Below are 275,292 nucleotides of genomic sequence, written 5' to 3' on the forward strand. Positions count from 1 at the left end.
CACAGGAGGCCAGAATATAAAACTTACTAATCCATTAGTGTTCCCTGTTTTGTTTTGTGCAAGGGTTATGAATTGTTGCAGTGTTGAAATACAGTGACTTCAGGGGTTATCAACAGATGTCTCGGATTAATGAGTCATAGTTACTGTTATTCACTAGGTTATGTTTTTTTACATGAAAGAAATTAACTCTGCCACACGATATTGTAGAACAACTGCTGCAAATTTAACCGAAATATCAAGAATGGAAGCTTTCTATGTATCCCTAGTACAGAAATGAACCATATAAAATTGAAATAGTGAAAAAAAGGCAGAAATTGTAAAATTTGTAAGGAAAATCTCAAGACAGGAAGTCCTGCAATCCATGTGCCTCATAAACAGATCAGCAGACCCATCTGTGTCATTAGGTGACTTAAGGGACACTGAACTGAAAGAAGCCATAGTATTCTGCTAAATGGCATGTGAAATCCTGGGGGGGTTTTAAACACAAAAGCTTGAAAGTTGGAAAAGAAGTATAATATTTTGTTGAAACTCAAAATTTCTCCAAAGCTAGTGCTGAAAATGTTACGTGTTTCAGAATGAGTGTATTCAAAGTGAGGAGAAATGTAAGTGTGCAGACAGGGGGGTGCAATGATGTCATTAGGATGTCTCATTAAGACAGCCAAGGTTAGATTTTAATCCCAGGAGGGCTTTCAGAAGACTGAGAAAGAAACATAAGGATTTGTTCACCAGAAACTGGGACAGGGAATTCTACAGTTATGACAACAGCCTGAAGTACAGCATGACAGCTGCTCTAGACCAGAACTGCTAAGAATATCATGAACTCTTCCTCAGACTTCTAATTGACAGGGAATATATAGGTACATGTAAAATAGTTAATTTCTGAATAGGTTTTATATGACATTTTGTAGGGCTTTTATGTTTTCTTGAATGAAAATCAAAGATGTTTTCTTCAGTTTAAAAAACTTTTGACTCTTAAAATCCATTGTTTTCCAGATTTGAAAATTGAAAAGGTTGAAACACATTTCTTCCCTGCCTTCACTGAAATGAAATGTGCATTTTGGCAGCAGGGCTTAGGCTGGAATTCTGAGACTATTCATTAGTCCCTTGGCAATTGCAGAAGACTTTTTTTTTTCTTAAAACAGGGTCTCCAGGCCACTTTTTTTTTCTCAGTTCACTCCCCCAGATAATTGCCAGAGGCCCCATTTTACAAGCTCCTGTGCATTTTTTTCTCCTGAGATTCTAACACCACCAGGATTTGATTGATAGTCTTAAAATGTTGTCAGTACCTCAGGCTCTCAAAGCCCCAGCCTGGCATTCATGCTCAACGAGCTCTGTAGCCACATCTATCTAAGGTTTACACAAATAGAGTTGGGCTTCCTCCTGTAAAATAATTTTGTATGATTGCATAAGCTAATTCAAAAACCATTCAGCACTGAATGAACATTTGTATCAACAAACCAGATTTCTGTACTCTGAAACCACAATTTACAATAAAAGAATTATATATTTTATTGATTCTGCTTGTGAAATTCTGTGAAACTTGAACAAGGATGAATAGGCAAGACTGCATATTCAACCCTTGAGAAGAAAAGGTTTATTATGTAGAGGGAGAATCTCACCAGAGAATATCATTCTCAGGCCATCGCATACTTTCAAAGCTTTTATGATTTAGAAGACCTGGAGGAGCTCTGGCTAGGCCAGACCCTTCTGTTTTCTTCCTTAGGACCAAAAATAAATCTGTATTGGTGCACTTCTATTACTGCAAAGTAATACATCATACTTATATGCTCATTGATTTACCTTAAATAACTCTTTAATTTCTGTAATTATTCTGGTATCAGTTATATAGGTATAAGTATCAGTTATATATTATAGGTATCAGTTAATATAGGTGTTATTACAACATAACTAGTTAATAAAAAGTTTGTAATGCATATTTGTATCCTTACAGCATGTTGAAGAGTCTTACAGTGAAGTTCTATAGCACAAGACAAAATTGCAATTTTTCCTCTTTCATGTATATCATATGAAATATAAACTGCAAAAAAGGAAAAAAAAAATCTGTGTATATACCCAGCACTTTCCCTTTACAGATCCCTGCACTTTGTCCTTTAAAGATTACTTCATTTTTTCTTAAGTTGAATTCCAATTGCAGTTTGAAGTTGAATTGCAATTGCAGTTCTAAAGTGCTCCTTTTACAGTGGAGGCTTCTTTAGCAAAATACCTGGAAGATGACTGCAAAGCAGCTGAAGCCTGATGCACACACAGCAGGAGAAGAGAAAAGTGGATACTGAGTTTTGGACTGCACAAAGTGATCTTATGAGATCTTAATTTATCAATCATTTCCAGGTAGCCTTCTAACTTCTGCAATAAGATTTTTGACCCTGAGGAGGCAGAAAGGCCAACTGGAACCTAAGGATGCAAGGGTGGTGGCAGAAGCAGTCACCTGGTTTATGGAAACCTATGAAATGGATACTTGGGGAGAGGAAATTCTGACTTCTTTTCTTTTTTTATTTTCCCCCTATATCTTTGTGTTGACAGAGTGGACACAACATGTGAAGGTCTTTTCTCAACATAAAAGCTGGGATTCAAGCCTGAGATCTACAGAAAAATCTGGTGACCCACAGTAATCTAGGATGAGCCATGTGCAGCTGAATAACCAAAATAGAAGTATAGCTATTTAGTATAACTTGCTTCATTGACTTAATATGCTCTGTGTATAAATACTTCTACAACATGCATAGTAACTGTAGGTGGCTTAACTCTTTCAAAAAAGTATGAAAAAAAAAAATACACGTTTTAGCCACACTTCAGAATCTTTTTGTCAGTTTTTGGATTTCAAGAATTCTGAAGTCTTTTTCCTTCTTCCTCCTGCTATATGAAATCCTCAGACAAACAACAGAATGACTAACGCCCTTTGCTATGGAAAGAATGAAACTGAGTATTCAGAGAGTTGCCAAATGCAGAATAAACAAACTGATATAACAATTTCCCCCTCTCTATCTATTATGGTGATCTGAGTTTGAGTTTCAACATCAGTACAGAAATCCTCAGACAGAACAGATTTCCAAACAGATAACATATTTTTAGATGGCATATTAGAAGAAGCAACTTGTTCTGCTAAAAAGTCGAAGCCACTGATACCACAACATTACCCCTCTTGATAACAGTACCATCTCCTTCTCTGCAAAGTAATTGTTTCTTCCATAATAATTTAAGACATGGAAGCCTGTGACTGCAATTTGTGATTCTAAGAGAGTTCTCGGAATATATCCCAGAACTCCTGGTGATTGGCAGCTCTGCAAAAAGCAATAGCTAGCCCAGCTATCCATCAAACAAATGAGTGGTAAGTTATTTGGAATTTATCCCAATGTTATTCAGTTTTCTGTAGAATTTAATTCTGTTGTGTGTAGGAGAGGTTTCCCAAAGGTTAATAACTGTGTCATTTTATATTTTGCTCAGAAAACTGAGAGCTAGAAAACCATATTTCAGGCTAAGTGTGTATAAAATAGTTTGGAAAATAGTCACCTTGAGTTACAGACATACAACAATGAAATTTATCTGAAGGTTTTTTATATTTTTTTCAGAATTAATCATTCGAGTTTAAGAATTCTGCTCAAACACTGGACATTGGACATTGCTAAGGACACTGGGGTTTTTTTGTTTTCCTCTCTTTTAAAACAAGTCTACTATTAAAGTCCAAGATAAGACTAGGAGATATCTCCATTCCTTAGTATTGAGAGCCTGGAATTCTTTGCTGAAGATAAATGCTAATTACAAGTAAAAAGGAGAGTTCACTCTTTCATTTTGAGATGTTGCCGGCAGAAGGAGTGCTGTTCTTTTCTGCCTGGATGAAACTTGCCCTGAATCTGTGGCACTTGGGTTATGTTTTTTCTGGACCAGAAGAATCTCCAGCTACATCTCCCACTTCCAGGCACATGCCGCAAGCTTGCTGTTTTGAGCTTGCTGTTCTTGGTGGGAATGTTCTCAATGACTTCTGCTGAAATTTTGCCATTTCCTAGAAAGGAAAACAGGATTTCTGGTGCCAGAGAAAAAGCATAAAAGTTAGTCCTAAGACACTGTCTTTGGACTGTTTCTGAACATCTTCCAGAATGTGTTCTTCATAAAAGATAGACACAAACCTTGGAGCAAAAACCAAAACACATTTCCTCCTTCCAGCTGACTTGTCTTAAATCGTACACTCATTTGCAGAATAAAATGGACCTTCTTCTCTAATATAACCTGCTCAGGGAAGCTATGAAGAGGAATGCCAATTTAGATATGTTTGAATTCCATGTGCAAGTCCTGCCAGTGAAGAGCAGTCCCAGAGAAGCACAGGGAAGGAAGACTCAAGGGAAACAGGTGGTTAAGAAAGGAAGACTTGGGCAGAGATCAGGAGTCTCAAGGTAAAAGGGTAGCTGAACTGGAATTGTGTCCTTTCCACCCCTAACACACTCTGTTCCAGCTTCTGTGTCTTTTTAAGTACAGTCCTTGAACAAAACTAATGTGTTTGTGCTCCTCATGCTAAAGTTCATCAAACACTTCTATCCAGAGTAAGCTGACAATACCATTGAGCAAAGGAATCCCACCCACCTGCCCTCCTGACTGTCTGCTTCTGTTCCTATATCATGTTCTCTTTTGTACCAAGACAAGCATTCACAAGGCCACACTCTAAAGTGCATCAGGAAGTGCATCTGGCTGAAAGCTAGTGGTATTTTTCCTGCTGGGTTAGTTTCTAGCTGTAGCAGTCCTTCAAGTCAGTTGGCTGTAGTCACATGAACATCTATGCAGCACAAAGGTTGGGGCAGGAACAGGTATCCAGGAAGGAGGAGCAGGGTATGCAGTAGACAGATCTATTTCTTCCATTAGCAGTGCCTATGTATCTGCCCTGATAAGCCACAGTGATAAGCCACAGTCTTATTCCAGGGTACCTAGGGTTTGATCTGCAGAAGCATTCAAAATTACAAGCGAATTTCTGGGGGGATGTGCTTCCTTGAAAAGAAGAGCTATCCTTTGCTAGCTGTATTGGAAAAACAGATGCTAGCTGTTTTAGCTAGCATCTGTTAGCTAACAGATCGCTAGCTGTTCAACCATAACACTGCATTACGGTCTTGACATGTGGTCTGTATGCTGAGTGGGGAACTGGCTGACCACCACACCCAGAGGATGGTGGTAAATAGCTCCTTTTCTAGCTGGTGACCTGTCACTCGTGATCGATACTGGGCCCAAGGCAGTTCAATCTCTTCAAAAACGGTCTGGATGATGGCATCAAATGTACCCTGATGAACTTTGCCAATAAAACCAAATGACACTGAGTGGGCAAGTGGATATTTTGGAAGAGAGAGTCACCCTGCAGGAAGACCTGGATATTCTGGAAGAGTGGGCTAACGAGAACCTTACAGAGTTTAACAAGTGTAGGGTCTTGCACCTGTGAAAACACAATCCAAGAGTGCAGCACAGGCTGGGATCTACTTGGCTGGGGACCACCTCTGTGGAAAGGGATGTGGGGCCCTGGTGTACAACAAGCCCAATATGAGTGAACAGTGTGCAGCTGCAGCAAAGAAAGCCAACAGGATGCTAGGTTACATCATCAAGGGCATCACCAGCAGAGATAAAGTCATTATCCCACTCTACTCAGCACTGGAATACTGCATTCACTTTTGGTCCCTGCTATACATAAAAGATGTTGACACGCTGGAGAGAGTTCAGAGAAGGGCCACAAAGATGATCAAAGGACTGGGAAGCCTGCCATGTGAGGAAAGGCTGAGAGAGCTGGGTCTGTTCAACATCGAGAAAAGAAGGCTCAGGGGACACCTTATCACCATTTTCTTGTTCTAGTATTTATAGGGCTGCTATAAAGAAGACAGAGACTCCCTTTTACAAGGAGCCACATGGAAAAGATGAGGGGTAATGGGCAAAAGTCACTCCTGAGGAGATTCTGACTGGACACAAGAGGAAAATTTTCTACAATGAGAACAATCAGGCAATGCAATAATGTCCCCAGGAAAGTGGTGGATTTCCCAGCATTGGACACATTTAAGATTCAGCTGGACAGGGTGCTGGGACATCTAGTCTAGGTCATGCTTGCCTAGAAATGTTGGTCCAAATGATCCTTGAGGCCCCTTCCAACCTGGTACTTTATGATTCTTTGATCTGTAAAATGGAGATATTAATATCACCTTACAGGAAAGATGTAAAAATGCATGTGTGGCTGTTTGTGAAACATTCTGTTCTGATGAACACTGTATCAACCTAGTTGGCAACACATCCGCCTGTCTTCAGAGCTAGCGGAGAACAGTCTGCAGAAAGGAAAGTGTGGAGCTGTGCTCTGATCCCCCAGGCTTCTGAGAAACTGTGTAATCATGTAACTGCAATTTATATTGCAGAGTGTGTGTACCCAAGAAATCTGAAATAAAAGTATAAGTAGATGATATTTGGAATTTATTACTTTTGTTCGGCTTTTTACCCCTAGTCTTTTAATGCATGTTTATATTGTTTTTAAATACTTGAATAGTATGATTTGATGACTGATATTGTATCACATCACTTGAAAATTTGAAACAGAAGAACCTTCTCTCCACAAATGTCCCTTTTGCATCACCTTCTTCCACTTTCTCCTAAGCCTGTAGTACTATGACTACTTTGATCCATTATGCTGAATTAGTTCTTGTTCCAGGTGCTGAATTAAAAACAAACCTAACACCAAAATAATATTCTTAAGTATTCTGATGTGCATCCAAATAAAATGTGGTGTTTTGGCTGTTTAGTTTTTGTTTTGTTTTGTTTTTTACATTAGACAAGGTTAATAACCTGTGCCTTTACTATTGAAAAGCCTTCTTGATTCTTAAAGTTAACATCTATGGGCACTGGTGCCTCTATAAATGCAGACTTGAGACATGTTCTGTGTGTTTCACAATTTCTTTTCTGAGGATTATATATCTGTCTAGGTACTAAGTGTTTCCCATTAGTACAGTTTCTGGGCTTCTCTTCTCTGTTCCAGTGGTTTGGCAGTCCATTGAATGCAAAAGAATAATGGAGATCCTTGCAAATTACGAGAAAGAGCCTACTGACTACAAAGCAGGACAGACAGGCTTGGCAGGAGGAAAGCAAAGCATGGATGGGTGCCTCTGAACCCAGGTAAAACTGAGAGGTCACAATCGTGGCCTGTCAGACTTGACACTGATAACTTCATTTTACACTTCCCACTTGTCAATCCCTTTGCACCAGTCTTAAGGCTCACTTTCTTCCATGTTGCTTTGTTGCAAATGCTCCTGCATCCTTCCTTCCCTCCTTTCAAAATCCCTTTTGAGACAAATTCTTCACTATTTCTACTACGTTAAAAACACCAAAGTCAGAAAAATTTCTTTGCATTTATTAAAAAATACATTTTCCCCACTTCTACCTAATGTTTATTTCTCATCTTGAGTTTTAATGACTTCAACAACTAGTAATTACCCATCCGACTTAAATGGAACAGTTTACTTCAGGGTGAATTCTTGTAAGCTGCAGAGAGGGTGCCTTTAAAATGCCTGTGAAGTCCCTTAGAGAGTTCAAAGATGACCATACGAGTGCACAGACTTACAACTGGTGAAGTCAGAGAGTGTTTATAGCTACTTTATGCTGGAAAAGGTGAGTGAAAAAAAGAACAGAGAAGTTATATTTCACAAGACACTGCCTTTCAGCCAAAGCTGTCTGAAGAAGTTGCCTCTTATTCCTGCCCCCAGTGCCCCAAAACAAAACTGGTCTTTCCTTTTTTTTTTTTTTTTTTTTTTTTTTTTTAATGGCAATTTATGGCAAAATGTAACTGTTTACATGCTATAAACTGGATCACTGGAATGATCCATATTAAAGACCTAAAGACCTCTAAAACCCCCAAGCCAATGATGCTAGGAAATTCTAAGACCCTGTCATGGTTTAAATCCAGCTGGTAACCAAGTACAACTCTATCCCAGCCAAAACCAGGACAGACCCTAAAATCTTCCCCAAGTATACTGACTTCCAGAGACCACAAAAGAGAATATGGACCTTTTTCATATCCTGAAACTCACTGATCTTGGGCTCTAGTACACCATCTTTATGTGAACTACTTAATTTATTTTTCTGGCACGTTGTATGTCCAAATTGTAATGCTTCTTGGAAGGGTGTGCTGTATACAAACTTTCAGATGCTCATTGTTCAACAATGAATAAATTATGCACTCTGTTTCAGGGTGGTTCAGATTCTTAGTCAAATTTTCCCTGTGCTTCCAGTATCTCCAGCCAGCCCTAATCAGAAACAGTCCTACTACTTATCCTTTCATAAAGCCAAACCTTTAGAGATCAACATAAATGTTAATTAATTTACTCTCACCTCACTCCTCTGAGGTAAATAACTGTATCATTTTCCCTTTCTTCTTGAATGAGAACATTAAAACACAAGTGAAGTGACTTGCCTATGGTAACACAGCAAATCAGTGGCAGAAGAAGGGTTGGCATTCAGAAAATCTTGGGGTTCTTGGGGCCTGTCTACACAGGGAAACCGACTGAAACGCCGACTGTGCATCCTCCATTTGTAACAACTAGTCAAGCAGAGGCCAATGTGTGAGCACTCTATCGAAGAGGGTCCTTTTGTTCTGGAATTAATTGTGCATTATTGAGGCAAGGTAATTATTTTGGAATAAAAGCCCTCTTACTCCTCTTATTCTACATCAGCTATCCTGACAACTTCCTTACATAGGCAGGAGGTAAACTGTAAATTCTCCTCCTCGCCAAACCTAGCTAATTATTGCTTAATTACAAAAGCACAAAACTGTTTGTGCTTCAACATATAGAAAATAAACGAGTTCTGGATATCCTGAGACCTCTGAGAACATGCGCTGCTCCTGATTGCTGCTGCCCCCCTAACTGCAGCTCTAGGCACCAAGGAGAACATGGTGAGAACAGTGGCTTGTCCGTGCCTCATGCCGGCAGACCCTGCTACCAGATGTTGACTTCTCAGACCTGGATTCAGGGAGAGACCGCAGGGGCCCCAGAGCGGGAGCCAGCTCCCGCGCTGGGCTGTGGTCAAGGGTGTGTGTCTCCACTGCAGCCCCATCTCAGATAGCACGTAGGCTGGGCTAGCGCTTGTCCCAGATGCCTCTCCCTCCCTGTGTGACCCTTCTGAGTATCTCCCTCATCTTATGATCTGACACAGCAACAGTGTGTGAAGGAAGACCATAGAAACAGTTTGGGAATGCGCTAGCCTCATTAACCTCCTTAAAGAGCTTGCAAGCCATGGCCTCGCTATCTGAATTCTGATGAAAACAAATCCGGTAGTTGCACCCCATGGTTCCTGATGCTGCAGTCACATCCAGCACTGTTGTGTGTAAGCCTCTTTGGACTTCCCTTTGTAGGAAAGGGGCTAGAACCGACATAAAAAGCTTTTCATTTATGTAAAATACACCAAGCTTTTCAGGCGGGTGACATAAATGTATTTAAATACTGAAAACGTTCATATTTGTCTTTCTGGATTGCCAATCTCTTCTTTTTTTTCATGGCAGAGCAGCACAGAAACCAGTTCGTCATTCATCCAGAACATTCCTTCTCCTTAGCAAGGAGATAGGTAGTGGTCTTGTGGCCCCAAAACACCTGCAGGAGTCATGACCTGAAGCTGAGGAACCCATAAGAGAGTGATTGCTCTTTGGAAATCCACCCAGGTATTCTTATAGTATCGAACACTGAGATATTTAAACACCAGTACTAAAGATCCATTAGGAACATCTTCAGAAGATGGCAAGCCGTTTGGATCCATATGGAAGTCTTGTTGGTCTTTGCTGTCCATTCCAGGGAAGTGAAGGGGGGTGGAGCTAACATCTCTGCGGCGGAGCAGATGCTCACCACAGTGCGGTTGCTCCAGCTATCACCACGCTGCACGCTGCTGGAATGTCGCCAGCCCAAATCAGAGATGTTTTCTGGAGTGTCCTAATTTCAGAGACAGCTCAGGGATAGCTTCACTTACATTGGTTCAACTGAGATTGTTAATGTTCTCTTAAGCCAAGGACAATGACAGCCAACAGAGTATCCAGAATGGGTTGCCCACAGCTGATCTTCTTCAAAAGGTTGGCCATTTGAAATCAGAGCAGTGTTCCCACAGAACAAGGGGTGATGTTGATGTATGCTCATATTTTTTTGCATGTTGTTAATTTGTCACCTATGGTGGATATCTAGAGAGAGAATTCAATCTAATTTGGCTAACAGTAAAAGAGCTTGGTATATACTTTCTGTATAGTACTGGCAGGTTTTGCCTGTGTGTCAGTAGCTACAGTGACCTTCTCCCTTCAGGTCCCCAGGAGGCTGGAATGTGATCTAATGATCAAAATAAATTAAAAGATTTATATATATATTTATATAACATTTTTATATATATAATTATACATATATATATAAAAAAGAGCAATTAAGGCACAAAGTTCTGAGATAAGCAAGACTAAAGTGTACAGGGCATGCCCCAAGGAGTCTAGTTACCGACCGTACAGACACAGGTCGCTGCTAGGCGTGACCTTGGCCACATACCCCGCCGCCGGCCACGGACCACGAGGCGGTTCCCTGGGCTTAGCTCCACCACCCCGCCGCGGCTCGGGGCGGCCGCGCACCGCCGCACAGCTGCCCGACCGCCTCAGACCCCAGGCGCCCGCCTCGAAACCCGCTCCCCGCGCGGCCAGCGGGGCGGGGCGGGGCGGGCCGTGCCCGGCGCGGAGGGCGGTTCGAGCGGGCCGGACTCGGCACAGGCCTATACCGCCCGCTAGGCCCGGCGCTTGGCCGTTGCTATAGGAACGCGCGCGGGGCCTCCGGAGCGCGGGCGACGGGGTAGCCTCTCTCGCGAGAGCTGCGGCGGGGCGGAGCGGGCGGCGGGGTGAGCTCATCCCGGGCGCGGGCGGGAGCGCCGCGCACAGCACAGACCGGCACGGTACAGCGAGCGGAGCTGCCGGCTGCTGCCGCCGCAACTTTGTTGGGTGAGTTGCGAGCGGGAGCGCCGAGGCGGGGCGGGCTGCGCGCTGTCCCCCTTTTGCCTGTGTGCTTGCCGCGGAGCCGGGCGCGGGGAGCCGCCGTGGCGTTGACCGAGGGGTGTGTGTGGGGAGTCGACCCCGGCGCTGCGCGGCCCCGGCGCTGGCGAGGGCTGGGGGCCCGGGCGAAGCTGGCCCTCAGCCCCGCCGGGCGGGGGGCGCGCGGAGCCCGCCGAGCTGCTGCCCGGGGCGGCCCCTCGCTGGCCGGGGGCGGGCCGGGCGCGAGTCCTGCCGGGGCTGAGCCGAGCCGGGTGGTATTTTGCGGATCGGTGTCTTTTTCTCTTCAGGGAAGGCAGCCCCGAGCGGGAGCAGCGCGGCCGGCGCCCCGGCGGGAAGGCGGGCGGCCGGAGGCGGCGGTGAGTGGCGGCGATCCGGGCCGTGTGCCGCGCCGCTCCGTTCACGGCTCCTCCCGCGCCGCCTGGCCCCGCGGGGGCGGCCGCTGCCCTACGGCGGGGGGCGCGCGCCCCGCGGGACCGAGAGCGGCGGCCGCTCGGGGCTCGGCGCGTAACTTGTGTGTTGCTGCGAGTTGCACTTCGCTGCCTTGTCCTTTACTTCTGATCGCCGGCGAGGGGGAGCCGTGCTGGTTCTGTTCCGAGGTGGTGCTGGGGACACAGTCATGATAACAATTAGGTAATTCAGTGCCGGTGGGGATGTGCTGACTGCTCATCAGCTCATGAGAGAGGGGGTGGAGGAACAAAATGTTTGCGGATGGTATTTGGCTCTTCACTGGGAGCCTGGAAAAGTGGCATGCCTTAAACTGGATCTTACGGGTAGGGAGGAGGAGATGGGTAAGGAAGGAAAGGTAGATGAGAAGAGGTATAACCTTCCTTCGAGGAGTTTGTTTGCTCTTCTCCCGCTTTATATTGCATGAAGTCTTGATGTTAATGTTCTCATGCTATATTTAAAAATAACTCGTTATTTGCACTGAGTAAGTGTGATGCAGCTTCGGCTCGTTTAATGAGGAATTCACCCGTTTGTGCCTGGTGAGGCAGTGGTGTGAAATGGGAACTGCTCAACTTAATGAAGATCTCCTTGTATAACCTTGGCCACAATATGTGTATGTTTTAGTTGGAGGAGGCACGTTTTTACCGAAAGAAGAATACAGAGGTGGCTTTTGGATAACATTACAAAGTCGGTTTCAAAGATTTTGCCTGCAAGATCGCTTCTAAACGTGTTAGTGATGCTGCTTTAATGAACCCACTGCTGTGTGCTGAATGAAGTGCATCTGTGAGCAGGGAGCCTGAGTCGATAACACAATGCAAATTTGTTTTCAGAGTAGAGGTGTCACATTTCGTTAGGTTCCAGGTCTGTATGGATGAACCAAGATTTGTGTTTTCTTTAGAAAGCAGTCCTTTTGAAGTTTTGATTGAAGATTTTTTCTTTCTCGTTAACTATGGGAATTAAGCATTAGATTCCGTTAAGGCATAAACCAGCTTTATACAAGGGAGAAGTCTTTCCCCCTACACCATTTTTTTTGCATGTTTTCACTGCAAGTACTAACTGAATAATAAACATTTGTGTTTTCTCTGGTGGAGAGTTTGGTTGTTATTTATTTGGCAGGTTTTGCTGGGCTGGCCTCTGTTCCCCTTCAGCTGGAGTGGTGGGAGAGACAGGTGGAAGTACGAAGGTAGATGTTTGTGGCAGTTGTAATTGCAGACAGAGATCTCCAAGTTGTGTTTCACTGTTAAGGCTTTTATGCCTTAGGCCATCAGATGCCATACCAGTTATTAATCCAGAAATGATGTGGAAACTTCAGATTTATTTTTTCTTTGTTAGAAACTGCATATGTTCTGCTTAAATGAAGCTAGAAAGTTTCATGTTTGTATGTTTTCTCTGTAAATACTGTGTCTCTTTTTTATTGATTGCTAACTGGGGACAGAAGATTTTCTTCCCCCCGTTTTAACAGTGTTTGTTTATGGCCAGTAGATTAAAGGATGTGCACTCAGTTGCTCAACAGTGTATTAAGAAGGTATTACTGATGCTAATAAAATGCTTAGTGTTAACATTGCTGCTTGGGATAGGCATACTTAGCTTTCAGTTGTGGTTTGTAGAACCTCTTAGATCATGCAGTCAGAAGCGAAATGCAATGTCAACTCTGACTATGGTAGGGCTGTGAAAAGTTGCTTGATTAAAGAGGCAAGCAGGTGTAGAGGTAGGCACTGACAGAGCTGTGAAAGGGTGGAGCTCTGGTCAGGAATAAAAACTTAATATGGGGACATGTAATTCACAACCTATTTTTTCTATAATGTATGATTGTAATTTCACTCGTGATTGTCATTTCACTCGTGCATAATTGGTCTAGATTTGAAGAGCTTTTTCTCTCTCTCAGGTACGTTATTTTAAGGTTTATCAGATTCATTATTTTAAGGTTTCAGATACATTATTTTAAGGTTTCAGATTAATTTTTGTATAGCTGTTGTTTTCAAAACCACGTCCAAATGTAGCTTTCCCACCCTCCTTGGTTTTCAAGGAGACTTTTTTTTCTTATCATGCTTATAAGCATTCTGCTGCTGCCTCGAGAACGTTTTGTTCTTACGTAGCTCTTTGTCCTCTGTTTTGTAAATGCGTCTCAAATACATCCTTTAAAATGTCTATTTAAGAATTAGGAATTCTGCTACTATGAACACATTTTTTTATTTCTAAGGTAGGAGATAGAAACTAAATTTTTAAGAACATAAAATATTCCTGCTAGTTATTTTGAATTTTACAAAGGTCATGTTCTTTCAGTTAAGGTGGATAATTTTGTAAATACATTGGGAAAATGAGAGGTAGGCTAGTAAGAGAAAGGGCTGAGGCCCAGCTGAATTTCTTTTCTATTCCTTGATCTGTTTTGTCCTGTAGTGCGTCCGTTGTAGAGAAGAAAAAGGAACAGTTTTCTCCATATCAGTAGTTTAATCCTTTCAGCAAGGGGCTTGCTGCAAGCTGTTGAGTTCTTGCTGCCGCTGGTTAGAAATCTTGAAAGCCCTACTGGGGTGAAGAAGCAGAGCTTCTGCCTTCATCAAAATTTCAGTCGCACAAGTTGATTTCCCTAATGCTGACATTTTCAGAGGTTTAAATTTATTCTCGTTGACCCCATGTGTTGGTTCGTTGGCAAACAGTCTTGATCTGTTTCCTTGGCTTTCTTGGCTTCAGGCAGATTCCTTTTATTCCTCAGCAGCTTCTTAATTTAAATATTTAAAAAGCCAATAAGGCATGATTTAATTATCTTTTAATATCTTATTATAATACCTTTTTGTATCTTTGCTTGGTTTATTTCATTATCCGTCTTAGATTTTTATGAATTTATTCTGAAACCCATTTGTTTAACTTTTTGTTATGACAGAAATAAAGCAATAGTAAGTGCAGTTACTTATTTCTTTTATCAGTGTAAATACATATATTCTAAAATCTGCTAGGCGAGGCTTTTGTTGATTTGGCATGTAAAATTAATAATATGTTAAGTATCTTTCTGTGAGGGGATAAAAATGTCACATTGTTCTGTGTTTTATGTTTCCAGGGAGATGTCACTTCAGTCACTTGAAATCAAGTACATCCCTCTAAATAGCAGCTTTGAGATTCTTTAAGCTTTATATTTCAGTGAGTTCAGTTTAACATCGGAATGAGGATTCTCAAGCTGGAGATTTACAGAGTGGGATTTTAGGGGTCTATGAGAGGTGAGAGATTCTCTATTTAATGAAAGGTAATCGATGTTTTCTGGAAGTCGAACCTTACCAGCAATGCTTAACTGAAGGCACAGTTGTAAACCTGTAGATGATGGGCATTGGTGAAGCTGAGTGGCAATAATTCTGTGGTTTTGATTAATTGTATTTTTTAATCCTTATGCAGCTGGCAGTGCAAGACTAACACAGGCTGTAGCACTTTCAGTGTTAGCTTTGATAGTAGTTTTGCACTCTGAACTTTGGGAAACCCTTTAGGAGTTGCAGAGGCACTAGAAGTGCTCGGTTATTTAACTGTGCTTTTGAACATGAATCAGCAGATAGAATGGTTTTAGATGTCTGTCTTTGAATATGTAAAGCTAAATTATGTCATTGTCTCAGCCTCTTTAATTTTGAATTCTGTAGCACCAGTTTGCTGGGTAGGTTGTTTGATTTAGATTCTTCCACGTCTGTTATGGTAAGTGCTAAGTGAGACTAAGCATTTGCAAGTCTTTGTTTTCTTTATGGAAACATGTTTTAAAGAGCACTTCATTTGAATGTGGCGACGTAATACTTCTCATAATCTTGATAGCTGGTGAATTGTATGATTGCTAACTGAGTATTCATCAGTGTTGTTTCAAAGGTCTGAGTCTGTAAGTGGATCCTCTCTTGCAGGCCTGTGTTTAATTAGTAGGATCAAAATCAGTTGTGGTTTCGCCTCTTCGTACTACTTAATCTTCGATGTGTTGGATGCTGCAGTACAATAGCAGTAGCTCTTGTTCCTTGCACAGCGGATGGATGTCAGTTTTTGAGAGGGAGATCAAGTTTCTAAAAGGTGCATGACTATATAGAACAACTTTTCTGAATGTGGGTTATTTATAAAGATAATACATAAGGAAGAGTTGTTACTGGGAATAGTGGTCTATGCTTAGGCCCGAGAGGCACTTTGAAATTTTTATTGACGTTTGAATACTCTTTTGCCTTTGGTCTTGGGCTCTGTAGAAAGTGGAGAACACTTCTTCAGGTGTTAAAGATTAGCAAAATGCCCTTTGAAGACCAAGTTTTATTTTGGAAGTTGTCAAAATTAAACTATTGGCATGCAGTTGTTTTAAAGCTGGGTTGTTTGTCATGGTTCCATATGGTTTATTTCAGTGTTCAAAATCCTCTTGGTGGTGTTTATTTCAATTTGTGTTTGTTTACCTTTTGAGGTAACAATTTTTTAACCCCAAGATACTCATTTAGATGTTGAAGAGACTGGTTTTTACTGCAGCTGTGAGAAAAACATGCTGATGTTGAACTTGTGCATCAACCTGGGGTTTTAACTCAGTGAAAGTATTTCAAGTTAACCCTGAAATATATCTTGTTTTTCCTAATTGATGATAATATAGTGGATTAGAAACCTCAACTAGCTGACACCGGGAGAAAACAGGCTCTTATTCCAGGCTGCTGGAAAGCACTTCTCAGAAGTTGAGCATAACTTAGAGAAAAGTTACCTGTTGAGTCTGCTTGGGAGACTTAGTTATGTTTAATATACTTGGCTGGTATTGTTTTGTGAATTTTAATGCTTGCTTTTCTGGATGGGGGAAATTGCAGAACTTCTTCCTTTGCTCTGCAGCCTGCCTTGCTGCCTGCCTTTGTGTGGCGGATGGTGGGGTTTCAGGACTATGAAGGGCTGCTTTTGTAGCATGGCTCTGCTCTCTGCATTTCTCGAGTCACAATGCATGTTAAGGCACCATCAGCTAAATCCATTGTCTTCTGACTTTTGAATTGAAATGGCAGGCTTATTGTATGCTGATGTGATGTGAAATAGGATTAATAGAGAACTTTTTTTAATGCTGGCCGATAATATCTGTAGAACAACTGCTGTGGGTAGCAGAACTTTCTGTATGCCAGTTGTTCGCGTCAGCAGCTCTGATGGGTATCTTTGGTTTTCTTGTGGGTGGTAATGCAGACAGCTCTTTTAAAGAGTGAACAAACATTTTTAAATACATACTTTTGTGGATTTGACCAAGTAATGCATAGCCTCAAGAACGCATTTACATTGTTCTTGGGACTTTTTTTGAAATGATTGAAGTTGTATTTTCATTATTGCCTGTTTTGGTCTGAAGACGCTACTGGTCTTACTCCACACTCACTCAAAATCCTAACTGTACTTCACACCTTCATATGAAGTAGTTGGTGCAGATCCGTGATGATTGGTGTTTTGCAAGAGAGATTATAATTTTCTGGTTTGTAAATTTTTTTTCCTCTGTTCTTTTTGATTCGAAGGGTGCTTCTTCATCTAATTTCACAATTGTTACCTCTGTGTGTGGCTTTGTCACTTGGTTGTAACAATAGCAAATAATTTGGCAGAGTAGAAGAGGGTCTCTGGCTGAAGGTGGGGGCAGTGAGTCTCCCAGAGCGACACCGTTAGTATTTCAGTAATTTTACTTTAGACAGAGTTTAGTCTGGTCTCCTAAATCAGATGTCCCCGACACAGATGTGATTTTGTGACCATGCAGGGTTGGGCCACATTTGGTGAACTTCTGGGGAAGGATTTTTTCCTTAGTTTCCTCTAGGAGAAATCCAGTTTATACGCACCAAAATGACTATAAAAATGAAAATAAATCATTCTGAGAGTGGTTAAGCATTGGACAGACCACCCTAGAGTGACTGGTGAATTTCCATCTTTGAAGACTTCTAAAGCTTGGCAGGACAAAGCCATGAGCAACTTGATGCAATGTGGTAGTTAGCCCTTCTCGGAGCAGGAGTTTGGACTCTGGGGTTACATCACTTTGGGCTCTGCAGACAGCTACCTGGTGGTAGCTGGAGGGCCTTCTCCAAGGGCACTACTGCTTGAAATACTGGTGTAGATGCAGTTATTTTATTTTACTTATTTATTTTTAACTAATGTGACAGTTTTGCTCGGTATCCAGCCCATTTGATGTCTCTTTCTTGGTTACTCGGGTAGCAGCACTACCACTGGTGTCAGTTTCACGGCTTCCTGGTGCTGGCTCTCAGGTTGCAAACCTGCAACAGGAAACTCGATTTCCTTTATCTGTGGGCATGCAAGAAAGGGGGAGGTGTATTTATTTATTTTCCCCCAAGAGGCCGATGAAAGTGGAAATGTACACATCTTGAATGTTTGTATTTTGTCAGGGCCAGAGCACAAATTTGCTCTTTCTGAAGAAACTGTGGCAAAAATCAGACTCCTCCATATCTCTGGAGTGTAACATGACTTTGTTTTTTAAAAACCAAAAGACAATGGGTGGGTGATGAAACTCAAACTGCAGGCTTAAATGTGTTACCGTTACACAAAAGCTATTACAGTTCTTGTCTCTGAACTATTTAAAGATATCTTAGTTTTGTTTTTGTGGATGACATTTCTGTCTTCACTTTCTGAATTACCAATCTTTTTTCTTTAAAAAAAAGTTTTAAAATTAAAATGTTTGATACTATTGTGGAAATATTGTTGCATGTGCCAAAGGGAAGGCAATACGAGACCCCACCAGATAAATCTTAAAGGGCCTTCCCTGCTTCTGCTCAATGAAGCTGAGATTTATACAACTTTATTTTTTCAAATTAGAAGGGCTGAAATTGGATTTTTATGCTTCCAGTCCCTGCAGAAGGACTGCATAATTGTGCAAAAGATAGTTCTGGTTTAACATTCTCGTGCCTTGAAAATAAACATATCTTTATGAATGACACGATACTGGCACAGATCTTGTACTTTGCTGTATTTAACAGCTTGTTGCATGAATCAGAATAAAATAGTTCAATAGACTGCACTGTATTGATTATACAGCAGTCAGAATAAAGAGAGAAACCTGATGCTTTCCACCAGCTTCTGCTAAAGCAAACATTTGGGAGAGAGAAAAGGAGAGATACTTACGTAAAAGCTATTTGCATAGTTTGTCCTTTCCTTAGATAGTTTCCTTCACTCTTTCCCTTCTTTTGCCCTTGTGAAGTCTTTGAAGAAGGCAGTGTTGACAAAATCAGTTTGTGTTTTCTTAAATCTTCCTCCTGTTGGCTTCTGCAGCATCTTGCAGGGTAGTTACTGACTCGTAGTTGACATAACTCTGGAAATTCCTATGATGTCCCAAATCTAGTGGTGTTCATTGCATTGCCATACAGAGAGGTGGTAGGAGAATCTTGCTAGGATGCCTTTGTTAATATAAACAAAAGAAAAATGGTAATATACTTTTAAAACATGCCATTTATTCAAAATTGAAAAGCCTTTTAGGGATTTGAAGTTGTGTGGGTTTTTAGGGCACGTCTGTGCAGTGAAATGAACGGTCATAGTACTCTGGAGTACTGCCTGCCACAGACACTTCCACTGTGCTGTTCAAACTGTGGGATAGGCTCCGTGACATAATTTGAAAGCTGTAAGTTAATTCTTGCTATATTATACAATTACCTCCCTATCTAGGCAAAGCCAGATGATCTCTAGAGCTATGTAGGGGTTTTTATCTTATATTAAAATTGTCAGGACTTTTTTTTTTTAATCCTGTGCTATTGTACTTTTATTTTCATCCAGAAAACTTTCAAGGTTAATGTGCTAGATAACATTTGAGAACACAAGAGGTTATTCTGTCTCCAAACAGTATTAGAATTGGGTGTGAACACGCAACAGTGTGCAGTATATTTCAGATTTAATCACTTGTATATGTAGTGTTGATGCAGTAAAGACTTTCAAATTTGTTGGTAATTTAAAGCACATCTTCAGTAAAACAAAGGTATGGTAATAAGTGGTAATTAAATGTTGTGAATGGTGCTCATCACTGTTATTTTAACAGAAGTTAGTCATTATCTGCTGATTGCTGGCATCATTAAATCTCAATTTTTTAGTATGTAAGTCAGTGCTTACCTGAGCAGCTGAGCTGAGGTTTTCTATTTTTGCATAGTTGAAGTATGTTTTTGTTCTTGGATCGTAAGTGTAATGACATACCTCAAACTGTCAGCAACTTCATGCGTGCCAAGGGCAAGAGTGCACACGTTGTGAATATACTCTTTAACTTGGAGATATAATGCATCTCTTCTGAAAATTGGGGAGGCGGACACAGTCAATTTAATGGAGAACAGCTCAGCAGTTGTGCAGAGCTGGCCACATGAAAAATAATCGTATGCAAGGTAAACATTGCCTCTTGTAAAAGTGCAAAATGCCTAGAGATAGAAAACGTCTGAAGTGCTGGGGGAGGGGAGAGGCTTTTGCTGCTCCTTTTTTGTAAACCTCCATTTTGCTTAAAACCAACAAAACCCAAAGCAACTTATACTAGTTGCCAAATATTCCCAAATATGATGGAGTCTGACTTTAGGTGATGGGCTTCAGTTCTTGAGGCAGGAGGTTAAGTGAGTTGGTGCTAAGTAAAACAGGCCTCACAAACTTAATAAAGGAGGAAAAATTAAGGAGTTGTTGAAGAAGGAATTTGAAGATAACTGAAAGATGAAATGAGGATTTTATGTGTAATTTAAGGAGGCAATTAGAATTAACAAGGGTCAAATAATTGGTGAAATGGAGAGCTAGTGGACAGGTTTTAAATAAAGTAGCACTTTGATCACTTATTTTTTTGGAGCATATTGGAAGGTAGTGTTGTGAACATTAAGGAAGCTGGAGAGGGTGATAACCATAAGAATTGTTAGGTCATCAACTTAACAATTCAGATGGGTTCAGATGAGGAGGAATTGTAAATGATTGTAGTGTTGTTTGCCTTAGAGCTGTCTGTTTTTCTAATGTGGAGGACTAAAAGACTTTTGGCAGAACAATGAGCTTCCATTTGACATGGCATTAAAGCCTCCAGAATGACCATGACCAATACTTCTTGGTTGGTAAGGGCTGAAAAGGTAATTTTTTGAATTGTGCTTAAATCTTGTTGGTGAAACTGTATGAACAAGTGAATCTTCTTCTGTTTACCCTTCTCTTTTTCTGAGTATTATAATTTAGAAAAGAAGGGTCCAAAGATCTCTGGTTCTCTAGCTTTACAAATGAAAGAAGAATTGAAGATCTATTTGAAGGGAGGTGGGAGAAGAATCAACACAGATCTGTAAAGATGAAGCTAAATGCTTAATATTGTGACTAATTTCTTAAATTTGAATCCAGCTTTCCTCCAGAATGACTAGCTTTTTTTCCAGGTATTGACAGAAAACATGGCTAGAATCAATTCTGACTTGAAACTTGGCTACTGAATTAGATCTTTATTGCTTGTAAGAGATAAGATACATGAGAATAGCATAGACAGTGTGCCTGATTGTGTGGTCCTTCGTATTCACTTTTTTACGTTGTGAAAGAAAAGGACTTGAACGGTGCTGCTTTATTTCAGTAACATTTTACAGGTGGCAATAAAAACTTGGCTCTGTGACAGGATGTGGGTGTTGTGTGCTTGTAGGTAAAGTCGTTTAATGTCAGCGTTTAATAGTACTTTTGAAAATGAAGTAATTGTATGCATAGTATAATGCAAAATACCCTTAAATAGTGGTTGGTTTCTGCATTACACTATTTTCTTGTTGCTGATAAAAGAGTTACAAAAACCTTTCCATGTTGGAGGTACAAAGCAATTTTGCCAGGTAGAAAAATTGCCTTTCTAAAGGTGGTAGGTTTTTTCTTTTTGAATCTTGGGCTAGTGCTGAGTGACTGTTGTTCTTGCACTGAGTTTCTGACTTAAAAATGTTAATAGAGATAGCTATCTTGTTTGCTGTAACCCTTGTTTGTTATCGCTATAGTACTTATCTGAGGTGCCAAAAGCTCTTGAGATGTATGGAAACTTCAGGTAGGTTAGTCACTTGAATAATGGCACCCCGTGTTGCAAGGCAATGTGTTATATTATCCCTGTGATCAAAATTGGGAACCAAAGACTTAGGATAGTATTGAAGTGCCACTGCTGTTCAGTTTTTAACTATGTTAATTAGTGCTGAATGTCATCAAGATGAACATATGCAGTAATAATAAAACTACTTGTGAAATTGAGCTGTTGTCATTATCTCATTGAATAGTTGTACTGAAAAGTTGCTTGACTCTTTTCCAGACGAAAGGTAATTGAGAAGGGCTTACAGTGTGCCTCTTGAACTGTAGCTGTCCCTTGGGAGCTGATCATCTGGTCTCAGCCACCTCCTTTCTCTGAGACTCTAGATGGTCAGAGACCTGGCTGCAGGGAGAAGGATGGTTTTAATAGCAGCATACAGCTTTGAGAGTGCTCTTCTTGGTGCCTTGTGAGCAAAAACCAGTTGTCCTAATTTCATGACTACATGAGGAACTGGCTTTTGCTTCTCGCAAAGTTAGTATGACCTGGACTGCTCCTTTTCTGCATCTGAAAGGGTGCTGGGGAAGAAAGAGGTATGTGTGGGGAAGGTTTTGTAAATTGTTTCTACTGGTGGCAGGAACAATTACTTTTGGGATGAAGTTTGATTTCCTTATGCTCCCGGTTTAGTTTAGACAATACTACCTGACTTCATTTAAAAAAAAAAAACACAACCAAACCCCAAACAAACCCCCAAACCAACAAAATATAGGAGGTGAATCAAGGGGGATAATCACAGCATTGACACAAGTAAGTGTTTTATACTTGTGTCTGTACTTTTATGGACTAGAAGGGGCCAGAGTCCTATTCTGACATCCTGGGCAGAATACGGAATCATGTACGTAGCTAATGTTGTGCAGTGTAGTTGCATGGTAATTGTGCTGCTCTACATTGAGTGTACTTGACTTCACTTATTTACGGGTACTAATGAGATTGTGTTTTGATGTGATATTACTGTAATATCAGTGCCTCATATTCATTCATTAGTTTACCTTATTGACTTTGTGAAGTAAGGAAATGCAAATGCCCTTGGGCAAGTTGTTTTAACACACAAATGAGAAATCTGTCAATATTCAGAGCAGAAGATGCCTTGGGCTTTAGATTTCATCTCACTATGGGTGAATTTATTCATGACTAGCTATAAAGCTCTGCTGGAGACTCTTGAGCCAGTTCTGAGGAATCTAGTGGTTATGTCTGCACTTGTCTGCAGTCTGCTTTCTGCTCCGAAGAGTGGCTTTGCATGGCTCAAACCTTGCTGTTTACTGGGAACAGACCCTAGCCTCGTGGGATCTCCTGTACATCAGTGTCTGTTAGCAAATTTGGGCAAAATCATGACAGCTACAGATTAGTGCTCAAACTTGTCCTCTGGCTTTATTTTATTATTATAGCTTTAGCTCACAGTACCTACATGGTACAATGCAACATTGGACTGGGTTTGTAGCTTGCAGCCAGATAGCATTTCATGGCAGTAGCATAGCATTGCATATGAGCTGACTAGGCTTTCTCCCCATATTAGCTTCCCGAGCTTGGGGACAGCACTGTGCTAATGTGGCTGTTGCATTTCTAGTTCTGGTGTTAGTCCAGCAGTTTTAGCTCAAAGGTCGGAAGATCAGTGGTGCCAGCATAATAGCTGGCATGCTGCAAATTAAAGTAATACTGGAATAGATTGCTTTGGATTTTAATTGCCTGCTGGACATCTCTTATCTTCGTGAACTCTTGCACATCTTGACCTGTAGCAATAGAGGATGAGAAGGTCTGTAAAATTGCAAAAAGAGTAACAGCACACAAAATAAGTAAAGGAAACATAGAAATTGTCAAGTCTAAGGCAATTAAAACATATTTTAAGATATTCCTTTAAATCTGGTTGAATATCTGGTGTGGGCTCTCAAGTTGCGTTCAGGAAGAATTATGTTTAGAAGTTACATGTGAAGTACTGCCTGGCTGTACTTCAGAGGATGTCTCTGCTGACACCATGCCCTGTGAGAGTCAGTCAGTGTGCCTCACATTGTCGCTTGCAGTTTTTCTGTTTTAGTTTTCATCTACTAGAAAATGCATGGATGGCCTTCTTCAGCTCTGAGCTAACTTGAGTGTCAGTGCTGCACTGCTGAGATGGCAGTTGCTGTATTGTAGATTTCTGGTAGTAGGTTTGAGTCAAGGTTGTCCTCAAAGTTTTTGTGTTTTTTTTGTGGAAACCAGATTACGTGGTTATGCTCTGTGTGTGCCTGCCTGTTTGCTTTTCTTTACCACTTCATTCTTCCTAACCTCCTAGGTATTTTTGAATTTGATGGCTTTTGTTCTAGCCCCTTACGTATGCCTAGAGTCCAGCAGGCTTTGTAAAAGCAGACTACTGAGTGGGTAAGATTGAGTTCCAGCAGTGGCAAGAGCTGGTTTTAGTTGCCACAGAAGCTGTGTGATTAACAGCATTGCATGCCAGAAACTTCAGCTGGAGTATGTGTTCTTACATGTCAAATTTGGTCAAATACGAGAGAGAGATTTGAAGGTACCACTTGTTCTGTATAGATTCTATTTACTTTAATTAAAGCAAAAGTAAAATGTATACCAGGTATAGGAACATGACTTAACTTGCATTAAGCAGTATTTTAGACCGCTATGATTTTATACTGGGTTAGATATTCTGCACTTTCCTGTCACTGATACCAATTTGGTCTCGTGTTCTGGTACACTTGATAAAGCTTGATCATGCACCTAAGTCTCATTTGAATCAAACTTATCATGGTCGGTGATGTGGTAGTGCAGAGATTTGATGTTAATGTTTGTGAAACCAGTGTTTCATCTTCTGTATCTTCTTGACAATTTATCTCTACCAGTGTTTGAGAAGGCTTACTTTTTGATTTTATTTGTAAATTGCAAATAACTTAAAAACTATTTGTTCTTATTCAGTGCTTGAATGATAAAAAAAGAAAGGCTTGATCTTTGCATGCATTGTGCAACCACAATTGTCTAAAGTTAGGAAAGGATGCTTTCAGATGTGGTAAACACCAATCTTTGTTACATTTATCTTCATTTTGTTCACCGTCCATTCTTAATGTTATGTCAGAACCAAAGCCTATTTCTAGTTTTGTAGAAGGGAAAAAAATAATTCAGTCCTAGTATTGTCTTTAGTCTTTTTGATGTGTGTGCACAAGTCCATGGGACCTGACGAAATCCGTCCGCAGGTTCCGAAGGAGCTGGCAAATGAGGCTGCTAAGCCACTGTCCTTTGTATTTGAAAAATCATGGCAGTCAGGTGAAGTTCCCGATGACTGGAAAAAGGGAAATATAACCCCCATTTTCAAGAAGGGAAAAATGGAAGACCCAGGGAACTACAGACCAGTCAGTCTCTTGGAGCAGATTCTCCTGGAAAGCATGCTAAGGCACACTGTTGTGGTTTAAGCCCAGCTGGTAACTCAGAACCATGCAACCGCTCACTCATTCCCCCCTTCCTCACTTGGAGTATTGTGCACAGTTCTGGTGTCCTCAACATAAGAACAACATGGAGCTGTTGGAGCAAGTCCAGAGGAGGCCACAAGGATGATAAGGGTGCTGGAGCACCTCTCATATGAAGACAGGCTGAGAAAGTTGGGGCTGTTCAGCCTGGAGAAGAGAAGGCTGCGTGGAGACCTCATAGCAGCCTTCCAGTATCTGAAGGGGGCCTATAAGGATGCTGGGGAGGGACTCTTCCTTAGGGACTGTAGTAATAGGACAAGGAGTAACGGGTTCACACTTAAACAGCAGAAGTTTAGATTGGATATAAGGAACAAGTTCTTTACAGTGAGGGTGGTGAGGCACTGGAATGGGTTGCCCAAGAAAGTTGTGAATGCTCCATCCCTGGTGGCGTTCAAGGCCAGGTTGGATGGAGTCTTGGGTGACTCCAAGTGTTTAGTGTGTGGTGTCCCTGCACATGGCAGGGGGGTTGGAACTAGATGATCTTAAGGTCCTTTCCAACCCTAACTATTCTATGATAGATACAAAACCAGAAATCTTTATCTGGAGAATGCTTAAAAAAAGCCAAAAAAGGGGCCATTAGAGGACAAGATTTTAATGAGATCATAAATGTTCTATTTGGATCTGTTTTATTAGACAGGGCTTGGAAATTGAGGCTCCTTCTGAAGGCATTTACATATTCAAAGTTGTCAGTAATTGACCTCATTCTATTATGAGCTATGATTTGTGTTTCAATATATGAATTGGTCTTCTCTTAAAATCTTTAAAGTCTTTCGACCTTCCTTTGGAAAAGGGTAAAACATACTTTTATAGGCTTGTCTGAATCTGCAGTGTCAAACGGTGTGGGGTGAGGTCAATTGCTCTAGTGGTGGGAAACTTTTGACAATGTTTAAGGACACGGCTTCAGATGAATTGTTTTTATTATTTTTGGTCTATGTCAGGTTTTAGAAATTTCCAGTTATTTTTGTAGGCTTTCTATTTAAATTTTTTTTGTTTTGTCTTTTGTTTGTTCTTCCTCCCCTCCCTCAATAGTGGCATTTATCGGCAATGTTTAGAAAGAGGGAGAGATGCTTCTCTTAGGGTTTCTTCTTTTTCATGTGTGATGAAACAGTTGTCGTCTTGTGTTCACATCTTCCCTGAGCTGAGGAGTCTTTCCTTGGCTTGGTTGTTGGATTTCAGTAACTTATGTTTATGATATGATAGAGGCATCAAAACACGCAAAATACTGTGAAAGTACAGATTAGATTCTGTGGATGTGTGTATACAGACCTCCCTGGATTTATGGAGGCTTCACTGACTCTGCACTTGGAGATCCTCTAGTCCAACCCTGCTGCTCAAAGCAGGGTCAGCTAGAGCAGGACTTTGTCAGGTTGAGTTCTGAACATCTCTGAAGATGGAAACTCTGTAAACAGGTCTTTCTGACCTGTTTCAGTGCTCAGTTGCCAGGAAAGTACTTTTTGTTTCTATATTTACAGGATGTTTCTGATGTTTTACTGCAGCAGTTGTATTTCTGAACACTGCTTCAGCACAGTGCCTGTCAGGAGTCAAGGGAAAAGATTCTCCAGGATACTGTTCAGAAATTGTGTTTCATTGTTTGATACCTATTATTTGTCTGTTTGTGAGCTATATAGCAAATGCAAGCTGGAGCTGCTTGTTGGATCTGTCCATTAGGTAAGGAATTGAATGACAAAATCACTGCTTGTCTGATACAACACTTATCTAATGTGTTATGCTTTCCTAAAGCTTTTAAAAAATATATTATCCATGTCACGGGTGTCTTGCTGGCCTGTAGAAGCAGGTGACATAGTCTCTTTGCAGGTGTGCACTGTAGTGTTCATTCTTTCTGTGGAAGGTGGACAAATGCATGCTTTAGATCTGAAACTTACATTTAGTTTGCATACACGTGAATCAGTCTGCTAGAGGTCTGCTTTTCTTTTCTGGAAATGTAGCATATTTTTCTGTATGAAAATGGGGGAAAAATACAAAAAAGAGTTTACTGCTTCATCTCTCTACCTCCAGAAAAGATTGGTACCATAGTCTGAAATGTATTTCTTCAGGGAAACTGGTGTTTTATGTGTCTTGCTGTTCATTTTTTCTATTTACCACACTTCTAACGGTAGCTAAAGCATAGCTTGGCTTTACAGTGAAATTCATGACTGATTTTTAGGTGACATTGTTTTGTATCAAATATGATGCTGCACAGGTGGTTTTAGTGTGGAATGAGTGAGGTTTCCAAAGCCAGTATTTTGTAGCACTCTCTGTTGTGCTGCAGTAATTCACAGAATCACAGAGAATCATTAGGGTTGGAAGGGACCTCTGGAGATCTAGTCCAACCCCCCTGCCAAGGCAGGACCACCTACAGCAGGTTACACAGGAATGCATCCGGGTGGGTTTTGAATGTCTCTGGAGAGAATCAATAACGGGTAATCAGGATGCAGCATTGAAAATTGGGATGAAAACTTTTATAGGTGGTCTCAAGACCTGTGACTGATTTAGGCTGAAAGATGGGCATCTGGAGGTCACCTGATCCAACCTGCCCCACTGAAACCTTGGCCAGCGTAAATTGGAGGTGTAAAATGATAGTGAGTTTAGCTTTGTCTTTGCTATAATCTCCTTAGGTAGGTACAGAAAGGAAGGTGATCCCCCAGACGTTTTCCAGTGTAACAGACCCAAGTGTCTCAGCCTAATCTTGTTCCTCATGTACTTCAGCCCCCTAATCCCTTGGTGATCTCTCTGCTGAACTTGCTTCAGTCCATCTTTCTTACACTGAACAGTCTAAAACTGGACACACTTATTCAGTGTGTGGAATGTCACCAGGTTTAGACAGAGCACTGTCGAGCACTCCAGGGCAAATATTGTTAACTTAATCTTTGCTACAGCTTGAGATGGTGCATTTTCAGAAATGCCTATTTTTTATTCTTGGACTCATGAGGAACCTGTGATTGAATGGTTTTTTTTACCATATCACTGTTTCCAGAAAGGCTTATTTACACTGTCTAGCTTGTCTAATTTGTAGCCAAACTTGTTTCCCACAGCCTCAAATTTAATCAGTATATTTCTCAGTCTGAAATTTTTTTGTACCTAAATTGAACTGGGTAGTCATACATCATCTTAGTTACCCTACTGATGTATTTGCCTTGTGTGGCATGTTATATTGATTTATGTTGTATTTCTTGACATTAGGCATTAAGCAGACCATTGTGGTTGTCTGATTTTGAGTGGAAGAAAAGTAGTTTTCTGCCTGCTTTATTCTTAGGGTCTGCTTTCAATTTATAAATTACTGTTTGTTTCATCTGCATGCAGGGATGTGCTTTGCACTGTATTTCAATGTGTCATAGTTAAAAGCCTGTAAAAATCATACCAGAATAAGTGCTTATGGAAGAAATATGAAAGTGGACATTCTTAGAAACAGGGAGTAGAGGAACAACAATGGTGGTGCGGAACAGGGAGGAGACAGTGAGTATATTATTGTCGAATGTGGATCAGTCTTTCACATAACCAGTGAAAAAAGACACTCTGCCCTTGCAGTATCTTTTACCATATAGCTTGTGATATCCAGTGGGCTGCACAGTGCTGCCAGAGCAGGAGCTAGCTGTTACGGATCTGTCTGGGTGCAGAGTCCAGGTCATCCAGGATTCAGAGCTTGGCTTAGGTTCGGACCTCTCCTATGGTAATGTTTTCAAGTCATATTGCTTTGATTTTTGCCAAAGACTAACTCGAGCTAAAAACCTCCTGGGACACGCACAACATTATTTTTGGCAACCGCAGCACTTGTGCCATGGGCTGTTGGCAGGTCGGATCACTTGCTTCATTCGTAAGATACCATGTAGTGTTTCAGGATGTAAGGACAAATCAACTTGCAGCCTGAGCTTGTCACAGCTGTCTTGCCTTTCACCTCATGGGAAAAGATTTATCAGGCATAATTATGTCTAATTGAGCCACTCTTGCTATCTTGCCAATGTTACTTTTTTCTGTTAATTTGATCAGTGGACATAGATGAGATAAAAGTGTAAACAGTGCCTATCTGAATGGCTTCATGCTGCTTGGATTATTTAAATGATTCTTTTAATCTGCCATGAAATTATGTGGGCTGTCATGTAGAGTTTCAACTAACTCCAGTTTTCTACCTCTTAGAGTTTATTTTATTCCAATGAGGAAGGTTGGTTCATTTTATTTTTTTTTTTTTTTTATTACCTGTACAGGACAAATTTATTTTTGTAAGGCACCTGCATCTTGCTTTCTGTAGGGATAGGCGTGGGCTTTCTAAGTTATGATTTGTTCTTTTAAAACAACTTGTAAAAGTGTTCACTGTTGGTGAGAGGCTGGTCTGTGTTAAAACTGCAGCCAAAGCCTTGTCCCAGCCATTTCTTTGAACTGTCAGAGTAGTGCATGTCTGCTTTTTCTAACCTTAGTTTTCTTTTATAACTTTAGTTTTCTTTTGTGTTGGCTGCAGGTGAAAATTGACTTTTCCCCACCCTTTGCTCACCTGAAGGGTTCATGGTTGCAAACCTTTTCAAGTTGAGAACAATTAAATGCATTTCTTACAAAAACTTCACTGTTCAGGAGCTTCTTAAAATAACACTGGAAGTAAAAAGGCTTATCAGCTAAGTACTAGTATAGCAAATAGTGGTACTTTCTTCTTTTTTGATGGATTTCATATTTGTTGCTCAGATTCCTAACCTTACTGTTGAAATAATATTTATAGTAGACATGAGTTAACTAAAACTCACTAAACTTACAGCAACCTACTTAGTTTATACATGTAATTCATGACCATTTCAGGAGAAAGCAAGGCTGCATTTTAGGGTTGGATGTCTCTGCCTTAATTTGTATGAAATAGGGGTGTCTTTTATATGGAAGCTGTGGAGATGTTTTTGTATCTGGATGAGGGTCTGCCTGGTGTCCTGGACATCTTGAAATACAAATGGTATTTGTATTTTGAGGACTGAGGGATTGGAAGATAAAATTAAGAGGAAGGAACATAAAACTTTAGTTCCTTCAGGCTTGAGTTTCCTTTGTGTGAACTGCTCTGTATGTGGAATTGCTTGTAGGACAGATAAGCTGAAGAAAATTGCAGTATGGTAAACCTGAATTAAACTTTGTTTCTTTGCCACTAAGTGCATTATTAAACATTTTTATTTTTTCTGTTAAAAACTGAGTATTCCTAGTACCAAAATACTAGAATGGCTAGAAATACTTATGACTTGCAGCCTAAGGCAATCTTTAGTTAGAGAGGGAGGTTTGCATATGTGTGGGGATTATTCTAAAACTGGTTTCTGTCACTGTTTTCTTCTAGGACCGTGGTATACCAGACAAACATGTAAGATATGCCTTGGCTGGAATAGGTGCATTAAGTTGGCTCGCTTTTGTTTTTGCTAAGAATGTTGAATCTGGAGATCTCACTGTCTGTATTTGCATTTCAGTATATACTATATGCAGGTTTAATTATGGAAACTAAACTTGCTTTAAAGCAACTGCAGGCAAGGTGAATGTCGTGTTTTTCTTTAGTCTCTAGCTTTCCAACTGGCAAATTCAAAGAGAAAAATCTAGCAAATGTAAATAAGTTTTAGGTTTTTATTTCCACACCCTCAGAAAAAGCCTCAAAAAATGTGTAACACCACCCTCCCTCCCAGAAAGCTGGCAGGAAAGTAGAGAAATGCCTGGTAATTCCTGGCTGCCTTTATCTTGACAATTGTACAGAGTGGTAGTGCTGCTCTTCCTGTGCCCATTTGCTTGTAGAAGGTTCAGTGTGTCTCACTGACAGCATGTGCAGTGCTCTTATCAGGGAGTGCCTGGAGAGGCATATCCCAGGCTATGATATGCCTCTTGCCAAAAGTAGTGCATCAGCCTGGATTGAGCTTAGTGCTTTCCCTGTACATGATGCATGAAACTGTAAGGGATGCCTGTGCTTACAGTTTCTTACACTTGATCATAAATTTGTGTTCTTCATTGCTTGTGACTTCATCAGACCGATCTAAAATTGCTTGAGCAAATAGAATTCTTCTAGTGCTGAGGAGCAGAAGGCACTAGTGGGGCAATGGTATTTTTCTGCAAATGCAACATAAGGTTCTGTGGGCAGATAGTCAGCATTGCTGATGGCTTTTTATTGAAGCTGATGCTTTTGAGAAGTTGTGTAAGAATTGCTTTGGATAATGAGTTTCATCCTTTCTTGACAATTCTTTCTATTTTCACTAGTGGGAGAATATATGATACCAAGTACTAGCTTCATTAATCTGTTTTTGTGTGGTTTGGAAGATAAAATGGAGGCTGTTCTTAAAAGCTAAATTCCACTTTGCATAATTGCATCCGTACTAAGCAAGTGGATCAAACAGTCATTAACAGAACCATTGACTAATGGCCACTGGTAGAGGAGAGAAATTAATGGGCAGGAAGGGTGTGCTGCTGTTGCACTCCAGACCCATACCAGGTTGTCTTTTGGTTGATAGCCTTTTCTAAGAAAAAATGCTACTGATTTGACATACTGCTTTGTAGCGTGACTACTGATCACTGCATCTCCTGAAACGTAAGCCTTAAAGCTAACCTGCAAAAAAGAAGTAAAACCTGATATTGGCACATGTGCTGCAGGTATAATAACATTTCCATATTTTTAAATTAAAGTTAATAACAAATGTTATTCTTGCAATGTTTGTAGTTTATTATGATAATGACTGTCAGTTAAGTTGTACGTATCTTGGCTGTATACATTTGCAGGCACATGAATGTGTCATTTTTAGAATTTGCTGATTTGCAGGTTCTGGTCATGTATAAAGTAAAAGGGAAATTGAGTTACAAAACTTGAAGTAGGTCTGTACATTTAAGGCTACTCCTGTACTACTGCTGAGAGACATTGGTAAAGGTCATATTAAGTATCAGAGGAAGATTATTGGGTGGAAAAAAACACCCACCACCAAGCACAAAACCATGGCTTATTTCTGCTGTTATCTTCCTGTAGCAGAACAAGTGGTTTAGGGCTGAGTTACTCCTGTCCTTGTTGCTGTTATTACTGTGGGATGTGAATGGGTGATGTTTCAGTAGCACGAGTTGAAACTGGTGGTTCAAGTGAAGGAGGATTTCTTTTCTTTTTTTTCCTTTTTTTTTTTTAATAGACAAATTGCACAAATTGATTCCTTTTGTATACCTGAAGGAATATTGAAGCATATGATGCATGATGCATCCATAATTGAAGTTGCCGTGTAGTCTAATTCAGTTTATCAGTTCACTCTCTGAATTGGCGAATTGCTTATATGGTTCCAGATGTGAATAAAATTTTTCTTGAGGAGGCTTTTACAAAAGAAGAGACCAAGTTCAAAATACGTGCTTTGGAGGAAAAAGGCCTTTTTTTTTTTTTTTCTTTTTCTTTTTTCTTCTTTTTTTTTTTTTTTTCTTTTTCTTTTTTCTTCTTTTTTTTTTTTTTTTTTTGGATGTATGTCTGTGTATGTCATGATGCTGTTGCCATAAGATCACATCTCCAAATTTTGATATATTTCAGGTGAAAACCATTCTTTGGACTTGACCAGATATTAACTCTGACAGGAATGAAAATCTGAAGAATTTTGTGAACCTACAGCTCTCTAAAGGAATTGACAAGCAGGGTAAGAATTTACTTATCTTGCATAAACCTTACTCTTGTGGGTATTTGGCTACTGTAATACAGAATGTGCCACTTCCTGCTACGTAAATGGAAAGAACAAAGGCAGTTATGAAGGGTGAAGACAGCAGTCACATTCAGTCTTCCTCTGTTCTAGCATAAGGCAAAATATCATCATTCTGAATACTTAGACCTGAAAATGGTACTGGCAGACATGAAGTGCTTCGCACAGTACAGGTACACAGTGGCAGAACACTAAATTTGTTGAGGGAAAAGTGATTTTTTTTTTTTTTTTTGGTGTCTGTTTATTTTGAAATGTGAGAACAAAGTGAAGTGCTGTGTTGGCTATGAAACTGGGGGAAGTAGAGCATTTTTTTTAAAACTGATTTTAGTATATGGGTGTCATGACTATTACTCAGGAATAACTTAAGGGAGTTGCTCTGGGTTTGAAATATTCTAAAATGCATGTCATTTGAATTTGAAAAGCTTTTTTTTTTTATTGTCAGATGTTAAAATTTTGCCTGATAATTTTTTTGGCGTGCAGTAGAAAGCTTGCATTGTGGAGAAGCTTGAACAGAAGAAGGCTGAGAACGAAACCTCTTGTTTCTTTTGAAGATCTATCCCACGGTGTATAGTTAAACTATGCCGGATTTTTCTGTGTTATTTCTCTTGACTTCTTTAGCTTCATAGCTATAGATGATTCATCGTAACAGCTTCTAACCTTTTGTTCTTGGGGGCTCTATGTTGTTAATGGACTCAAAAGTAGAATGGCTTTTTAAAAAATACATTGTGGGAATCTAGAAGGGATGGACAGTAAGGATAATCCTGTCCCAGAATTGACTTAGTATAGTGACTTCACACTTTGAAGCTTTTATTTGTACCAAAGAAAATGTAATTCCTGCAACGCACTGCGAACATGGATTTGGCTTAATTTTTTTTTTTAAACATGAAGTTTCTGTGCTTAACATAATGGAGCAGGGGGAAAGTAATTTGCCTGTGTGCAGGTGGATTTTTTTCATGCTTCCTAAAACAAGGACAGCTGAAGGAAGAGTAAAGGTCATTTAAACATACACTCTGCTGTTACAGATAAGCTAACAACAGTTAGGTCCTCTTTGCTCCTTGCAGATTAGAAAATTACTGAAAATGTTAAAAACATTTTTCCTTAGTGCTTTATTTTGAGGAGTACTTAGACTCTTCAGTATTTGAGTAATTATGAGTTCAGTTATTCTTCCCTAAATTGTTTATACTTTGTCTTTAATTGCAGTTTGGGCCAGTTTTGATAGAAGGTTATTTTGTGAATTTTCAAACTTCTTAGGGAATTGCTACCTAAGATGAATTATACAGAGTTACTCCTTGTTAATCTATTGCATGCCAAATGGCCCTCTTTTCTGAATGTTAGTGAGCCAATCTCCTGTGTCCAAAGGAGCCATGCATGGTTAAAACACAATGTAGTTGTGTTGGGATTTTTGTTTTGGTTTTGTTTTGTTTAACCTCACATAATCACCTAAGACTGAAATGTGTTTAAGTGCAGGTTTTGGAATGTGGGATTTTACTCGCTCTCCTCTATAGTTTTGATATTGACAAACGTCTCTCAAATCGGTTTGACAGCATAGGAAAGGGACTTGCAACTTAATGTAATATACTTAATGATGAACTAGGGTGACCTGTGTGTCAGATCTACACCTGAAACTACATTATGACTGGCCTTTTTTACTGCTAGATTTTGCTTCTAGGCTTCCCTCCCAGGTACATCACTGCTGTACAAGTCATTGAGTCTGTCCTCTACCTCGTACATGCTTGCACAATTCAGAAGGCAGTAGAGAGGCAAGAAGCTGCAGAAGATTTGCTCATCAAACCACATCCTAAAAATAGTGTGGTAGTTTTAGGTGTCTCTGGGACTTTATATGTTGCCTTCTCTGAAGACCAGCAAAGCTAGTAAATATGTTCTTAATGAGCAGCATATCGAACTAGAAAAGGAAATCACTTATCTGAAAATTTGAAAGCTGGTATAACTTTTATTCGTAAAATAAAAAGAACATAGGTTGTAACAAATGCAACTTTGGGAGTATAGTGCAGCTGCTGTCTCATTGTGAGAGAATTCACAGCCACACAATTCTGTAATTCTCTTGGTTTTATATCCTTCTGCAATGAGGATGTTAATTGAGGCTGTTGTGTGTCATTTTGGACACTAGAAACTGGGATGAGACAAAGTCTCTTTCTTTACACAATATGCAGCTGTTGGATGAAAATAATCTACTCATGTTTTAAACTGTGCTTGAAATCTAAAGGTGACAGAGTCCTTGGTTTTCCCTTCATTTTTTTTTTTTAATCCTTTTTCCCCTCCATTGGGAGTGCATCACTCCTTTCATTTGTGAATGCAGTTCAAAGGCAGAGGGGAGGAACAACCCACCTAAACATTATCAGTAATCTGAGGTATTTATGAATTTTCTGCGTGTTCCTTAATGAAACTTACTGTTCTGTTTTTCTTTTATTCTCCTCTTTCAAATCTATATCACAACAGCATGGGTCACTGCCAGCTCTATGCATGTCAGATTGCTTCTGTGAGTGCATTCCAACAGGTGTGTTGTTTTTGTTTTCCTGGCGTTTATTTTGCAATTTACTAGGAACATAATGCTTTGCATCTGTATTTTAGTCTAGTTTGAACAAGTTTAGCTCAAGTAGTGGTGGAGTTGTGGTTTTGATGGAATGCTTGTTTGGCAAGCTTCGTCTGTAAGTGCTTTGGTGTTTTCAGCGCATAATATTTTGGGGCAGCCATAATGCAGTTGCATAATCTTAAATTATGTGCTTTACAAATAAGAGATGTTTATAAGGATAGAATGCAAGCCTTGAGCAGTTGAAGAATTTGGTGCATGATCTTGTCAATATCTCAGGCTTTGTTTGAAAAAACTTTTTTTTTCCTTTTCATTACATGCATAGTTCAACCCAATATGAATCTTCTGATGATACAGTAATATGTGGGATTTGTTTCAGGTTTTATAGGGGCTCCTTAATGAATCACGTTGTTCAACTTTGGTTGCTAGTCTGTGGTTTCAGGTGACTCATTTGTAATCCTTGTGACATTCCACCCTCTATTCTGCCTCAAATGGTGGCTAGGAAACTTTGATTTAGTAAGGGAGAGTTCTGATCACATTCAAGAAATGCTGAATATTGTAAATACTAAAAAATGAGAACACCACACTTCCTTTGATAATCTGAGAGTGACTTAGATGCTTATTGATTAAAACTGTTTTACATGTGTCAGTTTTGGGGCCTGTTAAATCTAAGACTTAAATACTGCTAAAACTGTACCTAACAGCTTTCCCCTCCCCCCCTTTTTTAATTCTTAATATGAAGTGAAAAATGTAACAAAATGTTGTATTGCAAGCAGTTATTTTTAGTGTTCAGGACTGCCAGTGCTGGACATGGCAGATTCAGGGTGTTGAATTAAAAAGTGCCCTATCGTCATTGGATTCATGTCTTCTCTCAAACTACAATTCTGACCTTGATGATGTCCTGTGGTCACAATTATATATTGTGGAGAAGAAAGTTGCTTTTAAATTTCTTGTTAAATTCTGGTTATCTTAGTGAGATTTTACCAATCCTTGCATACCATGGGTAACTATTTCCTGCTTGTGTTCATGATTTTAGCTGTTGCTTTTTTAATCCCTCCAAGGCTGTAATTGTCCATAATTTTTGTTTGTATGAAATCTCTGATTGTTTGTCACTTTTCCTCTAGTCCCTCCATTATCTTTGAACAATGTGAGTGACAAACAGTAGTCAAGAACAACGATGGTAGATTGTATGTAGCAGTGATTTGTGTTTTGTTTTCCTTTCTAAAATATCCGAATTCTTTTCACTTGCCTTTTGATAGTGGAAAGCTGATATTTTCAGTGAATTATCTATAGTGACTTCAAGTTTTTTTCTGAAGGCTTAACAAATGTGAAGCCTGTTAATATGTAGATTCACTTGAGGTTATTTTTTCCCTTCCTTTTGAATTTATTGGCAATGGATTTGATTTCACAATCAGCCTGTCACTGTGCAAAGCTTCTGTAGCTATTCACAGTAACTTTCAGACAAGATTATTCTGACTAATTCTGAATCTGAATCTCACACTTCTTAGCTTTGCAAAGCTTACAGAAGTTTCTGTATCTGTCAGTTTGTTTCATGTTGCTGAGCATGGTCAAAGTGTAGAACCTTGAGAAAGGTTATCAGTGCAACATCCTTTTCCTTTTTTTTTTTTTTTTTTTTAATTTTCTCCTTTAGTCACCATTTAAAAAAGCTCATTGCTTCTGCTTATCTCCTGCTTCATATTTCTTGATGGGTTGTAATTTCCAGATAATTTGTCATTCTCTCATCCTATGAGAACTTGGTTTCTTTAAGAGAGAGCTTGCTGTTCTCCTGAACTTCTATGTATATTCTTGAACTTTTCGGATGTATTACATTGAGTAGTTTTTGGATGCTTATTGTCATTTTTAGTCCAACCATCCTAAATGGTTGGACCTCTCTGGAAACCAGGGTGCTTTACTATGTACCTTACTGTAAAGAAATGATGATGTTTTCCTTTGAACAGGCAAACAAAGCAAGATGAATAATAAAAAGTATCTCTAGCAGAGCCAAAAGGCACACCTTGTAGTTGTGACAATGGCATGAGATAACTCTGAATGCGTTTTAACCTGTTTCATTATGCTGCCTTAGTTTCATTATACTGCCCAGGCTGCTGCACAGTAGAACTGGAAATATTTGAAAGACACACGTTCCCTGCCAGTTGCGAGGCAACCACACCCCAGCTTGTTTGCTCTCATGAAGGTGCATTTTAATATTGTAAACAGTTCCTCGTGGTTGCTGTGTAATGAGAAGCTGATTTAATGAAGTTTTTGAAAGGAACATGTACTGTAAATCTCAGCTTTACTTAACAGATTCTTTTGTTTGAACACTTTAAACTGTTGAATAAAATGTGTGGCTGCAATTAAGTTTAACCACGTATGTAATACTCTGATACAGCTGAGGCAGCTCTTTGTGCCTGCTCCCTGTGCTCAGGTGGTGGGGAATTCTCCCAGGGTGCTGCGTTCCCTGAACCTTCCTCCTCACCCTCTCGCTGGCTGGGTAAATCAATATCCTCCAAATATACAGGCGCATTTTAGACCTGCCAGTATCCCAGTAGCTGGCTTGGATCCCGGTAGCTGGTCAGAGCTGCATTATGTAGAGAGATGCCTGGTATGAGTGTTTTGAGAGCCAGTATGGTAATACGAAATAGTAATTTGCAATAGATTTTTGAGGCTGAGAGGCAAGGGGAAGCTTAGCAAGAGGAAGATGCTCAGAATAATTCTAGTCTGTTTGCCTTCAGAAGTATTTCTATGAGACTAATATAAAACAAAAAAGGAAATCTATTGGCTGGCCTGTAGGGTTGCAAAATGCCAAATATACTTGTGAAGTAGTACATGAGTGAAGTTGTTCCTGATAGTGTCTTGTGTGATACATGTTAATTCTCGAATAATATTCTGAGAAGTCAGAATCCTAATGTAATTAATGTTTTGTGGATGATAATGCTTGTGTATGTTCATTTTGCTTTTGAAAATTAATTGCAAGTACAGTATGATGCTCTGTGATAGTTCTGAGATACATCTGTTCTCTTGTGTTGCACAAAAAATCATTATGTGAATGCAAGATAAACCAAACAAATCCTCCCAAGATTCGTGTTGGTATCCACAAAGAGAAAATCCTCTTTTTTGACTTGTTCTTGGACACAAAATCATAGGAATAATGAGGACACTTAACTGCTTTTACTTGTACCCAAGGAATGACTTCTTTTTTTGTGGTCAATGGCTGCATTGCTTTCTACAAAAGCATCTAGTCTTTTATTTCTCAGTGCTTCTATAGGTAAAAATAGCGCCTGATGGAGAAAATACATGTGTTGATCTCTCAAAATGTGCTCCCAAAACATAATTATTGCTCAATAATAGAATAAGAAAATCTTCGTAGTATAACAGTGCTTCTTCCATTGTTCTATAGGTTCCCATGGAATTTAACAGTCTTGTTCCCTTGAAATGAATTCAGATATCCCAGATCATTGTTGCAGATTGTCAGCAAGCATATATTTTTATTTTTTAAGTTTTTTTTTTGCTGCTTTCAGGAATCAGTCAATCTTTTTTTTGATGGCAGCTCAAGTGCTAAAACACAGAATGGCATTTTCCATAAAAACATACCAGATCATACAGCTGCTGTGCAGTGACCAAATATAGTTCTGTCTGAAGCAAGAGGAAGATCGAAAATTAACTGGACACGTTGTTCTTCTGTGCACTTGAATGCCTTCAGTTTGCCTGCTTTATGCTTTGATTACTGCTTGTCCTTTACTATTTTTGATATTCCGTACCCAGGTAGGTCCTGGGACTCTGCTGTAGTTCAACAGCAGTTCCAAGAATCTGCTACGGCTTTCATAGATAAGATGGTCTGCAGGTAAACGATAAATCTACATAACGTACTTGAATGTTTTACTATTATGAAAGTGGGGAAAACAAAAAAAACTTCCAAAACCCCCCCTAAAAGCTTTTACAGGTAAATTTCCACAATTAAATACTCACTCTCTTGTATCTGCCTTTTATTTTGAAATCGATGCCTATAGGGTTCTTCTCTTTATTGCCACTGACCTGCTCTGCTGATGCTAATTGTTAGTCATGACAACTTCTATACAGGGCGGTGACATGTGAACTGCAGGCTGACCATAAACTGCAAGCTCACTGTAAGGAACTGAAAATAACCTGTGAATTAACTACTGTAAGGAACTGAAATTAATCTGTGAACTACTTCAGCCAGGAAGTTAATAATGGTCCCTCCAAATTACCTGGCTGCCATTAGTACTTGAAATGGAGCAGTTTTGGGTAATCTGGGAGAATACAAAATTTAGGAAATTACATGCTATTCCTGGATTTTGAGCAAAGCCCTACTGTCTTTGAATATTTACTATATTTGCATATGTATGCATATTGTATGCAGAAAACCCCCTACCTTCTCCTCTGTTCTATAAAGAATAGTACTATTTTCTGCTATTTATTTCTTGTTAAATGTTGGGGGAGGAAGTAGAGAGTGTGATATGACTAACCTACGTTACAACTGGTTTTAATTATTTTTATACTGCTTCACTGATAAAAGAACAACTTAAATGTATTTTTGTTGTAATTAGCTTAATGTAAGTAATTACATTCCCTTTACACTTGTATGATAATCTGGGTTTTAAAAACAGAAGCAGTATTATCTCAGTATGCCATGTTACTGTGTGTAATGAGTTGTACTAATAAAACAAAACTCTAATTTTGAAACTATATTCAAGAAGACTTTGAGTCTTCTTCACACTTTGAGTTTTGTGTGCCAGTAAAGAAATTTTAGCGCGTTTTTTGTGGATGAGGAAGACATTGGTTAATAGATTTGGCAATAAAAATATGTTGAAATTAATTCTAGTAATCTGAGGCATCCTTGACACATTCAAGCAAACAAATATTAATGTATGTACATTTTAACTGTAGATGAGATCAAGCCTTACTAGCTACACGGTCATGGCAGTTGACACTCTATGGGGTTTAGCACTGGAGTTGAATCTCTGTGGGCTGCCTGGTGCAGAACAATGTATTTATTTAATGAATGGTTCTGTTTCTGAACTTCCCGTGGCAAGTTGCAGTTGGCTACTGAGGTTGAAAGATTGAGTGTAGGATTTTAATCTCCTAAACCAACATATGAAGTTTTAGGGATAGCTTGTAAGATCCTAAATTTGGGAAGTTGCTAAAACAGAAAATAGTGCTTCTTCCTAAAACATATTTGAAGTAGTCCACTAATGAAAAAATTATAAAATTATAAGCATGTAAAAATCATAAAGCATGAAGCCTCCTAAGCACACGTGACTCTACCAGTGAAGATAAAATCAGGAACAGGTCTGGTAGATATTTCAGGGTCTAATCTGTGTACTGTACTAAGCCCTCCTGACTCATTAAGAAAAGTAGCATTGTTTTCTCAGATTTCTGGAAAGGTTCCGTTATCAGATGGGTTTAAAAGCAAAGCTTTGTTGCTATGACCAGTTAATGTAGAACAGTACTATACTGCCAAAGATTACTTCTGTTGTTGTTTTGGTTATACTCTCTAACAAATACATTGAGATCAATACTGGTAATAAGAATTCCGATTTTAGACTTGGTTCATTTTTTCAGAGTTTGCATTTCTGTCGTAGGTGATTTTTTTTTTTTTTTTTTTTTTAATTCGAAACTTTGAAATGGTTGTAACATCTTCACAAAAAGTTTTTCTTGTTTCCGAGGAAGAATTTTCAAACGTATCTTTTGAGTATGCAAATAGCTGAATGATTTGTTATAGTGACTTTTATTTACGATTGTACATTTGTAAACTGACTAATGTCTTACCTTGCGTTTTGCAAAATATGTTAATGGGTTTTCACTGAATTTTTTTTTTAATATAATCCAAAAGCAGAAAGCTTATGTTGGGGGGGAGGCGGGAAAGCCTTCAACCACTCTTGAAGTCCACTTGTTTCCACAACATAATTTCATGCAAATATACAGATGTTTAAACAAGGAAGTTTTGAGTTGGTGGCAGTTCTACATGGATAATGAGCAGAAGACTGTTGTATTGCATCATACAACTGCGGTGGCCATGAACCTGTGCGTTGGGCTCTTATTTATTGCCCTAGTTTATAAGTGCCTGCTTTCTCTTTGTGGGGACACAGTCCTATATTTTGTATGGTAACTATTTTTACTGTGTAGAGTAGGGGTAGAAGATCTTTTGGAGCCAAATAGTGTGATCCAGCTTCATTTAGCTTATAGGTGCATAAGAACCAGGTACGAATTTAAAACAGCAAAGGTAATTATCAAAGAGAATTTTACTTTTCCTACCAGTTCCTAGAAGAATGGTAGAAACAAGAAGCAATGCAGAACAACTTGTTTCCTGTGCTAAACATTATTTCACCAAGACCAGCTTCTACATTATTGTAATAATATGTATGATTATAAGCATACATAACCATGTATTTTTATATATGTATATTTGCATATTTCAGAGTGCTTATGCTCTTCATTCTCTACGAAAGAATTGCTGCGTATTGTACATACAAAGGTTGCTTACTCTCATGTCAGATTAATGAGTCTATTTCATCAAACAAGTTCATTAGTTCTTGAAAAGAGTGTCTGGTCATAGAAATCTGAGTAGCAAAGTCCATCTAATAGCTTGAGCTATGAGTTAGGCTTGCAGCTGCATGGAAGTACTGGATTTCAGGAAATCTGAGACGGTGTGTCTCTTACCGTGTTTAGTTAAGTGTTTCTATACCCCACTACTAATGGTCCTATCAGAAATGTGTTGCTCTGCAGAAGATGAGCTGAAAAACTTTTATCACTTCATATGCATCTATAAGGGAAAAAAAACAATGCATAGACCTCTGGTGCTGTTCTTTTTATCCTTTTTATGAACCAGTCTTTCCTTCTGCTCAAGATAAAATTCCTCATCAGTTTCCAATGTCAAAGGGTAGACAAAGAGCTTTGGAAGCAATAATTACTTAAAGGCATGTGAGAGAGAAATATCTTGCATTGGAATTATCAGTCTATTTTTGCTCATGCTCACCGTGTTTATTGTATCTTCTCCATTCTTTAGCGGGCTCCCCCCTCAGTGAAAAATAGGGTGGGGTAACACAAACATAATTCTTAACTTACTTATTTTGAGTTACAAGGCCTGAAGACTTTGTTACTCATCAAGAGAGAAGAATTTTCAGAGTATGGATTCTGATGTTTTCATACCTTTTATATACTAAGCTTCAGTTTGGAGTTATATTTTATTGGCTTCAGTCCTCACGTAGCACAGAGCTGCTTTGTGAGGACCACTGAATTCTTTGTACCCTGCCAAAAAGTGTATGTGGGTTGGTGGCAAGAATGCCATCCTTTGGATGGAATTTTTTGATGCCAGGATTAAGCCACAAAAAGTGGAAAGAAAAAGCAACAATACTGAATCTGTTAAGGTTAGTCTTTCAGTATATAAATGCTGAAAAATAAATGTCAGCAGTTGCTTGATGGATGTTTCTTCACATTTAGACACTAAATATTTTCCAAAACATTTTGAATTTTGTGGGTGATATCTTTCAAAAATAAAATTAAGCATTTCAGTAGTGTGCTGAGTAAACATGAAATTTTGAAGGTAAATATTATCTAGTTCTATTAAGTTCTTTGCCTTCTGTCTTCAAGTGGAGTTTTAGAGTTACTAGGTGCTTTGCAATTCAGTATTTGGTTTGCTGCCTCAAGAGGGAATAGTGTTAAAGTCACTCTGTTCCTTGACCCAAGTTTTGTGGTAGTTGTATAAGGCACTTAAAGTTTGTGAGCACAAAAGGTGGGGTAAAGGGCAAATCATGTAAGTTATTTCATGAATGCAATGGGATTTGAAATGTCTGAGAATATAATGTTTTCATTAAATATCCCATTTCCTATTACATAGTTTTCTAGTACAGATTCTGATTTCCCTAGTGGAAACACATTGTTCTGAAACCACAAGCAAAAAAGTAATTCAGCTAAAATTTGGTGAAGAATCCTAAAATTAAAAACCTCTATTGAAGATGAGATTTGATCTTTGTGGCAGGTTGCAGAACTGACTGAGTCCTGACATTCTCTAAATGTACATGATGTTCAAAAGGCAACTCGCCCAGTGCGTGCAGGTGGAGAATGTTCTGTGTAGTTTTGGTTTCAGCCAAAGGTAAAACAGGGTCCCATGCCTCACCATAAGGTTAAGGCTTTATCTTGGAGGCAACCTAAAATTACACTGCTGCTACATAATTTCTTTCTGCTGAAGCGTTATACTTGCCTTCCTTGGAATAGTATTGTTAGATTGGCTATAGACAGTGAATCACATCAGGTCTTGGATCTGAGCAGACTTTCTTTTTTTGACTACTTTTATTTTTTGCTTCTCAGCCAGAGCAGCAAAGCGATCCAACTTGCTGCTTACCGCATACTAGTGTGGACACAAGGGAGGACTGAGATTGTGTGGCTGAGACAGAGCATCTTCTGCCAATCAATGCGGTGTTGGATGGTCCTAATGCAGTTGTGAAAACTCAGTATTTTACTGCTTACAGTGTCATAGAAATTTGCTTTTGCACATCTTAGTATAATAATCTAGCAATGTAAAGCTTAATGAGCTCTACTGTGTTCTGATATCTTTTTAAAAAAGCTTCCAAATTCTGAATAGCTCTTTTCCTTCCTTCCTTTTTATCCTCGATAAAAACAACCTGAACTATTTTCTGCAGTTTTCTTGAATCGGCTTCCTTTCTGTATCTGACCATTATTTCCAGAAAACAGAGAACTATGATAGGTTGGTGTTTTTTTTTTTTTTTTTTTTTTTTTTTTTTTTTTAATTTAAAAAAGCCCCGCAAGACAAGAACACACTGTACAGGCTGACAGGGCTTGTGCAATTAAAGTAAAAAGGTAAGAAGTTTAGTTTTCATTTTAAATAGTGATAAAGCATATCAGCACGAAAGAGCTATTACTTTACGCTGATTACAGTGTATTTCTGAGGGAATGTATCTAAGTAAAGGTCATATAAAGGAACTATCAAAATGACAATTGGTTTCAAAAAGCACACAGCATTTTCTGCATATTTAATTCAGTAATTTCTTGTTTGGTATTTTGTTTGCTGTACCTTCATAAAAGATTACTGTGTCGTGCCTTAACTAGATGTTCCTTTTTATAAAATGCATTGTGTAACTTGTTTGTTCCTTGGCTTCCTTACGGAAAGGATGTCCTGTATTTGTTTACATCTGTAGATTGCTATACTTTCTTGTCAATTTAGTGAATGCTATTGCATTTAATATTCTCACGCTTTTTAATTTATGATTAAAAGATTTGATGATAGCAAGTTGTTGGACTGTTCCTCATCACAAATGTGTTGAAATGAGAGCTCAACTAAAACTAGTGGTAAATGTGAAGTTAGCATATATTTCTGGAATGAGTAGTGTGTTAGACTGGGGGGTGTTCAGATTGGGCACACATTGGCTGCGGAAAGAAAGGTGTGAAGCGGACACAGTCACAACATGAAAGTATTCTTAATGGAAGGAGACTCTTGTGTAGGGTCTCTGTGTGACCGGGACAAGGAGGTGCAACAGTGTTCTGGTAATACTGGATGTGCATCCTCCTCCTTTCCTGTTTGTACTTCCAGAAAAAAAAATAAATTGGGCTATTCATTAGAGCTTCTTTTAGGCATCAAGTATGCTCATTTGGAAAGTAAAAGTGGCAGAATGTCTCTGGATTTGTGTCAGTTTCTTTATTCCTTGCTTCCAAGTAGGTGATTATCAGGAAATCTTGCAATCCTGTGTCTGGTAGAGATAAGAGTAAAGCAAGAGTGCTGGGAAACAGTTTAAGTTACGTACGTGAAATTTAACTTGAGATTCTGCTTTAGAAAAAAGGCCATATGCTGAAAAATGTCAACACATGTTCATAGGAATGAGTAATTGTGAAGTGGAACTTGACTTAGCTCCCTTACTGTTCACATTCATTTAAAAATCCCATAAGATTACTTTTTCTAAAGTAAATTGCTGACATTTGTTTGTCCAGCCCCTTAGATAACCAAATCTTGTGATTGATAAAGAGTAGCACATTATTGGGCTGTGAAATAGAAAAGATAGGGATGATTTCTAAATGAATATGCTAAAAATAACTTTCCAGAGTGTAGACATGAGTGCTGTGAAGATGGTGCAGATGCTCATAATTGGCTTATTGAACATGATGTATTCTTTTCCTATTTAAAAAAAGGCAATGAAATGTGCTCAGTCACTGGTGCTGAATGCACTGTTGCATTAGGAATTCATAGTTTTGTGTCTCAGTTTAGGAGGCTCTTGGGTTTATGTTGTCACTGAGCTGAAAAGACTGAAGTGACTTCTGGATGGTGTGGGACAGGGCTATATCCAGGGTTATGTGGCCACTCTGTGGTGTGGAAGGGCACCAGCTGCTTCTCCCCCCCGCCCCAAGAATTTACAATGACAGTTTGCTGTCAAAACTACTGCCTATTTTGGATCTGGAGGCAAGAGGATTGCTTTTGCTCACTCAGAATTAAATGTATTTTCTACAGGATTCTGAGACTCTACCTGTGAATAGATAAGGAGCAGTGAGGAGTGGAATAAGGACTGGATGCTTAGGCTTGTTCTGAGATGCTTGTGTTCAAAACCAGTTCTTGTTTCTTTGGTTTTATGTTTTACCATGTTTCAAGTGCATTTCAATTTATTATAAAAAGTATTTCTAAACTCTGAGGGTATATTATGTCTTCAGCTGCAATGCTAGTTATTTAATAATAGCTTGGACTATAATGTAATGAATGTTGTAAATCTTATGTGTTTTTTGAAGTTTTTATTTATTTGTTCACCTTCTTTGTCAGGTCACCATAAGGAAAAGGGTGTTGCCTTTTAATTTTAAGTTTAATATCTGGTAAATTACTTTCAGGCATGTGGTTCTTTTTAAAGTATAAAACATTATAGCGAAAATGAGTTTGTCTATACAAAGCTTTATAAGAGGTTACTTTCTGCCTCTCTTGAGAAAATTTTATGAAGATGGGAGGGAAGATGTGAAGTGGTTTAAAGTGCTGGATACTTTCATTAGAGTTACCTTACAATTCTTCACTTTATACCTCTGTGCAGGTGAGAAAGAAGTCTACACCTGTTTGTGCATGCCACTACAGTATGACTTCTCTAATTCTCAGAGAAAAATACCGTATAGAGACAGGCCAAAGGTGTCTTTGAAAAAGGCCTTGTGTTTATCCCACCATCAACTAGTTCCCCCTCCCCATCTTCCCAATTTCAGCCGCAGGGATTGTGTAAGTGCTGTCTCTCTAAGATAGGCTGGCTTGGCTCTTTGCCTAACCTGCCTGGCTGATTTTGTTCTTATAAAGTTAGGTCTTTCTCATGTCGTCCTTGGCTGTAAGCAAGTGGTTTGGGATATTAATATGTCCAGCTAAACTGATGGTGTACAAAGCCAGTTTGCCTGGGACATGGATTTGCACAGTGAGGGTTGGTTAGCTTTTTCCTCTCCTTCAAATTCCTCCTCTGTAGGGCACAACGTGACAACCAAGGTTGCTTCCATTATATGCAGAGGTGACAATAGCATATCTAAGGAAGACAGCAGAATGCCTTGTTTTCAAAATTTAACCTTTACCTTCTACAGTTTTCACATGCAGGGGATGGGTTTGATGTTTCTAATTATTCATTTTATGTAGTGTTGATTGATAGTATTAGAATGGTTCATAGAACAGTTTGGGTTGTAAGGGACATTTAAAGGTCCCAAATACTCATCAGAATATTGCTGAAATGGAGCCTGGGTTGGTTTGTTGTATACTTTCAAGGAAAGGAAGGGGCTGAAATATTAGCCTTCTTTTTAAATGAAGCTAATGTCCTTCATGGCATGTTCAGTTCCTGCAGATCTCAACGTGCATTTCTGGGCTCAACAGCTTGTTTAAGACAGGTTTTTAGCAGTACTGTTGTTCAAATGTAATTAGAATGCTTTGTGCAATATGCTTTGGTCCTGATACAAAGAAAGCCCTGCTGCTTATTTGAAGAACATTTTCTGTGCAGTTAGATTGGTCTGTTAATTAGTTTCAGATGTATGTTTAAAAGCATGTAGTGAATGAGGGAGATCAGAAAGGACAGCCAGGTGGGCACCAGGCAGCATAGCAGTGAGGAACAAATGCACAGGTTCTGGTTGAGACATGGGGTTGTCTTGGATCAGGTCCCTGTCTCTGAGTCGTCCTTTGTTTGGAAAGATGGAAAACTACTATTTCTTTTACAAGGCCTAACTAGATGTTTGTGAAAAGCTTTGAGAAGCTTTTGATTAATGACCGTATGCAATATGTGATTATATCACACAGAATAATAGAGGGTAGGAGGAGAAAAGTTGGCAATGTAATTCTCACAGCATTGTGAAACTTAAGGCTTTGTTCTTTTTCAAATGCTGTCTTTACATTTAAACATCTTGTGCTGCTTCCCCCTAATCTTTAGCTCCTCTAAATCAATAACAAAACAAGAAAGAGGCATATCTACCACTTGAAAAGGGAGGAAGAAAAAGTGTAGGGCCATCTGTATGCAGTTTTAGCTTTAAAAAAAAAAAAATTTTAAACTGGTTTTGCCATATTCTGCTTTTACCAACATTTGCAGCCAGTATATAGCTGGGTCGGGGCAATTCCAGGCATAGCTACAGGTTGGGCAGAGAAGAGATTCAGAGCAGCCCTGCAGAGAAGGACTTGGAGGTGTTGGTTGATGAGAAGCTTAACATGAGCTGGCTTCAGTGCACGCTTGCAGCCCAGAAAGCCAGCTGTATCCTGGGCTGCATCAAGAGAAGCGTGACCAGCAGGTCAAAGGAGGTGATCCTGCCCCTTTGCTCTCGTTAGACCTCACTTGGAGCACTGTGCAGTTCTGGTGTCCTCAGCATAAAAAGGACATGGAGCTGTTGGAGCAAGTCCAGAGAGCGCCACGAGGATGATAAGGGGGCTGGAGCACCTCTTGTATGAAGACAGGCTGAGAGAGTTGGGGCTGTTCAGCCTGGAGAAGAGAAGGCTGCGTGGAGACCTCATAGCAGCCTTCCAGTATCTGAAGGGGGTCTATAAGGATGCTGGGGAAGGACTCTTCCTTAGGGACTGTAGTGGTAGGACAAGGGGTAATGGGTTCAAACTTCAACAGGGGAAGTTTAGATTAGATATAAGGAAGAAGTTCTTTACAGTGAGGGTGGTGAAGCACTGGAATGGGTTGCCCAGGGAGGTTGTGGATGCTCCATCCCTGGCGGTGTTCAAGGCCAGGCTGGACAGAGCCTTGAACCACGTGGTTTAGGGCAAGGTGTCCCTGCCCATGGCAGGGGGGTTGGAACTAGATGACCTTAAGGTCCTTTCCAACCCAAACCATTCTATGATTCTATGATCTGTGAAAACTTACTGTTTTTTTAAATTTTTTTTTTTTTTTTTTTTTTTAACTTTCCCTTTTTGAAAAGCCTCCGGTAACTGGTAAAAACATTTACTTGCAGGCTTTTTAGTGCTGGTTGCTTAACTTCATAGAACTGTAGAGCAACAGTCTGCCTCTCCAAGTTTAAAGTTGAGTGGCTATGGGTTTTGAACCTCAGACACTGATTTCCCCACCCTGTTTTTTCTGATCTTCATTTACCATGATAACCTCTTGGCTGGAGTTGCTTTTCATTTTAACATGCCCCCAGCTTCTTTTGCAACAGAAAAGGAGTTTCTGAGCAGGTTGACCTGAGGAGTTGTCTCCAGCAGCTGTGGATGAGTGAACCTGGGCTGGGATTTGGTAGGGAACTTGCATGTGATGGGAAGTCATGCTCGGGAGGGCCAAGGACACTGCCCTGCAGAAGCTGGCCAGCAGTATTGCAGCAGGCAGATGGAGGTGGCTGCTCTGCCTTCCTTGCCTGCCACAGGGCTGTGAAGTGGATTTGTTAAATGGTCTGGTAGTAAGAGCACTGGGTGGAATTCTTCTTGAAGAACTTCAGTTTCTAATTTTTTTTGTATTAAGGAAAAAAAAAGAACCCTGTAGGTGGAAAATAGTATGCTGGAGGTAGAAGCCAGTGGGAGAAGTTAGAAACTTACCTACCATGGTGCTGACTGTGGAGTACTTCCATCAGCAAGAGTTCTGCCAGAGAAATAACACGTGGTTTGTCAGCTGAATGTGGGTGGCATTTAATGTGCAAATTGTCAATAGTAATGCTGGAATATAATGAAAAACAGTGATAATAGAGAACCATCACTTGTATAGGAGCTTACCTGTGGGAGGGTTGTGATGAACAGAGGCTCCTCTTCAGAGTTTTGTCATCAGTATAGTTTGAGAGAAGGAACAGGTTGCTTTGGTAGAAATACTCCCCAAAGGCTTTTTAAGAAATCTTTTTAAATCCTAAGTTGGTGCCACCGAACAATAAATTCTTGCTTTCTCCAAGAAATTTGCCTTTGTGGTTTTGAGAAATGTACAGCAGTGTTACTTTTTGTACTGTGCTTAAACAATGCCTTTGTGGTGGGTGAAGAAATGAAGCAGCTGAAGTATATGAACCTCTTGGAGAAAAAGAAAAACCCCCAAAACCTAAGTCTTCGCCTTCTTCTTTAACACATGAAGATTTTCTTTGTCTGAAGTGAAATAGATTTTGGTTTAGTTCCTAAACATTCAGCTCCATTACAGTGGCACAGTTTCACAGACTGTTTCTCAGAGGAGGTTTAGGTAAGCATAGAACTCCTGTAATCTAAACGTGTGTCATGGTTGAAGTGGAGGCCAGGAGGCAGTTGTAGATTGCATTTTGGCCGTGTGATCTCACAAAAATCTAAATTACAAGAGAGGCTTATTTTAGATGTATGAAAATGTTTCACTGGCATTTTAGGTTTCTTTGCACTTCAGAGTGTTAATAGCACTTAAAATTGTTAAAAAATTAATTCAGCGTGCAAGAGACACCGTTACACTTCCAAAGAGAAGACTCCATCATGTTTTATGTATCTGGCAATATTTCTGCAGGTCTTTATGATATGAAAAACATGTAAGACACCTTTCTGCTTTTTTGGAATATATATATTCCAATACATAGAATGTGGAATAAAATTTCTCTTAAAGAAAATAAGTGGTGAAACAAGAATTTTCAAGTATCTGCAAGAACTTAATTGGGAAATGCAACAAAAAGGAGGAGAGTATGAGGAAAATGAAGGTAAATAGACCATAAAGGTATGGCTTGAACTGTTGTACAGCAGGCCTTAGGTTTGGAATCTCTTTCTTTCAGGTTGTGACAACATGGCAACAGCAGCAACAGGGTTTTTTCTCTTGAGTGAACTACAAATCTTCCTTAAAAACCTGTCCATTATATTGGTGAGAGTGCTAAGACCTGCTGTTACTGCTATGCTGTCTTTATTGCCTGCATGATTAACAGATTTAGAAGGTTGGAGATTTTTTCCAGGTGGAGAGGAAAGAGGATTCCAGGGTAGATTCATATTTTAATGCATTTAAAATTTATGCTTTATTGCAGTAGGACATGGACTGCTTTTTCTTAACCATCAATATATTCAGGTAGGATGGACTCAGTCTACTCATGACAGAATTGAAAAGCAGAGCACTCTGCTGTGAAAATACACCTTTTCTGTAGTAAGGAGATCGTGGTCAGTGGCAGGACAATGTTTACAGTAATTACAGAAAACAAATGGCATATTTAGTCTTTATGAAAGATTGGGCTGATGTGTTGGAATTGTGTTCAGAGACCAACAGCAATTACCAACTCGTATTTCAAGTCATTGTACAGTTGTCAGTGGTGCCAGAGGCTGGTGGCCAAAAGACAATTAGAAGTTTATCACATACCATTTCATTGTGTTAGCTTTCTACCTTCTTCCTGACTCTAGCTTGAAGTATAGCACTAGTAAACTATGCAAAACTAAAATACTTTATCAACCTGTTCGTTTACATTGTAATTCTTGGTTTCCTTGCTCCATGCTTTTCCCTTTTCTGGGAAACAAGCAAAACCAAAAAAGTTTTCATACAAGCTTTAGTTAGTTAACTAACAGAGAGTGCTGTAATTCAGGGGTTGAGTTTTGTCAATTAACATAGTCAGTGTTGCTTAAATCTAGATGTTAATGTAACAATGATCGTGTATCGCATTAAAAACAAATGAATTGCAGTTATTTTCAGATGGGATAAGTCCAGGTTAAGCAGGAGACAATGGACAGAAAATATAGTATCACATGAAAATTACTCAGTCTTAGCAATTTTAAGATAAAATTTGTGCTTTATTCTCTTCATGAAGTTCAACATAAGCAACGTATTTGAAAAACTGGTAGGAGAAAACAAACTGCGTGTGCATCAGCCACTTGATAAAAGACCACAAACTTCAGTTTGGGCAGTAGTGATGTTTTGGGGCAAAGCTGTACAACAAGGGAACAAAGCCATTAAGATGCAACAGATGGTTTAATATGCCTTGTTCAATGATGAAAAGTGGTAAGGTTTTAAAACTTGAGTTGTTTACAAGGAAGCATGCCTTTCAGTATAAACTTTAGCAGTTTCATAGGCCAAAATCCATGTGTACCAAGTAATACCAAATAGGCTTTTAAAAAAATGAAGTATTTGTTATATGTTAACAGGAAAAGATTACCTGAGTAACATGGGTAGCATTGATACAATTATCATATGCAAATTTTCCTCTTCACTGTTAGAAACTTTCTTGGGCCCACTCAAAAAATTCATTACTTTTTGTCTTGCAGTCTTTTTGCCATTTTTGAAATGGAAAAGTAATGTTAGTCTTGTCATCTTTTAGAAAATGTATCTCCTTTTATTAAACTCCAAGTCTTGAGTGCTAGTCAGTTAAAGTTACTAGTGGAACAAAACCCTGAGACTCAGCAAAGTCTGCGAAATGTTGCATTTGTGCCTTTTGAAAGTCAAACTTCCTGATTTTTTGAAAAGGACCTATCAAAATAACCAAACCAAAACTCAACCTATGGAAGTTGGTCTTCTGCAATTTTAACTTTCTACTTCGAAAACCATTGCTTCTTGATTTCAGCACCTCCCCCCCCCACCCCGGTGTAAAGCCTTTTTTACACACTGTGCATGAGCATTGTATGTGTTGGTTTCCTTTTTCTTTACGGGTTAAGCGCTTCATGGAGTCGTCAGGTTTTACTTTTAAGTGATACAAGAGAGGCCAATATATAAGTTACAAACCCCAGTATGAGAGAATTATGAAACCTCCATAACTACTTCTCCTGTACCTTGTTTTTCTCCATTCCTTCCTTCTCATGACATTAGCCTATGTCTGATATGACACTGCACAGGTCAGCTAAGCCAGTGGAGAGGTAACCCAGCAGGACAGGGTGTGGAAGGGAAAAGTTGTCTGTCAGGTTACAGCTTGTGGCGATAGCCAACTGTTTGCTAATGTGGCTTGAATTAATCTGACTTCATCCATTTAGGGTGTGTGTGAATTTAACTGATGATATTTCATTCAGATTGTTTTTCTTTAATGTCTTCTCCAAGAGAGGGTGGTAGAAATGAGTGCTGAAGACACTGTGAGAGGAGGGGATTGCACTTCTCTGTGACAGGAGCTTGAAAACTCAGGGGTCTAGTGTTACCTTTGTTTGCTTCAGTTGTTATGGTTCACAAATACCTAAATACTCCTGAATCTTGCTAGGTTTATGTATGATATATATATAAACACACACTTACATATACATAAAATATGCTGTAACTTCAAGGAAATGCCACCTACCTTCGTGGCACCAGCAGAGTATTTTGTGTGCCTCAGAGGTGTGTGAAAACTGTGCTGCAGCAGTGTAGCCATTAAACTGTTTCACTACTTCTTTGATTACCTGTTATTTCATGTGCTATCACTTGGCCAAATGATTGCCAGCAGCACATTATTTTTGTCTCATTTGCTAGGCAATGTAGCCTTATAGACGGGCTGAGCGAGAGATGGTGGGGAGGGGAAGTATTTGTGGAGGTGAAATATGTGTGTGTATGTATTTAGAAGTTCGAAGAATCACTTTTTGTAAGTGAAGGCTAATCTGTTATTTACCTGGAGGGCAACCTGGCTTTCTCTAGTTAAATGGAATTAGCCAACAGTGTTTATGGAGATAAGCTCAAAACAATACGAAAGTTTATAGCTCTTTTTGAAGGTTATTTTCTGATATTATCTTCAACTGTTGAAGCACGTAGTCTTTTATTTTTTTTTAAACTTCTTAAAAATACATTCTCCCACTTCTGTCAAAGTTTGTGTGTAAGCAGTCCCAGTGTGGAGTAAAAAGCCTAAAAGATAAATAGGACAGCTGCTACTTATAGCAGGAGGGAAAAAACGTGCTTTAGAATTCTTGCATACATCTAAAAATTGGTTCATTGGGGTTTTTAACTAATTAATTTTATGAAGTATGGGATAATTTTAAGGGGTTGTAAATACTCAGAGTATCGGAGTTGAAAGAGCATTTTTCCTGTGTTTGCCGAACTAATTCATAAAATATTTGCCTGACAGTTAATTTTTCACATCCTGAATGGTCATCATAATCAATATCTTATCTTTCACAACTACTCTGCTGCACAATTTTGGGGAAAAAGTCCCATCTGAGTTGGAATAATAGAACTGAATTGAGGAAGTCTTGCTGAGAAATTGTGTACCAGTTGATGGGAAAGAAATAATTATTTTCTTTTTTTCCTTTCTAAGAAAAAACCTACTGTTGTGTTAATTGGCTGGATGATGAAAGAACACTTGCTTGGTTCTTGGAGGAAAAAAAGGCTCAAATTTTGAGTATTAGAGCAGAGTTTGATTAGAAGATCTGTTGTGACTGATTAAAGGCAAGATATTTGCATATTAAAAAAACCCCTTAGCAACACCTGTTTTGCTAGGGAATTTAGAAGGGGCTTGTGCTGCCCAAGTATGAAGCTTCCCACCGATAAAGCAGAATCCTGTGAACTTTTTCTGGTTCCTTGATGGTGTTCTTTTTCAAACTACATATGTAGAAATAGGTGCTGTCACTTCTGAGGACTGTTGAATGTATTGAGTGTATTGCAGTTCTGCTGCATCTTTTCTGGGGAAATGTTAGCTTTGAAGAAGTTCACCTTCAGGCAGCATGAGAAATTGCATGGACTTTGATCTCACTGTGGACCTGGACTGATTTTCCTGTCTCTCTCCCTTTCTCAATTAACTTTAGATATAGAATCACAGAATGGTTTGGGTTGAAAAGGACCTTAAGCTCATCTAGTTCCAACCCCTGCCATGGGCAGGGACACCTTCCACTAGACTAGGTTGCTCCAAGCCCTGTCCAACCTGGCCTTGAACACTGCCAAGGATGGGGCATTCATAACTTCCTTGGGCAACTTCTTCCTCATAGTCAGGAGACATTGACTTGAGTATTCTGCCTGAATGCTGATAGCGATGTTTGTCAGTATTTATCCAGGGGTCATCCCCAAAGGGAAAATGAGGTCAATGACTGCCCCTGGTAATGGGAATTGGGCTGTGAGCTGGAGCTGCAGTGATGCTTAACAGCCAGGGCAGAGGATGGCACTGTCCTATACCATGGTCTGTTCACGCAGTGGTGCTTGAGGCCCACCAGGTCACAGTGTGGTGAGTTAGCTCTCAGGGATGCCTTGAGTTAGTCCCAGGTTATTTCCTTTGTAACACCACTCCTGGTGTGATTACAAAATTGGTTTGGTTTTTTACCATCATCAAGGAAGGATGGCTGCAGTTATTTGGCTTAGGTTGGTGGAAAACACGTTTGAACATTGCTGCACTGTGGAGGGCTTTGCAGCCTGAGGCTGTGAATTTAGTCATTTGGAGCAGATTTCCTTCGTTGGTAGCTAAAGGTCTTTTCAAAGTCACTTTCACAAATTGCTTTTGCTGCCTGTGTTGCTGTGCCTGAGTCGAGTTTTCTGGATCAGGTGTGTGTTACTAAGGAGAGAGATGAATTCCTGTGCACTGACTGCAACAGCTTAAACCAACTGAAACGCAGGGATTTGCGTACTGCATAATTAAATGATAACTTTACAGAATTTATGCAGATTAGATAGAAACAAGTAATCCAAACAAGGCTTGCACAATAGAAAACGAACTTGTACATCCTTAACTATGTGGCATCTTTCCCTCTGGCGGAGACAGCACCGTTTCAATATTAATTGCCTAGTGCTTGCAGTACGACAAGTAGTTTAGGTAATTATCTCAGGAACTGGCTTTGTTTTGTGCTGCACCTAATACGAAGTAGGCCCTATTTTGATTTAATTTGTTATGTACTCTGGTAATAGAAGTATTTAATAGAGCTTAATTCTTTCTATGTATGCTTTAACGTCACAACCACAGGAAATTTTATGTCCTTTGAGGAACATTGTGATACTCTTACTCCAGAAATCTAAGTGCTGTGTGTCCTTTAAAATTAAACACCTTTATGCTACACCCTGTTTTTCAGGTAGCTGCTGTTCCTGAGCATTCCTTAAGTGCTCTGTGACTATTCAGACATAATTCTTGTACGCTTTGCTGTCTAAATCATCTTGACTGTGGTGGGTTTTTTGTGGAAATCTGCATGGTATGACACGTCAAAGCATTAATTCTGACTGGCTGAAGACAGACTGCCTTTAGACAGTCAGGTGGCATAACTTGTTACATGAGATTTTGTGTCTCACTAGAAGAGAGAATCATGATGTACTGTATTTATGCATGCACACATCCTTCTGGTGTTTGCCAATGTGATTCTATAATGCATTTCTTGAGTTTCATCAGCCCATTGAGGGGGAGTTGGGCGCTTCATTGCAGCTGGGTAGATTTGAGTAATAGCCAAGCCTCTCTCGGGGAGGAACCTGCAAGCTAAGCTGCTCAAAGTTGAAAGCAAATCTCCCCTCTTAATTCTGAACTGACATCTGAAAGAAATAAGATTAGCTGGCTCTTCAGCCCCATTTCATGGATTTTTAAGAATAGAATGCATGAAGGAAATCCCTCCTTCAACTAAAAGCTCCATAGAAAGATTCTTCTCAAATAACAAGTTATCCTTGCTCTTTCTATTCGGTGCTTTACTAGTCAAGGTTAAAAGTAGAAATGCTGAATGAAATGGCCATTTAATGTATTTTTCTCTCATACCCGTGGGATTTTATAAGGGGTGTGTGTATATATATATGTATTATTTTTAAAGAGGTTCATTGGTTTCACTAATTCATTTGAAATTGGAAAATAACAGTATACATTTTCTGTGGTGGTTTAAGCCCAGACGGTAACTAAGTACCATGCAGCCACTTGCTCACTTCCTCGCTGCAGAGCGATGGGGAGAAGAATCAGGGGTGGGGATTAGAGGTAAAAACCTGTGGGTTGTGATAAGAACAGTTTAATAATTGAAATAAAGCAAAATAATAATAGTAAAAAGGAAATGGGAATGAGGAATAAACTGCTGAAAAACCAAGTAATGCACAACACAATTGCCTACCACCTGCTGACTGATACCCAGCCTGATCTGATCAGTGCTTGTTCTCTTCCGGGTAACTCCCCCCAGTTTATATACTGGGCATGATGTGTTGTGGTATGGAATACCCTTTCGCCAGTTTGTGTGAGGTGTCCTGTTTTTGCTTCCTTCTGGCTTCCTGTGCCCTTCCTCACTGGCAGAGCATGAGAGTTTGAAAAGTCCTTGACTTAGCATAAGCACTGCTTAACAACTACTAAAGCATTGTGTTAGCAACATTATTCTCATATAAAACCCAAACCAACAGTATATCAGCTACTAGAAAGGAAATTAACTCTATCCCAGCCAGAACAGGACAGTTTTTAGAAGGGGAATTGGTTGTATTAATTTGGTGCTCAAGAAAGCTTTAGGATGGCTGTGCCGTTCTCTGGGTATATAGGAGGTCCCCTACTAGGGTACTTTTTATTTCTGTTTTCTAAAACCTGGAGAGCCTAGTTCTCCAGGCTGTCTGTTGTGAAGAGACAGTAGAAATACAAAGACATGCCACAAGCTCACATTCTGGGACTCACAGATGTGGGAACATTTTCTCTTCAGACTGTTTCCAAAATCCTCCATGTAGCTTCCCACTTCTGAAACTGTTATTCCTGAATGTTTATTATGTCAGTCCTGTCTCTCTTCTGGCTTTCCCTTCCTACTTAGAGAAAGAACATTGTGGTTGTGCTCTTAGGATCCTGAGAATGGATACTTTTAAAAATGTCACATGGCTTCACTTTCTATTTTGTTTTTAGAGGTCAAGATACTTCTGCCTAACTTAAAAGCCTTGGATCGCTCTCCCTGGCTGTGTTTGCTGTTCTACTGAGTAAAGCTTTCATTCTGGGGGAGAGATATATATGCACACACACTTTTTAATTATATATTATAAAAGTAAATCAGAAATTATGCATCTTTCCATAAAGCATGCAACTAGAGGTAGAGATGAGTTATGCTAGTACAGGTTTCAGTAATGCAATGGTTGTTTAGAAGGCTAGGTCTTTCTTGCTTTATAAGCAGCTATGCTTGATTTTAAGTGTAAACCTCAAGGTAATGATATGGTTTTTGTGCAACAGTGCATGGACCTTCTCAGTAGGACTAAAGCTAAATTAAAATTTTAATTATTTGGAGGAAACCTACAGAAGCTGGAGTATGGGCAGTGTTTCTTCCTGTTGCTAGTGAGTAGGGAAACAAACTGGTCAGCTCTCTCCTCCTCCTATAAGACTTTCAGGTTTGACAGCAACTGAACTGATCTGATCTTATAGGAGGAGCAGATACTGACAAAACGTCTTTTCTTTCTAGGATGGGCTATTCACATGAATTTGCAGTTTGAATGTAATACTTGTATAGCTTAAAGCTGAAACATATGGTCATAGTAAATGGTACACCTCAAGACAAAGAGAGAATTTTGCTTGTATTTGCATTTTGAAATAGTATTGTGATTTGGCAGTGAAGTACAAATTTGGCATACAACTTAAGTGCATAAGTCGTATTTCCGGAATAGCTTTGGTCTTTTTTTCTTTCTGGATGTTACAAAATGTGTGTTTCATTGGTAATGCTAACTTATAATATGGTGAATATGGAGAAAAAATAATTAGGAATGGTTGCTTTTCTAATTCGTTATGATAGAAATCAGAATACTGGAGCCTGAAAATGAGAAGTCTTAGAGCTAGATTTTCTTTCTTTGTTCATCTCTTGTCCAACATTTTATAAATGTAAATTTTATAAATGTAAATCAGACCTAATGTTGCTTTTGCTTTTGTGATGTATACTAGGGCTGTCTAATGAAGAAAGCATCTGCTAGTAATACAGTAAGTTTAAGCTAGGAAAATCCATTGATATGGTAAAACTCATAACTAATGGCTATAGCAATAAACTTAGAACTGTTTTGGTGGTTGTAGTCTAAATTGCATTTCTTAAAGTGTTGGCAGAAGAAAGTCCAGTGGATTATTAAGTGTAGTTACATGTGCGTTTACTAATAGTCTGGCTAGTATAAAGAAAGATTTGGGTGCTTGAAAATGTATTTCTGCCATGTGGACAATCAAAACTGAGTATGTTTAAGATGTTAAAAAATAATGGTCTTTCTGAAAGGACCACTGGAAGTTGTGTAGTCCAGTGCCAGGCTGAAGTGAATTCAGGTGGCTCAGGACTCAATATATTGAGTATTTCCAAGGGTGGAGTTTCTACAAACTCTCTAGGCAGCCTGTAGCAGCATGTTTGGTGTTGGTGGTCTGAGTATGCTTGTACATTGCCTGAGACCATGAATGTGGAATACTATAGCAGTCTAGCTGTGAACTCCCAATAACTGGCTTTCTTCTTGTGTTTTAGCAAAGTGCTTCATTGAGACCAATTTCAGTAGGACATACTTCTTGCTTTGGGATGTACTTTGTTGTCGGATGGCTAGACAGGCCTACCAGTCTTGGGTTGTCTGCTGTTAGAAAAAAGACTTGTAATAAATTATTTGACATGCATCCAATTGTGCGTTTTTTACAATAGTCGGGTTGAGACTATCAAAAAGGTTGAGACCCTGTCAAAAAGCCATTCTTAACCTTAGCCTAAAGCTGAAACTCCCATCTGAATTGTCAATTTATGTTGACAAGCGCCCTGTGTAAACTGGAGCCCTTGGTCTTGTTACCCTTTGCAACAGAGGGAACTAATGAAGAATGTCTAGCTTCCAGAAGTGTGTAAATTTGACCGTGTCAACTGTAACTGCCAAGAGATATTCCAAGAGAAAGGAAGCTGTTAAGCTGGAGAGCAGTATTGAATTTGGCAGTAAATTTGATGTTGGTGTTTGTAGGGAGTTATTAGCTAATATTATGGGGGGAGAGGAGAGTTGTAGTCCAGGAAACACATGGGGCTCTGAAACTTTGAAACTTAATCAGAAAGAGCACTTCCCCTGTATGACCAGATGTTGGTGTCCAAGTCAAACCTTGGTTACAAGATGACAGAACCTGTCTGTCTATAACTGAGAAGGTTTAATCATACCTTTACATCATTTCTGGAGCTTGTCTTTTACAAGTAACTGAGGCAAAGCTCTAAAGTGTTCTGTTTAACTGGGGTATTGCAAAAGTTTCCATAATCCCGATTTTATAGATTTGTGGATACATGTCATCTCGTAGTACTGGGCATTGTGTTCCCATCTATTCATATAACTTTGGAAGCCAAGGATACAGGCAGTAAGTTTGAGAGTTTTTGTTTGTAATTAAAAATTAAATCTCTAAATGTTAATTCATCACATAGTAGATAATTTTATCTGTTTAATACATCTTTTTATAAAAATGGGATGTCTGGTATTAATCCTCAGTTTGAGTTTTCTCCCCCACCTTCTGTAAGAGGTGTGTTCTGTCACTTTCCAAATCTGGCTGTTCTCAAACTGTTGATCCTTCCTTCTTTTCAGTGAGGTTCTTACTGTCAAGGCTTCTTGTAGACCTTCATGTTAGTGTCAGATATGTCATTGAAAAAGAAATGTGAATTTTAATTTTTATTATTTTTATTTTTTTTTTTTAGATGATGTATATTAGTTCCAGGGTGTTCTAGTCAGTCTTTTTATTAAGATGCATGTTAAACAAGGTGCCAAATCCTAAGTGATACCAGAGTTAATATCATCCATAGTATGATGCTGCATGGAAGGAGTCTGAAGTTTCAAGCTAGTTTCCGGCTCTGGCTAGCCCACTTCTTGGGTTATCACGATCCAAATCTATTGGCTTATTCCCATTACTTGCATTTTTGTGGTTTGATCACTGGAATTTTTATGTAGATACTGATTTAAGTATTTTGATGTAAAGCAAGTTAGGACCATAGCAGTCATGTTTTAACGTGCATTTAAATCTCCATTCTGAGAGATGTGTTTCCTTTTAAAAAGAAGAGTGAAATACAGACACTTGATACCTAAGCATGGGTTTATTTGTGGTCAGGCAGTTTTATTTATTCATCTCTCTAACCTGTTTGCTTTTTCAAATTCCCTTCCTGTTCATGAGAAATGCAGAGCAATCTCAAGGAACGTGATTACTTCAGTGACTCATCTGCTTACTTTGAAACCTATTGTGGATAGGTTCCATGCTGACTGACAGGATGTAACTTCAGTGAAATTCTGGCTATTTGAAAATCAAGGCCTGAATATACAAAAACAGTTAACATGAGATGTGTTTGAGTGTGTCTTGCATGTTCCACTTGTGGGATGCACCAGAGACAATTCATGCAGTGCAGTTGGGAGCAATCATGCACCACTTCCTACAGTTCCATCATGGCTCCAAAATCTTGTAAGGGTGAGGTGAGAAAAATGAATATGGCAGTCTGTTGCCTCATTTCTTCCAACCACAACAAATCTGCCTTTGAATTTCAGATCAGAATTGCAACCATAGGGAGTGCCAGGCCTGACTGATGTGATGGGCACACCCAGGGTGTATGCAGAGGGAGTATTGGGTTTATAACTCCTACTCATGGTGTTTCATTAGTTTATCTTAGAATAGAAGAACATCTCCTAGTTCACCTGTTTTTACCCTTAGCTGCCTGGACAGTAGGACTAAAAAGGAAACTGCAGTTATCTTCTACAAATGGAAAACTTGGAATCAATTATGATAAAAAAACCAAACCAAAACAAAAAAGCAAACCCAAACCTGAAAATATTAACTACAGTGGTGTTCAGCTGAATTTTATTTATACAGGGCTGGGTGTAGCTGCCAGTTAGGAGAGAAGAGGGAGAGGTGGAGCTGTGCATACATGAGCCACAGCAAATAGCTGCTTTATTATGATCCTGGTGGGGCTGTATTAGCGGTTCTTATGCCGCACTAGTGGACCTGTACTTATCTCCAAGCATGCGTGTGGGACCAATAGCTGCATGGCATCACTGAGGGTGAGCTTTTTATTGATAAATTTAATCTTACTTGAGAGGCATGGGAAAGTTGTTTTCAAGCAATAAAGAACACTTCTCGTTTGGCTTGGTATAGTGAGTGGATTTCTCAGGTCAGCCAGGAGATATTTGGATGTGGAAGTGAGGAGATGTTCCTTGCTTCATTTGTCAGTTAAGTTATAAATAAGCTATTTTATATTGGCAAAACAAGTTAGAAGATTTCAGCTTCTTGTGAAAGACCTGCCATACACTGTTTCTTAGACAGAGTGACACTTGCCTTGGACTGCTCTGTAAATTTTCAATTTGTTTACTTACTAATATTTTCTTCCCAAACCCACATTCCTACAAAGGAAAAGCAAGGCAATATACCTGACAGTTTGGTGGGGTGGTTTTTTGTTTTTGTGTGTGTTTTGGGGTGTTTTTTGTTTTGGGGGTTTTTTTTGGTTTTTTTGGGGGGGGGGTGTGTTGGGTTTTGGTTTTGTTTTTTTTTAAATATTAAAAAAAAATAGGATTGGGACAGAATTCTCCATTTATGCTTTAAATGAAGTAGCTAAAACAGGTATATTTCATTTCTCCTTTAGTATTTCAAATCTGGAAGCACATTGTATTGAAAATATGCCTTCAAGTAAAAACAGACTTTGTATTCCTGCTCTAGGTTTAAAGAAGCAGAGTGTAAAGAGAGGTTTTATGCTCAAAGTGTATTTTTACAGGTAATGTTTTCTGGTAGATTCACTGGTTTGAATCCTACTACAGCACACATAGATTTCCATAGCCAACTTGTGCAGTCTTTGCCCGCATATAGATTTGGGACGTTCTGGGAATATGTATTATATGGAGTTCATTAGTACGGAGGAATGTGTCGTGGTATATTCCGTGATAGTGGTAATGCAGAAACAACATTGCAGTGCAGTTGCTAATAAGTATCTCTTATTCCTTGCACACCCCGCTTATGCATTGCTATTTACCTGATGTAGTTAATTTTGTGAATGTGACTCTCTGTCCTGCAGATATACTTTTAGCAGCATCTCTGATACTACTTCTGGTCAGGTGGGACTAAATACCATTGTGTTAGTACAGCGTAAGTAGTACAACGTAAAAGTCACCTTGAAAGTATCTGATTTTTAGCTATAAAATAGCAACCTTTTGAGAATAGGCAGAATTCCCTAAGCAGAATATCTGGAAGTTGTTTTAAATTCCTAATATTCTATAATATTTTAGTTACGTAGGGCTGACCCAAAGCAAAGATGCTTTCCTTTAACCAAATGGAAGTTTGGTTAAAGGAAAAGGTTGGGTTTTCAAACAGTTTAGCAGAAATTTTATTTTACCTTAAATCAGCAGCAAAGATTAACTAGGGTTGAAAGCAAGTTACAATACATTGTAACTTGTACAATGTATTGGGAATGAATGAATGAATGAATGTGTTAAAGGTACTCCAGACAACATCTGTGAGCAGGATTGCAAAATAAAACTTCATAAGAGTTTTCTCAAGCCAGGTAGGCATATTTTCTTGCCTATTGTCTATTGATTTACAGGTATTTGGGGGGGGTTGGATGTTTTTTACTTCATACTTGTGTTCAAACCTCAATATCATAATTTTTATGGCACCTTTAAATGTTTGCTTAGAATAAATGAATAAACTTGTGCAAGACAAATGGATGAGTAGATTAACATGGCAAAGAATTTGTTTAATTTTGGATATTTTGTTTTTTCCCCTGACTTGTTTTAAGATCATGGAGAAGTTATGTAAAGTTTATTTTTTATCAGAGAAAAGGTATGTGCCTTGAGGGTGGGATGTTAGTTCCTGATTATAACAACATGAGGGCACTTAACTCATGAACAGTCCAGTTGACTTCAGGAAGAATAGCCCCATAAGTAAAATTACTCATGAGTATTGCAGGGGTCTATGAGTGTGGGGTTTTTTTTGGGGGGGGGAAGAGGAGAGAGGGTATTATATTTAAAGTAGCATTTTGTGAAGAGCTAAGTAGCATTGTTACCTCAGTTTTCAGAAGTAAAAAATAACCTGAACTTGTAGTGTTTCTGGAAGCCAGTGTGAGAACTGCCAACACCTTGCATTCCATTCTGGTTTTGAGACATCATTGAGACTGTGCAGAGCAACTGCTGAGCCTCTTGGGGCACTGGCTTCCCTCATTGCAAAGCAGGGAAATTATCTGTACCTGAAGCTTTAATTTTAATCTGGCATAAGCTGAGTGACCAGTTCTTCCAGCCACAAAAGCCAAAAACCTGCAACAGCCTTTAATCTGTATTCACACATGAACGCTGTGTAATTCTTGTTGTTTGCCTGTTTCAGAAGTTCAGTGCAAATCTTCTTCCCTTATCCCTTTCTCACAAGACCTGGAAATCTAATCTGTTAATGATGATTGTTTCTTGGGGCGTACCTTTTATGAACACTTTGTTAGAAGCAGAAGGACTTACCTGTGATGTAGTTTTCACACTTACGTAGCAAGTAGATGTCTCCATCTACTGTTTCACAACTTGATCCGATTTAACCTGCTTTTTTTCAGGGTTGTCCTCTTTTCTCTGAGTTCAGGGTACCTCTTGAAGTGACAGCACGTAGCATGCTGTAAGTTGGAGGGAAAGCAAGATCAGACACTTTGTTCAAAAGAAAGGTACTTAGAGAAACACTACAATGTACAAATTCTTCATCTCTAATCTCTAGCATTCCTCTGGAGACTGGTTTGATTTGCAGAATCGTTACTATGCACTTCTTGTCGCTTTCCTCTATTGTATGTTTCCAAATTGCTGCTTGGCTTGCAGTGTATTATTCCCACCAGTGGCTTGGTTGGTAATGGCAAGGTCAGCATGTGGTAGGCAATAACCTTCAGAGGCACAAATATCAGCATCATACAAATAGAGGTAATTTGGGTAAGTGCAACCTTTCACTTGCTGCAGATGTGTAAAACTAGGCAGGGTGGCATGCCTGCTGATGTGGAATTCTAGTTATGTTGAGTAAAGTATATATAGAGTTGCAAATTAACTTTACTTTTTAACTACTGTTGTCTGCTGGAGATCCCCAATTCTCTCGGGTTTATGAGAAACAATACTTCTGTTTGCTTTCTTTGCCCAACTGCTATGGGCTTGAATGTATTCATACATTATACGTTCAGTTCCTGTAGTCTCTTGAGATCTGACATTGAGCTGTGGTGCTTGCAAAGTCCATTGTATCTAGTATTTCCTGCAATGATTTTAGTATTTTCCTATAGTTCTAGGATTTTGCTGCTTAGTTCGATCTGTGGAACAGATTTCTGTTTCCCTGATAAAGTGCATCTCCTGCTTAGGTGGCCTTCTGTATCTTTGTTAGTGCAGTTACGCTCACAGTTCTTTTTATTACAAGGCTTAAAATTTACAGATTAATTTGCTTCCCTTTGTAAAGCCAAGTTACTCTTTAAAAGATGCAACTTGCTGTCACTAACTTCAGAACTAATGATGTCTTCTAGGTACTAGGGCGTGGATGTGATGTGACTTGCATGTAAACTTTGAGCTGTGTATCTTCACATGGGAGCTTTCAAGTCACCTGTTTCATTTGTCTGTTGCTCGTGAAATTGGTGGTAGCACACCATTCAGAAGCAAATTGCAATTCATTGACATCATGTGTATTCTTTTTCCACCTTCATTCCGCCCATATGGTATCAAGTCACTGCATATCATGATTAATTTATGGCCTCTTCAGGGCATAGTTGTCATTTGATAAGATCTGCTTCGGTCTACAGGGAAATTACAGGTATTTCAATCAGTAAGGATGATACTCAGTGAGAAGTATACTAGTTATCCTTCCTAGGTCACAGACAATTAAAAATCCTTAAAAACATGAATTTGTTTTTAATATTTTCCTACAGGAAAATATTAGGTACTTACAATTAGTATTTTTAGAACTTCAGCAGTTATTTAGGAGTTTCTTTTTAGATGTGTATTAATATAATTTAATACGAAAATGGTCAAAAATATTTCATGAATTAATATTGGGGTGTTTTCAGGAGCTAAAATATAGTTTAACATCTTTTAAAGGTGAAGGCAGACAGTTTTGAGAGCAGTCACTTTGTGAATGGTCAGCTCAATGCATAGTAAGTCTTAGTTCAGATCTACTGATATAAAGAAAAAAGTGCATGGAGGGCATCAATTGCACTGTCTCAAATCTGAGAAATGCTTGCTTACCCTGTATCATGGGTACTACCACCCCTTTCCTGAAGTTTTAACTAGCAGTGTCTGTATTAATTGTTTCATGTGGATTATAATCCTCTTCATCTGTGTGAGATGTACTTTTATTGGGCAGTGGTTTAATGGCTGTGTGTTGGGTGTGCTGGATTAGGCCCTGGTGTACCTGGTGGTGTGATGGAAGAGGATCTTGTTTGAAAACACGATTTCCTGGTTTAGGCGGTGTTGGGCATAAGATAATAAAAATGCTCAACAGAAGCAGAAGCTTTGGAAGATGGCTTGTGGAAATGTAGATGATTAATGCTGTAGCTCCCTGGGTAATTTTAACCCATCCTGAATGAGCTCGGTTACTGACAAAAACGGTGGTCGTCTATTTCTCTGTGCTTTCCTGTGTAGCCTCTTCCTGTCATTGGCATTCTGGTAGCCATTCAGCAAACTTGAATGGAAATAGCTTTTTGTTAAAAGTAACCTGCCAAAGAAGACATTTCAGGTTCTAGTTTAGTTGGCCTCCTTGATCTGGTTCACCATGTTACCAGCTGGCTTTTGGTGACAGCAAATGAAAAGGCTGAGAGTGAGAAAAGCCAAGACTCCTGTCCTCTGCAGTTCCTGCTTCCTCCAGGCTAACATAAGCTGGAACTGCCCTCTGACAGCTTAACCCTGAAGGGCAAAGGTAGGATTTTGTGAGTCTTTTGGATGTATGTGTCAGAGTGCTTTCTCAAGCAAGTGTATCCCTTTGGGCAGTCAGGCCTTAGTGCATGGTGGGTAGATGTGTTTTTGGTGATGTGTTTTAGGGGGAGATGGTGTGGGGTGGTGGTGCTGGGTGTGTTTTATTTAAGATGATCCCTTTCCAGTTGTGAGTAGTTGGAGGACTAGCTGCAATCGTGTTAAAATGCAGTAGCACAAAATGGAGTATGATTCCATAGCAGTGACAATTACCTTGTGTATGGTACTGGGCTGTGGGTTGGCTGCCCTGGGGGGACCCTGAGAGAGCTGAGTACGCCCAGTGAGAGACCCTCTGACCCTCAGCTTGCCTAGCTTGGTTGTGACTCTCTGAAATGGTGTAATGTTTCACAAAAGGGCAATAGGGAGGAATGCTTGACGACACCAGTAAGAAAGTTATTTGTAGAATGTGGGTTAGTCCTTGCCTGTAAACTTGAACAACACGGTCTTCTGTAACCCGTTCAAAGCCAGTATGCTAGTGCAACTTTTGGTTTTGTTTGTTTTTATTTGTTTAGCATCATAAAGATTATGCAAAGTCTGACTGTGACCTGGTTAATAAGTTTACCAGACTTTCACTTTGTCTTGAAAAGAATAAGGATGTTTAATCAAAATTGCAATATGAAGACTACCAGGAGTTCATAAGTATTTTATTCTCAAACCCGTAGGTTACTGGGGACTGTTTACTTCATGTGTGGTGTTGAGACTTACGCTAAATTAAAGTGAGCTTAACTATGACAGGAGTTGAGTGACGGTTGTATTTTGGGCATTTAGACCAATGTAGTGTAAGAAGGCAGCTTTGCAGATGTGAGTTTGAGAGCAGTATTTTCCAAGTATTTTTTTAATACAGTTATTTGAATGCATTACACGTTCAGTACTTTGAGTGCTAAAAGGCATTGTCAGATGTTTTTATTAAGGTACCAGGCTCTTTAACCTATGAAGGTTGGTTGATAAACATCCTCTATTACTATAAACATCCTCTTGACCATCTGCCAACTAAGGCCTGAAAGGAAGAAGGAAGAAGGTAGAATTTTTTACTTGAGAGCTTGTTTTCAGGCAGATATGCCATCATGTATGTATTTTTCTGAGAAACAGATGGTTTGTGAAATGAACCTAACAAAAATACAGCTGCAAAAAAAAAAAAAAAAAATCCCTTTGTGAGTCCTGCAGTGTGGTATTTGTGCTGTGAATGTAAGCATGATTAAGAAAATACTAACAACTGTAGCTAAAGGTAAATTTTTGGAAAGCTTTAGGTTGTATTTCTCAAGTATAAGGACATATTTGTAAACTTCAAGTCCACAAAAAAACCTGAAAAAAGAAAGCAGGCTTTAGCCAGTAATTTATTCAAGTAAGGGGTTTGGCATCGTGCTGTTCTCCCGTTTCTTTCCCTTTCCTTCCAGATCTAGGCACTATTGTTGGCAAATTAGTGAATGTGAATGAGTCTTCCATTACACTCGGCATGTTTTTTTCTAGGTGTGAACTGACTTCGAATAGTTTGCTTTAGTTTTGCTTTGTGAGGGTAAGGTCTCGCAGGTGTCTCTGGTGCTTCCTCTCCCGGCCTGCTGCAGGGAGGAAGGGTTTTAAGACTTGAGTGGCGACATCGCTCACCTCGAGGGTTTTTTGTTGTTAAGTTACCTTCATTTTGAAGGGCTATTTTGTTTTCGTTACATTGATGTTCTTTATTTACGTCTGATGTTTGTAAATACAGATATTTCTTTTTCCTGAAATGATCCTTTTGCATGGGCTCTAATAGTTTTCCTCTAATTACTGTGCACAGTTAGTTTTGATTTGCAACATATTAAGACTTATTTTCTGTAACTTGTATAACACAAAACTAAGTAACATGCTTGAGTGAGAAGAGCAGCAGAGCACTGAATCTGTGAGCACATGATATCCTAGCAGCATGGTTTAGTGAAAGTAGTTTTCCTTCAGATGTTGTGCAGTGTTGCTGTTTCCACCTTCTCCTCAGCAAAACCATGTTTGCAGCCTGCTGCTTGGTGCAGGGATCACAAGGAGCATTCTTTTGGGTAAAAGTAAACACTTCCACTCTGGAGAAGTGCACGCAAGCAGCAGGTGGTTTTTCAGGTGAGGTTGGCGATAGAAGTTTTTCATGTGTTGAGTCTAGATATAAGGGAAGGAACACTTACTTGTGCTTCACTGATACCAAAATATATCAGAGAGCCAGGGACGTGTGAGGAATACGTATGATCAAGGAATTTTTGTGTTTGAAAGTAATCTGTGACCATAAATCGAGACCCTGGCACTGTAAAAAGAAGAACTGAGTGAGCAGTGTGATAGGAGTCCTTCTTCTGTGGAGTAAACTTTGTGTTACTATTGACAGCTTTGCTAGGGTATCTTAACAGCTATCTTGCATATGCAGTGTGCAACCAATCTATCTAGAGATAATGTTTGTAAAATTCTTAGAAATGTGTTAAAAATCTGTGTATCTTAAAGTGCTATATGAACATGGTGATTGCAACCTTGTGCTCAGAATGGGTTTGCTATGTGGTGTCTTCCCTGTGCAGTGGAGTGTTATTTTCCTAACACTTTGGCTTTTTGTGGTTGAGGTGGTTGAGACCCTGGTGATGAAATCCTTTCAGGTCATCCTCTTACAAAGTATGTGGTACTCTCTGAAATAGCATAGAGATACATCTTGTTAGATTTGGAAACCTTCCCTTGTCAAGAAAAGACCTGTTTACCAAATCAAAGCTACAACTGCTAATTATTCCGTACCCAAACATTGAAGTGATATATGGGCTGGTGGATCTCTTTATTCTAGATTTCAAACACATTTTGATAGAACATGCCAATAATGCTGTGTTCTCCAAGCATTTGAAACTGGGCAGCACATTGTTCTTGTGTGTAATTGCTAGATAACCATTTGTAAGCTTTCTTAAAAACTAGTTCAGCAGAGCACTTTTACCTATAAATTACGAGATTAGTTGTCATAGGTCAGGAGAAGATCCATTAACACAGTGCACCAGTTTGGGCTTATTTGGTTTGTCTCCTATCTATAGGACACCAGGATTGTGGAAGCTCATCTTCAATTCCCCTTACATCAGTCATGCTAAAACCAGAAACTGTGCCATGTGTGGCAACTAGATCTGCTGCGGTTTTTTCAAATGCTTCTGCCGAGTCTCTTGGAATAAGAGTCAAACTATGTCCAAACCTAACTTTTGAGTTTATTGGAAGATTTTAAGCTTGCTTGTACCTGATAAAACTAGTATTTCAGCTGAAGTTCAGGTGTTTTTTTCCTCAAAGCAATGAATAATTGTTGGGGGTAACTACTAAAGCCAATGGGATGAGACTTGGTGCTGGTGTCTGAGCTCAGCTCTCGGTAATAGCAGTATTGGACAGGATCTGTATTTTCTGAGTAGAACTGAGACTTCTTCTCTGTGGAAGCTCAGGGTGCAGCAGTGAGGCCACACCATGCCATGAGCCCATGCAGCACCTGGAAGGATGTATCTTGTTTTTGTCCTCCCCCCTGCTCAAGCTTGGCTGCTCCTTCCTGCCTCCTCCACTTGCAGATGTGTGCAGCTGCAGGGTGGGCTGAAGTGAGGGATCAATCCTGCTGAAAGCCAACACTTCCAAAGAAGCGGGGGAAGAGAGCTCTCCCCCACCAGCACACATGTACGTGCTATATAGTGCATTTGACTGGCCCTTTTGGCCTTAATAGGATTTTTCTGAAATCAGTTTCCACTTATGGTATGTCTGGATTTGTTTTTCTTATAAGTAGGATTTGTTAAATTTGTGCTTGTGCCTCATGTTCGTGTGCTAGATTGTTTGAATTCCATGTGATACATTAGTAATGTTTTCTTTCCCATGCTTTTCCTAATCCCATTGGAAGCAAACCATCATGCATTTGTAGTAATGACGCTGTCATATTGTTAGGGTTGGGTAAAAATAACATAAGCCCTGTCTTAGGCTCTTTGTAGACACTGTCAGTGTCATCATGTAACAACTCTATAGATTTTAAAAGTTGGTCTCCAAACGTATGGAGGAATGAAAAGATTATCTGCTCTTAAGTAATTCACATCGCCACAATACAGCTGAGACAGTCTTTTCTGTGGAGTATTTTCCTCCTTGTGAAACACTTTGAAGCTTTGTCCATGTGTTCTCAAGACAGTGCATTTTAAAGTTAATCTTGAAATTGAAAAATTGAAAAAAACTAAGTAAAGCTTGTTGGGTTTCACTGCAGGCATGCAGCCAAGCTTCATAGATAGGAATAATGTGGACAGTATCTCAGAATGATTACTTGTCTCTGGGTTTGTTCTTATTTAATGGAAGGTAATAAATTTTTTTTGGCCTAAGACATGTTCCTGTATCTATGTATTCAAAGGAATGACATGTCATGTGGAGTCCATAACTTCTTCCTAACAGTGCTGATTTTTAGCTCTCCTGTTATGATAGCTCACTGGGGTGTGCCATGTTTCAGTTGTCTGATATGAATGGACAAGTATTTTTATGAAAAACTAAACAACGATGTGTTATTTTTTTTTTTTTTTCCCCCTCAGGATTTATAGTCACTACTTATTTTTACATTCAACTGATGGAATGTAAACCTATGCTGGCATGTTTATTTGAATGAATCACTGTAACAGGCTTTTCTCAAGGCTTTTATTTAGAAGAGTAGTCATGTTCTGCCCTAAAGGATACAGAGAAGCAGGTGAAGAATTGTTTTGTTCCTGTATATTCTTGACTGATGGACAATGACTCAAATGGACTACAGGAGAAGATGCTATTTAGATTGTGAAATTGCTTAAAAAGAAAGTTCACTTGCAATGTGTACAGGTTTTGTGCTTCTGTTAATAATTCTCCTTTTACATGTGAACTTTTTAGCCTGATGTAAGATAGATAATTTTCTCCTCTTCAGTGGCAGTGTCCAGCATACAGAGTGCATTTGATTAAGAAACGGATGTGGATAGTGGGTACTTCTGTGTGGTGGGTGAGTTGGGTGTTTCTGCTATGGCTGAGCCGCCAAAAACATTGTGGTTGCCTTCTGCAGAGGTGTCATGCCTCCTCCACTGTGGTTCTGTGGCCTGGGGGGGACAAAAAAAAAGTATTTACTGGCCTCTCTAATTGTCAATGTTCTGCTTCCCTTTTTAGTTTTATGTTCTTTAACATTTGTAGCTTCTGCAACTTCTGTAATTGCTGTTTGATTGTATCGGCCTGGTGCTGCAGGTTTGCAGTTACTGACCTTCATACATTCTTGTAGGTGTAGATTGTGCGTTTCCACTGATGAATACTTACTGAAGTGTAGAATCTCAATTTATTGCAACATAGAAACATGGAGTTTCATATACTTCATTAAGAATGGATAACCCTGCTGTTTTGTTTCTTCATAATCGAATTTCCAATATTAACAATTTTCTTATTATAGTTTCTTTCCTAGAATTGCAGTTTGTTTAGAAATAAAGGTATCAAGTTTTTTGGTATTAAAAACAGGAGTTGTTCAACAGTGTACTTTCTCTGTATCTGAGGGTGTTACTTACAAAGTGCTTTAACTGCAGTAGTTGCAGATAAACAGGCTATTTTTGTCCCCTCTCCCTGCCAAAATTAATAGCAACAAACCACCTTGATTTCCTTGGGTTCAATCCTATATCTTGTGAATACTCATTTACCTTCAGACCGTGGTACTTCTACAGGTGATGTATCTGTTGTCAGTCTGCACCTACGTGGCATGTATTGTACAATATGCTGTCCATCAGTGTGTCCCATACTTGCTTTGACAGTGACTAGATTTCTTGAGACTCTTCATTCTCTATCAAACATCCTCCAGAAATTATTTCAAAATATCCAGAGTACCTTACCTGAAGGAGCCTAATTTCTCAGTGCTGCTTGTACTAAAAAAAAGGCAGGAAAAGTGCGTATTTGTGAATTCATATTTACTGACAAATAAGAGAAATAAAAGAACCTTGTGTGGAGAGCCAGACATTCAAAATCACATTATTTTTAACAAAAGAATGTGTGGACCAGATTCTCAGCTATACCTGGTCAGCCTGGGAATGAATGGTTCTGTAATAGTGAGACCACCTTAAGAATAGCGTTTGAATAATTAAGTAGTACATTGATGTGGGCTGGGTAATTTTACTGGCCTTGAGTTGAACAGTTGAAGCTGGGAGTAGACTTTCATGAATCCTTAATAGTTAGCTGTATTAATAGTCTCTGGATTCATCAGGTACTTTCATACATTTCTCTTTTCATTTGGGTTTATTAAAAGTAAAATGTTCACAGTGTTCTGCAACTCTTCCATTTCTTCTCACAGATAAACGAGCTCAAAATGTTACATCTCATTCCATTAGTGAAACTGCAGCAACTTTGGAATGGGCAAGAATCAAGTCAGATTCCAGAACATGTCTATTCAGATAAAAATCTGGCATTGAAGAGCCTGCTGCTGTTCATGGCTGGGCATGTAGCTTGAGAAATAATGTTAGCACTGAATTTTCTTTATTGTGTGTAATTTTGCTAATATTCTTGGAAATGCAGAAGTGGCTGGTTCTCTGCAACTCAAATTATTTTTTCATTTGAAAATGCGTATAAAATCTAATTTGTTTTTCCTTCACCCTCTCTCCTCAGAGATTTATCAAATTATCCTCTGTTTTAGATTCAAGCTCTTCATGATAATTAATCGTTCTGACCCCTGTGAAGTAAATATTATTTTCATTAATGGGAAAATTGCAGAACAGACAAGTAAAATTGCTTGAGTTATGCAGAGCTCTTAGACATGTGGTCAAATAGCTAGACAGCCTGTTTTCAATAAATTCTTTACAAACTTTTTTTACATAAGCTGTAAGATTGATGCCATCTAAGGAGACAGAAAAATGCCTTTTTTTTTTTCTTCTTTGTTTCCTGAGGAGTTGCGTTACCAAGATCACAACTGTGAAATATTGTATATAGAACAGTGTATCTTGAAATGTGGATAAATGAGCTATCTCCTGATAAGAGTACAAAATACTTTGTAATTTTCCTGGGGAAGCAGGCAATGAACCTTTCCAAGCTTTATCTTAACCTAGCAAAGGGCATGAAGATCCTTGAATGGGTAGAGAAACTAATGGAAATGATCAGGTCTGCCAAGTGAGTCAAATCGGGATGAAGATGTAAGGTGCTTGTGTTTTATGGAATAGCAGATTATTGGTTCCCAGACAATGCAAGTGTAAAACAAGCTGCTTCAGTGAAAATGGAGACCTTGAGTGGAGCAGGAAAGAATATCTTGAATTAGTTTTGTCTCTTTCAGTAGGATTGACAGAATGAGTTCCACTTTATCTCAAAGGTGGCATAGATGAATGTTTTCTCCTCCTTGAAGGAAGGCCTGTTTTGGTTACATATGCAAAAAACTTTCTAGCTCAAGAACTGTCTTTTTATTATAGTTGAATTTTGAGTTGGGGATAGAAGGAGATATGATTTATGGAGTGTGAAACTCTTGGAGATTATTAGTATTTTCAGTTTGACATAATTTCAAAGCTTTTGAAGACGAGTAAGTTCTGTTCAACAGAGTGGAATTTTTCATATTCTTTCAGATACTTTGAAACTATAGTGATGTAGTTAATGCCTCTTTTAATGAATTTTATGGGCAGTACACATCGATATAACTTTTATTGTAAGGCTTCCTTTTGTAGCAGGTGTATGGTGTATATTTCTGGTGTGCTGTGAAGGGGACTGGAGGCTTATAGAAGTTGTGCTCAAAGCACATATGCAGTTAACTGACATCTATAGCTGGGTATTCCTGGCTTAAACACCTTTTGTGGTAAAAGGTAAAGCAATGGCTGGTATACTGTGAAAGACTGGGGAAATGGGATTTCATGTTTTCATTAACAGAAGTTAGTACATGCTAATGGAAACCCACTGGATGATCGGTGTACACCAATGCCATGCTGTTCAGTAATGGTGTTTCATGGCTTTTAGTTTGTTCGCTGTTAGGCACTTTTCTGCCTTCCTGTTCTGCGCATCCAACTTCTCTAGCTAATATATTGTTGTTTACGCTGAGGAACTGAAAATATGTATAAAGTGCTGATGAAAGCCTTCATATACAGAGAAGTCATAATGGTTCTTTGCCATGGGTGGTAAAAGTTGGAAGACTAATATTTCTGACCGCCACTTGGCTGCTGGATGACCTTGAACAACTCCTTTCACTTGCCTTGATTTCCCTTTCTTTGTATTTGATTTAATGATATTTACCTTATCTGCAGAGCACTTTGAACCCTTATCAGTGGAAAGCTTCCTAACAAGAATGTATTCTCTGTGGTGCTTCCTCTGTTTCCATTGGCAAACAGCTTTAAAATTCCAAATATAGAAGTCAGTTGAGATGCTGGCTCAGTTTTTCATTCCTTTTAACAGGAGACAAATGGATTGAAATTAGGTGGGGGAGGCAAAATGGAAAAGTAGTGAGCTTTCAAATTGTGAATTTGCAAATTTTTTGCTGAATTTGCCCTTTATCCATGTTCCTCCAGTATTTTCTGCCATAGACATTTTTTTTTTTCTTCACTTGGCAGCAGTAACTCCTACAGTGGAAAATTCTATCCTTCTCTTACTGCTTAGCTGTGGAAGCAGGCTAGGCTGAAAAGCAATAGGATAACTTATCTGAAGAGAGAACCTAATTTTAAAGAGTGAATATTGGACAGCAAAAAGGGTGGGTCACTACTGCATGTAAGGGAGAAAAAATGGACTGTTTGCATTTGTTGTTGGTTTTTTTCCATTTCAAATTTAAGTACTTGCATTCCTTACTTTAGAGTGTTTACTGTTGTCAGAGATAACGCCCAAGTTCGCATTTTCATGGTTCTGCTCTATAAATTCCTTGATGTTTCACTTCAGTTACTTCAGGACTTGACAAAAGCATTAGTTCATAAATTAGAAGCTCTTTCAACTTAAGAGTATCTTCTTGGTATAGGTATTTCACTTGTAGGATGTTCAATTATATTAAAGGTAAACACGAAGCCACTTACACACTATTACAGTAATACACTGTGTGGCTGGAAAACTGGCCTCAGTGTGGAAGGGTGTAAGCCATGGTGGTTGTGAATAACTAGGAAAATTTATGGTGTACTCCACAAAAATGATGTTGTGAACATCAGAAGAAGCCTTTTCAGGTCAAATGGATTTAAATGAAATTTTGTTTTATCACCCCTTTTGAGAAAAACGTTGAGAATTATAATAATTGACTCCTGTTGACAGGGCAGCAGAGTAGTTAATGAATTTAATGTTACTAATTTTGATTGATACTGTTATAATTATGATGTCAGAGGTGTTTGAATTTGTATCAGGCTGTAAATCTTCATCAGACTTCTAGTTTACTCTTGATGAGAGGAAAAAAACAACACGCAAAATGAGAACCTAGGCACCCCCCAACCTGAGCTGAATCTCCATTCAAAAATTGAAGTATAACTCAATTTCAAGACTCTTTACTGCTATATTACAAGAAGATATGAGCAGGTAAAAAGGTTTTACTAGTTCAGTTTTCTTCCTTGTTAAGACATATCCCTGAGAAATTCTTGAAGGTCTTGGTATCTGAAAAGCAAAAGGTAAATATTCTCTCTGAATTTTGCTGTCAGCAGCAGGAGAGAGAATCCCCTGACAGCCATCCATGCTCTTCTAGTTTTTTTTCTTGTGTCTTTTTTTCTTGTCCGACTGGAGATCTTAGAGCCTGAGGTAAAAGGCAGCCTTCCTAACCTTGACCTCTTCTGTTCTCACTAAGGAGAAATGAAACTTCATTTTACCTAAAAGTGAAATTTATGGAAGGATATGAGAGATCACATTATTCTGGCAGTGACTCTTGACACAAATGTTCTTTAGCTTGACAAGCCGAGCATGAAAGGATATGCTTTATTAGGATGCAAATTCTATGTATGTGATTCATTTGTTGTGTAATATTTTCATAGGGTTTTGGTTTATTAGAATTAGATGTGCATTAGTATGTAGAAAGGCTTTATTAAGGTGTCAGAAATAGTATTTCACTGTTCACCAGGGTGAAAGTCAAGATGGCTGTAATTTCAGAGTTTAGTAGGAGTCTTCTATACTTTCTTACTTACAACTAAAATTTTCCTAAAATAAGGGATTTCAATTCTTACTACCTTTTATATGCCTTTATTTTTTTGATACTTGTTTCTCCATCACCTTACTACTTTTCTTGCTTCTGTATTTTTCACCATTTTATACTTGATGTTTCAGATTTTTTTTTTTTTTTTTTTTTTCCTCTGGAGGTTCTACTGTCGATGAGTTTTATTCTTCCCTTTGATACTCCATCCTTATCTGCCTTTCTGACCCAGAAGAATTTGTGCCTCAGTGGGCTTCAGGAGCAAGTGTCTTGTATTTTTAAGAGTAATTTTAAGAGCTTAGCTGTGACTTCTGAGTGTGCTGCTTTTGTTGCTATATAGGTTTGTGCAAGTCAGCTGGCTTGGTGTTTTTCAGAATCCTGCCCTACCTGTGTTTCTGTATGAGTAACAGCCATTAGTGCTCAACAATCATATAGTTGAGAAGATGTATAAAAATGAAGTTTACTGTGTAATAATGTTATTTATTAGTTTCTGGCATTCAGCATCTTCAGTGAAAGCATATATTTGCCTGGAGATGAAACCTAAAGCCCTGTGAAAACTTTGGTTGAAGGTGGCCTTTCAGGAGTACTGCTCTGTAGTCTGTTCTCTGTTGCAGCAGTGTACTGTGAGTGCAGGAATTCAGTCATCCACTAGGCACAGGGCTGTGAAAATACCCACCTGAATACTCAAGGAAATGTGGTGCTGGAGTCCTATCCAATCCGAGGTAGGGTTTGCAAATAGGTTGCAGGCTGGTCTAGTGCCATAGCAGCAGCAGCATCTTCTTTCCCTGCAATGCATCATCTCATGTTTGTTGAACTTCATTGGTGAAACTTGTCCTGGCTGTCTTCATTCCTCTGGTAGTAATTACAGTAATAATCAGCAAATGCATGTATGTCAACAGCCTTTTGTTTTTATTTTGAAGGGAAAGACAGACCTATTAAAAGTATTTTCATAGGTTTGTGATGGCACGAGAACACGTCATGTAGACTTCTTTGTTTAGAAAGTGTAATGTGTATAGGTGGTGCCTTCCTAAAGAAAACTTAGAAGGATATTTTCCACCGATGCTCATGCCTTCTTTCTTTTGAAAATCTAGAGTAGTTAATAGGACATCCTGAAAGGCTTGCTTGCTTTTCTGGGGAGATGAATGGACTGAAGGCTGTGTAGGCCAGGGAAGAAAGAAACTGTGAGAAAGAAACATCTGTACTTCTTGTAGTTATTTTTTTCAGCAGTTTCAAATACTGTTAGATTCTGCTGAGAATAAATGCTAGTTATTCGTAGTGTTTCTAGAGAGCATTCTCTTTCCCCTCCTTTTTTTGAAAAGGCTTTGGTTACAATTTCAATACTTCTTGATGTCATTAATTATATAAGGCTTCTAAAGCTTTGGGCTGCTGATGTGCAGGTGACTTGCTGCTCCGTGAGAGCAGCTTTTACAGGATGCAGTAGAGAAGTGGGGGAAGTGAAGCATTCATTGGATAGGTGTCAAATTCTGAAGCCAAGGGGATGAATCTGCAAGGATTCCTCATTTTGTTTGTGCTGCATATTGACATCTGGAACCTAGCAAACAATCCTTTGAATTCTCTTCAAGTAACACATTTTAGCTCTTTCAAGGGTGAGGTAAGAAAATAGCCTTTTTCAGTAGAACAAAGTTTGTTCTTCCTTCCCTCTTTACGCCTACACCAATGTTTTTTGAGCTCTGCAAGTGTGTTTTTTCTCACCCTCTCTGCGGTGTAGGCGGCGTTCCCAATCACAATTGAGCTTCACAGGCAATCTTTTACCAAAAAAAAAAAAAAAAAAAACAGTTGTCTTTACACAGCAGGTCTATAATTTAACACCAAAGAAAATGCAGAGTTCTGGGCTGGAATTATGATGCATCTTAGTAATGCTTGAATAGGTGAAGAATTTCACCCGAAAGAAAGCAAGGAAATTTTTTCTTGAACAGAAGGCCACCACCTGAGGAAATGATTTATTTACCTGCTGCCCAAATGACTTGCCAAAATGTCAGTAGCAATTGTAAGCAGATAGATTTTTAAACCTTTTACTTGCTTCATTACACTGAACGATAATTGAACTTTCCTACCCCAAAATTAGAATGTGATTCTACTTGAAAGAGACAGGCTCAGTTTGTGGATAATATGAAAGGTAAAAAGCAATTCTTCCTGGAATGTTACCTTTTTTTAAACATGAATTTAGTTCTCTCTAACCTTTGGAAACTGCTTTTGCTGCACGTGATGATGATTTTTTTTTTTTTTTTTTTTTTGTGTACTGCAGCTCTTTTGATGATGCTTCTTATTTTTTCAGGGTCCTAATTTCACATAATACTTTGTCAATAAGCCTAAGCTTAACTTGCAATTAAAAAACCCAACTCTGAAAGCTTTGTTTTTAATTACTTAAAGGAAGATAACAATAATGACTTTCTTGAGCTCTGTTGTAATGATGTCTGGCACTTCTTAAAGAATTTTGGTTCTTGCCATCAAGTATTCAAACTTTGTTCAACTCTGTCTAGAAATTGTTGGGAGAGTAGTAATAGGTGACTAAAAATTAGTTGCATATCAACCTATCAAATTTCAGAGATCACTATAATAGAATAAATAGGGTTTGTACCATGCTTTTACATGCAGCTTATGATGATGGCATTGCAGCTGAAAGCGGCCATCCTTGACTGCTTACCCTGACCCATGCCTTCTCTGCCTCTTGTCAGCACAAAGTCTTATGTAGCTGTGCAGTGATCTGGACTGGGGAAAACCAGGTTTGAAGAAATGATCTAGGTCTTCTCCTCCAGTCTCCTTATTTAGAGTTGGATATTAATCCATCTTTTTGATATGATTCACCACACATCTCTAATGCTTGAGCTTGGTGGGAGGAGAGAACAAAAATTCACTCTTGGTCTGTGCTCTACCTCCAGTTTGTGCCCCTGCAGAGTTCTCGGGACTGCAGTATAAATCTCCATGGTTACATGTTTGCCCAGTCTAATTTTAGAGGGCTTCAGTCATCTTTTGTCGCAATAGACAAAGGTCAGATATTAAGGCTGATGTTGAAACAATACAGATTTTAGTACAGGACCTGGTAAATATGAAGGACTAGTGTTGAACATTTTTTTCCTTGCTATACTTGGGGACTTCTTAGAGGAGTGTAGTTAGTGACTTAAATAACCTCCCTCTTTCCCTTGCGTTTGGCCTTTATGTTGAAACAAGTGTGCCACAGCATTGTGAAATGTCCCCTTTCAGGTGTAACCAGACGTTTGGCAGAATGCGTTCTGGGAGAAAATAACTTGGTTCGGAAAAAGGGTGATAAAAGAAAGGGTGGGATTGTTACAGTAAGAAACTTCTCATGCGAGCAGTCTCAGATGAGTAAGTTAGCTGCATAAACTTAATAGGTTCATAGTTTTATAAGTCTTTGTTGCTTCTGGCTTCTAACTAGCACAATTTCCACAATACCATTTCCCTTTTGAAAAAGATTTAACCTGTTTGTTTCCCATTCAAATATTGTTCATACCCATGGTCTTTCTGCTTCTAGATTTCACCATGGCATGATTCCTCTGAAGCTGGTCGTGACAGCCACCAGGCGTTCTTGCTAACGCTGCGTGTGCCTGCCTTCTCAGGAATTTGGATAGGTAAGTGTGCATGCTCCACTTTCTGTACCATGTGACAGTTACCCTTTGGAGTAGTGCCAGTTGCCACAAAATCAGTGTTGGCTTTGTGACTGCTGATGGCATGCAGTGTTTCATACAATACAGAAGGGGTGGTCTCCAGCAGGATGGTTTACCCGGGTAGGCTGGCTGCTGCCGAGTGCCAGACTGTATCCCAGTCTGTTGCTGAATTCATCCTCTATACGTGAGAGATTTTCTCAGAAGGGAGACACAAGAGGCCTAGATGAATATTTCCTCCCCTCTTTCTACTAGGTATTTGTAGAAGTGTTCGTAAAAGCAGGTTGGACTCTCTTCAGGCTGTGACAGAATGCCTGGTTTTGTCACATTTTCTAAAACACAGTAGTTCTTGTAGGTGGTTTCTTTTAATCTACTTGTGAAACTAAACTCATGTTGTGAGGAAGCGATGATTATTCTGAACCTACCCAATTCCTGAAAAGGACTGTCTTTTAGTACATAATCTATTCTTTCACAGAGAAATATATGTTTAGGGAGTTTGTGAAAAGATAAAAAAGGATGCTGCAAGTGTGAGATGCTGCAGGTCCACCCATGCAGCCTTGCCCCTCTGCCTTGTATTAAATGCAAGTCCTTTGCGAATGTGTAATAACCTGGTTCAAGAAGGTTGGAAAACTGCAGTGTGTGGTTTTGGGTAGAGGAGGGAGAGATGGGGAGCAGTGGTGTTGGCCTTGCAAAGATGGGCAGGGATGGATTTGTTTTCAGACAAATGGGCTTCCTGAATTAACGCTGCATGTTGCGCAAGCCGTAGTGCTGCTGCCTGAAGGGAGGTGACCAGAATACTTGCTGGTGAGTGCAGGGAGAGCAGCATTGACATCTGAACTTCGATCAGTGTAAGCTGATTTGCAGCCAGGCTGTAAAAACACAACCTCCTCTATTTAACAGATTTTAATGACCTGTTTATTAACAGATGTTGAAAGTTATAGGTGTAGGATGCAGAGGAAGTCCAGTCTGGAAGTAACAGTATAATAAACATTGCGACTAAAGAAAAAAACCCTCCCTTGTAACATCAGTTCATCAGTGTGCGATGTGTAAAGAAATAAATAGGTTTCTTATTTGAGAGAATCTGCCCTGTAGTTGTTGCAGTTGTTCAGGACGATGTTGTTGTATCGAATGTGTCAATTTAAATCTGTTCTTCTGAAATACTGTCAGCAAAGCTGTGTTGTGTTGGCAGGGGAGTGCTTAGCCCCTGAGGTTTGATTTATTGTAGCAACAAAACCTTTCCTTCAGAGGACACATATATTGGAAACAAACATGTTTGTTCATGGATCTGGAGGAGCCCTTGGAAAAGGCTGTTTTAGTTGCTTTCCCCTTGAATCATCTTACCTCTTCACTTGGCATGTTAGTGTCAATTTTTACATGCAGTCATTATTGTGGTTTTCTTTGGTATGTAGTTCTCAAAGTTACAGATAGAGGAGAAAGAACTGTGTCCATCTCTTTCCCACCACACCATACAAAACTTCTGTTTTGTTTTGGTTTTGAAGTTTGTGGTCCCACAAGACATGTTTTGATCCTAAACACTGCGTAGTGGGGCATGAACAGTGAAAAAGGGCTGTCTTGAGTGATGAAATAAAAGCAGTCTCTCAACTGTTAATTTAACTTATTAGTGGAAAGTAAGCGAATACTTCCTCCCTCCTTCCCCCCCCCCCCCCCGCTCTATTTGGATTCTACAGTTGGGGTTTTTTGTCATACATTTTCCATAAAGAATATCTCAGTAATTAAACTAATTTTGCCAGTGATGATGTCACCATGTTATACCACTGAAATACTTAGTGAAAGTGGTAAGTTCCTTTTTATTACACATGCAATTTTTGTTCCCAGTGGACTTTTTAAAATCATTAAATTCTAGCTGATAACAAATCTATTTATACAAAGTTGTATTTAAAACTTATTTTGTTTCACTAGTAACAGTTCTGGTTGTTTATGAGCTCATAAGCCAGTGGTCCTATAGACCCCGTCTTGTTTACTGAAACTCAACAGCAGATTTTACAGTTGGGAGTAAAACATTTTAGTAAAGCGTATCCATGTTAAAAGGTAGCCTTTTTAGAAATAATAACATGCTCCAATAAAGCTGACTTTTGCTTATGTTTCAAATACCAAATCTAATTTAAAAGATATTTATGTGGAAGACTCAGCAGCATAAACTTAGTTCTGTTAGATTCCTCACATTCTTTTGGTAATACAGAACGAATGAAACTTGTAAAATACAACTTAACCTGAGATAGCTTTTTTCTTCTTGACCTACACTTAAAATAAAGAGGAGAACCAGGGGGAGGGAAGAGGAAGGAATGTTCACTGTGCTTAAGTGGCTGATGTTGACCTTAAGTTATTTTTTTGTAGGAAAGCAGTTAAAGCTGCTGGTTTTATCTGTATTGTTCTTTTCCTGTTGACAAGTTGAAGCCCTATGGCTTCATTTATCATGGTAATAAGGCCTGGTTGGGGTGGGAAAGGTTTTGCCTCAATGATCATTGCCCTTTCACATGATGTGGTTGAGTGTGCCCCGCCATGGGAGCACATAATGCTGTGCCCCGTAATGGGAGACGGCAGCTGTATGGGTACCCACCCTTTCTCTGCATGGCCAGGAGGAGATGTAGAGAGCTGTGTTTCTTTCTTATATTTTGTAGGTTTACTTTCTTCCCTCTCACCCCCTAGAAATTGCCCCAAGGTTTAGTTGATTTGTATGAAGGGTTTCTGTTACTAGGATTGTGTAGGTATGTATTTCAAACTGTTTCCCTGAGAAGTCTGAAGAAAGTTAGGAAAAAACCCTGCAATTAGTGTTTAGTCTTGGGCTCCTCGTAAAGAAAGGGTGTTGCTTGAGGAGTGCATGTATGTATTTCATTTATATGCATGTACCTGAGAAACAAAGGGGATAGGGGTATTAGATGCTCTTATTGATGCATGAACGTTCCCAAGTTAGCGACTGCCTTCTGTGATGTCTTTGTACTGTGGTATTGCAATGATAACTACAGTATTATCCTTCAATGGAAAAGAAGTAAAAAGCGCTTAGTACATTTTAACCTTCTTTTATGTTTAAAACAGTGCAGTAAATTAGCAGAAATTGGCATGCGATAGTAGGAGGTAATTTAATGTAATCCAATTCTAGAGAATTGCAGTTGAACCATTCAGAAAAACCTGGATAACGTTCTTACTATGTCCATTATAATAGGAAATGGGTCTTCATGAGCAAAGTCTCACCTTCAGTTCATTGTGTGAGACTTCTGAATATACAATTCTTTCAACCATATGTATATGAGTGAGTGAAAACAGAAGAGCCTGGGTTCCATTAATTCTTGGCTGCCTGTAAACTGGCAAGGGTCTTACGCTTTGATCGCTATTTTCCTAGTCTAGAATGACTGAAGATTTGGTGGTGTGGATTGTAATGATCCATGCTCTTTGCTGTTACAGGCACCTGTTGAGTACACAAGCCAAGAATGAGGATACATAGGCTGTGCCTGCGAATTTCCTAATTTCGGAATGGTTAGACACACCCAAGGTAGCTTTAATGTAGCTAGCTTGGATTAGAAAAGATTGCAAGGATTTAACAGCATGGCTTTTAGCATAGCCTGCTGGAGACTGTCAAGGAGTCTGGGTGCTTAATTGCTGCAGTCCTTTGCCCTGGAGATTGAATGGATTTTGTAAAACTCAGGATTACGAGTTCTGTAGCTTGCATAAATGCGGAGAGCTGTTGGTAGCTTAAATGCGTATATTGTGTGTATGAATTTTTCCTAGTTTTACCTTTGAAATGTGGAATGTGGTATAACTTAGAACTAGTAACTATGGTCCTAGTGCTATGCATGACTACGAACGTATACTGATTAATGAGATGTTTTCTGTAGTTGATCCTGCTATATTAACACTTTGTGGGGCTGGCTGGTGAAGAATGAGCAACGCTAGTATTTTGATTTTTCTGCATGGTTCAGCTTGTGTGTTGCTAAACTATAGTGTGCTGTTGTACTTCTTAAACTTCAATAGCAACAGATTTCAGCAGTTAAAATGCGTTGCAGGTTAGTAACAAGAATTTGCAATTAAATCCGAGACACAGAACAGAAGGAGAATCTGTGAAACAGGGAGCTAAAAGTAAGTTCATGGGCTGGAAAAAAAAACAAAACCCAAAACAACAAAAACGCAATGCAAACCCCCGAAACAAACCAACAAAAAAACCAAACTACCTCTCTTCTCAAAAAAAAAAAACCCAAACCAAAAACAAAACCACAACAACCCCCCAAAACCCCAAAATCATAAGGGGACCAGAGAGTAGCAAAATTGGAATTAGAAGCTGTGAACTTCATTCATGTGCTGCCCTTGGCTTAGTGTTACTTCTCTGCTTTGCTTTTTTACCTGCAGAGGCAAAATGCTTGATTCCTTTATAAAGTCTTTTGAGAACATACGCAACTGCTACTACTACAACTGTATTGACCATTAGATTTCCTAAAATCATTTGCATACTAAAGTCATCTGCTTCAGATAGAAAAAGGTGAAATACAGCATTTATTTGGAAAGCATCCAGTTTCAATGAGAATATTTCTGGGAATTTGAAAATGAGCAATTCTTACATGATTCAGTCTATCTGAAAACAAAAGCAGTCTCATCTCTAGCTTGAATATGTTTGGGTATAATTTCTAGTCGTTGGCGGTTCTTTTAGATCTCTGCTTGATGGGAGATCAGATTCCCTCCTTCTCTTGCTCTTTGTGTTCTTTCTGTAGGGATATTAATTTCTTTCCTCCGGTTCTTCAGCATCCTCCTTGAACTGTGAAATGAAGAACTAATTGTAGTTTCTCTGTGCCAAACAAATGTAACTGCTTTGCTCTCTTATTTGATATTCTTGCTTGTTTAAATGTTAGTGGATTGCGTAAGATTAGCCACAACCATGTGTTGAGAGTTCTCTGTTGCATACACAGATTCAAGGAAGCAAACTCATAAATTGGAGTAACGCACAGAGGTGTCACCTGTGAAGATCAGAGTTCACGCTTTCCACCTGAGATCAGAGGAGATCAGCTTGCTTTTCAGTCTAATTGTATTCACTGGTTATGCATAATGCAAAACCACAACTTGACTCTGCTCTACTTGATGAAAGATAACGATCAGCGTCTACTAGAGAGTGTGATGCTAGCTTTACAGATCCCATCAGCATGAGGCATTAGTCATGTCTTTTTTATGTATATAACATAGCATAAAAGTATATACACATCATAATGTGAACGATGCTGTGTAGCTTTTGCATTGTCACAGAGTCATAGAGTACCAGGTTAGAAGGGACCTCAAGGATTGTCTGGTCCAACCTTTCTTGGCAAAAGCACAGTTTAGACAAGATGTCCTAGCACCCTGTCCAGCTCAATCTTAAAAGTGTCTGAAGTTGGGGAATCCACCGCTTCCCTGGTGAAATTATCCCAATGCCTGATTGTTCTCATTGTGAAAAATTTTCCTCTTGTGTCCAGTTGGAATCTCCAGGAATAACTTGCACCCCCTACCCTTGTCTTTTCCACGACTCCTTGTAAAAAGGAAGTCTCAGTTGTCTTTGTAGCAGTAGTAGTATTATAATTAATAAGTAGTGCTTCCTGTTAATCTTCATTTGTATGGGTTTTTTAGCATGTTGGCCTCTTCAGACTTTTGCCTTGCATATGTTGTTAGATGAATGTCATCAGTCACTAGTTCCTTCCATACATGCCATACATGAAGACTTGGTACTAATTCACAGTTCTTCAGTACCTCATAGCAGTGTTATTTATTGTATTGACCTTTGATACCACTAAGATTTTGTGTGGTTTTGGGTTTTTTTTTTTTTTTTTGGTTTTTTTTTTTAACAAAGGAAGTTTGTAATTTGCAGAAGTTTCAACCAATTTTCTAACTTGTCAGGGTAGTTGAAAACTTCAGCTTTGCCTTTATGTATGATATTTTTACAGAAGTAACCTGAATGTCTTCATGTGTTTGAGCTCTAGTGTCTCCCATGCCTGTCCATCTCCAGTAGAAATAGAAGGGGAAGGAGCAAGATTTCTCATTAAGTTAAATTTTTACATCTATGTATCTTAGAAAATATGTGAGAGTTTTCTCTAAACCGAGAAGTCCATGGTGGAATAGTCTTCTGAATTTGAGACATTGGTTGGATAGAACCAAGTTGTGATACAGTGTGGTGGAATTTCTGGTTTTAGTGCTGTTAGGTGTTTTGTGTGCGTGCAGATCTTCCCTATCCTGTGAGGATGTTCCTCTCCTTCATCCATTTCAGTGTCCTGTCTTTTGTGAGGCTGTGTGTCTGGATGTGTTAGCTGTTCTAGGCTGCACCTGGAGCAGTGCTGGCCTGGCCAGCCCTTAGTGCCTTCAGTTCCTCAACTCCACATGCACACAGAACGAAAGCAGGAAAGCTGTTTCCTCATCTGGTGGTTGTGCCAATATATTTACTTGGTCCTGCACACTTGGGATTGTTTGGAAGCTTATGTGTAGCTGTGACACAAGAAACACTGCAGAAGACATCTTTTTCTTTTTTTTTGGTTTTGGTGTTGTGTGTGTTTTGGGTTTTTTTTTTTTTTTGTGTGTGTGTGGTTTTTTTTTCTTTTTTTTGTTTGTGGGGGGTTTTTTTGGTGGGGTTTTTTGTTTGTTTGTTTTGTTTTGTTTTTTCTTGATTTCTTTGTGTGGCAGTTATACCTTAGAGGAACAGCCACTGCTGTTCTCGCTTCCTCATGCTGCTGCACTCTTGGTAATGTGTTTGTAAAGCCCATAACTCAGAGGTACAGTGTGTGTATGTACATGTAGTAGTATAGACATGATTTTTCAGGATATGAGGAAGCACTGAATAATCTGTTTGAACTCCAAGTTAAGTTTAACATTTTTTTTTTTCTTTGTGTTCTTTCTTCTCTTTCTCTGTTCTTCTTTCTTCATTTTCTCTACTGCTTTTCGGCATCTCTTCTTCAGCATAGCTTTCTCTTTTTATTCCTCTCTTCCTTTCCTCTAGCACCTGTGCTAGAGCTCTTTGCAGAGACCGGCTGAGGAGAAAGGTTGAAGTTGAGAACCAGTGCACCCTTTGTTCCTCTGCAAAGGGGTATCTGAGGCCTCAGCCTCTCTTCCCTGGAAACAAGTGGCTCTTGGGAGAAGGTTGCTTGGAAAGAGGATGAGCTGCAAAATGTCTGGGGCCTGAGTGCCTTCCCAGCTAAGATTAATTTAGAATCAGAGGTTTATAGCATTCTTTAAACTTTTACATGCTCGGCTGTGGGGGAGTGAAAGGGGTCAGACGTGTGCTCCTTGCAAATCTTGGCTCCTTGCATCTGTCCTTGCCTGTCAAAGGGAAGCAGAGGTAGATTTAGTAAGACCAAAAACTTGAGAGAAGAGCAGGTAAAGGCAGTGGCTATTAAATATATTTGCTGTGGTATTAAGTTGTGGGCTAAGCACTCTCTCTTGGCTTATTCTGCAAAGCAGTTGTTATTCCTTTATTAGTAAGGGCTGGTCTGGGTTTTTTAGCTTTGCTTTTATTAAAATGGTTTGGATGTAGAAAGGAATGTCGAGGCTTACAGCCATCTTTATAGATACTGGAAAGATATTCAAAAGAGCTGGTTAAATATTTGGACAAGTTGGATGCATTTTGTCATACACTAAAAACTTAACTGTTGTCTTTCATCCCGAAATCTAATTTTACAATTAGCTTACTGTATTTTGTCAAATTGAAGTTCCCTCTAGCTTAGTGGTGCTACCTCTGACAGCACAGCAACAGATGTAAATGGAGGAATATAAGATAGATTGGTAGCTGTAGGCTTACTTAATGTCTGGTGACTTTCAGCTCAGGACTCTCTGAATGAGGAAATCCAGTACCTTTTGCTCTTTGTTGTCATTCTCCTATCCCTTCTAATTCTGCAATAGCTTTTTTTTAAGTGGAATGAGCAGGATTGCATTTGGTTCTGAAGATAGAATTTTTATACATTGATATGATAAAGGACCAATGTTCTTTACAGAATAATTCTTAATGCTGTCTATGGGTGGGTGGTGTTGTGGGCTTTTTCTTTGTGAGCATTTAAGTATGAGGGTATTGGTATCCAGCAATTTATAGTCTTCAGTGTAATTAATTCTGCAAGGAATTGAGAAATGCCAGGTAATGGGTCTGCTTATCATGCTTGATTATCTGCTTGGTGTAGTCACCTAACAGTAACAGTGGGTGCTTCAGAGCTGTGAATCATTGCAGCATGTGAAATTTTCCAGGGTTTGGAAAATTGTATGGTTAGGGTTTATATATTCCTCTGATTACCCCAGATGAATAAAACCTCTACGGACATGTCTAAAGGCATTTCTGCTGCATTTTTATTACTACTTTTACTGTTACTCCATGTTCACCAAATAATATGGCTCTTCATTTGTCTAGAATAGTTATGCAGTTGCGTGCTTTCTGCCCATACTTTGTTCAGCCAATGAACAAAATGGTCTGGGTGCTCTAAGGACACTTCTGGAATTGTTCATCTACAGTGCAAAGAGGATTGTGGCTGACCTTCTGACATTTTTATATAACCAGGATTTAAGCGGTTTTCTAATTCTGACTATTAAATGAAAATGGAGATTTAGCCTTTCCCTTAAATGAGTCATTTCTTAAGCAAATCGATGTAAGAAACCTTTAGAGACCCTTGGAGCTGTACTCTGTGTGTGGGAAATTGCAAAAGTGTATTAATACATACTTTGAAATTCTGCTGTGGAAGGTGTGAACAAGTATGACCATTAGACAGAATTTTTAGGTGCTACAAGAGCTGCTTAGCCTGTTATAACTGAAGTACCACAGTTACTGGTTTTGTTTTTTCCTGACAGACTTTTTTTTTGGGGGGGGGCATGATTCTATTATGGCAAAAATGGGAAGTTTTCTTCCTTGTCCTTTGGTAAGCTATGGAGAACCGACACCTTTCTCTTCCCTTTCTTAAACAGAACGAACTCTTGAGGCTGAGGTTTGGGTTTGGTGCTCCAGCTGTGAGCCTTAAAGAGCCTGCTGCCTGTTCTATCATGCCAATTGCAAATACAGTTTACCTATAAAAAAAATTTAATTATGTGTTAATATGTGTGCAGTGCTTGTGTTCCAGTTCTAAACTGACCAGTGAGGCGTTGAAACAGTACCTCTGCTTGGCATTTTGATTGTCAGTGCAGCTCAGGATCATCCTAATCGTGGCTGATGTGAATTTAAAAATACCCTTCTTCCATACTTTTTATTTCAGCTGACCTGTGGAGGCATAAAACATAGTTTTTATCTTTTTCTTAATCTGTGTTTGCTTGCTTTTTTACATTTTAACTTTGTGCTTATGGTATTAGTTTATTTTTAGCACAGGTGACCAGACCTGCAATTTCAGATCTAGTGTTTGAAAAATAGTGTTTGTACAGTAAATACATCTGACAAGAAATTGCAAAACTATATTGAAGTGTTTTTAATAGTAAGCATTAGCAAAAATCAGAAACAGCCATGTCAAAATGCTTTTGTGCTTTGTAGCAGAGGAGCACATTTATGTACATAGGTTTTTTTTTTGTTTTTTTTCAGTTTTGTAATACTAAAATGTAAAGTACATTAAAGTAGAGGGCACAGATATGTTACTTTGTATCTTGTGTAAAATATATTTATATTATACAAGAAGGTGGTGTTTCAGGAAGTCTTGTTCCTGGTTTGAGCAGCTGAGAAGCTCATATCTCCAGTGCTGTGAGTTTACATGAATCAAAGCTGACCCTGAATGTAAGATAGCGCTGTAAATTCTTTGTTAGTCAGAGAAGGTACTTTGTATTATTAATTAGATTTAGTAATTATTTTCTGAAGTCCCTTTTATTAGTGTGAGGGTTTTTGCCGTGTGTATTTTTAGTACATGAATTATCTTGATAAGAGTATACAGGGTAATGATAGATCTGTCGCAGTCAAGAACAGGAGAAACCTCAGCATTGTTGACCTTTCTCATAACAGTACAATTAATACAAAATGTAACACATAGGCCAATATTTTGTAGTTTTTATATAAACCTTATGGTGCTTTTTGTATTTGGGCAAGTACAGACTTTTAAATCCAGTAATGAACTAACTTTTTTCTGTTGGAATGGGGTCTTATGTAAAATCATCTTTATTTGGACAAAATACTTTGAAAAAGAAGCTTGGCTATCCCTATCTCCAAAACAAAGCAAACCCCAATGCTAGGCAGTTTTGCTGATGATACTGAGAGGCCTCTGGCTAATCTTTTCAAGACTGAAATCCTTCACAATAATGTAGGATTTCTTTTTTGGACTTCAGCAGATGTTTAGACACCTGTATATTCTCTAATGTGATTTTATTTCTTTTTTTTTTTTTTATTTTTTTATTTGTGTTTTGTGGCTAAGAGGTTGGATATGTAAAGATTTACCTGATGTGTAGAAAAACTGTTGTCTAAAAATGAAAATATCAGACCAGGAGCCATGAGCTTGAAATTATACTGCTGATTTGCCACAGGTAAATACTACTACTGTCACTTTTAATTGTTGGTTTCTCCATACAGAGTGGGGATTTTTTTGCCTTTTAAAGGCATTGAGGCTTCACAAATTTCTTTATTGTACCTGGGAGTTGGTGGTTGTGAAGACCTGTTGGTGAATAAGGTTGGTGGTGTGATCATTATGAGCTCAGCACAGTTTGTTCAGTCTCAAGTTTCCAAATTCCAAACAATAACAAAATGTAGGCAATGGATTCTTTGAGAATTGTCTTCTGGTGGAAAATACTATGTTAGGAGAGAGAGCAGCCTTCTGTAAGGCAGTAACATCATTGCTATTCCCTATTTTCCATAGCATTTATCTCCCTTCAGGTGTAATGGTGCCTCCCTGTTGAGGTGGATGTCATAACTTCGGGTGGTAACTTGTTTTCTGTTGTGGTGTTTTATGTTTTTCTCTAACTTGTATGCCAGATTCTTGATGTTTTCTCTATTAATGCAAATGTAAGGCAAAAGAGATGTTAAGGCTTGTTTTTAAAGCTTTATGAAATCTATCGTACACACCAAATAGATATAGGGATGTTTCGAGTTCTGTTTTTGAAAGTGGGTGCTCATGTATCCGCAAACACTGCATTCTGTCTGTAGTACTAGAGACGTATGTACCTTTTTGTACATATGCTAGTGGTTACCTTCTTTCCTCTTGCAGTACTGCAGGTATTCTTACTATAAATAGAGGAGGTTTGCATTCCTTCTCGTGCATGTCTATTAGACCCAGACTTCATGGTCTGTTTTCACAGATGATTTAGAGTAGTCCTGGAGATGTAATTAAAGTCTTGTTCTGTCCTTCATCAAATATTTTCACATGATATAGCGAATATTTTCACATGATATATAAAAGTCTTGGGTTTTCAAACTGTTTTTTCATGTTATTCTGGCTTTTAGATCTCTGAACCTGTAGATATGCACACGTTTTTTAAAGGAAAAGGGGAATGCTGTCCAGTTCTAGTTTTATGACCATTATGAGTGTGTGTGTTTGCCACTTAGTTTCAATCTCCTGGTTCATAGAAACTAATGTGTATATGAATAACTTACTATTATTAAATTTCTAGCAGAAAGGAGTGTTGGTGGAGGAATTGGAGCCATGGTGGTGTAAAATCTAAACAAGAGTTGGTGAAAGTCTGAATTCCTTAAAAGGCTGAAAGATGGTGTCATACTTTGGCATGTGCTGTTGACACTTCAGCTCTGATAGATGCTCTGTGTCTGTCTTTACTTCTGTAAATACATGTTGGGTTTTGGTGAAGTATGATTTGGTACTGCTGTTTCACAGGAAAGCTGAAAAATAAAATAGGAGCTAAAATACATGCATGATAAGAGTTAAAATCGGTGTGCAGAGACAATTCTGTCAAGTCTAAATTGTTTTATATTAAGTATGACATGAACTGGAATCAGAATGTAGCTACTTTCCTACTGGAAAAAACCCTAACATTGAAATAGTTTAAAATTGTGACTGCTGAGGGTGAATTGCCAAATGTGAGAAAGCAGTAGAATTGTTATGGGTATCAGTATTAGCGTGTGCATCTTTTTTTGGTAACTGCACAAATTCTATTTAAAGTATTTCATGTTATTTTTGCAAGACCAAGAAAAGAGAAGATTGAACTTGGAAGTAACTCTTGTGTTTGAGGAGGGGAGGCGAAGGGAAAGAGATATCTTTTCATGTACACTGTCACTTTAAATAAGTCACAAAAATGAGTTTACACATAAAGACCACATTTATTTACTGTTAATATTTCTTGGAAAACCAAATATCCACAACTTTATCAAGAAGGTGAAGTTTTATTTTCATTTGCTGTCAGTCTGTTTTAGTTACCTTAGAACCAGCTGTTAGGATCTATTCTTTAGAATACATAAAGATCTAAATAGTATTTCAAAGCTAGGACAATGGCGTTGAGTAGACTTGAAATACTTTAACTTGTTGTGCCTCAGTCTTAACACATTCCAGGCTGATATTTGGCTTTTGGGAACAGCATCGGGTTTATGATGCTTACTTAGTCTGTGATCTGATACAGCTCCCCAAGTTCTTTTCTGCTTTATTGCTCTTTAGATAGCTTATTCTCTATGTGCGGTGTTCTGGGGTGGTTTTTTTTTCTTTTTGGTGGGTTTTTTTTTATTGCTTTAATTATCTTTTCCCACACGACATCTTTGTTTTCCTGCACGACATCCTTGTCTCTGAGTTGGAGAGACATCAATTTGATAGATGGACCACTCGGTGGATGAAGAACTGGCTGGATGGCCACATGCAAAGAGTTGTGGTCAGCGTCTCAATGTCCAGTTGGAAAACAGTAACAAGTGGTGTCCCTCAGGGATTGGTGTTGGGACCTGTCTTGTTCAACATCTTTGTCAGTGACATGGACAGTGGGATTGAGGGCACCCTCAGCAAGTTTACTGACGACACCAAGCTGTGTGGTTCGGTTGATATGCTGGAGGGAAGGGATGCCATCCAGAGGGACCTTGACACACTTGAGAGGTGGGCCGATGCCAACCTTATGAAGCTTAACCAAGCCAAGTGCAAGGTCCTGCACTTGGGTTGGGGCAATCCTAGGCACAGCTACAGGCTGGGTGGAGAAGAGATTGAGAGCAGCCCTGTGGAGAAGGACTTGGGGGTGTTGGTTCATGAGAAGCTTAACATGAGCCGGCAGTGTGCGCTTGCAGCCCAGAAAGCCAACCGTATCCTGGGCTGCATCAAAAGAAGCGTGACCAGCAGGTCAAAGGAGGTGATCCTGCCCCTCTACTCTGCTCTTGTGAGACCCCACTTGGAGTAGTGCGTACAGTTCTGGTGTCCTCAACATAAAAAGGACATGGAGCTGTTGGAGCAAGTCCAGAGAAGGGCCACGAGGATGATAAGGGGGGTAGAGCACTTCCCGTATGAAGACAGGCTGAGAGAGTTGGGGCTGTTCAGCCTGGAGAAGAGAAGGCTGCGTGGAGACCTCATAGCAGCCTTCCAGTATCTGAAGGGGATCTATAAGGATGCTGGGGAGGAACTCTTCCTTAGGGGCTGTAGTGGTAGGACAAGGGGTAATGGCTTCAAACTTAGGGGAAGTTTAGATTAGATATAAGGAAGAAGTTCTTTACAGTGAGGGTGGTGAGGTACTGGAATGGGTTGCCCAAGGAAGTTGTGAATGCTCCATTCCTGGCGGTGTTCAGTGGCCAGGCTGGATAGAGCGGAAGCAACCTGAAATGCCTTCCTTTTTTTATACTGAGCCACTGCCTTAGTTCTCTGAAAACAAACTTTGTAGTAGTTATGCTGATATACACTGATTATATTGGATGTCTCCAGATCATGTTGAACAGTGTCAGAAGTATCAGTTATGTAAACTACACCTGCTGCTGCACTAAGAGATTTATCCAAGAGAGAATGTTACATTGGTTTGATGTGGCTTCCTGACTGTAATTTGTCTTTTTCCTCTAACTTAAATTGATTTTTACCCCTTTTCTCTTTCCCCAGTAACATATCCAAATTTTTCTAAGCATCAGAATTACATTGTCTTACCATTTCTTCAGTAATTTCCCACTCTTTCACTACTGTTAAAGGACATGGAACCTGTTTTGTATTGCTCTGAGATCTCCTGTGTTTTACTAGTTCTCAAAGCATATCAGTGATAGCTTAGAAGTTTAGGCTAGTTATTTATATACTCTAGTACATTATTGTGAATAGCTGGATAGAACTGTGTGTTAGTTTTTCTAATTTAAAGATCAAGGGCATCAAGGACAATTCAAAGATCAAGGATGTCAAAGATTATAAGGGCATGTAGAGGTAGGGCAAGGGGGAATGGCTTTAAGCTAACAAAAGGAAGATTTAGATCAGATATTAGGAAAAAATTCTTCACCGTGAGGGTGGTGAGGCACTGGAACAGGTTGCACAGAGAGGTTGTGGATGTTTAAGGCCAGACTGGATGGAACTTTGAGCAGCCTGCTCTAGTGGAAGGTGTTCCTGCCTGTGACAGGGGGATTGGAATTAAATGGTCTTTTAAGGTTCCTTCTAACCCTAACCATTCTGCGATCAGGTTTTTTTGTTTTTGTTTTGTTTTTTGGGGGTGTTTTTTTTTTGGTTTTTTTTGTGGTTTTTTTTTGTTTGTTTTTTTTTTTTTATTTTTACAGGAGAATGTATTTTGAGTGTTACTTTTGTTAACTTTCTTGTTGCTTCCTTGTGGAGCCCTCAGTATCAGGGTCCCTCATCTCAACCAGATTCTAAAGCTGGCTGGCAATGCTAAGTGCCACCAGAAGTTTAGTTGTCTCTGTAGGCTTTGATGGCCTGGGTGAGATCCAGAATCGATGTAGGCTGTCCAAGTAAGGATGCTGTTGAAAAGCCACCGTTAAGTAACTCATTCTTACTGAGCATGAGAGCAGTGTTGGTATTTTTTCCAAACTGAAAAGATAACGCTCCTCATCTTTTGTTGTGAGTGTGATTTGTAGCCTGCCACCCCCAAAGCTATCTTGCAGAGCTTTCCTGGACTGGTATTTCACTCAGGAAGTCTTGGACAGAATAACCAATCCCATGTTGGTATTACTAACCACCTACTTGCATGTGTGGTGTTATTATGCAGTTCCTATCCGGGCAAGGCTTAGGACTGACTTAAAGGTCTTCTTGACTGAGTCAGAGCAGGATGAAGGAGTGCAGAGAAGGAGGTTCCTGGCTTGCAAAGATATAAAAAGCCAGAGAAATGAGTGGCCTGTGTGACTATTTTTACTGTACTATGTCATTTAAGCAGACCTGCTATAAGTTCAGCAACATACAGTATTGCTAGGTATCTGATAAAAATGTACATGGTAATATAGATCTTCGGACTGCCTAGCTGATAGGTCTCCCTGTTTGATGACTGGAATCACTTAGTCAAGGACCGTGGTTCAAAATATCTGTTGAAATAGCTGTAACACAGCTACATGTGCTGAAAGCTGAAGTTATGGTGGCTGGAGACTGTCCAGAAATCTCTCATGGCTCTTTTCCTGAATGGCTTGACAAATTTCTTCTGTGAATTACTGAACCAGCATTGAACATCCTTTGCTAGCCCTGTCAATTACACTGCTCAAACAGCACACTGAAACCCCTGCTCTAAGAAGGCACTGTATCTTTTCCTTTATTTAATTCCCTGTAAGACTACATTGGTAAAACCAAGACAGTAAAGAGCAACTTAAGACAAACAGATGCAAATTCAATCTGGTTTAGTGTATTTTTCCATGTAGTTTTTCTGATAACTTCTGTTTAATCTGTTTTATGTCTGGGAAGGCATTCTAAGTGCAAAACAAGTAGAAAATAATTCCAAATGGCTGTAGGACTGAAAATGTAGTTGTGCAGCAGAGTTTTACATAAGTTTGGCCTTTTTTAACCAGGAAGAAAATTTGAGGATATTTGCTAAAAATAAAACTTGCAATTGACAATTGTTACTGACCTTATGAAAATGTTACACTTTGAGTAAAGGTTGATTCCCCCTGCCCCCCATTTGTTTTCTTCCCCATCATTAGTCGAATTAATCTCACTTGCGAACAGCTGTTGAAATCATAAATCCTGCTACTTGAATTGTAGTTATAGTTGTTCTGTTTTCTTGACTTAAAAAGCAAACCTGAAAACCTCAGCTGGTAACGCTACCAAAAATAAAGTGTAGCCAGCTTACACCATTGAACTGCAAATGGGGAAAAAAGTTTTAAATAGAACGTGCTTGGGTTTGGCCTACCTGTTAATTCACTGAATGCTTTTAAGCTGATGCCCCCTTTGGATGGAGTAGTCCTGGCTTCTCCCATCTGCTGATTTGATGGTTTGCCCTAAATGCCATTCTGGAAATGTTAGTGCTGTCTTGACTCATCAGTCAGAGCTCTGGGACTTGCAGTGAAGGAAAACCCCCAGTGTTCTGTTTCGTTTAATCTGCAGTTATTTAGATGAGTAGCTCTGGCAGTACCATCCCTTGGAAATTAGGGGCTGTTTTGCTGTGGCAGCGCTGTCCCAATTTTGTTTTGTGAAAGACTTTCACCTTGGACAGATTTCACGCTGTCAGTTTGGGTTTACTGTTCTGGCAGCTAATTTTGCTGAAGTATGCTAATTTTGCTTCACTCACTGTTTTGCAACACTGGCTGCTTTGCAGGGTCTGGTGGGGCACCTGAGCTTACCCCAGTACATGGCTGCAGGGCCTGAGTATGTCTTCTGCTTGCATTGCTTACCTCTGAGATACCAGTCTCTGAGAGCTGTGGGTCTCCAAGATGAGAGTGCAGGGACAATCTGTTCGGTACTCGGTGCTGTCTGTGCTGGCATCAACTGCAGAGGGAGGGAGGAAATGATTGTGATTCAGCCAGAGGCTGAAGGACAGAAAGGAGTGAGAAGATGCTAGGCTGGGAGACAGAGCTCTGGCTCTCGGAGGGGAGGAAGGGAAGGCTGTAGGAGCCAGAGACTGTTTAAAATAAAAAAGGGGAAAGAAGAGGAGGGAGGGAACAGGACAAGGAAAAGTGGGAGGAGTTGATTTATAATCAGCAAGCAAGAGTGAGTAACAAAAGTAGGTTCTGAAGGTAGGCAAAATGCAGATAATCTTTTTTGGTTTAAAACTTTTTTGTTTTTAAGAAGTCCTGGATGGCTTGGGCCAAGTATTGCTGTTTGATAATGCTGAGATTTTGTGGCACATGCTTTTATTGGAAGGTGTTTTTTTTTTTTTTTTTTTTTTTTTTTTTTTTTTTTTTCCCCAGGAATATTGTTCTCCAACTCACTGGCTATCTAGGTCTTGAACTAGTTAACTCTGAACAAGAATGTTTTATCTGTGTATTTTTGTTTAGTTTTGTCTCTATTTTACCAGCTGCTGCATCTTTGAAAAGTGGTATCCCGTGCCCTTCTTCAAATGCCTGTTATTTCCAAGATGAACCATCTTTCTGTAAGTGGAGGTCTTTTCTATGAACATAAAATTCATGATATGAAATTAGCTGAATGCATTAATAGGAATGTGGGTGTGCGGAGAAGTCTGAACAGTTTAAAAACTGGATGTATTTAGTACATAATATGGTTTTCATGATTCATAATTGAGAGTAATGATCGATGCTCAGGGAAAGCTTATTTTTTTGGCTTTGGTCATTTGAAATGAATAGTATACTTCTATTATAAGCTTAGACATTGATAATAAAAGCAGTACTTGTCTCTGTCAACATTTGTGGAAAAACAAGTCTCTGGAGACTTCTGAATGTTTTATTTCAGGATGAGAATAGTAAATCTGTCCTGTGTAGTGTCTGGGTGCACTGTCTTACATCAAAACATTATTAATTGATTTTTATACTTTACAGCTGTGTTTTGGGATTAAGCACTGGAATGAAAGCCAAAGGCGCACTCTGGATTGTGAGAACATATTGGAGAAGAGTTATGGGATTGATTTGTTTTTCTGGTTCAGAAATTTTGAGCAGGAGGAAAAGGGAGGGACTTGAGCTGCCTACCTAACTTGGTCTGCCAGCAGTCTCAGAACTCGATAGATCATCATAGGAGTATGGCTAACCAAATCTGTGCAAATATCTAGGTGTATGAAGATGAAGATAGGCACCCAGTGAGATCTTCATTTGCACTTAATTTAATTATTTGCATTGGACTGTGGAAGTAGGGCTTTTCTGGGATTGCTGAAGAATTGTATTTTTGCTTCTTTAGACATGAATACTGTGAAGGCCAGTCTTTAAAGCTCCTTTCTTCTAGAAATACTGATTTTCATACTCTGGATGCATTGTATATGTTAATCAGTTCCTTAAACATTGTGTTTCGTCTTCATTTTGAAAGTCATAGTGTAAGGTCAGCAGTAGGCAGTGGCTACTGAGATGGTGTTTGCAATATGTGGTACAGTATGAATGAAGGGCTGTGCACGCTTGTGACACAGCTTGCTTTGGCTTGAATAAGAGGAATTGTGAGAGATTTCTGAATTTAGAAACACATTTCAGGGAAATAAACAGCTTCACAAATAGTTAAGCAATAGGAATATATGGAGTAAGTTGAGCTAGATATATTTGCCTTCACAAAGAGACATTCCTTTGAGTGCTGTAATACAGGCTAATTTCAATTTAGTTAAGCCATAGGTTTTCTATATATATGTGTTCTATTTTGCTTTTTCTTCTCCACCTTGGAAGGCTACACATGTTCTTAAAATCTTTAAGATACAGTAAAGTTTATTGAAAATGTCTGTAAACTGAAGTTATGGCTGGTGGTTTGGCATTACAGGTAAGCAGTATCCTGAAAGCTTGGAGTCTTGTTTCTGTTCCTCTTCTGTTCCTCTCCTAGTTCTCACACTTAACCGTAAGTTGATCTGCTGCATCATCTCAACAAAAAGACTTGTCTAGGTTTTGTTGCTGTGTTAGTTTTCTCCTGGTTTGGAAGCTGAATGCATCTGTAATGTGAGGGGATGATTGTAGGCCAGAATTAGAGAATGGAGGAGATGGGAGGATTCAGGATTGCTGTTCCTAGCAGGAGCAGGATGTCAACCGGGCTGAAGCCATTATGTTAAACTGCAGCCCTGCGCTTGGCATGGGCCCCCAGCTCAGTCCCTGCAGGCATTGTAGATGTCAATATCTGTTTTGTCCCTAACATAGATTGGTTAGATCAATAGGGTGGCATTGAGACAGCTCGAGACTATAGACACATACAGTCGACATTTTTTTGCAATGCAGAAAAATATGAAAGTCTAGGAGAATACAGCTGTGTATTTTCCTACTGTAAAATAATTCTCAGAAGCCCTGTGCTGCAGTACATTTTAGGAGACTGTTCAAATGAAAAATTAAATTCTCTGGAAACGTGGCTGTTAGAAGTTAAGACTGTGTGTAGTACCATAATTATATTCTTTTGTGTGGGGGGTTGTGATGTAGGTATCTCCTGTATCCCCAGCTGCTGTATGCTCATGGAAGAGTCTTCCTCTTACAACCACATTGTGGTCTCTGGAAAATAATACAGCCTTTATCTGATAAAACAACAATTCCTTTACCATAGGATGGGCCTACTGAGGACATGCAGCATGCACTAGAGATGTGTTTTTCCTTCTTTCCTCTTCAACCCTTGGTTTTCTTCCTGAAGCTAGAAGAATGATGCTGAGGGGAGGAGGAAACAATTAGGGCCAAAGTCTGGAAGGGGGCAGTTGGGTTAGACAGAACCAGCTCTGCTTCAGCTGGAGTTAAAGAGATTGGGGTGGGAGAGAGAGTAAAGGGGTGCAGAAGGCTGTTTGGCTTGTTTAATTTGGGGGGGATTGGGCGGCTGGAAGTTATCATAGAATCATAGAATAGTTAGGGTTGGAATGGTTTGGGGCAAGACAAACATCCCTGCTTCTCCCTTCTCTACGGTGTGAGAGGGAGGATGGGTCAGAATGGGAAGGTCTTGGGAACTGTGGTGGTAATGGATTGATGTGCTGCTTTTTACTTGGATTGAAACATGTGTGGTTGTGTACTCTGTGTTTGTTCCTATCTTTCACTAACAGCTTCTACCCAATTGTGTTTTTATACATGTGTTAATGTTTGGAAAGAATTGCGTGAGGGGTTTCTCTAGCTAAATGAATAATGGCTGTTCTTTATACTGTTTTTCATGTAGAAAAAGACAGGAAAAGTGTGTATTTGTCTTGCACTAGAACAGGCCCTTGTATTCATCTATTAATAGGGAGGATTTTCATCTATTATAATGTAAATAACAAATAATTGAACTAAACTGAACAGTTCCTGCAGCACCCATAGCTGAAAACTTGCATCCAGGTGGCCTAGAGAATAGTTAAGGAATAGGACCTGCCTCTCTGAAAACCAGAATTACTTTGCAGACTACTTAAAACAGGGAAAAAAAAGAAATTGGACTGTACTAGATATCCTTTGAGAGGGAGCTGGCCCGTGGTTATGAAAGCAGGTGTATGAATTTAGTAGTAATATCATAAAAATGCCAGCTGTGACCTCTTTTATGTTCTACATAATTCAATTTTTTAGATTCTCATCAGGCATTTGATATATGGAATGAATGACAGATATGCTTACTGCATAAACCTCTCAATGGTAAATCCACCAAATGACAAGAAGATTATTGAAGTCTGCTTTTCAGATGTGAAAGGATAGGGAGTAATTTATATGAAGGAACTTTAACTAGGAGATGATTTGACGAAAGGTTTGATTTCAATGCATCCAGCAAAAACTACAGAGCTGCCTTTTTTCTTCCACCTGCTTTAACTAAATATGCTGTACTTGTACCAAAACTCTTCTGCTTTCACAAATATACTTGTCTTACCTGCAATTTCATCTAATCATCCAGTGTTACTTTTCGTTTGTAAAAACGGCACTGAATTTATTTGTTGAAGTTCAGTCTTATGAACTTAAAGACACCAAAGGAGTAGGCCAGTGACTGGGGCAATGGCCACAAAGAGTGCCAAGTATGGCGTAACAGGAGTGTGGCTAAGAGCGTATGCTGTTGCATTTCAGTAAAATAACCGAGGGCATAAGAAACTAAGCAAATTATTCGATGGATTAGCAACAAGCTTATCTGGAGCAACTTAGAGAAGCAAAGTCGGCCAACAGCTTGTTGATTTGGTAGATTATATCCCAAAGTTTACATAAAAAGAAATAATTAAAGAAAATCTATTGCTTTCATATGGTTTACCAGTGTTTGTTCTCAGGTTGTGGTGTGTGAACCAGCAGTGGAATTTAACCTGTCAATCATCTGTAGACCAAAGTATTTTGAATAACCATGCAGTTGAGCCATAGTATAGGAATAATTCAATGTGTCTTATAAGATGCTGAACAAAATAATCAGAAACAAAGAAAATAGAAAACCTGAAGGTCAGCTTGGAAGAATGTGGTGGTCCCTAGACCAGGCAGGATGACAGTTGGTCTCTCTGACTTCTTGTCAGTAGGGCTGCCCTCATTTAACTTAAGTCATTAGCCTTCTTCCTTATTTATGTTTTTGCATCATGTTGCGTAGAGCTCGTTTTCTGTGTGCCCGTGGTGCTCTGGTTGCAGAAGGTGTGAAGGCTTGTGCATGTTCCTCTCCTGCCCCAACCGCTTGCAGCACTGTTGAGTTTTTCAGAGCTCTGCCCTTAGATGTGTGTGTCTGATTAATGAGGCCAAGGGGGTTGCACTGGAGCTTCATGGAAGGGTTGTCTTGAAAGAAGGCAGGTAGTTTTTCAGGAACTGGTGCTGACTACCTATTTCCTCCCAGAAACAGAAACTGACTTGCATATAAAGACCCAGGAGGGATTTTTTTCTTTAGTGTTAGTATGAATCACGGATATTGGTAATTCTGCTTTCCAGTTAGTGTTAGCTGAGACATCAAATGTATGTGAAGGATACTTAAAATTGCAGTGTGTTTAGGAATATGTAAACAAACTTATTGCAATGGGGATGTATTTACAGATGTAACAAGAACAAGAAAAACAAGAAAGTTTTTCTGTAACAAATAATATACAAATACACATCTGAAACAACAGCCAGTGGAAACACTACTGTAAAGTTTATTTTGGTAAGATTTCTACACACACACCCCCAATCAGCCTCCTATTAAGTTTTGAAACTTTTAAAAAACTATGGAGTGATCTGCTTTACCCATCATTAAATTTCAGTGCTTACAGCCATGTTTAATATTTACAGGGGTTGGGTATGACAGGTTTACATCAAACCCTCAAAGCACGGTTCAGTAAGAACATTTGTACCTCAGGTGCTTCCTTGATGCTTAGCAGCAGCATTTTAAATTGTTACAGAAATGAAAGCAGCTTCAACATTATTATGATAGTCAACTTTACAGTGATTCCTGAGTGTAGCTGGGTATAAGCAAATACTCCTGCTGTATGGATATTTTCTTCTTTTTTTCTAATCACTGTAAAATATTTTCTTCTTTATAAAGGTGTACTGGCTGTCAGCATCTTTCAGATGCCTGTCAGTGTATCACCATAGCTCTTTTCATGTGTGCATATTAAAAGTTACTGTATCCATAGGGAAAATATTTTAATTGGAGAACTTCCTTTTAAATTTTTACGGATAAAAATGTACCCATGAATTGCACCCTTCTTAACAATACCAAATGCAATAAGATGTAGGCTAAATCAGAAATGTGAACTTAATTCTCCTGGGTATTCAGTCACAATATTTATATTCTGTGCTATAAGAACTTTCATATGCAATTTTTATAGCACAATTTCTGCATCAGCATAACAATGCATTTTATCTGAGGGTATGTCTTCAGTAGGTGCAAGAGGATGACCTCAGAAAGCTTTAAAAAAAGAACAGAAGGGACAGGCCACAGTGACTTGTATATTAAATGGGAGATTTATACATGAGGCTGGTGTTGCATTTTATTAGTTTGTTATTGCCTTATGAATATTTTGTTTTTAGTACTCTTAAGCTTTGCCTTTAAGAGCATGCTGCAGGCTTTGTCTTTCTCCCTTTCACAGGTGTTTATTTGCCTTGATTAGATCTAAAGGGCTTTCTTGTGTCCTCAATAACTTAAGAACTGTTAAACCTCATCTTCTCCTTACTCTGTTTTCTGGCTCTTTTGATGAATTGTCTATTGCTTTGCTTCTCTTGACATCCTCAAGAGAAAGAGCAGGGGGTAAAGATGTTGCAAGTGGTGTAATATCCTCAGAACTTGACCACAGTGGAATACTGTGTCACCAGGATGTACAGTGTCAGTTTGAAAACCCTTGTTATGAGCAGTTGTCTGGAAGGTGCCTGGGTTCAAGAGCAGTCTGTGATGATTGCAGGTCTCTATTTTGTTACAGCTCTGCACCAGATTGCCTGAAATGTGCAATCTCAGCTTTTGCTTTTTCTCAGCAGTTCCCTTTTTATGGGTTTCATTAACATTTTCTGTTATGGATGCATTAAGGTTGTTTATGTTCTATTTTTAAACTCACTGGGAAGAACTGGAAAAATAAAGAATTCATAATTTCAGAAATGCAGAATTATCAGACTTGTTTTGCTAATAACATCTAATAATTCAATACTTAATGCAGGTATATTTAGATTGATATAGAAATCTGTAGGCAACCAGCTGATTTCTGCATAGTATTTTCTCCAGCTTATTTAGGTGCACCGTTAATTGTGTGTCCATGCTGTGAAATGTGAAATCATAAATCCACTGTAGAAAATACAGGACCATCTAGTGGTTCTTTCCCCACAACTTATAAAAGATGAGATCAGTCCTGAAATAAAAATATTCCTGGTAAATAACAAGATAAATTGAACGATGGGCTTAAACTTATGTAGAAGCATTCATGCACAGGGATGACATTGGTTTAATGAAGTACAGTGTGACTTCATGTATTCAATTGTTGTCATTTGTATGTATTGAACTCACTTTCCCCCAAGGTGCTTTCAGAAGACCATTCGATCTGTTTTTTTCTGTGTCAATTTTTCCATGTTTAAGAATACCTTTGAATATTTTTCAGTTAATGAAATTGCATAATGGATTCAAGCCAAAAGTAATTATTCCTGTTCTGTTCCTCCTCCTGCATGTGCCCCCATTACCTGTGCACAAAGGGGATGGTTAGCTTCATACAGCAGAATGGATTTTTTTTTTTTTTTTTCCCTTAGGTTTGGGGGTTTTAAACTTCTATATACAGTAAAAAAGTTATTCTTAAGTAGTAAATGATTGTATGAAATGTGCTTTTTAACTGGCACCCTGGTGAGTTACCATTGCTGACAGAGTCTGTGACTCTAGTAAGCGTGTCAGGTAACCAAATGATGAGGAGTTTGACTTGAATCAGTCACATCTAACGGTTTTCCGTGAGAGAGAGTACACTTTAAGTGACAGCCATGCAAAAGCTGAGCACTTCACAGCTTACTAGATACGGTAGAAGTAGGTTGTAACTCTTAGGAGAATAATGCTTGACAACATAATTGACTGGTACAGTGGTCTGAAAAGAAAAGTAGCAGTGAAAAAAACTTTAAGTAGTGTATTTTAGGGCTTTATTAGTATATAGCCTTAAAACTATCTATCTATAAATCAGTTCCAAGGTTGTGGTGAAAATTTCTTAAAAAAAGCACCAATGAATTGAATTAATCGCTATGAATACCTGGTCTCCTCCTCCCAAACACTGAAACTTTTCTGAACAAATGCAGTGAACTGTGAGAGCAGTTTTTCTGTGATGCAGGTTAAGGATGTCCACATCCCTAATAGGGAAGGGGTGATCGCTGTGAGGGTAGTCTTCCCCTCTGCATCTTGGAGATCTGTGATACAGGAATACCTTGGAGAGGTAAGCTTTCCTTTTGAGAAATTATCTGGAGATTTTTGCCATGTGCAAGAAATTGGCTCATCCGTCTGATTTTTTTAGAGATAATAGGTAAGATTCATGTAGAATACTTGAAATACTTTACTCTCCTTAGTAACAGTATCAAAATTGTGTTAGCTATAGAAAAGATGCTTTCCTGTTACGTGCTGCAGGGAGGCTCTCTTCTTTCGACTAGTTGTTGCTGTGGCTGGTACCAGATGAATGCTGCTTCTGAGTTTGGCTGAAAAGCATCTTTCTGGTATCTTCACACAGATTTCCCGAGTAACCAGCTTCCTCCTTGTTTAGTCTCCTTCAGTTGATTCTTAATTTAACAACATGTGTATTAACTCATTCCCTGTGACTTTCTTAGTGGAATGCATGTTTTCAGAACATGGGCTTGCCAGAAGCTCCCGTGACTCATGAACATACAACTTTTCATCCATTTTAACTTCCAATTTTTTTTTTCCCCCCCAACAGTATTAAAAAAATACCCATACAGGCACATACTACCAGAAGGGACCTTTTCACCTGTAAAGCTTGAAAGCTTACTTGGAGGGAGGGACATTACACATTTAAAGTGTACTTTCTTTCATATGCTGCTACTGCCTTATTGGCTAATACCTGTCTCACTCAGTTTGTCTTATAGTGTGGATTAATTATTTCAAGTTGTCTTCTCCATGTGTTACCAGATTTGGGAATTTAGCTTTCGACAGTGCACCTGCAAGTTTTCAACCTGCACTTGAACCATATAGGCAAACGCATACCTTCTTATGCTTTTATTTCCTATGGCTGTGTTGGGTTTTTTTGGTTCTTTACTGGTGTGTGATGACCTTATCAGAAGTTTTTACTGAAAATGGCCTCTCTCTGAACTTGCTGACTTCTTTCACTTGTACAGATTTCACTATACAGCTGGAATAGCTGTACTTCACTAGTTTAACATGAGGAAGGACTCATTAGCTTAAGAATATCTGTTTCTGGAGTTGTCATACTTGCATCTTGTGGAGTTTGTGGAAGGTCGTTTTCTTGTACGGAGACTGTGGAAAATACATTGTACATAATCTTCGAGAACATTATTTTCAGTAAATGTCATATACCAGATGCTTTGAGACCTATTTAGCTTTCTGTTTTTCTTAACTTTGCTTTGCTTGCTTGAGACCTCAAAAGTTAATTTCCCCACCTGCTGATAAATACAGGGTCATAGGAATTGCCATATTGGGTCAGACCATCTATTTTTTAATTAGGAATAGTAACAGATGCTTGGAATGATGATGCAAAAAAGTCTACAATAAGCAGTTATGACAATAATATACTCCAAGGTATATCTCCCTGGAATACTGTTAGTTCGGCGTGTGTCATAAAACTCAGACATTTGTATCTTTTGCAGCTCACTCTTTTTAAATACTTGTATTGATGGTGAACTTGTCTGCTTTCCATTTAGTTGAACACCACCTCTTGCTCTTACAGTATTCTGGGAAGGAAATTCATGGTCTGCATTTCATGTGCCAATTTCTATCCTTTAGGAGAATGTTACTCTTCCTGATTTTCCCCTTAATTTTGATATTTCCATGCTGCTTGTTATCCTTGGTTGCTGTCTTTACAAGGCTTTCAGTTAAACTGCAGTAACTGGATGATTCAAGTTTCCCACCATGCTTCAGTTGAGAAAACACTTATGATTCCTGGGCAGAGAGTTTTTCTCATGCCACTGAAGATGTATAATTTGTATGAAGAATATTAGGTTTTAATTGAGGAATTTATTTTGTTGTAATGGTAAAGGTGGCCCTGCAAGGAGAATGTTATCTGAACTTGCAACAGTGCTGCAGCACAGTGCTGCTCTGAGCAGAACATGCCACAGGATTACAAAGCTTGGGGAGAGTCCCTTTTTGGGGATAAAGGGGTGTTTGTGCTTCCCTTGGCAGTCCTGCATCCAAAATGAGAAGCAGCACTTTCATTCGTTACTGCAGCGAGAGTGGTATTAAAAGTATTGATGAACGGGGGGGCAAATGTTTGCTGGTAGGAGCAGCAATATTAATACATAAGCATCAAGTCTGAAACTAGGCGTACTGACAGCTACGGGTGGACACTGAACCCCAAAAAAATAGTTTGCTGTATTTTGGTATCCTCTGCTGATCAAAAGCAATTTGTATAGAAACCAATAGATGTAGATTTAAGATTATAGATAAATATCTCTGAAAAAGGGGTCTTATTTCTCTTCATTCTTGCCAGTTTTGCAGGGGTAGGCTTACTTAGTGCAATATTGATTAGGTATTGCCAGCCACCTTAAATTCCTACATTTTTCTTCACAGATGCTTAGAAAACTTTTTAAACCTCAAGGTGAGTGCAAGTTAGTACTGAAGGAGTTGATAGGGTTTGAGTGAATGGCTGTGAAGGCAAGTAAGAAAAACAATTGGGGGAGGGAAAAGAGAAACAAATTCTTGTTAGACAATTATAAAGAGAAATCAAGTGTCGAACCCTATCCTAACTAGTAAGGGAATACAGTTCTTTTTCTAACCTGCTTCTAAGTGTTAGCGCCAGCAGTCTTTGTTGTGTTCAGGTTTCCAAGGAGATGCAAGATATTTTTGTGAAACTGAGAAATTGAGAAATCATGGGAAGAGGAATTTTAAAATGCATGTCAAACCACAAAATACTGTGGCAGGGAGGACCTGTAATACGCAGTATTTTAAGGGTAGAACTTAAATGCCATAGGAGTGAAATTGTCTTTTTCACCAATGCTAATGATTAGTGTTTAACTGAGAGCTATTTTAGGATGATAAACAACATTCCTTTCATTTTTAACTGCTTGGAGGGGAGACCAAGTGCCTGGTAATAGATGCTATTTATTCCAAAGTCTGCAAGAATTCTTTACTTGGGATCAAAACCCCTAAAATGTTACTAAGAAATTTAAGTTTGTTTAAAAATGCTGGAGATCTAATTCTTGAGCTAGCTAGGTTGGGAGTATTTAATGAACAGATCTTACAGATTGAGCAACACAGGAATTTTCTGTGTCTAGGATGTTAAAGGCTACATAAGACTATGTGAAGTGCTTGAGTCAACTCCTTGAGGAAACTGGAAATTTCCAGTTCCATGCTATTATATTTTGCAAGCAAAAAGTGTTCAGATGCTGGGTTATGCTTTGGAAGTCTGGGTAGTTGCAGTGAGTCCCATGAAGCCACCAGAAGTGGGCTAATTTTGCTCACTGTGAACACATGCCATCTTTCATGAGAGACCTCGAGTTCATGATCAAGAGATGGACTTCTGTATTGGTGGTTAGCATCACAGTTCTTATGTTACAGGATGATTTGGTGCAGCATTGTTAAGGTTAGGTAAGTAAGCCTACAGCAGACTTGTCAACAGGAAGGGAGACTGACTAGCATCTGTGCTTACATAGTACAAATTATGTACTTGCTGCTGTATGGCCAGTTTCGACTTCGGATTTTAGTCATATGTTGTTGTAGGCTTGTTGTGGTTTTGGCTTTATTTCTATTTCATCTGTTTATTTTGATCCTCTTGTGGTTTCTGCTTTGCACTTACTCTGTCATTAAATGGGTTGATCAGTGTCTTTATCACTGTAGTTGCAGTACTATTTGTGCACCTCTTATAGGGCTGGCAGGTTGAGCAAACAGGGCACGTAGCAGGAAGGCATCTGGAGATTCGCTAGGAATCTCTATGAATATTCAGGAGGAGAGGGTACAGGGAACTAAAAGTACTGCAGTGTGATTACAATTTGAGCTGGAAGCCTGGGGGAACTGCAGTGGGCACTCAAGGTGGTATTGGTAGGAGGAAAATAGAGATTTAATGGACATGGGGAGAACGTTGGCTCCGATTTAAGTGTACTTACTATAGTAACTTAATCAACAACAAACTATATGTAATCTACTGAAAATTAATCCTCCTCTGTACTGCTTGTTTAGGGCAGCCAGCAACCCATGGCGTTGTTGGATCCCCAGCTGTCATAGTTCTGCTTCTTGTTTATTCCATAGGTTATTGAGGGCTTTTTTTTTTCTCAAGCAGGCAAAAATGTCACTTAAAGATATACGGAATAACCTATTTATTTAAAACAAAGCAAAAAATTATGTATAAGTAGAACATCACTCTGTAAGAAAAAAACTGCCTTAAACTTTTTGGTAGAAGAGTCCTACCTTTTCTATGTTTAAAATCTCTATTCTGTAAAATGCTTTGAGTTAGCGTATCTCTTTGTGGTGATTTCATGCTGATTTTTACTTTTAAGACTTAGATTTTTTTCTTTTCTATTGAATATTCTAGGAAGGATTCACCTACATTTGCTTTGTAATGTGTCAAACTGTAATTTCATCCTGTCACTGATTAAGATAATGGAACATTGATGTAAACAAGCAAGTGAACTGAAAACTTTCGTTTGCATTAATGAAAATATTTGTAATATATTTGAAAATACTGTTGTTCTTGGGAAATCATAGAACAATTGCAAAAGCTGTGAAGAGTATGAAACAATTAAAGGATACTTTATTGAGGCAGGAAAAAGGACATCTTTACCATCTCTCTGGGATTGCGTGTTTCACTTATACTGATTTCTTAAAGTAGCGGGCCTCTGAACTGCAAAAATGGTGCTGTGAGTTTTGTCTTTGCTGGAACAATAAATGTTTGAGGCTGAGATAATAGAAGAAAGCTCAAGTAACTTGAAAAAAGCATTGAAATATAAAAGCTTAGGGAAATAGTAGCAATTAAATGTTATTGAAGGTTACATTACCTAGTGTATAGGGGCAATTATTAAGTTTTCTCATGAATTTGGCTTTATATGTGTAGAAATCGTGAAAGCGTGTTGGCACACTTTCTCACCACAGTGAGAAGAATATCCTTTTCTCTGTTGGTTTTGGCACCTGAGTTACCTAGTGCAGAGTGAGCTTCAGTCAGCACTTCAAGTTGTGCAGACATGCTTTCCCAAATTCACTGCAGACAGCAAAGTGAAGGTCTTTTTTCAGTAAATGAGATTCCAGTGAAACCTCAAAGCTGAGAGGAATTTCAAAATGAAAATAAAATGATCATCTGTCAGAAGAGATTCATTGGCTGCTATTCAGTACAGAAACTGTGCAAAATGCTTGTGGCCAGCTAAATGAGTACGAATGTGTGACATTATTTTTAGGATTTTTTTTTTTTTTTTCCTTGCATGCATAATGAACATAACATAGAATCATAGAATGGTTTGGGTTGGAAGGGACCTTAAAGCTCATCTAGTTGCAACCCTGTGCTGTGGGCAGGGACACATCACACTAAACCAGGTTGCTCCGAGCCTCGTCCACCCTGGCCTTGAACACTGCCAGGGATGGGGCAGCCACAGCTTCGCTGGGCAACCTGTGCTGGTGCCTTGCCACCCTCACAGTAAAGAACTTCTTTCTAATATTTAATCTAAATCTACCTCTTTCAGTTTAAAGCCATTCCCCCTTGTTGTATCAATACATGTGCTTGTAAAAAGTTCCTCTCCAGACGCCTTGTCTACCCCTTCAGGTACTGGAAGGCTGATTTGGGGTCTCCCTGGAGCCTTCTCTTCTCCAGGCTGAACAACCCCAGCTCTGAACAACGGGCGCTCTCAGCCTGTCTGATAGCAGTTGCTCAATGGCCACTTTATATTTAAAACTTTCTTTTTCTGAAAGAAATTACATACGTTTGCTCAAAATCAATTTAATACTATAGGAGTGATAAACAATTTTTTTTGCACAGATCATGAATTTTCTTATTTCCCATATCAAACTGACACCAAGTTTCATGAAAGGTATGGTTTGCTGCTGTAAGTATTTAGTTTGTAAAGGCATGTGGGGGTTGCCCTTCCTAACTTTAATTTTATCCTTGAGGACCAGCATCTCAAATTGCACACATCTTTTTCAAAGAAAGGTCTTGATTGTAGTATGTAATTTGATATAAAGTCAGAAGTACTGCTGTCTAGGTTAGGTTTAGTAATTAACATAGTAAGTATAATGCTGTCAAATACAGATCAATGTGGTGAATGAGGGACTTTGCAGCAAGTGGCGACTATCTGAAGAATTAATTTGGCATTTGTATAGTAATAATCTATGTACATGAAAGAAAAATTTGTCTAAATACCAATTCAACAGCTTTTCCAGTTTAGTCTTTTGGTCGTGATGTTTTAGAAGGTTTATTTGATCATTTGTTTTAGAGAAAACTGAAGGTGGTTTGCAGTATTAACTGCTAGGCTACAGTAAACTACTGTGCTCCCCCCTCAAAGGGTATACATCAGGCATATCTAACATACTTTTTTTTTTTTCTCTGATGTGAGAGACATCTTTGCTCTTGCCTGCATGCAAGTGTCGTGTAGGTGAATGAAAATCATTACTCTGAATAATGAACGCTACTTGTGTAGTAATGTATCAGATGCACCCAGATCTGCTGGCTCCTGTATTGATGCACATGGGGTGCACACCTGCCCTCTGGTGACAGAGCTTAGATCGGGGAATGCTACAGAGTTCTTAAGTAAATGTTTAACTCCTGCACTTAGGAAGATAATTATCTGCCCTCACTGTAAAACAGGGCAGAGAGCAGGTCTGTGTATAAGTGGTATTTATAATGTTCACAATAGCTGTAATGGTATAGGCTTTATGCTTTTCCCCTCTTGTCTTTTGCAGAAAGTAGTTTCCTTCTGCACAAGCTTTCATCTTTGCAGCTGAGAGAAGAGGAAGGCAGCATGCTTTCTAGCTAATTACATTTTATGCTTTACACAGGGACTTCTTGTGGGAGCGTTCAGAGCCACACTGTGGCTGTTGCTCTTGCATGGTCACTTCTCGCCTCCAGATTTGTGTCTCCCCTGAAATGCTGCCACTGGTTAGTTGAGTTGGATAAGAAATGAGCTCAAATTTGTTGTCTTTAAGCTATTAATTTGGTGCATACTTCAAATCTGCATCAGTTCTTCAATCTTCCCAGGATTCATATGGACAGAGTGCTTGGACCATCTAGTCTAGGTCATGCTTTGGCAAGAGAGGTTGGACCAGATGATCCTTCCAGCCCGGTATTCTATGATTCTGTGTATGCCTGAGAGGGGATACATAATTTGGCTACTGCTTTTGGTGGTAGCACTGGTGTGTGCTGGTATGAAAGGCTGGTGGGGCAGCAGCATACAGGTGGTGTATTGCCTCCCTGATAGCGACTGATGAAATGCAGTGCTGTGGTATTCCAGGAACTTGGAAGAGGGATGTCCTCAGATCACTGTGTCCTGTGAAGCCATTATGTTCCAGCTGTTAAGCAGGTATTGCATATACTTTGGGTCTGGCAAAAGGAGTTTTGCTGGGCCAAGCAGGATTGCTAGCACTGAAATCCAGCCAAGGCACTGGGAAACTTAAAGCAGCTCACAGTTTGGTCAACTTTCAGAGCCTTTGTAGGTATAACATTAAAAAAAAAAAAAAAATAAATAAAAATGGAGGATTTGAAGAAAACCATATTTTTTTCTTCACCTCCATTTACTAGAATTTGGGGATTCAAGTTGTACAAGTGGTGATCATTTTCTTACTGTCCTTCTGTCAGTGAAATTCTCCTTTTTCCTTCCTAGATGTTGTAAACTTACTGCAATGATGTCGTGCTCTTTACTTGGGACTAGAGTTTTATTCTAAACTCGCATCAGCTTTAGAAAAACAACAGAATAACGCTGCTCTTATGAAAAATGCCATATAAACTGATGTGTAGTTAGTTTCCTTTTCCTTTCTTGCACTTTTCCTTTGCTCCTGACCTTTCAGTGTCAATCTGAATTGTGCTTAGTCCAGACAAAAAGGTAGTTGTTTACAAAAATGACTTGCTACTCATTTATACTTACATTTTTATAGCAAGAACTATGAGAAAGAGCCAAAGGCTGGCTAAGAGAAAATAATCAGTCCCTTTTTGCTTTCCTGATCTCTTACGAGATTTTGTGGGTTTACAGGCAAAAATGTAACCCGAGTCTGTATGATGGCTCTAAGTTGTGTGTGTCTCTGGCCCTGATAGAAAAAGCACTGAGGAAATTGTCTTCCCTGTTAGAGAACTCATTTTGAAAGGATTGTGAATTTGGCTATTTGATATGTGTTACAGTGCATAAGGTTATCACTAGGGAAGAGAAATATTTTGTTGGGGCACCTCATAAACTTTCCTGTTGCCAGTGAGATCCTCTTTAAGGTGGACTTTACTGGGTACTGTCTTTAAAAAGAAAATGTCAATGGATTATGTGCAAGAAGGGAAGCATTTTTGTTATGACAAATCCATGCCATATGAACTACTATGATACACCACAGCATTTTCAATCTTTTCTGTATTATTGTGAGTCAGATGCATATAAAAATGCTGATGAAGCAACATTGCTTCGTTAAGTTAACAGGACATTGTCCCCTTGAGGTCTTGAATTTGACCTTGACTGTGGTGGCACGGCATGCACATCTGCCTGTTTTCCTTGTCATTCTCCTTAAGGCATTACCATGCAGTGAAGAAGTCACCTTTATGGTGCTCCATGGGTAGGGTTACCTATGCTGTTTGCATTATTATTTGGATTGTAAAATAAGTACCTCATGGACACCTTTGGAGCTAATTAAATGTCCTCCCAGGAATCAATTCTCTGTAAGTAGGAAGAGCAGAAGCATGATACTGTGCTGCATCACAGCAAGGATGAAACATTTCCCCAACTGCTGCTTCTGCCTTGGCTAACAAGTCATATCCATTTTATCAGTTGCATTTACGTGTGAGAACTCTAAGCAGAAACCTCAGGGCATAGTAGCACTTAATGTATAATAAATACTATTTGCTTTTTTTAATGGCTAAATGAAATGTGCTTTTAACAAGAGTCTTTGTAAACATTTCATACAGCTTTAAAACTAATCTTTAATGTGTTTTTTTAAGAAGTCTGGCTAATAAAATGCATTTTCTTACTAATGCTGTCACCCACAGCCATAAACAAAAAAATATGGCTGCAGCTAAAAGCTGTTCAACAATTTCCTAATGGAGTGGGTTAAAAAGTAAGACCTTTGGCAATTTGTGGAGGCAAAAGTAAGTTAATCAGCGAGGCTGAATCCAGGAGGTGACTATATGCAGGTCAGGACTAAGGCATATTGATAGGGCTCTGAGAGCCTTGTAGTGTTTACGCACTGGTCCTAGAAGTCTGTTTCCTGTTAAGTTAATCAGATGCTTATGACTTTTTACAGCTGTTTAACCTGCAAAGGGCTAATTTTAGCTGCTTTATGATGTACAAGAGGCATGCCACACATTACTCTCGTTCTTTTCATCTTTACAATAAAATTGGTGAAATACTTGACTGAGACTGACCTAATTCCTCAAAACAAATCTTTAAAGAAAATATTACCGAAAAAGCAAGATTCTTTTCTCCTAAAACTTCTCCCTTAGCTGTTTAGCATTTACTCTTTTATTGCTGTCATCAGTCCTCCATTCAGTATGATGTCTTTCATCTGCTAGTATGTATAGACAGTGGAGAAAACATCTATTCTTTACCTGTAGAGAAGTGTTAAAATCTATCTCTATATTTCATGAAGTTTTTAAAAAATGAATGAGACTGTTGTTTCTCCGTAGGGAAATGGCATTTTCATTTTCTGCTTTTAGCTCAGTGTCATGCTGCTGTAATGATTGCTTACTGTTAGCCCTGTAGATTGCTCTGGCGAAAGTGTATTAGCAGAACTTCTTGTGCATCTTAAGCTGCTTGAGAGCATGTTTCAAGTTTGCTTCTCCCTCTCACCCTGCCAAAGATACCACATGCTCATCCATGAGAATTTTCAGCATTTGAAACTGTAGATTCTAGCAAAGGAGATGCACCACTTCTGTGAACGGAATAATCTCTATAATGGATGGCACATGTTATGTCACAGTGTTAAGGAAATCGATTCTACCAGATGCTCAGCTGTCTCCTAGCCTCCTGCTGCTGCTTCCCTGATGCTTCACACCCAAATTGCTTGGAAGGTATTTGTGGTAATAGGGAAGGTGGAGTTTGGTGTATTTTAGGCATCTTGGACTAAAAAAGGAATTTGATATTTCTTTCTGGGCTGTATCGCTTTAGAATTGTTTGGTCTGAGTCCATTTTTAAATTACATCGTATCATTAGAAGAAAAACAGTATTAACAATCAAAAAGTCCATTCAGATCTACCACAGGATTTCTCCTGACACACTTTATTATGGAATAATCCTTTTTGTAACATGGTTCCACTGTATTCTGAAAACAACCCACAAGTGGTTATTGTCTTCAGGGTTGTGTATGTGCACAGTTGTGGAGCTTTGAGTGTTCAAACAAGTTTTCTGCAAAATAAAATACAACTTTTTTGCTTTTAAACACTGTTCTTTCCTAAAGCCTCTTACTGACGTTTAAGTTCTCTTGCAATGTGTTTGACTATTTTTTTAATTTTTCATTTTTTTTAATAAAAATTTCCAATGAGCTATTAGTTTAATACAAAGCTGTCTTTTTAAAAAAATCAGTGTCCTGATTCTGTCACTGTCATTCTCATTGGCAGTTGTGAGGAGTGGTGGAGTAAATAGTTGAATCCCTGAAGATATGCGATTTAGTAACAAATTCAGTGATGGCTTTAATGACAATACTGCATAGGCAATCTTTTTGCAGGGAAATTCAGTTCAGTAGTGCCAGTGTTATAACTTGGTCTTTTCCAGCAGTCATTATGCACAGTAAAATTCACAGCACAGTGAAAGAATTAAAAGTGACAGTTACTTGTTCCAGTGTAAATGGTATAATAAAAAATTATGATCTGTGCAAGAACTTTTAATTGATCTCTTTATGCATAAGTATGAATAAGTAACCTGACAGACTACCAAAGTGAAGGTGAATATGAATGAAATTACTAAGGTTTTTAGTTAAAACTTAGTGGATTTATTTCTCATACTGTTCTCCCTGAAACAACACTTCTTTAGAAGGCTAAATTCAAAGATGCTTAACAGCATTTTGGGTTTCTCCTTTTATTTAAATATCTAAAGTAATATATGTTAATATATTTACAAACCTATGGTTTAATATGTATCTGAGAGGTTCTTAAATTGGCTTTGTGTATATGATTTTATTTGTTCACATCTGCCACCTTTTTCCCCTTTGGCAATGTTTTATTCATTGCTTTTTGTGGAGTTTTTGCCAATACTGTACTGTTCTGAAACTGTTGTGGAACTTCTTGTGATACCTGTCTTAGTCCTTCCTGGCCAAAATTTTCTTTGAGGTGTCCAGTGAGCTACACAGGACATCTACCTGCATATAGATAGTTGATCTTTCTTAAATACATGGATGTATCTATATTGATATACCTGTATAGAAGTATAGTTGTACATCTTATGTATTTCTTAAGTATAATATAAATATCTTAAATTTTTTTTTCTGAAGCTTTTTGAGTTGACATCTTCAATTATTAGCCTTGTTTCTCACCTGCCCAATCTTTTCCCAGGAGTTGCAATAAATGTCAGTATCTGGTGTGTGGGAAGATGGGAAATGACAAGAATAATGTATAGAGAACAATTTTTTTGAACTGTTATTACTGTGCCACATTCCTTTAATGAACCAGAGTTTACAAGTACGTCTGTTCAGACTGGAAGTTGTAGTCAACTAAAATGAGGTTCTGTAGTAGAAGTTTTTGGCAGTCGTAGTGATAGATGGTGTTGATATCCCAGCTTTTGATGCTGCAGGTGTATTTTTTAGGATACCTTTCATGATGACTTATCCTTAAAATGATTTATTCTTGTTGAAAATATTGATATGTTTGGTGGTTCACAAGGCTAGATGGGATTACCAATATTTCATACTCTTGGACTAAGATTCCTCCAGTTCAAAACGTAGAGCATTTTGATTATGTAGAAGTTTTGATTACTTCAAAGAGTTAATGTCCGTGATTAAATGGATTTTACGGTTTTGCAATTCAGAGGCTGAAAATAACTGTAACACATCTACTTAATTTTGTCTTCTGCTGTACTAATCACTTGCGGAGCTTCACAATTAAACTGAACACGTCTCACTTTCAGGTTCCCATAGATGCTTTTTTTTCTGATGCATATGGATTTTGTCAGGGTAGATCACATTGCATGGAGAAGCCTTGGAAGGCAGCTACAAACATGGTGAAGCATTTCATGTTGATCTGAAAGTAATGCTGTATCTGCTAAATAAATAGCCACTCAGCTCATTTGTCATTTTCTGCTGTGCGATATCTCTTCCAGCTAGAACTGAGTATCCCTGGTCAAATCTGCTTTTGTGGATGCACCATGCCCTGTTCTCTGTGTTACCATGTCAATCCTGTATGTCCTTTCCCATGGCTTACTGCATGGCTTTGAAACACTCTGCTCTTTGGGCTTCATCTCTTGCTGCTGCTTAGTACTTTTGCAGGGTGTAGAGTTACTCACCCTGGTAAGTACTCACTGTTTGAATGGATTCAGCTGCCCGTTTGGAATGTCAGCTGCCTGAGCTGATCTGTGATGACTTTTCTAACAGGGATTGTACTGTGCTATGCCTGTGTCTGTGCATGTTTTGAAAATTGCTGAACTAGTGAATGGTCTGCTCTGTTATATTTCACGTGTAGGTTGTATAGTTTTTGGGTTGTGCTCTGATTTTTTAATGAAGTTAATTCTTCTGTTGATGTAAACTGTTGGTAATTCGGCATCAGTTAAAACAAACATTTGTGCTGCTGGATTTGAAAGCAATTTCTCTTCCTGCCTTGCTGTACTAAACTTGATCATTGTTCTAACAATATGGATTGTCTATTGTACATTAAAAATCTTGTTGTGACTATGTAACTGCTTGTTGACAGAGAATGCCATTGATTTTGGAATCCTTGCTCAGCACAGTTATTTCGTATTCAAATTGTGTTTTGTGCTTGATGACTGAAAATGACTTTTTAAGGTTCCACCTCGAACTTGGAGTTCTACATCCTTCTAGAAAGCAGTGGCCTAACACATGTAAATGTACCTGCATTTGGAGTTTTGATACCTAAGGCACATAAGTATGCACTGTCAAGAAAGTGAAGGAAGAATCCAGCCACATGCAGTTCTTTTGAGCACTGTCACTTTGTGCTGCTGCTATGATTAACAGAACTATGGGCTGTCTAAACATACAATTGTATATACCCAGGCTATAGTGGCACGGTTTTTACCAGGAGAGTAGTAAATCTAGCAAACTGTTAAATGCTTGAAAATGCCTCGTGAGTATACACTATTTGTAGTGGTTTTCTTTCTTAAGTTTCTTTGCATATCATTGAACATCAGGAAGAAAAGACTAGACTTGAGTAGAAATGTCCATACTAAATGTTTGAAGTTAGCTTTTAGGACATTGCACATACTTTTTCTCCTCCTGCTTGGAGATGCAATGTCATGTGAGCTGACTTCATTAGTCAGGCCTTTTTTCCTTTTTCAGTGGGAATTTCTGTATTTTTTTAGAGTTTTTTTAACAATTCACCTTGCCAGTATCTGTTATGGTTTTCTTCAACTGTCAGTGAATCTGCTAGTTCTTGTCCAAGGCTGTATCAGGTTAAAATATTCCTAAATCTACCAATTTGCAGGAATTCTGTGTGATCTGGGTTGTCAGGTCTTTGAGATGACCAAAAGTAGGGTGTAGGTTAGAGTCAGGACTGAGTTTTCTAAACAGGGTTGTTACTGCTCCTAATGTCTCAGGAGGAGACCCATAATGAATATTTTCACATGTCTCAAATCAACCCATTTTTGTCCCTCTCATGTTTCAGAGTCCTCTGAGTTGGTGGTTTGTTGAAGTTTCTGGTTTCGATCTGGTATGCCAGTAGATGTGAGTCTCAATTTCCTGGTAACGCTGTGGTTCTGCTCTCTTTCCAGGCTGATGGAAGGCGTTTACCCTGTCTCCTCCTCTTCTCAGGACTTTATTTTTGTAGCATATGAGCTGTTATAACTTCTCTGATACCTCACAGGATGATAGCGTAGTTGCACAACTGGCTTCATTTAATCCTGTTTCATTTCTAGTTGGTCTGAAGGTTTTGCTCCAGGACTGCTTGATTAATGAAACTGGTTTTAATTCAGATGGTTGACTTCAAGTTTACAGAGGCTCGTTAAGTCTTCTTTCATAGTTTGAAGAAATTTCCCTTTCCCTCAAATGAATTGGAGGGAATTTCACCTTCTTTCTACCTCCCAAGGATTTCTCTCTCATCCTTTTTGATATGTTCTAAGCCCTACTTGAATCCTAAATTTATGCCCCACTGTAGCCAAGTCAGTTATGCGACTATTGCATTATTAATACAGCCTTAGAAAATCTGTTGTTTGATCTCCTTATAAAGCATGTGAGACATTAATGTTTTTGGAGCCGTATCTTTATTTGATCATCATAGGTAATAACCCTTCAAATATTTCATAAAGAGAAATTAAATGACATGCCTGAATAAGATCTGTCTGCCTCAGGAAATCAGTTTGTTTTGTCATTCAGCAGAGAATTCAGTCTGTTTCTAAGGTTTGATTTTTCTTGGAGAAGACCCTCCTTATGTATTCTGCTAGCAAAGTAAATCAGCCAGGCTGGTTTTAATATGTGTGATTTAAAATAACACAGTGGGGTTTTTTTTCTGATCACTGGGGAAGTTACAGAGTCAATAAAAATCAATGAGTTGTTCCAGCTTTACATTTTTGACAGAAGAGCAAAAGTAGTTGCTCATTTTTAACAAATTCAATGCTAATATTTGACTGACAAGTGTGGCTGAACTTGATGGCTTTTTTCCAGCTTCCATTTCATTAGGCAATTGAGAGCACTCTTCAAATTTGTATGAAAGTATTCCAGCAAATTAAGAAAATTCAGGCATGACCTGGGTGTTGTGGCTGAAGTGACTCTCCTAATCCGATACAGGAGTCCTTAGGGGTTTTACTAAATACTTTTTTCCTGGAGAAAAATCTGTTTATACCTTTCAGTTGTATGCTCTGTTTTTCATTTAATGACCTTTTTAGAGTTGTCTTGGTTTCTTCATCCCTTAATGGGATAAAGTATGATTCGCTGAGGTTAGCACTGTTTCAATTTTCCATCCAACTCCAGTGGTTTGGGGAAAGCTATATGATGCAGTTCAAAGTTTAAATGGCTTAACCAGTTTTTGCCAGGGGTTGTTTGTGTGGAGAAGTAGATAATGGTGATGAAACTCTTGTTTCACTTTTCTTTTTAAAAATGGTTTTTACCATAAAAGTCTTGCTGAAGAAAAAAAAATGGTCAGGGTAAAGAGCTCATATTTGGAGTGTGATGAAATGAAAAATCTGGTCCATTTCTAAGTGATAGGGAGGTAGTAAAATATGTATGATGTCATTCTTGGTGTACTGATTTCTGAGGGCATTGAGAACCACCTTAGTTCTTCAAAAATAATTGCTTTGTAAGATTTTGCCTTTGGGGAGCTTGAGTCATTAGTAGTAATTTGGAAGAATATTAAGGTTAGTGAGTAACAGTTTAATAGATTGAGTTAAATCTTTAATAGTTGTTGAGCTTTGCTTAATTTACGCTGTGTGATTTCATATGTGTATAATTGCCTGGACCACCAAACTGGTGTCAAGTTAAACACTAGCTTCCCTCCATCCTTCACTTAATATGGCTTTTGAAATCTGGCTGTGCTACCAGTACAAACTAAAATGCTAGTTTTAAAAGGTGCAGAAGGAGCAGTCTAGCAGATCTAAAAGGGCTTTCAGAACTTTGCCTAATTTGTAGTTTTTAACAAAATTTGAGAGAAATGCTGACAATAAGTAGGTGTTTGTCAGTGGTCAGAGAGTATGTCTAGCTTTACAGCTGGGGCAATGTTTGTTGTCTTGTGAGCCCAAGAGATAGAAAATGTCTGATGCTTTTTGTCCTTCAGTTTTTGGTCCAGTAACACGTCATCTTTGCCAAAAGATTGAAAAGTTGTAAAATATTTGTAAAGATATTCATAAACCTTGCTTTCAGCACCTCTGCTGTTACTCACACCTGAGTCACCATCCTTTTCCTAAAGCATCCCCCTGAAAAATAATTACCATCATAGTAAATGTAAAGTGTTCATGTATTTGGATTCTTGGAGAGTTTTGCAAAATGGCTGTTGCCTGGAATTCCCACATTTTGCTTAGGATCTGGGTCAGATGTTCTGCCACAAAGAGACCAGCTTTATGTTTTCATTGTGGTCTCCAGGAAGAGAGGTAAAAATACAACTATAGTAGTTTCATGAATGGTCGGCACAAACTTAACTTCCCTTTTGGTGATGTCAAATTGTCATTAAATGGTGCTTTCAAGGGTGTGAAGAATAAACTCTTCTAGATAAAAAAAGCTTTAAAAATTCTGAGAATTTTTCATGCTTGTCATCTTCAGCCTAGATAGAGCTCTGAAGTACATCATTGGTGTTAGTGAACTTTGATTTTGCTGCAATTTCGTGTATTATGTAAAGTGAGACTTTAGATTAGCCTTCTATTAATAGTTGTCTCTTATTCTCATGTTTCAAGGTTATATTTGTCATTAGCATTTTCCTGTATGAGCTCCAATTGCTAAAGTACCTTAAGGGTCACAATTAGAGATGCTGTCTTACCTTTCCCATTGTTTAAATATGCTTTCTATGGAATATTTTTATCTGCAGTGCGCAGCATTATCCTAAGTGTTTTGCAAAAAGTTGACTGCAATTGTACTTAAAGTGATGCCTCTGTAGTCAATTCATTGAGTGACAGCATGAAATGCATAAGTTGCAAATAAGTTATAACCTTCCTAAAACTGTGGGTTGGTTGGGTGATGGTACATGCTGCAAATGTTAAAACAGTAGCTTGCTTTTTTTAACCCTCACTGATGAATTATATTGGTGCTTTATAACACACATGCTAGATAGTAGGTTGAGCAATTAAAACAGCACTTCGTAGACAGTACAAATGATTTACGGTTGCATTTTTGACGAGGTCAGTAAGATTGCTCTTACAATGACATTTATTTGAGAGTCCCCACTTACATGCTTGACTGCAGTCCCTTAAGTGTTTCAACTTACGTTGAATATGATCCAGCAAATTCCAGGAAAAGTGGTTAATCTTTGTAAGCCTTAAAAAAATGTTTGCATTTACACAAAGGGACTCTCAGAAGTTGAAACACTATATCAGCAGGTACTGTCTCTACAGATTCTGTCTTTGCTACTATTGACAGTACTGTTAACCTGATTTCATCTCTGCAGGAAAACTAAGCAGCTTTCCTCATGTGTAGTCATGCTGATGGGTTTACTAATAATTCTGTAAGGCAGAACTTTCTGATAGCAAACTTCAGAGATACTGAACTTAAAACAGAAGACTTAATTCCAGAAAAGGACACACCCCTAAGTGCTCAAACTTATTCTGGGTTGGCTAAAGCAAGCATTTGAGTCTGTAGTTGTCACTTAGTCATAAATTCCTGTTCCCATCCATAAAATACTGATAAATATATATATATATTCAAAGAAATCTCCCTGATACTTCATCTCAATTCTTGCAAAAAAGACTCTTGATTTGCTTTACATTTTGTTCATTAGGCTTTCTGCTTTCTTGGGTATCTTAGGTTAAACCGGAATAACTTCACCAGACTTTTGGAAGCAGTGACACAGGAGGTGGGAAGAGAGCTCTTGGCTTGTCTCTTCATTCTGTGTAGTATCCTACAAGAGAGTAGTTTTGCCCCCTTTTAGCTGTGCTAAGGTTTTCTGACATTTTCCAGTTGTAGGCTCCAGAGAAATTGCATGAAGAGATCCCTCGAAAGCCTTTTAGAGGCCACCTGGATTTGGGAATTTAATGGTGTCATGGAACAGCTGATTTGAGCAGCCATCCTCCTTGTAGAGGAATCAAATTTTGCTTCTGCTTCAGTATCTCCATTAGCATTTTAAAATGTTTACCTACATCTCAGGGGGAGATATGATGCTTAGAGCAATACTGCACTGCATTCAGTTGAATCTACAGTGGAGAAAATACATATATCTACAGAACTTATGAGGAGGATTTGCAGTAGGATTTTTTTCCCCCCTTTTGTTCTTGCTTCTTCAGAGATATTTAGTTACCATAACAACACAAGGTAAGTGTTAAATGCATGCTGAGGGCTTTTTTTTTTTTTTTCTTTTTAGTTTCTATTGCTGCTTATATTTGAAAGTGTATCATATGTAGAATAAAACCTCAGTCACTCAGGAACAATATGAGAATTGTGTTAATGGCTTTTGTTCTGAAACTAAAATAATGAATTGATAAACATGGTGAAATGTTTAGGAATCGCGTCCTGGTTTTTATACTTTGAAGCTGATGTGTAGTGCTTATTAATGCATAAAGCTTATTAATTATTATTAGCTTATTAAAACTAATGTGTAGTGCTTATTAATGTGTAAATCTGGATTGATGGAGGCTGAAAAAGGGCATACAAAATGTCATGCCTGTCAGTCTTTCAAAACAGTAGAGTCTTAAACCACTTGTGGTTTAAGTGACATCGCAGATGGAACATTGTGATATATTGCAACTTGAATACTTATCTCCCTGACTGCTTTTCAGCCAGTGGTGAAAACTGCTGGTCTGAAATCTACACAAAAAAGAGTGATGAGGCAGACTTCTAAATTTATTCTGGTTTCTGGTGCACGCTGTCTGTCTGCAGCTTTTAGTGTGTAAGGGGAGAAACTGCAAAGAATTGTCTTCAAAAACAGTAAGCATATTGATGCTGATGAAGAAATGCTTCTGTTTACATACTGAGCTCTGTCTTTGGTACTGGTGAAGGTGAGAGGAGCACAACTGGTTACCAGACTTAAGGGTAGTTAGAGGAATCTACTACGTAGCTGAACAGAGCAAAATGCAACGGTAGGAAATGCATCTGTTCTGCTTTGTGTGACTTTGTGGTGGGTAGAGTGCTGCATTGGCTTAACTTCAAATTTCCAGAAAGGACATAGCTGTTGAGAATGCAAACCAAAAAGCGAAGTTATGAAAGAAAGCAAACGTTGTGCTTCAGTTTCTGCCGGGTGCTGAAGCTGAGGAGCTGACATTTCAGCAGCAGAGCAATGGCTTCATAGAGATGATGAGTAGAGGCTGAGTCATGTAATCTTCAGCTTAAAAAATTAAAATTGCTCTGCTGTACATGAAGTTTTTCATTGCTGCCAGCTCACTCTGAAAACTTAGTTATGCCATATTTGCCAGTGTAATTGCAACAGTTTTGTCTGCCTTTCTTGTTTTTGTTTGGGTTTTCTTTTTTTTTTCTTGAAAAGAGAAAAGTATACATAGTTTCTCTAGCAACTTGCCACCACTTTGCATCTGAACAGACACAATGTCACCTTCTGGGTTACTATGCCCTTTATGAACTTCACGCTTTCCTCTTAGCAGGCTTGATTGATCATCAAAGTCCAAATGAACATTTTCTCTTTGTGGGTCAGTTACAGTCACTTGGAGATGAAACACTAATGTAGATTTTTTTTATATTTTTTTTCCCCTTTTCATTCTGGGATTTTGTGTTTTAGGATTTGAAGCAAATCCAGGTTGGCAGTATAACGTGGAGTCAAGTCTGAAGGCGGGTTTTGGTTTTTTTTTTTTTCCCTGAAATACGGTATACCCATATTTTTAAATGACTGGATAATCAATTTGGAAGAGAAAGGGAAAACCTGGTTTTTTGAGCCTTATTCTGTGAGGTGTAATACCTATTGGTCTGCTGTTTCTGAAGTGGATTATGTACCTTTGCACACCAGGGTTTATTAGAGGAACGGTTGGGGCATGATGTGGAGCTGTGTGGAATACTCTTGAAATCTGGGTGGCAGAGAGAAATAAGGGAAGGTAATTCAGTGGTACGAGACATCGAATCACCAGGTTAGGAAGTTTGTTTGTCATGTTTCTGTCATGGTTTTTAAGAATGAAAGAAATTGTGAGGAGGAAAAAAGAAAAATCTGGAGGAAATGCTAGTAATAAGGATCAAGATACAAGGTTGCTTTTAAATTCTTTTGGCTTTATCAGTATTTTGATTTGTTTCCTATTCCACTTAATAGTGGTTCTGTTTTAGTCTCAAGTTATCTTACATTACTGATGTCTTAGATTATTGATGGTTCCATATCTGAATTTCCTGACACTGCCTATGTGCGTGGGCAGTGTTTCCAAATTCTTCCTTGCTAACCTCTGCCTGCTTCGACCTCCTGTATACTGTTTTACTTTGCCCTGGAGTTCAATAAGATTTTTTATGTAGCCAAGGGTCTGTATTTCTTGTGTCAACTCTTAAAAAGTCCAGGATACTGTGCTCTACTACTCTTCTTCTTCACTCCCCTCCTTAACCGTCTCTGTTTCTGGTCACTGCAGCCAAGGCTGCCACTGAGCATCACATCCCCAGGCAGGTCTTCCTGGTTTGTGAACAGATCCAGCTGTGCATCAACCCTGGCTGGCCCATCCAGTACCTGCATCAAAAGCTTATCCATGTCACTCTGTAATTTTGCAATCAAGTTTGAAATAAACATTTTTTTCACTGTGTGAAATACTAAAATGAATCTTAGTTGATTAAAAGAAAATGTGATGTTGCATACAAAATTGAATATAAATTGGTATATTCTGTATCCATTTGCTTTTCTGTATAAAATAGAAATTGAGAACACCATTTGGATGTTAGTAAAGTACAGTAAAGGGAATTTCTTTGCACTTATTATTTTATGAGGCAGAAGAGGCAGGTTATCTGGAATCAATACAAGCTTTGGAATCAGCAAATTATTTTTCATGTGCGCTAAATAATCATGTGGGAGGCATTCATTGCGAACAAGCTGGTAATATTTTTCTCCCTGCAATTCTGAAAAGAAATTTCTGTGGCAACAGTGACATTTGCCAATTTGTTTTGCAGATTACTTCTTCCTTTCTGGTAAAATGCAGTTTGTCCAGGTAGGGATTGCACAGTTGTTCTATAGAGGATCCTTTTGTAGAGGTATGAATGTTAGCCTTGCAGACCATTTAAGCCATGTTTTTCTGTTGTTATGGTGGGTTCTTTATTTTTTTTTCTTTGTCCTTTTAGTGGAAAGGATTTGAGGAGGAGAATCATGAAACATAAAATTGAGCTTTAAAACTTGTTATTTTGCCTCTTCAGTTTATCACTGAGTTTACACCAGAATTGTGTGTAATCTGTGCTTTACATTTTCAACTGTAACTTCCTCGGTGATGTTTTATTGGAGGCTGAAGAGATCAATAAAAGGCTCAGTGCCAAGAGGCATTAGTATCATGCTAATGCAGTTTATTTGGTGGTTCTTGCCTAAGTGTAAATGCCGAGATATAAATAAATAACCTAATAGTTTCTGTGGGATTGAAACCTACATAGGTTAAATATCCTTACAATGTGGTACCTTCATCTTTCAATCAGAGCTTGACCATAATGAAAGATCCTCTCTCTACATGCATTAATGTGAAATATTAATTATGTCTATTCTGGTCATTTTTGAACAGGTTTCTATTTAGTAAATATGTTGGAGACAGTATACAGATACTAGAGATTTGCTAGCTGTGCGACTCAATAAAGGCAATAGAGAAAACATGACTTGAAAGTGATGGATATTTTTCCTACGCAATGATTATTAAATTAATTGTGATTAATTGTGGGCATCACATCTCAAGGCTGATAGAAGAACTGTGAAATGCTGTAGAGCTACTCCTTTAACCTATACATCACCTGTCAGATGTGAATGTGTGGCAGAAGTGAGTTAAGAGGCAGCTTTTGGGCTGCAGTTCTCTTGCCCCTTAACCACCATCAAACCTCCTTTCTCTTCTTATGGAGTTGCCCGTATTTTCTTCAGGTCTTCTATCTGATCTCACTTTCTGACAACACCTATGACCATGGTGGTATTCTAGTTGTACAGGAAGATTTATTTGTTGCCAGTAGTCTCATCCACTTTTCTTTTTAAAATGCAAGTTTTTCGTACAGCTGAATAACAAATGGAGTTTTGCCCATTTTTATCTTCCTAGGCAGACTGAAATTTCAGTGTTATCATCTTTGAGGGGGAAATCCAGACCTGTAGTTCTTGATATCGTTTCTTAATCCTAACCCACTTAACTTTGTATGATGGCCACTCTCTTTCGAGAGCAACTGTAATTAATGCAAAGTGTTTCTTCTGTGTGACGTAGGTCAGCTATCTTATAGATTTGAAGTATGGAGTTTGTTTGGCTTGTCTCCATAAAACAAGCTCAAGGTTGGTTGTAGGTTTTGGGTGAGATAGGTACTTTTTGTATACAGTATCTGACTCATCATACAGAGCCTTTTTTTCTGTATTTGAGAAAAGATGAGAGTTTTCCTGCTAGAAATTCAGATCCTTAGTATTTAACGTAAGGCAAAACTTGACATCTGTATAATTTTTTTTTATCCTAAAGTTAGACTTTTTCTTACAGAACTAATTAGGTACATTGGTTTTAAAAATACTTTCTTTTATATATTGGCTGCTTTTATGGTCTGTTATTCAGCTTTAATTTAAAATGGGTAAGAACAATTTTCTTGGAAGACTGGTACTGTCTTTGTTACTTGCACCCTACATACAAGGTCTTGATTGATGGTTTTGACAACCATATTATATACCATATTCAGCAAAAATTAAAAAGGTATTTTCTGCTCTTTTTCTCATCCTTCCCTTTCACCCTGACTTGACAAGTCTTAGTCTGCTTGCTAAAGGCAAGACTTGCATACTAGTGAAAATGTTGTGAATTGCTGTTACAGTTGGGGTTTGTGTTCTGCTTCGTCATCATGTGTTTCTTCATGATTTCAGCTTTTAGAAGCTGCTACACACAAATCGATGTTAGTACTGGGTTATTCCCCACTACATAAGTACGAACATTATTACTGCATGTTAAGATGCAAGCTGTAGAACATAATAAAATGAACAAAAAGTAATATTGCATGTTGCAGTTTTAACCAGATCCTGAATCTCTAGATTTAAGATGAAATCCTCTGAATTGAAGTCCAGATAGAAGCACACCACAAGGTTGATTAATATTGCCTTCCGCCAAGTAGCATATCTCAGGCAGCTTGCTGTAGACGCTAATCTCTGTTTTATTTTTAGCAAACCATTAGTCTCTCACAGGGGAGTGTGGGAGTAATTGTCAAAGCTGAAGCAGGACTGCTATTAAACCGAATTGCTGTAGCAGGTGTTGGGTGGGATCTCCTTCACTCTTATCAATTACCAGCTAGTGCCTTCACATTTTAAAGACATGTGAAAAGCAGCCTTGTCATGCAAAAATTTGCTGGCCTTCCTTTTGGCATTGTTGGATCAGGTCTTTTGACAAGTATTCCTTTCGAAGTTTCTGTTCATTGTCAACATACAAGAATTTGTACTATGTAAATCCTTCCTCTAGTTGTTCAGTTCATTTCCTGGGGGTATCTTTTGTAGGGGACTGCTTTTACTATGAGCTTGCTAAGAAGTGATGCTTTTGTGACTAGACTTGTCCATCCTTCAATCCCTTTCTTTTAACCCCTTCTCTCTCAATCCAAAAGGAAAAAAAATTCCACCAAAATTTTAGGTGTTAACTGGCTGCCAATTTCCATTGGTGACGGAGGTGTAAAGCTCTTGGATAGAGTAAGTTGTTGAGAACTGGCGGTGAAGTAGAGAAGTCCAAAAGTTCGCTGAGAAACACCTGGGTAAAATCTAGACCATACCTATCTGGGGTGGCCAAATGTGCTGCTGCCCCTCGCTTTGCCAAGCACTGTGCATCTGCAGGCTTGGTTATAGCTGTAGTGTATGAAAAGGATATACGGATGTGTGAACTGGGGAGAGAAGAGTGCTAGGACTGTACAAGTAAATGAGGCCTGTTGGTCTCAGCAACCATTGGTAATGTGGGTTGGGTCTGCAGGGAGGGAGGTGATGGGTTAGTTTCTTTCCATCCTGCAGCTGGTTCTCTTCATACCAACACTTGCTTTGTCTATCTTTTTCAGTCCACTTTTCACTTCACTCTTCTGAAGCCAGTGGTGTTTGAAGAGTTTCTTCCTTCAATTATCTTAAAAGTAGGAGCCTACAGCTTTCTTAAAACAAAGCTGTGCTTGCGTGGGAACTTCTTAGTGATCTTTGATTTATCATCATTGGAGTCCAGTTAAAAAAAACCACAAACAAAAACAAACCAACACAGAAAAAACACTGAGTTTAAGAAAGGCAAGATAGGAGAGGAAAAGATTGTATGAAGCAGAATGCAGGCTCCTTGTCCTGTGTATACGTGCTCCTAATCCTGCGGTTTACCCAAACGTCTCCTTCTTTTGTGAGTACTACAGTCATGACCAATTACATTTGACATGAGATTTCTGTGACTTTATTGATTCCTTGATGTCCTGTGACCACAACACCTGATTCTAACCTTCTCTGAGAAATTTCTTATACACAGTGGATATTCAGGAGGCCCATGGCAGCACAAGACAACAATTCGAAATAAACACAATTCCCACCAGGGGAGCTCTTAATCAAGCACTAAGTTAAGAAATCTTCTGTGGAGTGAGGATCCAGCTCTTTATGGTAATGGGATCAGAGCTAATTAGGATTAATGCTCTCCTCCAGATCATAACTGTCTCAACTTCTGTAAATGAAAAGCAGCTGTTAAAGTACTATAAACATTTGTTAAACAATTGGCCTATGGAACCAGCTCCAGAACCTTGCAAATTAGAAAATCTGCAAGTTTTCAGTTTGTAAGAAATTGTAGAAAAAGAATTAAGTTTGGAAATGATTGTCATGCCCCATAGCTCTGGTTGTCAGAACTGTGGGGTATCAGTTTTGAAAATGGTTGATAAAGCTGTTACTGTGTTGTACACTCAGATATTAATTGGATGGCTAGCACAAGTTCTGTGCATTACTGAGATTTCACAGAGGAATGTTCTGAGGAGGATTTTAATGGTGCACGGGACTTGTGCGTCAGTCTCAATCTCTGTAGCAAATTCTCTCTCAGATATTAATCCAGGGCAAATAACAAACTGCTGCAAAAGGCTGAGAAAAATTTTGGTTTCATATTGTTCTCCAGTTTCGGTGGCGCTTTTTCCCCCTCTTACTGTAAGTTCTTCATCCATCTGGCCATACATGTTTGAAATACCACTGCCTTTTAGGAACTTCCATGTCTTCTGTCACTGAAATAGTGGAGGCCTGGTGATGAAAGCATAGTACAGGAGTACTAAAAATTGAACCTGAAAATAAAGGTGACATGATATGTAAGAGGATTAATGCCCCTATTGCTGTAATAGGATTTTTATATAATTTTTAGTTAGTTCTAGTGACACATTAAGGTTGAAAATATACTTTTCATTGAGGTTTTTTTTTTTTTTTTGCTTTTGTTTCCCTTGAACTGGTTGCAAGTTACAGCTTGGTTTTGAACTTTGGCGCGTTTGTCAAATAATGCGAGTAATCAGGCAGAGATACAAATATTGACCATGTTTACCTGTTGCAATATATTGAAATACCCAGTTTCTCAGTGCAAGACATACGTGATTCTTGAGGTTTCTTTAGATGGTTTAGTAAGAGGCTATTGGACAAACCAATGTTTTCTGTTTCATTGCTAGTGCATTCCAGTCCCTTATTTAGTAGAATTTAAAAAATTAATCTCATAATTTGGAAGTAATAGAGGAGGAGATGGTTACATTTGCAACTCGTTGCTCCATCTTTCAAGTACATGGTTGTCATGTTTCTGTTTTGGTTTTTACTTGATAAGTGAATCAGAGTCATTCTCTTGACTATTGTGAAAAGCTTTTATTCATTCTTGTATGCATCCTTAGGAAGGAACATGGAAAGAAAACCAGTTGCTGTGCAGATCGCTGGAGGCACTGACTAAAGTTTCTGTCTCTACTTCACAAGAAACTCTTAGTATTACTGATTTATTAATGCTTTGTGCACATTTGTATATGCCAACTGCATTTCTGGGGCTTGGTTGTTTTGCTTTTTCTACTGAGATTTGCAACTGAATCCATAAAATATTTTATGGATATATAAGTCAACTTTGGGCCTTGGTTTTTTGGATTAAAAAAACCCAACACCACCACTGGTTTTGAGGTAATGGAGAGAGCATTGAAAACATATGGAACTACATTGAATATACCTGTGTGATTGTTTCTTGGGTGGAAGATAAACTTGTGGATCATTTCATGCTAGATTTCTCTCAGTCTTGCATTAATGGTTGACTGTACCTTGCTTTATTCCTATTTACAATGTAAAAAGATACAGAAGGGACCCCTATCTTGAAGAGAAATCTATACTGCTAAGAAGCCTATTTTTATTTTTGCTAATGACTTCATCAGAGAAGCAATGCATAGCATGCTGCATACCATAGTAGTGTGTTCTCTGGCCAAAAACGTAGCCTGTTGATAACAGGAGCTCCTTTGTGATGAACTTCTTTTTTTCTTCCATTTGCTTAAAGAGTTTAATATTGTGCCGCTTCTGTGGCACAGCCCAGTGTACTGCTTGATGTGCTTGTGTACAACGTAGTGATTTCAAGTAATTATTTGAGTTAAAAGTCATCTTTATTATACTTAAACGACCCACCTTAAATCATTTTAACAGTAGATCATCTGTCATCGTCACCCGATCTCCACATTTACATTTTAAAGATTTAACAAGTTAGAAGATGAATTATATTAATCTTAAGTTCTACCAATAAGGCTTTGTTATGCACAAGAATAGAGTGAGTATGGGCTGACAACAAATCAATCCACTTTTTAAAAGCCAAATGCTTATGAGCCTGAAGTTTGATTTGGATATCTTAACCTGTTAGTTCCCAGGCACTTGTGAAGACAATCTGCTCTCAAAAAAAGAGCACACTCGTAGTTGTTGGCCATGTATGATAAGTGAAGTTGATTAAAAGGATCACCAAGTCATAATGCAGTTATGAGTATAACCAGAACACAAAAATATTAAAATCTTGGATCTTTTCCTTCTCTTACCCAAATCAAGGCTTTTAAAGCTGCTTGGAGGAACTCTGCATTTTTGGGGCGTCCCTCAGTTGTACAGTCATAACCTTGCTTCTCAGAGCACAGAGAAGTATTTTTAAGCATTTCCACTGTAGGTGAACTGATTTTTAATTGCAAAATATTTTAGTACTGTACTGTCTGTTTACTTATGTTCTGGTTTGAATACTGATATTGATACTTATAAATTATTTGCATTGCCAGCTCATGCATAAAAATACTGTGTTTTCTACTCAAGTTTTCTCCCTCACTCTTGTTGCTAAAATATTTCATTTTGCACAAGTATTTCAAGATATCTGGTAATTCTCTGTATACACCAAAGGCTTCTCTCTGCTCATTTTCTCCTCTGCTGATTAACTGTTGATCATTAGCTGCAGGAATTATGTGCTGATACAGCCTCTCTGCTGGAAGTTAGGCTGTTGATCTGAAATAATATTTGTTAGGATCAATAACCTAGAAATACAGTGCTTTGTTGCCACTATTTCTCATTATCAGTCAGCAACTGTTAAGACTACTCACCAGATTGCTATACCATTGTATATTACCAGCAACTTGAAAACCAATGTAGTAATTCATTATCCACTGATCCTGTTTCTCCCAATGCAGGTGTAATTTTTTTGGCCTGTCTGTATGAGAATTCCTATATAGAAATGATGACAAAGGTGTATATTAATGGTATCTTAAGTATATACTTTTTAACTGCTGTGCTGATACATAACTGTTTCTGTTAAGAAATACTTTTATTTATTAATATTTTAAATAGTTTTTTATTTAGGAACTTAACTTTTCATGCTAGATTTAAAAACTGGAAGCTAATCCTTCTGAATGTACTAACACTCTGTTTCTCAAACTTGTACTCAATCTGGGTTGCTTTCCACCTTTGTAAAGTTCAATTTTAGGTCTGCGTTCTTGAAGCTTTTTTTTCCTGTGGATAAATCTTAAGGGAGCTCTGACTACTTGTTTGAGGACACATGTGAGGTAAGGATAGATGTCTTGTGGATGTGAGTTCGGTTCTGCAGGTATCACTAGTGCTGTGGGTTAATGTACTGTAGCAGAAAGTGTACCACAATGCGAATAGTGTCCAAACAATGGAAATAAATGAAACTTTTCAATTATTGCACTTTAAAATAAACATTATTTTTGAAAGTTAATTTGATCCCTTCTACAAATTTTTTAGTCAGATAGGATTGCCTTAATTGGGTATGTAATTTAGATGAAAACATAGTGCTAAATGAGAACTGGAGAATTAAAATATTCTTCCATTCCTTGAATTTTTTATTTTTTTTTTTTTTTCCAATCTGTATTAGGAACATGGGTAGCTTTCACAAAGATTTCAGATGTAACCAAGCTCAATAAAACTTAATTCTCACAGGAGGAATACCCATCATATTTGGTCTATGAAATGTAATGAAGTGGAAAATTTCAGCATCATGTAACTGAGATTATTACATCCCGCTTACATTCTGGATTTTTCCTCTCACTGCAGTTTCTCCTTTTCTTCACATTCCACATATACTTGCAGCTAAAATATTTTCTGATGCTATAGTTGGAGATTTTCTCCTTGAAGTTAAGTAACATAGAGTTAGTGGGGGTTGATGCAGTGACTTTGCAATTTGATACCAATTCTAAAATAATGTTGTTTGAAAAATGGCAATATCAGTCTGTTCCCAGTGCACAGGGTCATTTATAATGTGTCAACATCACAAACTGATTTAAAAAAATCAGTTCTACAGTACTATGGCATAATGGCAGCACACAGCTCTGTAACATCTAGTGCACGCAGACTTTTCATTTAAAGATAGCTACTATTGATGATGTAGCTGGGTATATAATGTACTTTTCACCTTGAAATCAAATGTTTCCTCTCTGCTTTAGTAAGAAAGCTTTGTAGTAGCTTCACTGTGGACTGATGAATGAATGAATGGGATAAATAACATTAATAAAAAAATGCTGTTATGCTTCCGTCTTCCTCAGGAACATCCTTTTTGCTCTCCATTTGTTTTTTTTATTATCCAGATCCTCTCAGACTGTTTAAAATAATCTGGTACCTTTCCACTCTTCTGTTTTTCGTTTACGTCTTCCTATTATCTCACATGGCTTTGTCAAAAGGTTTTCTGTTTGGGAGCTGTGGGTGGAGGCTGCCACTCACACTAGCTAATGTTAGCCTAGTGAGTGTGGTTTTATAGGTTTCATCTATATAATCAGTGGGGAGAGAGACAAAGTCTCACCAGAGGAACCTGACTTAAATGATCATGTTTTAGTTTCAGCAGGGTAAAGACAGACAAGGTTTTCAGGAAAAGTGCTTTTAGTTAGAGGAGTTGCTGAGATAGAAAAAGTCCTCAAACTAGCTTTTAAAATACTCTTGTTAGATATAGCCCTCTTACTGTGATTGCACATATTTGCAAATTACCAAAACACAAAAATGCTTATTTTTTTGTGATTTGACAGTCAGTCTTGTGAGTAGGTGATGTCTGAGCAGTAAGTCTTAAATGAGTATTTTAAAGTCCACTTAGTTTTGAAAGTAATTTATTTTTCCAGAAGCTGCATTAGTCAGTAACTCCCCAAACCTGCTGTTGGCATCCTTTCACAATATGTTCCTTACTTTGGTTGCCTTGGGGCTTTTTTTGTTTGGTTGCTGGGATTTTATTTTTCTTCCCGAGTTTATTGCCTGTTCTGACCTGATGACCTTTCTCTCCTCCCCCCCCCCCCCCCCCCGTCTATTTTTAAAGCCATTTCAGTAGGTTAGCATGTTGATTTTGGAAGGTAAATTTGCAAGACACAAGTAATCGCCAAGTTTTTAATGCTGCAAGTTATGAGATTCATAGTTGAATCATGCACACTTGTCGGTTGCTTTATAGAGATTTTCTGTTTCTAGGGTAACAGAACTGCTTGTTATATTTCAGTAGACATGACTTCATAGGACATAACTACCCACCCCACCTCCAAACCCCCTCTTCCTTTCAGAATTTCGGAGGTTCTTTTTGCTTTTTAGTGCCCAGGAGCATTGAGCTAAGGTTTTCAGAGATCTGTCTGCAATATCTGCCAATGTTTTTTTTTTAAGTCACAAAAAGTTGATTAGTACTTGACATTCCACATGTATTGTTAGGGAATGTCTCTTTCTCCTCTGTGTATTTATCAACATTGAAGAAGCAATAAAGGGATATATGCAATTCAGTCCCCATCAAGAGAGACCTCTGCAACTAGCTGTTGTTGAATCTCCTCACTGTTGAATCTTTTGCTACCACCTCAAATAACCATACATCATCATCAGACTTTGGTGTCTTACTGTCTTTTCCATATTATACACAACAGTATTGATCTGCATGTTGGTAGTGTCCTCTGTGCAAGTGATCATGCGAAAGTCCTTTCCTTACATCCTGTCCTTACTCCGTTTAGTCACTCATGAGAACTTCCCTCTTTGTCTTCTAGTGGTCTTTTTTTCTTTCACAGTCTTTAGCAAGTTATTGCTAATTCCTGGCTCTGTGACTGGTGTCAGTGTCAGAATTTTGGAGTTTTTGACCAGGGGTCAGTTTATATGACACCAGGCCTGCTGATGGCAGATGGGGTATTCATGTCCCAAAGAGGGGAAAGGATTCTAGCCCAGGAGCTAGCAGAGCTCGTAGAGAGCTCATAGAGACAGCTTTAAACTAGGTTTGAATGGGGAGGGAGATAATACCAGGCTTGCTAGAAATGAGCCACAGGGTAGCATGCCACTGCTGGAGTCCAGATCCACAGGGCAACTTAAATGTGTTTATGCCAATGCCTGCTGCATGGGCAACAAACAGGAGGAGCTGGAAGCCATTGCGCAGCAGGGAAATCATGACATAATTACCATCACAGAAACGTGGTGGAATGATTCACAATTGGAGTGCTTGAATGGATGGCTGCGGGCTCTTCAGAAGGGAAAGGCAAGGAAAAAGAGGTGGTGAGGTTGCATTGTATGTCAGGGACTGCATCGACTGCCTTGAACTCAGTGTTGTGAGTGAGGAGGCTGAATGTTTGTGTGTGGAGATCGGGGCCAACCAAGCCGATATCCTGGTAGGAGTCTGTTATAGACCACCTAGCCAGGATGAAGCAACAGATAAAGCGTTCTTCAGACAACTGAGAGAAGTTTCACGATCACTTGCCCTTGTTTTCGTGGGGAACTTCAACCTACCAGATGTCTGCTGGAAGTACAACACAGCAGAGAGGAAACAATCCAGGAGGTTCTTGGAGGGTGTGGAAGATAACTTCCTAACTTAGCTGGTGAGTGAGCCAGCTAGAGCCTGGATAGATTTGCTGTTCATGGAGAAGAACTGGTAGGTGATGTAATAGTTGGAGGCTGTCCTGGTCAAAGTGATCACGAAATGATCACATTTTCAATCCTTGAAGAAGTCGGGAAGAAGGTCAGAAAAACCTCCACCTTAGACTTCCGGAGGACTGACTTTGGCCTGTTTAGGACACTGGATGGCAGAATTGAAAAACTCTGTAGGTGAGGCCCCCAGTGATGTGGGTTAGTGGTGGTCCTAGCAGTCCTGGGGTGGTGGTTGGACTTGATGATATTAAAGGTTTTTTCCAACTTAGTTGATGCTATGATTCTATGATTGTATTACAGGATGTAGGAAATCAGTCACATACAAAACAGATGTGTCTCATACTGGGTGATTCACTAAAAGAATTGTAATAGATCTGCAAGGCAGGACTTCTCTTTCCATTACATCATTCTGTTTTGATCTACTGTTTTTGGTGAAATGAATTGTAGTTATTTTTCTTATCTTTAATGATCACATAGAAGACTTGCAACAATTTTTGACCAGTCAAGAACACCCTGGGCAATATGAATGTCTTGTGAGAAATCTTGTCACCTACGTTATATTACATTCTGAAGTGGTTACAAAGACTACGTTTGCTCCATGGCAGAATTTCTCTGCCTTTCACTAATTGTATTTTTGTTGTTGTATTAAGAGAAAAAAGATTCAATTTTATTCCCTCTTCTGAGGTAGTGAACTACTCGAGTATCAGAAATTTCATGTGTTTAATTTGAGAGAGATATTATTCTTTCTTCACAGTTTATATGTTTGAAATTTGCAACTAGAGTGATCACTTATCCTCAGTGAAACTTCTGGCAAGTCTGTATTAAAGTACAGCTGAGCAGAGATATATCTAAAATCTTTACTTTGAAGAAAAACCAATCTTTTCATTATAAAAAGTAGTATTTTGAAGCACTTCTGTGATCTTAGGAATCCATGCTCACTAGGAAGTTTTAAAACTTTGGTTTTATTTTGAGGCATCTCTCACTACTCAAAAAACAATTTTTTGGCTCACTGAGTTTAGTAAGGATGACTGAATGGTTAGGATGAAGAACAAAGTAGGAAATAAAGTATCCATAGAACTAGCCATGCAGTGTTTTTAGGTGGAACAGCTTTTGGCTGTGTGTGACCTGCTCCAAATAGATTTGTCTCTTATAATCTCATTGCTGTACTCATGTTAGGCTTGAGGATTAGAGGAGGTTCAGTGAGGGTTATAACCCAAACTGAGCGGACGGGGCCTGATGTTATCTTTTTTTCCTTCCTTCCCCGAGCACATACATGCATGTAAGTCAGCTTAGTTACACTGGCATCTTTGTGTAAAATCCTAGAGACTTAGGCTTTTGTAGGTGTTGAAGATTTCCTTCAGTGAGAGGATGAACTGTGGTTTGGGAGCTCTGGTTTCCCCATCTGCTTGGGTTGGTTGTCTGTTGGAAGTCTCCCTTCACAACAGGCCTGTGGAAATTCATCAATTGCCCCACTGGCAGCAAGGGGCTTCTGTTCAGTCTAAGCTCATGAGAGACACCTCTCCTGTTTCTGCTTAGATTCAAAAGCAGTGGCTTGACACCCTGTGTTTTACTAGTGACATAATGGTAGCACAACAGATTTCTTATAGGTATGTAGAATCTGAAGTTTAGAAGTCTGCTGGTGGTGTTGCTGTCTCTGTGCACTTGCAAAGCGCTGACTGAAGTATGACATTACTTCATTTGCCTGTGTCCAATGCCCTCTGTTTTGGGGTAGGTCTTGCTGAAGGATGCTTGTGAAAATAGATGCCACACCGCTGCTGTCATAACCAAGGGGAGATTTTGCTTTTTGATAAAGACTCAGTAGTGCTAACATCACGCTGGTTACTGAATCAGCTACTGAATTTGTCATAAAAGATGAGTGTTTTTCTTAGAAGTTGTCCCCAGAAAAACTTGGCGTTCCAGTACAGGAAGATCAGTTGCTTTCAACAGCAATGGAAGGATGTATAAAATCATTTAGTCTTTACAGAGTGAAATCAAGACCTAATTTATCCTGAAATGTAACAGATTGTGGAGCATGGGTGCAATCCGTCTCTGATCACAAATCCTACCAAGATATAATTTGTGATGCTTCACTTTTGCTGACATTCTCAAGTAGTTTTCAGATATCGATCTGCCTAACAGATAATACATGATACTGATAAAAGTCCCCTTTCAAAGTAATAGAGTATATACAAGAGCAAAAAAGGAAGTGTGCGTGCTTAAGAAAATGCAGCCCTGTGAATTGAAGTCACATTTGGCTTCAAAGATCTGTTTGTGTTACTAAAAACTCCTGAGAAATTGTAGCAGGGCCTTCAGCTGGCGCACAGGAGATGTGGCTCCAGCTGGTGCACTGGGAATCATTTCAACTTTGTGTGAGCATTAGCCTTCAGAGTCTACTCTCTATAGAGGCTCTGCAGGGACCTGAGGGTTGTAGTGGCGAGTGGAGCTGAGGAGGATTCTGCTATGCCTGGCATAGGGACTAGCCTCAGCCTCTATACTGATGGATAGTTCAAGTCCGTTCCTGGTGTTTAAAGTGGTTTGTTAAGGCTTTTGCAAAGTCATGTATGGCTGCGGAAAGTCACCCCCACTATGCACACCTCAAGGGTGAAAACTGGTGCAAGAATGGTATTTCTCTTTTTCCAAAAAGGTTAAGAAACATTCTTGCTGAACTGTTATCAATCAGATTTTATATAATGAACCATAATCAGAAATAGTATGCAAGGCTGATGAAGGCTGTTGATGCAGTGAAACAGGAATACACCCACACATGTACTTTCTGTAGGTAATTTGCTTTTGAAGGTTTAGTATTGGAATCTAAATGATTTCAAATCTGTTTTCATTTTATAAGATGTTTTGCATTGCATGTAAACCAGGAACAGATGTAGATATTTCCTTTTACTGACCATGGCCGGAAAAAAAGAAATCAGACAAGGCAAAAATGCTTTTGCATCACACTTCCTTAGTTTTTAATGCAAAAACCACAAGTAGACATTTTGGACTATGTTTGGGATCCAGTTAGAAAGAGGTAGGTTTATTTTTCTTGTTTCTGCCAGATATTGTAACCCAACTTAGAGAAAAGACAGTAAAACTTCTAAAGAATAAATTCACTGGTCTTGGGCTGGAAGGGCACTTAAGACGCATACAAGGTTACTTCTGCTTTGAGATAACTGGCAACATCCAACCATCCACCTAAATTTGCCTCTTATGTTTAAAGATGGCTAGATGAAGTGCCAGTTCTGCTGGCATATGTGTGCTTGTAAGAGACTGATTCTTATTTAAATTGCAAAGTGTGTTTTTTAGGTGTCAGTGCCACCTTGCTTGTTCTTTTCAGTTTGTATCCTGCTCTGCCAGCTTGACTGTCTGGATTCGTGACCAGAATTGCTTATGTTGCTTGTCCCTGTATTGCAGTTCTCTGTAGGTTGCTTTATGTGATGCATTGTGCACAGATTTCCACAATCACTCCTTAAGAATTAATGCATATGGCCAGCTAGGTATTAGTTTCCTTTTGCAGTTGGAGATAACTCTGTGCATGCAGTGGGTAACTCGTATAGCTATCTTTAAGTAATGCCTATTTGGATATTTTCAATTGCTTTTATTATATAGTGTATGTTAGAACTATAGAACATAATGTACCTATATCGTCAAACCAAAGGGTGTCATTTACTTGTTGGCCAGTGCTGAGATATCTACACAAGGGAGAATTTCTAAGTAGTGAAAACCCTCCCTCAGTTTTCCATATATAAAGAGCTCTTCCTCTATTTCAGTTTTCTGAAATCCAGCCTGAACACCCACTCATAGCGCAGTGCTCCTAAGAAATGAATCAACCAAAATATTTATATCTAGCTTTATTATTTTCTAAGCCATAAATGTTGCAATGGTGCAGCATGCAGATTTCAGCTGAGTAATTGCATTTTTTTTTCTCTTTCCACATTGTTTGTTCACCATTATTAGTACTTGAAACATTTTAGATGTAGAATAATAATTTATGTACAACCATACTGTCTTTCATCTTGTGTTCTTCTACCTCTCATTGGAAAATTTGTTCATTTAGCAGAGTACGAGGCTTGTGTAGTTGTATTCTGTCCCCTGCTGGGTTCTTAGATCTCTTTACTGGTTTATCCATCAGTCTTTTGCATTTCATATTGAAAGCTTCAGACATCCCTTTCAGTTTTTAAGGCAATATCATTAACGGAGGTAACACATATCTATCACCAGATGCCTGTGCTCAGAAATTAATTTCAGTTGTTTTCAGATCCCATCTGTATTTTTCTAATAGATTTTCATACCCCCAAAAATGGTGAATGCTTGCTTAAAACAGTGTTTCTCTTAGTCTTAATTTTAAAGGATGTTGGAAGTATCTACAGGAAAATTAACAAGCTATATAGAGTCCTGTGTGGAGGTTGAGCTGTTTATTCCTTTATAGCCATAAAGATGGTATTTGGGAAAATAACTGTGTAATACATGTGGTTGTCAAAAGGACAAAAAGCTCTTTGTATGTGTTTTCTCAAAAATAGCAGCGTGAATTCTCTGGGGATCTCTGATGTGCCTGCTTATGTTACATAAGAATTAGAAGCCTAAAAGCTTTGTTTTTTTCTAGTGGATTTATAGTGCCTCATAGTTTAGATATACACAGCATGTGTGTCAGATGGTAAACTAAGATGGTTTTCGTTTTTGGTCAGTGGGATGATCCCCATACTTAGCTCTGAATGAAACCAAATAATGTATTCCTTGGACAAAGATCACAGCATTTTTAGTTTAGTAATGTCCATTACATTGGAAGACTGAGAGGGATTGCCATAAGTGCCACCCAAAGAATGTCTTGACTTACTGAATCAGTTTCCACATCTTTTGTGTTTTAGTTGTTTGAAGAAAAATGTTATTTCATCTGGTTATAGTTTTTATTTGCATGTAGGCATAAAGTAAGCTTCAGAAAAAACATGGTTACAGAAAGAAGATTGCACCCAATGCTCAGTTTTCCCCTTTGGAGTGGAGCATGTTGGAGAAATTCAGCATACAGTAATCCATCAACATCAGTACAATACTGGTCTAGATGTTTGCTAGTGGTAGTGCTTTAGAATCCTTTGCAAATTAGTACATAACTAATTCTGAAACCTGTTTCAGTGTTCCACTGAAAGGACATCAGAGTCTGGTTTGGAAATGGGATTGCACGTTTGAGAGTTATCTGTACTTGGAGGCGAAGTACAGAACTCATGGGCTAACTAAAATGGAAATAATAGAAAACATGAGAAAGTGAAGTGTTGCTGGAAGTTATTCCTACTTTTGTATAAAATCTATTGCTTACTAATTTTTGGCTTAATATTCTAAGATCAATATCTAAAAACAGTTATTTTTTTTCTTTAACCCCCTTTTAAATCTACTTTTATTATTAAGGGGGACTTGTTTGTTTGTGTGTTTTAGTTAATTCTGCTCTTTTAAAGCAAGCTCTTCACACTGATGTACCAGTATTGTTTTGAGATGTTAAAAGTATAGTAATACAAAACTTGAGATTTAAAAAAAAAAAGTAAATTGACATGTTGAAAAGAGTATTACTGAGTTTTCAGGTTTTGTTCCCTTAAGGATTTATAGTAGAAGGCTGTGGAGAGCTCAGCTGAGTGCATTTCGATTTGAATGTTCCAGTTTTTGCTTACAGATCTGTATCTTCCTTTAAGGTTTTTAGTTGACTTCCTTTCTTGGTGTTGCACACTTCACTGTATGTGGCAGTCACTTGGAACAAAAGCCACTGTACTTCTTGCAAGGATTATTTGAGGATTACATTCTTCCTTATCTGTTCAAACACATGAACTGTTACAAGGATATCTCTCTTACTCTCTGTAGCCCTTGTATGACTTTATAGTCTGGTCTGTGATTTTCAGCATCATTATTTTCATGCTGTCTTTACTTGACCAAAGTTTGAATAATGTGAAAACCTAACACTTTTCTGCCATGGAGCCTGTTCCAGGTTATTAGGTTCTGTAATTCAAGATTTCCTCTAGAAATGTACAATGAAATTTTGATGGTGTTAGGTTTAAATTTGTTTGCTTTTCTTTGTAGAACGGTAGTGAATGCAGATTCATCAAGCATCTAAACCATTAGTAGTTGTTTAAACTCTTGTTGAAATGATGTGAGGATTAATTACAATGTTTGTTTATGCTATATTTATGTACTTCTGTCTAGAGTATTCTCAAACTTGAGTTTGAGAGATGAGATTAACATTTTGTCTGTAAATATATGTATACAAAAATATACATGGTATGCATATCTAGACACAAAAGCAGAACACCTTTTTTAGGGGAAAATACTTTTAACTCTGTGCTATCATAAAAGAATACCATTTAGAGAGACCAGTGGACATTTTTTAATAGGTTATACAGGAAGGGACATTTTTTAGCTGTGTGCTTTCAAAATACTGTATTTCAGCAATAGCCTGAACTTGATTCTCACTTTACAAGGAGTTTAGAGGGAAAAGATAATATGTGACAGGCTGCTGAGGAGGCCTTGGTACAGGTGATGGAGAAACATGTGAATAGGAAACTCTCTAGATGGTTAGTACGGGGGTTGTTGGAAATAAAGCCTATTATTTTTAGGTAAAATTTAACTTTCACTTCTGAAAAGCTGCTTTTGTTTCTCCCTTAAACACGTGACTGTGTGATCAATCAGCCTATGGAGAGATGGTACTTTGTGGAGGTTTGGGAGCTGATGACTTTCATGAAGACAGCAGAGCAGCTCCTTGCAATTCTTTTGCCAAACTACGAGTTTAGGGAGAAGTGACTACAGTGTAGTAGAGCAAAGGAATAAAATAGGTTTTGGGAAAAATATCTTAGAACATTAGCAAAATGATGGGTTTGTGATTTTTAACATTGCTGTTATCAAATTAGTGACAGTCTAAGACCTGTCTTTAAAAAACAAAATGAGCTCTGAGTTGCACTCCAGACTACTCCACAGCAACTGGAAGTTTAGAAGTAGTAGGTTAAATATCCCTTTCCCCTCTTCCAAACTAAGGTCTCTCACTCAATTGATGTTGTGGGATGTCCGAAGACACATGGTGCTGACTGCTGGCAGGAACACAGCCGGCGGTGCAGCACAGACACCACAGGCTCAGCTCTGTCTTTGTTTCCGGAGTAACTTTGGTACCAAGACAAACTTGTGACTGGGCTGAAGGAGGAGGATGGCAGATGAGCCTTTGTTCTGTGGAAGTATGAACGAGGATGCAAACCTCAGGCAAGTGCATCTGTGATACTTACTGTAATTTCTGGCAATTATGCTGAACTGTACCCATAGCAAGTATCAGCCCATTTCCTTTGGGGTTTTTTTCTTAGCCTGTTTCTTTTGTGTGTGTTTGGTTTTGATTTGTGACTATTCATAGGTCAGTCTCTCAGTATCGGGAGTTAGTCATTGATTAACTTGGGCACTTTACAAATAAGCAACTTTTACAAGAATCTACATGCCAGGGAGAACAGTCTGTTTGTTCCTGGAATCATTGTGCAGGGATGCAATACATCAACACGTAGAAACTGAGAAAGAAACACAGAAGAGAAACATATCCTAAAAAAAAAGGGGGGGGGGGGAGGTCTAAGAGGAACTCTTTTGTAGTTGCTAAAAATTAGCTTTCTTGAGAGATGGTATCTGGGAGCTAGAGTATTTTGCTCTTGTGTTTTGGCACTGGTTTAGACTGCTTTCTAGAGAGCAAGTGCTGCTTTCAAAAATAAACTATTGCTGTTAACAGTCTCATTCCAGGAATAGAATACAGTATAGCATACAGTAAGGATTGTTTTCTTTCTTTCCCAGATCCTGTAGATAGCTTCCAGGAAAGGGATTCTGCATTTAATTAACTAAATGAGTGACACTGGTACCTGAATGGAGTGTGAGTGTTGAAGTTGGAATGACCATGTGCAGTGCCCTTTCTCTCTCTCTCCCTCAGTCTCAGTTAAAAGGAGTTTTAAAGGGTTTGCTTCAGCAGCAGTTGCTTGAGTACTGTGATATCGTTGTCTTGATTAACAGTTACAAAATTTTTGTGAAAACAGAGGATGCAATTCTGGCTTGAGATGCTGTAGTGTTCACATAGAGATTAATGAATGGGAAATCATAATGGAGCAAAATGTGCTGGAATGCACAAGTGGGGTATTACTGTCCCCTGTGCTCCTTTACCTCTCTGGATTTGATAGCTTTCATTATGCTTCATTTACTATCCTCTTATGTCACAAACACTTTACCACTGAATGCAAGCGAGTGTGATTATTGGGTGTAACTTCATGGTCTTCTGCACAGGGAAGCCAGCTGGTTTGCTGTGCTCTGAGCCATCCAATGGATTACAACCATGGTTAGCCAGGCTCAGAGCCTGAGGGAGCGCATTCGGCCGTGTGCCACAACACAAGCTCAACCTCAGTACCATTCTCTAGTGACTGCATGCCCTCCAGTTGCTTCATCATGTGGCAGAGGAAGATTGTGTTTGCCTGCAGAAGTGCAGAAACTGATGGTAGTAGTTCACATTAATTACTATTACATCTCAAAATCAATGTAACCTTGCTTAAGTTCATACATTTTAGCATGAGCTACTTCAGCAGAGAATGAAGTTAAGAATAAAGCACCATTAAATCTCAGCAGATCAGTGCAGGTGGTCATATGGCAGCTGATGGCACTCAATTTCTTTAGAGCAAAAGTTTTCTTCCAAAGGCTTAGGGAGCAAAGAAACATTCAGAGAAAAAGGAAGAAATGCTGACTTGCTGACATGTATATCAGTGGCAAATTTGGTGGATAACAGTTGGGCTGGGGAGAGAAGAAAAAGTTAGGGGACTTTGTCTTGCATACTGCATGGAGTTGACAGTTGCACAAATTCAGTTAACACAAAACCAGCAATTCCCCTAAGGGTAACAAAAATAAAACCTATAAGCTAGTAAAACACTGAACTCTATTCTTCAAATAGACTTTCAGTTGATAAGAACTTCCTCTGAAAGGTGAACCTTTTAACTTGACTTCAATTATAATGATGAAAGTAATCCTGGGGAAAAAAGGATAAACTTAATAATAGGTAACCACATAAAGCCAAGTATTTCTAAAGATTAAATTGAATTTTTTTCCTCTGGGAATTAGTTTTATGAAATTAGACATGATTTTGTACATGTAATAACGTAACTGGCTGATAAATGAATATCCCCTCTTGCCCCTGGGATTTGATGTGTGTTATAATTCAGGTAAGAATTTGTGACACAAATAGATAAGCTTTCATGTTTATAATATTTATCATTGTTCTCATTTATTTTTCTGGTTTCAGAGGAGCTGCTGGTTTTCAGGTGTTATGGCAATGCCAGTTCTTTTCCCAAGCTAACAGGGGCTACTGCTGGTAGTGTGTGTGTGTTGCGCTGCATTTCCTAAGTTGGCTAAATTTCAGTAAACCCTGTAGAATAGAGATGATTTAATTTATGCTTTTAAAAAGTACTGGCTGTAAAATGTTGAGCTCCTTATTCTTCAGTTCTCAGTATTTTAAAATACCCCTGGTAATATGTTGCATTTACCATCCTGTATTATATATTTACTGTTCGGGGTGGTGGAGGGGAGTGGTCGGAGGTTTGGCAAAAGTGAGACTTTTCTAGGATGTGAAAACTGATTCCCTCATTCCCAAATTTTTATTTGTAAAATGCCACTTCTTAATGAGGGCTGATGGTGAAGTATGAAGTCTTTCTTCTGGAACATTATGAATCATGAATAATTTGGTGCCCCCAAATCTATCTCTGTCAACATCAGAGTATTAGGATCATTAGCATCCCTGATCCTACAATCTGAAGTCTCAGCATGTTCCCATCAGATAACAGACTAATAATTAAATCTCTTCAAGTAAGACTCGGTTGTGGATAAATTCACTGCTTTGTAAGGGAAAAGAGCATGATCTCACATAAACTACATCTAGGAAGAATTGTAATAGAAGGTCTCTGAATTCATGCGTCAGGCTTGATCTCCTTTTTTCCATTTATCTGAACAAGTAGTTGTTGAATTGTCTTATTTGGCTACCTGAATACAATATAGAAACTGATTAGTGTGCTGTAGTTGAGGGATTTTTTTTGCTATTCTGAGCTGATTTGAGTAAAACACTTCTTATTCAACTGCTTCTGTTTGCTTCTTTGTAATCCAAATGCCTGTGGATGAAATCTTGACTGGTAGGTCTTCATATTCCTGGTGGCTAACTTCAAGATCTCTTGACTTACCAGCCTTTTTAAGAATGATGTAGGACTGCAAAACTACCTTGGGATTCATCTACAAGGACCTTTGAAGTTTGATCAGAATGATCCTTTGTCCTACAGCTGGAACCCCAGTTTTGGAGGAGGGAGAAGGGTGATGAAAGAGGTATAAATACACAAGGAAAGAATGAAAAAAGGCTTGTAGTACATTTTGAGTTGAGAATTAGACACACAGTTCTCTAGTGTTGGTAAAAATCACTGAATAAACTTTGTCCCAAGGATTTGAGACCCATTTTGAATGGATCCTTGGACTGCTTTGCTGGTTATTGCATGCAGTCTGATAAGCAGATCATTGACTTTCCAAGCTTGTTCTCTTAACTGTTTTTTAATTGATACAATTAGGACTAACTGTTCATGTTCCTCTTTCTGTAGCTTTTTCATATGGTTTTCACTTACAGCTTTTTACATGTAGCTGTTCATCTGAGTATTTTGCTGGCCTCTTCAATAAGTTCACATGAATTGAAGAAGCATACAGTTTTTTGGTTATTCTAGTTTGTCCTCACCATATTCTGTTCACATCATATTCTGTTCACATAAATATTCATAGCTTGACCTTGAATAATATTTTTTTAATAATGAAATAGTAACAAAATTGGAATTGACACTGTTAATAATTAATGCTGTTGTCTTTAGAAGTAGGTACCATACCTACCTTGCAGTTACAAGTAATTTGAATAGATTACATATTTTGTGTTAGTGATTCTGCTACTTAATATTTAACTTTCTACAGGTTTTCCAGTTCATAATATCATCTGGTTATTGGTGACAGATGATGCTTATTTAAATCAAGTGTGATTCACCCTGTCTTTGTCATCATGTTTTGCAAGTAATGAATATGAGAGAATGTTAAAGTACAGATTGCCATTACTGTTCCTTTTTCATTAAATTTGATGACCAGTGTACTCAGGACCTATTCATTAGGAGTTTTTAATGTTGTCAAATGTAATGCTTTTACTTTATTTTGCTTAGAGTTAATTGAACCCTTTAGATAAGACCATTAGGTCCCAAACTGGACACTGGGACAGGAAGGTATAGGAAAAATACCATAGATGGGTAGTTACAGTCTCCAGAAAAATTTGACTTAAGTGATTTAATTCATACGAAGATAGACACAGGCCAGGGTGAAGTTCAGTTCTTCAGGGTATGATATTAACTATTACCTTAATCATTTATCGCCTATATTCCAGCTGCTACAGCAATTGCAGAAACTCTTAAAGCATGAAGTGGCTGGACCCCAGCGTGAGACATCCCTAATGATGTCAGGAACATAGTGTTTCCCTTGGAAAATGTACTGTGTGGTCGTGTAATTGACTGTACCATACATACAACAGGTCAAGAATAAGTTCCACAGACCACTTAGTAATATATTCTTTTCATATTATTTTATGGATAAGGATATACACATATACCCTTAATTATTTAGAATTGTCGTCCTGGAAATTTTCGAAGGAAAATAATCTGGGGATGGGGAGAACTGGTGGTATTTGGACGCTTATATGGTCAACACCAAGCTCGGGAATTTGTAGAGCTGCTCTGTGAACTTCTGCCCTTAAGTTAATGAGAAACTTGTACTAGTAGGTTATTTGATTCTGTAAGTATCAGCACATGGTGGCGGGGGGAGGAGATGTATGCTTTGCTTTCAGAGATATTTATGGTGGAAGGGGAATGGTGAGGGACAGTAATCCTGGGTTTCGTTGCAGGCTATGAAAAGGAGCATGTGGTAGTGGACACTTGTACTTCAGCCTGTTTTGTGTTCCACCCTCAGCTTGATTCTTCCTTCACTATCCCTTTTAGCCTGTCTTCCCTCTGCCATAAATCCATACCAGTTTTAATTCTGTTTTCCTTCCATTCTGCCTGTTAAAGCAATCTTGTGTAGCACTTTAGAAAGGGCTGTGCACTGTTCCCATTTCATAGAGCATAAACTATATTTGCTGTGGCACATTTGAAAAGCGTAGACAGAACATCAGGTTATGTGGTGGCGCACAGTGGTTGCATTAACTTCCTTGGTCTGATTTGTGCACGAAGTTGTTTTCACCACCGTGATCAGTTCTCACTGGAGAGTATCTGAAATTTTTGAAAAGTTATAGCTGAAAATTGGGTGGTTTTGCAACAGCTGCACGGGTAGACTGCCTTTCTGAAGTGATTCTAATTGTGTACATAGAAAAAACCTACTGTTTCAGCAGTGTCATGGTAGCAGAATTACAAGGAAAGTAACTGTGCTTATGTAAATAGCTGTGCAAGTACATTAATACCTTAGATGACTTGCAGTGTTATATGATGCAGTCAGCTTGCATTTAAAGTGTTCCTTATGGGTTTAGCTTTATATACATAGCAGCTATTTTGAAGAGGTGCTGTCTATGGCAAGTGAAGTTAAAACATGCTGCCTTTGGATGCAGAAAGTGTCCTGCCTGGCTTGGTGTTTAATTAGTGTGGAGCAAAGTACTCCATAGTTTTGAGAAGGGACTGCGGAAAGTACTGGTTCTGCCAGAAGCATTAGAGAGCCTTGATTAGTAGACAATGCTGTATTGTCTGTGTGGTGCTGGTTCAGCAGCATCTCTCTGCACACATTTAGCAAATATTTAAAGGCCACATTTTGTGTGATTGGTTCAGCCTTTGAAAATTATTAACTTCTTTGTGTTAAAGGATGTACACAGCAATGCAACATTTTATCTTGACAATCTCATGCTTTTGTCTTCTACCAGCAAGGATGTATTTGTGGATTGTTTACTTTATCTCCTCAAAGGGTACTATACTAAATGCTTTGTAATTACTTGAGTACTGATGAGGTGTGGGAAAGCATTTAATTTCCATGGCTTTGTAAAGATGGATTATAGAGGAGCTGTGGCAGACAATATTTTGTTAGCCAGGGAAATAAATGGAACTTTTCAGATCAAGTTACTTGAAAGTATGTGTTTCTATTTAACTCGAGTCTTTTTATAAGTTGTGAATTCTGGCAGAGGTAATACATGCTTTCTGGACTATCCAGCTAATCTGCAAATAGGGCTGTGCAAAACACAGAATGAATGTTATTGACAGCCATTCTCTATTATCACTTTGTAAGCTTTTCTGTTAATTAGCTTCCTTCCTTTTTTTTTGTTAGCATATCATAGTTATTTACATTAATGGCAAAGTTGAATAGGCATTGTTAATACCTAATTGCAGCCAAGGATGTATGACTTGTAAATGGTAAGTTCTTTAAAGCATTTATAAACAAAATTTGGAGTCCTGATCTGGCTCTTCTACAGTTTCTGCAGGAAATGTATGTTCTGTGTGTCCTTCAGCTGAGGAAATTAGCTCCCTGCTTCTGCTCTGTATATCTGTCCACTAAGCCAACTAAAAAGTATCAATAACCAGTTTATAAGAAAAAAAGAAAGAAGTATTTTGGTGTGGAGTCCAAACACAGAAGTATTTTTTCAGGAAGCAGACCAACAATATCTAGAAAATTCTTCACCGTCATTTAACACAACTCTGTATTTTTGAGATGATAATCAATGAGATGTACAAGCATGTTTGTTAGAAATGCTAATTCTGTGTAATAATTACTTTGATAATTTCAGTAACTAAAAAGTTTTGTACGAAATGATTAATGCTTTTATCTCCCTTTTTCTCTGTTCTAGGCTTAAAAGAAGCATAAGCGATTGGATTACAACTCTGACAGTTTGGCGCACAAGTGATGTTAAAACAGTTTGAATGTATTGGAGCATGGCTACTTCTTAAAATGCAAAAGTTAAAGGGAATTTCTGCTTATCAAACCCTACTGAATATCTGAGTTTTCTAGACATCCTGCATTTAACTGTGTCCTTAAATATCCATGATTAAGATCTCATGCAACCATTGTATATTTTGGAGTCTATTCTCCAAAAGAGAACTGTGCATTTAAAAAGCAGAAATGACTGTGTTTTCTCTTGGAACTTACTAAGGTTGAACATACTGAAAGATCATGACCAGCTTGAAGCGGTCCCAGACCGAAAGGGCTGTTGCCACTGGGGTATCAGTTGGGACAGATGGCACCTCAAAAGTCCACTCGGATGACTTTTATATGAGGCGCTTTAGGTCACAGAATGGCAGCTTAGGTTCTGCAGTCATGGCGCCAGTTGGACCTCCTCGCAATGAAACTTCCCATCATGTTACCTCTACCCCTGGAGTCCCTAAAATGGGGGTCAGGGCAAGGATTGCTGATTGGCCCCCGAGGAAGGAGAATATCAAGGAAACAAACAGATCTAGTCAAGATATTGATGCATCGAGTTGCCTTGACAGCATGTCTTCTAAAGGCAGTCCTGGGAGTCAGGGAAGCTCTGTTAACCTGAATGCTAGTGATTCTGTCATGTTAAAGAGCATCCAGAGCACGCTTAAAACCAAGACCAGACAATCTGAGAATCTAGACTCCAGGTTTCTTACACCTGATGGCTATCCCAGTTCCCCAAGGAAAGCTCTTCGCAGAATAAGACAGCGCAGCAACAGCGACATTACTATAAGTGAGCTTGATGTGGATAGTTTTGATGAATGTATTTCACCCACTTTTAAATCTGGACCATCTCTGCACAGGGAGTATGGCAGCACATCTTCCATAGATAAGCAGGGAACTTCAGGGGAAAGTTTTTTTGACTTACTGAAGGGCTATAAAGATGAAAAGTCTGATCAGAGAAGCCCAGCCACAAGTAAGCTTAGTGAACTCCTGATTGCCAGTGGAAGCAAGGGCTCAGGCTTCTCTCTAGATGTGATAGATGGACCTATTACTCAAAGGGAAAACCTGCGACTCTTTAAGGAAAGGGAGAAGCCACTCAAGAGACGCTCAAAATCAGAGACAGGAGATTCATCCATTTTTCGTAAGCTGCGCAATGCCAAAGGTGAAGGGGAGCTTGGGAAGTCTTCAGATCTTGAAGATAACAGGTCAGAAGACAGCATCAAGCCTTGGACTTGTCCAAAATGTTTTGCTCATTATGATGTACAGAGTATTTTATTTGATTTAAATGAAGCTGCAATCAACAGGCATAATGTCATTAAAAGAAGGAACACAACCACAGGTGCATCTGCTGCTGCTGTAGCATCACTTGTCTCTGGACCCTTGTCCCACTCTGCAAGTTTCAATTCTCCAATGGGCAGCACCGAAGACCTGAATTCAAAAGGAAATCTCAACATGGACCAGGGGGATGATAAAAGCAATGAACTGGTGATGAGTTGTCCTTATTTTCGTAATGAGATTGGTGGGGAAGGGGAGAGGAAGATCAGCCTTTCCAAATCTAATTCGGGTTCCTTCAGTGGGTGTGAAAGTGCCTCATTTGAGTCGACTCTGAGTTCTCATTGCACAAATGCTGGAGTAGCAGTTCTGGAAGTTCCCAAGGAGAATCTGATTTTACATCTAGACAGAGTGAAAAGATACATCGTTGAACATGTTGACCTTGGTGCATATTATTATCGAAAATACTTTTATCAGAAAGGTAGGTAAATTTTATTTATCCTTGTGTTTTATTAATGAAGATTAAAAAAGAAAAAAAAATCCTAAAATATGAGAACTTTCTTCCCTCCACATGAAGACTTGATGTAATGAGAATTTAATGACCACTTGCAAAGTTAGCATTTTCAATAGTCTTTGGATATTTTGATATTTTAATCATCCATTTCAATATGTGTGTGTATATTTATTTTAAGTCAATAATATATAAAGATAAAAACCTGTTTTCCTCAGTATTTTCATTATAGCCATTATTCTAGAAAGAAAATTCTAATTTGTCAAATTTTGTAGAAAGAAGATCTCTCTCTATATAACTATATAGACATACCCGTGTGTTGCAGTGGCAATAATGTATCTGAAAAAACAGTACAGTTCTCTTAACACATGGTTCCGCTGAAATGAAGGATTATCATTTCCATTGGAGGAGTGCAGGAAAAAAATCAGATCAAAGCTTTTTTGACCTAAGAAACAAGGAAAGCCCAAACATTACCCTGATATCCCCCCTCATCAAAATGATGCTGGCACCGTGAGATGCAGATCTTGCTGTCTCTTCTTCCTGATTCTGAAAATGATCAAAAAGAGTGCAGAATAAAGTCTTCTAAAGCTTGAGAGTTCTCTTTGCAGGATTGTGCGCCTTGCTGTGGTGTCTCCTGGTGGATAAAATTAGTCTAATGACTAACCTGAAGAGTGCTTGTTCCATAGCTACCAATTATCAGGTTTGGGTTTCATCTCTTTAGTGAAAGCAGCTCAAAAGAGCTTGTTTCCTGCAGATTAAAGAAACAGGGATGCCTGGTTAAAATAAGTGGATGGTCAGTTTAAAAAAACCTTCCTCTTGTTAACTGTTAATTAACTCATCCCCCATTTTGCCCTTTCTTCAAAGTATGTCCATCTTTTGCCTCTTCTTCCCTTCATGGTACCTTGGTTCAGTGGCTCTCATCATACTTCCCACAGTCTCTGATTTCTGCAGTCTTTCTGTGGCTGAGGGATAACCTTTGCTGCACGGTTTTTGAGTGCTAAACCACATTCTTTGGAGACAAAGGAGTGAGGAAAAATGCTGGTTTCCTGAGAACAGCCAATTCGTAAGTGGAATGTAGGATGAGGTGTTTTTGGGAAGAGCCCGAGATTAGAGAATTTTGCCTGTGATTGCCTTCCTATCTGTCTCCCTTCAGAACAGTTTGATTCCTTAGCACTCTGGTGAGTTTTGCAATCAGCAACTAAAGGTGCAGTTTCATGTTACAGCTGACCTGATTTAATAGCATTTCAGCACAAAAAGGGGAAGACTGTTCCATCCCCCTTCCTTGTGCGAATTCTCTTGTTTTCTGAAAACTTGGTAAGCCTGTTCAGTTAATAACCAAGTAGAAATCTTTCCATCACAATAATTTAGTTGTCTATTGCTAGGTTATTTCTCTCTAGTTTTAGTGAGTCAAATCAACTTTCCTTGCAGTCAGAGAAGTGCCAAAGCCTACTGCCTGGTAAGCAGTGAGAGTGAACAGTGGAAGAAAGGGCTGGGATTTCAGCCATTAGGCAACAGCAATGTATTAGTTTGGTTTGTCCTTAAAGGAAATCACACCTTCATGCTACTGCAATGCCAGTCACCATTTTATCTCAATTTCTTTCTAGTTGCAATTAATTAGATAAAACTGACATAACGTAGTCCTAAGGGTATTGGTGAGGGGTAATCAGATATAAAAGTGTCAATATATTTATGGAGCAGGTTTGGTTGAGAGAGAAAGCTGTGATTTTTTTTTTTTTTATTTTTTTTTTCTTTCTTTCCTGCAAGCCCTAAAACTGGATTTCAAATTCACTATGCTCATGTTCAGTCCAGCAGGCACAAGCCAGGGGCATTGTTTCTACCAGGGATTTTTCTGTCTGAAAAGAGGTCTACTTCAGAAGCCTCATCAGGTATGCCCAAACCCCACAGTTCTTCAAGTACCAAACACATTTTATTGACCAACCAGTATACCGTCTTTCCCCAAGCAAACTTCAGACTAATCTGAAAGAGATGGTGTGCTGATAAAACTTGAAGCAGCATAATAGGAAATAAAAATCAAGGAAGTCAGTTGTAACTGAAAGTTTTTATAGCATGAAACAAGTAATGATGCAGAAACTTCCTTGTTTGAAGAGGAGGTTGGATCTTTATGATGTTATGAATGGAGTATTCAGTGACAAAAGACAAGTTTTGGTGGTATTAGTTAGTCGAGTCAGCAGGCCTTGGGTAATTTTGGTGTCTTAATATGAAGCAAAGGGTTCTGTTTCGGCAATGATAACTTTTAAAGGTCTCAAGCCAGGAAAATGTCCCAGAATTGGAGAACTACTGAAGCACTCTTGGAACTCAAAAAGAATAAAAAGTGATGACCCAGAGAATTGTAATCCTTTAGGTTTTCATTCCAACTTCAAATAAACAAGATGGTAATTTGGGACTGTATCAACGAAGAATTGTCAGTTAAAACTCATTAATGATGTCAGGAAGCATGATTTAATGAAAAGTAGGTCTTGTCACAAAAACTCTGCACTGTTAATCTTTTGTGTCTTAAAAAAAGCCATTGCATTGATATAATCCATTTTAATTTCTCCAAGGTAATTTGGTGAGATGCTAATGGTGACTTGACTGAAATCTTTAATTATATGGATGTAATAACTTGTTCTTCACAGATATTGTTTTGTGGATAATGGCTGCATCTTGAACTTTAGCAGTGTATGGGGGAGCTGGAGTATTACTAACATGGTCCAACTTAATTGGAATATCTTTAGTTAGTGTAAAATGTTTGCATGTGACATTTATGGAAGAGTCTTATAGGTTCATCGATGCATGCAAGTGGATGAGCATTTTTATGTAAAGGAAATACCAAGGTGAAATCAACATATTAGTTAACCCTTTGCAGAGCAGTGGTAAAACTATTGATAAATAATGTTCTGGCCTGGTGTCCAGACTTCTAAATGTGAAAATACTGGTAGAGACAGTTTGGTGGAGGTTAGAAAAATGGTACGGATGTTGGGAAAAGAACATCATAACATTGATTCCCAAGGCTGGATTCAGCTCCTCTACTTTATATCTGAGCTAATGGTGCAGATTCCCTATGTACTCAAAGAGAAATAAACATTGCAGGCTGATATGCCTTACTTCCCTCAATTCACTACAGGAGGTTCATACGCAACTAACTCACATGGAGATGTTTATACTTACAGGAGATGAATACTACTCTTGTATTGCAAAAGGCATATTTGCAAAGTGACTATTTAAAGGTGTATTTCAAAAGGTGTGTTTGATAAGGGGACTTGAAATTGGAAGATTTTAGACGTTTATAAGCACAGAGATATGTGGTAATACTACTGCTAAAAAAAACCACCAAACCAAAACGGGGAAGCTGGAACAAGAACAAGTTTGTGAAAGCTGCACAAATTTGACCTTGAAATAAGATTAAGCTTTGATCAAGAAGGACAACTATGCATGGGAAAAACTTCCTAAAGGATATTGTTCGCTCTTTGAATTTTACGTGACAGTAAAGGGAGGAAACAGAAGATTTCAAGAAGCCACCTGTCAATCGTTTTGGGGCTTTCTGGACTATTTTAACTTGTAGAACATTCTAAAATTTTTTTGTCCTATACGATGAGTATAAAACCTTGCAACTAATCTTCTAAGAAAATACACCTTAAGAGAGTTGATGAACTTCAGTTTGATACAGTGTATTTTTTGATAGAAAGGAGGAACCTTTCAGGCCTTCTTATGGAAATGTAAAAAAGAAGTTACCTTTTTGTATGAGAAAGTGAAATTCTTACTTAAATACATTCTACCCCTCACAATTCATTTCATACTATTGACTGCAATGCTTCGGTTTATTTAAAACACAAAGGAGAAAGAGAAGCAAAATCCTTGAACTTGCTGTTTCTGGGCATAAAATTACAGTTTCCAGAGAAGGAAAGAGTTGTCTTAGGTCAACCCAAAACTTCTAGTCCTGTCTTCTGTCAAAGGCCAGCAACAGATACTGGAGGAAGGAGTAAGAATAGGTAAATGCATAGCGATACTTTCTAGGTGAACTTAGCCATCTGGAGATGTGTAGATAATGGACTACTTAACCTGGTGATAGTATCATTTGTATTTACTATCTTTGGACTTGTCCTATGGGCATTTATCCAGTCATCTGCTACCCTGAATAACTTTCAGCATTCAGAGTACTCCTGCAGCAGCAAGGAGTTCTGCAGCTTGACTACACTGGTCCCAAAGAGCCAATTTTTACTGGCTCTATCTCTTGGCTTCCAGAATGAAAACTAGGGTCATCAGATTAACCATCTCACTGCTAGGTGAGAAAGTTTGGTTTTCTCACCTTTCCTTGCTATATGTTATTTTAAAAGCCTCAACCATCTTATTCCCCCCCGTTATGTTTTGTTGCCCTTCTCTGAACCTTTTCCAGTTGAGAACAGGGCATAGTATTTAAGACACAAGCAAACCTCAGTCTTACATAGTACGGTAATGTTTTCTGGTTTCTACTTAAAAATTCTGAATGTCTGGCCGTAACTTATAACCAAGACTTGAATTTCTTTCACATGCATGGGTAAAAGCTTCTGGATGAAGCCTTCCAAATGGACATTTAGGTAACAGGTTAATCATTAGAAATAAAGTATTTTTCAAGGAGAGCCATGCTTATTAGTCTGTCTATAGCTTGATATTAAAGATTTATTATTAATACTTAAATTACAGGGATGGAGAAATCTGTTTCCATCAGCTTCATAGAACATAGAATCATAGAATAGTCAGGGTTGGAAAGGACCTCAAGATCATCTGCTTCCAACTCCCCTGCCGTGGGCAGGGACACCTCACTAAGACCATGTCACCCAAGGCTCTGCCCAACCTGGCCTTGAACACTGCCAGGGATGGAGCATTCACCACTTCTTTGGGCAACCTGTGCCAGTGCCTCACTGCCCTGACAGTAAAGAACTTCTTCCTTATATTAGCTTGTTTAAGTGCTGCTTAGAAAAGAGAGCACATCACTCCAGAGGAGCTGTCTGTTCTCTCTGTCCCCCCACTAGTGTCTGGGAATTACAGCTCTCATGGGAAGAACCAAGAGCATCCATTTAGCTTCAGTAATCATCAGGCAGTAGTCACTGACATCGTTACCATTTAGGATAAATTTGAGTTACTGGCTTAGAATGAAAGACTTGACTGAGAAGTGAATGGTTTCCTGAGGTGGTTTTATAGCGAATGAGCTGTTGGTCAGCTTTCCTTTAACTGCTGGCAGCCAGTAAAAAAAACCTCTTTGCTCCAATGCCTTAAATTGCTGCATATTCTATCCCCAAATCCATACCTTTCAGATGTGTGGCTATACTTACAGAAAACTTACAGTTAACAGTCTGGCCATGAGCAACAGTCTGAAGACATTGTAAGACTGAGGTCTAATAATGCTGCCCTCTTGTTTCCAGAGAACAGCTGGGAAGAATTTTCCAGTACTGTAAATGCTGTGGTAGGGTAAGAGCAAAATGACTAATGCTGAGTTTCATTCTGAAGCAAAACATTTCAGACTTTTACTTCTAGTCTGATGACACAGAATACATCAATTGAGCATGATATCTAAAGGTAAATATGATAAAAGCACAGAAGCAGCTCCCCACTCAAAATGAAGTGCATTTATTTGGATTCCCTTTGCAAAGCAAACTCATAAATATCTGCCAGGAAAATGAGTATTTTCACTTAAGTTTTTCCACTGGAAGTGTCTTTCGAATTATATGATAATATTTAACTATTTTATAAAACATGTATAATCTTTTTTTATGACCAGGTACAAACAATTATTTCTTTTTGGCATGGATTTATACTTTAATTTATGGCTGTTGCTGGTTGTCTCCTGAATATCTTTTAATTAAACAATTTTTCAACAGTTATTTAAATGAAATAATGTCAAGCTTGAGAAGTGTTGCTTTCAATGAGGTTTTGTGTGGGGTGGAAGAAAAAGCTGTCTTCTATGCTATTCGCATTTGACATAAAATTCTTGAAGTATAGTTGTAAAGTAGCCCTTGCTTTTTCAATAAAACCCCTAATTAACTACCTTTGGATTGGATAGTAAGCTTTGTGCCCTTAAATTCTGTTACTGCTTTTCCTGCTACAGGAAAATGTTTGGATGCAAGGAAATCCAGGGTGTAGCGGTAAATAAAGTGGAGATGCAAGAACTTCTGTACCACAGGCAAATGTAGTCAGACATGGGGGACTGTACACTGTAGCTTGCAGAAAGAATACAGAGGTGGGGTTGAGGAGGACAAAGAGAATACAGATGAAGCTAAAGAATGAACCTGTAAGTAGTAAATGTGAATGGAGGAGAGGGCAGTGTGGATAGAGGACACGGGGGTGGGAGGGGTGCATAGGAAAGCAAAAAAGACAACTGCCTGGTGTGGAAAGAAAGGAAAAATGATAAAAGACATTTCCTATTAGGATAGAAGTGTCAAATTCCATACCTGTTTGTGTATTTTTCCAAATAAATAGGAGCTAGACAAAAAGCTTAATCAAATGGTACAGAATTGTGTGTGTATTTTCATGCAGCCTCAAATGTTCCTCTTACCAGACTTCCTAAATGTGTTTTCAAGATGTAATTTCTCCCGAGAAAACTCTCTGAATTTCAGGCTACACTGGTTACAAGATACACAAATTTTATCATCTGTGCAGCTGTCAGTACAGAAAACTAATGTAATTTTTGGACCTTTCCGGTATGTATTGGCAACATACCTTTTTTTATTTAAAATTTTCTATTGTATAAGCAAAGGTATGAATGCTTCTAAGTCACTAGACAGTTTAGTGTGGAGATGGCCAACCTATCTCAGGTTTTGGAGGCTGCAACATCCTGATAGAAAGTCGATGTCACATTCTCAATGACTGTTTCTGTATTGACCATCTCTGCCATAAATGAACCTGTTGTGTGGAAGACAACTTCCTCTTTCAAGCAGTAGAGGAGCCGACGAGGAGAGGTGCCATGCTGGACCTTGTGCTCACCAACAGGGAGGGACTGGTTGGAAATGTAACGCTCCAGGGCAGCCTTGGCTCTATTGATAACGAGATGGTTGAGTTTGAGATCCTCAGGACGGTGAGAAGAGCGTGCAGCAAGCTCACTGCCCTGGACTTCAAGAAAGCAGACTTTGGCCTCTTCAGGAACCTCCTTAGTAAGGTTTCATGGGATACAGTCCTTGAGGGCAGGGGGGCCCAAGACTGCTGGTCCATATTCAAGGATCACCTGCTACGTGCTCAAGAGTGTTGCATCCCGACTAGAAGAAAGTGCAGCAGGAGGGCCAGGAGACCTCCATGGATGGACAAGGAGCTGCTGAGGAAACTTAGAGGGAAAAAAGAAGCTTATAGAAGGTGGAAGCGAGGACAGGCGGCCTGGGAAGAATATAGGAGCATTGCCCGAGAAGCTAGGGACCAGGTTAGGAAAGCTAAGGCCCAGCTAGAGTTAAGTTTGGCAAGGGATGTAAAAGATAACAGGAAAGGATTCTATAGATACGTAGCAAATAAAAGACAGACTAGGGACAATGTGGGCCCCCTCCGGAAGCTATCAGGAGAACTGGCTACCATGGAATTGGAGAAGGCTGAGGTTCTTAATGACTTCTTTGCCTCAGTCTTCACCAGCAAATGCTCTGACCACACCACGAAAGTCTTGGAAAGCAAATGCAGGGACTGTGAAAATGAAGACCTTAGGCCCACTGTAGGAGAGGATCAGGTTCGAGACCATCTTAAGAACCTGAACGTGCACAAGTCCATGGGACCTGATGAAATCCATCCACGGGTCCTGAAGGAGCTGGCGAATGAAGTTGCTAAGCCACTGTCCATCATATTTGAAAAATCCTGGCAGCCAGGTGAAGTTCCCGATGACTGGAAGAAGGGTAATATAACCCCCATTTTCAAGAAGGGGAAGGTGGAAGACCCAGGGAACTACAGACCAGTCAGTCTCACCTCTGTGCCTGGCAAACTCTTGGAACAGTTTCTCCCGGAAAACATGCTAAGGCACATGAAAAACAACGAGGTGGTTGGTGACAGCCAACATGGCTTCACTAAGGGCAAATCCTGCCTGACCAATTTGGTGGCCTTCTATGATGGAGCCACGGAACTGATGGACAGGGGCAGAGCAGTTGACGTCATCTACCTGGACTTGTGCAAAGCGTTCGACACTGTCCTGCGCGACATCCTTGTCTCTAAATTGGAGAGACGTCAATTTGATAGATGGACCACTCGGTGGATAAAAAACTGGCTCGATGGCCACACTCAAAGAGTTGTGGTAAATGGCTCGATGTCCATTTGGAAACCTGTAACGAGTGGTGTCCCTCAGGGATCGGTGTTGGGACCGGTCCTGTTCAACATCTTTGTCGGCGACATGGACAGTGGGGTTGAGTGCGCCCTCAGCAAGTTTGCCGACGACACCAAGCTGTGTGGTTCGGTTGATACGCTGGGGGGAAGGGATGCCATCCAGAGGGACCTTGACACGCTTGTGAGGTGGGCCGATGCCAACCTTATGAAGTTTAACCAAGCCAAGTGTAAGGTCCTACACCTGGGTCGGGGCAATCCCAGGCAGAGCTACAGATTGGGCAGAGAAGAGATTCAGAGCAGCCCTGCAGAGAAGGACTTGGGGGTGTTGGTTGACGGGAAGCTGAACATGAGCCGGCAGTGTGCGCTTGCAGCCCAGAAAGCCAACCGTATCCTGGGCTGCATCAAAAGAAGCATGACCAGCAGGTCGAAGGAGGTGATCCTGCCCCTCTACTCTGCTCTTGTGAGACCTCACTTGGAGTACTGCGTACAGTTCTGGTGTCCTCAACATAAAAAGGACATGGAGCTGTTGGAGTGAGTCCAGAGGAGGGCCACGAGGATGATAAGAGGGCTGGAGCACCTCCCATATGAAGACAGGCTGAGAGAGTTGGGGCTGTTCAGCCTGGAGAAGAGAAGGCTGCGTGGTGACCTCATAGCAGCCTTCCAGTATCTGAAGGGGTTCTACAAGGATGCTGGGGAGGAACTCTTCCTTAGGGACTGTGGTGGTAGGACAAGGGGTAATGGGTTCACACTTAAACAGGGGAAGTTTAGACTAGATATAAGGAAGAAGTTCTTTACAGTGAGGGTGGTGAAGCACTGGAATGGGTTGCCCAGGGAGGTTGTGGATGCTCCATCCCTGGCGGTGTTCAAGGCCAGGTTGGACAGAGGCTTGAACCATGTGGTTTAGGGCAAGGTGTCCCTGCCCATGGCAGGGGGGTTGGAACTAGATGATCTTAAGGTCCTTTCCAACCCTTACGATTCTATGATTCTGTGATTCTGTTTGGTGAGCTACAAACATCCTGAAATAAAGCAAGTTACTTGATGGAGGCAGAAGAAAAGCTAGGGTGCTAATAAGGTGGTTTGGGTTTTTAGACAACAGAAAATCTCTGTGGCATTTACAGGGCTCGTATCAGTGGAGTAGTATAAAGATTTAATTAGGCTTATATGGATGGTCTAATTTATTCATAATTTCCCAACTCATGACTAATTCAGTCACCCAAAGCTTACACCAGTATTGACAGGATATTCCAGAAGATATTAAAAGAATTTTGAATCTTAATTACCTCTCTGCAGAGTCTTGGCTTCTGATGACTTGCAGAGGAATCTGATAGAAAGCAAGATTTCATAATGCTGTGAGCATGTTTCTTTTATGCCTTGTGTGGTCTGAAATCTTAAATTGGAAACATTGGGGAAAGGGTAATGAAATACCAGATACTGGGGAATAGAATAGGTCCTCCAAGTGCTTAAAGGGTTGGACAGCTGTGTTAAGAGGTGTAATTCTGGGGCACAAGTAAGTTCATAAGGAGGGGGCACCTACTTGAAAAGCATTTAATGTGTTGGAGGAAAGTATAGCAAGAACTATAGCAGTAAGTATAATTTTAAAAATAAATAGAATAAAAAATGAGGTACTCAAATTTTTAACATCACAAGTGATTCATTCATTGGAGAAGTGACTGCCTTTTGGATATCACTTTGGATAGAGTGTATTTCAAGATCTGGCTTTGGTATCTTTAAAGATTCATTTCTTAATGGTGATAGCAAAATATTTTACATTTTGTCTCTGTAATGCAGTAGTTCATATTAGACTGCTCTTAAAGGTGTTGCTTTAAAATGCTGGTGGTTTTAAGAATAACAAATAGTCTGTATATAGTAATTCAGGAAGTATGGCTATGTTTCCTTTCAGGGTAGTTACTTTTTTTTTTTTTTTTCCCAGTCCACTGAATTTCACGTTTCTTCTTTGAATTGTTGAATTTTCAGATAACTCTAACTTTCTATTTTTGTGCATGAATAAATTCATTCATATGTGCAGATATGCAGCACATGGAACGCGATGACCTAGGGCTTGTTTTTCTTGTACAATGCTTGACTTCTATTTTTTGACAGTTTCTCTTAAATTTTCCATTCAGGTATTGTATGTTTAAATTCAGTTGTCATTTGAGATGTGCAGCTTTGTATGTTGATGCCTTCACGGTGATGTACCTCTGTAATCAGTCGATGGTTCATAATGCTCAACAGGCTCTATAGAAGAGCCTTCAACACCAATGTCTTAAACCGTTGAGCTTTAATTTTTGTCAGTGCATTTTTCTAATATTTTTTTTTCATGTAAAGCTGGGCTTTACATGTATCTTGGTGTATCTCAAATAATCAGCTGTTCAGCTAGTGAGTAATTTCTCCAGCCCTGTATTCTCTCTGCGACCTTCCCAACTAGGCTACTTTTAGACTCAACTTTTAGCACTTTAAATGCTTGGGGTTCTTCAACATTTCACTGTTAAATATTTATGCGAGTCACTTTGTTTCTCACACTTTATTGTTCTGTGGTACTGTGCTTTGATTTTCATTTTTCTTTTTTTTATTATTCCTTTTTTTACTGTGAACAAGTCTTTAACTTCTTTTTCAGCTTCATCAGTTTTCCCCGTTTATAATTAACTTGTTTAGCTGGTTTTTGCTTTTTCTATACAAAAATAAGTAAGTTGCATCCTTTGCAAGTACAATTGTTTGCTGCTCCCATATTAGCATAAAGTGGTGAGTTTCTCACTTTGATGCATTTGGCTTCCTTTTTACTTTTAAGGGGGGGGGTGGGATTGTTTGTGCTTATTTAGCTCAATGTGAATGAAACTGATTTTGATATAGGAGCCAATGTAAGAGGTGTATCCTGGTTTAGGTGTGTTTAAGCAGAGATGCAATGTTGAATTTCAGCCTTCTTGTATGAAAAGAGCTTACTAGAGAACTGAAGCATGAGAATGAAGTCCTTGTACCACTGAAGACATACTCTTATTGACTCTACTAGAGCTGGCAATTTATTTCCAATGTAACAACTAAGCATGAAAATATAGTTGAGATGTAAGAAAAAAGAAGATGGACTTTTATTTCTGTTGGTTTTATTTTTGTTGTTATATTTTATTTCTTTTTTTTTTTTTCTTTTCTTTTTTTTTTCTTTAATGCAAGAACACTGGAACTATTTTGGGGCAGATGAGAACCTGGGTCCAGTAGCTGTGAGTATAAGAAGAGAGAAGCCAGATGAAATCAAAGAAAATGGACCTCAATACAATTACCGGATTATATTCAGAACCAGTGAGGTAAGCGGTTCGGGAATGATAATAAAAGAATCTAGTGGTAGGCAAAACCAGGTGGTATGTGTGGGGTGTGTGTGCTTTCAGCACTGATAATAGAATTTTCTCCTCTCCATACGTATAACCCAGGAATCTCCGGACAAAGTTATGCCATGTGTTTATATTACACAGAATGTAAGTAAGCGTACCAGTGAGTGAGTTGCTCCATAACATCCAATACAGAGGTAACTGTGAAGGTTGGTTTGGGTAAAGCTTGAGAAACTTACAGGAGCTGTATTAGCTAGAAGCAAGCAAAGACAAGGGAAATTGTCCTCCACTGTTACACATGACATTGGGTAGACCTGAGAAGTGTACTTTTATACTTTGAATTGCTATGCTAGAAATACTACTAATAATATTTTCCAAGCATTAGTTTCCTATAAAACTTAATACTGTTGAATCATTTGAAATATCCTGACTAATGTTAGCTATCAGAGTCAGTGACATTTTGTGTATCAGTGTCTGTTTCACGCAACATAAGTTGCTTGATGTCCTCAGTCTCTACTGAGAATTGGAAAAAGAGTGTGTTTTGCTCCACTGCTATTGCTAATCAACCTTTTCTCAGTGCATAATTAAATATATAAGCTATTTTTGGTTTGTATGTTTAGCTTATGACATTAAGAGGCTCTGTGCTGGAAGATGCTATCCCTTCAACTGCAAAGCATTGCACAGCCAGGGGACTTCCCCTAAAAGAAGTCCTGGAGTATGTGGTTCCTGAGCTGAATATCCATTGCTTAAGGCTGGCCTTCAACACTCCGAAAGTCACAGAACAGCTTATGAAGCTGGATGAACAAGGGGTAAGTGCAGAGTTATAGAACGAGACAAATTGTCTTAAATTGTCAGATTACAGCTGTGAACTGCAAAATTACCTTTTAGCTTTAAGTGATTAGAGTCAGCCTATTAAAATGCCTCATTTAAACTAAAGCCGGTCATCTCTAGGGAGAGTTATGTTGCATGTCTTCCCCCAAGTTTTGCAGACTATTTGGTATGTATGATGTCAAGCTCATTGCTCTTAGTCTGAAGTTTTAAATTAATGTTATGGCAATTGTCCATTTTTATTTGCCTTAGAAGAGACTGAATGATTGGTTTTCAAAGACTGTGGGGAGGGGGAAGTTTTGTTCTGATTTTCTTGTAGCTGTTATCATGAGAATAGAAATCTCTCATGTTACTAAATATTTTGTTGTACTGTTGTATTGGCATAGCCATTACCAGGGTGCTGCCTGTCTCTTTTTCGATTTTTTTTTTTTTTTTTTTTTTTTTCCCTTTCCTTCCCCTGAAACAAAGTACATGGCAAAATACTCTAAGCCTCTTCTTCATACAAGTGGTTTTCAATTAGGTGATAGTCCCCTGATCTCTTGAAGATGGAACCAAGGCTCATTAATTATACAGCTTAAACTTAGCAAAATGAAACTCCATGAGTAAAGTGACTTTTATTATTAAGAACTTTGACAGTGACATTTAACAGCTCTGAGTACGAAGACTCTCTTTTTTCCTTGTCGCTTCTCATGATTAGCCTGTTCTGCACAAAATTAACATCTACGTTGTTATTTCTTCTTGCTGTCAGTCTAACACTGCCATCATAAAATTGAAAAATGTCTAATTATTGCCCCACAAGGGAGAGAATACAGCTAATTCTAAATAGGTTTATAAATTACTATCATGAAGACTTTGACAGCGTCCTTGTGGTTTGCTTATCAAAATGGACAAGATAAAGAATCTCCAAATAGATACCTACCAGAAGCAAAACTTCAGCAAAACACTTTGTCCTCTAGTTAGTTTCAGAACCTCATTTATTTCACTAAGATCATGATACAAGAGAATGAGTAGCTGTGGTTACTGCAGAGTATCCAGACTAACACAGGAGTGGTTATGCGTCAGCCCAATATTGTCACTGACCATGACCAGCTGTGAGTCCCTGGCTAAGAAAATGAGACCAGGATGAACATGAGTGATACTTTCCTAGCTCCTGATAGCTTGTGTAGGGCTCCTGGTAGGCTTTTATAGGGAGCTCTACACCTCTGCTGTACCAGTTTGATGACTCCTAATTTAGTTAGTCATTCTTGCATAGAAGTTTTTCTGTACTTCTGATCATGCTTTTGCCTCTCTGGAGTTCTTCCAGTTTTCCTCCTCTTCTCCCACAGCTGTTTCAAAACAGGAGTTTTGAAAATGAGGAAAATTTAGGTTTAGTATGCTTTATCTCCTCCCTCTCTAATAATCATTGATATTTTATTTACTTTATGGCTACTACTGAACCTTGAAAGCATGTTTTCATGCTACAATCCTGTTCTTTAGGGGTGCAAGTCAGAGCTCATTGGTGCAAATACAAATTTGGGTATCTGTGTACCACACGGGTCACTTAGAGTTTTACTTGCACTGAGGTTCATCTGCTGTTCTTTTGCCCAGTTATCCATTATTGTAGGTTCCTTTGGTAGCTCTCATAGCCAACTTCAACTCTGGTACTGCAGAGGAATAACAACTCAGTAATGTTAGCAAACTTAATTACCTTACTGTTTATCACCGCTATCAGATTGTTGAAGTGTGTGTTGAATACTGTATGTCCAAGTGAAGATCCTTGCCTTACTCCACTGAACATTTTCTTCAGCTGCTTTTTGTCTTTTAGCCAGTTACATGTCTAGGGGAGTTTTTTTTTCTGTACCCTAGCTATTTAGGGTTTTTACGACTTTATGAAGAAAAAGCTTTGTTAGATGTCTCTTAAAAATTCAAGTATACTCTGTATCAGCTGTATCTCCTGCATGTGTTTATCAGCTCCTCCAGAGAACAGCACTGCAATGAGCCAGTGAATACATAAGGTTGAGGGGAGATGGATTTACCATGTAGCCTGCTAAAAGGACGGCATCTTTACATGCTTATGCTGTTCAGTGTAACTGTTCTCATGGCCTTTGAAGGTCCTTTCCAACCCAAACTATTCTATGATTTTATGATGCTTACAAGTTGGAGGCCCAAATATTTTCCTTGGATGATTGGAGCAGGGGTTCCAAATATGCACATATTTAGTTTAATGATTTGTTACCTAAACTTAATCTGCCCTTCATCCAGAATCATGTTTGTCAGGCAGTTGAATATTCAAGGATATCTTTTTCAATCTCTTTACAAAAGTTTTCTGTTTCAGCAATGGAGAAAATGGCATTTAATTCAACATGGCTCCATAAGTAAGCCTTTGGTTTTGAAAATCAGTACCTTCCAGATACAGCCATCAAGAATCTGCAATCTCAATAGTATTGATGGGAAAATTTTCACAAAGAAAAAAAAACCCTAGCAGAAAGTTCTATTTAAAAGAACTGCAAATTATTTCTAGTAAACACCTAATTTGAAAAGTAATTTAGCAAGTGGGTAATATCTAAAAAAGCATGAGCTTAAATTATCCTTATTTCGCATATTGTACATGTCACTATCCTCCCACAATATGGTGTGTAGTATGGTTTTCTGTTACTACTCAAATTTTTGAAAATCATTAAGGACAAGTGATAGTTAAAACTGTATTATCTACATCAAAGTATTGTGGTAATGAAACAATTTGACACTTCTAACAGAAGAAGATAAGCACACTGTACTAATTAGAAGCTGCATTTTTTATCAATTCCAAGCTAACAGGGAAGTGTGGGTAACAGCTGCTCTACTAATTAGGTACACAGAATGTTTATCACTTCTTCTTTCTGAGTGTCGCACTGTTTCTTTACAGCACAAACAGGTGCCTGTTTGATATAGCAAATAAGATGTTTTGTAAATTTAAGTGTATAAAGTGACATTAGCTGACATGGCCATTAAATTTCACCCAGTAACCCCTTCATTAAGTCAAATTCACATACACCAATTTTGATTAAGGTAGGCTATCTTTATTTTATATTTGAGTCACGTTTTAAAACAGTTGGTTGTTTTCATATTTAAGAATTTGCAGTTCTTTATTTGAATTTATGTGCTTTCAGCTTCCAGACTTCTGATATCTTTCTCTGCTACATCTTAAAAGTCATTTTGGTGTGACTTTTTGTTTCCAGCAGAGGTTTTTGTATGCAGTGATTAAATCATCTGTTGGTCTTGTTTGCGATAAACTAAACAGATTGCACTTTTCAAGTCTCACTGCAACATATTTTCTCTGAATTTCATATCACTTTTATGGCTGAGCTCTGTCTCTTCTACTCTTTCATAATCTGCGTATGGCATCCAGTGTCAGAATGGGAATATTCTTCTTGTCCCAGTTTTGCACTGGTGATATACATCAAGTTGCATGCTCCTTACTTCCCCTTAGATTGCTGGAATCATGGTAACATTTGCTGTTCTGTGCACATGGCTCACATTGCTTGTCACCTAGCTGTTCTTTTATTTGCTTTATTGAAATGCATTCATTTGGACGGTTCTGTGTTAAAAAGCAGTCCAGTCATTCCATAGAGCTGTGCTAGCTTCCTGGCTAATTACCATCTACTAATCTTTGCCTTGAATGCAGAGTTCATGGTAACTTTAGGTTTGCTTCCAAATATGATTTAAAAATTTGAATATCACAGCAATTACTGGTTTATACCAGTAGAAGTTTGTCCTTATGGCAACTCCTCATTCACAGAAATACTGCGAGATGTCACTTGGTTTTTAATATAAATCCGCATTTATGATAGAAACTTGCTGACTGGTTAAATCCAAGATATGCTCTCCGCTGTCTTTCACTGGGTGCTAGACAAATACTTGAAGTGCACTTTTCCTACATATATATGTAAATACCTTTAGATTATTAAAATGAAGCTACTACTTTACGAGTTTTACCACAGCACATTTTGTCCTTCAGCTCCTTTTTTAGCTTTTACTTGGAGTTAATGTATTTCTGAGGATCCTAGATTTATCAGAAGAAGGTGTAGTACTGGGGACTGCACGCCTTTCTTCCCCCGGATCCACTTTTCTTGATTCAGAAAATGAGCTTGTGTTGTCCTGATGAAACCCCTTTCTTCTATATAGTTCAAGAAATAAAACACAGCTAGAAGGCATATCCTGTTCCTTGCATAGTCCTTATTTAGTTTCTTAGGCTGTGACATTTCCAAACCAATAAAGGACAGTTGTTTGGTTGCTCTTGGATGCTGTGGATCACATTTATGTTTATGCCCTTGAAAGTAACTCCTTCACTTGAAATTGAAGCTTAAATAGTATATGTGTGCTCGGTAAGAATGGTTTTATTTGCCCTAACTTGTTTAAATAAAATTACTAGAAACTGTTGTAACTAGCAGTGCAGCTAAAGCATTATAGTCCCGTGAAACACTTTCATCCATCATATTTCCATGGGAATGGACAGAGAACATATCTGATCAACAAACATTTCTAGAACGGTCCAAGACAGGACCTTCTACTGATACGAAACTGATGACAGTTGTTCTGGTAGGAGCAGCAGCAGGGCCACCTCTCACCACCTTTCCTCTCCCTTCCTTGTGTGTCAGCAGTAGCTGGTCCAGGTTCTCTGTGAGCACATAGCCCTGTCAGCAAAGGCACTAAGTTTGGCTGCTGTGAGGCAATAAGCTTGCAGTGAGTGGGATCATGTTGTTCGCTAGCTAAGCAGAGATGATAGATGTGCCTGCAAAAATCATCTAGCTCCTGTGATTCCTGAGAAAACAGTCGTCATGCAGAATGTTTCACTAAAAATACCCTGCATCCATTTGTATCTGAATTTAGCATTTTGCACGCTGATGGTTGTTTTGAATTTTCATAGGTTTTTTTTTTTTAGTGACCGGGGAGTTGAAATAATCATAACAAATTGTAGCATTAATTTGTGCGTGCTCAGTACTTGTTTTACCAATAAATATTTTTGCTTCAGGTCTTAATACTTCACTGTCCAAAATGCATAGTTTCGTCCTTAAAGGCGAATGTTTTTGGTGCTGAAAGAGCATTTTTCCTTTATAGTTACACAGAAAGCATTTCAAACAGTTAAAAACGGGAGAAAAGGAAATAGAAACATTACTTCAAGGCACAAAATTGATTCCTCCCACCCTCTTTTCCCCTTTCAGTTGCAATTTTGAAAGTTGGCTTGTGAATGTTTCTTTCATAAGAAATAGACTGAGTTGAGCATGTGCAGAGAGTTGGGGTTGTTCAGCCTGGAGAAGAGAGGCTCCCTGCCAGGGAGACCTTAGAGCATCTTCCAGTACCTACAGGGGGCCTACAGGAAAGATACAGAAGGATTCTGTATCAGGAGTATAGTCATGGAATGAGGGGTAATGACTTTCAACTGAAAGAGGGTAGGTTTAGATTAAATATTAGAAAGAAGTTCTTTACTGTGAGGGTGCTGAGGCACTGGCACAGGTTGCCCAGAGAAGCTGTGGTGGCTGCCCCATCCCTGGCAGTATTCGAGGCCAGGTTGGACACGGGCTTGGAGCAACCTGGTCTAGTGGAAGGTGCCCCAGCCCATGGCAGAGAGTGGAACTAGATGAGCTTTCAGGTCCCTTCCAACCCAAATCATTCTGTAATTCTATGCTGTACTCACATTTTATTGTGAGATGTTTGGACATATTTAGAAGATGTAAGTCAGGTAATCATTGCGTCAAATGATAAAATAAGGAATATTCTGAAGGTGGGGGGAGAGGAGGAAGCGGGGAGAAACAGCTTAGAACTGTGACTTGTTACATATGCTTGACTTCAACAGGGAGTAATCATGCCAAGTTGATATTTACCCTTCTCTTTTCCCCTCTTTGTTTTCCTACTTAATACTTTACCCCTATCATCATTCATCCTTTGTAGTAAAAGAAGAATGCAGTTAAGTTACAATCTTGAGTCTAATTTTAAAATTTACTTTAATTAGAGACAGGGTAGAACCACTTCTGAGGGCTTTTAAATTATACCACTGTAAATATAATAAAAATAATGAATTCCAGTTTGTATCCACATCTCCTCTGCAACTTCCAAAATCTTTTGTCTCATGACCTGTGACAAAAGCTTTGAGAGCAAATCACAGTGTATTCATATGACTTTGCTTCCAGTGCCCTTGCAAATCACTGTTTTCAGTTCCCACTAACCTGTAGCCGAGACTTGTAAATTCCATGCAAGTTTTGATAGTCTTTCTCGTGATTTTGCTCTGGCAGATATGCTTGGTATTTATTTAAAATGGAGTGTCCGCAGAAATTCCTGTGTGGGGAGGAAGATTATTTACCTTGCTATAAATATGCATTTTAACTTGATGAATTACTCCAGGGCTCTCCTTTGTGCCCTGCTAGTCAGAGTTCCTGCCTGTGACATTGGTTTTGGAGATGGCAGTAAATGGCTGTGGGTGCTGCTTTCTTCCCTTCTGTAACTTCTGTTTCTGTAGTCCACACATAAAAGGCACAGATGTGGTCCTTCTTATGTGTGCATCAATTTGGAATGGGTGGGAACAGTTTGCTTTGAAGAATCACAGTTATGGTTAGGTGAAAAATTACTTTATTCACATCTTCAGTTTCTGCTGTGTTAGGAACATCAGACACCAAATTAGAGGAACAATAGACATAAAACCCACAAATATATTTGACTGTCTATGCCAATAAATAGTATCTTTAAAGAATTAGCAGCATTTTTCAATTTAGCTGGTTTTTGTTACTGCATTTTTAAGTCAGAGAAGGCCAACTGAATGCCATGGATTCTTTCAAAATTCTAAACAGGTTAATGCACTGATATGAGAATAATATTTATCCTCTCCTTGAAGTGAAGAAATGTTCATTTTGTTACTTATTATAGAAATGAGCACATGCTGTGCCGTACCCTTCTGCGTGGAAGGTTTAGCATGGGATAGTAACCATGGTACCAGCTGGAGATTCAAGTTCCTGGCATTTCTCAGCCAGCGCTTTCCATGTGACTTAATGTAAGACATTCACCATTTGCAAGCTGCAATGTTTTTCTCCTGGAAAAAAAGAAACGTTAATGTTTATTTCGCTTGAGAAAGCATTTTGGCATCTTCAGATGAAATATGCCATCATCAAGGCAATTACAGTGGAAAACAATGAGGAACTAGACTAAGATGTGAAATTAGACTGATAATTGGGTATTTTTTTTCTTTGTGTATTATGGGCTTATTAAAACATGTGAAGTGAGTTCAGTAAATAAGTTGCTGCATCACTTGGTATACATGTAAGATTTTAATCTTTTTCCTGTTGCAGTTAAGTTACCAACTTAAAGTGGGTATCATGTACTGCAAAGCCGGGCAGAGCACGGAAGAGGAAATGTACAACAATGAATCAGCAGGTCCAGCTTTTGAAGAGTTTCTTCAGCTCTTGGGAGAACGAGTTCGACTCAAGGGATTTGAAAAGTATCGTGCTCAGCTGGATACAAAGAGTAAGGCTTTTTCATTTATTTTCTTTTTTCCCCTTAAGTGAACAAAATACATTATATGGCTGCTGAATGACGTTTAGTAGAGTTCTTAAAGATAACCTCTTTGCCAAAGGAAGACAGTTGCTTAATATTAGAAGTGAAAGCAGAGCAAGTGTGTAATTTTATCCATACCCACACGGTCTTTCAACTCTGATCATTATTGGATTTTTGTGCTAATTTGGTATGAAACTATCACTAAAGCTGCAACAATAAACCAGTAAATATGGAACCATTATTGGTGTTGCAAATCCATCATCAGTGTGTTGCCTAACAAATAATCAATACAGTTGGTAGGTCATAGGTTTGGGGGTTTTTTTTAATGATATGCTAATTGTCTGTCACTAAAAAAAGTTTTGAGAACCCATCTGTGTAACACCCTTGACAAGCTGATCCATTGCTTTTCTGCTGTGTCTGTGGCATGTAGTTTTCCTTTCTAAGTAGTTTTGTCTTACTCCTGCTATCAAATACATTCCTCCCTTCATGATTTTTCTTTTGAGTTATGGAAATTAAACTGTATTTGGCAGTTATATTATCAGCTTTAACTGCAAACCATATTGCAGTGGAAAGATGATCTTTGACAGTATCTGTTATAGAAACTTCTGACTTTTGGAATCAAGCTTGTAAAATACCTGTTTATCAGCTAACATGTGCTATATTCAATTTGTAAATCAATTTAAAAACACTCAGTGAAATTTTGGCCTGTCCTCTTTTTCTTTGAGTATTGAAAGTAAACAGTTCCTATGGAAATCTTTTGCTTTTTTGCTCACTTGCAGCAAAGGAAATTCAATAAGGAGCTGATTCATAAAAGCTGAAAAGCTTTCATCAGCTCAGTGCAGCAAAAACTGTGCTCTTGTCATGGGTCTCCTATCATGAATAGAGTAACTTGCTCTGCTTTACTGCTCCACCATTCTGCTTTGTGGCCTTCTTTCTTACAGGGATCATGTTGCCATCTCCTTGGGCTGTTCACCCTAATCATTAGAGGGTTATAAAACTTCCTGTGGTTTTAAACCTAACTTAATAGCCATTTCTCCCACATTTACCACTGAGCCTGGTTTCTTTTAGTTGCAATACTTATATTCCCTCTGTTGTATTTACTCCCTTGAGAGCATTTACATATTGCACTTGTGTCTCCTCTATGCTCTTGTGACATTACCCTTAATAAGCCAAGTCTCTCTTACTGGTATGAGGCATGGATTTCTCTGTTGTCTACACACACATATGCTGTATTGTTTGGTAACCTTCCTCTGCACTCATCCAAGTTTGAATTCAGTCTCTTCCATTTTAGTGGCTAGGATTATATACACAATTCCAGATGAGATCCAGGCAGTTTCTTGCTGTAACGTTTTCTTGCCTTTACTGGAAATACATTATATGGGTTTTCCTTTTCTGCAGCCCCAAAGTGTTATTTTATCAGTTATAAAATAAGCTAGGTCAATAATCTAAAGTTTATGGAAACCAGAAAATATTTATAATTTCATAGCTTTTGGTTTTGTATTGTGACCTTCTTAATTACTTTCAGCAGATAAAGTAAAATCCTCTCTCCCCTCACTTCTGGTTTAGTTAAGACATCTGAGAAAAAAAAATAAAACACAAGCCTTTTTTGGTATCAGTCCATACAGTTTTCTAGTACATGTAAATGCTGTATGATTAAGAATTGATTCATCTGCTCAGATATACCCATGAAAGCTGTAACTGTGTCTTAAGTACTTGTTGGAAATTTTCTTCTAAACAGCAAAATTTTCCAGTTACGTTTGGAAAAATTTTTGTCAGGTTGTGATCTTATGTACTACAGTTTAGCACCTGTTGAATGGATACATATGTAAACTTCTAGTGGACTGAATCTCTCATGGTTTTAAGAGTGGTGGTCTTGTAACAAATGTTTTCTACTCCATATTGAGAGCTGACATGTCTTTTTCATGTTGCCCAGTAGACCTACCAGCTCCATTCTGCATCTAAAATACAAATAGGCTTTACATGAACACTTCACTGTGATTGGAGAGAAAGGGGGATGCTCTGGGTGGAACTGCTGCTTTCATGAAAGGTTTTCTACATTTTCTTTCAGTCAGGGTTTACAAGCTCACATACATGGGACCTCATCGGTTAGAACTGCTTAGGGACGTCTAAGTTGTCTGAAATCTTTCAGGTTACGTTGTCTGCGGGCTTACCAAAGAAACACGACTACAACAGCATACATGAGTTCTTAGCGAGCAGGTTTAGACAGCAGCAAATGTGAACAATGGCAACAAACTTTTGCAATTAATCTTGATGGTGCTGTTTTCCTTTCTGCCAAATCGCAAAGGGAGCACAGCACTAAGCTCTTTGGATAGCTACGTTCAGAAACCCTTATTGCATATTCTGCATAGGAAAAGTGGGGGGAGTCACCTTGTAGTAGGCAAATGGCTGAAGACCAGAGATGGTAGCAAGAGCTGCATCTCATATATGGGGAGTATTTGAACAACAGAATAGATGACAGAGGGGTTGGAACTAGATGATCTTAAGGTCCTTTCCAACCCTAACTATTTATGATTCCATGGGCAATACATCTTCGAGAGGTACACTAAATAATTGGTTCTTTCTGCTTTGCCCGTAACACAGACAGGCCTGCAAAGGAGGAGGTTGTGGTCCTTACCATGACTTAGGTATATAGGGTTTTGTTGAAAAAGCTAGGTCTGCAGTTAGGAAGCAAGCTTCTCCCTTTTCCAGCTCTGTGCTCTTCTGTTGCTAGAGATCACTGTAGCGAAATAGTTCTTGCTCAGGAAATTTTCCTACATAAAAATTCTGCTCAGTGTCAGCACAGTTAATGGCAAAGATGCTCTTAGAAAACAAATGTCTGTTCATTAACTTGTGAGAAAGGTCAGAGCTATGTAGGCTACTTTGCTAGTTCCTATGCCTTTGACAATACTTTGCAGGCTATGAAAAGCAGATGGTTGGTGTAAGGCACAATGGAAGATGTTCTCAGTGCGGGGGGAAGCTGATTTGTGTATGTACTCTGCAAATTTTCACAAGATGTTTTTAATTTATGCATATTTAGAAAAGTAAAGTTGTTCTAGCAAAAGTCACTTTCAGAACAGTTGTTGTTCTTGGTAATTTTTAGAATTAGGGGCCTAATTGGTAAGTATCCATAACAGAGACAATTCTTAAAAGGAGGGATCTTATGCATCCTGTTAACTGAAAGCCTATTTAAGTATATTGGATTCTTCAAGGGCTTTAGCTTTGGATCTCTGCCAGTGCCACTGTGGAAAGAGCTGCTACTTCTAAAGTTTTGTTTGTGTATTTCTAGAATTACCAGAGGGGAAACAGTCTATCTCCTGGCAGCCTGCAGACTTTGGATAGGAAATAGAGCTTGAAAATGTCATCTATCCCACGGTTGCTAGGAATTTTATGGGCATCACTTTAAAGTAATAAACATCATAGCAATCTTTCAAATTATAACTTCAGTTATTTTACTTTATTTGCTAGTTGTAATGCATGCTTTATTTCCCTCCCCCTCCCTTAGTCTTATTTCTCAATATTTTAAATTGGTATATGGGATCAGCTGGATAATGCTAGGCCTGGTAGCCTGCTGTGTGTGTTCAGCAGAGTGGTGCAGGTAATGAAGATTTGATTAATGTGAGTTGTAGGAGTTTGAATTATCTATTCAATGAGATTACAAAGGTGGCTAATAATGGTGGGTTTCTTTATTAGATGTTTATACTGCATGACTTTATGGTCAAGACATGAGAAGAGTATAAAAACAGCACAGAAGATACCAAATAAGATTGAAATCTAGGGAATTAATGGACTTCAAATTGACATTTCTTTTAGGGGCTGTCAGTAAGTCCCAAAGTTTCTAATGAAATAATACAGAATGATAAGAGTAATTTCTTAACTTGTACTATTTAACATCTTTCCAATTGCGTGGAAAAATCTACTGCTGAGTCTGAGAAATTCACTGGGAGGGAGACACATAGCCAAAGGAGGTCAGAGGGCCCTTGACTGCTTAAGAAGCTGAAATGGGGATGGGGGGAAGTCCATCTGCATTTCTCTGTTTATGTTGTACATATACTTTTGTATGATACAAAATAAAGGGTAGTGTCTGAAAATGACTTCGAAATTACAGAAGTTGAATGTGAGTGCTTGGTATAATCCTCGTGTGTAACAGAAAGGAGAACTGGTTTGACAGGTGCTGAATTCAGGCCAGCAACTAAGAGAAACTAGAAATAAAGCAGGACTTTTTAACAGCAGAGGTAAATGGGGCACAACATGAAGCTCTGAAACTTCTTGCGTTTGAGTCTTAATTGTGAGCACTGCTGCAGTTTGTAGCAATGGCTGTTCCTTCTCCTGCCTCATCATTATCTTTTTTTTTTTTGTTTTCCTGCAATTCCTTGCAACATGTTTTTCTTCGAAACACTAGGTTAGATTTCCTACTTGTACTATTTTTTACAGTTTTCTAGTGCAAAGGTTTTAAGATGTGCTGTAGAAGCAGGCTGATGACGCCCTGTGGCTTCAGTGAGGTGAATATCAACAGCATGCTGTTGGTGTCAGTCACAGTTCTGAGCACTGTTGGTTTTGGAAAAAACACTTAAATGGGAGGCTGTTAAGACAGTCCTTGTGAAGATAACTGAGAAACATTGGAAAGACAGGAAAATAAGGTGGATTTTTAAAGCTGAATAATGCTGGAAGGAAAAGATCAGCTAAGTAACCAAATCCAGCAGTGGGACGAGTCTGTGAAGGCAGCATCAATAGGTATGCCATAAACTGAGACCAGGAGGGGATGTCTTCAGTATGAAAAGGTGCTAATGAATTTCTATATCCTTTGGGCCTCTATTAAATGCAAGGAAATCAAAGTATATTGCAGTGCTAGCTTGCAGTTCTGACCTTGAAATGATGGCTACTATTCCAGTGTGCAGTCTTCGATATTATTGCAATGGCAATGATTTGATTTAATGCTAGACCTGTAATTACTGTGGTATATATCAGAAAAAGTATTCTGGATTTGTAAGGAAGAAGAAATCTGAATGGTGAAAAAGGTGCACAGTCTCTGGTGGATATGGACTTCTGTAGTTGGATTTGAATAATGGGGATTTAAGCTGTGAAGTACTTGGAAATAATTGGAATCATTAAATATGTCGTTTTGACTGTAGCATTATTGCTTAGTTTGCAGAACCAGTGCTGTTCTGAGAAAGAACCCTCTTCCGCCTGAAACTGAAGTCCATCCAGGAACATTGAAAGCTTGGCTTAAATGCATAAGTGTTGTTCTAGCATATATATTGTCAGATTTGCTTTATTATTCTCTTCTTCCCCTCAACCCCTTTTGGGCCTCTTCCCTCATCTCTCTTACCTACTTCCTTTTGGTTTTGCACCAGCTTCCCCTGTCCAGTTCTTTGTTACATTTTTTGAGTGCTTTGCTTGTGAAAGATGATGCACAAGTCAGCATATTTGCAGTTGGGCAAAAGCCAGTAAGGACTTAAGTTGATGTTTAGGTGACTTTCAGGTGCATCTGCCTCCTTCACTGTGCACTGTAGTGATCAGGCAGAGGATAAAGGCTGCTGTGAGTTGAGTGTAAGATTAAATTATTCCCTTTCAGCTGTCCTGCTGCTGTCATTAGCATTAAAAAGAAAATATTTAGCAGTTAGCTAGTTTTTCATAATGGCGACCTTGAGTTGGGGCAAAGGGATCCCAATCTTACTGAAACATAAACTGAGATATCTTTTTTCCATTTTTTTTTTTTTTTTAATAGTATTTCAGGATTATTTTTTTTCTTTTTCCCATTTTTTTTCTATATAGATAATTTGGAATTGCAAAATCTCTGTGCAGATAGTATCTAGAAAACTTTCCATTTTATGGAGGGTGTTGTGGCTTTTCATTTACAGCAGAACTACCCCTCTTTTATTATTCCGAATTTGACAGAAAGCTAAAACTTCTTGTTAAAGCTTATACCCAAAATCTGGGTAAATAGACCTTATGTTACTGTAAATGCCTCAGCATTCTCAGAGCTATTATCTCCATAGTAACATGATCTCTCTGCTAATAAAAAATGCCAAGGTGTAGTATTTAACAGCTTTTAAAAATACTTTGCTATAAATAGCTGAGATTATATAATATAGTAGCATGTTGCTATAATTTCAAATAATCAGGGTGCTTTTTTCCATATATAAATCTAGTTATTTTTGAAAATTGTTTGAAAACGGGCTTTTTGCACAGTGGACAGCAATTAAATATAATGGAATATGTTCACTGTTTCAGCTTTAAATGTGTTACTATTTAAGTTCATGGAACATTTTTCGAGGTCTTTTTTAGAGAGAGAGAAAGGAAAAGTAAAAACAGAAGTTCCCAATTTGTCCATAATAAAGTGTTGTCTAAAACCAACACTTTGTAAACTTTAATAATATCCCCTCTTCTTTTTTTCTTTCTAAACACAGTCCCTGTTTTTATCACTTTCTCTCCACATGCAAGTCTCTCCATCCACATATAATTATTTTTTGGGACTTGTTTCTGTATCCCTTCTCTTTCTTCTATAATTTTTAAAACAGGGTGGCCAGAACCCAAAACAGGTGAGAGTACCTTTGATTAATATACCAGCATCATAATGTCATTGTTGTGGGCTTTTTCCATCGTCAGCTGTAAGCATGCTAGCATACTGTTCAGGTTTTTGACTGCTCCTATCCATAAAGCACCTGTTTTAGTGAAGGTTTTATCTGACATCATTACAAGTTCATTTAGACTCCTGATACTTATGTTTAAAAGAACCCATTCTTTTCTTTCATATATTGTGGGTTATACGTCCATTGATATTTAATTATGCATGAGATCATCGTATTCATTCGCAGTATCTACCTTCCCTTCTGAAGCCCTTTTCACATTCCTAACAGTTCAGTTTCATTCTGATTAGCCTGAGATAGTGGGTGGTGTCTGAAAATTATTTCAGACTTTGTTACCACTTTTCATGCTTAAATAGGCTATTTTAAAATGTTTTCTGGTGTAAATTCCCTATTCCTAACAAGTTCTTAATTGGGAAAAGTAAACAAAATGATGTGTGCCATCTGTATGTGTCATTTGCTTTGGCAGGTGAATAAACTCTGGGTAAGTTTTTACTTGCTGACATCTCAGCTAGGATCAAGGATAAATAATAATTCTTGCCTTGCCTGATAATTTTATTTCAAAATAATGAAACTTTGTTTTTAAACTTTTTTAAATAATGCTTTTATTTTCTCTTTTTTTCTTTAACTGAAGCTGATTCAACGGGCACTCACTCTCTATACACAACATACAAGGACTATGAAATCATGTTCCACGTTTCGACTATGTTGCCATATACTCCAAACAACAAGCAACAGGTAACATAGACCATGCCTAGTTAGAATTAACGTTTCCTCCATCTCAGAAGTAGCTGAGCTATTGAATACTTGTGACAACTTTCATTTGTTACTAGCAAAGAAAGCCGTCAAAGAATCAAAAGTATCAAATTAAAACTGGTCATCTCTGTGTCAGGAAGATGAGCAAAGCAGATCATTGTAGGTACATCATAGGTAGATTTTTATGCAAGACTGTTTTCTATGTAATTATGCATCATTTAGTGAAATTTGTATGTAAATATTATACAATAATGTCAGTAGCACATTTCTGTTAGATAAATAAGAGTTCACGCCTTATGTCAAAAGGACCATAGTGTAGCTGATGTGATTTTTAACCTTCTGTAGCAAAGCACGTTGCACTTCAAGGATTGCATTTAGGAACTTTAATATGCACAGAATCAGAGGTGGTCCAGCACATTACACAGGAAGACGTGAGACAAAATAGACAAAATACCCTTTTTTTTTTTTTTTGTTTGTTTGTTTGTTTGTTTAGATTTTTTTTTTATTATAGTGAAGACACACATAGGCTGACCTGCTTTGGGAATCTGAAGTACGTGGTCTTGTTAAATACTAGGCCATCTTGTTGCGTATGAGATGCATGCATTTTATGCAGAAACAATGTTATTTTGTGTTTCTGCATATAAAATAGAAATAGTCTTAACAATAAAAGGTAACACAGCATCCTTTCCAGTTTTCTTTTGTACAGTAAATGTTATACTACTTACTCTTTTACTGTAGTCTTGGATTTACTGAAAGAATCCTGTCAGAAAATTATTATAACGTGTCTTAAGAATAGTGACAACTATTTTCAACTTGAAATAGAACGAACCTATTTCTGGCTTGTAAAAATATGTAAAGTGGGGAATGTTTTCCAGCTTCCATGTATTACTGATTACTCTGATACTAGCAGGTTTCATTGTTGTTTTTCCTCTTTGTTTAGCTTAAAAATTTCCCTAATGATCTTACTGAATATTACATGTAGAAATGAAATTGTTATGAAAATGCCCATTTCTGAAATTTATTAGGTTAATAACTAAAATTCCAGTACTTGTCATATCCTCAACTGTTTCAGGTTTCAGCTTTCATTTGGAATAAAAAAATAGAATAGTATCTGTAATAATGAGACGTAAATAGTTGAAAATTGTGAAAGCAAACATGTTTTAACGTATGCATCTTTTCTTTTGTTAAAGCTTCTAAGAAAACGACATATTGGAAATGATATTGTGACAATAGTTTTCCAGGAGCCTGGAGCACAACCATTCAGCCCAAAGAACATTCGATCCCACTTCCAGCATGTCTTTGTCATTGTAAGAGTGCATGGTCCCTGTACTGACAGCGTTTGTTACAGGTAACTATCGCTAGTTTCAATGAAAACATGAAATTTGAGTGCAAAGGGAGTTGTCAGTCCTCTTTTAAATTCTCAGTAGAGCAACGTAATGAAAGTAGGGGTCAAGGAGATTGAGTAGTGAATTTAGAACACTTTTTGAAAATGAAATAGACACATGAGTTTCTAAAGGAAGCACACCTAATGATGAAATCAATGCTTTTAGTATGTTTGCATACACACACACTATATATATGTATATATAAAAATTTGGGAATTATTTTTAAATTTGTTCTCACTTATTCTCTTCATTAAGAATGTGTTAGAGTATTTCTATACTGATTCTTATGAATTCACTTTTTGTTCAGATAATTTATTCAGGAGTTTACATTCCGTTTTTTGAAATTAAGACAGTGAAAAAGTATGACTAACCTTTCGGAAAGAAGCTAAGCTCTCTGAAATGTTTTGTCTGAAGTATCTTCATTTCTTATCTCATTTCAGTCTGACAAAGAAATTCCGGAGCATTATGCAGAAAAAAAAAACTAAACAAAACAAAAACCTTTACTGTGACCTTAAACTTGATATGATTAAAACAGAAAATGCTTATTGCTAGTAACATATAATAAAGGATTGCAAGAAGTACCCTTAGAATTAACTAGTCTTTATTGAAGGACAAATGTTCACCTAAGTGTATCATTCAGTCAGCTGCTTATTTAGAGGAAGAGGTAAGATTGCACTGTCTGAGATGGTCTACTCATTCTTTTCAAATAAGTATAATAAGATTTAAAGGCTTTTCACTCTCCATAAGTTTTTGGTAAAGCTCACAGAGAACTTGTGGAACTGATGCTGAACTTTGTACATATATTAAACTTTCCTGGAGTAGGCATGTTCATGTTGATACTCATTTTAAGGCAACTTATTGGCAAATTTCACAGCTACATAATTTATGTAAACATACCTTGTTCTTAAACTTTTAGACATATGTTTCAGCTCTTATTCTGTACATAAACTGATTGTGAAATAGAGGGGAAAGTAGAAAATACATCTAAAGGGCTTACGGATGCATTTTCCATTTGAATTGGGTATTACAAACTCAGAGAAAGGTCTGCTTTTAGTTATTATTTTAAATAATATGGTTGCATATTTTCAATTTCTTTTAAAAGGTATGGCAAAGATGTATATTTCTTATACTGTAATAAATTTAAATATCTAGGGGTTCTGTTTCTGACCTTCAGACTTGTGAATTGCTTTCATTTTTCAAGTGTTCACAACTACAAGGGCAGGAACCTTACTGGTTACTATTAGTGAATAAAATTTGAGAATTTCAGCTTTAGGGAAGCTACAGGCTTAAAACTTAATGAGAGGAAGAGCAGGTAGGAAAAAAAAACCTTGTCATGCTTCATTTTGATACAGGAAACCACTAGAGCATTGTATGTTCTGTATACTGTCTTTAGCATTAAAGTATTCCCCCCCTCCCCCTTTTTTTTTTTGTCCTCTCGGTGCAGAGACTTGATTTAAATTTATAGAACTCCATTATGAAAAGTTTTTCTAGGAAATTGTTCAAAGTAAGTTTGACCTCTTTTTTAACTGAATTATTTGGAACAGTTTCATAGATTCATAATTCTAGACAAAACAGGAAGCCTTATTGCATAAAAATGTACTGGATTTTATATTAAAAACTACATAAAAAGAATAAAATCAAGCACTGTCTTGGCCAGTGGTTCTCCCTCCCAACCAAGATAAACAATATTTCAAAGGTCTGGCTTCTCTGTCAGCATCATTCACTTTTTAAAACTTCACTAGCAATTGTTAAAAATTAAATTCTTATCCCTGTGATTCATGATAATGAAAACCTAATTAAACAAAATGTCACTGGTGGTTTTTCATTACATCCAGTAATTGTGCCTTAATGCTTAGGCTTCTGTCTCTTAATAACACTTCCTTTATGACTACTGAAGATGATCAGAAGTCAGATCATGGCCATGCATCATGAGCACCCCCTGTTGTATACTTTTAGATACATTGGCATACATTTGAAGGAAATATGACATCTTTCAATATCAGTTGCTAGAAAACATAATTAAAAATAAAAAACAAACAACAAAACCAAAGCAAGTAAAACACTCTACCACTCAAACCCAGAAGATATGGTTAAAAATTGGGTGACTTAATTTTTATTTTTGGTGTTCCCGTGTGCTTCCCCAGGCTTTACTAGTATTTCTGCAGTTATCAGTTTGGGGAGGTGTAGAAGCGGGGAGAAGTGTGATTAAGGATTCAGATAAGTTAGAACAAAGTTAAAAATAATACCAGGCAGTCTTCTAAATAAAACACTACATACATTTGTAGTTGTGTTCAAGTCCCATTCTGGGTTTTTTTTTTGTGAAACTCCATTACCATGATCTTTTGGCCAGAATTAGGTAATGTTTTTTTCAGATGCAGTTACAGATATGTGGTAAATCATATCTGAACTGTTGGAGCATTTCTTGTCACAAAACTGGGGAACTATAGTTGTCAGTGTCTTCTTGGGACAGACTGCCAAGTGAACAATACTAGACTCTGATGGCAAATCTTGAGTGATGCCGAATCTTCAGTGATACCAAACAACTCTCATCCATTCTGTATTAAGAGAATTGACCAGGGAGAATAGCTAAGCTTGTCAGCATTGCCTAAGGTAGTCTTATTGTCAGTCCATCACGTGGTATGGAAACTAAGAGTTGAAAAAGAAAGCCTCTATTTCTAATATACATCTCCAAACTTTTAAGAAATTTCTTAGCTGTAGTACTTTTGGTTTCTGCTTCTATCACTAGTATGCAATATTAGCTAGTGCAGTTTTCAGTCCAGAAATTTAAAACATATTAAGTAGTGTGATGTATATATGCTTTCAGTCGCCAAGACAGTTCTCACAGTGAAACTGGCCTTGTGAGATGACTTTGTCTTTATCTTTTTAATGTGTCCATTTTATCTATATTTCTACTATTGGTCATAGACTTCACATTGCTTCCAGATAAGCCTTTCAACTTTAGGTAGCTAAATTTTATAAGCTAGCCTTTGTAATAGTGTTAGAATTTTTCTGTTTATAGTAAAAACAAAATTCAGAACTACCATACTTGAATTATTACTTCATCAAAAAACCCACAATTTTGCACTTGAAGCTCTCTTTAAGCTGTGGTACTGAGACTGACTCAAAAATACCTAGGTGCAAAAATAAGTGGCCTTCTGTTTATACAGTAAACAGTAAGGGGGGACGTCATCTCCATGCTGGCAACATTAAAATATAAGTATCTCATATTGCTGAGAAAAGGAGAGAAAAATTGAGAGTTTAAGGAAGAAAGGAAATGTATTTTCTGTATTCAGAACGTTCTGAATTTGCATACAATGGAAGACTCTGCTTCTTCCTTGTTCTTTTATTTCTTCTAGTGTTGCTGTGACAAGATCCAGAGATGTACCATCCTTTGGTCCACCTATTCCGAAAGGTGTCACGTTTCCTAAATCAAATGTGTTCAGGGACTTCTTACTAGCCAAAGTCATTAATGCAGAGAATGCTGCTCATAAATCAGAAAAGTTTCGTGCGATGGCCACCAGGACCCGTCAAGAGTACTTGAAAGACTTGGCAGAGAAGAATGTCACCAACACACCTATTGACCCTTCTGGCAAGTTCCCCTTCATCTCGCTTGCTTCAAAAAAGAAAGAAAAGTCCAAGCCTTATCCAGGAGCAGAGATCTATAGTTCTGGTGCTATTGTATGGAGTGTCCATGCAAAAGACTACAGCAAGGGTATTGAAATAGACTGTCTCCTAGGCATCTCTAATGAGTTTGTAGTCCTCATTGAACAGGACACAAAAAGCGTGGTGTTCAACTGCTCCTGTCGAGATGTGATAGGGTGGACTTCAACAGACACAAATATCAAAATATTCTATGAGAGGGGCGAATGTGTTTCTTTGGAGAGCTTCATCAGCAACATTGATGATATCAAAGAGATCGTCAAAAGGCTGGAGGTTAGAATGTGTTCTCTTGTTTGGTTCCCCTGGTTTGCTTTCTCCTCTCACCCCACTGCCAGGAAAGGCTTCAACTTAAGTAATGCTTGTGTTCCCTGAAACTGTTCTGTTTATCATGAAATCTTTAAGGACTTTCCTGCTTTTTTTTCCTCAAAATGCAATATTGCTTTTTCTTGTATCAGGTATCAGCCAACCTCAGCTGGTTGTATGTGTATCTCAAAAATTACTCCATATTAAAAAAAATTAAAAAAACCAACAAAACCCAGGGCCTTCAAATGCATAAATTGCTCCCACACAGTCAATACAGAAGTGTCACCTTATTTCTTTTGCTCATTTTCCTCCCCTTTCTCTGTTTTATAGGCTTGTTGTATCTTGTTTCAAATGAAGCTCAAAGTAATATCTTTGAGACTGACTTATTATATTTGCAGCAGGGTGTAGTCCCAATCCCTATTGCAACATTCAGATATTCTCTGAATACATGTGATAAACTAAAAATGCAGTGAATCATAGTATCTGTTTATAAAATATCTGTCCATGCTCATTTTTATCCAATTCAATTATGAAAGAATGTGTTATGTTTCACTGTCTTTCCTATAATTTCATAACTGTATTTGTATGATGACCAAAAAAAAAAAAGGAAAACCTAGACCCTATTAAATTCCTCTTGACAGTATTCATGGCCATGGGTACGTAGAAGAGTTGGCATAGACCTCAGTGTGCTTAGTACTGCCACCACATTCTAACTGAAGGTAATCTTGCAGTTTACTGAAACAGCTAGAAATGTAGAATGGTTGGTTGGTTGGTTGGTTACTAAAGCATAAAAGATAAAGTAGAGATGCTTGTGTAACTTCATGTGTTTTTCTGTTGTGTGCTGCCATTTATCTTCTAAAATCCCTGTGGTTCCAGTAAAAATTTCCAGGCAGAACTTGGGTAACCAGGCTCTAATGAAAATACTAGTTTGAGTGACAAGACCCATTTCAGATGTTATGTACCCAAGACTGTGCTATATATTCCTTGATCGTGTTCCCACAGTCTTGTGGTGTTGGTTGATTGAACAGAAATGGAGCCTTTAAAACTTTACTAGCACTGAAGGTCTCTCAATGCATTAAGTTCTGTCTTCATTTCAATTTATAGCTTGTGACTAAGGGCTGTGAAACAGTGGAGATGACGCTGCGTAGGAATGGCCTGGGTCAGCTCGGTTTCCATGTAAACTATGAAGGCATTGTGGCAGATGTTGAGCCCTATGGCTATGCATGGCAGGCAGGACTGCGGCAAGGCAGCCGGCTGGTGGAAATCTGCAAGGTGGCTGTAGCCACTCTGAGCCATGAGCAAATGATCGATCTTCTCAGAACATCAGTCACAGTGAAGGTCGTCATCGTCCCCCCATATGAGGACTGCACACCACGCAGGTATTGTGTAGTAGCTACGTGTGGGCTGAAGTTACATCTCGATTTGTGGGGTCAGGGAAGGGGGTGGTGGGGACAAACACCATAGAACCCAAAGCAGGCTCCAAAACCCATGGTATAATTATAATATGTCATCCTGTTTCGTAAGGTGAAAGAGAAGGACACGAAAAACTGCCCATGTTCAGACTCCACACCCCATAAAACATTCACTGAATACACAGCTTAATAAAATGCTCAAGGAACCTTGTGTATCCTTTAAATTCCATGAAATTTAAGGTGGAAATCAACCTTTTGTTGTCAGTTGTGTGTTTATGGTGCGTCAAAATTAACTGTACATTTCCCTCCGTGCTTTCCTATTCGTTGGTAGTTTGCAGTGTCTGTGGATGTAATTATTGAAAGCTATGAATAGACTTACATTCTTCTACTTTCACAAATAAGTAAGGCTGTAAATGATAAGAATTTATCAAAGGTATGGATCTGCCCAGAGAAATTGCTGCAAATTGCAGTTCTTCTTTAGGAGTAGATCTTGCTGCATCTCTTTCAGTTCCCATATGTGTTAAGCCTGAGGCTTGTTTCAGCTCTATTACTGCTTTTATAGCTTTAAAATGTTGCCTAATAGGAAATAAGCAGCAATAAGTGGTTTTTGGCTTTTTTTTTCTACACTGGACATGAAGTCACTCCACTTTTTTTCCTGAACTCACACTAAAGCTTTTTACAACTTTTACTGCTCCCATCTGAACTCTCTGCAGTTGTCTGTAGCATTCAGCCGCATCACTGAATCTGATTCCCATGTTCCTGGCATCATGTATTAATATCTTGCAAATGCTATATGATTAAAATGGAATGATCTTTAGTAGACTAAATTTGCCTACAGGCTAGCTCAAGGTTTATACTTGATTTGCTAAGAAGCAGCAAGTACAGTTATCAAAGTTCAGTGTGTTCCTTGCAGTGAGAGACTGAGAGCATTTTGCACTGCATATTCTAATCAGGCAATATCTTTGTAGGGGTAGATGTTACATCATTGTATGCTTAAGGTTGGGGCTGAACTTAAATGCGTATTTATTACCTTAATATGAAATTGTGTCTCCAAGCAAAGACTTTGTGCTTGCATAAGAGAAAAATCCATGTTTGCTTTTACTGTGAGCCATATTAACTCCTTTTGTAACTGGTAGGAAAACAGGAGGGGAGAGAAAAGGTGTTTTATTTGTCCTTTAGTTGTCAGTGGAAAATTGAATACATGTCAGGGATTAAAATGAGCAGTGGCATAAGGTCACCTATGAGGTATTTGGAAAGCTTTTGTACAGTATTTAGCAGCCCAGGCAAATGGAAAGTTCAACTGCAATCACAGCAAAAGGATTAGAGCAGAAAAATCTGTGTGGAAAGCACAGATCCTATTATTCCTGAACTAAATTAAGTACAGACAAAAGCAGGCTTAGCTTTAGTGGATCCAAATGGCAGTAAGAGAAATTACTGTACTTTTTGAAATACTGTACTCGGCACCAGTGAGTTTTGTTGTCTTGTAGTGAGCAAATATTCATGGTGGGTTATTCCCTAGTTATAAAATTTCATAAAGCAACTCTTGATCCTGCTTCGCTCTATCCAAAATCATTAAGGTTCAGAAACCGTGTCTCGAATTTGCAGCTATTCTACGTATATTACTAGAGATTTTACTTAAGTCTTTGCACAGAGCAATTTCTCTTTTGGCAATCAGTTTTCCAAAATTGGAGTCCTTTCATTGTGTCTTCTGGAGGTCATTTAGTATTTCTACTACAGTAACTTCTACAGACCATAACTAAAAGGAACATCAGTTCTGCTTGGTAAAGTACATTCAGATGAGAAGCAGTCGCTGTCCTAATAAATTGGTTGGCAAAGAAATGATTGGCATGAAGTTGGAGGAAGAGCAGGGGTGCAGTTAGATAAGATGACTTGCCCGCAGGCACATGTACAAGGTCAGTAGCAGATACAAAATTATATCCAAATACTCTGATTCATAATCAAACTCCCTACACAGAGGCAGGCCTTGTTACAGTGTTATCTCTACTAAAAGATAATCATTAAAACATTGCTACTGAAGTCAGTTAGTGGACTGATTGCTGACCTTGAAGTTAAAGACACAGCAGCAGGAGGATATTGTGTATTCTTGCTTCTCAAACTGTAACTATGTCTGGAAAAGAAAAAAGAGAAACACAAACTACTAGGGTGTATAATCAGTAGGGAAATAATAGCAGACACACAAAATATGAAGAGAAAAAAATAAGGGTATAAAGATTTAGTTAGGTTGAGAGTGGACTTTGAAAAGACATCTCCCATTCATCCCCATCAACCATGCAGTGGTTTACATCACAGAGTAGCCTGAGAGCACGCAAGCATTTCCTTTGAGATGAATCTGAATTATGTGTGTTTCGGAAGCACACCTCGCGCTTTCCAGCTGCAATTCGATTTGCATGTCATGACTAGAGGGTAGGCCAAAATAAAACCACAAAATGTGAGTATTGTGGACAGTAAGACCTCAGAACCAACCGTTGCACTTTGCCTACTCCTATTAGACTGTGCAACTTACTAATGTCAGCATAGCCAGATAACAAATTACCTGGTTTGTTTTGTATTTTAGCTGGGAAAAGATAGTGATATTTCTCAGCACTAATGGTGTAATCACTTAGAGCTAGAAGTAGAAAATGTTGCACTGATTGTTTCTTTTTCCTTCCCATTAGATAATGATGTGTAGATAAAGTAATCACAATAAGAAATTCACTTAAGTAGAGGTATATGCATTTCTCAAGAGAAATACCAAAATTATCCTCACCAAAGCTGAAGGTCACATATACTTTCCAAATCTCTCATTTTAAACGTATACAGAAGTTTGCCTTGTATCTTATGTGGACTCCATTAACTAATATCCTGGTTTACTCCAGTTTTTATGCTGGCCTGTCCCTGTACATCTTTAGGAAGCAATGGGCATCTTTTGGGCTTGGCATCTCCACTTTTTAGCCTTTTTTGCATCAGTCTTTAATGGTAAGACCAGTTCTTCTTCAGGTTTCTGGCCCTCTGAGCTGGAAGATAAGGATAGGGAGCAGAATGAAGCACCTGTAATCAAAGGGGAAGTGGTCAGGGACCTGCTACACTACTTAAACGCACACACCCAGGGGCACTAACGGAGCTGGCAGAAGTGCTCACTGCTGAGCCACTTTAAATCATTCATCAACAGTTCGGCTAACTGGGGAGGTCCCAGTTGGCTGGGAGTTTGCAAATGTGACACTCATCTGCAGAAAAGGCCAGAGGGAGGATCCAGACAACTACAGGCTTGTCAGTCTGACCTCAGTGCTGGGGGTGGTTATAGAGCAGATCATCCTGACTGCCATCGTGCAGCACATACAGGACAACCAGGTGATCAGAGCCAGTCAGCATGCGTTTATGAAAGGCTGGTACTGCTTGACTGACCTAATCTTCTGTGATAAGGTCAGATGAGGGACCTTATACCAATTAGCAGATGAGGGAAAGGCTGTGGATGTTGTCTACCTAGACTTGAGTAAAGCCTTTGATGGCGTTTCCCACAGCATTGTCCTGGAGAAACTGGCTGCTCATGACTCAGATGGATGTACTCTTTCCTGGGTAAAAAACTGGATGCATGGCTAGGCCCAAAGTGTTGTGGTAAATGGAGTATATCCAGTTGTCAGCTGGTCACAAGTGGTGTTCCCCAGGGTTCAGTACTGGGGCCAATTCTGTTTAATTTCTTTATCAGTGGTCTGGATGAGGGCATTGTGTGCATCCTCAGTAAATTTGCAGAGAACACCAAGTTAGGTGGGAGTGTTGATCTGCTTGAATGTAGGAGGGTTCCACACAGGGATCTGGACAGGCTGGATTGATGGGCCAAGGCCAGTTGTATGAAGTTCAGCAAGGCAATGTGCCAGGTCCTGCATTTGGGTCACAACCACCACATGTAATGTTACAGGCTTGGGGAAGAGTGGCTGGAAATTTGCCTGGTGGAAAAGGGATCTGGGGGTGTTGGCCAACAGCCATCTGAATATGAGCCAGCAGTGTGCCCCGGTTGCCAAGAAGGCCAAGTGATAGGGTGAGAAGAAATGGCCTCAAGTTGTGCCAGGGCAGATTTAGACTGGATATTAGGAAAAATTTCTTCACCAGAAGAGTTGTCCAGCCCTAGAACAGGCTGCCCAGGGAACCGGTTGAGTCCCCATCCCTGGAGGTGTTTAAAAGACATGTAGATGTGGCACCTGGGGACAAGGTTCAGTGGCAGACTTGGCAGTGCTAGGTTAATGGTTGGACTTGATGGTCCAACTCAATATTCTTCTCCAACCTAAACAGTTTTGTAGATCTATGATTCTAAAATTTGAGTATGTTTATAAAAAGCAAAATTGTACATTTACTGTTTCACAGAATTGGTTCGGCTTCTGTATTCAGACTTCTGCCTTGTGAGCAGGATATGTATATTTTATTTTTTATAGCAGCACGTTGAATTTCTTCATTTCCAGGAGTTCTTCAGAAAACTACCGTATGCCAGTGATGGAATACAAAGTGAATGAAGGAATGTCATATGAATTCAAATTTCCCTTCAGGAATAATAATAAATGGCAACGAAATGCAAGCAAAGGACAGGGACCTCACGTGGCTCAGGTACCATCCCAGATACAAAGTCCCGTAACATCTAGGATTGGGAAAGGAGAAGGGAAAATCCCACCCCCAGAACGAGCAGCCAACATCCCTCGAAGCATCTCTAGCGATGGGCGACCGCTGGAGAGCCGGAGGTATGTATCATCAAACTGCTGTATTGTTAAATTTCAGATGAGTTACCATCAGAGTTTCAGATCTAAGTGTTCTTGAACTTCTACATTTTGAAGAATTAGGCCAAAATTTTAGGTTGTTTACAGGCTTGGTGGGATCACTGGAAGCTCTCAAGGCAGAAATAGCATCTAACAGGATGTTTAGCAAGAGAATTCTGACCAGCATAGAAAACAAATTTTTCTGGTTGGGGAGTTTTCAAACTTTTTAGGCTAGAGAAGGGATTGGTTTTAAGTTTGCATTTCTCCAGGGTGGTTTGGGTTTTTTGTTGTATTGGGAGGTTTTTTAAACAAGAAAGCGATTAGTATTGAGGCAAAACTATCAGGCACATCCTGTCACAGTATTTTCATTCTTTCACAGAAAAAGGTGTATTTGATAATATTCAAATGAACTGTCATTGTTTTAATTATCTATACAAATCTATTACTGAGTCTACGTTTATAAAGAGAGGGAAACAAGCTCATAGCTTGTATTTCTTATTTTGGACAATTCCTTAAAAAAAGCTGTAGACAGATTCTGATCATGCTTTGCATTGTGGAAAAATATAAAGCAGTGGAAATAAGATGCATATTAGAGAAAATTTAAAGAGAGCTCTAATGAATTAAAGCATTTTTCACATCCTGAAGATCTTGAGGTTAAAAAAATAGAATGTTCAAAGATGCTACAGCCAAGACCAAGAAAGTACCGAGGTGAAATTGAAACTTGTGTAGGATACCTTGTTAAGAAATTCTAATAGTTGGTAAGGACTTCATTTTCTTACTTTCTTTTTCATTAGACACTATTGTACTTCTGCACTCAAACTGGTTAGAAAGCGCACCCCCAGTTGTAGCTTTGTATAAGTTCAGTAGATGTATACTTAAAGTTCCCATCAGTGTCAGTAGCAAAAGAGAATTTGCCACACTGAAAGCAGTAATATAATTTCACAGTCAACCTGATAAGATTGTCTGTGAAAAAGGTTGCAGAAGCCAGGGAAATGCTGGACTCAGCTCTCTAATGGCATATTTGGACCAGCATAACAATTGCATGGCTTCAGACTGTATCTGTCTGTTACAGCGGAAGACAGGCCAATGCTGAATTTGAAGGAATAGGAGTTTGGATTGTTGGGGTTTTTTCTGCTCTCTCCAGTGCTGTAGAATCTCACTCTGTAATTATGGAAAACATAGTAATACCTGGGCAAAGTTTAAGGCAGTGGCAGAAGATCAGTTTCAGTTGAGTTGCTGTTTTTTCCAGATGCTTCCATCTCTTCATGGCATTAACCAAAGAGTTTTGTCTAGAGTCTCAGGCTGGCTGTTCCATGACTTGTGCCAAGGAGAGAGAGCCTTTGGCTGCACTGGGAGACGGTGTTTTAATAACTGTGTTTTTCTTGTACAGAAAATCCGATGTGGGCAACATTGCATACCTAAAGCATCCAAGATTTATCCAGTCACTGGATGCTGAAGAGGGGTTTAGGGCCTGACAAATGTTTGCAAATTGAAAATTACATTTCCATATACTCAGTATTTGTTTTCAAAAAGTGAAACTTTGACTTTCCATTTCCTTCATTTTCAAGGCATGTACCTGGGGTGTTTCTCCTCTAGACATTCTTGTATTATTTTTTTGTCATTATTCAAAAAGGGCTCTATTGGATCCTTTCATCCTTAAAAGTGTATTATCAAAGTAGCTTTTAAGTGTGGCTGGAATTTTTTTTTGGAGGCCTGAAAAATGTCTTCTCTCTTATCTTTCTTATCTGCTAAACATGTTAGTCTTGGCTGGATCAAATTTAAATATAACTGCAGCTGCATGAGGTTAATGTGTTTCCAGTTAAAGTGAAGAAAAATACGTTTTTGGCATTTTAAAGGAATACTGAAGGGGGAAAAGGCAATAAGTTCACTCCAAGACTCATTAGTCTGTTCTCTGCATGATAAAAGAAGTTTTGCTTTTGCAGAAGCTGAGATACTTCTATACTTTTTGTGTAAAATCTCTAAAATCAACAAAGATGAGCTTTTCATAGCCCTTTTAAATACTGTCTCATTTAATTTTTCACCAATAACTTTCATACTTTTCATAGCATAAAGACATCATCTCTCAGGAGGTGCTGGAATCTGCATGTTTCTGGTGCAGGTAGCAGCAATGGTGCTCTGCTATGCTTTGCTCTCTACAATTTGTTCTTTGCTCAGCTCTCAACTGGTTGGAGAAATGAAGAACCAAGGGTAGCCTGGTAACACAGGTACCGGGATCTGTGCTGGTGGTCCCTGTGATCCAAAAAAGTTCTTCTAATTAACATGATTATAAACAGGACCCCACCATATACAACATGGATACTTCAGTCTCTCTGCAGTGTTCGTTCTGTAGAACAATTTTAAGGGGTTTTATAAAAAAATCGCCTTCGTTATGACTTATTAGCAAAGCAGCACAGATATCCTAGATTTCCTTACTACCATTAAAGTTTCACTTCTGGAAAGTGTCAATGCAGCTGGAAACTAACCTATGAAGATCATCATCCATAAATAATTTCACTACTAAATTATAGCTGTAACCTCAATTTTTATCTTTGGTTGTGGTCTAGATAACACTATCACTTGTGTTTCTGTGCTGAGCCACAGTTCAGTCTTGCTGATGTTTGACTTATCTTAATACTTAGTTGGTTTGGGGCTGGAGCTGGCATTTATCGCTCTGTGCTCCTGCCTTTTGACTGCACGCTCTTTGTTTATTGAGCCAGGTGCAGTGACAGCAGATCTCATCTGCCTCTAAGAAACAGCAATCTATAGTTTGTGATCTGTTTTAAGGGACATGGCAGCTGAGAAACCTGTAGTAAACTGATCCATGTGGCTCTTTGAGCTCTGAATCTGGAATGATTTTTGGAACTAGCACTGATACCAGTCGCCCAGGACCACAGAAGTTTGGTATCATCATTAGCCGTAGCTCCAGCAGGTGGGATTTCAAAGAATGAAATAGAGGCATTATATTTCTGACATATCGGACCTGACATGTTATTCATTTTAATGCTGACATATCAGCAGTATATCCATGACTTGTATGAAGTATTTAGAAAAAAACCTGACGATTTGAGGGATTTAATTTAAACAAAACCAGCATAACAGGCAAGTGTTTCATCCTTTGAGTACAAAGTGCTCTCAGAGTACAGGGAGTACAGGTGTATCTCTTTGAATTACCTACCAGTGATACTTGACTGATGATAACTTTATGTAGCTAGAGGCCCTAAATATGCATACTGAGTGAAACTACTTTTTAATTTTCACTTTAGTCCATTTAAACATGTTAAAAATTAAACAAAAGCTGTATTACTGCTCCTGAGAACCAGGAGGATTTCACTTCATGTATATGAATAATCTTGCCTTCCTATGGAGACTTCTGTTGTAGGTGGGAGAGTAGCTTGCTTGACAGTCCCTGATTCTGAGAAGGCAAATGCCCAGTCCTGTGCCTAACCAGCACAGTACTTACATTTGTCTTTTTATCTTTTATCAGCAAAACCAAGATCCTGGTTGTGTGACTTCTCCTGCCCCTCCACGTACAATAAGCTGGTGCATGATAGGGCATGTGATATACTCACTCAAATGCCATGCGCTTTGGCCCAAGTGCCTATAAGGTTGTTCCGGAAATTAGTCCCATTGTCTGACTCAGTTCTTTCCGGGGTGCCGTGTCACCACAAGACTTGTTTCTCAAGGCCCAGGACAGTATCTTCATGTATCTTACTCATTTATGCTTAAATTCTCCCTGTTCCTCATGGTAGCCTGGCTCCGTGAATGTATTCATGATTGGTGTACATATTTGTAGGCAGGAGAAATAACCTGAAACTTTATTGATCTTAAATCTCTAATGTTACTGCAACATTGAGAATGAAAAGTCTAATAATATAAATGCAATAAATTCTGAATTATGGCTTCTTTCACAGCATTAATTAGTCCACATGGGACACAATATAGGCTATAACCCAGAATAAATATCAAGGTGATACATAAAGGAAAGCAACAATAAACCACAGGCAGGGTATGCCAGAGTTAATGTTATTGGAGAAGATGTAATTTTAGAGCTTGATTGCATTCTCCCACCCTGTCTCAATTGTCAGTTTTTATTGAGTACACTTGGTTTCTAGACCTCATTAAGAAAAAAATGCAGGCAAAGGAGATGAGCTAGTGTTAGATGATAATCTCTTCTCAATTAACTTACACTGGAACTAGTCTTAACTAAAACTTGATTCAACAAACATTTGAGAAATGTGAAAACCAGTGAGCAAAGCATGCAGCTGGACTTGTGTGCTTCAGTGTGCAGTTCGGTACTGTTCCAGATGAAAGCTCAAGGCTCTAACTAGAAAGTTTCCAAGCACAGTAAATATTTTAAACCAAATGGAAAACTGATTTATGGCATAACTGCAGTCAAGCATTGGCTGCAAAATCCCACAGTATGTAAGTCCTCATTGAGAACTTTGGAGCACAGCCCTAGAACTTCATAATTCTTTGAGCAATGGCTGTGGGTAGTCAGTGACAGTAACTGCACCAGTAATAGTTTATAGGTTAATTCCTGCAGATAGATTCTAGTTTAAACTGTCCTGATACTATATAAAAATCCTAATCTGCTGCCGCTTAGTTTGCATCAGTGACATTTTTCCTAACACAAACAAGCGTCAGTGCTCATTTTGCTACCTGTCAAGTGAGCATTGTAGCATACACGTTGCCTACTCATAGGGTTTGAGGGTTAGCTATTTTGAAGTTTTCATAACATTCTTCAAAGCATGTACTAACATGAGATTTTATATTATACATTCCCTGTCAGCACCAGGACCTAGAACTGGCTGTAGCAGTGGAAAATAAGGTTCCATAGTACACCTGGCTGTAAACCCAAGCTACTGTGTGCCAAAAACAGCTGAGAAGAACCAGGCTGTGTCATGTCAGGAGTTGGTGTCTCTTGTTTGAGAGTCCATCAGCAGGGATCAGGGAAAAGCATAAGAAATGCTTACAAGTATAAAGGAAGACTCCTTGCCAGGTCTGCCAATCTCCTGGCTGGCTGCTGTTGAAGATTGCCTGAAGCCAGATGTGTTTCACTGTTGTGTTTAACAGCTGTGGATGCTATCTCTTCAGCCAGGTGCCTGCTAACGGGTCTCTTGATAGATCAGTTTACTACTTGTTCTTTTGTCACGAGGGGTAATGAATAATCACTGTTTGCTTGATCCAATATAATTCACATTTGGAAGGATTGAAGCAGATACGATTAAGTTCTCTATAATCCGTGGAGCCATATAGCCTACTCAGTGTTTCTTCGTACAGAAGCTGTTCTTTACATCTGGTTGTCCCATTGCCTGCTTCTATATATTTTCTTGTGATGATACATGTTTTCTGAAGTGCGATGTTCAAATTGAAGGAAAATATTTGAACAGGTATATGGTGTGGTATATGAGAAGGTACAACATGACAGCATAATTGCATTTTCTGTTTCATTCTCTATCCCCTTCCCCAGAATTGCTGATATTCTTTTTTCCTTTTTGAATGGTTTGGTTTCCTTTTAGCATGAGCATTAACTCTGTGTTTTCAGTGAACTGTCACATCTTGCAGTATTATTAGGACTGCAAAAATCAATCACGTGGAAGGTAAGCATGCCAGGATTAAGATTTGCTGAGCAGTTTTATTCAGAACTCTTGCATAACTGTATTTTCTGATGCTTCCTTTGATTAAATTATGAGAATTTCTTTTAACAGAGGACATCTGCCTCATTCAGTTCACACAGTGGGTGCAGCTCATTAAAGAAGAGCTATTTAATATTTTATTTTCCTCTTCATTACTCCATCCCTTATTTACTGGATGGCATTCAAATCCTGCTGTAAAGATGCAATTACTAATTCCCCTCTAAGCTTTACAGTGGCACCCATTACTATAGTTTCTGAATGCTTCATGGGTATTAATTAAGTTTAATTTTCAAAACTCTTGTGAGAAGAGATGTCTTTGGCCCTCTTCAGATTAAGAACAAAAGTAGAGAGAGAAATTATGTTCTAATCATTTGCTGTGTCTTATTTTGGACATCTCATATTTGGAAGTGTGCCCAGCATTGTTAATTTTTTATATATTCAAATTACAGCTTCAGTTGACTTCAGCTGCTTTGGTAAGTTTTCAGCTCAGAAGTGGATGGGGCCTTGGAATCAAATAAGGCCTTTGAGAAACTTGCAATTAGTGACAATGAATGAAAAATCTTCTTTAACAAATATGCCAGTGGTCATATTGGAGTGCTGCAGTTAAGTGCAAGAATTCCATTTGCTAAGTCAGCACTGAAACGCCTTGACTATGAAGCTGTCTTTTCTCTTCTGCCAGCCTGTGCCGCCTCCATTTTCAAGCTGTTCAGCAATTGCAGGAGAAGTGGTAGCACAAAATAAAACTGGATGGGACAGAGGTCCTAAAGGAAGAAGGCACCTGTATATGATCTTATAATTAAAGACTGCCTCAGGCCATAGGCACAAAGCGTGCTAGACTGACATTTTTCCTATGATGTGTATATTACATATCTATGCATACTGAAGACATGAGGAAAATTACAGCTAACGACATGGAAATTAATTCATTAGGAGGAAGAGGGGTGCTTTTGATGTCTGTGTTGTCATGCTAAACAAAATAAGCATATGCTCATCCAGCTCACTGCCTTCACAAAAGATGATTTTCTTCCCGTGCTTGGCAAGACTCAACCAGTCCTTTCAGGATGAACTAGATCTCTTAGAACTAAATCATGCATGGTATAATCCCAGTTCAGTTGACTGCAGTGAAATTGTATCTGTTTAATGCAATAGACGCTTGGCCTATTTTTAAATTCAATTATGGGACTCATGCACTTAACCATTTCGGAATTTCTTCTTAAAGCTGTCTTTTGAAATGGATAATAGCTTGTTTTAGTTTGTTTTTTAATTATAAATAAAAGACAAGCACAGAATATCTTAACTACAGGGGCATACTGCTAACACAATACTACTTTTGTCTTGGGAAGTGCCTTTCAATAGATTTCAAAGCAGCTCCAAAAGTCAATTTGAACTAATTTACTCTAAAGTTCTTTTGTCTTATTTATGTTTCAGATAGAATGAATGAAACGTATTTCACTGATGTTTTTTAGTGCTGTTGTGAATTGTACCAACAAAATGTGTTGCTGCTTGAAATAATAGGATGTCCTACCTGACTGTTCATTGCTGTTGTTCAGACCACATTTATAATACAATTTTGTTTGCCCTTGATGACTTTTGTCTATGTAAAAAAAGTTATAACTCCATGACATAGTTCTGAAATCTTGACATTCCCTCTAAACAGTGCTGTCACTTTTTGGCAAGGCATAGGAAGTAAAGAAAAGGCATAGCTGAATCTGAAGTGAAGATGTAAGCATTTTCCAACAGGAAATCATTTTACAGAAATTATTTGAGAAGTAATTGGTTTCCTTGCCATAAATTCTAATTTAGTATTGGGGAAAAAAGGTCATACTTTTAAATTGTGTATTGCTCAGCAAGCATAACTGAGTTTTAAATGTGTGTGCCTGTATTAGTGAGTGAATGTTATTGAAAGCACATGGTTTCCCAAGTTTCTAACTCTTGAACCATGTTCTTTGAAATCAAATATTTGAGAATTGTTGCTTGATAAATGTGAGATAAGTTAAATTCAGTTTGGTAGGCTAGAAAGAAATTACTGGATTTGGTATGATACTTGTGATGGTCAGGTGTTGAATCATTCCTTTCTTGTCAGGGAAAGAGAGCCATATGCATTATATGAAATTCTAGATGATCAAGATATTTGGTCCAGTCCTACTGTTCTTTCCATATTAAGATTTTGTTAATTTATTGCTTTTGTGCAAAGTACTGAGGGGGTCAAGTGCGCATTTGAGATATATATACACACACACACTCTTTGGATATATACACAGTCATAAGTAACATTGATTAGTGCAATGTTGGTTTTTTTTCATTCTCAAACCAGTTTTTGAACTTTAAAAGTCCTTACACTACTGTGGTGAGAGCTGATTGAAATCTGCCACTCCTCTACAGATAGTAAGTGTATAGGCTGTGACCTTCTAAATCCCCAGATGCAAGTTGTCTACTGAGACGACTGTGTGTTTCACTGAAATCAATATGATTTTTTAATTATAAAGGTTAAATTGCTATTTAACTTGTGTAAGTTGTTTTTCCTAGACAACACGATTAAGGTTTGCTTTCACAGTAGGATTTTGGTGTTCGTGGATGGCATCATTTAAACTCTGAAATCCCTGCTGAAGTTCTGAATGGCTTCAGTCACCACCGAGTAGAACTAAACTAGCTTTGCAGCAGAGAATTTGGTTGGGTTTTGGGAAACAAATTGCGCAAAGCAAAAGATGATCTCAAAAAGCAAAGCCTTCAACTACAGAACAGGATATATGAGTTGAACAGTATAAGCCTGCTGCTTTCAGCCATTCTGCCCAGGTGCATGTGTAGCAATTCTAGCCCATTTATTTGCTGTATGGTTATTCTGACAGGAGAAGGCTTCATATGACTCAGGTCTGAATTTTCAGATTTCTGGTATGTTGAGATAGTTTGATATTAGAATGTTAAGTTTCTAGGGGGGATTTTAAGGTATTTATAAATTTAGTCCGTGTGATTTAATCTGAACAAGTCTGGTGGCATAGAGATAAGCTTGATACTCTTGGAAAAGTTTACATAGACAGCTCACTACAGTTAGTTTAAATTTCAGGCAAGAGTTTATTTTGAGAATTAGAAATATTTTGTTCTCTTTGGTATTTGGGTGAGAAATGTCATACTTCATTATTCCTTACAAGTAATCTGTAAAAACAAAACAGGACTTCTAAAACTGGGATGTTTTCCTAGTGTGTGCCAGGTTTTTCCTCCCACACTTGCCTCTTCATTTACTCCTCTGCATCCAGCTTTTCACAGCTGTTTTTTCCATGGTTTCCAATAGATTCATAAGGGGAAATGTCTGATCCTTCAATTGACTTCATTTCTACTGTCTCTATGATGCTGTATTCTTTGCTGATGTAAGAATTTGCATGATGTTGTCCGTCAAGTTTTGCATTATGATACTGCCTTTCAGTATTGCTGATTTGACTTGGTGGTTTGCTCTGAACAGGTTGTCTCCTGGTTCTGATGTCTATGTCACAGTTTCATCCATTGCCTTAGCAAGATCGCAACAGTGCCGTAATTCTCCAAGCAACTTATCATCCTCAAGTGAGACTGGCTCTGGTGGGGGCACATACAGACAAAAATCTATGCCAGAAGGGTAGGCACCAGACTTTTTTCATATTCTTTTTAGGCAAGTTTTTTGTTCTCTGTTCCATTTGTTGTAATGTACATTAAACTAAAGGAGTGCTTCCACAGCCTCCTGTCAGCTGTTGTTTACACGCATTAAAACATGATTGTTTTCAAACATCACTGTCATGCTTTTTGAAAATGTCAAGTTTTAAAAATCCCTTGCCTCCCCCTTTTCCCTTGTGACCTAACCTCCCTCTCTGATTCTAGTCTCCAATTGCTTAAGTTACTATACAAAGGGACCTTTATATGCTTAAAAATCTTCATTAAAAGTACTGATTTCATGTTGTAAATTCCTTCAGTTCACAGGTTTGGATTCTACAATAAAATAGGTAATAGGTTTGGGACTTTGCAGTCTATTCTAATACTTGAAGCAAAGTAGTGTTGAGTGCAACTAAGACTTCAGCTATGTAGGCACAGAAACTGCTAATTAATCCACAGCTAGCATCTTTTTCACATGTTCACAGTCATCCTGTTTTAAGGTACTTCCAACTCTCCAGAAATCTTCAAATTGTCTGAAGTGATCCAATGTAAACGTAAGGGGCAACTTGCAGAGTAAGAAATTAAATCTGTATCATTTTCAGAGAGCACTGAAAGGAGCAATAAATCAAGTATGTCCAAGTAGGAAAAAAAATAATTGGCAGCAGGAGAGCTGCCTGCCACATTCCGAATTGCTTCTTATAGAAAACACAAAGGGACAAAACTACTGATGGTTCACACTGCAAAGCCTCCCTCTCGAGTTGTCTTGACTATGTTGCGGGTCATTGTGTGTAACTCATTCTGGTTTGGACCTTGTATAAAGTAGAAGTATCTCTTTGCCTATTTAAAAAAATATATTATTTGTAAAATTAAATACCAGGAACTGCTTGGCACAAGGCACTGTCTTTTGCATGTTTCAGTGCCTGTAAGAGGACAGTGCTCTGTGTCACAGAATCATAGAATCAACTAGGTTGGAAAAGACCTATAAGATCATCGAGTCTAACCTTTACCCCAGGACTGCCAGTCCAGAGAATGCTGTTCTGGGCATGTGTTCGAATAAGTGCTGCTCCTTGCTTCAGAGCACTGAAGATTTGTCCTCCCTGTCCTTCTCCTTGTAGCTCAGCTTGAGATTTTCATTTGTTTTTGCTGCACACCTTTATGAAGGCTTTGATTCATGAGACTGTTGGGCCTGTTGAGGTCATTATTTAAGTTTGTGCTTAAGTCCCACAGACAGTAGAAGATTTGCTTTGAACTCATTAAACTTTGCTGTAAGGAAGCTAAGTAGAAGTGTGTCCAGAGCTCTGCAGCTGGAAAAAGCACTTAACCTCTTTACACACTGCTTACTTCCTGGCTCATTCATGCCAGCAGCACTTACGTGTTGCCTTGAATTCTGAAGAGCAGCTTGTGCTCCCAGTATCTTGTCTGCTCTTCTCCAACCACGTCATTTGCTCTACAAAAAAGGTATTGCTGCCATATGTCCTTAGACATCACAACCATAACTGCTAGAGTAGGACAGGATTTTCAGACACGCTGGGTTTTTTGTTTTGAATTGGCTTCAGAGCACACCAGCACCCATCCCAATCCTTTTCCATCTTTCAAGTTAATCATATGCACATGTTCACTATAGCATTCTTTGAGCATTTTGCAAGTTCACCAGAGATGTGTCCTAGAAACCTTGTCTATACAGTCTTTCTGGTTTTGAAGTTTTAATCTGGTGCAAGGAGACACTGTTTAAATGGAATGATGAAAGAAGTAATTAATACATGAACTTTGCATGCTCCTTATTGGATGCTTTTTTACAAAGAAGAAAAATCTCTTATTAAACTCCAATTACTTGACTGTTATGTTCTGTTCTTATAGGAAAAGTACTTTGCCTCCCATACTGTCCTTGTACACATGAATCATATTTACTCAAGACTTTGCAAACATCATCTGCCAGGCTAAATGGAAAGCATGAAAAATGTAATTATGAAAGAAAAATGCAATTATGAAGGAAACTCTCTTGCCTCGATAAGCAAACTAATATTTGTCACATAACTAAAAAATCATTGCAGTTCCATGTGCATCTTCTGTTGAGATTCATCTGAGACACCAGATTCAGGGCAACTCTGTAGTGAGGTTTGATGTACCAGGGAGAGCTGGCCAGTGATTAAACCCACATATGTTGTTAAAATAGGAGAGATTGTGGCATTTAATTGCTAAGATGGTGGAGAGAAGGATGGGCTGGAGTAGGGGCTTAGCAGACTCCATATCCTGAAGGTAATCTTCCCAAGGTGAGGCTCCAGTGTGCTCTAGGTATGCCAGTCCCTGAGACTTCCCAGTGCAGGAAATCTCAACTGCGTAATTTGTGTATGTATTTCTCTCTTGTTGCATGATATGACAGATTTGGAAAGTTTGTGAAACTTAAATGACTGGAAGCATGGGTGTGCGTCCAACCTCTGTCAGACATCGGTAAGAGCAGTAACTGCTGCTGCTTCTAGACTTTTGGTCCATATCCTATGCTGGGTATAGGCAAAACCTTCACTGCCTTCAAGAATATCCAGATTGGTCTCGATGTACATATGTGTGTTTCATTTGCTTATTCTGTGTTTATCTGAAGGTACGTATATATAGTACATGATTGTAGAATGTAAAAATGAAATTCAAAAATAATGAAATCATGGGTTTCTTCATATGACATATATATAAAATGTCTGGTTAAACAATTTATTCCAGATTTATTTCTCCTTCAAGCTTTTTAGGTTCATTCCTGTGTACCTCAATGGGCTATGTATTTAAGCAGCATAGAATTTAGCACCACATGCCTTTATTATTCCTGCTTTTGAATAGCCCACTTCATGTAAAAAATGCAATCTAAAGATATTTCTTGCTGCTCAATGAATAGAACAGTGTTTTAATGAAATAAAATTAGAAATATGGTGGGTTCTATACCTCTAATCTTGAAAAAAAAATTAAAATCATAAATTATGCCAAATGCAAAATTGACTGCTTTTATACATATGATCACTGTGGGGTTTAGTAAGAGGGCAATGCATAGAAAGTAAAATATTGATATGGCATAACTTCATCGTACCAAGGTTTCTTGGGGTTTTGGTTTTTTCTTTTAGGTACCAACTTCTAGTTATATTATCATGAAAAGATATTCTTCCCAAAATACTTCCCAAGTCTTAAAAGGTTGAAAAATTACCTCAGATCAGTGTTTAAAGAATCAATCAGCTTTTGAAATGCTGTATTTAGACTTCTTATGCATGTGTTGAATTGGCATGGAGTTCATCCTCTTTAAGTTAAGTATGTCATTAAGTGAAATCCTACCTAGTCTGTGTGAATAGAAAAAGAGAAGCATTAGTCACTTCGTGCAATTTCAGTGTAAATTGATTGCATTCAGAAAGCAAATATATCCAGGTTTTCATTACTTTTTATTCATCAAACCTCATGTTGGCTATACCAGGGAGCAGTGAACAAAAGGAAGTAGGGTCTTGCTTGGGTAAAATTTAGAAGGCGCAAATTTCAAAACATTGTGCTACATGTAATGCTGCTGTCTTTAAGGATGGGAGTGGGATTTTGTTATTCTGAGTCGTGATGTTGTTTTGGTGGGTTCATTTGGCTTAACAAGTATATGAACTTTCAAATGGGGTAACCACATTGAGCTTGTTCTGACAGTTGGGCAGATGTCTGTTTTACAGTGGAGGTCATGTGGGCAGTCTGTAGGTAGTAGTGTGGGTAGAAAGCAAAGTTCGGGTATTTTATATTCTGTTCTTACGTTAGATGTTTAGAGAAACTCCTTGATACATAGAAAATATATCAGCCTGTTGTAATTCTTTTGGGTTTTACTCTAGGCATGTAGAGTTTTGGCAAGTTTTTTTCCTTCAGGGTATGTCTGATTGGAAAAGAAAAGCCACCTCAAAAATGCATTATTATTGACTAATTCTTAATTATTGACCTGTTCGTTCTGAATCTAGCTATAATTTTTATAGACTTAAGTGATTTATATGTAATACAGTATTATGGATTTAATTCTTACTGGCTTTTAGGTATATAAGGCATATAGACTTCAGTATGGCACAGAAAGATTGTGTGTTTCTTGTCATTAGATTATTCTGTTTGAATTTACTGTGTCTTTATTGAGCTTTCCAAAATCCACCTGACTAATCTAACAGCATTTACAAAGCCCACTGAACACAGTTTTCCTTTTGTTCTCTATGCTTTCTTCTACAGGAATAGGCATACACATCTTGTCTTTTCCTACAGCTGTAGTCCACTCTAATTGTTTTATGATCAAATAATTTAATAATCTCCAGAATTTATAATCCCCAGGTTTTGAGAATCCATGACTAATACAGTCAACTTTATAAACACTTACTTAAAATATTTGGCAGTGCAATATTGTCCCAAATGAGTCCATGTTGTTTGCATATATGTCTGCATCACCTAGGTATAACCTTACTTAGTCTTTTGCTCAGAACCCAGGAAAGTGGCTGAGATCCATGAGATTGTCCAAACAAACTTTCTGATGCTTGCTTTGACCAATTTGAGGTAGTGATTTCCCAGTTAAAAGGATCCATCCTTGGTATCCTTTCATAATAAACACACCTCATTTCCCTATGCGGCTTATGTCCAAACTTTTAAGTTTTAGTCATTATGGTCAAATTTTCTGTAACTGTGTAATGGCCTGATCACCTTTCTGTGTAAATATCTATGTAAATGAAAACTAATCATTTTATTTCTGAATGTTTTGGTCTGTTTGTATGCACTGTAACAGATGTTCTTGATGAAAGATGCACAATAAATCAATGTGTACTGTAATCTTATGCATTAAAGATGCTACAGGGGTCCTGAAAGCTGCCACATAATTCAACAGGAACACATTATAAATCCTTCAAGCAGTTGTGCTATGTATTGGTCTGCCCTGTTGTTTGACACTAGCTTCTTGAAAATGCTCTTTACCCCTTATGTGAGATTTATGCCTATTTAAAATCATTATCTGCTTTGTTTTTTGGGGTGTTACAACAGGTTTGGAATTAGCCGTAGATCCCCTGCTTCCATTGACAGGCAGAACACGCAATCAGATACAGGTGGTAGCGGCAAATCCACACCCAGCTGGCAAAGAAGTGAGGATAGTATCGCTGACCAGATGGGTAGGTAATTAATTCTTTGCTATCAGCAAGTGGTGCTAACTACAAGGTGACTTTGGCAATACCTCTCCATGCAGGGAAAGAACCCTCTTAAGCACTGTGTTTTCAGTGTCTTTGAAAGTTAACCTTCTTCATTAGAATGAATAATTAGGTCTGGAACATGTACTAGCTTGTGCAGTCTGTTTCCTTGGGACCTATGAGTATCACCTGAGGAAGAACTGATTTCAGTTCTTCATTTGATTGTGGGACTAAGTCTATGTTAATGCTTTTACCCTGAAACACTCTGTCCTTTTTAGAAGCAGTTGGGTAGACACACTTACTAATTTGTCATGCTGCTGAGGACTTACTTGACCTCACCTGCTCTCCTGAATGGCTTGGCTTACTTTCATTTTTGCTTAGTTTGTCTAAAGTGCCTGTGATGCTCCCTTTTGAACGGTGCTATATGAATGCAAATTGATTGTTTGATCATTGAAGCTGTAAATACCATGTACAAAATGAAAAAAAGAAAGCCAATTAAAGTTTAAGTAGTGAAGTAAATCTATAGCTTGGTAATTGCCCTCCACCAGTGTATATATTTTCATTGCACTTGGCAATTAAGCTGTCAGCTGAGGGAACATATTAACTACATAAAACAGCTGGGTACTAAGAATTTGCATTGTTAAGCCTTCATTTGAAGTTTTTGCACATAGACCTTTTGCTACAGCTATGGCTTTAGTTGAGTGGATACCAGTGAGATTGACACCAATGGAAACATCCTGTCTAGAAGCAGCCTTGAATCCTGCATGATCACCATGGTCAAGATTGCTAGATTGGATTTTTCTGACTTTGTTACCATAATTAGACAATTCCATACTTTTTTGTAACGCACACATAAATCATCGTTTTATTGCATCACAGCTTTTGTTCTGTGTAAATGGACTAGTGTTCAACACAGAGTAAGGTTCAGTAAGATCAGCAGGAGTTTAATGCCAATGACACCTCAGGTTCTGAAGATGTGCTTTATTCACATACCTTCAAAACCTTAGTGATTTGTGCCTTGTTATTGAAGCCATCTGTCAGTCCCTCCTTCACAACTCCCCCCATACTTCTCACTGAAAAGCTGTGATTATACTGATCTGCACTTCTCATTTTGACAGAACAATTTTTAATCGCATATGTTTTGATACTGTGTGATGGTAACAACACATGTAAAACTGATCTTTTGCTTAGCATTACTTTTGCAGACCAACAGTTGGGTGGTGGTGCTGGCTCTGAGTGGAGCTGCCAGCAAGTTCTGTTCTGCAATGTCAGGTGCCACCATATTAGCAAAATAAATAAGTCTAAAAAGAACAGGAAAAATTGTGTGGTAGAAGAGATGGCGCCAGCATTTGGCAAAGGCTGAGAAATGCAACCTGACATATAATCCCTGTATTTTATCTCTTGTGTATTGTCCTGCATTCATAGACTCGCAGTTGGAAGCTGCATCTTTGACTGGAGTCTTTATTGCCAGTCTGGTGAATCTAGGTGAAAGTTTGGTTCTATGACGCATAAACACATTTCCACTTGGGATAACGTGTCTCAAGGTAAATAAGGCATTAGGTACAGTGAATCCACACACTCCCTCCTTTCTGACCCATTCTTAGCTACAGAAGACCTTTGTGCACCAACACTGCTTGCTACCACTTGCCAGGGGGATTCAAGTTTGATTTATTTTTTTCTATATTTTTTTTTATATTAAAGAAAGCAAACTTTTTAAAAAAGCTAGCAATGCTGCAGGTCAGGATGAACAAAACTGTTGCTGTGTTGGGGAAAGCACTGCTAATTACCATGGATATTAAGTACCTGATGTTCATAAGCACATATTCTACTTAAAAGCAACATTTTTAGAAGTGCAGAATATTGCATAACCACTGGAGAGAAGATTCAAATAAAAAGTCACAACTGAGTTTCTTTTAAAAATACTGGCCTTGGTCTCTGAGAACGCAATTACCTACCTGATGGGCTGTGTCTGAACACCCTCTATGCTTCCATAGTTTTCTCCTGGGAAAAAGTAAGTTTAATTGTCAGAGAGGACTCCTGTGATTGTCTATATGAGTGACTTGAATTCTGTCCACTTTAGTCAGGTTTGTTTAATTAGTGTTCCTTTTGTACACCTATGCAGTTTCCACATTCATAGCCAGCAAATTTTAAGGGAATATTATGATTTCAACAAATCTTTTGCTGGCTCTTCAGTTAGAAAATGTTTATTTAACTCACCTTAACTTTGACAAGAAGTATGTGTAGTAGTTGTACTGCAGAAAATGTGTTTATTTACATGATCACTGTAGACTTTTGCTATTATCCTGCCTTGCATAGAACACGATTTAACAAAATATGGATCATCATAGTTTTTTAGTCTGTTATCCATAGGCAATGTACATGTAAAGATACAATGTCAATACACTGTGAAAATTAATATTCTGCTGGTTTAATGCTCTAATACAGTGCTGTTGGACAATGGGGGCATCAGCTAAGTTGGAAAGACTTTTAAGATCATAAAGTACAACGTTTACCCCAGGGCTGCCAAGGCCACCACTAAACCATGACACTAAGGGTTTCATCTACATGTTTTCTGAACACTTCCAGGGATGGTGATTCCACCACTTCCCTGGAAGTCTGTTCCAATACCATGATGCCATTCAAGTGGTTCTAACAAAAGCCAGGATGGTGGCTGCTGGATTTTCATGAACTTGTACTGTTCTACGCCAGGCAGGAATGAGCCCTCACTTACTCACCTGTGTTTTGTCACAATATGTATATTTTTTATTTGGAATTAATTTCGTATTAGGTATCCAAAGTTTTGGGGTAGTGCTGGAAAAATGGCAGTGTAAAATGAGGTTACACATTTTCGTAGCTTGTTGCACTGCGTATGCTTTTCAGTACATTGTCGTGTGCTGTATTGCAGAACCAACATGTCATCTCCCAGCAGTATCAAAGGTACTACCATCCTTCAGAGAAAGCCCCAGTGGAAGACTGATGAGACAGGATCCTGTTGTTCACTTGTCTCCAAATAAGCAGGGTCATGTAAGTTATCCTGAAAAAGTAATTATTTTATGTATTGCTTTTGCTCCAAAGGTTCTCGATACCAAAAGTGTTGTTCAAAGTATATTTAGTGTCACTTAAGAAAGAAACGAAAAAATCCTCAGGCCTTGTTCCCTACTAGAACATGGAGGAAGTAGTAGAGCAGACCTTTTGTTTCCTGAATTTTACAGCAGCTAAGCACAGCCTACTGAAATATTTATTAGTTATTGCCAGTTGAACAGCAACTTCTTGTCTGTTTGCTTGTGATAAGCAGAGGATTAGTGGGAGTTTACACAGCTATTCCTAGGCCTCACATGTGAGACCTAAAGTTACTAATATATTTTATAATGCAACACTTGGAAAGCCGCTTCTTTAAAACAAAATAGTGCTCCTGCTTTTGGGTTTGTATTTTCCCCATTTTCCTCATCTATTACTTCCTTTCCATAACCTACCTTGCACACTGTTGAAAAACTTTGTCTGAAAGGTCTGCTGGAGTCCTGCTGAAAAAAACCCAACCCAATCTTGTTTTATTCATGTTTAAGGTCTAAACGGCAAATTCTGTCCTTCTGTCTCTGCAGAGTTATATATTCACACCTTTTTGGAGGCTCTCACTTCCTGATTTATATACAGAGAGATAGATAAATATTCATAAATAATTTTCAAGAGATATTCAAATTTAATTAGAATGAAAAAAACCCACACCCTTTGAACTTTAAATTACCCAATAAGCTGTATCACTTCTTTATTTATGTGTATAATCAGCTAAATACAGAGTTGTGTTGCATGGTTATACTGAAAGTATTAGTTGCATTTATTTATGTGTGAGAGAGTCTTTAATTGGTTCCTCTTACTTGCTCCTGCTTACCAGCATTCTTCTTTCAATACAGTTGGCAGTGTTGCTTTTGATTCATAACAACATGTCTTTACTATTTAAAAAAAGCCCAGTACCACCACACCTGTCCATATTCTTAGGAGCACAAACTAGTTTTTATAGTTAGATTGACCTGTTTTCCATGAGATGTGTTTGAACGTATAATAATGTCATATAAAATTCATTAGCATGTGTGCAAAGTGTAGCAGTGGAATTATTATTGCTTGCATTCTTGTATAGTCATTGTTAAAGTATATCTTTATTATGTGGACAGATGGATAGGGGGAGTGATGCAGTTTTTAATGAGGAGCAGTAGCTTTAATTGGAGATAACTAGGAGCCCAGATCAACTTATTTAATATTCCTCCTGGCTTTCTGTCAATTCTTGCTTTAATATAATAGAAACGGATGCTGAGATATCTTGCTCACAGTTTACATCCATTACCTATTTTCCCTCTTTTCCAGTAAAAACAGAAACAACATCTAATTTTTTTATATTTAGCTGGGATCTCTCTGCATGCCTGTTCAGTAAGACTTCAGGGGCAAACAGATAGGAAAGGTGATTCTAAGTCTCCTTTCCATCCCTTCCCTTATTCCTAGGCCATCTGGTCACCAAACAAGTCCATTGCCTACTGAAAAACTGCTTCAGTTCTGACTATATAATCAGAACTTAGATAAATTCTGTAGATGAAAACTAAAATTAAGGAATTCAGATGGATATAAATACTTCAAAGATAGGTGAGATATTAAGCAATGATGAGCATATGGCAAGAAATTCTTCCTGTAGTGGGATAGTCTACCAATGCCTACTATGGAATTGAGGGCATTCAGTTTCTTCATAACAGCAGGTTGTAACCAAGGATAGAACATACAAACCAGCCAGACACCGGCATGCCCTGATTGGACAATTTAAAAGCATTCTATTAAAGCTTCCTTTCTTGCAATTTTGCCTCTTGGAAAACAAATTCAGATTAGTTAAATGGCATTTCAGCAGTCATTTGCAAAGGGCACTCCTGCTGGGGAGGAATTATACCCTACAAAGGGGTACAAAAGAGCAATGGTTATTTTACCCTACTTTAACCTTTTGATAGGCAATTGGATTATTAAGATAACGTGCACTTTCTGTGATTGGTTATATTTTATGTTCTAACGCATTGGAGTCTTAAAATAAGAACATTTTTAATTAAAGTAGATATAAACCAAGTCAAAGTCTACACAGCTCAGCCAATTTCATTGGAGAACTGTGCTTGAAAGGAAACAGCACAAAATATTAAATACAAAATACAAACAACTCTGGCTTTCTCTGAACAGTTAAGACATGGCTTCCAAATCCATATGAAAGCTTTTTATGTGCACCCAGAAAAGAGCACATGTGTTGCGTTGGAATGAAAGTTTTAGGGTTTATTAGTCTCCTCAACGTATCTATCCAATCCCTTAAGGTAGAAGAGCTCCTATTGTGCAGTCATGACTTTGTAACCATTTATTTACTTCTCCTCTTCACTGCTGTAATTCTGAGATAAACCTGCAAGTGTGTTTGTTTGGTTTTTTTGGATTGTTGTTTCTTCTGTAGTCTGACAGCCACTACTCCAGCCATTCCAGCAGCAATACTCTGTCCAGCAATGCCTCCAGTGCTCACAGTGATGAGAAGTGGTATGACAGTGGAGAGCGCACCGAATCGGAGCTGAACAGCTACAACTACCTTCAAGGGACTTCAGCTGATAGTGGCATAGATACCACTTCCTACGGACCTAGCCATGGCAGCACTGCCTCCCTGGGAGCAGCAACATCTCCCCGTACAGGGCTAACAAAAGAAAAAGTGGCACCACTGTGGCATAGCTCCAGCGAAGTGGTCTCCATTGCAGACAGAACATTAGAAAAGGACAGCCACATGGACCGAAAGACCGAGTCTTCACTGAGCCTGGATATTCACAGCAAAAGTCAACCGGCCTCCAATCCTCTAACGAGGGAGAACAGTGCTTATAGTCTTAGTGATGCCGTCTCACATACAAGGTAATTTTCACCTCTTAGGAGATTGACCACTCCGCACTCATTTTCCCATTCTCACTCTAACCTATCAAAAGTGAGAAGCGGATGTTGAAGAGAGGTCCCTACTTACGTTAACCGGTGTTTCGAAAGATCTCCCAGTGCAGAATGCTTCAAGATTAAGACCACCTTTAGTATTTGCATCTTCTACTGCTTATAACTAAAGAATGTCTTTGAGAGTATATTCCATACAGCTTCTACTAAACTAACATAAGACAGACACATGCGTGATGTGTTCACAAGGAATATCTTGCAAAACTGCAGTTCATATGTGGATCAGGAAGGAGATCAGTACATTTTTTTTTAATGAACAGTTTAAAATGGGCATCTTTTTTAGACTTGCAGGTACACATTTCAGATGTTTCTCACTTTTTACCTAGTCTTGTTTAGAAATCTGCTTGCAGTCAGTATGATCAATGCTGAGGGCGAGTTGCTTGGGAGTGCCAGCATGTAGATTTTAATCTCGTTTTGCTGCAAGCTTGTGGGTATGACATTACCGTCACCTTCCCTGTCTTCCTCAGTTTTGCCACTTGTAAAATTGGTATATCAAGTACATGTATAATGTGCTTGAACACCTCAATGGAAGATACCCACTATACACATTAACCAGAGCTGCCAGAGGCAGAAAATATTCTAGACCATTTTCCTAACCTATTTCCCAAAAGGTATTCAGCGTGCTTTTTGAAAAATGCTCAATACTGCGTCATACTAGCAACAAGACAAAACCACAGCTCTTTCAAGGAAGATATATGATAATGATAAATTGTTGGCCCTGCGGAGCCTGACTGTTGGACTTTCATTCTTGAGGCACCTCTGGTTTGAGTGTGCAGCTATGATACAGACAGACTGGAAGCCTGAAGCAATTTTTGCTAATCGTTTTGAGCAAGGCTACATTTATGCAAGGCTAGATGTTTATCAGACACTTCAACAACTCCTCATACAGTAGCTGCAAATAGAGGGTTGTCATAGAGACTGTAATGTACCGAACGGTCTCCATGTACTTTGTCATAGTAATTTCGACTGAGTAATCTATTAATGGTGGTCCTGCTCTAGTTTTGTGTTTCTCCTGGTTGGCCATTTTTGGCACTAAATTTCATATTCAGTTGGTATAAATCCCACCCAGGTCTTTAAGACTGGTGTTTCCAGTCCATGCATGAACGACTTCAGCAAGTCTGTAAACAACACTGTGCAGAGGAACTTAGATTTTGGGCAATGTTAGCACATGCCCCTTGAAGATTAAAATCTATATTATACCTTTTAAGACAAGCATGTTCATATTAATTTTTTTAGTGTTCACTAGAATTTACCGCATGCCCTGCAATACTTGTCTGAATATAACTAGCAGCAGTGTTATGGGAGATTCTTACACAAAATGCTGATTGCAGTAAAGTTGTCAGTTGCATTTCCGTTTGGAAGGATTTGTTCAGAAGCAACTCAAACCCTTGAAAAATTAAATGTAACTCTTGGAAGCTTTACCATAAAAGTGTGCCTAATGTGAATGCTATCTTTGTATATCTGAGGTTCTGGTTCACTCTGTTCTGAGCACCAAATAGGGTTAGTTCAGTAGAAAAGCTGAGAACATCTTTGCAGGGCAGGCATACCCTGGCAGCTCTCATCTTTGTCTTCCATGGGTATACTTTGGAACTTGATTGCCAGCTTAAGTCTATGATGTTGTCTCATTATTATGTGGTAGCACTGTGTCTCCAAACATGTTGTTTTCTGTTTTCACATCATTTATGTGATGCTTCTCTGAGGATAAATAACCTCTACATGTTTTTTGAGGCTGTTACTGAAATTTCCAGATAAAGATTCCCAAGGCTTTATGCTAGGAAAAACAGTCGGAGTTTGTTTTTTGTTTTGCAGTTTCACTTAAAAAACAGATGTTAAAAATGCAGCTCTTTGCAAAGAGGAGTAGTAGCAATTTGTAGAACACATAGGGCATGATACTTCAAGAAATACTGCAGTCATTGCATGCACATTGTTTACTTTGGTGGAGGAAAAAAAAAAAACCAGATACTTGTGTTCCTTCTTTATTTCTTAAGACTAGAACATGCGTTTGATGCTTCACAATAAAGCAAAGGCACACACAGTCTGGGCTAAAAAGCTTTCCTTTTGTTTCTGGTGGCATCCTCAGTTGGTGATTGCACACTTAACACCAGTGCTGACCTGAGGAAACCCTAGGTCCCACCGTTTGCTTCCAACTCTCCATAGGTCTTTCTATGGAGGCACAACAGCTTGGAGCTGGAGGCTTGTTAAACTGGTGCTTCCAAAATGTAGCCACAGCTGCCTTCTCCTGAAGGAAGGGAGTCTGAAGGGTGATTCTGAACAGGCTGCTTTTCATGAGAAATGAACAGCTTAATTGGTGTGTTTCTCTATCAGTTTCTAAATTGTTATCCTTTGTTGCTTCTCACTTTTTTACCTTTTGCCTGTGGAGGCCAGAATGTCTGTAATGTCTTTAGAGTCAGGTTTCTGAGGAAGAAGAAAAGGAATTTGGCCCTAAAAAGAACTCAGTGACAAAAGAAAGTAACCACAAACTAGAGTGTTTGTGTCTGTAGAAGACAGGAGCAATAATTAGTGTTCAGATCATTTAATGGTGCATAAAAGAACTTGTACCTGAGATTTGGTGGCAAAATGTAAATTATAGTGATTAACTTCTAGAGCAGAGCTTCTGACTGGGTTTTATTTTTCTTCTCCACCCCTATTCCCCAAGTCCTTCCTGATGATTGTGCAGATTTCTCATAGCATCCCAGGAGAACTGCATTATGTAGGCCAGTGATTATACAGAGTCATTATAGCTGAATGTCATTAAATGAAGCCATATGCGCTGATGGCATGAATTCCCTAGGAAAAAAATAAAATCAAACTTTCATTTCCACCTAAACTGTACAGAGTTTCTTATGGTTCTCTTACCGAAACTGAAAGGAAAATTGTGGCTGTTTCTAGTCAAGTATCTTTTTCATTATTTTTAATAAAGCCACTTAAAATATTATTTAGTAATTGTATAATATTTTTATGAATGGTTCACCTGTAATTGTTGCAGATCGTCATGTAGTATTTTAATTTTTCCTTAACTTAATCCTTGATGCCTCAATAATTGAGGTGGGAGGTGGCTGTCTCTGTGTCCTGAGAATGAGGACTGAATTTCTTCCAGATATGATCAAGCTGATCCAGGCATCCTTACAGACAGTATGAGGGATCCTCCGCATGCTTCCTGTGTCAGATACTCTTTTCCCATCACTACTGTAGTGGTCCAGCTCTGATTTAGGGGTTTTTTTAGAGTTTATCCAAAGCCTTTTGCTCTTCAAATATGCTCTCACTTAACAAGTATGTCTTTTTATCTGCCAGTATCCTATTGGCCTGACTGTGTTTACTTAGAAGGTGAAAAGCTTCAGTCATATCCACAGTTTGCATAGTTCCTGAAGCAGGATATCCTCCCAAAATATTGTATTGTAAAAAACTGCAGCTCAAAATGCAAGACACTTTAAAAAAAAATGTACTTAAAACCATATGCTAATTTTCTTGCTTATTTGCTAGGCTGCTTTTGACATCTACTTTATGATACATGTTATAATAAATATTAAAATAATAACACAACATAAACAATGTGTATATACAATATATAAGAAAATACTATTTCATTATATATACATATGCATTTCATGTATAAATTTTATGTAGAGCATTCTGAACATCATTTCTTTACCTGTTTTCCCTAGTAATATTAAGGATCAACTCTACTGGCCTACCTAGGAGTTGTTACTGATTTTTATCAAGAAATCTTTTCTTAAACTAGCACTTCCTTGAGAACTACCTGATGGATTAAAGAATTCTGAAATGTGATCAGAACTTCCCTTTTCCTACACTGAAGCAAAAGACTTCTTCTTGAGTGTATTTAGAAAGGGGTACAAAAAAAATGTAAAATAGCTCTATACATTTTCTTTAAAGATGTGCATCTTCCCCAGACCTTGGTGGTTTCATTTTGTGGTGGTGATGCCTCACAGATGGACTGCTTTACTCAGCATGTGTAGGAGTTTTATCTCAGTATTAAAAAAGGGGGAATGAAGAGAAATTTACTGCCTCTCCCCCTAGCACTTAATTTTCTCTGCTTTCTTGCTATAAATTATGTTTACTTGTACTTGTTACAAACACAAAGGTTGTGATGCACAGCCCCAAATATACGGGCTTGATGGACAGGAAAAGCTTTTCCTATATTTTTCCAATTTGCTGTCTTTTGTGTACAGATGTACAGATGGGGGAGGGGGAAGAATAATTCTATAATACATAAATCTGTATTACTGTCATTTGATTTGCATACATATGGGGAGATGCATCTTCCCTCTGATGCGAGGGACTTCACAGCCATCCCCATGTACATTAGATGAGGGATGGCTGCAGCAGCTGGTGCTGTTTGAGGTGAGAAGACTGCAGTCCAGTTAGGCTCCTCATTAAATCTACAGCACTTGACTGTTGGGACTCATGGTGCTTAACTTGCACCATATGAAAATGAAACATAGTTGAAGGTGATTTTTTTTTGATTCCATCTGTTGTCAGTGGAGAGAGAGGAGAAACTCCGAAACATTAATTCTCCCTCTGTATCTGAGACACCTAATTTAAGATGAGGAGAATCAGCTCCTTAAGGATATTGCTCCATTGACTACAGCAGGAGCCAGACAAGTGGCATAGATTAAGTAACTGACTTCTATAATTCTAAATGTAGGTGAGATTGTTTTCGCAGGTGGCAGCATAAATTTAACCTTGAATTCTTTCTCTGTGTCAGTAAGAGAGACGTGAAAATTCATTGTTTTATCAAGATATGAAAAGAGTGGTGAATAATTTCCTCTTAAGCTAAGAAAGAAGAGATTATTCAGTGACTTTATTCAATCCATCTAATTTTTATTTCTCAGTCAGAAGCTGTTCTTTACCACGGGGCCATCTGTTTCAAATTCCTTCCTTGCAGTGTTGAATACAGGGATGAAAATGTGGCTAAGTTGTATAGAGAGAGTCGATAAAAAACTGGTCTCCAAATATATAGTGCTATTTCAGTGCTAAGGCTGTACACAAAGTTTTTCTGTAACTGTACTTAGAAATGCCTGATCTTTTAAGGTTGTTATAGTAAATATTGTCCTAAGCCCTAGTGCTCCTGATATGATGCAGGTTGCATCAGATTTGAATATCAGCATAACTAAAGAGTAGCTGCTGTCTAAAGCCCCCCTCCTTCTTCCAACAATTAAGCTGCAGTCGGTATCCGAAGTCTTTTTTCTGTCTGGGCAAAATGTGATTTAGGTTAGAGACCTGCTCAGACTTCTCAATTTAAGTATTTTTTTGCAAATGATAACTGCTTTTCTTTTGGAAAAATTCAGGAAACCCTCTTTTGAAAGGTGTATGGGTTTCTTCTTTGGTTTGTTGTGGGGTCCTAGAGATGTTTCCTGTTGCTTAAGTTCCTTCAAAATATGTTTTCTTCCACAGCCAGGAATTCCATCAAGAAATTGGACTGGGTTGTTTGGGGTTTTTTTTCCTAATTCAGCTACAATTTCTTGTATAACCTTTAAGATGCCTAGTAAAGGTAAACCCTAGATTTCCCATTGGTGAAGGAGAATGAGGAGAAGGTGGTCTGCTGCATCCTTAGAGGTTGCTTACAAAGTTTTTCATTACTATATGAGGTGTTTTTAACGAAAAATTGGTGGAAGGCCCTTAAGAAGAGAGAATTGGTTTTGATACACTACTCACTATTGATACGAGTAACATCTTGTGACTAGAGTTCTGCTTAAAAAATAGTTAAGCAAGGTGCATATATACACATTTGAGGCAAATTTTGTCTTTGTTATGTTTTTCTCGTAGTACCATGAGCTCACGACACTCTGCCAGCCCGGTTGTTTTCACCAGTGCTAGAAGCTCTCCTAAAGAAGAGCTTCATTCTGCTACTTCTCCCCAGCTCGCACCTTCTTTCTCCTCCTCCTCTTCCTCCTCATCTGGTCCTAGGACTTTCTACCCTCGCCAGGGTGCTACTAGCAAGTATCTGATCGGATGGAAAAAGCCAGAAGGGACAATAAACTCAGTGGGGTTTATGGATTCAAGAAAGTAAGACTATTTTTTGGTTCCCTTGTTTTGTTATTTGCTTTAACTGTAAAGACGCATTGAAATCTGTGACGCCTCTCTGTATAGAAGAACTCAAGATGATTGAATGCTTATTCTTCTGTAGAACTTAATCTCTAATCTAGAGTTCTGCAGTTAGGCTTTAAATATTTGATAGTTAGCTAATCTCATTCCCTGTTAAATTGTAAAAGTTTTTTTTATCATTTCTTGAGAGCTGTATGAATTTCAGTCCTATTAAAGCTTATCTTTCCTTGGGACTTTTTAAAGGTGACTCAAAATGCTCTTTGAGCGAATATTAAAAATCCTCTGAACGTAGAGCCTGAGTTTTCCTCAAGCCTCTCATCCATGTAGTAGTACTGCACATGCTGTGCATTAGTTCTGTGGCACTCCATGTTGCCTTGTTAAGATTGCTGCCACTAATTGAGAAACAACTTACTAGAGAAAATACTGTTCCTTTAAGTCTAGTGTGACTTTGAAAGCAAGTGGTTCAGAAAGCCCATTTCAAAGTAATTTATTCAACCCATCTTGACTTTTATTGGGTTGAGCACAGTATCCCTAGATGATACCAATAACTGGCTGTAAAAGATGGTGAAACTTTGTGATAATTGCACTATAAAAAGCCAGTTAAAAGATTAAAGAAATGTAGCGATTTCCTACTTTGGGGCTCATTGAAGACATTTGTATTTTTTAGTTTTTTACAAAATACACTTTAATAGATGCAATTCCTTATTGTGAAAATGTGTTACAATAACCTTTAAGTGTATTGCTAGTTGATTTTCTTTAAACAAGGTTATTGCTTCCACAGGTATTCATAAAGATGAGGCTCTGCTCTATTAGCAAAACTCTTTCCCTCCTCCATGGCCCCTACCTAGGGTTTTTCTTTGAAAATCTTGAGGGTGCTATAATTCATGTTTCATTCATGCCTCCTGCCCCAGGGCTTTGAGACCTGAATGTGTCTGTTCCATTTCATTTAAGACGTCACCAGAGTGATGGCAATGAAATGGCCCACCCTCGGCTGCGTGCTTCAGCAAGAGATCTACGAGCATCACCGAAACGAGCATCCAAGTCCACCGTTGAAGAAGAGCTGAAGAAATTGATAGATCTTGATAGCCCAACGCCAGAATCCCAGAAGAATTTTAAGGTATGTTAAAGAGAGGGTCTGTCCCTTGGCTATCTCTTGTCACAGTTAAGTGAAATCAGAGAACACCTGAAGAGCAATGCACAGGTCGTCTCGTGATCCAAGTCATAGTTCTGTTGTTACAAAATAGAGATGTGTAAAGTTACACTTTATAAGAATTTGGTGATTGAGTTCATTGCTGCTGAGGCGTATCAACTAATATAATACAGCATATGCTTCGCAATTTGGAAAAGGATGGAACACCATGAAGCTCTTAAGGTTTTGGCGTAGAAAATGCTGAGTGCTTTCAAAGCAGTCGAAGCTTAAGTGCTCATTCATGCAGAGCTTGCTTGGTTGGATTTTGCATTGGACTCAAGACTTTCTCAGATAGGTTCTTTTCTATTCTCACCCATAACAGGAAAATAAAATGCAAGGCATTCCCTGCATTTTCATCATGGACAGAAAGCCATCTGTTTGTCACAAACTTAGCCTACTAGAGAAATACTGTTATTACTACAGTCAGTGCAATCTTACTAGTTTTGTGTGCAAATTTAAAGAGTCTAGGATGCCAAATTGCAAAGAACGTTTGGGACTGCTGGCTCATGGAAAATCCTGTGATGTTGTCTTATGCATTTGAATTATTCTTCCCTGATCACATCGCTAGAGAGTGACTTGCTGACAGTATTGAAACTCCTTGCAAGAAGCATGCTTTCATGCCTCTCTAATCTTATAACTGCACAAGGACCATGTACAGGCACTGTTTAATAGCTCAGGCTCTTCACTTCGAGCCCAAATGGTTTCCACAGCAACCATGCAGAACAGAGAGCTCCAACCTCCTGCTTGCTTTATGAAAACCCAGACTGGCTTATTAAAACTTGTAAGTGCTGGGTTCCATACGCAGATTATTTCAGATGTTACCTTTGAGGCCAGAGAAGAACAAAAAACTTGTGAGTGTCAAGATACTTGTTTCATAGGTTTGTGGTAGTTCTGAGAGGAGTGGGACACAGGTGATGCGATCATCTCCTGGTGGTTGTTTTGAGCAATGGGGTTATTCTCATTCCAAGGCATTACATTCCGTTTAAAGAGGTGACCTGAAGACCTTGAGAAGTGTGTATGTTCCCAAGTTTGTTGTTTTTCTGCTTTGGTGTTAGTGAATCACTTCTTACCCTGATCTTTATTTCCTGGTAACTGCAGTAAGAATGTTAACTCAGGTTACACTTTTGAGAAATTTCAGCAAGTTAATAACATTCTATCACACCAATAAATGAAATATTTTCCATTTTAAGAGTAACTGTCATTTCTACCCACTGCATGATTTATATTTCATCTTAAAAAAGGTGCTCTTGCAGCATAAAATTTTTTTGACATTTTAAAAGAAAGAAAAAAATAATAATGACCTTCATTAGTTCACTGCACAAAGACTGAAAATCCTCCTCCTTCCTGTCTGTTGGCTGCCAAAGGCTTTGTTTGCTAGCAGAATTTGTTCTAGGCTGTGATTCTGTGTGTCTTGTGCATCGTTTCATTATCTTCCCAGCTTTCTTTATCTCCTTACCTATTACTTATGTATTATATCTTCTCAGACAAGTCACACTTCTTTTTCTCTTCCCTGTACTCTATCCCCAGAAGACAATTCCTGCTTGTATTGCCTCTGTTCTGACTCAGATGTTCATATCTGTGCAACCTTTTAATCTCAACATCTGGTACTAACTGGTGGTTCCAGCTCCTAATTTAACACTTAAGTGAACAATACAACCCTAGAGTAAATGCTGCTTGACTTAGCAGCTCTTTCTCTTCCTTTGCCACTTCAGGACAAGTACTGGGAGATGTCAGAGGATCATAGCATGGGCCTGCTGATTGAGCTTTTAAATTTCAGAATAAAGAAGCAGCTTGATCCTCAATGTAATACTGCGACATCTGCGTACCAGAAGTTGTCATTTCTGTAGTGTTAACTGTATATGCAAGGTTCCTACTGTGATGGATGTGTCCTGAGTGAGGCAACGCAGAAGGGAGAATTTGATGTAATAGAAAGTCAGCATGGGGATATGGCTTCTCTTTCTTTCCTTGTCTTTTGATGATAGCAGGTTTTTGGAAGTAATTTTAATTGTTTCTAATCCTTAATTGTAAACCCAAAACATGCAGCAGTCTTAATATTAAAATTTGTTATGGGGGGGGGAAATCTGGCAGATTGTCTTCCAACTGTACCAATAATCCCTGCTCCACGCTCTTCTCCCACGTTGTAGTGTGGGATTTTGATCACAGGAATAGAGTACCGTCTGTTTAAATGTTTGGGTTTTTTTCCTCTTTCTAAGAACTATTTTTATGTGCAAATGAGCAACTCTGTAATGTTTAATCACTTTTCCCAGAAATTGTATTAGCTCCTTTTTTGTTTAAACTTGCTTACAGAGCAAATGAGATTGGTGAGGTCTTCCTTTCCGTTTGCCATTTCTCCATGAAAGCCTTTGGACCAAATTACAACCAAACCACAAAGAAATATCATGTCTTAGAGATAGTTACAGGTTTCATGAAAATCAGTGTCTGCTGATGGGAATGGTTATGGGTTCTTCGATAGCAGCTCACTGGCACTGGCTGGAGAGTACGTAACTCCAGCCAACCACAGCATTGCTTTCACCTATGTGGAACACAGGGGAAGCTGGGATGATGGTGAGGGTAAGACATGAATTCTGTTACTCAGGGGACTGTTTACTTGATTTTGATTCAAATCCTTCTGAAGAATCACAGCAGTGGCGGGTGTTCCTGGTTGTTCAGTAATATGAGACTTTTAATTAGTTGGCATTTGCTGGTGCTCTGCCTGCAGGAAGGCAGCCTCCCCCGGGCACAAGGGAGAACTCCGGTTTATGCAGCATTCAGTCTGTTTCTATAAACATTATCTCGGCTACACATCAGCCCTAGAATCTGGGAGAGCTGCCTGAGATTTCCACTTCAGGAGAAGTTTGAAGGGCATTTAAAGGGTAGAATGTGAGATAGGCTAATAAAAACCTATATATGTTGCCTAGTTATAATCTTCCTCAAAGCAGATTCTTCTAGTTCTTTTTCCTATCCACTCTGAGAAAATGTTAACATTTGCTTTCTTGTTTCAAAAAAAGATTAAAAAAAACAATTTCAACATAGACTTCAAAAGTTTCTTTATTGATTTTTTTTTTTTCTTTCTCATTTCTTTTTATTTGTTTCTATGAATGTATAGTCACACACTCTGTCCTGTCAGTCTCCCTTTCCCAGCACTCCTACCACAAGGCGTGCCTTGCAAAGGACTTTGTCAGATGAGAGTATTTACAGTGGTCAAAGGGACCACTTCTTCACCTCACGGGCCTCACTCTTGGACCAAGCCATGCCAAATGATGTACTATTCACCAGCACGTACCCTTCTCTCCCAAAGTCGCTGCCGTTACGGAGACCATCGTATACTTTGGGAATGAAATCACTACATGGTAGGTGTATTTCCCATTTTTCTACTTTCAAAAGAATGCTTTGTAAATGCTTGTTACAGTAATTAATACTTCCATCTTGATTTTGCTGCAATGAGGAGAGTCGAGTCACATGCCTGAAAACATAAAAAGGATGGGAATTCTTTTTTTCCTCACTTCAATGGGTATAAGACTGTAGGACTGGTCATGCAGTTTCCTTGTGGAGAACGCAAAAAAATTTGTCTCATTATCTGCAAGTTTTCATCATTTCTTCCAGGAGTCATCTGGACCAGTTGGACCAATGAGCGAATAATGTATGCCTGGTTATCCATCAGTGACAGCTTCAGGTGGCGGTTTAGTGTGGGATTATGGGAAAATAACAGTGCTAGGAAAATGATACAAAAATGGATAAAATACTAGTTGATCTTTGGATGTACAATTACACCAGATTCAGCTTTTATTGCACCAGCTATTAAATTCACTCATCCTATTCACTTTACGGGGCTAGAGTTACTTATTTTAGTCACACATCAACAGCTAACAGGAAGAAATTACTTGGTAAAATGCTGTCAAGAAGGCACTCAGCTTTCCCCCATTAGTTTACTGAAAAGTCTCAGTAGGATTATCTGATAGGTTGTGTGCTGCTGCATGTGAATGTCTCAGTTGGTGAGAAAGGGAATTTTCACAGGTTCCGACTGTACCTCCTAACTAAATGTGTACTAAATGTGTTTTCCAGAAACAGAGCTAGATCTCACAGTGTAGGATTTTGCAGTGTTTTCTGAAGTACATATCTGCCCTGATTTATTCATGTTTTAGTATGTTTCAAGAGTTAAACGCAAGGCTATCAATAGATTCAACTCGCTATAGTGGGCCCTAACACAGTCTGTATTCACATCCACAGGATACATTTGACAGTGAAGGCTGCTGAAGAAATCTATTTTAAATGCTTTTCATCTGTCTGTGATCACCAGGCATCAGTTTTCAGTGTTGAACCTGACATTTTCATGAGCTGTTGTTTCTGTACAACATGTTTCTTGCATAAGAGTTAGGAAACTGAGCTCTCTTCGCTTCTGCTTTTTATATACACTAAAGTAACTTTACAGACTTGGTTACGCTTGTAACTGGCTGGTGGATTTGGCTTCTGAAGGCTTGGGTCAGAAGATTAATGATGCCATCTGAGCAGAAGTGGAAAGTAATGTGGAAAGTCTCTTTTCGTTTAGATGATTGTAGGTTCCGAAAAGAAAACCACAAACCATTCTTTCATTGTCACATTCCCTTCCACACCAAACCGATTACTCCTCCTAGTACATGAGCTTTCTACACTTGTCAACAAAACAAGATTTTCTATTTTCTATAACATGTAGGGCCTGCATGATAAAAGGACCAGCTATTTGAGTGGCACATAAATTCTCTCCCCCCGCACTTGTCTTTGCTGAGAGAAAGATAAAGTAGAGCTGGATATTTAATACCACAAGTATTTGTTGGCTTCCAACTATTCAAAATTCTTTTAATTCAAATATCTTAGTAACAAAGACCAGCCATTCCAGAACAACTTCAGTTGTTTTGAAGAGGGAAAACAGTGAGCTAAAAATGTTGTTCTTATCTATCTTAACAATCCAACTCATGCTTTTGAAAGAGGTGACTTTTCAAATGGTTAATTTTTTCCTTCTAATCCCGTGTATCTTTTCACTAACTGTATATATTTTTTAAGAACTTCCCAAATAACTGCCCTCTCTGGGGGGAGGTAACACAAGAATCCTCAGTGTTAATACTGAGCTGAAGTTATGTTTATAAAAAGCAAACATGTACAGAGCCAAAAAAATTATTTTTTCAAAATATTTGAACAAAGCAGTGAATGCAGTGTCATTGCTTCCCAGGCAGTAATATTATGTAGCTGAAGTTATTAGATAGACACCACACTGTCTGTCTGTTTTCTCTGTTCCAAATGGATTCTTCACTACACGCTTCTCCGGAGCTTCCTCTAGATGCCTAGTCCATTTTCTTGCCCCTACATCTCTAGCGCTTCTAACACCACCTACAAATTCTTCATAACTTCCTTTATGCCCTGAAAGAAGGCATGAGGAAGAAAGTTGTTGCTGCTTCTGAGCTTACATATGTGCTGACTGACCAGGCATTGCATGGTTTTATGATTGTCCAGCCAGTAAACTGAAATAAAGTAGGTAATTGTTGGTTCACAATTTGGTCTTTCCCTAATTATGGTAATAATTTGGGTGTTTCACTTTGCCAGGCACCAGTTTGCACAAAAATTGCAGAGATTTTATATCCTTCTTTCAAGCTTGCCAGTGCTTTTTCTGTAGTGGGCCATGTACCAGCTTACAGTGGGTGTGGTATTTGTCACTAAAGATCAAGAGGTTTCACTAAACTGCTGAGAGATGTGCAGTACTTTGGAGGTCATTTTAAGAGTTTTCTTCTGATTCATCTTGGTAGGTCTAAGTCTGCTCCCGTTGATTTATGAGATTGTAAAGAGAGGAGGGGAAAAAAACCCCACAATTTTGTACTTTTACAGGAGCAAATAGGTGCCAGGGAGTGTAGAAGCCCCAGCAGAGCCCTCCAAAGCACCCTCAGCTTGTGCAGAGGCAAGAATTGTTAGGTAGAAGAGCCTAGTGCTGGGAAGAGGCAGAGACTGGCTTTTTGAAGTGCTAAACTGCAAAGATTTGGGCAGGTTAGAAAGGAGCTGAATGTCCTAGTGAGAAGCACTATCTCAGAAAACTGGCTTGTAACATGCTGTATCTGGTCAACTACAGTTGATCAAACATTCTACTGAGTTCTGGTTCCAAAAGTGCTATCTGAGAAAAATTAAAAATTAGGGATGCATTGGTATTAAGAAGGGAATTTTGGAGGGTTTTTTATGGAATTTATGATGTGTTCTGCATTACTCTAGGAGAGTTTTCTGCCTCAGATAGCTCCCTCACAGACATCCAGGAGCAAAGACGGCAGCCCATGCCAGACCCTGGTCTTATGCCATTGCCTGATTCTGCCTCTGATCTGGACTGGTCAAACTTGGTAGATGCTGCCAAAGCCTTTGAAGGTAAGTTTTCAGAATATGGTACTGAGAAAGCTGGTCTTTGTGCAAGCTTCATTAAGGAGTGGTTTTGCTGTTTGGCATTTTAAATCTTGATTCTTTTGTTGGTTTTGTTATTTGTTTGGTATTTTAAATCTTGATTCTTGTTTTTACTGTTTCCACTTAGTCTGAAGCTTCAGCTCATTCAAAATAGCAACTCAGGTCTTAACAGCCTAAAGCTTTGTATGTAAGACTCGGATACTGTTTCTTCGTACTGGAATTCCTCTGTGCTGTGGTTTGGCCACATCTCTGCAACTAACTACTTGTCATGTAAAGCAGTTGCAGACATGACAGCTAGGGAGGAAAAGACATCTGACACAAAAGTGCAAAAGTAAAGTCAAATAGCAGGGGGGAGGGCATATAAGCGCACTAATGATTGCTTGCTTACCGCACTAGCAAGAAGTGTAGTGCAGCTGAAGCGCGCTGCCAAGGTAATTTGGGAAATATGCCCCACTGGTATATACTTTTCCATTGCCATTCTTCCCTTTGCATGCTCTGAATACAAAGGCTTGCACGTAAGTGTCGTTTGATCCCGTGGCACTTTCAATCTCCTAGTAAACTGAACTGTATGCTGCCTAGCTGTATTCAAATTTAAATACGCTTCAGCCCAAAGGGAGTTTACCTTACAGTTACTGTAATCCGATAGAAAAGTCATCTCAGGTGCACTAAACAGAAGTGCCTTTTCCCAGTCTCTGCATAAATACTGTCCCATCTTCATGAAAGTGTTTTCACTGACCCTGAATCTTTTAGACATTATTCTGCATGGCTGGAGAAGGCTGTGAGGTAACTTGCTTTCTTGGCTGTTCTCTGGCAGTAGCCATATACATCATTAAGACATGTCTAATGTCTTAATGTCTAAGCTGGTGTTCAAGACATACTTGTGTGCTCTGCTCTATTGCCATAGGAGTTGTATAATCAGCGCGTCTCATATTTGTGCTGTGCAGAATTGAGAAAGAGTATTCAAAGTAAGCCTTAGTCTTCAAGAGGAGATGGATTTGTAGTGATGTTTTTTTCAGTACTACATAGGGATGAAACCCAGGTTTTAACGCAGTTCACTGTGGTGGGCAATTTCTGTGTAAAAGAACCCCTTTTTCTGGTTAGGTTCTGACTGTCTTCATTAACCTGAATCCCTCACTTTTGTAGGCCCCAAACTCACTTGTGTTTCTCTTTAGAATTGTGAACGAAGTGTGGTGAAGGTTACAAACTGGCAGTTCAGTTGAAGAAAAGGCAGGGGTAACACGTTGGCTGGCACCTCCATCTCACCGCTGTAAAAATACATTCAGATTTGACTTGGAGAAGGAGCAGCATTCTGATGTCAACATAATCCCAATCTCTAGTCTCTGACAGTAGGGAGTGACAAATACCAAGCAGCCTAAATTACAATTTGTGATCCTGGACACCTCTTTTCTACATAGAATCATAGAATCATAGAATCGTAAGGGTTGGAAAGGACCCTAAGATCATCTAGTTCCAACCCCCCTGCCATGGGCAGGGACACCTTGCCCTAAACCACATGGTTCAAGCCTCTGTCCAACCTGGCCTTGAACACCGCCAGGGATGGAGCATCCACAACCTCCCTGGGCAACCCATTCCAGTGCTTCACCACCCTCACTGTAAAGAACTTCTTCCTTATATCTAATCTAAACTTCCCCTGTTTAAGTTTGAACCCATTACCCCTCGTCCTACCACCACAGTCCCTAAGGAAGAGTCCCTCCCCAGCATCCTTATAGACCCCCTTCAGATACTGGAAGGCTGCTATGAGGTCTCCACGCAGCCTTCTCTTCTCCAGGCTGAACAGCCCCAACTCTCTCAGCCTGTCTTCATACGGGAGGTGCTCCAGCCCTCTTATCATCCTCATGGCCCTCCTCTGGACTCGCTCCAACAGCTCCATGTCCTTTTTATGTTGAGGACATCAGAACTGTACGCAGTACTCCAAGTGAGGTCTCACTAGAGCAGAGTAGAGGGGCAGGATCACCTCCTTTGACCTGCTGGTCACGCTTCTTTTGATGCAGCCCAGGATACGGTTGGCTTTCTGGGCTGCAAGCGCACACTGCCGGCTCATGTTCAGCTTCCCGTCAACCAACACCCCCAAGTCCTTCTCTGCAGGACTGCTCTGAATCTCTCCTCTGCCCAACCTGTAGCAGTGCCTGGGATTGCCCCGACCCAGGTGTAGGACCTTACACTTGGCTTGGTTAAACTTCATAAGGTTGGCATCGGCCCACCTCACAAGCGTGTCAAGGTCCCTCTGGATGGCATCCCTTCCCTCCAGCGTACCAACCAAACCACACGGCTTGGTGTCGTCAGCAAACTTGCTGAGGGCGCACTCAATCCCACTGTCCATGTCGCTGACAAAGATGTTGAACAGGACCGGTCCCAACACCGATCCCTGAGGGACACCACTCGTTACAGGTTTCCAAATGGACATCGAGCCATTTGCCGCACACAAAGAGTTGTGGTCATCGAGCCAGTTTTTTATCCACCGAGTGGTCCATCTATCAAATTGATGTCTCTCCAATTTAGAGACAAGGATGTCGTGCGGGACAGTGTCGAATGCTTTGCACAAGTCCAGGTAGATGACGTCAACTGCTCTGCCCCTGTCCATCAGTTCCGTGGCTCCATCATAGAAGGCCACCAAATTGGTCAGGCAGGATTTGCCCTTAGTGAAGCCATGTTGGCTGTCACCAACCACCTCGTTGTTTTTCATGTGCCTTAGCATGTTTTCCAGGAGAAACTGTTCCAAGAGTTTGCCAGGCACAGAGGTGAGGCTGACTGGTCTGTAGTTCCCTGGGTCTTCCACCTTCCCCTTCTTGAAAATGGGGGTTATATTAGCCTTCTTCCAGTCATCGGGAACTTCACCTGGCTGCCAGAATTTTTCGAATATGATGGACAGTGGTTTAGCAACTTCATTCGCCAGCTCCTTCAGGACCCGTGGATGGATTACATCAGGTCCCATGGACTTGTGCATGTTCAGGTTCTTAAGATGGTCTCGAACCTGATCCTCTCCTACAGTGGGCCTAAGGTCTTCATTTTCACAGTCCCTGCATTTGCTTTCCAAGACTTTCGTGGTGTGGTCAGAGCATTTGCTAGTGAAGACTGAGGCAAAGAAGTCATTAAGAACCTCAGCCTTCTCCAATTCCATGGTAGCCAGTTCTCCTGATAGCTTCCGGAGAGGGCCCACATTGTCCCTAGTCTGTCTTTTATTTGCTACGTATCTATAGAATCCTTTCCTGTTATCTTTTACATCCCTTGCCAAACTTAATTCTAGCTGGGCCTTAGCTTTCCTAACCTGGTCCCTAGCTTCCCGGGCAATGCTCCTATATTCTTCCCAGGCTGCCTGTCCTCGCTTCCACCTTCTATAAGCTTCTTTTTTCCCTCTAAGTTTCCTCAGCAGCTCCTTGTCCATCCATGGAGGTCTCCTGGCCCTCCTGCTGCACTTTCTTCTAGTCGGGATGCAACACTCTTGAGCACGTAGCAGGTGATCCTTGAATATGGACCAGCAGTCTTGGGCCCCCCTGCCCTCTAGGACTGTATCCCATGAAACCTTACTAAGGAGGTTCCTGAAGAGGCCAAAGTCTGCTTTCTTGAAGTCCAGAGCAGTGAGCTTGCTGCATGCTCTTCTCACTGTCCTGAGGATCTCAAACTCAACCATCTCGTGATCACTAGAGCCAAGGCTGCCCTGGAGCGTCACATTTCCAACCAGTCCCTCCTGTTGGTGAGCACGAGGTCAAGCATGGCACCTCTCCTTGTTGGCTCCTCTACCACCTGCAAGAGGAAGTTGTCTTCCACACAATCGAGGAACCTCCTGGATTGCTTGTGCTGGGCCGTACCGTCCTTCCACCAGATATCAGGATGGTTGAAGTCCCCCATGAGGACAAGGGCCTGCGAGCGTGAGGCTGCTCCTATCTGTCTGTAGAGCGCTTCATCCACAGAGTCCTCTTGATCAGGTGGCCTGTAACAGATCCCCACCGTAATGTCCCCCATTGCTGTTTTCCCTTTGATCCTGAACCACAAACACTCTGTTACCTCATCACCCGTCCCCAGACAGAGTTCCATACTCTCTAGCCTATCACTGACATAGATAGCAATGCCCCCTCCCCGTCTGCCTGGCCTGTCTTTCTTTTCTAAACAGCCTGTAAGCTTCCATTCCGACACTCCAGTCATAGGAGCCATCCCACCATGTTTCTGTGATACCAATGACATCATATTCCCGTAGCCTTGCACACATCTCTAATTCCTCTTGCTTGTTCCCCATACTACGGGCGTTTGTATAGAGGCACCTTAGCCGAGCTCCAAATGCAGCCGACTCAATGGCTGGGGCAGCTGGAACATCTCTACATCGCTCCAAGCACTTATTACAGGTGCTGGCAACTGACCAGGAGTGTTGGGATGGATCAATGCTCCCCTCCCCCAACACATCTAGTTTAAAGCTTTCTTGACCAGCCTGGCAAGCCTCCTACCAAAACAGCTCTTCCCCTTGTCAGACCAGCTCCACCAGCCTCCAGTAGATCTGGCCTCCCAAATGGAGCCCCATGTTCTAAATAGCCAAACCCCTGACTATGGCACCACCATTCTAACCATTTATTAACCTGCCAAATGCGCGTAGCTTTTTTAAGGTCCTCCCCTTTGCCCTGAAGAATCGATGAAAAAACTGTCTGAGCTCCAGAGCCCCTAACCACCTCTCCCAGGGCTCTGAAGTCCTTCTTAATGTTCTCCAGGCTACTGCTATCTATATCTCTAGCACCCACATGGACCACTAGAACGGGGTAATAGTCAGCAGGACTTACTAGAGCAGGCAGCCTCTCAGCAACATCCCTGATCCGAGCCCCTGGCAGGCAACACACCTCCCTCGAGACTGGGTCAGGCCGGCAGATGGGTGCCTCTGTGCCTTTCAAAGTAGAGTCCCCTACTACTATGACCTGCTGCTTTTTCCTGGAGGCACCAGTAGTGATCCTCTTTACTGGTGCATCAGCAGGATGCTCATTAGGTGTGGTGGGTGCTTTCTCATTAGCCCCCTGCAGAACTGGGAAGCGGTTCTGGGTGGGGACATCAGATTTAGGAGGAAGCCCCTTGTTGTTAATTGTCCTCTTCCTCCTTTTTTTGTTAGTTTTTCTGTGACTAATTCCCAGCTTCCTGGGTTGCTGCCCTCCTTCTTTCCTATGTGAGCAGTGCTGGACGTTTGCGGCCCCTGCACCGTTTGGGCCTGGAGCAAGCAGCCCAGCTTCCTCTCAGCTTCCCTGGCATCTTTTAGCTCTCCAACAGCCTCCCGCAGCTCAGCACCTGCTGCAGGAGGACCTCCACCAGGGCGCACCGAGTGCAGCCCTGCCCATTGTCCACCCTCGCCTCAAGAGACCAGTCGAGGCACTCTCTACACTCCGAGGTCTGCGCCGCAGCGTCCCCTCTCATCGGCTCTGTCTGGGTGCCTACGCTGGCCACCGCCGGGGCAGAGCTCCCAGAGCGGGCCCTGGTCCTGAGGCGAGCGCTCACCATCCCGCTCGCTGCCCGCTCGCCCTGCCTGCGCCAACTGCCGCGCAAACTGCTGCGCCACGCCCTGTTTGCCCGCCCTGGTCGCTCGCGCTCCCTGGGATGGGTTTTTCTCCACTGAGGGCTGGCGCCGTCACTCCTGGCGCCGCCCCCTGTGAGTCAGCTGCTCGCGTGAGCTGAGCTGCCGGCTCCTGGGCAAGTCCTGTCGAGGACTTGAGGCTCCCTCGGTCGCTCTTGCCGCTGCGAACTGAGGCTCCTGGACGCTGTGCTTCCCCCCGCTCCGGTGTTAAAGGCGTCCTCTCTGGAGATACTCACCTTGGCAATTGATTAGTGTCTTCAGCACAAGCCCTCAAAGTTACAAATGGTGAAATCTGCAACCAGCTGAAACAAAATGTGCCTTGATCTTGAGCTAACCAGCTTTCAATATTTTCATTCAAAGGAAAAATTCTATCAAATACCAAGGCATGTTAATTTTAGCCTTTTTGAAAGCACAGAATAAAAATCTGCCAAGCAGAGAAAGATGATACTGTTCTATTTCTGGTGAGAGACCAGCAGCTGCTGAGGGAGAGATATGTTAATTTATTAAATGAAAAAGTGTTTGTTACTGTTTGTGCTAGCAAACTGCAGAGGTAGGGGCAGTTGGTAGTTTACAGTCACACCACATGTGATAGTGGTTTAGAGATGTGTTAAAATATCTGAGCAATGACAGGACAGAATGTACAGACACAAGGCAGGAAGAAGGTTTCACATTTCAATCTGAAAATGTTTTCTAAGGCATAAGGAAAAGATTTCGGGTTCTGAAAATAGCATTGGTCATTTTGCTTTCCACATGTAAATTGGGCACAGTGAGTTTTTCTTTGGTAAAGGTAGAGATCCATTATGGATTGAAGGCAGCTAAATATAGTTACTGAGCTATTGTGTAGTGTGATGCAGTTGTAGCTAGGAAGTTCTGCACAGTGCTGCTGTTCTCGCTTGGCTTCTTGCCTCTTCTGGAACTGGCCTTGTGTGGACTCTGCAAGCACCACTGGGGTATCTGCTTTGCACTCTCCAGCATCTCCCTCCTGGAGAGCTGCTTAGCCTGAGGGTGATGCATGATCCATGTGAGCATGCAGTGCTGTGCCAAAGCTAGTGCTTGCTTGTTGAATCCGATACAGTGGAGAACCTGGTGCAAACACTTGCAATGCCAGTTTGCTTCTGTCAAATGGATATTAGTATGTTGTACCATCACCTTATCTTGCTTGAGACAGACTTCAGTTGCTTTGAGATCCTGCAGGGTAGCTGCTGTCCTATGCATGAACAAATAATCATTATTGCTGTCATTGTTTTTCTTTGTATGTTTGCCTTCTCAGTTCAGCGAGCTTCATTCTTTGCTGCTGCTGATGAAAATCACAGACCTGTGAGCGCTGCCTCCAGTAGTGATCAGGCTGAGGACCAGCTTACTGCACAGATAAAGCCTTATACAGGGTAAGTAAATATATGAGATATGCAGGCTTCCTTAGATACAATCCAAGGAAAAGAGCAGGAACATTCTTTATTTGGAAGCCATCTCCAGGCTTCACAGAACTCTTCACAAGTTCTCATGAAGATGGGTGGGAGGTGAAAACAGAAGAATCGTAAGTCCAGTTGGAACCTTTTTGCAGGTTCTTTCTTGTCTGAGATCTGCATGAACGTGTCCAAAGCAATGGTAATTTAGGGCACATATGAGTAGAAAGAAGTAGAGAGAAGTCAAGTGATGGGATGGCCCCAGTTAACCGTGAGATAAATTTGTTCTGTTGATTAATGTTCTGCATATGTTCCATGTACTCTGTTCAGTTGTGTTCATTTTCTGAATTCTTGGTGTACCTGAGTGCATGCATATGTGAAGCTACTTGGTACAGACCGGGCTGTTAGCTACCTTGTGTGAAGATAGTAAATTATATCAATACCTATTCTTGTTTCCTGCTAACAACAGTAAAGAATCTCCCCCAACTCTCGCCTCTAAAGTGGACCAACTGGAAGGTTTGCTGAAGATGCTGCAAGAGGATTTACGGAAGGTAAACATGCCATCTACGGAAAATCTGTAAGACACACATTTAGCACTGATAGGTGATGCTAATAACTGCATAAACCTGCTTTGCCATGCCTGAGCCTGTGACAGTCTTATCCTGTGTGAGAACAAGACATTTCTTTGCTACTTTTCTAGGCTGTAATTTTCATTATGCAAGGCTAGGATGGAGTGTCTAAATCTGTAGGCATCTGATTCCTCTGCTTAAATTAGGAGGGCAATGCAGAGTATTTTCACTCCTAATTCAGGTGACGTCGTGAAAGGCTTGAAGTTAGTCCGTGCAAATACATCCTGCTGCTGTTGCAAAGTTGACAGTATTCTCTAAATGTATAATTTCTACTGTGGAAATTTTCTGTATTGCATTACTGCCTGCTTGGTCCAGGGGGGATCATCTGTGGTCATAGGAAAAGTGTTTTAGCTGGGGAAGTATTTGCGAGAATATTTCCCATCCCTTATGTAGTTAACTTTCAGCAGTTGTACACTCATGTTGTACATACAGAACAGGGCATGCCCAATTTTTTCACCACCTGGGGAGCCAGCTTCTGTATTAGAATTTAATACAGAGAAATTCTGCTCATTCAAGCAAAAAGTGGGGAATGAAATGTCAAAAATGACTCTTAGATATAAAACCATGTGTTACTGCACATAAAATCCTTATAGCGCAAGGCTTATACTCTCTTAAATAGACTCTTGAGTCTCTGTATGGGTAGGAAGCATGACCTAAAATTTCCACTAAGGTCTGTGTTTTTCCTCATGCCTAAGGAAAAGGAGGACAAGGCCAGTCTTCAGGCTGAAGTGCAACATTTGCGGGAAGACAACTTGAGGTTACAGGAGGAATCCCAGAATGCAACCGAGAAACTGAAGAAATTCACCGAATGGGTTTTCAACACGATTGATATGAACTGAGAACAGTGTACGGGGAAGGAAACGATCTGTTATGAATATTATTCCTGGGACTTAAGCTTTAATGCCACCTTAATCATGACATGTGAAAGTATAGTCAGAGCACTTCCCTGTCCTTCATCCTCCAATAATCCTTTTTGCATCTCTGCGCGCACTCAGAACGATTGCAGATCAACAATCAATGTCTGCCTTTTGTAGAAAAAACAAAGTAAATAATTTTAAAAAGGTAAAATAAAAGTTTAACTGCTAAAATGTGAATGTCTATTTTTTGCACATTGTCTCTTTATCTGTTATGTACAAAATGATTTGGAGGCGGGATCAGGCTTGCTGTTCCATCTGCCTCTGTTTCCATTAACTCCTTTCTCTCTGTTTCAGGTAATCTGCTTTTCCTTGCAGCTTTGGCAAATATTATGACATCTAGAAAATTAGAAGGAAATGTTTATTTTACTGCTCTTCTTACATTGTTTTCTGAAGTATGCCACAGACAAGGGGATGTAATGCAATGTTTTAGGTGTCTCCTTAGCAATTTGCGCTTGATTGCTAGTGCTACCTTCCCATACTTTACAGAGAACGTGTGTCCATAGTGTATGGTACAGTACAACCAGCATCCTAACCTTTGGAAAGAGACTAGAGATGAGCCATGGGCAAGGCATATTATCACACATCTATTGCATTAGCATTTCTGGTTGCCTTTGTTTCCTGTGGAAACAACGGCTGCAAGTACCTTTACGAACAGTAAAACTAGGCATGCTGCAGTTCATACCATGTCAGGCAGGCTGAGAGATAACCAAGTACTGTTGCTGTACCGCTTAAGTATAGTCCCCTTCCCTTCCAGGGGAATCTGTTGCTTGCATATCTGCAGAAGACTTAGGCTGAAGTTGTAAAGAGATTAAGATTTCTTTCCCCTGAACTGTTTCCATGAAAATCTACATAAAGCATCTCTGTGCACCTGCACTCCCATTTCATTTCTCTGGACTTCTCAAATCACAACAGATTTGAGAAACGTTTATTCAATTTGTGTTTTATTACATGAGAGGTCTTATAAATCCTTTACTATGAAAGACAGAGGAATATGCAAAGGTGAATTAGGGAAGTGCATTTTTCAAAGCACTGGGATAGGATTGGAGCTCTGAAATCCCCAGTCCCCAGTGAAACCGTCTAGCAAGAGATTTCCCAAACTGCCTCATGCCAGGAAAGTTAATTTCTTGTTCTTTGAAGGAACAGCTAACTTGCCACAACATATTACCTCTCCAGAAAATAGCTTTCAGGTGTCAGAATACAACTTTTAAGCGCTGCAGTCTGCACAGGCATTAAACTGTGCAGCGTGCTCAGAAACCTTTTCTACTCCCTTCTGAGGATATCTTAATAAATACTGCCTTGCATAAAGTGCAGTGTTATTTGGGGGTTAATGTCAAGGGCATCCACTCTCTACCACGTTCTCAAATAGACAGATCAAAATCATCAGGCATAGTCTTGTCAGAAAAACTTCCATGCTCTTTTCAAATCCCTTTTTCATGCTCTTAATCTTGCTCCACACAAGTACACACTACACTTTAACCTCAAACTTAATTTGTGATGCTAATCCCAATGGAGTTCTTCTCTAATGTTTTGTCATGGAAATGGATCTCTTTGGAACTATTTCTGGAGTGCTTTTGTAAAGGTTTAGAGTGTCGTGGGTTTTTTAATGACTTGTATGAAGGAGATTTATATAATGCCTGATATTATTTGTAAATGGGAAATATTGCTAACATCTCTGAGCATCCTGAAGTCTTGCTTTTATTCTCTTTTATTTTTAAGTTTGGTTTTTATTTTATTTCAAAAAATATTTTGGGACTTGGGGCAGACTATTTATTAGAGTTTTGCAACAGAGTTCTTCTTGTATGATGCCACTGAAGGCTACTTGTAAAATTCTGACAATAAAACTCATTTTAAAGGCTCTTCTAAACCATTTTCTTCCAATTTTGTTGGGTTTGTCATTTTAAGACTTTTCAGAGTGTCCATTTTTTCCTGCTTTCTTCTTGTACCACTTTTCTCAGTGCTTAGCAATAGAAATGTTTCTGTTCTCTGTCATATTTCTACTTTTTATCCCTTTGAAGGCCATTCCTTGGTATGTATACATGCACTTCATCTCTGGACTTTTCACTTGTATTTCTGCACAAATGTATTTTCTTTTCCCATCATGTATCAGCATTTTATAACTTACTTCAAAAAATCGAAGCCAATTTAGGTCAAAACCAAACTTGCCTGCCATGTCTGCCAAAGGGCACGCACAGCTTTCAGCATCCCAGAACCAAACTTATGAGCTTGCAATGTTAGGTTTGGGAGAGTGGGACAGATACTCCATTTGTTTTGTTTTCCAGATCTCCTTCTTTGACTTGGGAGATAACCTTGGACGTGATTTGGACAGATCTTTTGGCCCAGTGGATCAGTGTTATGCACAGCTCAGAAATGTGGAACTAGGTCTGCAGGAAAGCATCTTCCAGATTCACTGAATGGATCCTTAAAAGGCATGCGGGGAAAGAAAATCCATCTCTTTCTAGCAAGAGCAATTGGTAGCATCTGGTTGAAAAATGGGAGTTGAATCTTGGAAAGAAAACTAGATGCTGTCTTACCATTTGTAGTTGGATACTGGTAATGGAGTTGAAGCAGTTTCCTGCAGGTCAAGGAGTTGCCTTGCCCACATTCAGAGCAAATTCATGCCAGGGGTTCCCACGCACCACCACACACAGTGATAGATCAGCCTAGACCAGGGCAGGACCTAACTTGCAGACATCTCCTACAGCCTGAGTAGTCATTAGCCTAAGCAGAAGGTGGGTGGCTGTGGGAGGAGTGGGGGTTACAGGGGCTGCCTTCCTCTTTCACCTGTTTCTCCCAGGTAAGTGATGTTTTATATTCCTGACAAGTTTTGTATTCTTTGTCCATGTTCCAGTGTGGAGATGCTGTTCTCCTCTGGCAGTGTTCTGGGTAGCCAGCTGCGGCTGGTACAGCAGCAGAAGGCTGCCTTCTCTCAAGATTCCCAAATTGGGGGTGGGGGAAGATGTCACCATGGAGGGGCTGCTGCCAAGCATGCATGATGGATAATGCTATCAATCAGAAGTGAAGCATAATGTAGGTAACTGGTGGGAGGGTGTTGGGCTGCAGTAAGGGACAAGCTATGAGGCACACAGGAGCTGGGATTGTGAGGGGAGAGGTTGGTGGGAAAGGGGCTGGAGAGCTAGTTATGGGATTAGGGCAGATATGGTGACGGGATGAAATGGAACACATCCAGGCTTTACTCCTCAAAAAGCGTGGTTGCTGTATGGTAGCCTCTTGTTCCTGTGGGAAGCTGTGTTGCAGCCCAATGAATGGGTATTGTGAGAAAGCCTTTTCTCCAGCTTTTCCTTTGGTGGGAAAGGTCCCTATAGACCAGGGAGGATTTGTGTCTCTTTTTAAAACCTTTACATAATCCCTTCTTTTAGGTTGTCAGTTAACAAATTCTCTTTTAAAGCAGTTGACTGTCTCCTATCAGACACTTCAGAATGGTGTTAGTCCTGTATGTGAGCAACTTGCTTTGCTGCAAGACAGGAGGGGAACAGAGGCAGTTGCTGTTTACCAGCAATTCAAAATTGGATTCCCTGGAGAGATGACACTGTCCCTCCTCGATCGCTGCAGCCTCAGCAGAGACATGGGCTTTACTGAGGCAGTTACTAACGGACAGGAGCTGGGCAATGAGATGATGAGGCCTGTACAGATGCCATTACCTCTTGAAGTTAACTGTGGTGAGGAAGTCCTTGCTGTGCTGTTTGAGGCAATGCTGGGGGGAAAAGAGCTCACAGAAATACTGACTTCAGAGCTCTGCAGTAAGAGCCTCTTCTCACAGAGGTTTTAGCTTTGGCTTGGCGTGAGGGGAGTGAGGCCAAGGAGTTTGTGTGACTCAGACTTGTTGGAAGCCAAGGTCTGGATTTGGAGCCCCTTTTCCCCAAGGCAGTGGTGCTGATGATCTTGGTATGCAAGGTCACAGCAGGCAAGTCCCTCTCTCTGGGTTCTCCTGTGCCTGCATGGGCCTGCCTCCTGCCAGAAGGTGATTTCAAACAGCTTGTATTTCTCCTGGATGTTTGGTGTCTGAATGATTTAAAGCAGGCTGGGCTGTTTGTGGCGTAGCAGAGTGTGGCCAGCTGAAGTGGGAGCTCCTATGGGGAGTAAAATCAGGGTGCTGCAGCAATCTGCATGGCCTCCCCCCAAAAAACCTCTGAGGTTTTTTATAGAGGTTTCTCATTTCTGTACTCGGTACCACTTATGCTTTAACCAAGGCCTGGGTTGAGCCCCCTGGTTCTGTTTCACTCTGCCCTGCCCACAAGAAGGACATGCGCTGCCAGGCGGGGAGGCACGCTGCTGGGCAGACGATGCTCTCAGCAGCTGAAAGAGATCTGTCAGTGTTTGGCACACAAAGAAGTTGGAGACTGAAACTAGGACATGCTCAAGGAAAAGGACTGGATGTGGTTTCCTAAGCTCGTGTTGTGATTGTGGCAGATGCCGCCAACTAGTAACTAGAGGTTTCATGCCACAGGAGCAAAAAACCAGGGACATCCCGGTGCTATTTTAAACTGCATTCCTGTTCTTTCGTCTTGCCCCTCCCCACCTTTCCCACCTTTTTTCCTTCCAGCAGTTTGTTTTGCCTGGTGACTGCAGTTGTGCAGCAGGAGTGACTGCAGTGCTGAGGCTGCAGCAAAGCTGTGGCTGCCTGTGGCTGAGCCGAAAGGCACACTGAGTCAAGCAATTTGAGCACTTGGTTGAACAAAAGGGCTTGACTGCTCACTGGATTTTTGCATCTCACCTCAAACCAAGTTGGCTGGAGTTGGGAGGCTCAGGGATAACCTAACCGTATGGAAGGAACAAGCTATGTCATGCCCAAAGACTCATGTTCCAGTGACGACACCTGGGATGTGTCTACCCACATGCAGCAGAAACAACTGGCACCTTGTCACTCAGGGTGTCAGCTCAGTCCAGCTCTGCTGTGCCAACTTCTGCTGCAGGCATACTGTGAGTGGCAGTTTGGTGAGATTTCAGTCTCTTGTTTCCTCCCTGACCCGTTGCATTTGATCCTAATAGTGGGATAGTGTGTGTAAATATGCATCTGTTTGCTTTTAACACTTCACAACACTTTTATTTAAGAGGTTGGGTTTTTTTCAGTCTGTGCGCAAGCATTTGATAAATGCCATTCTTGGAATCACAGAATGGTTTGGGTTGGAAGGAACCTTAAAGCTCACCTAATTCCAACCACCTGCCATGGGCAGGGACACCTTTCACTAGACAAGGTTGCCCAAAGTCCCATGCAGCCTGGCCTTGAACACTGCCAGGGATGAGGCAGCCACAGCTGCTCTGGGCAACCTGTGCCAGGGCCTCACCACCCTCACAGGGAAGAACTTCTTCCTGATATCTGATCTAAATCTCTCCTCTGTCAGTTTAAAGCCATTCCCCCTTGTCCTGTCACTACATGCCCCTGTTCGTCCCTGTGACTGCTTAATATTTGGTAGACCAGTCAGCCGCCATAACCTAATGGTGTTACTGTCTGGCAAGTTTTGTGTCCTTCCTTGCTTTATATTCTGCCTCAGCAGCCCAGGTAAAAAGAAGGGACAGAGAGCACATAGAACTTCGTGCCTACTATTTGCTTCTCAATGCTTGCCTGTGTTTTGCCATACTTAGAACTATCAAAACTGGAGAATTTTTCATGCATGAAGTTTTCAAGATGACCTGAAAGTCAGTCATGGAGGGCAAACATCTGAGAGCTGCACTGTATTCTAACTGTTCAAGCATCAAGCAAGAAATTGCCTCATAATGATGGGAAGCTTGGAAAACATGAGTCTCCCTCTTGTCTGTGATTTCTCTTTCAAGGCTTCCATGGCCTAAAAACAACACTGAAACTAGCATTAGTTCCACAGCTCTGATTTGTTGGCCCTGATTTCCCAGCTAGATCTCAGCTGAAGCTTTCCACTAAAACCCTGTAGTTTTTAACTGAGTTTTTTCTTTAACTGAGCCATCTTTATTAGACAAAATATGGGTCATACCTCAGCCTGCACCATGGAGACTCAGAGCATGTAGTGTGGGTCTCTGGTCTGCTGTAAGATGCCCTCCCCAAGTTCTGCCATTCCTGCAGGTCTCAGTTGTGCTACCTACATCATGTTATGTTTGTGGCTGGAATGGGCAGAAATGGTGGGAAGTGCCTCACAGAAAAGTTCTGGCAGGCAAAAACATCCCCGTCTGAGGTCAAGAAAAAGCAGACAAGTTCTTCACACAACAGTCAATAGAGAAGCCACAGCCAGCCTGGACAAGAGCCCTTGAGGTGTTTTCCCAGCAACCTAGTGGCCAGCAGAACAGGAAAAACCAGGATGCTGACCCGTTTAATGATGAGAAAAGGGAGAGGCAGAGTGAAACCATGCATGTAAGCACACCGGTCTCCCTTACTGAATTTTCCAGAGTGAGAAGTGACAAACTAGTCTTGGAGCATGCCTCTGGGAACACAGAAAATTTTGCTTCAGCTTCATGAGGTTTTTTTTTGAGAGAAGGTTTTAAGGCATACTGTCCACTTGCAGTCTACTCTGTTTTCAAATGGAGTTTATTTTAGTGGATTTGCACAGGACAGATTTGAAAAAATCAGATGGCAGTATCCAAATACACAGATAAAGGCTGTATTAGTTTCACAAGGTGCCGAAGTGGGTGAAGTGCTGAATTTCTGCTTGCTCCTGAACTTTACCTCTGTCTCCATATGAGGGCAAAAGCCAGCAAGGTTTCCTTTTACATAGCTTTGTACTTTGGGGGCATTGTAGGCATGGTCAGTTCAAAACAGGAGGCTTGAAGGGAAGAGCTGTGCTTTCAGAAGAGCATCTCTTTGGGTCAGGGAAGAAAGCAGAACCTGGGAGAGTGAGCTGGTCTGCTCTGTAGCCACTAACAAGCTTCCCCTGAGTGTGTGCACCATGCTGGATGCAGTGAGAGCTTTCACAGGCTGCCACAGGTGGGATGTGGGTCCTCACGCCATGGCCTGAGCCAGCAATATGAACCCTGCAGCGTGCTGGGCTGCACTGGGGGAGGCTGCTCTCCTTGTCAGCAGTGATGGGGCTGGGGCTTGTGCTCACCCGGCAAACTCATCGGTGGGAGATCTGCCCTCTGCAAGTTTGGCTCTGGCTTGTATTTCAGCAGCACCCTGTGCTTAGAGGTTTGGATGAACATTTCTGTGTTGGTGATGTGACAGTAAGAAATAAAGCAGGAGAGTGACTTAAATGAATTTAGACAGTTGAACATAACTGCTGTTGGATGCACCAAAATCCATTTTAGAAATTTTTCTTTCCTGTGCTTAGACCTTTTAGATATTTTGCTGAAGGAAGATATATTGAGTTATATATATCAATATATCAATAGTGTGTCTTCTAGCACTGAAATGTGCTGGTTTGCAACTAAATGTGACCCTTTGCATTGTAATTATACAGTATATTTTCTTAATCAAGGGGATACACTACTGAAATACAGATTAATGTATTTATTTTAACAAGTTACATTTCCGATGTCTACATTCTTATGTCAGAAAATGATGGATGAGGCATTCCTTTTTTTCAATTTCATTAATTAACATGCCTGACTTGTGACTTTGTCTTCTCCAAGCTCTTTACATTCTCCTCCATCCTTTTGCAGCTGGCAGGATCAGAAGTGCATGCAGTCTTTGGAGTGCAGATGCACAACCATGTTATCCTGGTATTCTCCATTCTGTCCTCTACCCCTTCCCAAAGTATTCCTAATACTTCATTTTCTAATTGCTACAGAACACAAACTAAATTTGTTATTTCTAAGAAAACCAGGAATCTAGGAATCAGCTTAAGAGCCCGTCTTAGTCTAATGAGGTCAGCACTGCTTTTCTCATGTCCATGATGTTGAATTTCTAGGTTGCAGTTTTTCTGCTGTCTTCTCACCTTGTCACTAGGTATCATATAGTTGTTTTGCAGCTCTTCACAGATAATCCTTCTGGTTTTAGCCAGCATATCCTCATGCCACCAGGAGGTTTGTCACATTTATTACCCACTCATTTGCCAGATAATTTACCAACTTCAGTGAACACTGCAGCCTTCAACACTCATCCGCCCTGGTGAACTCATACTGCCCTGGTGAACTCCCTCCATTATGAAAGATTGCTGCTTATTTTCACCTTTTATTTCCCATCCTTTAAGCATTCATCTACTCCTCATGTGAGTTTATATTCCTAGAGAACCTTTGGGGAAGACGCGTGCTTGAAGGCCAAGGATAAGCAGGTGTTTTTATGTTCTGAGTCTTTCTTGTCCACATACCTGATGGTTGCTTCATAGACCTCTAATACAGTTTTCAGCAAGGAGACAACATGGGAAGTGGAACGGGAGAGAAAACGTGCTAGTACTGCTTCCCTTCTACCAAACAGCCCAGTGGGTATAGAGTTTGTCAAGGATGCTGAAAGACTGCGCATCATTGCTTCCTTTCTTTAAGGGGATTTGATACTGCATCTCCCAGGGAAGGATCCTAACTACAAGACTATTAGCTTAACTTGTGTATTCTCCAACCTTCTCTTGTTAGATCTCTTTCATTTGACTTAGAATGTGCATTCACTCAAGGATGGGAATTTCTAGCCTGGTGACTGTCATTTAGGTTCCTTTTTATCCATTGCTATTTCAGTGAATATTTGGTTCCTGCAGTTGAAAGTAGAATGGATGGCAATGAAAATTACTAACACCAGAATTGTGTACAGCCCACACAAAAGGATGTTTGATTAAGAGTGAGATAGGTAGTTCTGAAAAGGCCAGTGCTGGCTTTTGCAGCACTGCCAAATAGAGACCTCAACTACCTTCTTCACAGTGAGAACACCTTAACTATTGAACAGTCTTAGCTTTGTCTTCAGGCACTTTGAGGGATGATGTGTATAGGGAAAATGTTGGGGACAGGACCACTGGAAGTGGGAGCATTGTAGGGATGTGGTTGTCCAAGTGCTACTACAATGGGGAAAGGAATGAGGACCTAACATCTAGGAGGCAAGTTGGAAGGAGAAACCCCAGAAATGGGGAGCATTACCAAATCCCGTACTGCACTTGGATGAGAAGTTGGAAAACCCAATAAAAGGAAACAGGATGGGGAGAAGACAGGTTCGGGGCACACAGAGCTGTCATGGGGGAAGGACCTGCAAGTAATCCCTGGAATGAAGAACAAGGCAGCAGGCAGAAAATGGGTAAGGGGGTGTGTTGAGGGACATGAAGAGTTCCTAGCTGGAGAGATGTTCTGGGAGAGTCCTGTGTTAACACCTCCTCAGTGCTCTCACAAGCTGCAAGCCAATTTTCAGCCCCACTTTTGGCTGAAGGGAGAGGTCAGTGCGTGGTTTAGCTCTTCAGAGCATTTCCCTTTCTTGTGGATGTCACTGCTTTGAGCAAGCTCATTGTGGAAATTCACAACTTCCTGGCAGAGGTGGGGAAGCAGGGATGAACGTTGCCAGGTGATGAGGAAAAAAGGAGGTGACTGAAACCAGGTAGGTATAGGAGGATTTTAATCAAGTCAAATGACAGTTGACCAGCAAGGAACTGTTTTCCCTTTAGGCTTGCAGTAATGCTGTAGAGCTCTGGATGGTAGAGAAGCACTTGTGCAGCTGCGCTGTTGCGCACTTCTGTCCTTAGGACCTTGCGGATGGGAAATCACAGCTTTCTCTTGCCCGTGTAAAACAAAGAACTTGTGCTTATCCTACAGAAGCTAATCCTGCTGTGTTCCCCAAGGATGAGCCAGCCCTAATAAGGTCTTTTCTGTATCTGGTATCTGTGACAAAGCCAGAAACCCTTAGTAGGGTATTAGCTGACACAGTGATACTCTAATGCACTTTGTAATTCACTTTTTATTCATGAGGCCTGACAGCTATTTCCCAAATGTGCTTTAGGGCAGCATGGTCTCCGTGGAGAGATTTCTTCTTGCTGTGTCAGGTACTTTGGGTATTGAGAGACAATGATAAAAATGTTTGTTCGTGGCAGCTTTCCTCCATATTTTTAAGCAAGCAGAAGCGAGTGGTAAGCTGTTGCCAAGTTCCAGATCCTGGAACTTGGCTTCAGGACTTTCCTACTCCCTTTGGCCTCAGATAATAAGTTTGACCTAACTGCTTCTCCTGTCACTGCTATGATTTCTTCAGACGTACCCAATACTCTTGAAATTGCCTGATCCAAACATCTTTGAGTGCTATGAGGCTACTTCTGTTCCACTTTCCAGTCACTTCACTTACCAAGTGTCCAGTTCTGGGAACAGCCTTGCAGTAGTTGAGAGCTGCTCAGATGGAATAAAAGCCCCTTGGCTTGGAAAGGACTTTCAGCAGCAGAGAGGGTTTATGGTCCATGCTGGCTGAAGTTAATAGGAAACTCCGCACTGGAGTCGGGATGTGCTGGCTCACGTTGGTTAGGATTTTGGCAGCTTGCATGGCTGTCAGATTGCGATGCTATGTGCCTTCAGCGGCAGACCGGAACTAGGAGAAGAGCAGATTGTGGCCTGCCAGGCAGCTGGGAGGTAGCCTGATGCAGTAGGAGGGATCAGGCATGGCTGAGAACACCAACTTTTGTAATGATGTAGAGGGAGTCAGATAGGAGCCATGAAATACTACCCTTGTCTGTAGCCTGTTTTTCTGACCATTGTAAACATGAAGAATGTAACACCTTTGAAATGCGTGCAATTTTTGTATATCTAAGGTTTAGGAGAAGGTAGAAACTTTGTTAGAAATGCTTTTCTCTAAGTGCTTGTCCTGAGTTGGAGAAGTAGAATGGGCACTCTGGACCAACAGACAGGGTGTCATGTGCTCTCTCATTCCTGCGTCAGCTTCTTCTAGCCTAAGTCCACTGAACACAGGATCTTTGACCTTGATCAGGTCAAGTCCAGGTGTATCTGTGGGTCTCCTGTATAAGTGCACTTCCCATAGTTGGACCAGAACACGTCTACCTTATCTCAAAGGTATTTTTCAGTGGGTGTGATGCTCTGAAACAGGCTACTTTCAGTTGTTGCTGATTCAACCCCCCTAAGGTTTCAGGCACCTCCCAAGGCTTTTCTAGCTGGCCTTGCAAGGCATTCTGTCCTCTTACCTGCCACGGGTAATCAAAAGTCTGGGTCTGTATCTGCATGGAAACTTAATCTGAGAGAGACAGGTAACATTTTGTGGGTCAGAGAGCATCTCGAGTGAGCAGCATGGAGGGGCTGGTTGGCTGCAGAGGTGAAATGCTGGTAACTGGAAGATTGGGGTTTTTTCACTTTCCCATGAAGTAAGATGAAAGAGAAGAGAGGGAGGTGCCTACACTGACCCTGTGATTCAGGGGCTGATTCAGTGTTGTGGTCACTTTGGTCCCTGATAACAGGTCTGTAGGACTTAGTCCGAGAGACCCTTTACCTGCAGGATGGGCTGTATTCATAGAATCATGGAATGCTTTGGAAGGGACCTTAAAGCTCATCCAGCCCCAACCCCCTGCCATGGGCAGGGACACCTTCCCCTACACCAGGTTGCTCCAAGCCCCGTCCAACCTGGCCTTGCACACTGCCAGAGATGGGGCAGCTACAGCTTCAGCCTGTGCCGGTGCCTCGCCTCGCAGCTCCCCGCGCAGCGCTGTGTCCCGGGGACCGGCGGCTCAGGGACCGGCCCCTCCTGCGCCGCTGCCCCTGGGCAGGCCCCAGCCGAGGCGCGGTGGCCGCCGCTGCTTGGGAAGGGCTGGGACGCCCTCTGCCGGTGCCTGCCGCCAGCGGCCGGGCCCTGGACGCTGCCCCACCGCCCGGCCCGGCCCGGCAGCCGCCGCTGGGAGGCTCTGGTCCCCTCCACGCCTCCCGCTGCGGGCCAGGCGGGGCTGAGGCCCGGGGCAGAGCAAGGCAGCTCTCCAGGGCCGGGCGCTGCTGTACCAGCCCGCGGCTCTTATCTCCTGTCGCTGTCTCTTTATGTACAGCCTCTCCCTTCGGTTGGGTCCTTTATGTGCCTTCCCCGCCTTCCTCTATTGTCAGTCCCTTTCTCCTCGGCCCCTGCGTGAAGAACAATCATTGGCCAAACACCTCTCCTCTCGTCGGTGGCCATTGCATGTAAATGCATCTCAAAACCAAAGGGCAAACGCGGAGCTCAGGGCTGTGCTGATGGCGTTCACTGTCATACTCTTGGGAGGCGTCTCTGACAATCACAGAACCATAGAACAGTTTGGGTTGTAAGGGACTGTCAAAGTTCATCTAGTCCAATCCCCTGCAGTGAGCAGGGACATCTTCAACTAGATCTTTTTGCTCAGAACCACATCCAGCCTGGCCTTGAATGTCTCCAGGGAGGGAGCATCCACCACCTCTCTGGGCAACCTGTGCCAGGGTTTAATCACCCTCATTGTAAAAATTATATGGGGTGAGGATTTCCTAAAAATTACATTTTAAAAAATATAGCCTGAAGATTTTGTATTTTAAGAGGCAGAAAAAACAAACATTAGAAGAAAAAAGCCCACTACTCAGTTGAAGTTCCAGGAACATTTTCTCCTTTGCTTTTCATTGCTCACTGTAGCCTACCCATTGGGGTTCATCAGAGGTTAAAATCCCCACTCCCCAAAAGCTGTCATCCACTTCTGGCATTCAGGAGGCTGTTTGCTCCTAAACGTTGTTACCTCCTGGCTTTTCTACCTGCAGAGCTGGACACAGCCCTGCTATGTCCCAGCTAAGCAAAAAGCTTGGCCCCTTCCATACAAAGACAGACAGTTGCTCCGGAGGTTTGTGCTTTTTTCCCCAGCAGTGTGGTCATTTTGGAGGAAACAAGAGCAGACTGAGAGGCAATCTCATTAATGCAGATAAATATCTCAAAGGCGGGTGCCAGGAGGATGGTGCCAGGCTCTTTCCAGTGGTGCCCAACAACAGGATGAGGAGCAATGGCCATAAACTAAAACACAGGAAGTTTCAGCTCAACAGGAAGAACAACTTCTTTATGCTGAGGGTGGCAGAGCACTGGAACAGGCTGCGTAGGGGGGTTATGGAGTCTCCTTATCTGGAGATATTCAAAACCTGCCTGGATGTGCTCCTGTGTAACCTGCTCTAGGTGGCCCTTCCTCAGCAGGGGGGTTGGACTAGATGATCTCCAGAGGTCCCTTCCAACCGTAATGATTCTGTGTGATTCTGCAATTTAATGTCTCTGTCTCAGGTTCCCAGTGAGGAGAACATGCACAGGAGCTCCACTTCCCCTGTGAAGTATTTTGAAATCTGCTTGTAAAAAGCCCTTATATAGCAACAGTGCCCTCTGCTAATGAAGAGCACTGCATGGGAAGCGAGTTACTCCTGGCCTCATGGGAAGAGGTGGGGCAGCCACAGGCTTGGGAGCTGAATTGAAGCCCAGGTTACTGTAACAAACTGTTCTCCTTTGCGGGCCTGAGTGCTGTCTGCTGTGAAAAGATCCCATTGCTTGCAATTACAGTTTTTAATCTATGTGTCTACATGTTATCTCAAGCATAAACATTGCAATTTGTTTCTGTAAGAAATCGGGGCTGATTTATCTTTGGTTTTGCAGCTGAGTATCTGTGTGTTTCTCAGCTAGTAAGTGCTATTAATATTACATAGCTGTCACGAGAAAGAAGAAAGCATACTGGTAGTTTGGCAGAAGTTCTGGTATAAGAAAGCGTGTAATGCTCTTTTTGCATGATTTCCCTTTTCTCTTGCTTCACATCTTCCATGGACGCAGCATGAGATGAAAAGAATTGCACATCCTGGTTTTCTTGCAAACCCTATTCTCTTCTCAAGAGTGCTCCTTTAACTTTTTATAAGTGGCAGCTCTGCTCAATCCCCATTTATCCTCCTACCTTTTTATGGTTGTGAAGGATTTTAGATGTGTAGTGTGGTTGTCATAGGCTGTTTTCCTCCTGCTGTGCTGAATCAAGGCTGTAGACAGTAGAGCTTCTCAGCGGGTGGAATCAGCTGTCAAGTGATAAATGTGCAGTTCCTGCTTTTTACATCCACTGTTGCGGGTTAATGGATGTGGTCACTAATCTGAAAGCAGCAGCAGATGCAGAACATACCCCGGCTGTGCCTTAGCGTTTCTTGGAATGTACTTTTCAGTTGTTCAGCTGTGCAAAAGGTGGCAGTGGGGTCAGTTTAACCTATAAGCATCATCTGTAAAATTGCTGCTGCAAGTGTTCCTCAGCTAAAAGCAAACCCTGCTGACTGTTTTTTGATGCTTCCAGTGAACTTATGTAAGCATGAAAATGGTGCTTGAATGCATTGTCTGTATGTGAGCAGCTGAAAACTTGGTTTGTTCGCAGAGTTTATGAAACACAACTTTTGCCACATGTAGGAGGCTCTTTCCTAGGAGCAGCTGGCAGCTCACTGGACCCAAGGTGCAATGTGGGGCTGCTGTACTGCTGCCTGGGACCACAAATTTGCAGCAACACTTAGCACATTAATTAAGAATGAAGGACAACAGGAGAAGGCATATCCTTTGTAGGTCTGTGCCCCAGCAAAGTCCTGAAGGCCAGCCTGTTCTTCCTCCTGGGTATGTCCGTTGGCATCACTGTCAAATTGTTTCAGCCCTTTTCCTACAGCAGGCTCAGAGCGGAAGCACTCAGCTGTATTCAGTTGAGCAAGCTCAGAAAGAACAAGCAGTTTGATGAGTGCTGAAAAATTTGTCCTTACAGATTTGGCTGCAGAACAGTCTATCTCAACAGTCACCTCAGGGCAAGCAGAGTAAAGCCAAGATGCAGGATTTGGTAATGGGGTTGTATGTACTATGCTCTAGCCTTTCCGGCGACAAGCAGCAAGAATCTGAGACAAAACTGCATTTACTTGCTCAGAGTTCATCCTTCTCCTGTACCTGTCTTGCTTCTGCTAAAAGGAAATGTGGATGAGCAAAGCTGTAGAGGCACTACCTAAAACTGAGTCCACTCCTACCTTCAAAATGAAGGTGAGAGAATGCCACCAGATAGCCTGCCAAGGTAGTGTCTTTCTCTGATGAATTTTGCTTCTTTCATCATCGTTATATTGCTGCTTGTAATACACATGTTTTGAGAATCTAATTGTTGCACTCGATGCCTAGTAAGCAAGTGCAGTTCCCCAAAGTCCTGCTAATGCCATGGTAGGAAAAAGGCAGTATAATGACTGCAGCAACTCATGCAGAGTCCTGCCTGTCCTCCTGATAGCTGCAGCACTTTGCACCATTGCCACTGCCGTGAATGTGAGGCTGTTCCTTATCCAAGGAGGATACAGGGTAATTAAACACTGAGGTGTTTCTCTCTCCTTAGCCAGTGGAAATTATTTCAAGCTCTTCTCAGGGAGTCCATCAGCTGCACCATGAGGAGCCGAAGGGCCTGTCAGGTGGCCAAAAGGTAATGCAGTCAATCAGGCTGGTCCAGACATCAGTGACACTCAAGGAAAAAGCTTGACACACATCATCTTGTCTTCCTGCTGGGCTCATCCTTCAGGTCTCTTTGGTCACATCTGACAGATTGCGTTCCTCTGCCTCACAGAGGAGAGCTCTTAGGGTTTGAAGCCAGGTTGAAAAGGCTCCTCAGTCCCACAAGTGTTTTGCAGTCAGTGCACAGCTAGCAGTGTGCGGTATTACAGAGCAGAGAACAAATATGTATGTAATTGCAATTGGGAAACTTTACACCTTCCTACAACCATTTTGTTCATCTGGGCAGTAGCTGTGGAGCAGTTTCATAAAACCTAACACTGTAAGTCTGAAATAAGTGTGTTTTGTGTCCATCCACATTGCCAAGGTGAGTAGATTGTTAATTATGCAAAACCAGCAGTCATCTTGAGTGTGTGGTCTGCACCAGGCCAGCTAGCCCAAGTTGGAAGAACTGTTAAAACCTGATGTAAATGTGGAAGGAGACATGAAGAGAGGCTGATCCTGCTTAAAAGCTTGTTTTAATGCCATAGTGAAGGCATGCTTGGGATGGGTTCCCCTGACTTCTTACCCTCTTCCTCTAGCCCAGGTCCTCTTGGGGGTGAGAAGCCTGTCCTCCATGAATGTCTAACCCTGAGTGATCCCAGGCTCCAGTGCTCCCCCAGACCTCCAGAGTGGTGTGTTCAGTGTCTTCCCAGCAGCCTGGGGAAGATGAGTACAGAGAAGTTGCCTGATGTGCCAAGCCCTCCATGCACCCACACCTGAGGGAGGAAGGCACCAAAGAGCTCCCATCTCAGTTTCTGGTCAGCAAAGAACTGCCTGACATGCTTTGTTATGCACTGACCTGAACCACCTGCTGCAAGTGCTTGTTTTGCCTGCCTGCTGCAAGGCACTGGAGATGGTGCTTCAATAGGGCACCATCAGTTATAAATCTCAGTGGCACCTGGTACAATTCAGATAGACTTTCCTGATGGTCTTCCAGCTGTTGTAGTATAAAGCTATCAAATAGTAATAGTGACAGCACCCTGCTTTATCACAGGAAACAGAATAATGTTGCAGACTCTTGCCTGAAAATAGGAGGATTAGATCATGAACTAAGAGCTATTTTGGCTTGGGGTGGCCTAGAGTCATTTTAGTCTCCTGCAAAGTACATCTGAGTGTCAAGTCTGAACTGGCCGATTTATGTGAGGAGCATAGAAGACTTCTCTTTCCATCTTGCTTGTGTCACAACGTGCTTTTTAAAATCTCCCTTAATTTTATCCCTTTGCAGAAAGGCATGGGCAGAAATCCAACTCTACAACTATTTTTCAGTAGCCTCTAGTGTTCAGTGGTTTACTGTCCAAGCTTACCTCCTTCCAGAATAGTGCTGTACTTAGTTTCAAGCTTAAAGTAATTCTCTAAACTGGATATCTTCTGGCCTTGTCCCTCCTTTGAGCTGTCATCACCCACCCACCCCCCCCAAGGGACTGGGCTGTTAACATTTTAGAGCTGACGTTAATGAGGCTTGCCTGGACTGCCTGCCCAAGTGAGTCAGGAGAGCACGAGCACTTCTGCCTGGGCTTCACATTATCTGGCTGCAGAGCCACTTCTATTGACTGATGCAAACCCCTTCCTGACTGTGCCCAGTGCTAAGTGCATAAGACGGAAGGGCCAGGGCATGGGCAGAAATGTTTTTTCTTGACCGTATCTATCAGTACATTGAGGTTATGCTTTGTGGAAATGTGTGTTCAACACACAAGTTTTGATATACTGGACTACTAAAAGTAAAGACTGCTTTTATTTGCAGCCAGGTTTCATGAGGTCAGACTACCACAAATAGATTTGCACTGTGCTGCTGTTGGTGTAATGAGCCTTGCCTCCCTTGGGCTGTGGTGGTCTCATCATTCCCTTGTCAGGGCTGTGTCCCCCACATGCTCCCAGCCGGGATGGCCATCTGGGGCTCCTGACCTGCTGGTGTCAGCCTGGGGACCCTGGCTTTCCGCGTCTAGCCAGGGCAGAGCTCATGCAGCTGACCCAGCCTCTGTAGGCAGACCAAGGCAACAAACCAGCATCCTGCTTTGGCATTACGAGTAACAAGCTGTACTGGGTATGGCTCTGCTGTGGGGTCAGACCTGATTTACCAACTGCATCACTCCCACTTGGAGTTGGAGCAGCTGGAAGATGGGATGTGACGGGATGTGATCCCCCCCTGAGGGACAAGAGGTATGCACCTTTCACTCAAACTTCTCCGCTCCTTGGGTTTTTCTATGCTTTTCTGCTAAGCAAGCCTGTGTGGTACCTGCTGCTTGCACCCACTGGGTGGAGCAGCTCCCTGCTTATTGCCTGCTTGCTGCGCTTCCCGGTCCGGAAAGGCTGGGGTCCGAAGAATCGCGAGGACAGAGACGGGGAAGGGACAAGACGACTCTGAAGGCGGAGCTGCTTCTGGCCAGCGAGGGTCAAAGCTGGAGTCTACCTGAAAAAAGGCTAGCAAACATCTCTGCATAAAAACAAAATGGGGAGAAACAGTCTCCATGAATAGCTATCGCTTAATCAGGAGCAAAGGGGTCACTGTAGGGCCTCAAAGCTCCTTAAAATGTGTCTTTAAAAACAAACAAACATCAAAGCCAAGGTCTTTCCAAATGTTACCTTTGTAAGCCGCATGACAGCAGTAACTTGGTGCTGTAACACTAAGGCAGAGCATCAGTCAGAAAGGGCTCTATGGCTTTGAAAACAGGGATAGTTTAATCTAAATAATTTTCTGTAAAATTTGGTTATTAAGGCAAATATTTAGGGGGCGGTTAAATTTTGATTTTTAGTAATGAACTAAAAAACAGAACAAAGAAAATCAAAGCCTTTTGACAGGAAATAGTCTAAAAATCTGAATGTGGGGGAGTTGCTTCATTTATTTGCTTGATAACCCCCAAAAGATTCCAGGGAATTTTTTAAAATGTTGGCTACCTAAAAAAATCATCTCGAATATATTTTATTCATATTTGTTGTGGTTACTACAAAAGAATGAACAAATTCAAAACATATTTCTTCTTTCCACAGTAGGGGAAGGATGACACCCCCTTGTGCTGCGTGTCGCAGACAGCAGCATTTAAAGGATGTTCATGAGGTTTTTACAGTCTCTTTTCATTCTTTTCCCTTAGAGCTATATGAAACATCAAGAGCTAGATAGATCCCAACAGGAGTGGATGATGCTGCAGCCCCCACCAGCTCCATCCCACAGGGAAGTTGTCCAGCAGTAAAAAAACACAAAAGCACAACTCGGGATCCCCAGGGCCTGCTGAGCACTGGTAAAGAAATGTCACTCCTTTTTGTTGTCTGGGTAGCAGCTATGCGTCTTATGTGTATAGACCTCTTGGACCACGTGTCTCTTCTTCCAGACTTTTCTGCTGAAGCAGATCTAGCCACAGGAGGGACAACAGCCTCATGCGGGAAAGCCTATCCTATTTTACTCTGGCCCCCAATGGAAGTGGGGGGTTCCCTGAATCCACACCCTTCCTATGCATTTACTACTCTGCTTTGCCAAGAGATGCCTGTACGTCATGTAGGGACCTGCAGTAGATATCTGTGAGATGTACAGGCTGATAGAGTGAGGCCAGTCCTGTGACTGTCAATATGGAAAATCTCTGCATCAGCCCAGCTCCAGTGAGATGATTGGCTCTTTGAGGACAATTTTTTCTGATCTCAGGCAAGAAGATATGGTAAAGCTCTTCCTAAGGAGTCCATGAACTTGGCTTATTAAAAAGGTATAGGTATCTGGGACCAAAGCAACAAATGTCTCCCCACTATTCCCCCAACTCTTCATCTGTCTGGCATCTGCTGTGGCAGAAGGACCATAGAAGATGAGAGGACAGCTAGAACTAGAACATACTTTAGGATCAGGTGTATGGCTGCTGAATTCTTCTGGCCTAGTAATCGAAAAAGCAGAGAATAATTTTCTCTTCCTTCACCATTGCATTTTATTCTATTTTTTCCAGTGCCATATCACAGAACCGTAGAATAGTTAGTTAGGTTTGGAAAGGATCTTAAGGTCATCTAGTTCCAAGCCCCACCAGAGAGCTGTCAATCCCTTCCTCAATTAAACTTCCAGCTTCCAAAAAAGGCCTGACCTGTTCCCTATCCCTTTTATGTTGTAGTGAGTACTAGAAACATGGGAGGAAATCCAACCCACTTACAGCCTTCATCTAAGCTATTTCAGAACAGGGAAAAAGCTGAAAGCATTTCTTTAGTTGGGGTGATTAATGTGGAGTCTACGGCAAAGATCTGTTTTACGCTTTGAAAAAATATTTGGTGTAATTTAGTTGCACGTTTTTGTACTGCAACACATTATGACTTCTGGAAGTAGATTTTCCTGAGGAGGGAAGTAGGAGGTAGACATAACTCATGAGTGGTCTTCACTGGAGCAAATGAATGCATGAATGGAGTTATCCCAGCAGTAGGATGGCAGACCCATGAGTAGACAACAGCCTTTAGTAACCCATAGCTGAAGGAGGCAGAATGTGCTGAAACCAAAGGAAATGGCATATCGGAGTGCTGGGTGGGAGCTTGACTGCCCAGGACACGGAGGGAGATGAGATTCTGCGTTCTGGGGAGTAGAGAGGCAAACACAAGTTGTAGTTCAGGGCCGAGCTTGCTTTATGGACCCACGGAAGCTAATATCTCTTGTGCAGAAAGTAAGCAGATTCCCTAAGCATGACACTGAATGATCTTCTGGCAGCTAAGAAATGCATTTTTATTGTCACAATGCCTGTGTATCAACTTCCTTCATCGCTTGTTCAGGAAATTTGGTTTCTTTATTCCTCCTTAAAATGCTTGGTGCAGGCGAGGGAGGACAGCTTGTTAAAATTAGTTTGCTGTTTAATTTCTTTCAGTGGATCCTTCCCTGAAGAGCTTCTAATGAGACTGACCTTTATTAGCTCATTAGGCTCATTGAAATGGTACAATCACACTTAGTGTTTTTTCCTTCTGTGTGTATTCCAGATTAAACTCTTGTCATTAGGCAGGTTGGAAGTGGACTTTTAACCATGTGTGGAGGTCAGCAGTGCAGAGTCCACCTCACCTCCCTGCCCCAGCTACTGAAACTGGCAGGGGAGCTATGCCACATGCTGCCAAGTAACAGTTTTGATTACACTGTGATAGTATTGGCTTAATTCTGTACCTATTTTTAGCGAGTTGCATGCTTATGTATGTGCAAAACAGTTGCTATATACCAAAGACCAACCCAGAGTTTACAAATAAATTCAGCATTAACAGTGTGGTGCAGCAAACCCATCCTGCCACAGGAATGGCCCAGTCCATTAGCGTGTGCTGCAATGTCCTGATTTCATCCATCTTCCTCCATACCTGGAGATGGAAGTAGCACGTGCTGGAGGGTGGTTCATAGTACAAGCAAGCTGCAACAGCAGTGTAACCATGAGATGACCTCAGCTGTCAGTACCCAATTCCTGCATTACCCTTTTCCACTTTGAGAGCACCAGTGGAGTCACTACTGTACCATATGCCTTTACAGGGGTGTAAATAGTTATAAAAAAATCACAGCATCCATCAGACGAAACCGTCTCCACATCCATGTGCCAGTTTTGAAAAAGAATTCTTACAGGATTATTCCATGTCGACGAAAAAAGAAGAAAAAAGGTAAAGTTTTCTTTTGATCATCACTGTTAACTGAAGCCTTTTGATGCTGGTATTGCTGTTTTCTTAATGACTTGTTGGTTTCCTGAGGACCTAAGCATTGGTTTTATAATCGCAACCTTGGCACCTCTTGCTGTTGAGAAGCTTGAACTGTGTTGCAGATGCTGTCACAGGAACCTGTGTCCAAGCTCATCCTCTAGGGATGAATGGGAAGTTTATCTGTGCTCCAGGCTCGGACCCAATAAATTGGTTAACACTTCATCCATCCACCAAAGCACTTTAAGCATGTGTTTAACTTAGAAGTGTTGTAATCCTCTCGCCTTGCATACTTGGCTAACTTTTTTTCTCCTTGAGAAGGATGACTTATAACAATCAACTTTAATAGGGAAGCTTTTCAATAAAGCAAAGCCGTTAAAAAGAGAAAATTACAGTAATGTAAGGAAAACTTAGTAAATGGCTTGTATGCAATAGTAAGTGCCTCTGCTGTAACATACACATTAAGTGAATCTTAAGGGAATTGAAGTAATTCTCCAAGGTCTCAGTTTTTAATCTTTTGTGCAAAAGCAATATGTGCTTCATTAACATTTTATATGTGTAGGATTTCCATACTGCTTCACTCTCTTATTATCTTGTGTGCAGTGGGCTAGACATGGTGTTGCTTCAGCAGCTTACCTTCCCCTGTGTTGATCTTGAGTTGCAGGCCTGGCAGCATCCCCTTTGAAGAGCCAGTGCCAGTTTGCAGCTTGACCATTCTGCCCACGCACGGCTCCTGGTCTCTCCTGTTTAGGGGGTTTGATGTGTTGCCAGCAGATTTGGCATACAGTGTTTGCCTGCTGACAGTAAGTCAGATTTATATTTATATGTATTACTGTAGCAGAGAAATGAATACACGTGGCTCCCAATCTGCTTTCTCTAGGACTTTTGCACTGTTAATGTCCTGCGTCTCTCTGCTGTGTCTGCTCCTCACCTCCGAAGCAGAGTGGCAAGTGGGATAAGGACAGAATGGCCGAGCCTCATGTCAGCTAATGGCAGAGGAGCAAGTCAGACAGCAGAAAATCCAGGGTCTTCTGGTGAGATGATTTATAGCATGGTAGAGTTAGTGTGAGTAACCCTGGTAGTGTGCAGTTAGTGCAATGAAGTTACTGGCAAGTTTCTGTTAAATTTCTTTATTAGACTGACTGCTATGATTTGCCGAGGAATAGAAGTACTCACGGAAGCCTTCCCAGTAATTTTCTTGCTTAGCAACTCTACTTTTTGGAAAGACAACAGAAAGCCTTGTGTTCGAGGAGAGAGCTGAAAGCATCACAAGGCTGACAATAAATGCAGACCTATTCATGGCATGATCCAATAACTGTAGAAACCACAAAGACTTCCAAAAATCCCTGGCAGTGTTCTACCCCCCTGAGATGGGCGAACTGCCGGAGCCAGTGGCTAATGCAGGTTCCTGGCAGGGCTGAGCCATGGTGAGTCTCTTTAGAGCATTTTATTTACTGCTCGCAAAACCAGGGAGTTGTTTCACATTTGCCTGTCCCCCCTGCAGGAATGGAGAGGGATGGATTAAGGCACAGACACTGTACCATTGCAACCACAACCTGTTCTGGGAAAGAGCTTATTTGCTGTGAGTTAAGCCAACTTGGAGATGTGCTGCTGGCTCTCCCCAGGAGAGCTGAGCACTGTCATATGGAGGTGTCCCCATGCATATGCCTCATTCTGCAGGACCAACAGCTGCCACAGCTCCATTGCAGGGACTTCTGTGTGCATGGTGCTGGCTCATTCCCGACTGATGTGTCATCGATTGGAAGTCTCAGAAATGTTTAGAACATAGGCTGGTTTTATCCTCTTTCAGAGTTAGTATGAAATGCCCTTATACAAGCATTTAAACTCTGATATGCACTTGTAATTTACTGGCCTCCTTTGTACTTATTAAAGAAGTGGAAGACATCCTCTTACTTAATGAGTGATCTGAAAGATGAAAATAGTGCTTCCTAAAAATACAGGGACAATGGCATAGACTGTCTTTAATAATTTATGCTCTGTGCTTGTTGTAATTCAAACTGACCATAGTAGCAAAAGAAATCATTGCACTGTGACTCAATTAGATATCAATTTTTCTCATGTTCTCCTGGTAACAAACACTCTACAGTGGCTATAATAGACAGAAGATTATTATTATCTATAGTATAAGTTATTACCTATTCCACAGCTCATCTTACTGCTGCTTATTTGTGTCACCAAAATCTTAAAGCTCTTTCCTGAATATAGTTCTTCAGAGTAACTTAATAAAGATACCAGAAGGCAGTTAGAGATCTCATTCACTACAGTTTGGGGGTGCAACACATCTTTTTATTACTAGAAAGCACCCTGTTTACACTGCATTTTCCTGAGCAATGTTGGCAATGAAGGTCACTGCTGATTTCTTAAATGTAAACTAGGTCATCCACATCATTGTCCCATTGACGTCGTTGCTTCAGTGGAGCTCCCTGTAGGAACAAGAGATGATCCCCTATGAACCTATGTACTCTCAGAGGGTGTTTCTCCTGCATGGAAAATTCTCTATGAGTATCTTGTGTGGTCCGCTAGCAGATTATTGCTAAATATTGCCTGGGTAAGGAGGAGGTGGAGCAGAGAATCAGGTTAAGGAGCATGTGTAAAAAGAACTGACAGGCCTTCTGTTGGGATTTGTATTGGCCATGTTGTTCCTGCAGTAACTCCCACTCGAATGCGTGTAAACTTTGGAGGTGATAGCCTTTATTCTTGCTCCCTTCCTCGTTGCTCCTTCACAAAGTCTGTTTGCACTAAGCCCCAAAATAGATATAGCTGCCGACTGCAGGGTGTCAGCAGAGATTTTGCTGCTCCTTGTAGGCAGAGCAAGATGTGCACGTGGCTCCATCTGAGCATAGATCGCAGGGCACAACGCAAACTGAGCTCTGCAGGGATCTTAAACTTCATGCTGGCATTCCTCTTCTCAACCCTTCTGTTTTACTCTAATCTCTTTTGTGTAATTATTTTTTGCTTTTTCATCTAGTTTGTTTTATATGAGTATTACTATTTTTGTTGTGATCTTAAATATGCTTAGGCTTTGGACTTCAGCTTAGTATATTTGCTTTTATATTTATGATCTTACTGAATCCATTCTGAAAGCTGTATTTCAAGGGTATGATTTGAAGGGGTAGTGGAAGGTGAATACCAGAGGTTCCGCATCAAAGAATTGCAGTATTTGCCCACTGTTTAGATAAAAGCCCTGGGGATTTGTTCTAAGAACTTTCAAGACATTTAGTCCTGTCGGTTTGACCTGCCTGAAATATTTTTGAATCTCATTTGAAATCTGGTTTTGAGGTCAAACTATAAATCAGTCACTCAGTGGTTCAGTAAAGTGTTGATAGAGCGCTTCAGCAATCTGAGGCAAAGTACAGAGCTTTGAACTAGCTAATAAAACCTATGATGCCATTGGGTTTTGTCATGGTAGTAATGGTGTAGGCTGCCTATGCAAGGAGGAGGGCTCCCTTGGGGGTCAAGATCTAGGTCCTGAATTTTGGTTTCACCTCAAAGAAAACCTGAGATGTCACATTAGCATCAGGCACATAGTTCCCAAGGTTAATATTGTTTAAGTAGGGTGATTTAGTATTTGCTACCTACCTGCAGTATTTAGCTACAACTTGAGTTGTGCTGTTTCATGCACAGAAAACACCTTGGCCCCAGGGCAGAGGGTGTGGGTGGCAGGGTTGGCTGGTGCACATTACCATGGGGCCACCCTTTCACTGCAGGACAGCTGGGTCACCACAGTCCTTTTTGGCAGCGCCTCAAGGAGTGATGCTGATGCTGGGGCTCACCGTGCAGCAAGTCAGTGCTGGTGAGCTGGAGCTGACTGCCAGCCTGTGGCTGAGAGCGAAGATATTCCTTTTGTCCTTCATCATCTTTTCCTCAAAGGAAATCTGGCCCTACAAGCTAAGGGTGTTTGATGTGCCAGTAGTGGCAGCAGAGCTGAAAGCTGGACAGGACCCTTGGGACAGGCTAGAGCACATAAGCTGTCTCATCAGACATATAAAGGGGCATTAAAATCCCTCCTTCATCCCATTTGCCACCACCAGCTGGGATAATACAGGAACAAAACTAAAAAAGGACTGTGAATCATTTTAATTAGGTACTAGTGCTTAATAAACATGTAATGCAGAATAAATTATCTTTAGGTCACCTCTTAGGAGAGCTCACAGGTATTCCCTCAACTAGAAAAGGATGGCTGGACCTTTTTTCCCTCCATACACTGCTTAGCCTTGCAGTCCCAAAGGGCAGTTATCTTCTCCCAGCAACCTGGGAGCAGGCTCTGCTCTCTTCCAGTGCTGGCAATAGCAGCAGCAGCACTTAAAAGTCAGGAACAAGTTCAGCAGGGGGATGCAGAGAACCAGTCTGAGGGCAACACATGCCTTCTCTGCCCATCTCTGCCCTGCTATTTCATCCTATGTGTTGCCTTGCTCTTGGATAGTGGCTTCTTATGTCTGCAGTGAACTTGCTTCAGAATAGACCCCACCAGCTTCATCCCTCTGACCAGCACTGCCTTCAGCTTTATGAAGCTCTCTCATGGTGGTTTTACTATTCAGATGATTCTCTGAAGGGAAAGCCCTCACTTTACAAATTCGCCTGTCTCCCTCCTCCTCTTTTACTCTGTGTGTGCATACATACATGTGTGTGTGTATATATATACATGCACATGTATACATACGCATATATGTATATTTGCCCTCTTCAAGGGTTGCCAAGGGCAGCAGCAGCAGTTTACCACTGCTTTGGTTGGAGCTTCCTTCAGGCCAGTAAGTCCTGGCTGCATTTGCTCCTTGTGTTGATGAGGAACCACGGGCTTCACTGGCTACTGACACTGCCTATATCACACTGGGTAAAAAAAACTCCAAAACCCAAACACAACATTTTCCTAGTCTTTCACCAATCAGGGCTAATGTGCTCTGGTAAAACTATGGGGGAGGCTGAAATGTTAAAGAATACTGAAGAACACTAAATTCACCAATAAATATTTAAAAGTGGATGTTGAAATAGATGCTTTTCTCAGAAGAAAACCAAATATTTGCCGCAAAAGAGAGAATGCATTTATGTATAATTTGGGCCTTTAGACAGAAGGACAGTATTTCCTGTTGTGATAGGTGGACACTGGCAGATAATGACCTCAATGCTTCAATTAATTGTGCTGAAAATCCCTTACATTATTTAGATCTTGAGTTATGTATGCATCTGCATGAGCAGTCTGTTTGCTGAGTGGCTCATTCTGCACTTATGACTGTAGGGATGTGTTTTAGGTAAATGGAAAATAGATTTTGTACTCCTCAAAAATCCCCTTTGTTAGTTCCAGTGTTTTGGCCAAAAGTGTTTAAGTTGATGATGCAGATAAATTATCTTCTGCTGCACTGGCTTTATAGGACAGATAAAAGGCAAAGCAGCAGGAGCTTATTTTATCCAGTAGCATACCATTTTACTTCAAGTAAACAGCTCTAGAAGGTTTGTTGAGTATAACCGTGACATGTTTTTCAGTCAGCATGTGTGTATGCAGAGTGGCACTTTGATCTTTTCTGTTCTTGGATTGGTGTCACTCAAGCTCCATACATCACTGTGTTGACTCTTCTTTGTCATGTAATCTTTATACTTGCTTACGCTTATGAAAAATAGGTTTGGAGCACACATACCTATCCAGAGTTTTCCACTGAAGTTGTGTTACACACTCATTTTGAACTTCGTTTCCGAAGACAAATGTCAGCAGAACATGAAAGATGATGGAGAGTCAGATAGTAAAACCTTTTTGCATAAGCAGTTTCTGTCAAGTCATTTTATTACCCTGTCACCTGTACACAATACACGCTGCAGCTGACGCATGTGATCTACTTGCTATCCTTAGAATTGGTATGATTGCCGCCCTGCGCTTTTAGCTCCGTAGATCAATCAGTCCTTATCATCAGCACCTCCCTTTGTGAGACCTACCTATGCTTTGTGACAGACGCCATTTTTGTCACAAGGGTTGGTGTTTCTTCCAGATAACCATACAAGCTTGTATGTACACACTCCAAAACTGCACTTGCCTTTTGCCAGCAACAGCTAACTTTGATCATGTTAACACAGAGGGTTGTGACCTGGCCAAGAATTTCTCTTCCATGTTCTTTTCCCGGTCCAAAATCAGGTTGGACAAGGCCTCGAGCAACCTGGTATAATGGAAGGTGTCCCTGCCCATGGCAGGGAGGTTGGAACTAGATGATCTTAAGGTCCTTTCCAACCTTAACTATTCTATGATTCTATGTTGTCAATACTGCATGGAATTAAACTCCTGAAGTTTTGCTATTTTGCTTATATTTTTAAATAAAACCTGAAGTTGAAAGTAGCATTGTCATTTCAGCTGTTTTGGGTATAGCTTTTTCATTCCTAAGTGCCATTACACATCTTTCTCTGAATGTGATATTTTTGTGTCATCTGAAAATATATTTTTTCAGCAGTTTGTCATGGATCTTTAAACTTGACTGTATCTCTGAAGGAAAGTTACAGAATAATTGTGCCAAATTTCTTTTATTTGCTATTTTCTCAGTTACTAATTACAAAATCATAGACAGGAGGAGTGTGAGCTTGGAGGACACTGGGTGCATTTGGAGACCTCCAAGGCTACTGCTGGGATCGAGGAATTAAAACCTGGCATGGTGTCAAAGAAGATGAAAACACCTGCAGGCCTTCAGAAAGGAGAAGGACGTGGGATGTAAGTGACTATTTTGAAACAGGGTGGCAGTGCCAACTGTTCTGGGAGAGACCACAGAGGACCAGAAGGGTCTGACAGCAGAATGGGCAAAACTGCATTCAACAGCATGCTCTGCCTTAGCAAGTGTTTAGCAAGGAAGGAAAAATTAGGTTTCTCCACAAATCTGAACTGAACCAAGCTTCCCTTTCTAAGCCTGTGCCAGTGACACATACAAACCATCTCCAGCACTTCATAACACTACACAGCACCCACAGGGAATACTTCTGGTTTGCCTCACAAGTTCAGTTCAACTTAACTTAAATAATTTGTTGAGTGAACAGAACAGGAATTTTTCCCTACATATTTGTTTTGTCCTTTGCACAGCAGCACAGGACTAGCAGTGCAGATGTGAGCCCCAGGTTGTTTCAGTTTAAGACCATGAATGCCCAATGCATGTTCCTATTCTATAAGGGTAATTCAAGGTTTTTAGTGAATATATAGCAAGGAGATAAACTTCCTCTTGCAGCTCTTTAGCTTTCGTACAGGATGATGCCTTGCAAAGGAATGACAGTCTGATAGTAAGCACTCATTAGAAGGGAATGATGGAGAGAATCACGATCTGCATGGTGAGCATTTTGGCCATTAATGACCAGAGCAGGTGAGATGACAGTTTTGTAGCCTCATTGCATCTGGTGTCCACTTATCTAGTCTGTCTTCCTGTAGCTGCTGGTGGTATTTCTTCAGCTTGGTTTCGAGTGAGTACACTGTGCAATGTGACTGAGACAGTGCAATTACTCCCATTACTAATGCATATGCATAATTAAATCCAGAGAGCTAATTTGTTGCTTTGCAAGTTTTTTATCATCCAAAGGCTTCCCAGGCAAAGCTCACTTGCAAAGCAGAAGCCAAGTCATGCAGAGATCTTGATTTTAGTGTTTCAGTGCTTAGTTCTTAGATGCCCTGATGCCCAGTGAAATGAACAGTCTGGCTAAGTGATGTCTAATTAGGTGCCTAATTAGAGCTACAAAAGCTGCCATGCAGAGTCAGAGAGCCTCTGAGATGGTCAGCAACAAATGTGAAGAAAGGAACAGGAGCCACATGTTAAATTGTGGGTAACGGGGGCATCTCCCTTCATTCATGCTGGTTATCTGAGGCATTGATTACCCATGTGGCTGCCTAGCTGCTATACTGTAATATTCACCTGGGAAGTGAAATCCTCCTTCTGCAAGATTTAGACTAGGGATTTGCTGGTACATCCAGGAGTGACAAAAAACCCATCAAAATGGTTTTTGGAAATGGCTCTTTGGAAATATTTTGCCCCTCTTTCTTCCCCCCGCCCTCCCCTCTTCTTTATTATAGCAGTGGCAGTTTACACCGCCACACCATCCCCTTCCACAGCTATGGTCTGTGCTAGCTTTGAGTTCTCGAAATTCCTATGGGATCCCAGTTAGCAGATACAGCTGCTAGAAGTGGAACACCTTACCTGTGAATCCCTGTAGGACTGAAGTACTGAGTTATTCAGGGCTGTCAGGACTTGAGTATACTTGATCAGGCCCAGAGGCAGAAATTAAAGCAACCAGAGAGCTTTACTGATGGGATCTTAGGTGTCATGGGTATTCAGCTGGCTCCAAAGTTACACAAGAGCTGAAACGGGGGCTCTGAGGATTTCCATTTTGAATGAAGGAAAAATCTCTGTAACTATTCAGGGTGGAAGAAAATGGGGAGCTAGCATCATATTATGTTAATTGTCTGAGCAAAGTGAAACCTAAAATTCCCCTCAGTTCTCTCTGTCAGAGTTCTTGTTCAATAGCTGAACACCATTTAATTTAGAAATGCATGTGATAAAGTCCTCCAAGATGCATGGTGGGTAGCTTTCCTCCCCTGGATCTGAGAGAACTGTCTGATGGAAATGAACAGGACTTCTCATTGTGACCCTCTATGACTCTGGGTCTCAATACAAGGTAAGCACTACGTGTAGTTGAAATACATACATCTGCTGCAAATTGATTCCGCTTCACAGAAACTTAGTTACTTTCCTTTGTTCCTCTGTGTTCCAATGTAATTGCTTTATTGAACTGGGACCATTTCTGGCACCAAAAGACTTTAAGGGCTAATACAAAGATAGATAGAGTATGAAAGTCTGGATTCCTATGGGACATAAGTCTGAAATATAGTGCTATACTGGGGACAGAAAGTGGTGGGAAAAGCAACCAATGGTCTCTGGAGGATGGCAAAAAACCTGTATTTGAAAGACTCATTTTTATGATGCATTTGGCTGAGGTCCAAAATCTAGACTTTAGTAGATTCTTTATAAATAGGGGGCTAAAGCAGATAAAATACCTGTTGGTTCCCATCAGAGATAGTCATAATCAGGGCCAGCTCAAGGCCTCACAGTGATTTGGACAAGCTCAGCTTTGCTGTGGTAGAGGAATAATGTACCCAGCTGATTTATCCAGCAGAGGTACAAAGACGGGCAGAGCAGGATGAGCAGTCAGAGGGGTCTAGGCAAGCTTGTTTGGGCTTGGTGTCCTGCTGCTTAGGAAGTGGTCCTGCCACTGGACTGGCACCCTCCCGCTGCTGTGAGCCTTGAGGATCCCTCCCGCATGCACGTAGGAAATGCCTGACTTGACTTTCACCTGAGGTCAGTCCTTGGCACCTCTGACTGCTTGTTGTCCAGCTGAGCTGTTTCACACACCGGAGTTTTGGAGAGGCACTTCATCTCTTAATTGGGTCCTGCCTAGGCACTGATATTAGGAATATGAAAACAGGAGGGCCCACCTTCATGGTTAAGACAAAATATTTCTCTGTCATGTTTGCCAGTAGGTATAAGGAAACCAGTGATGGTGGTAACCGAGCCAGCAGGTTTCACTGCCTACACTGACAGGAGTGCCATAATAGGCTCATACTAATAGGGACCAGCAACCCTCTCCTATACAAAAATGCACACAGTTTCCATTTCAGTCCTTAAAGGTGAGGTCTCTGCGAGTGAGGATTTTCACCTTGTCATTACTGTGCTTTGGCACTCTAAACACATTTGTAACAAAGATCTGCAATTCTTCCATGTAGATTTTTTTGTAGTTATGAGCTGCCAGAGGTCACTGTGCCCAAGTGGAGATGCTCTGCCAAGTTGGAAAGTAGAAAAACTAAGATAATGACCCTCTGGCATGCTACTAGTAATGAACTGCATTTGAAAAACATATTTTTCTTTTTCTAATGGGCTGCATTGAATTCTCCTAACAGCATTTTGATTTTGGCATTTGTCATCCTCATCTGAAAGTGGCTGGTGTTGGTGAAGCACAGAGAGCAGAGTCCATATGTGTCCAAGATGAGTTTGGTGCTGGAAGGCTATCACAGGTGCTGCTCAGTGCTGTGCTCCTTTGCTGTCCAGCGCCAAGAGGGGCCTCTAATTATCAGAAATGGGAAATACTGGCTGAAATTTATCAGGGCAGGTGGAAGCAATATAAACAGATTAGGAAAAGCCTGATCTGAGGGAAGACTGACAACTGAACCTAGATCCCCTCCTAGTAGCTTTCCTGGAAGGTTTCTGGAGTTTAATATTCTTCTGTGGAGTAAGCAAAAAATAATGCCCAGAAACAGCATGCAACCAAAAATAAACTTTTGGGGTTTGCTTTCATAGGTAAAAATAATAATTATTATATCTTTCTAGCTACATCAGTCAGTAGTTAGATTTCTTTTTTCCCCCAGGAACTGTTATTACTCTGCGTATTCCAGAAATTTGATTGAAAACCTTAAGCATAAAGAAAAGGAAAAGACTATCTACTTGGCTTCAGCAGGTACAGTACTTGTTTTAATTAGTAATGATGTATCTTTGCAGATCAAGAGCAAAAATACAATCCCCACTATCAATCCTTACATTAAGTTTTTAAATCATCCATTCAATATTAGCTAAATATAGCTACAGTAAAATAATGAAGCAGCATTTGTTTGTTTATACTCCCTCAGCTATGCAGGACATTATTCTGTGTGTTGCATCAAAGATTTCCTTTCAAATTCACCTGATTTGAAAGGCAGTTTCTCATGAGCATGCAAGTCAGCAGAGAAAGTGGTTGTATTTTATCAAATTTAGCTGCACTTTTCTTGCTGAAGCATGTTCAAAAGCCAACATATCTATTTTTGTGATTCATTTCAGTCCATTCTGTTGCTGTTAAGTTGAAGAAAGCTATTTTTGTAATTCTTCAGTAGCAAATCTATCAATTTAGTTAGTGAAAAAATTCCAGACATCTCCCTAATGAAGGTTGATAAATGGATTGAGGAGAAAACCATTCCTCCACAAAAGAGAATAAGCTGGCCTGGGAGAGGCTTGCACACAGCTCTGAACTAGCATCACATGAAAGAAAAGCTCTGCTTTGAAGCAGAAGGACAAAGAAGGTCTTTTCTGTATGTTGAAGCTTTTGCGTGTACGCTATTTGGTATTGTATTGATCAACATATTGTATTTATTATGAGGGAGGTCTTGAAAAGGGTCTCAAAATATTAGTCTGATGGTTTTATCCAGTTAAAAAAATCAGGGCAAGGCTGAAAAATGTCTAAGAATATCCGTTCTGTCTGCTTGAAGGGGATGAAACTTTCTACTTTTTTTTAAAAAATAGGAAATTTGCCTCTCCTCAAATTTAACTATGGCGACCATTAGAGCAAAACCTGACCAGCATCCTCATGACTGGCCTGTGACTCCATCTCCTTTGTGGGCTGAAGAATGCCTCCCTTCCAGGAAGGAGACACCAGTTACCACACCAGTTCTCAAGCCCAAGAGCAAGCAACTAGTTGTCATTGTGTTTAGCAAATAAGAAACCTTCTTTCTAGAGCTGTTAAAAAAAAAAAACAACAGAGGGGAGAAAATATGTGGATGGGTTCATCTTTTGAGATGATGTGATCTACAATGTCTCAGTGACTGAGGACAGCTGTGCGCTCTGATCCTCTCCACACCCCTCAGGGTAAAGCCCTACCAAGACTTCTGTGGGTAAAGGAATACAGCTCAGGAGACTGCCCAAAGGCTGGTGACAACCAGGCCTTGCTGGGATGGTGGTCTTGCTCTTGGATGTGATAGGTCAGGGTGCAGAGGTGGGTCTGCAGCCTGGGGCACTGGCAGCACTGGATGGCAGTGTTACACAACTTCAGCCACATTTTCTTTCTCCCAGGTTTGGGAATAAAGACAAAGCATACCAGGCCTGTGACTGGAAAGGTGTGTTTTTCAGAGGGGGCCTGCTGTGGTGTATTTGTGGCTTTTCTGACCAGATTCCCTTAATTTCCTTCTCCCATCCTGTTTCTCTTCTTTGGGGACTAATTTTCCATGCTTTATTTCCTCCCAGCTCCCTTTCTCTTTTTCTTAGTGTGTATTAGAGTCTTTCCCATGACTCTTGTGAGCTGACTGGGCACTGGAAAGGTCACAGAGCTAATCAGCAAGTCTTGCCACTGCAAAAGCAATAAATAAAGCCCCAACAACCATAGACCCAACAAAAACAATCTCCCCTCCTCCTTCCAGTTCTTTAGCTTTAGGCAGAAAGAACCAGGAGGGGCAGAGTGCATTGGCACCAGCCCAGTATATGTACATTTAACATTAAGCCTACTAGAACCAAATATACTGCAGGGGAAATACAGAATTCATGTGGCTGACAGTTTACTCCTATTATGGAGGTTGCCTGTCACTGGTAACGGCACAGAGCAGAGATTCCAGGAATGGTAATAAGCCAGAGCAGCGTGTGTGTAATCCTGGTACAGATACACCAGCACTGTCACTCCAGAGCCATGTGGAACATACCTCTGGCAGGGAGATGGTAAAACAGTAAAAGCTGAATAGGTACCATTCTGTCTTTGTTCCACCCACTTGGATCCTGAGCTGGGATTTTCCTCCTGCTTCTCATCTCATTCATTTATCCTTGTAATACCAGGGTCACACATTCATACAGCAAATATAATTACAGCTCAGTGACACTGTGCGACTTTGTTTCATGATACCTATAATTACCATTCATTCTGTAGGTAGGAGGTTAGTTAATTCAGTGAATGAATTACTTATCAGTCTACTTTCTGAGTTACTATCTCACATTTTAATTGCAATGGTGCTTTCTGCACATATATCTGATGGTTCACTGTATGACAGTCATTTGTATTTTGTTAAGCTTATGATTGAGTTCAGCCTGTACTACAAGTACATGGTATTTTTGTGGCAGTAGTAGGTCAGGTCAATTAAAGAAGTTAAATCAGTATCCAGACCGGTAATGCACACTTCTCAATCTTACCTGAATCCCTGCTGAAACGTGTGCTGAAACATGTGTGTACCCCAAAGAGTTTGAGAAGGGCAGTGGGGCTGACTCCAGTTTTTACAAGCCTCCCTGTTTTATGTGCACTGCTTTAGAGCTGATCCAGAGCTGCCCACGTTTCAAATGATTGGCAAGGCTCACAACACATGGCAAATCCTTGGAATCAGGACAAAAATCCTGAAGGGCACTGCTGTACTCCTTCACACCCCTTCTGTAGAGCATGGGTATCCTTGTGCTGGATTCAGCAGGGTTTGTCTTCCACTCAGGGATTATGGCTTGCATTCCCATGGTGACATTAGTTTGATGTAACTTTTTTTGTTTTAAATGAGAAGGTTTTACCCACTTTAGTAGCTTATGAGGATCAGTCACACTTCAAAGGGTTCCCAGGCTGAAGTCATGCAGCCATTTGATGTTAGAAGGTGGCAGGAGGCAGCTCCCTGCTTCCTTCCTTCCTCTCCTCTCTTGCCTTTGTTCTTTATTCCCAGATAAAGTTCCTGGCTGGAACCAGCAGCAGCAGCTCAGGCAGCAGTGAAGGTCTGCCATACATTGCTGAAGAGCTTCCTCACCCAGCCTGGAGCCACTGCAGCATGGTCAGGCCAAGGAGCCTCTTCCTCAATGCTTTTCACCTGCTTGACTACCTTCCTCCATGCTCCTTCCTCTGTACCTCCTTCCAAAGCCCCATGCACCTTGCTCTCCCTTTTTCTTGCTACTCCTTCTTCTCCCCGCTTTCCCCTAGCCCCCTTTTGCTCTCCACAGCATCCTAAGCTGGGTGTCCAGCAGAGACCAGAAGGAGGGATGGCCGTGCACAGCTTCTGCACAGGTGGCATCAGATCATGAAGCCAGCAGAAGTCGGTTGCACCTATTCTGAGTCAGAGCTCTCCATTCCTTCTCCCTCGGGTGCCTATTAGTGCTTTATTGTTTTTCAGGCAAAGAAAAAAATCAAAAATTGGGAGCAAAGGTATAGGAGCCAAGTAGAAAGCAACAGAAAGACACTGAAAGAGGTTTTTCCAGCTTTTATTTTCCCTTTGTCCCCCTTGCCTCCCTGTTTCTGTTCTTTCCATTCTTCCCTCTTTCGTAATTTTCTTCTCCTACTTCCTACTCTTCCATTCAGCTATCTATGCTCTTCTTTATAGCCTAGTATTTTTCTCCTGGGGAATTAGGTTTCAAACCCAGAGACAAATAGTCTCTGCACGCTGGAAGAAATTGTCACTTGGTTTATACTTGTGGGTCTGTGACTGCAGGATTTTCAGAGGATCTTGGAATACAGAGGCACTCACACCTCTTTAAAAAGCATTGGGAACTCATCCCCTAAATCTCCCAGGACTCCAGGACCCCCTCTGAAACCTTGGAATGGCAGGTGCCTGGTGAAAGGACCAGGGGAGCACAAACCACTTCACTTTGCCATGTCAAAGGGCCTGGCCTCAAGTCTTGCCTTTCTGCTGGGTGAGTACCAGCTGCTGGAGGGGCAGGTTGTCCTGGGGCAGAAGGAGGAGGAAGGGGCAGTGATGGGAGCCATGCCTTAGCCGGCTTGTAAACTGTCTTTGTATGTGTATGGAAATTAAGATAATTATATCTCTTTTAATAAGAGGCCGTTTGTGTGCTTTTGCTGTTTATTTGTATCTAGAAGGAAATCGCAGGCAAGTGGCTGCCAAGTATATCCCTAGAAATATTTTTGAAACTGTCAACCACAGGCATTGATTACCAGAGGCTCTTTAATGTCTCCCACTCTCTTTCTCTCTCCAAGCCCCCACGTCCCACTCTCTGGCCTGTTTTTTGTAGGGAAAATTAGAGTGTAAAGAATTAGTATGTCACTACACTGGTCTCATTTGGTGCCGCCACTAGTCCATTTGATCTTTGGCTCTCCAGTGCTGGGAGACAGATGGCTTTTTGGAATGGATATGCTTATTCTGTAGCCATCTATTCTATATCCATCTATTCTATAGCCATTCTATAGCCACCTTATTCATTATTTGCACTCAAGTGGCCATTATGAGTGGCCTGGGGAGATGAAATGCAGAAAGAAACCTAAAGAGGAATGTATAAGGAAGCTGTGTCAGGTTCATGGCGCAAACTTACCTAAAAATCTGTTGAAACTGTCCAAACTGATCCCTGTACATCCATGTCCTGCAGCTTGTAAAGGAGCCTCTGTTCTGTTACCAAGAATAGCAAAGTTGAAATCACCCAGACCTCCTGATGTTTATCACAGTAAAAACAACAGGAAACTGCAATACTGAACCGTCTTACTATGCTATAGGGAAAAACAAAGGTGGCACCTTGGAAAGTCAACACAATAAGCACTGACTAGTCAGTTATATACCTTGAAACGCAACTTAGAGTATATTATTATATTTGAAGGTAGTGAAAACATGAAGTGTGATCCTAAACTGGAAGCAGGCACAGATCAACTCATTGCAAAGTTAGAATATGGAAGTGGAGGATCTGGCCTGCAATGCTGGTATTGTCATCTGTTACCAGGAAATCTTAACAGAGAAACAAGTACTAGCAGAGGTATTTTCTGACATCCCACACTATGCATAGTGACTTCAGTTTAAGAAAAAAACAAAAGGCATCTCTATGTACACTCTTCCTTGCACATTTCCATCTCTTATTCAGGACAGATGCCCCAAGATCTATTGATGTCTTTCCTTCATGTTTCGTGTTATCCAGTAATTGAATTGTTACAATTAGTAATTTGGATTTCTGGAGATAACAGGACCCGAAACGTGGAGACAGAACTGCTGTGCTTGACACCATCTGATGTCTAAAATGTGCAGTTAAATACTCCATCCATCTGCGCTTTGGAATTATGGGGTTTTTTTGCATGGAATACAGTGGATATACCAAGTCAGACTGAATGGGATGAAAACTACTTAAAGAAGAGATTGACTCAGACATCCCTACTTCTCATTGTCTTAGTTTAAATACTTCAGCAAACAATTGGATCATTTCTTATTCTATCTGAATAAATTTGTCCATCTTTCATTCTTTATTAAATTACAATTCACTTATTGGCAACTTCTGAATTTCTAGGTGAATCTAATAGTTGTGAATCCTGGGTTCATAATTGGTTACAATTATGAAGAGGTGAAAAAATCAAGTAAATGGTCTTTCTGAGGAACTGATCAATTTGCTCTCATAAGTGGATATATAAACACTATGTTCTGAAGGGCTTCAGCTGTTAAAACCAAGTTAGAAGGAACTACAGGACTGTCTAAATTATCAGTTCTGTTTTCATCACGGATGGCCAAAACCACCAGTGCCCCCAGTGCTCGCCCCTCACACAGCTCCATTTGGCACCAAGCTCACCTTGCATAAGGTTGACATTTAAAGAGTCTCCCACCACATTCCTTATAAAGCTCTGTCACCAGGCTATGGGGACTTTGGTCAGTGACCCTTAGCTATATTTTTTTAGAAGGTTCAAGTTTTGGAGAGAAGCTACCTCCAATACTGTGGTTCAGTATTTTACCTGATAGAGCAGTCTTATTACTATTGCTAAGCATTTATTGAGTGCTTGCATCATGACTGATGCAGTCCCTGAGTAGGACAACATAGTGGGCAAAGTGTGTACCCATGTGTGTCTGCATGGAGGCTGCACAGATGGGTTTGGAACGGTGTTGTACTAGGTGTAACTGCTGTGCCTGGTGTCACAGGGTTGAGGTGCTGCGAGCAGGATGAGACCTTGCAACTCTGACCACTAAAAACAGCATGGGGCAAAGAGGTTTTCCTGGAGCACAGATTTTTATGTCTTTGCACAAATCGAAATTAGTAGTTACTAGCCATAGCAATCGCTTGTAGTTGTGTCTTCCTTGACAGCTGAGTGAAAATCAAACCAAGCCAGTCCTTGAGTCACTGCTCCAATGCGTACATTTTGAGTAAATTAAAAAGCTGCAGTTGTTTCCTGCTGGGGTTAATGAGCCTCTCATTTGGGCAAAGTGGTGCATATCAGGACAGCCATCAACTTGTATTTCCTTGCCCAGCTGTCACATGCTGCTTCAGCGGAGTGTCACAGTTGCCTCTCAGCTGCTGCTGCTGCATTTCTTTGAGCTATGGGGCTGATCTCAGCTTCAACTGAACCTGTGTTAAGATGTTAATTCTTTAATCGAGTAATTTTATGGCATTCCTGGTTGCTTCTGTTTTTTTCTCTTGCTCTGTGTTTTAAAGTGCATTCTTGCACTTCAAGAAAATGGAAATACAGTCAGGATGAATGATGTCTGTAAGAAAAGAATACAGCCATTTCTCATCCTTAGTTTACTATGACAACATACTGTTAATACATCTCCTTTAGCAAGCAAAAAAAGCAATTTTAGTTTCTTTCAGATCGAAGTTTCACAAAATGTCAAAGCGGTGCTGGGCCTAGAGCAAGACTGATGGCAGGTTCCCAGCCTGCCTGCTGAATGGCAGTATGGTGAGACAGTTTTTGCAAGCTCTTCTAAGAAACCTGAACCTTGGGATAAGATTGTCCAGTCTTTTAGGTCCTGCTGCTCTCCCCTGTGCTTCAGTCAAAGAATGAGCACAACAATAGCACACGTACTCCAGTTTTTAGGTCCTCTAGTAGAGTGATATGATGCTCAGAGACTTAATGCCTAATTACATGTTATGTTTAATTAATCTCCAAATAAATCCAAAGGAAAGGTGACTGGGTATGTCCCTATAAGTAACAAAGCATGTTGGAGATGCATCATTATTTCTGATGGCTTTATATTTACCCTTTTGGGGGGGAATTGGGGGCCCTGAGAGGAAAAGTGAGATAGTGTTTTCTTCTCCCCAGCAACTTGGAGTACTAAAGAAATATTTCCTCCCATTATGGAAGAAAAGCATGAAAAGTTCTTTTGAAAAGGTATTTCCCCACAAGTCTAGCACAGTGTGGGATGCTGAAGTTTCTTCCTAAAACATGTCTTTCTGTGACATTAGAACTAGAATACTCAACTAACCATATCAAGGAGAGAAAGCTTCTTTTCCTGTTGAGATACAAAGCAGGGAATTAGAAATAGTAAATAATGGCTTTTCTGGAAGTGGTTGCATTCCCCCATCCCCAAAATGGTTAATGGGGAGATTGCCAGAGTGTTTCTGCAATTAACAATCATTTAACCCCCTCCCCGCCCTTTAGACAGGAAGAGTCCCATGCTGGTTTGCAGTATGGGAGCTGCAGAGGTTTGGTTTCTGATGCAGGCTCATACCAGCAGCCACGAACACGCGTGTTGCATTTTGGCAGGTGGAGCTGCTGATGTTCCCCATTAGGTCAGGAAACGTGTGGAGTTTGCCAGTCTCTGCAAGGTAAGTGCTGGTTTGGCCTATGTCCCAGAGCTGTGGCATCTCTGGAAGAGCTGCAGCACAGCAAGGAAGTGGTGTGGCACTGCCTCTCCCAGCTCTGAAGTTCTTTTTCCTTCTGGTCCCATCTTAGCTGTTCCCAGGCTTCTCCCCTTATCTGGTAGGGAAAACTCCCACTGCCACTGGGAGGCCAGGAACTGGGAAAGAGAAAGAAAATTTTGTTCTGAGTTTTGGAATATGAACTAGCAGCAAATACACAGGTACTGCTCCTGGGAGAGCAAAGAATAGCAAATACAGCTGCCTCTGGAAAAACACCTTATCTTTTCTCAAGATGCAGCCCTCAGTTCTGGCTACCCATCAGAAAAAATCCATGACACACAGAATGGCTTCAAAACAGGTAATAAAATAATTTGGTGAATGGCAAGATTTACATATGAGAACAGATGGAGAAGGTGAAGCCTGTGTATTTTACTGAGAAGATGAGTTACAGTGTATGTGGTTTGCACAATGCTAAGTAATACAAAGAATGCACATGTGGGTCCTTTGTGAGATTCCTAGGTGCAGTAGCAGGGGAGTGCTAAAAGAAAAGGGAGGACAACAAATGGAAAAAAACAGAGAGAAGGGGGTACTTTTATCCATTTCATAACCAACCTACAGAAATCCTTGTCATGAGATGTTCTTCAGGAGGTTTGTGGAATTCATGACCACCAATCGCTTACACAGCCCTAGTTGCTATCTTTGGGGTGGTTAAGAACTGCATGACCATAAATGATGCTGTGACAAGCCAGGATGTGTCAGGATCCATCCTCCTTGAGACCCTTAGAAAGTGTTATTAAATAGTGTGTTGGGTGATATGAAGACTGCTGAAAGATTTTCCATTCTCGTGTTATTCCCAGGATTTTAACCAAGAGTTTGGGAGGCTTCAGGTCCCAATTCCAACTTAGCTGTGACAACACATAGGAGGTTTAGGGTTTTTCTAATTAATTTCTTGCTTTAGATTGTGCTTCAGTCAGCAGCACTCTGCAGACAGACAGGACAGGAGGACTGGCTCAGCAGATGCTGCCAGTGGTTGTACTTTGTGGTTGTACTCTTTCCAAAGAGGCTGAGAGGCTGCCGCTCTCTGGGAGAGGATCTTCATCTCTAGCATTTTATCAACTTGAGATGTCCCAGTGACTGTCCCCTCAAGATCCAAAGCCTATAGAGCATCCAAAAATCAGTATATCCCAGCAGTCCTCTTTTTGCACCTGGTGAGAGCTGAGGCTCTTCATCCCTGCCAGAGAAGGGACTTGGGCAAGAACCATCTCTGAACCGAACCAAAACTGAATGCCCAAACTCCATGTCTATATTCTACAGAATATCAGGTACTTTTTACTGACTATACACTGTGCTACAGAGCATAACAGTCACCACGGTTTGCAGAGAGCTCTCCTGTATCATGGGGCTTGGAGTCTTCTCTCTGTCCACATTTCTGGACAGATAAAAGCACTTTTCCAGTAGACAGGAGGGGAGATGAGAAAAGGGTCATGCGAGGATTTTTCTACCCTTTCTTTTTCCCTTCTTATTACAGGAAAGTCAAGATTTTTCTTTGGCTGAATTCTTTTATAACCCTCATTTGTAACAACATATCCCCTCTGATTACAATCCAGATATTTTTCTGTCAAAAGCAAGGGGAGAGGAAGCGTTGACGGTGGGAGAGGATATATTGACTCGCTTATATCCTGTAAAGGGCTATACGCTATTATGGTTTAGTTTATGCTCTGGAAAGACAAGAGGTTTAGATTTATCTGTGTATCTTCACACTATACTGTTTGCAGCTGGGTAGCCAGACCACCAAAGACTTCAGAGACTGAGTTACCATGTTTGTCCAAAGAGCTGGGTAAGGTATCCGTTCCCCCAGCTTGGGCTTGTGTGCCCGGGAGAGTGTGAGAGCCTGTCTTTGGACACAGGCTGTAAGCAATCAAGAGCAAAAATTGTTTACCTTTGTTAAAAAATGTCTGTCATAACAGCCCCTAGTCCAGTCAGTCTATGTCTGATAACATGAATCTTTAATGAGAGCTTCTAATGGTCCATGTTTTCCCCCCGTATACATCCCAGTATTATTTTATGTTCACTGAATCCTAAGAAAATTATGGCACCGATGAAAGCAGGAATAACAAGGATTGCTCTGTACAGCTGAGCATGGCAGAGAGAAGTGGGGAGTATGAGCTGTGAGTTCGGTGATTATGAACTGTATTTAAGTACTCTGTATTTATGAGCTGTAGTTCATATATGAACTATGTATTCTGAATTCAGAATATGAATTTGCAAAGCTAGACCCAAATCTGTGTTTAGGAATGCTGTTATAACTTCTGAACAGTAAAGAAAATGAATGTGTAAGCATTTCTGGTGCCAGGCTTGAGAGACATGCTGCATTGTTGCTCCATCAGCAGCACAGTTAACAGTTTCTCTGTAAATGTGATGCAAGTCTCTCTGATTCTTTTCAGAGAAATGCATCATTCAATATTGGCATTATGGAAGAAATAACTTACAGGACACTGCTCATGTCATGGCAAGTATAGGAATATGAGATCTGATTGAAAAACTGAGCACTGCATGTAGACAGCAAACAACAGAAGTGTTCAGGGATCTCCTTTTACCTGAACTTTGCCACATTCATTATGGTCTATGATAAACAGAAAGCAAAGGGCTGGGCTGGGTGACCCTTCCTGTATCTGAAGCCCTGACAATCCATGTAGGCAAAGAGAAGTGGGAAGCCATGAGAAATGGGATAAATGGGAGACCACGCTTTTATACAGGTATGGAGGGTCAGAGCTGACCCTTGATGATGGGGGGGGGGTGAGGAACATGGACAGCATAACATCTGAGCAGATAGGTAGGAATAAGGTAGGAAATAAAGGTAGGAAATAAAAGGTAGGAAAGAATTATTGCAAACAGCATTGCATTTGCTTCCAAATAAAGGGAGAATGAGAAATAGGAATCCTGCTAGAACACGAAATTAGTTGTGCTCTTATTTCCAGAGACTGTTATTTGCAGTAGGCAGCAGCCTACATGCAGTGTTCCAGGTCTGTGAAATCACAGGTTTAAGTACAGAAGTGCATTTCTTAGAAAGGGGACATTGCAATTTTCTTCTTACTAATGAGGCTAGGCAAAATGCAAGGTGCTGATAGTGTACATATATATATAATCTCAGAATCTGTACTACCTGCTAAATTTAAGGCAGAAGCAGTGAAGGAAGAAGAGACTGAGGAAAAAACCTGTGATGTGCTGGGGATTTTTTGTAAAAGGGTAGTATTTACATTTACGGTATCAACCAGATGGCACAACACTTCTGTAAAGAGGATTTTACTCTCCATTCTTTTTCACTGGCTCTGGATATTTTTTCAGCAGTTGCTGTAGAAGTGTTCTCTGTGTAAATAAAGTTGTGGAATAGAAAATGGGCAGCTTAAGACCACAGGACATACCCATGGCCTCTATACCCCCCTCTCCATGGTATTTTTCCCTGTATCTGGCTCCTGAGAACTTTAATCTGCTTGGACCAAAAATGCTTCCAATGTGGAGATGGGTCTAGCTGCTATATTAAAACCAGATAATTTCCAGCTATCTGAAACTCCATGAAAAGGCAGTCTGTTAAAATTTTGTCAACGTTTTCTTCTGAGACTGCAATAGCTAAAACTTGAATACCTGCATAGGAAACTTTTTTAAAAATTTGGTGCATATT

The 275,292-nt window shown here is 39.8% G+C and overlaps 1 protein-coding gene across 5 annotated transcripts; it reads left to right on the top strand.

Annotated features, from left to right (window-relative positions):
* Positions 1-10,885: 10,885 nt before the first annotated feature.
* SIPA1L1 (signal induced proliferation associated 1 like 1) lies at positions 10,886-234,297 on the top strand. 5 transcript variants are annotated; one of them, XM_030482943.1, is made up of 24 exons: positions 10,886-10,969; positions 32,358-32,460; positions 79,635-79,731; positions 96,994-97,068; positions 149,285-151,105; positions 162,560-162,690; positions 163,332-163,520; positions 170,835-171,009; positions 178,258-178,361; positions 179,570-179,727; positions 183,121-183,697; positions 184,832-185,106; positions 189,591-189,863; positions 198,969-199,118; positions 204,137-204,261; positions 207,182-207,300; positions 209,738-210,177; positions 216,049-216,288; positions 217,279-217,444; positions 220,623-220,866; positions 223,745-223,891; positions 230,755-230,869; positions 231,357-231,438; positions 232,212-234,297. In XM_030482943.1, the coding sequence occupies exons 5-24, from the start codon at positions 149,608-149,610 to the stop codon at positions 232,353-232,355; spliced, it is 5,352 nt and encodes a 1,783-aa protein (XP_030338803.1). In that variant the 5' UTR covers positions 10,886-10,969; positions 32,358-32,460; positions 79,635-79,731; positions 96,994-97,068; positions 149,285-149,607; the 3' UTR covers positions 232,356-234,297. The 5 variants fall into 5 exon arrangements, with proteins under 5 accessions (XP_030338803.1, XP_030338807.1, XP_030338804.1 ...); XM_030482947.1 differs by having other exon boundaries at positions 220,644-220,866; XM_030482944.1 differs by lacking the exon at positions 96,994-97,068.
* Positions 234,298-275,292: the final 40,995 nt, after the last annotated feature.

This window comes from Strigops habroptila, chromosome 4 (genome assembly GCF_004027225.2).
Source record: "Strigops habroptila isolate Jane chromosome 4, bStrHab1.2.pri, whole genome shotgun sequence".
NCBI classification, from domain to species: domain Eukaryota; kingdom Metazoa; phylum Chordata; class Aves; order Psittaciformes; family Psittacidae; genus Strigops; species Strigops habroptila.

Excerpts from the sequence above, each read along its gene's own strand:
- SIPA1L1 (XM_030482943.1), top strand. The coding sequence starts at position 149,608 with ATGACCAGCTTGAAGCGGTCCCAGACCGAAAGGGCTGTTGCCACTGGG. Across the intron at positions 217,445-220,622 it reads AATCCCAGAAGAATTTTAAG|TCACACACTCTGTCCTGTCA; the intron begins GTATGTTAAAGA and ends ATGAATGTATAG. Across the intron at positions 230,870-231,356 it reads CAGATAAAGCCTTATACAGG|TAAAGAATCTCCCCCAACTC; the intron begins GTAAGTAAATAT and ends TGCTAACAACAG.